Source organism: Stegostoma tigrinum, chromosome 18 (genome assembly GCF_030684315.1).
Source record: "Stegostoma tigrinum isolate sSteTig4 chromosome 18, sSteTig4.hap1, whole genome shotgun sequence".
Taxonomy (NCBI): domain Eukaryota; kingdom Metazoa; phylum Chordata; class Chondrichthyes; order Orectolobiformes; family Stegostomatidae; genus Stegostoma; species Stegostoma tigrinum.
Genome location: NC_081371.1, coordinates 60,953,223 through 61,241,580, shown reverse-complemented (window position 1 = coordinate 61,241,580; position 288,358 = coordinate 60,953,223). Strand labels below are relative to the sequence as shown.

At 44.7% G+C, this 288,358-nt stretch overlaps 2 protein-coding genes across 5 annotated transcripts in view; one reads left to right on the top strand and one right to left on the bottom strand.

Annotated features, from left to right (window-relative positions):
• The window catches only part of syt1a (synaptotagmin Ia), a 512,169-nt gene extending 409,201 nt beyond the window's left edge, over window positions 1–102,968 (top strand). For 2 of the 3 annotated variants that reach the window (XM_059652600.1, XM_059652599.1), the window contains 8 exons: window positions 3,061–3,262; window positions 35,072–35,256; window positions 48,325–48,450; window positions 53,537–53,704; window positions 55,108–55,275; window positions 64,297–64,414; window positions 90,578–90,711; window positions 100,794–102,968. In XM_059652600.1, the coding sequence (XP_059508583.1) occupies window positions 3,091–3,262; window positions 35,072–35,256; window positions 48,325–48,450; window positions 53,537–53,704; window positions 55,108–55,275; window positions 64,297–64,414; window positions 90,578–90,711; window positions 100,794–101,000 (1,278 nt within the window). In that variant the 5' untranslated portion in view covers window positions 3,061–3,090 and the 3' untranslated portion in view covers window positions 101,001–102,968. The remainder of the gene's footprint in view (window positions 1–3,060; window positions 3,263–35,071; window positions 35,257–48,324; window positions 48,451–53,536; window positions 53,705–55,107; window positions 55,276–64,296; window positions 64,415–90,577; window positions 90,712–100,793) is intronic. The other variant, XM_059652601.1, reaches the window with a different exon arrangement.
• A 40,018-nt stretch (window positions 102,969–142,986) lies between these two features.
• On the bottom strand, window positions 142,987–283,328 carry pawr (PRKC, apoptosis, WT1, regulator). 2 transcript variants are annotated; one of them, XM_059652597.1, is made up of 7 exons: window positions 282,721–283,328; window positions 281,593–282,290; window positions 197,627–197,743; window positions 165,516–165,547; window positions 153,034–153,187; window positions 152,241–152,345; window positions 142,987–144,836 (listed from the first exon to the last, which is right to left on the bottom strand). In XM_059652597.1, exons 2-7 carry the CDS (start codon window positions 282,103–282,105, stop codon window positions 144,750–144,752), a joined length of 1,008 nt encoding a protein of 335 aa, XP_059508580.1. In that variant the 5' UTR covers window positions 282,106–282,290; window positions 282,721–283,328; the 3' UTR covers window positions 142,987–144,749. The 2 variants fall into 2 exon arrangements, with proteins under 2 accessions (XP_059508580.1, XP_059508581.1); XM_059652598.1 differs by lacking the exon at window positions 282,721–283,328 and adding an exon at window positions 282,537–282,613.
• Window positions 283,329–288,358: the final 5,030 nt, after the last annotated feature.

The following is a 288,358-nucleotide window of genomic DNA, read 5'->3' as shown; positions in this document are numbered from 1 at the left end:
TTTAATCAGTTGGAAGTTTTTAGTTGATTAATATGTGTTTGTAAATTCCAGAATTTCTTTCAAGTCACTGCCCTAAGAGAGCTATAGGTTTTATCAGTGTGAAGAAAGGGTGACATTTTAGATCAGACACTAGTTAGAGAGACTGGGACCCAACAGCACAGCCTCAGGGTGAAGGGACAATCCTATAGAACTGAGATGAGGAGGAATTTCCTCAGCCAGAGATTGGTGACTCTATGGAACTCATTGCTGCAGAAGGCTGTGGGGACCAAGTCATTGAGTGTTTTCAAGACAGAGATAGGTTCTTGGTGAGTAATGGAATCAAAGGTTATGCGGGTGTTGTACAATCAAATCAGCCATGATTAAATGGTGGAAGAGACCCAATGGGCCGAATGGCCTAATTCTGTTTGTGTGTATTATAACCTTGTATATCAAGAGTGTGCTGCTGGGGTGATAATTGGCTGGGTTGGAGCTGTCCTACTATTTTTATGCAGGGCATACCCTGGGCAATTTCCCCAAAGACTTTTTTTTCTGCTCTCTGTTCCTAAAATGATAACAAGTAATTTTAGATCATGACTTGTTCTGGTGTCACCCACAACAAGAAACTTCCTTTCAAACCCACCTTGTCAAGACCATACCAGATCTTATACACTTCAAACAAATCACCTCTCACTTTTCTAAACCTAATGAAAAGAAGCCAAGTCTGTCTCATCCCCCTTCATAGGACAATCCGATCACTCCTTACCAATCTCATCAATCTTAACTGAATTGTGTCCAACATTTCACATCCTTCCTTAAATAAGGAGACTAATATCGAGCATAATGCTCTTAATGTGGCCTCACCAGTGTTGTGTCTAACTGAAGCATAACCTGATTACTTTTATATAAACCGTGGATTCTGGAAATCAGAAACAGGAACAGAAATTGCTGGAAAAGCTCAGCAGGTCTGGCAGCATCTGTGAAGAGTTAATACCTCAGGTCCCACGATACTTATTCATAGCATGACTACTTTTGCGTTCAATTTTCTTCACAGTCAGCAATAATCTTTTATTAGCTTTCATGATTGGCTGCAAAAATGGCAGAGAATTCCACAGGCTCCCCACTGCCTGGGTGAAAGCATTTCTTTTACATTCAGATGGCCTACCCTGTATCCTTAGACCGTGACCCCTGTTCTGGGCTCCCTGGTCAGCAAGAACATCCTCCTGTGTTTACCCTGGTTACTTGTTTACAGATAGTTGATTATTTAACAGATCATGGTGGCTCAGTGGTTAGCACGGCTACCTCACAGCGCCAGGGACCCGGGTTTGATTCCACCTTCCGGTGACCATCTGTGTGGAGTTTGCACGTTCTCATCGTGTCTATGTGGGTTCCTTCCACAGTTCAAAGATGTGCAGGTTAGGGTGGATTGGCCGAGCTAAATTACTCATAGTGTTCAGGGATGTGTAGGTGCATAAGCTATGGAAAAGGTAGGGAGAATGAGTCTGGGTAGGATGCCCTTCAGAGGGTCGGTGTTGACTTAAGAGATAATAAAGTGTAGAGCTGGATGAAAACAGCAGGCCAAGCAGCATCTTAGGAGCACAAAAGCTGACCCTTCTCTAGGCCCAAAACATCAGCTTTTGTGCTCCTAAGATGCTGCTTGGCCTGCTGTGTTCATCCAGCTCCACACTTTGTTATCTCGGATTCTCCAGCATCTGTAGTTCCTATTATCTCAGTGTTGACTTGTTGGGCCAAATGGCCTTTCCACACTGTAGGGATCCTGTGATGATCTTGATTAGTTACTAGGCTCATCTCAATGATCTCCTGAAGGACTTGCTCTCTTCACCCCAGATAATCTTGAGCTAATCTAAAACTCTTATTAACCAGAACCCAACCTACACCAAGTCCTGGTCAATGATAGCCCCTGGAGCTTGACCAGTATTTGCTCCCAGTTCAGCAACACCTCCACTTTACAATGTTCATCCCTGCTTTCAGGTCTTGCCATTATCTTCCCACTCCCTGACCTCTCTGTGACCCTGTGCACTCATCAATTCCCAACATTTGTGTCTCCAGTTTTCATCCCTCCATCGGGACTGGTTTGCCTTCGTTGCAGCATGAGCCCAGAGCTCAGGGCTTATCTCTGTCCCTTCAGTAACCTCTCAATCTCCCAAGAACTTCCAACAACAACACAAGTTTTGTTGTCCAAATATCTCAATATGTGGTTGGTGGGTTTGAGCTATAGGTTGAGGTTGAATAGGCTGGGGTGATTTTCCCTGGAGTGTCAGAGGCTGAGGAAGGACCTTAGAGAGGTTTATAAGATCCTGAGGGGCATGGATAGTGTAAATAGACAAGGTCTTTTCCCCAGGGAAGGGGAGTCCAAAACTATACAGCTTAGGTTTAAGAGAGGGGAAAGATTTAAAAGGGATCTAGGGGGTAACTTTTTCGCACAGAGGGTGGTGCGTGCATGGAATAAGCTGCCAGAGGAAGTGGTGGAGACTGGTACAGTTACAACATTTAAAAGGCATCTGGATGGGTGCATGAATATTAAGCGCTTCAAGGGCCAAATACTGGCAAATGGGACTAGATTAATTTAGGGTATCTGTTCGGCATGCATGAATTGTACAGAAGGATCCTTTTCTGCGCTGTACATCGCTATGACTCTATGACATGTAACTTGGAGTCAAAGTTCATCTGATAACTGCTCTGGAAGACACTCTGGGATGTTTCTTTACAACTGTAATGTAAATGTGGGTATCACACAGGTATGAGTGAGACAAAGTGAACGGTTGGTAGTCTGAGTGTTTCAGGTTAACAGTGGCAGCAACGCCTCTCTTTTACTGACAAGGTGACGTTTGAGTTATTACCAACTCAGTTGATCTCTCCTCCATTAAGCAAGTTTATCAATATTGCATGAAGCAACAAGCATTAACGTGTCAGTGATACATTATTTACTCGGCTAAGCATAAGCAAAAAAAAAGCTGGGTAGTAAAACAAGAGCTGCGTTCTGAAGCCCTGGGATTGCGAGAACCTATCTGAGCTCTGAGTGTGAACAGCCTCTCAATTTGTTTCTTTCTGTACCTCCTGCAGAGCTTTCCCAGGCCCAGGTCCTGGCCCAGGATGAAGAACTTGGAAGGTCACCATGAAGCTTTGGCAGCACGACCCATCACCCTTGCCACCCCTGCTCCAGTGGGCAATGCCACAGAGCCTATTACCAGCCAGACTGGGGGAAAGGATGACGGCTTTTCCAAGGTGAAGGAAAAGTTCATGAACGAGCTGAACAAAATTCCACGTGAGTAAAAATGAAGTCTGATTTTACCACCTCTGTGTACCATTGAGATTCCACACCGAACGTTCCCCCACCTCCACCACCCACCACCCCCCCAAACCGCCAGGAACTTCTCATTGTACGAAACACAGAAAATGTATGTTCTGCTTTTACAGATTTCTGTACACAGACAGAGAGGAGACAAACAGTCTTATTTTCTCTCGGGGGAGTTTGTTTGTGCAACTTTAGAACTCTCGATCTCAGAGGGTGGTGGCTGAAGGGTCAGCGATTATTTTATAGACCAGAGGCAGGCGGAATGCTGTCCTGCAGGGACTTGAGGGTTATCAAGGGATAAAGGAGAACATGGAATTCCTGACATAAACAGACCAGCCATGACACAGTAGCTCAAAGGGGAGGAGTGGCCTATTCCTGCTCCTAAATCCTAAATTGCTATTTAATATCTCAATTGTTTTTTTTAACAGTGAAGTGGCTCTGGGGTCATTGAGGGTTGATTTTCACACTGTCTGACCCAGCCAGTGAAAGTGGAGCAAGTGGCCCTGTTAAACTCTTAAAGTACAGAACGAGGCCATTCAGCCCACTGGAGCAACTCTTTTCAAGAGGTGTCCAATTTGTCCTGCTCGCTCCCTAACACCCTGCAAATTTATCTTGTTCAAGTATTAATCTAATTCTCTTTAATGTTGCAATAAATTCAAAATCCTGCAGATGTTAGAGATCTGAAATAAAAACAGAGAAGGCTGAAGAATCTCAGCAGGTCTGGCAGTGCCTGTGGAGAGAGAGAAACAGGGCTAATGTTTTGAGTTCAATTTGACTCATCTTTGGAACTGAGGAAGTCAGATTGGACATAAAATATGAACTCTTGGGTGTTTTTAATTTCTCCACAGAAGCTGCAAGACCAGCAATGGGAGTTTCTCCAGTGTTTCACTTCACCATTGAAGCTGCTTCCAACACCCTGCCAGTCAGTCCCTTCAATTTGTTGCCTCGCAAAATATCTCCTCAATAGCTCGATACCCAATCCCCACACCCAGCCTTGTTCTTTTGCCAATTCTCTTCGATCTATGTCTCTGGCAACTGACCCTTAAGTGACTCCAGTTTATTTCTTAGCTGTTGCACAGGCGGCCCAGTTGTACTTCCTCACCTTGGCCAATGACCAATTGCAGCATGGCTCATGGCCCTGTCACTGTCGGGAGTTTCTATACTTTATCAAAATGGTGGCAAGGCAAAAGTCAAACTTCTAAATACTATTGCGACTATTGTAACTTTAGAAACAGGAAACTGGTTAGTTCGCTCACCAAGCTGGTTCATTAGTATGCAGACGTTTCGTTATGTTGCTGGATGAACATCATCCGTGCAGTCTCCAATAAAATGCTGTTGTGTTTTCCCGTCTGGTATTTAAACTCTGAGGTCCACTGGATTTGATTACCTCATTTCCAGTTTTCCTTCGCAGTGATGTGTATACAGGGTCTAGTTCAACGTGTTTGTTGTTGGCCTTCTTGGTGGAGAACCAGGCCTCTAGGAATTCCTGTGCTTGTCTCTGTTTGGCCTGCCCTAGGATCCTGACATTGGGACAATCAAACTGGTGGTTTTCCTTATCTGTGTGAATGGAGACGAGTGAGTATTGGTCATGTCCTTTTGTTGTTAGTTGATGTTCAAGTATCCTCATGGCCAGCTTCCTTCCTGTCTGTCCAGTGTAGTTTTGTCACAGTCCTTGCATGGGATCTTGTATATTACATTGGTTCAGTCCATAGTAGGTAAGGTGTCTTTGCTTCGAGTTAGCAGTTGGCATAGGGGTGAGGTAGGATTGTGTGCCACTCTGATGCCCAGTGGCCATAGAAGTCTTGTGGTCAGTTTGGATATGTTGTTGATGTAAGATAATGTGACAAGCGTGCCAGGATGTCCTGTATCTTCCTGCTGTTAGTGTGACAGATATTGTCGGACCCAGCTGTTCAGGTATCCCTTGTCCCTAAGTACTTGGTGGAGGTATTCTTCATTTTGGTGTAGTTCTGGGTTGTTGTAGAGTGTTGTGGCTAGTTTCAGTTGAAGGGGTGTGAAAACATTGTTTAAACGATCTACACAGATAAGGAAAACCACCAGTTTGATTGTCCCAATGTCAGGATCCTAGGGCAGGCCAAACAGAGACAAGCACAGGAATTCCTAGAGGCCTGGTTCGCCACCAAGAAGGCCAACTAACACGTCGAATTAGACTCAAGATACACAAGGAAAACTGGAAATGAGGTAATCAAATCCAACGGACCCCAGAGTTTAAATACCAGGCGGGAAAACACAACAGCGCTTCATTGGATACTGCACTGACGATGTTACGCAGCAGGATAATGAAATGTCTGCAAACTAATGAACCAGCTCGGCGAGTGAAGTAACCACAGCATCCACAACCCGAGCTACAAATCTACTCAAGAACCTTAAACAGGAAACGTAAGAGCAGAAGAAATAAGAGCAGGAGTAGGCCATTCAGGCCCTCGATTCTGCCTCACCATTTTAGAAGATCTACCCCAGGGTTGAGCACCCCTTTTCTGCTAGCTCCTCATAGCCAACTCCCTGATATTTCAACAAATCTATCGACCTCCACTTTGTCGCGATGCTGAAATGGCTTGGTTGTGTTTATTAATAAACACAGCCCCATCACATCGGCCCAATTTACCGTCTGCCCAGCTGCAGAAAGTAAAACCCAATGTAAAAAGGAGGCTTTAAGGCAGTGGACTGGCTCAAGACTCAAGTCACGAGGGAGTTAGACGTTGAACCTTTGTCAAATGCCAGTCAAAAAAAAGGCACATAACTCAGGAGACTTTTGTGCCTTTTTTGCGCTTTTCACAAGCTCAGATTGTCACAAAGCATTTTACAACAAAGGAAGTGCTTTTTCAAAAGTCGTGGAACGATCTGGATCTCTTTGATCTGGGGAGCACATAGATGCTGTTTGATATGAATGGCCCTTTAAGACTGGGGCCAAAGCAGTCAGCAGTTTACTTGTTTCACTTCACTCCATTTTACTGTCAGTGTGGGGCCTGGGTCATGGAGCACAGGCCTTCACTCACCTCATGTGTGGGTACATGAGAGTTTGGAAGGAGGCAGTGCATTCACTGAAGGTGTCTGATCTGAGTTCACTGCAGCAGTGTCAGGACTTCACAGTTTTACTGTCACCAGCCCAAAGGCTTGGAAAGATTTCCCCAGAGGCTTGCCATCAAGCCACCCTGTTATCATCTCAATATCAGTCTTTTGTTTGTTAAGATCGTGGCCATGTCAAGGAGCTTCTACAGCTCCAACAACTCATTTAAAGTTACTCCTGAGCAAAATTGTCCTTGCTGAGGCTTTTATAGTTATCAGCCTAGAGCAGGAGACGTTCACCAGAGCTGGGGGTTGGGGATGGTTTGGGGACAGGTTGGGGGCTGAGTTGTGGGTGTGGGGACAAGGCGGATAGTAGGGGGCAGAGAAACTTCTGGAAACAGAAAGCTGACATGAGAAAAAGTAAAACTGAATTCCACTCACAGCGGGTTTTGTGGGGATTGGAATCTGCCTGCCTTACCTATTCTGGCCAATGTGTGGCAGACTTTAGTCATGTGCTGAAGCTGGACAAGGGACTTGGTCGTGGGAAAAAGCCCAAAACCGCTCAGATGTGCTCCGCTCTGTAGTGTTGAACAAATAATGAGTACCCATTTAACAACCCCCCATCCTTCACACCTTTCCCTAACAGCAATTTCACAGATTCCATAAGACCATAAGACACAGGAGTGGAGGTAAGGCCATTCGGCCCATCAAGTCTCCTCTGCCATTTAAATCATGGCTGATGGGCATTTCAACACCACTTCCCTGCACTCTCCCCGTAGCCCTTGATTCCTTCTGAGATCAAGAATTTGTCGATCTCTGCCTTGAAAACATCCAATGTCCCGGCCTCCACTGCACTCTGCGGCAATGACTTCCACGAGCCCACCACTCTCACAGTAGAGAGGACTCGGAGGCCCAAGAAATACCCCACAACCGACATCTGAACAAACAGATGATCTGGTCACTATCATAATGCTCTTTGTCTTGTTCCTTCTTGTTTTGAAATTAAGTTCAAACCAAGCTCTAAGATCAAACTTTTTCATCATCTCTGCTTGTATCTACCTCAGTGTTGTGGTGTTAGGCTTTGATAGTTAACACTCGCTGTGATGTTTGGGACAGTTTATCATATTAAAGGTTCTATATAAATGTAAGGTGTTGTTACTTTGTGTAATAGAAGACAGGTTACTGTGATTAATGCTTCTGGGCTTTGCGTGGAAGAAATGTACACAAGAGATGGGCAATCACATTACTATCCTGAGTGGGGTTGTGTAGGAGCCTTGCCAGTTTTCCGGAATCTGACTGTCCATCCTAAGTCGATGTGGGTTGATTAAACTGCTCTCTAAAAGCCTCTCCAAATACAAAGTACTTACTATAGAGACTCATTAGTGCACCATTGCTCCAAAACATTCTGTCTGGCGACAGAAGCTCTTGTGCGATTGGCTGAGCAGCTAGTTTTCTGTGAATAACTTCAGTTAAATCTCTGACATCGGTTAAAGCCATTGGGAAACCAGGACTGACTCTCAGATGGTTAAATCTGCATTACTCTATCTCCCAGGACCATTTATTAGCCAGATGTGGAGATGCTGGAGACTGGAACGGACGAGGTCAGAAATCACACGACGCCAGGTTATAGTCCAACAGGTTTATGTGAAATCACATGCTTTCAGAGCGAAGCCCCCTCCTCAAGTGTTGACGGTGAATGGTGCTCCAAAAGCTTGTGATTTCAAATAAACCTGTTGGACTATAATCTAGTGTTGTGTAACTTTTGACATTATTAGTTGGTAGCATTTTAAGCTAGAGTGTGCGAGGTGGGTCAGAGTGGGCTTGTGATCTGGGAGTATAATTTGAATCAGCTCATTTCCAGCACTCTCAGGCCAGGAGAACCAAAGAACACGGCTTGTGCCATAAACACGTGACAAGAAACAGTGAATGGTAAATAAATAGGATAGGGTTCCTACAAAATGCTGGGGCAGTTAATACTGATGCATTGAAGATGAACAAAGGAAAAGGGAGCCCAAAAGATTTAGGGAGGGAATTCTGAAGCTTTGGGCCCATCTGGGGGCAGGGCCACTGCTGAGGGAATTATTGGAGATGAGATTGGGAGGGTGTGGTCAGCTCTGCCATCACTGAGGGAGGTCTGTACTGTCAGAGGAGCAGTGTTGAGAGTGAAATATTAAAGCCAAGACCCTGCCTGACCTGTCCATTGACTGTAAACCACCCAATGATACCAGTAGGAGGGTTCTCCCGATGGCCTTGCCAGGACATATCCCTCAACCAACCTCTGAAGTAACCAGAGATCTGGTCACTACCATGTTGCTGTCTGTGGGATCTTACCATGTCCAAATTGGATGCCACATTTCCCACAGTGCATGAGTGACTAAATGTGAACAGTGCTTCATTGACTGGGGAGTGTGCAGCGGGACCTGGGCGTCCTTGTACCCCAGTCGCTGAAGGTGAGGATACTGGTGCAGCAGGTGGTGAAGGAGGTAAACAGTATGTTGGCTTCACAGTGAGAGGATCAGAGTACAGGAGCAGGGATGGCTTGCTGCAATTGTACAGGGCCTTAGAGAGATCACACCTAGAATATTGTGTGCAGTTTTGGTCTCCTCATCTAAGGAAGGATGTTCTGGTGATGGAGGGTCTACAAAGATGGTTTACCAGAACTAATTGCTGGATGGCAGGATTGATGTATGAAGACAGGCTGGATCAGTTAGAACTATACTCACTGTGGAGGGGACCTGATAGAAACCTACAAAGATTTAACAGGGCTAGACAGGGGGAATGCAGGAAGGGTGTTCCCAATGAGCAGGGAGTCAGAAGCAGGGGGTCACAGTCTAAGGATATGGAGATGGACTGAGATGAAGAGAAATGTCTTCACTCATAGAATGGGGAGCCTATGGAATTCTCTGCCATGGAAAGCAGTTGAGGCCAAAGCATTGAATGTTTTGAAGAAGGAGTTAGTGAAAGCTCTTAGGGCTAAAGGGATCAAATGGTATGGGGAGGAAGCAGATACAAGGGACGATTTGGATGATGTACCGTGATCCTATTGAATGGCAGAACAGGCTGAAAGGGGCAGAATGGCCTACTCTTGATCCTATTTTCCATGTTTCACTAATTGCACAGAGATTTCAGGCTTCCTGGGTTTGTGAGAGTTGCTGTATAATTGCAGACTTTATTCTTATTTCTCACTTTTAGCTAGAAGTCAAGGTCTCAATTTTCCAAGCTGATGATCTACTCTCACCAGCAATCTTCCAGGCTCCCAATATGTTCAACACAATATCAGGCAAAATTGTGTTTTAGAATAATGTCTCAAATACCACACAATGTGTGCAGAATATACATACACCATATTTCTGTCATGAAACCAGCCTTCCACAGGAAGAGAACAGACACAGAACTGAATTGAAAATGGGCTGGGGTCCGATATTATTCTTCTGGGGACTTCAGCACTGTTCCTTCTCTACCACTGGATCAAAGTCCTCAAACACCCTCCCGAACAGCACAGTGGATGTCTCAGCAGTTGCAAATAATGCAGAGGTTTATAGAATCCTTGCAGTGCCCTGCAAGCTGGTGGCAGGGTAAGTCACTGCATTTGGAGCTCCATTCTGCTCACCAGTTCGCTTTCTCCCTCTTCCTCTCTCCCTGCGCAGTAATTCTATTCCCTACCATCCAGCCAACATCCCTTTTAACTAACGACCCAAGGAGCCAGGTCAAAACAGAGCCACTTGGGGGAGCTGAAAGCGTGGGTTGTGTCCTTCACCAATGGCGGATCGGGAGCGGGCCGGAGTAACACGGGCGGGTCGGGAGTGGGCGGGAGTGACATGGGCGGTTTGGGAGTGGGCTGGAGTGACAGGGGCGGAACGGGAGTGGGCCGGAGTAACACGGGTGGATCAGGAGTGGGCGGGAGTGACAGGAGCGGATCGGGAGTGGGCGGGAGTGACACGGGTGGGTCGGGAGTGGGCCGGAGTGACATGGGCGGTTTGGGAGTGGGCTGGAGTGACAGGGGCGGAACGGGAGTGGGCCGGAGTAACACGGGCGGGTCGGGAGTGGGCCGGAGTGACACGGGTGGATCAGGAGTGGGCGGGAGTGACGGGGCGGATCGGGAGTGGGCGGGAGTGACGGGGCGGATCGGGAGTGGGCGGGAGTAACACGGGTGGGTCGGGAGTGGGCTGGAGTGACACAGGCGGGTCGGGAGTGGGCCAGAGTGACAGAGGTGAATCAGAAGTGGGCGGGAGTGATAGAGGCAGATCGGGAGTGGGCCGCAGTGACAGGGCCGGATGGGGAATGGGCCGCAGTGACACGCGCGGATCGGGAGTCTTATTCTAAGGCACACTCTTTTCACTGTATTTTTACATTGAATACACGTGACAGTAAATAATTCAATTCATTTCAATGTGGAAACAGACTATTACACCCCCCAGGTGCACACTGACTCTCCAAAGAGCACCCAGATCCATGCCCCTACTCTAGCCCTGTATTCCCACAGCTAATCCACCTGAGCCTGAACACTATGGGCAATGTAGCACAGCCAATCCACCCAGCCTAGACATCTTTGGACTGTGGGGGGTAACCGGAGCACCTGGAGGATGGTGACGTGGACACACACACACACACACACACACACACACACACACACACATACACACACACACACACACACACACACACATATGGCACTGAGCCACAGTTCCACCCCTGTTCATGAAGACAGCACACCACCACCTCCTCCAGTTAGTTGGTGTTCTAAAATCAGTGCTGGCTCAGCCGGTGATGTCCACATCCCATGAATGAGCATTTAACAAATTCAAGTAGGGTCAAGCTATCTAGCTCGTGTCAAAAAGATACATGAATTTGCAGTTAATAATGGGTCAAGATGGCAGCATCTTCACCATCCAATAATTCTGGCAATGGCATGTTTAATAAAAGCTGTCAGAGCATAATCTGCATTATTTAACACATTTACACCCAAGCATTAACACAATCGGCTCATAAATATGCATGCTGTAATTATGGAAAGTGCTGCTTGAATTTATTATATGCTTGTTTCCCCTTTTTACCTTTCCAGTGCAAAATTGGCCAATAAAAGTCAGATTTATTTGGTGAGCAAATCCTGCTCAGTCACAGGTAGTGAATGTTGAACGTTGTAGACACAGGGTAACTGCAGGAAGGATGTTCCCAGTGAGTGGGGAGTTCAGAACCAGTGGTTACAGACGAAGGGTACAGGGTAGGCCATTTAGGATTACTGGGGAGAAACCTGGAACACGGCACTGAAACAAAAGCAGAAATTGCTGGAGAAACTCAACAGGTCTGCATCATCTGGGGAGAGAGAAACAGACTGGACATTTTGAGGCCAGGGACCCTTCTTCAGAACCCAAAACGTTTATTCTGTTTCTCTCTCCACAGATGCTGCCAGACCTGCTGAGTTTCTCCAGCAATTCCTGCGTTTGTTTCAGATTTCCAAATTCTTTGTTTCATTATAACTGTTTACTGAGTTGGATGATCAGCCATGATCACATTGAACGTGGAGCTGGCTGGAGGGTCCAACTGGCCAACTCCAGCTTCCATTTTCTATGTTTCTACATTCAACGGTGTTCTTATTGTAACATGACAATTGACAGTGAGATGCCCTGAACAAAGCAATAATGATGACAAGTAATAAGCTACCAGTGCAACAACAAAGATATTGTGTTTATATAGAATCTCTAACATCATAAAATACACCGATGCACTTCACAGGAATGCAATCAAGCAAGACAACATAAGAAATAGGGGCAGGAGTAGGCCATTTGGCCCATCGAGCCTGGCTCGTCATTCAGTAAGATCATGGCTGATCTTCTCGTGGGCCCAGCTCCAATTACCCGCCCACAGATCATAGCCCTTCATTCCTTTACTGTTCGAAAATCTATCTTTGCCTTAAAAAACATTCAACAAGGTATTCTCAGCTGTTTCACTGGCCAGGGAATTCCACCGATTCAGAATTGTTAAGAATTTCAGCCACACAAGAAACTGTCAAGGCAAATGATTAATAGCTCAGTCAACGAGCTACATTTTGAGGAGAAGGGCTTAGAAGGACAACGAAGCTTTGGGTTGAGTTTCCAGTATCTTGGACCCAAACAGCTGAAGTGATTAAGGGCAAGTATGTGTCAGGGGCCAGAATTAAATGGTTGACTGATTCATTGATCTATTGTTGCGTGTACCAAGTGTAGTGGAAAACTTTATTTATGAGCAGTACTGGCAAGATCACAGTAAGCAAGGATGAACAAATCAAAGGTTGTGCAAACTTAGAAGCCTACAAGTTACATCGCACAGTGTGTGAGGTGTTAGCAAGATCAGCGTTATTTGAGACGAGAGTTCATTCAACAGTTTAATAACAGCCGGGAAGAAGCTGTTCCTGAACCTGCTGGTGCGTGTGTTCAGGTTTCTGTATCTCCTGCCTGATGGGAAAGGCTGTAGGAGGTCATTACCGGGGTGCGATGGGTCTTTGATGATGTTGGCTGCCTGTCTGTGGCAGCGAGCCGTGTAAATGGAGTCCATGGATGGAAGGTTGGTTTCTGCGATGGTCTGGGCTGTGCACACCACCCTCTGTAGGTTCTTACGGTCCTGGGCAGGGCAGTTGCTGTACCAGGCTGTTGTGCACCCGGGCAGTGTGCTTTCACTGGTGCATCTGTAGGACTTGGTGAGGGACCGAATGACAAATTTCCTGAGCCACCTGAGGAAAAGCTCAGGAATTTCGGAGGATTAGAAAAGATAACAGAGAGAGAGAGAGAGCAGCTGACGTCACAGATGATTTGAAAACAAGGATGAGAATTTCAAAACTGGGCAATAAGATCAGTGAGCATAGTATGATGGGTGTATGGCATTTGATGCAGGTTAGTCTACAGGCTGCAGAATTTTAGAAGAATCTTTGGGGTATTTTTGGAAGAACTCAAATTGAAGGAGCTCTGAAGATGGACGGCTGTTCAGGAGAGGGTTGGATTACCCAGGGTGACAAAGGCACAGATTATCATTGGAGCAGTGATGGAGCTGAACTGAGGCTGACAGAGAGAGACTCGATGCCTTAGAGATGCCGGGAGACTGCCTTGATAATGGAGAGCAAATGGATTGCTAAATATAAGAAAGCTTGTCAAGTGAATGTTCCACCAGACAAAACTCTGTAAAAGACTGTTCTACAAGCAGAATAGAAAACAGATCAACAAGGTTTTGAACTCAATTATCTTTCATCAAAAGTGTTACTGGCATTTCTAAAGGTGCCAAGCCTCTGCACACAAATACAGCTGTCAAGAATGTTCTTTGAAGTGTGTTTCTTTTCTTTTCAAGCTCTCCAAATAAGCTGCAGATCAGATTGCTTTCAAAATCTTAGTTTCCTTTTGATAAACGTCCTTCTATTTATTGAATCTGCTAGATGGGCCCAGCAGGCCATGTTTATCTTCATAATCTCCAGAATCTCCTTCAAAACCCTGCTTCTTGTATCTACACCTCCAGCCCTCATCCCCATGGTTGTTCTACTGCTTTGAACTCAAAGGAGTAACAGTGACATAGTCAGCCTCTTGAGACTTCTCCATCACTACATATTCTGTAGGGTAACAGAACTAGCCATTTGGCCCAACAAGTCCATGCGGTTGTTTATGATGGAATATTCCTAAATTAGCTCAAGGGTAGTGATCTCCTGATTTCTTCCAGTGCCATGTAACAGTGAGGATAGAAATAGAAAGATGGGCTGGATGAATGCTTGGCTGAGGAGCTAGTGTAGGGGGCACAGTTTTCAGATCTTGGATCATTGGGATCTCTTCTGGGCTAGAGGTGACCTGTACAAGAGGGATGGGCTACACTTGAACCTGAAGGGGACCAATATCATCAGGGGGAGATTTGCTGTTACCTGGAAGGGTTTAAACTAGTTTGGCAGAGAGGTGGGACTCTAAGTAAGAGAGGGGCCATTGAGAAGTCAGGGGAAAATACATTAGCCATTGAGAGCAAGTTTACTGTTCGGAATAGCCAGGGGCATGGTAAAGACAGGGAGAAGACCTCTGGTTTAAAGTTCATTTACTTCAATGCCAGAGGCCTGACTGGTAAGGAAGATAAGCTCATGGCATGGATTACTCTGGAGACTGGGATATTATAGCCATAACAGAAACATGGCCGAGAGAAGGGCAGGACTAGCAGCTCAGTGTTCCAGGATACAGAAGCTACAGGCATGACAGAAATACAAGTAAGCGAGGAGGGGAGTTGCCCTTTTGATAAGGGGAGGATGTAACAACAGTGCTTAGAAAGGATATTCTTAAGGGGTCATCAAATGCAGCCGTATGATTACAACTTAGAAACAAGAAGGGAATGGTCACACTGTTGGGACTGTATTATAAACCTCCACATAGCCAGTGGGTACAAGAGGAGCACATGTGTAGAAAGACTGCAGATACCTATAGAAATAGTAGAGTAGAACTGGCCGGAGATTTTAATTTCCCCTGTATTGATTAGGCCTACCAGAGTGTAAATGGCCCACATGGGATGGGATTTCACACATGTCCCAGAAAATTTCCTGAATCAATATGTAGAGAGCCCTACTCAAGAAGATGCAACACTGGACTTCCTCTGAGGAAACAAGGCAAGTGACTGAAGTGTCAATCAGAGAGCACTTTGGGTCCAGTGACCATAACTCTCTCAGTTTAAACAAAGTTATGGAAAAAGACAGAATGGGTCCGCAGGTTAAGGTGCTAAACTGGAGCAGGGCCAATTTTGGGGACAGTAGGCAGAATCTAGCATTGGCCAATTGGGTGAGTCTGATTGAAGGAAAAGGAAGGACTAGCAAATGGGAGGGTTTGAGAAGTGTGATATCAAGAGGAAAAAGGAGAAGGCATACATTGGGTTTAAGCTATTGGACTCAAGTGATTCTCTTGATGACTATAAAAAGTGTAGGAGCACACTTTAGAGGGAAATCAGGACAGCAAAAAGAGGGTATGAGATGGATCTGGCAGATAAGGTTAAAGATAATCCCAAGAGGTTCTACAGCTATATTAAGAGTAAAGCGGTGAGGTTGTAGATTTGCTCACTGAGCCGGTGTGTTTGTTTGTAGACGATCCGTCACCCTGCTAGGTAACATTGTCAGTGCCCCTGTAGTGAAGAGTTGGTGTCCTGTCCCACTGGTTATTAATGTGCCTTGGTTTGCTGCCGTGGCTGGCATTACCTCTGGTTCTGTTTTTCAGTCGTTTGTATCTCAGCCCAGTTCAATGTGTCTGTTGATGGAGTTCCGGTTTGAATGCCTCAACCTCCAGGAATCCCCTAACATGCCTCTGTTTGGCTCGTGCCATTGTGGTTGCATTGTCCCAGTTGAATTCATGTCCTTCTTTGTCCATGTGTAGTGAGACCAGTGAGAATCGGCTGTGTCTCTTGGTGGTTAGTTGGTGTTTGTGTTTCCTTATTTTCAATTTATTTCCAGTTTGGCCTGTGTAGTGTTTCTCACAGTCCTTGTATTTTGTATTTTCTATATTACGTTAGTTTTATTGGCTGTGGGAATGGGATCCTTTACGTTCGTCAGTAGCTGTAGAAGGGTGATCGTTGGTTTGTGGATTACCCTGATAACTACAGGTCTGAGTAGCCTTGTGGCTATCTCCGGAATGTCTCTGATGTACATTAGGGTGACTAGTGATTCTGACTGTGATGTGTCCTCTTGTTGTGGTCTGTCACGGAAGTAACAGCGGATTGTGCTTTTTGGGTATCCATCCCTTTTAAAAACTCCATCTCAGTGCTCCAGTTCTGCTTTGCACAATTCCGGGTTGCTTCAGTGTGTTGTGACCCATTTGAATAATGTCCTGATGCACCTCTATTTATGGGAGTTGGGGGGTACTTTTTGATGTAATTAAGTATCTGGTCTGCATGTATGGTGCTTCTGTATTTGCCAGCCTGGGGTTTCCCATTGTTCTTATGCTCCACCATTATGCCTGGAAGGTTATTTCATTGTTGCTTCTTCTTTTGTGAATTTTGTCCTGGTGAGGATGTTTTTATGTGTCAGTGGGTTTCTTCTTGTCTTGTGCATTTGATAATCACAAAGATGTCATTTCCATATCGGATCCAAAGTGTTGGGTTGCATGGGGGGAGCGGTGTCCGTTCTAACCTGTGCATTACTGCTTCTGCAATCAGGCCTGACAATGGTGATCCCATTGGTGTTCCATTGATTTGTTTGAAGTGGGTTGTGAGGCAGCAGTTTCAGGGGGCTGTCCTTGTTGATGCTGTTGGTGTCGTGGCGTATCTGCCTTCCTGATTCGCCCAGCAGTGTGGCAATTGTCCCTTTGGCTAGGTCGATGTTTATGGATGTGAATAGTTACACTGTTACACTGGAGGATATTATAAGCTCATCATCTTCGATCCTGGTGTCCTTGATGATGCTGAGGAATTCGTGGGATGAGTGGATGGAGTGGGTGGTGTTGTCTACTAAGTATTTTGGTTTCCATTTGGCTAGTCTATATGTTGGCATACCTAGTAGTGAGACAATAGGTCTGAGGGGGACCCCTTTACGGACATAAAAGATCCATACCCACAACTAATAAAACTAATATAACAAACAGAATACCATGCAAGGACAGTGAGAAGCATTACATAGACCAAACCAGAAGAAAACTAAAAATAAGGACACACAAACATCAACTCGCCACCAAGAGGCATGACCAATTCTCACTGGTCTCAATACACATGGGCAAAGAAGGACATGAATTTAACTGGGACAACACATCCATAATAGCACAAGCCAGAGACATGCCAGGGAATTCCTGAAAGCCTGGTATTCCAACTGAAACTCCATCAGCAAACACATTGAACTGGACCCAATATACAAATCACTGGAAAAGTAATGCCAAACACCCCAGCAAACTGACACTTATAAATAACAAGTGGGACAGAGTGCCAATGTTTCACTGGAGGTGCACAGAGGGCGTTACCTAGCAGGGTGACTAAATGCTGTGACCAAACCCACTGGCTCGGCAAGTATGTTTACAATCTCATCCACAACCCGAGCTACAAATCTTCTCAAAAACTTTGAGTGAGAGGATAGCTAGGAAGAGAATAGGTCCTTGTAAAGGTCAGCATGGCCATCTGTGTGTGGAGCCACAGGAGATAGGGGAGATTTTTAATGCATATTTATCCTCAGTGTTGACTGAGGAGTGAATCATTGATGCTAAGGAAATAAGGGAAATAAGTGGGGATGTTTTGTACCACAAACATATTGCCGGAGAGGAGGTGTTTGTAGCCTTAAAGCACATTACTGTGGATAAATCCCCTGGGTCTGATCAAATCCATCCTCGGATGTTGTGGGAGGCTCGGGAAGAAATTGCAAGGCCCTTGCAGCGATTTTTACTTCATCTTTAACCACTGGTGAAGGTTCGGAAGACTGGAGGGTGGCTAATGTTGTTCCATTACTTAAGAAAGGACGCAGAGACAAGCCAGGCAACTACAGGTCTGATATCAGTGGTAGGCAAGTTATTGGAGAGGATACTAAGGGACAGGATCAACCAAGATTTGGACAGCCAAGGTCTGATTAGGGATAGTCAGTGTGGATTTGTGTGCAGGAAGTCATGGCTGACAAATTTTTGAGAGTTTTTGAAGAGGTAACCAAGAGGATAGATGGGGATAGGACAGTGGATGTTGACTACAAGGACTGTAGTAAGGCCCTTGACAAGGTCCCACATGGCAGTCATGAAAGTTAGGTCGGATGGGATCTGGGGAGAGCTTGCTAATTGGATTCAAAACTGGCTTGATGGTAGCAAGCAGAGGGTAATGGTTGAAGGTTGTTTCTTGGACTAGAGGCCTATGACTAGTGGCATGTTTAGTAAGTTCGAAGATGATACAAAATTAGGAGGGATCGTTGATAGCAAGAAAAGTTATCAAAAATAACAGCGGGATCTTGATCAAATGGAGAAGTGGGCTGAGGGCTGGCAAATGTAGTTCAATACAGATAAGTATGAGGCATTGCACTTTGAAAAGTCGAACCAAGGTAGGACTTACACAGGAAATGGTAAAATCCTTTGGAGTGTAGTGGAACAGAGGGGCCGAGGAGTACAAGTACATAGTTTGTTAAAAGCAGCATCACAGGTAGACAGGGCAGTGAAGAAGGCATTTAGCATGCTGGCCTTCATCGGTCTAAGCATTGAGTATAGGAGTTGGGAGGATATGTTACAGCTGGGGAGGCAATGGCCTGTTGGTATTATCACTGGGCTATTAATCCAGAGACCCAGATAATGTTCTGGGGACCCAGCTTCAAATTCCACCAGGGCATATCCTTACCTGGTCTGGCCTACATGTGACTCCAGACCCACAGCAAAGTGGTTGATTCTTAATTGCCCCCGGCCAATTAGGGATGGACAATAAATGTTGCCTGGCCGGTGACAACCTCATTCCGTGAATGAATAAAAAAAAAAGTTGTATAAGTTGTTGGCAAGGCCGCACTCAGAGCATTGTGTACAGTTTTGAACACCATTACAGGAAAGACATACTACAACTGGAAGGTGTGCAAAAGAAGATTTATGAGGATGTTGCTCGGACTCATAGGCCTGAGTTATAGGGAGAGATTAGTCAGGATAGGATTTTATTCCTTGGAACGTAGGAGAATGAGGGATGACCTTATTGAAGTGTATAAAATCATAGGAAAAATGCATATAGTCTTTTTCCCAGGGATGGGGAATTGAAAACTCGAGGGCATAGGTTTAAGGGAGAGGGGGATCTTGCCACTTTCCTGGAGCAAAGGCCACAGAGCAGTTAGGACTCAGTGGATAATGCTCTTGTCTTTGAATCGCAAGAAAGTAATTGCAAAGTCACAAGTCACACCACTTCACAGAAACCACCTTCTGGGGTAGAGTAACACCGGACTCCAGCCTAACAAAGCCTTGCAAATTCAGACAAATGCCACTCAATGATGCCATATTTCCAACCGAAATCCAGGCAAATCAGAACAAACGGCTGAATGAAAATGCTATGGGCCCTGGCAGCATTCTGGCAATAGTGCTGAGGACTTGTGCTCCAGAACTTGCTGCTCCCCTATCCAAGCCATTTCAATACAGTTACAACACTGGGATCTACCTAACAATGTGGAAAATCGGCCAAGTCTGTCCTGTACATAAAAAACAGGACAAATCCAACCCGGCCCCTTACTGCCCGTCAGTCTCCTCTCGATCATCAGTAAAGTGATGGAAGGTGTCAGTAACAGTGCTAACAAACAGCACCTGCTCAACAATAACCTGCTCAGTGACGCCCAGTTTGGGTTCTGCCAGGGCCATTCAGCTCCTGACCTCATTACAGCCTCAATTCAACACGGATAAAAGAGCTGAATTCCAGAGGGGAGGTGAGAGTCACAGCCCTTGACATCAAGGCTTCATTTGACTGAGTTTGGCATCAAGAAGCCTGAGCAAAACTGGAATCAAGGGGAAGGTCTGCATTGGTTGGTATTAATAAAATAATGGAAAGATTGTGGTTGCTGGAGGTCAGGCATCTCAGCTCCAGAGCAGATCTGCTGGAGTTCCTCGGGTTGGTGCCTGTAGCCCATCTATAAGATGCATCACAATAACACACCAATATTCCTTCAACTGCACCTTCCAAACCCACAACCACTTCCATCTAGAATGGACAAGGGCAGCAGATACACGGGAACACTGGCCCCTGCAAGTTCCCCCCTGAGCCACTTAGCATCCTGACTTGGAAATATATTGCTGTATTAGAACATAGAACATTACAGCACAGTACAGGCCCTTCGGCCCTCGATGTTGTGCCGACCTGTCATACCGATCTGAAGCCCATCTAACCTACACTATTCCACGCACGTCCATATGCTTGTCCAATGACGACTTAAATGTACCTAAAGTTGGCGAATCTACTAGCGTTGCAGGCAAAGCGTTCCATTCCCTTACTACTCTCTGAGTAAAGAAACTACCTCTGACATCTGTCCTATATCTTTCACCCCTCAATTTAAAGCTGTGCCCCCTCATGCTCGTCGTCACCATCCTAGGAAAAAGGCTCTCCCTATCCACCCTATCTAACCCTCTGATTATTTTATATGTTTCAATTAAGTCACCACTTAACCTTCTTCCTCTAATGAAAACAGCCTCAAGTCCCTCAGCCTTTCCTCGTAAGACCTTCCCTCCATACCAGGCAACATCCTAGTAAATCTCCTCTGCACCCTTTCCAAAGCTCCCACGTCCTTCTTATAATGCGGTGACCAGAACTGTACACAATACTCCAAGTGCGGCCGCACCAGAGTTTTGTACAGCTTCACCATAACCTCTTGGTTCTGGAACTCAATCCCTCTATTAATAAAAGCTAAAACACTGTATGCCTTCTTAAGCCTTCTTAACAGATAAAAGCTAAAACACTTCACTGTTACTTTGTCACCACATGGGCTGCAGTGGTTCAAAAAGGCAGGCTCACCACCACCTTCAGCAGGGCAACTCGGGATGGGCAAGAAATACTGGCTAAGCTGACACCAACCTCCCATCAGTGAATCAGAAAACCAAAAAGCATTATTCCATTCCATGCCAGCACTGGGTCATGCCCTGGCAGAGCAAGCCAACACCTAAAAATATATTTACAGAAGAGTTATGAAGAAATGATAGTCAGGGACACTTCTATTGCAAAGAACAGGGTAGGCCTTTGAGGACAGCGATGAGGAGAAATGTCTTCACCCAGAGAGTGATGAGCCTGTGGATTTCGTTGCCACAGAAAGTGTTTGATGCCAAAACATAGAATGTTTCCAAGGAGGAGTCCGATACATGAGGAGTCGGATAGATGAGGAGTGTGATACGTGAGGAGTGTGATACGTGAGGAGTGTGATACGTGAGGAGTGTGATACATGAGGAGTCTGATACATGAAGAGTCTGATACGTGAAGAGTCTGATACATGAAGAGTCTGATATGTGAGGAGTCTGATACGTGAGGAGTCTGATACATGAAGAGTCTGATACGTGAGGAGTCTGATACATGAGGAGTCTGATACATGAGGAGTCTGATACGTGAAGAGCCATATACGTGAGGAGTCTGATACATGAGGAGTCTGATACATGAGGAGTCTGATACCCTGCTCTCTGATGAAGGATCTAGGCCTGAAAAGTCAGCTTTTGTGCTCCTGAGATGCTGCTTGGCCTGCCATGATACGTGAGGAGTCTGATACGTGAGGAGTCTGATATGTGAGGAGTCTGATACATGAGGAGTCTGATACGTGAGGAGTCTGCTACGTGAGGAGTCTGATGCGTGAGGAGTCTGATAGATGAGGAGTCTGATAGATGAGGAGTCTGATACGTGAGGAGTCTGATACGTGAGGAGTCTGATACGTGAAAAGTCTGGTACATGAAGAGTCTGATACGTGTGGAGTCTGATACGTGAGGAGTCTGATACATGAGGAGTCTGATACATGATGAGTTTGATACGTGAGGAGTTTGATACGTGAGGAGTTGAATACTTGGGGAGTCACAGCATCCCAACATGCTTCTCAGCAAATAACATCAGTGAGGTAATGCAGAAAACACAGCAGCTAATTTACATGCAGCAAGCTCCTGTGAGTTGTGCTAATAACAAGATTATATTCTCGTGAAGATGCTTAAGGAGCTTAAACCAACAGCGTAGCGGTTTAAAGGCAAAAACGTCATCCGCTGAGTCATACTGCTTGGCGATCTTTGCTCCAGGAGAGTGGCAAGTTTCTGCTTTGTCATCAATGTCAATAATGTGTGATTCTCAGATTTGAAGGACCTTCAGGAGATATTACAGTAAGGTGCATGAATTAGAGAGTGCTTAGAATGGAAGAGTTTTTTTAATGCCAATATGATCTGGAATAGTAATAGGGTAAAGGACAGGAAGGCACAAGAGTTCCTCCTGTGGTTTTGGATGCGTTTCCAGTCGCAGTGCGAGCCCAGTCTTCTGTGCCTGTTTCATGGGTGTGAGGTGGGCCAAGTAGATCAACTGTTAGTGTAGGAACATTTCAAGGACAGAGATCATTATATTGTAGGGTTCAGGTTGTCTATGGAAAAGACCAAACATAATCTAGCCAATGAGGAATGAACTGGGGGAAAGCCATCTCCAATAGAGTTGGAGTGAAACTGACCCAGATACGTTGGAAACAAAGTTGTCAGGAAGAAGAGAAGTGTAAACTGTACCTTTAAAGAAGGAACAGTTCAGACACAGTCAGGATATATTAACTGCTTCATCAATGACCTTCCCTCCTTCATTTCGTCAGAAGTGGGAATGTTCACTGATGACAAGAGACCAGGCAGTGAACATTTTCAACAAGATTGCATCTGGAGAAGAATAGAATTATTAGGGATAGTCATCATGGCTTTATGCACGGGACATCTCGTCTCAGAGATTTGATTGAATTTTTTGAGGAAATGACAGAAATGGTTGATGAGGGGAGGACAGTGGATGTTGCTGACATTTGACAAGGTCCCTTACTGTAGGTTGTTCCAGAAGATCAAATCTCATGGAATCCATGATGAGTCAGCAAGTTGGACACAAAATTGCCTTGGCCATAAAAGAACAGAAGGTAGTTGTGGAGGAGTGTTTCTCTGACTGGAGGCCGGTGACCAGTGGCGTTCCACAGGGATCAGAGCTGGGACCCCTGTTGTCTGTAAAATATAAAAAGCTAGTTTGGATGAAAATGTCAGTGGCCTGATTAGTAAGTTTGCAGATGACATGAAAATTGGTGGAGTTGTGGATCATGAAGAAGCTTGTCAAAGATTACAGCAAGACAGAGATCAGCTGGAAGGTTGAGTGGAGAAATGACAGATGGAGTTTAATCTGGACAAGTGTGAGGTGATGCATTTTGGGACGTCAAATGCAACAGGAAAGTATACCGTAAATGGCAGGACCCTTGGCAGCATTGATAAACAGACGGATCTGTGGTGAAGTCCATAGCTGCCTGAAAGTGGCAGCACCTGTGGATAAGTTAATGAAGAAGGCGTATGATGGCGAGCCTTCATCAGATGGGGCATTGGGTATAAATGTTGGTTAGGCATGTTGCAGCTGTATAAAACTTTAGTGAGGCCACATTTATTCTGTACTCTGTAATCTATTCTGGTCACTGTTCTGTAGGAAGGATGTGGAGGCTTTGGAGAGGATGCCAAAGAGGTTTACCAGGATGCTGTCTGTATTTGAGAGTAATTGATTAAAAGGAGAGGTTGGAAAAACTTGGATTGTTTTCACAAGAGGGTCAGAGGCTGAGGAATGGCCTGGTTAACCCCCCGGGCCTATCCTGCTCTACAACAAGATCATCACTGCTCTCTCCCAGGCCTCAATTCCTCTTTCATGCCAGCTCATGATTTGGAGGAGAATGGAAGTGCCCTGATTAGTACATTTGCAGAAGGGGACCTGTGGATAGTGAGGAGGAATGCCAGAGGATACAGCAGGATATAGTTAGGCTGGACAGCTGGACAGAGAAATGGCAGATAGAGTTTAATCTGAACAAATGCAAGATGGTGTACTTTGGAAGAGCTAACACAGGAGGGAGGTGTCGAGTAAATGGCAGAAATCTCAGTAGCATCAACATACAGAGGGATCTAGGCGTACAGGTCCTCAGTTCCCTGAAAGTGACAACACAAGTGGATAAGATGCTCAAGACAGCATAAGACATGTTTGCCTTCATTGGTCAGAGTACAGAGTGTAAAAATTAACAGGCCATGTTGCAGCTGTATAGAACTTTATTGGATCACATTTGAAACATTGTGTGCAGGTGCTCTATAGGAAGGATGTGGAAGCTTTGGAGAGGGTGTAAAAGAGGTTTACCAAGATGTTGCCTGGCTTCTGGCGTATTAATCATAAGGAGAGGGTAAACAAACTTAGATTGTCGTGACTAGAGTGTCCGAGGTTGAGGGTCGGCCTGGCAGAAGTATATAAAATTCTGGGTGGTGTGGATAACGTGGAGAGTTGGGGGTTTTTCCCAGAGTGGAAATGTCAAATATTAGCAGGTATAGGATTAAGGTGAGATGGGAAAACTTAAAGGAGATGGGTGAGGCACATTTTTTACACAGAGGATGGTAACTGCTTGGAATGTGATACCAGGTGAGGGGTTAGAAGCAGAAATGTTCACAATGTTTAGGAGACATTTAGACCGACACACAAACAAGCAGGGAATAGTGGGACATAGACCATGTGCAAGCAAATGGGATTAGCTTAGAATGGCATCATGGTTGGCACAGACATAGTGGGCTAAAGGGCCTGTTCCTTAGCTGTTCTGTTCTATGTTCTAAGTTGGAATCACCTTTTGCCTTTCAATGGCATCTCTATCACTGAATCCTCCACTATCTACATCCTGGGGCTGCCATTGATCAGAAATTGAACCGGTGATTTAAATGGCGGAGTGGACTTGATGGGCCGAATGGCCTTACTTCCACTCCTATGTCTTATGGTCTTATGGTCTTATGGTCTAGCCTGTAAGTACTGTGGCTACAAGAGCAGGTCAGAGGTTAGGAATCCTGCAGTGAGTAACTGGTCTCCTGACTCCCCAGAGTCTGACCACTGTCTAGAAGGCACAAGGAGCAGTGACGGAATAATCCCCACTTCATTGCGTATGGTATGACCTGCCTGTACCACACGCAAAACAAAACTTTTCACTATACCTAGGCACATGTGACAGAAATTCAAATCAAATAAATTTATTGAACTCAATTTTAATTACGTGGGGCAGTGAGACCCACAGCCCCAACAACTCAGCCTTTGTCTCTAGATTGGCTGTGTCATGGCAGTGCCGCTCTGTCACCATCATCCCAAACAGTCAGCAAGCTCTTAACAAAACAAACGGCAACCTAGTTTTATCAAAACCCCCGGCATTGAGTATAACGGTAAGGAGGTTCCGATAAACTTCATTCAACACAGCTTCACCCTCTGGTGGAGTATTGTATGTGAGCACCAGACTATAGGAGGGTTAACAATACATTAGACAGAGTGTAAAAGGGATTTACAAGAATAGGTGCAGGGGTGAGGTCTGTCAGTTCTGTAGATCGATTGGAGAATTTGGGACTGTTTTATTTGGCGAGGGTTGAGAGAAGAGTTGAACGAGGTGCCCGTCTGGTCAGAAGATAGAGGACAAAAGTCTTTTTCCAGTCGGTGAATAGTTCAGCACCCAGAGAATGCAGATCAATAAAACTAGCAACGTTAACATGAGAACAAAGCTCGGCGCACGGTGAGCATGCGCGGTCTGGATTGCACTGTCTGAGAGTGTGGTGCAGATCACATCAATTCGAGCCTTCAGTGGGGATCAAGGGTGTAATTAAGAAACAAATGGAATATGGTCCCCCATAGAAGGATGGTGTTTAAAATCAGGGAGGGTATGCAGCAGCTGTATAGGGTGTTGGTGAGGCCATTCCAGGGTATTGTGTATGGTTTTGATCTCTTTACTTGAGAAAGATTGTACTGGCACAGGAGGGGGTGCAGAAGATGTTCACTAGTTTGATTCTGGAGTTGAGAAGGTTGGTTTATGAGGATAGATTGTGGAGACTGGGACTATATTCACTGGAATTTAGAAGAATGACGGGCAATCTTATAGAACCATATAAAATTATGGAAGGATTAGAAAAGATAGAAGCAGGGCAGATGCTTCCACTGGTGTGTAACTACCCTCAAAATAATGAGGAGCAAACTTGGGACTGAGTTGAGGAGGAACTTCATCACCCAAAGTGTTGTGAATCTGTGGAACTCCCTGCCCACTGAAGCAGTTGAGCTGTCTCGCTGCATGCTTTTAAGGTAAAGATAGATTTTGAACAGTAAAAGAACTAAGGGTTAAGGTGAGAGGATGGGTAAGTGGGCAGCCATGATCCTGTTGAATGGAGCAGGCTCGATGGGCCAAATGGCCTACTCCTGCTCCTGTTCCTATTTCTTATGTTCTTATCCAAAAGTGAAGAATGAACAGGGTTATGGGCGAAGACAGAGGAGTGACCCTGGGTGACTTGCTCCTTCAGGCAGCCAGCACGGACACAGAGGGCCAAATGGGCTCTTTCTGACCATTCTGGAAACAACACCAACGTAGAACTTTAACTGAGAAAATGCTCAAAGATTCCTTTCATTTCATTTGACTTCAATTTACACTAGCAGGCATTCATATCACAAATTTTGAAGATTAATTCTGAAGGATCTCATTCCTGCCAAATAGACACCATTGCCATGAGGTCAATACTGTAATTCCTCACATTCTGTGCTGGGGCTCTTCACGAGAATGCTAGTGGCTAGATTTTGTCTTGATAGCACATTCCATGTAGGGGGCCTGGGTTGATTAGAGCTCAGAATACATGAGAGTGCAATTTGTACACCTATGGCCACTGCTGATTGACAGGCTACAGAGAACAACACTACCCCTAGATCAGGGAAGACTGACAATTGTTACAGAGATAAGAGGAACTGCAGATGCTGGAGAATCTGAGATAACAAGGTATAGAGCTGGATGAACACAGCAGGCCAAGCAGCATCAGAAGGGCAGGAAAGCTGACGTTTTGGGTCTAGGCCCTTCTTCAGAAAATTTTCTGAAGGGTCTAGGCCCGAAACGTCAGCCTATGCCTTGTTATTTAAGACTGACAACTGGTCGCATAATGCAGGAAAGGTGACTGTGGGAGCAATGTGTGTCCCCACCCAAAGGAACATGTTAAATAGCAACCTGGAAGCCCTTTGGTGGTTAGTGGCAGGTTATGAGCAAACAGATCATGGGGGTTGGGGACATTTACTGTAGGAAACAACAGTGCTCCTCCTGTCCCACAAACAGTACTGGAAACTTTCTGCTCCTTTCAGTTCTCCTGAGACTTAGGGAATCCAAGCAACAGGTGTTAAAACTGACATGTGCTAAGAAAAAGTGCACCATCTCAGGACAGTTGTTGACCCAGTTCCAAGAAGCTGTTTGATTGCCTGACTCTCATCCCACTTCAGCTAAAACTGAAAGCTAACAAGGTCAGCGGAGCTGGCTTCCTGTTTCTGATCTTGTGAATTTTAACCTCTGGACTGATCCCAACCCACTCATTTTGAGGAGTTAGCTTTTTTTCCCACAGTCTGATGAATGTGTACTGTGTTACCCATCGCTGGGCTAGCATGTGGGAAATCAAGCCCCACTATTCCTGGATAGAGATAACGGGAACTGCAGATGCTGGAGAATCCAAGATAACAAAGTGTGTAGCTGGATGAACACAGCAGGCCAAGCAGCATCTCAGGAGCACAAATGCTGGCATTTCGGGCCTGGTCTAGGCCCAAAACATCAGCTTTTGTGCTCCTGAGATGCAGCTTGGTCTGCTGTGTTCATCCAGCTCCACACTTTGTTACACCACTATTCCTGGAGTTGTGGCAAATGTCAAAGATTTTTAAAATGGCGCATAATTCCCCAATTTACCTGTCTCAGGAGACACAGACCAGGTATCTGCATTTAATATAAAATAATTCTAACTACAGATGAACAGATATGAACTGTCAACATATAAACTAATGAGTTAATGCTCTAATCCCTTATAAACGCCCGCTTCACACAAATACACATGGACATAAACACACGCATTCATCCATGTATACATACACACACAAATACAAACACACGCTCACACTCACAGGTGCACACACGCGCACATGTGCATGCAAACACATACACACACACACACACACACACATATACATGCACACATGCGTACATGCACACGCAAACACACACACAATCATACATACACGTGTACACACACACGCATTCACAGACAGGGCAATAGCATGGGTATTGTGGGTGGAGAACAAAACTGGGAAGGCCACTCACTGGTCTCTGCCCACAGGGTGTGTTAGGATGATAGTTTCTTTGACCAGACACTGGTTCCTGATCCACCTTCTCCAGGTATTTATTTATAGGAGACAGAGTGACTGGTTCACACATAGTGGTGTATCAATTAAAAGTCACAGCTCTCTACCATTGGGAAGCAAAAATAATCTGGCTATCTTCAGGCTGGAAATGCTTTTTCCTACAGAGCAAAAATAGTTTTTCTCTTCTGGAAAATCAATGGTTTCAGCCAAAACATTCACAACCCGAAAATGCTCAGCTAGCTAAGAGCTAATCCCATAGCAGTTGACCTTTGTCATCAATAATTAGTCAATAGCCTACAGAACAATCAGCTACTTGTTGCTGGCCTAAACCATGTTCATAGTATCACTGGGATCCAGGTTGTTGCAAACTAGTCTTTCCCCATAGGCTTTGAGCAAGCAGCTGTGTAAACAGAACTTATTATGAGTATCAATAAGCTGCTTTGAAAAATTACAGCAATCCTTCAACAATCCTTTACCTTTAAACCAGTCCTTTTCCCATTTCAATACACAATCAAAAATAATAAGATATGGTCTTTACAACTGACTTAAGCAATAAAACTGAAATTTAAGAGGAAATTGTGATGCAGTGGTAATATATCCCTGACAGCAAGGATGCAAATCCCAGCCTGGCAGCTGTGGAGGTTAAGTGAAATTAGTGAAATCCTGAACATACAGTTAGTCTCAATGAAGAAAGCATCCAATTTACAGATGTCTCCCAGAGGAGGAACTCTGCCATCGTTACCCAGTCTGGTCTACATGTGATTCCAAACCCACAGCAATATAGTAACAAGGTGTTGAGCTGGAGGAACACAGCAGGCCAGGCAGCATCAGAGGAGCAGGAAAGTTGATATTTCAGGTCAGGACTTGTCTGTAGAAGGGTCCAGACCCAAAATGTTAGCTTCCCTGTACCTCTGATACTGCTTGGCCTGCTGTGTTCGTCCAGCTCTACACCGTGTTATCTCAGATTCACCAGCATCTGCAGCTCTTACGACCCCCCCCATGGCAATGTGAGCTCCTGTTTACTTGCCCTCCAAAGAAGCCCTGACAAGCCACTCAATTAGGGATGGTCAATAAATCCCATCAGTTAGGTACACATACTTTGAAAGAAAAAATACAATCATCCTAACAATTAAAAACTGATCCTTTTTCTGTGAAGTTTCTCCAGTTCTCAACAAAACATTTTGCTCAATTAAAAAAAACAAAATAAAACTGTTTTCAGCAGACAATGTTCTGCTTTCTGATCTGACCTGGTCCTTAATGACTACACCTCAGATTGCAGTATGCTGGCAGGACAGTTCTTGAGGGACCGAACAGCTTGCCCCTATTCCTATCTTTCCCTGTCCATTGGGGAGTTTAGGGCAATGCTGAGAGTAAAGAACAAAGAACACTGCAGCACACCACACACACAGTGCACCTATCTAAACTAAAAAAGCAACTTCTGTTTTTACTCCAAATGCCATCTTGACCACCTTATCCATTTCTGTTGCCACTTTCAGAGAACTGTGGGCCTGTACACCTAGATCCCTTTATACGTTGATGCTACTGGGGGTTCTGTCATTTATTGTGTGCTTCCCTCCTGCATTAGATTTTCTAAAATATATCACCTCACATTTGTCCAGATTGAACTCCATCTGCCATTTCCCTGCCCAAGCTTCTAGCCTATCTATACCCTGCTGTACCCTCTGGCAAACCAACTCATAATCCACAGCTCCCCCAGTCTTTGTGTCTTCCACAAAGTTACTAATCAGACCCCCTGCTCTCTACTCCAAATCATGAGTCAGCAGGAAAGAGGAGTTGAGGCCTGGGAAGGAGCAGCCTTAATCTTATTGTACAGCAGGGTAAACTTGACGGGTTGGATGGTTAAGAGAAACAAGGCATAGAGCTGGATGAACACAGCAGGCCGAGCAACATCTTAGGAGCATGATGGCTGATGTTTTGGGGATTGCTCATATTTCTTGTATTCTTAAAGCCCAGCTGGTATTATTCACTGCTTCGATAAGATTAACACACCAAATAAAAGTAAATACAAAATGTGAATTCCTAACTGCTAGAGAGATTGTCGATGAATTGATGTGATTATAAGGAACACATGCGCACAGTAATGATTTTGTGCCTCACAGAGCGTTATTGGTATTTTATTGAATGATGCACTTCAGACAGTTCAATTTGGCAATTGTTTGAAAGGAAACTGAAAGAGCTTTGGCATTTGTCAGTTTTCACACTCCCACAACATCCGAAGCTACTTTACAAGCAATGAAGTATTTTTGAAGGCCTAGAGCCATAGAGCTGTACAGCATGGAAACACAACCTTTGGTGCAACTTGTCCATGCCAACTGCATATTCTAAACTAATCTAGTCCCATTTGCCAGCATTTGGCCCATATCCCTCTGAACCCTTCCTATTCATGTACCCATCCAGATGCCTTTTCAATGTTGTAACTGTACCAGCCTCCACCACTTCCTCTGGCAGCTCATTCCATACACGCACCACTCTCTGGATGAAAAAGTGGCCCCTTAGGCCCCTTTTAAATCTTTCCCCTCTCACCTTAAAATTATTCGCTCTAGTTTTGGACTCCACTACCCTGGGAAAAAGACCTTAGCTGTTCACTCTATCCCTGCTCTTCATGATCTTATAAACCTCTATAAGGTCACCCCTCAGTCTCTGACCTACCAGGGAAAGTAACCCTGGCCTATTCAGCTGCTCCCCACAGGTCAAACCCTCCAACCCTGGCAATATCCTTCTAAATCTTTTCTGAACAGTTTCAAACTCCACTCTCAAGGAGCTATGAATCTGCACTCCAAGATCCCTTTGTTCAGCAACACTCTCCAGGACCTCACCATTCAGTGCATAAGTCCTGCCTTGATTTGCCTTTCCAAAATGCAGCACCTCACATTTATCCAAATTAAACTCCATCTGCCAATCCTCGGCCCATTGGCCCATTTGATCCAAGGTCCTGTTGTACTCTGAGGTAACCTTCTTTGCTGTCCACTAGACCTCCAATTTTATTGTATTCTAAAACTTACTAACCATACCTCCTATGTTCACATCCAAATCATTTATGTAGATGACAAAAACAAAACAGTGAAAACAGGACCAACCCTGTGGCACACTGCTGATCACAGGCCTGCAGTCTGAAAAACAACTATCCACCAACACTCTGCGGTCATTGGAGTAAGAGAAATGATCATCTATGTGCACACAGCAAAATTTCAAAGACAAGAGGGTGGTAATGATTTCTGAAGAAGGGTCTAGACCTGACACATCAGCTTTCCTGCTGCTCTGATGCTGCTTGGCCTGCTGCGTTCAACCAGCTCTACACCTTGTTAGATAACAAAGTGTGGAGCTGGATGAACACAGCAGGCCAAGCAGCATCTCAGGAGCACAAAAGCTGACGTTTCGGGCCTAGACCCCTCATCAGAGAGGGGGATGGGGTGAGGGTTCTGGAATAAATAGGGAGAGAGGGGGAGGCGGACCGAAGATGGAGAGAAAAGAAGATAGGTGGAGAGAGTGTAGGTGGGGAGGTAAGGAGGGGATAGGTCAGTCCAGGGAAGACGAACAGGTCAAGGAGGTGGGATGAGGTTAGTAAGTAGGAGATGGAGGTGCGGCTTGGGGTGGGAGGAGGGGCCCTCCGCTTCTTCCTGTCCCGCAGGCCCGACCAGTCCCACTCCACCGACACCCTCAACCGCCTAGCCGAACTCGTCCTCACCATCAACAACTTCTCTTTCGACTCCTCCCAGTTCCTATAGACTACGGGGGTGGCCATGGGCACCCGCATGGGCCCCAGCTATGCCTGCCTCTTTGTAGGTTACGTGGAACAGTCCCTCCTCCGCACCTACACAGGCCCCAAACCCCACCTCTTCCTCCGTTACATTGATGACTGTATCGGCGCCGCCTCTTGCTCCCCAGAGGAGCTCGAACAGTTCATCCACTTCACCAACACCTTCCACCCCAACCTTCAGTTCACCTGGGCCATCTCCAGCACATCCCTCACATTCCTGGATCTCTCAGTCTCCATCTCAGGCATCCAGCTTGTAGCTGATGTCCATTTCAAGCCCACCGACTCCCACACCTACCTAGAATACACCTCCTCCCACCCACCCTCCTGCAAAAATTCCATCCCCTATTCCCAATTCCTCCGCCTCCGCCGCATCTGCTCCCACGATAAGACATTCCACTCCCGCACATCCCAGATGTCCAAGTTCTTCAAGGACCGCAACTTTCCCCCAACAGTGGTCAAGAACGCCCTTGACCGCGTCTCCCGTATTTCCCGCAACACATCCCTCACACCCCGCCCCCGCCACAACCGCCCAAAGAGGATCCCCCTCGTTCTCACACACCACCCTACCAACCTCCGGATACAACGCATCATCCTCCGACACTTCCACCATTTACAATCCGACCCCACCACCCAAGACATTTTTCCATCCCCTCCCCTGTCTGCTTTCCGGAGAGACCACTCTCTCCGTGACTCCCTTGTTCGCTCCACACTGCCCTCCAACCCCACCACACCCGGCACCTTCCCCTGCAACCGCAGGAAATGCTACACTTGTCCCCACACCTCCTCCCTCACCCCTATCCCAGGCCCCAAGATGACATTCCACATTAAGCAGAGGTTCACCTGCACATCTGCCAATGTGGTATACTGCATCCACTGTACCCGGTGTGGCTTCCTCTACATTTGGGAAACCAAGCAGAGGCTTGGGGACCGCTTTGCAGAACACCTCCGCTCAGTTCGCAACAAACAACTGCACCTCCCAGTCCCGAACCATTTCCACTCCCCCTCCCATTCTTTCGATGACATGTCCATCATGGGCCTCCTGCAGTGCCACAATGATGCCACCCAAAGGTTGCAGGAACAGCAACTCATATTCCGCTTGGGAACCCTGCAGCCCAATGGTATCAATGTGGACTTCACCAGTTTCAAAATCTCCCCTTCCCCTACTGCATCCCAAAACCAGCCCAACTCGCCCCCTCCACCCACAGCATCCCAAAACCAGTCCAGCCTGTCTCTGCCTCCCTAATCTGTTCTTCCTCCCACCCATCCCTTCCTCCCACTCCAAGCCGCACCCCCATCTCCTACCTACTAACCTCATCCCACCTCCTTGACCTGTCCGTCTTCCCTGGACTGACCTCTCCCCACCTATACTCTCCTCCCCACCTATCTTCTTTTCTCTCCATCTTCGGTCCACCTCCCCCTCTCTCCCTATTTATTCCAGAACCCTCACCCCATCCCCCTCTCTGATGAGGGGTCTAGGCCCGAAACGTCAGCTTTTGTGCTCCTGAGATGCTGCTGGGCCTGCTGTGTTCATCCAGCCTCACATTTTATTATCTTGGATTCTCCAGCATCTGCAGTTTCCATTATCACTCTACACCTTGTTACCTCGGTGATAATGATCAACCTGTTGTTATGGATGATGGTTGAGATGGGATTGACATCCTCGGTTCCAATTAAAAAGATTTGATGGTTTGTCGGAGGTGGTGTCTTTGAATGAGGCATTAATCCAATGCCCCCTCTGCCCTCTCAAAGTTACCTTTAAAATCCCATTTCAAAGAACAGGGGAAATTTTCCATGCTACTTTAACCAGTATTCATCCTTCAATCAGTGACCAAAAACAGACTGTCTGACAATGTAACAAAGTGTGAAGCTGGATGAACACAGCGGGCCAAGCAGCATCTCAGGAGCACAAAAGCTGGGTATCTTCTTTTCTCTCCATCTTCGGTCCACCTCCCCCTCTCTCCCTATTTATTCCAGAACCCTCACCCCATCCCCCTCTCTGATGAAGGGTCTAGGCCCGAAACGTCAGCTTTTGTGCTCCTGAGATGCTGCTGGGCCTGCTGTGTTCATCCAGCCTCACATTTTATTATCTTGGATTCTCCAGCATCTGCAGTTCCCATTATCACTGTCTGACAATGTTACTGTTAGTGGGAACTTCCAATGCACAAATTGGTAACTGCATTTCCTATGTTACAACAATAACTACATTCTGAAAAGTACTTCATTTGTTGCAATACACTGTAAAGGGATGGCCCAAAGCCACAAAAGGTCCAACATAAATGTGAGTTATTTGGCTCTTTTCGTCCTGTCACCAGCAACTCACCCACGCCAAGATTGCCAACATGATTATGAAGGGTTTGGATGGGAAGAATTCTTTCCTGGTGGCAGGAGGGTCAGTATACATTTATTTTCTCAGGAAGGGTCACTGGACCCAAAACATTCACTCTGATTTCTCTCCACAGATGCTGCCAGACCTCCTGAGCTTTTCCAGAAACTTCTGTTTTTGCTTCTGATTTACACTATTCACAGTTCTTTCTGTTTTTATTTTGACACAATTAATTTAATTGACTATTACTCCATGCGGATGTTGTGATTCTGAGCAGAACTTAAAGTAGGGTAGTGGAAACAGATTTCATAGCAACTTCTGAAAGGAAATTGGGAAATGCTGAAAGGGGAAAGAGGAAGGCAATGGGCAAATAAATTGCATAGTCCTTTCAAAGAATCACCAGGGATTTGATTTATGGTCAGATTGTTATCGAGTCAGGGTGTCGAATGAACTGGATCAATGGCGGATATATAGAGTTTGGGTTACATGAACACAAAAACATAAGACGTAGGAGCAGGAGTAGACCTTCTGGCCCATCGGGTCTGTTCTGCTGTCAATAAGGTCATGGCTGATTGTTTTGTGGACTCAGGTCCATTTACCTGCCCTCTCAATGTAACCCATAATTCCTTTACTGTTCAGAAATCTATCTTTGCCTCAAAACCAGTCAATGAGGTAGGCTCAACTACTTCAGCGGGCAGGGAATTCCAGATTCACAACCCTGTGGGCAAAGAGGTTCCTTGTCACCTCAGCCCTAACACATGATCTAATAGAATGGCAGAACAAGGGGGCTGAATGGCCTCCTCCAGCTGCTACAGTGAGGTGTTACAGAAATGCAAGCCCTTTGTCTCTGATGTGGCTTGTGTTGATGGTTTTTGTTTTGTTGCAGTGCCACCCTGGGCGTTGATAGCGATCGCAATCGTCGCCGTCGTTCTGATTCTGACCTGCTGCTTCTGTGTCTGTAAGAAATGTCTGTTGAAGAAAAAGAACAAGAAGAAGGGGAAAGAAAAGGGAGGAAAGAACGCTATGAACATGAAAGATGTGAAGGAGCTGGGGAAGTCAGTGAAAGAACAGGTAACGTAGGACAGCACCCTGGTCAGGAGTGCACCTTCATCATTGATTTGTCATTGTCATTGACTGGCTTCCCTGCTTTGTTATTCAGACACTTGTATGCAATAATCAATTCAATGTTTTGTCTTGTTTGATGAGAAAAAGTTAAAGATAGTATTTCAAAATTTAATACTTGACTGTAAAGAATCTTCTCGATTTGTATTTCAAATATATTACTGCAATTTAATAGGCAAAACCATCATCCCCTGCCATCTTTAAATGGAAAAGCCCAAAAAGACGAATATTTCAAATATGCATTCACTGAATGTGTTGTCCATATTAACTTAATCCATCCAATTAACTTTCCGTCAAGCTTGTAATTCAACAACAGAGGGGAGGTGATTAAGGCCATACTTGACCAAGTTTGGTATCAAGGAGGCTTAGCAAACTTGAAGTCAATGGGAATCAGGGGGAAAACTCTCTGCTGGTTGGAGTCATACTTGGTGCATAGGAAGGTGGTTGTGGTTGTTGAAGGTCAATCACCAGGACTTCTCTACAGGAGTTCCTCAGGGTAGTGTCCTTGGCCAAACAGTCTTCAGCTGTTTTATCAATGACCTTTGCTCCATCATAAGGTCAGAAGTGGGGATGTTCGCTAATGATCTTCTCAAGAGATAGGTAGGGATCGCCTATAAATACTCGCCCAGCCTGCAATGCCCACGCCCTGTAAATAGGTGACATGACGAGTTGACTTCCCAAGTTCCGTTGGGTCTACTTGAAGCCAGGAAGCCACATCAACGTACCAATATAGAGAAAGAGCCTCACTGTTTGGTCCAATGTTCAGGAAGTCTAACCATCACTCACATTCACTTCCCATTTGCTGATATTTGAGATTATCACCTTCCTGTCTGCCTCCTCACAATTCCTGCATGTCATAAAACTTCGGAAAATGCTGATGGGTTCAAAAACATCTCACTAACTTACTAACTTCACTAACTCTCTGGAAAAACCTCTGCTACCCCAAGCTGGTTAGATCTCAACCCAAAATTGGTGCAATGGGATAACCAAGAAGCATGCACTGCAAAGAATCTCTGAGGGACCACAGAATATTATAAAACCAAATTAAAAATTTATCCCACAAGGGATTTAATCACTTGTCCTTCTAGCCTCTGAATTCCCAGGCAAGTTCCTCCAAATCATATGTCAGCCCATCTCTCAGTAGATCAGTCTCTTATCCTGAGATGGCTATATTTGTGAGGTTGTACTCCAGTGCATAAATACCAGGAAAATTCCAATTCTTTACCTGGCAGCTTCATGGAGCTGGCACTGGCTCTATTTGTCCCAATGGCACCAAGCAAATACTGCCTGTGGGTTTCTTCGAGCCTCACTCGTCAGCTGCAAGAGCCATCATTGGTTTCCGAAGGTTCTCAGAACCTAAACCTCAGCAACACGGAGCCAACAGTTTTCCACTGCCTTCTCAGCTTCTTTTGGCCCCCAGCAGCACCAGACTGTCCCACTCCTCACAGGGTTCCAATCAGCAGCCAGCTCTTCAGTGCTAACAGCACTTCAGTTACGTTGAGGAAGCTAACAGCAGTCCTTTAGTTACATAAAGTCTCTTCCCTTGCTCCTGGGTAACTCATTCACAAATCTCTGTTCTCTGATCCTTGAACTGATTTGAGTAACTGGCCTAAGACTCCCACGAAAAGTCCCATTTCTATTACGGTGATACAGTCGTAGAGCTGTACACCACAGAAACAAACCCTTCGGTCCAACTCATCCATGCTGACCAGATATCCTAAACTAATCTAGCCCAACTGGCAGCATGTTGGCTTGGCTAGCACGATGGCTCAGTGGTTAGGACTGCTGCTTCACAGCACCAGGGACCCTGGTTTGATTCCAGCTCTTGGCAACTGTCTGTATGGAGTTTGCACATTCTCCCTGCATCTGTGTCAGTTTCTGCTAGGTGCTGCAGTTTCCTCCCACAGTCCAAAGATGGGAAGATTTGGTGGCTTAGCCATGGTAAATTGACTGTAGTGTCCATGGATGCGCAGGTTAGGTAAATTAGCCATAGGAAATGCAAGGTTACAGGTATAGGGTAGATTGATGAGTCAGTTGAGATATGTTGGGCTGAAAGGCCTGTTCCAAATCTCTAGGGATTCTATGATTGGCCAGCATTTGACCTATATCCCTCTAAACCCTCTCCTATTCATATATCCATCCAGATGCCTTTTAAATGTTGTAATTGTACCAGGCTCCACCACTTCCTCTGGTACGTCATTCCACACACACACCACTCTCTGTGTGAAAAAGTTGCCCCTCAGGTCCCTTTTAAATCTTTCCCCTCTCACCTTAAACCTATGCCTCTCTAGTTTTGGACTCCCGACCCAGGAGAAAAGACCTTCACTATCTACCCTATCCATGCCCCTCATGGTTTTATAAACTTCTATAAGGTCAGCCCTCAGCTTCTGATGTTCCAGTGAAAATAGCTCCAACCTATTCAGCCTCGCCATACAGCTCAAACCCTGGCATCATTCTGGTAAATGTTTTCCAAGCCCTTTCCAATTTCACAACATCTTTCCTGTAGCAGGGAGACTAGAACTGAATGTGGCATTCCAAAAGTGGCCTAACCAATGTCCCATACAACTGCAACATGACCTCCTTTAATTGGAACATTGTGTACTTTGATTCTTGCAATTTCCACGGGTGCATTTCACAGTACTTAGCGAGCTAAAGAAAAAATGCTTTCATTACAGTATATTTTATCACTGCTGGCTGTTGAAGCTGTTGTCATTCGGAAGAATATCCTCTACTTCTGGCTGTAAGGCGACTACACCCTCCTGTGAGTGACAAGGAAAATCAGGCCGATGCAAGGTTTGTCGGTCAAGTCCTGGTCCAGAGACATGAAAACCTCATCCACGTAGAAGCTCCCAGTGCTGATCTGAGGGAGTACTGCACTGCCTGAGGTGCTGACGTCAATCTGTCCCTGCTGATCAGATCAAAATTAATGGCTGGTGTTATTGGGAGAGTGCATTCCCAACACTCCTACCTCAATCAACAGCACACGAGAATACCGATTAATGGGCCATTTTTATCTGTGGGATCACTCTGTGGAAAAATTAGTTCTCATGTTCAAAAGTAATCCATTTGGATGCAAGTCACTTTGATATTGTGATAAGATGCTAAAGTTCCATCTTGCATTGCAAAGTTCCTATTTCACAAGGAAGGATTTGTGTTGGTCGACAACCAGTGAAAGAGTTGGGTGGGAGTGAGAGGTAGCGGGGGGGTGGGGTTGGGGGGGAGGCGCACTGTAATGATTTTATTCCAACAGAGGGACTGCCAGCTTGAACACTGACGATGGGACTACATAAGGAAGATCTCTTTGGGACAGTTCTGCAATGGCTCTCCTTGCATATCTCACTGCTGGAGACCACAAATGAAGGCCGTTTTGAAAATCTCTTTCCAGAATGTTTCCACCTCCCTAACCCCACACCCTCTGTGCCGTCATGCATTCCTCTTCATTACTGATGTTTCTATCTGCGTCCAATCCATTCTGCAGTCTGTGTGCTGATAAAACGTCAGGAAAACTGCGCTTGAAGCATTCTGGTGCTGCTATTTCTGTGCATTGTCGGCCATCTCAGTTAACAAAGAGCAGGAATAATCTCGAGTGGTTTTTAATGTGTGTACACATACAACACATGTTTATTATGTGTGTCCACATGTCTGTCAATGAACATGTATGTGCTGATGCATGTGTATTCTGTACCTTAACTGCATAAATGTGTGTCTGAATGCCTGTGTGTAAGTGTGTATGTGTGTGTCCACGTGTGTGTGTGTGTGTGTGCACATGTGCATACGCAGGCATATGTCTGTTTGTGTGATTGTGTGTGAATGGCAATATGGGGCCTCAGTGGTTAGCACTGCAGCCTCACAGCACCAGGAACCCAGGTTCAATTCTATCCTCGGGCGACTGTCCATGTAGAGTTTGCATATTCTCTCCATGTCTGCATGGGTTTCCTTCGGGTGCTCCAGTTTCCTCCCACAGTCCAAAGATGTGTAAGTTAGGTGGATTGGCCATGCTAAATTGCCCGTAGTGTCCAGGAATGTACAGGTTAGATGGGTTCGCCATGGGACAATGGAAGGTTACAGGGATAGGTGGGTCTGGATGGGATGCTCTTTGGAGAGTCGCTGTGGACTCGATGGGCTGAATAGCCTGCTTCAACACTATCTCCAGTATGGACCAGTTTCTGTGTGTGTGTGTGTGTGTGTGTGTGTGTGTGTGTGTGTGTGTGTGTGTGTGTGTTTCTGCGTATGTGATCTACAACACTTAGAGACACACACACCATATACATACATACACACAAATGAATACACATACATATGCATGCACACAAAAATGCAGTTACAGGTACACAATGTATATACATTACACACACACTTTCATCCATGTGTGCACTTGTGAAGGACATATTAGTACGCATGTTTGTGCCAGTGCAAGACCACAAAGCATCTACATCCTCTGCGCACCGGGCACCAAGTACACACCTGACTGTTCCCTTACTGAATGAATTCAATAGGTCCATTTTCTCATAGTCTTCAGAACAATATTTCCAAATCTTTTGACAATGTGTCATCATTCATATCACTGAATGATCTAATACTGTGAATAGTCTCTGAGATTTCTTTGGCTGCAAGCTATGAATCACTTTAATAAATATGTTTGAACTGAGCTCAGCATTTGATTGCTTGACGTCTTCAGAAAGGATATGACTTAATGGAGTTGAGTCCAGTGACATCATCTTCTCCACAATGAGCTACGATTCAATCAACTAACCCTACAGTAACAGTATTAAATGGGAAAAATATTTCACAGGCAGGTCATACTACTGTAACAGAGAGTTAGAGAGTCATTGAGTCCAACTTGTCCATGCCAACCAATTATCCTAATCTGACCATTTGCCAGTATGCTGCCCCTAACCCTCAAAACCCTTCCGACACATGTACCACCAGAAGCCTTTTAGATGTTGTAATTGTACCAGCCTCCACTAATTCCTCAGGCAGCTCATTCCATACAGACACCACCCTCTGCATGAAAACATTACCCCTCAGGTCCCTTTTAAATCCTTCCCCTGTCACCTTAAACCCATGCCTGCTAGTTTTGGACTCCCATACCCGAGGGAAAAGACCCTGTCTATTCGCCCTATCCATGCTCCTCATGAATTTATAAACCTCAATAATGTCACTTCTCAGCCTCCAATACTCCAGTGAAAATAGATCCAGCCGATTTAGCCTCTCCCGAAAGTTCAAACCCTCCAACCCTGGCAACATCCTCACAATTCTTGTCTGAACCCTCTCAAGTTTAACAACATCCTTCCTATAGAATTTAGAACTTTAACTTTTTGATCAGTTAGAACATAGAACATAGAAAAGTACAGCACAGTACAGGCCCTTCGGCCCACGATGTTATGCTGTGGAATAATCCTAATCCAAAAATAAAATAACTTAACCTACATTCTCCTCAATTCACTGCATGTCCAGCAGTCACTTAAATGTCACTAATGACTCTGCTTCCATGACTACCACTGGTAAACTATTCCATGCGGTCACAACTCTCTGGGTGAAGAACGTCCCTCTGACGTCTCCTCTATACCTTCCTCCTAACACCTTAAAACTATGACCCCTCGTGGCAGTCAATCCTGCCCTGGGGAAAAGTCCCTGGCTATTGACTCTATCCATGCCTCTCATTACCTTGTACATCTCGATCAGGTCATCTCTCTTCCTCCTTCTCTCCAGAGAGAAAAGTCTGAGCTCAGTCAACCTCTCCTCGTAAGACAAGCCCTCCAGTCCAGGCAGCATCCTGGTAAACCTCCTTTGCACTCTCTCCAAAGCCTCCACATCTTTCCTATAATAGAGTGACCAGAACTGGACACAATATTCCATGTGTGGTCTCACAAGGTTTTGTAGAGCTGCAGCATAGCCTCGTGGCTCTTAAACTCGATCCCCCCGTTAATGAAACCCTATGCTTTCTTAACCTTATCCACTTGGGTGGCAACTTTGAGGGAGCTATGCACTTGAACACCAAGATCCTGCTGTTTCTCCACAATGCCGAAAATCCTGCCTTTAATCCCATATTCAGCATTTAAATTTGACCTTCCAAAATGGATCACTTTGCATTTATCCAGGTTGAACTCCATCTGCCATTTCTCAACCCAGCTCTGCATACTGTCAATGTCTCGCTGATGCCTGCAATAGCCCTCGATACTATCAACAGCACCTCCAACCTTTGTGTCATCAGCAAACATACTAACCCACCCCTCAACCTCCTCATCCAAGTCATTTATAAAAACTACAAAGAACAGAGGCCCAAGAACAGAGCCCTGAGGGACACCACTCAGCACTGACCTCCAGGCAGAATACTTACGATCTGCAACCACTCTCTGCCTCCTGTCAGCCAACCAATTCTGAATCCAGACAGCCAAATCACCCTGTATCCCATATCTCCTGACTTTATGAATGAGCCTGCCATGGGAAACTTTATCAAATGCCTTGCTGAAGTCCATGTACACCACATCCACTGCTCGACCCTCATCAACCTGTCTCGTGACCTCCTCTAAGAACTCAATAAATTTTGTGAGGCATGACCTGCCTCTCACAAAGCCATGCTGACTCTCTTTAATCACGCTATGCTTTTCCAAATAGTCATAAATCCTATCCCTCAGAATTCTTTCCAGAACCTTGCTGACCACAGACGTAAGACTGACTGGTCTGTAATTTCCAGGGATTTCCTTCTTCCTTGTCTTGAAAAGAGGAACAACATTTGCCTCCCTCCAATCTTCCGGTACGACTCCCGTGGAGAGTGAGGAAGCAAAGATCTTCGCCAGTTCTACCCTTTTCAAGAACTATTTTAAAACTGGGATGGAGTGAGCATTATAATGCTCTCTGTTAATATGATGGGCATGACAAGATTTCTGAAATGTTATACAATGGGTCCTATTTAACATGAACAAATAATTACTGATCCCTGCAGCCTTACAACCCTCTGAACTCTCTGTCAATTCTGGGTTCTTGTGTATACCTAATCTTAATACATCCTAGGCTGCAGAAATCTCTCTCCATAAGCCTTTCTACTTCTCGAATTCTCACTCCTCCTTCAGGACTCCCTCTTAGTTTAACCCATTAACCAGGCTTTTTGGTGACCACCTGTCCCAGTGACTCCTCATCAGGGTTTGTTGGTTGAAGTAATGTCCTGCATGTCATGTTATGATGGTCTACCTATTCCCCTAATATCGCAGACAGTAATGGCAAATATGAGGAGTTCTCTTCTGCGTTTCGGAGAAAGCAGAAGTATCTGTAGCAGCTCCCGAAGGTGCTAGTCACTATACTCGGCCAACTACTGTTGCATTTATTGCTATGAATCTTGTTATCTAAGAACAGCCTCTTCTGTAGATACTCAACACCGCTTTATCCCCAACCAATAATCACTAGATAGGTACAAGACAAAGCAAAGACAAAAGATCGGTGGCAGTGAACTACCTTAAACAACATTTACCCCGTACCAGAGACTGGTAGAAGTGGCACTGCCACATGCCAGGAGTGGTAACCTGTTAAAATGCTACACTTTGGCAATACTCTTATTGTGGCTTTTTTGTAGGTTTTGTTGCATAAGAATCACTTTAGAAACACGAGCTAATACTGAAACAGGGCTTACGTATTGTCTAGTTTTAGTAAAAGGATGGTCTCATTGTTAAGAAACTGAAAGAACTGAGGATGGTGGAAATCCGAAACAGAAACTGAAATTGTTGGAAAATCTCAGCAGGTTTGGCAGCATCTGCAGAGAGAAATCAAACTTAACATTTCGGGTCCAGTAACACTTCTTCAGAAATGAAATCGGATTTCTCTCCACAGGTTCTGCCAGACCTGCTGAGCTTTTCCAGCAGTTTTTGTGATCTTCTGTTTCCTCGCTACTGACACCACCCAAATCCAATCACTCCCTTACCCTTCCAGCCAGTGTAACTCACGTGGCCCCTGTTTTCAAATATGTAATTTCTATCAGTGAAACTAAATTTCTCAAGATGCCTTTAAGAAATCTTCACATTTTTAAATGTCAGCAGATGTCACATTGGTGGTTGGAACTGTTGCCTGTTTGGTTTGGATTGAAACTCTCAGGGAAAACTGGAATTAGACGCTGCACTTAATTTAATCATCTGAACCTTTTCAGTCATGTCCCCTCAAGACCATGTGTCTGCTTGTGAAAGTATTTGTTGCGGGAAGTGGATAAATATTTCCAATGCTTTTGTCTTCACTGATATGTGTGTTGGAGATGGAGAACGTATTTTCAAGGTTATTTGAACACACACACAGGATTGTTAAAGTCTCTCTGGAAAACACTAACTTACAGAAAATCCTCTTGTGTCACTTCTGTCCTGTTGCTGTCACTGGACCTGGAGAATTGATTTAGTGATCTAAGTGCATCAAAAACTATTCACATGATTACATTTTGATTCATTTCTAGTCAATTAAATTGTGCACAAAGGACTCACCTTTCTGACAAAGATCTCCAAAACAACCTAAAGTACTTGCGAAAGTTTGACTTTAAAGATTTGTACACTGAGTGAACCGTAATTAAGTGTGTTGTTGTGCTGTTTTTAATGAGATAATTTCTCTATGTATGCCCAGTTTTTCTTATTGACTGTTTGTGTGTGGGTTTTATAAATTGTATTTCTTCCTCCTACGTCCCTCCTTATCTATGTTCTATCTCATGACTGTTCTGGATTGTCCATTGTGGTAGGTTATTTTTCAATGCTCAGATACTCATTGTTTTTAGATTTTAACCAGCTTACCTTACTGATTCCAGTTTTCCTGAAGATAGCTTGGCTCTCATATATTTTTGAGCTAAATCAACTTTGATTTGAAGGATAATGGTCTTTATTCTATAAATTCTCAGCCAGTAATGGATGCAGAACCTTTTCTAAAACTGACCAAGCTACCCTGGATTTTTCAATTCTTTCAATAATATAACTAAATACCTTTTAAATGAATATCTGTCCTTTAGTTTTGCTTTAGACTCTGAAAAAGTTCTTGGGCCATTTTTCTACATTGAAGTTTCTAAATAAGTCATGGTCATTTTTCACGAGGGAGCAACAGCAAGACAAGGAAATAGCAAAATAGTGAAAAAAAATCATTGTCTGAAATTCTTTTTATTCACTCAGGATGTGGATATCGCTGGCTGGGCCCAGCAGTTATTGCCCGTCCCTAATTGCCCCTTGAGAAGGTGGTGGTGAGCTGCCTTCTTGAACTGCTGCAGTCGTCCTGCTGTGGGTTGACCCACAATGCCCTGAGGGTGGGAATTCCAGGATTTTGACACAGTGACAGTGAAGGAACAATGATATATTTCCAAGTCAGGATGGTGAGTGGCTTGGAGAGGAATTGCAGGAGGTTGTGTTCCCATATATCTGCTGCCCTTGTCCTCCTAGATGGAAGTGGTCGTGGGTCTGGAAGGTATTGTCTGAGGATCTTTGGTGAATTTCTGCAGCGCATCTTGTTGACAGTACACACTGCTGCTACTGAGTGTCGGTGGTAGAGGGAATGGAAGTCTATGTTGCCAATAGAGTAGCTGAGGGTTAATCTTGACACTAAACTAGCCTGAGGAGGCGTAAACCAGCTCATCAAGATTTATATGGAATGGCTGTACACAGTAAAGTATGATGACCTCTCAGTGTGTTGGGTGTGACAGCGATATTGTGATCCATGATATCTCATCATCTCCCGGAGAGAGTTATCCTTTCATTCTGACAGAAACTACCTTCAAGGAAAAGCAAACTCAAATGGTTCATTTGGAGCTAAACTTTGAGACAAATAGAAGTTCAGTTCTGGATCTCTCTCAGCTCTCGAGCAGCTAATGAGACTGCAGCTCACTTGAAAATTTCAAAACTTAATGCAGCAGCTTGTTGTTAATCGTAGAGATAAGGCACAGATCAGCTGTGAATAAATTAAATGGCAAACAGTTTGAACGTAGAACATACAGCATAGAACAGTGCAACACAGTACAGGCCCTTCAGGCCACAATGTCATGCTGACCTATTATCCTACTAAGATCAATCTACCCTGCATACCCTACATTTTACTATCCTCCCTGTGCCTATCCAAGAGTCACTTAAAAGCCTCTAATCTGACTCCACAATCACTGCCAGCAGCGGATCTCCCAGGCCCACCAGGTTGGCTGAGATGAATGGCCTCCTCCTGTTTCAGGAGGTAGCTAAACCATATACACAGAGGCCAAAAACTTGCAGATTAGTCACAAACAAATACAAACTGACATGCAAGTGTAGACCATTCAGCCCATCACAGCTGATCTGATTTTAACTTCAACTTCAACATATTCTCCAATAATCTTTCACTCCCACTTGGTCATCAAGAATATCCATACACCCTGCTTCAAAAATATTCAAAATTCTGCATCCGCTGCTTTTGAGGAACGGAATTCCAAAGACTGTCAACTGTCTGAATGTTTTAAAAATTATGACCCCAGTTTAAGATTCCCCCACAAGCAGAAACACCCTCTTCCACACCCACCCATTCAAGTCCCCTCAGGATTTCCTTTGTTTCCATTAAGCCATGTCTGACTCTCTAAACTCCAGAGAATACAGGCCCAGCCTGTCTATCCTTTCCTCATTAGGCAATCTACTCATTCCATTGATTCGCTTCGTAAACTTTCTCTGAATTGCCTCTAACATATCAACATCCTTCTGTAAAATGCAGTGACCAGTACTGGGCGCAGTATTCCAGATGAATTCTTATCAATACCCTGTGTAACTAGTGTATAATCTTCCAACTCTTGCATTCAATTCCCCTCACAATAAACCACAACATTCTATGAGCTTCCCTGATTACTTGCTGTATCTGCAGAGTGACCTTCTGCGCTTTGTATACTGGGACACCCAGATTTCTCTGTAGCTCAGACATCTGTAACAACTCACTATTTAGATCAGATGCTTCTTTTTCACTCTATCTGCCAAAATGGGCAATTTTACACTTTGTCACTTTGCACTTCATCTGTCACAATGTTGTCCTCTTACTTAATCAATCTATACCCCTTTGTAGGCTTGTAATGTTCTCCTTACAACTTACATTCCTACTATTCTTTGAGCGATCAGCAAATTTTACTCCCATACCTCAGGCCCCTTCATCCAAATCATTCCTAGAAATTGTAAAGAGTTGAGGTCCCAGCACCAAGCAACTTGTGACATCCTGCCATCCTGAAAAAGATTTATCCTACTCTCTGCTTCCTGTTCACCAGCTAATTTTCTCTCCACATCACTGTGTTACCCCCTACGGCATGAGTTCTTATTTTCTACAGTAATCTTTAATGTGGCACCTTATCAAATGCCTTCAGGAAATCTAAATACAATCCATCCACTGGCTCCCCTTTAACTACAGGACAGGTTACTTTTTCAAAGAACCCCAATGAACCAGTTAAAGCTGATTTCCCTTCAACCAAACCATATTGGCTCTGCCTGATTAGTTAAAACTTGTCCAAGTGCCCTGCTATTACACCTTTAATAATAACTTCTAATGTTTTCCCGATTACAGACATTAAGCTAACTGACCTATGGTTTCCTGCTCCCTCCCTTTTAAATAAAAGAGTTGCATTGAACCTTTCCAAACTAAATGAACCTCCCCCAAATCTAATGGGTTTTGGAAAATTGAGATCAACACATCAACTAATTCGCAAATTTCTTTTAAGACCTGAGGCAAAATCCATCAGGACCCCAGGACTTGCCAACTCACTGTTCCATCTTAATTAGTACTATTTCCCTGGCAATTATCATTTTCGCCAGTTTCTCCCATTCTTTCAAGTTATGATTTGCTGCTTTTTCTGGAATGCTACTTGTTTCCTCTCTAGTGAAGACCATTCAATTCATCTTCCATCCCCTTAGTCCATTACTAATTCCCCAAATAATTTTCTACAGGACCAACATTTACTTCATTAGCTTTTTTTCATTCATTCACGGGATGTTGGTGTCACTGGCTGGGTCAACATTTATTGCCCATTCCCAATTGCCCAGAGGGCAGTTAAGAATCAACCACATTGCTGTGGATCTGAAGTCACGTGTAGGCCAGACCAGGTAAGGATGGCAGATTCATTCCGCAAAGAGCACTAGTGAGCCAGATGGGCTTTTCCAACAATCAGCTATGGGTTCAAGGTCATCATTAGATTCTTCATTCCAGATTTTTAAAAATTTGAATTCAAATACCACCATCAGCAGTGGTAGGATGCAAACACAGGTCCCCAGATTATTACCTGCATTTCTTGATTAACGGACCAGCTATAATACCACTAGACCATCACCTCCCCTTTAATGAAGGCTAATTTAAATTTCTGATCAGTTTTGATATTTCATTGGTGTTGATAATACAATATACTTGGTCTTTGCTCATATTATCCAATTGGCACTAAAGAAAAGTGCAATGCCAAACATTTCATGAGACTTTTATCCAAAAAATCTCAAGTTGGTTTGAATTTAAAAATTGGGAACTGGAGCAGTATTTAAGTAGAATTTATGCTTTATTTAGAATTAAACTGGTAGCATATACCAGCTCTAACCATTGATGAAACCACAAACTGAAATCTTTCTCAGAACGAAATTGATTGTAATTTTGTTTAGAGGAAAAGGAACATTAATGTTGCACAAATTTCACATTGTTTGCAGTTACCGCATGTAAGGCTGGGCTGAATTCTGCTAAACTAGAATCATCTTGCCTGCTATTAGCATATTCAGTCTACCATTTTCATATATGGATATCAGCAATATTTGAGTTGGTTTAATGTCAGGCTGAAATGCTCAACAGCTTCAGATTGCGCTTGTAAATTTAAATTCCTTGCCTGTGGGACCCTGTGGGATGGTGCACTTTGCTCAAGCTGTTTGCTGGTTTCAAAGCCTCCATTAACAACAGCACAGCAAAGTCACACCTTCTGCCTGTGCTATAAAGATTAAATCATCTACAGCCTGTCGGTAGTAGCTTGTCAGCCACGTCAAACACTGCCTTCCCACCAAATGGAATGAGCAATGTATTCTAACTTGCCTTGTCCACCCACAGGCTCTGAAGGATGATGATGAAGATGTTGAGACAGGCCTCACTGCAGAAGGGAAGGAAGAAGAAAAGGAAGAGGAGAAACTTGGGAAGCTGCAGTTTTCTTTGGATTATGACTTCCAGAACAATCAGGTGGGGTGAAATTCCTCCTAAGAACATAACAGATTTCTGTAGCTATCTAATGATACAGTGTTGACAAGCATTATCCCCTCAACAAAGCTATCAGATTTGGAATTGCAGTGAGTGTGGTGTATGTTTAACATGGCTTTAATACGGTTTTATTCCTGCCTTAGTTTGCCAAACGTCTTAGTTTAAAACAAACAATGGGCTTTGGAGAAAGAGTTTGAGTTAATTGAATCTCAGATTCCCAGGTGAACGTTGCTGAAAGGCCATTCGTGACAACGCCTTAATCCAACTGATGCTCCCTTACAGAGATGAATATCTGCTCAAATTGTTCAGGCCTTCTTCCCAAAGTGGCCATCACATGAAACAAGGGTCTGAGTGCTGGCCACTTAATGAAGAGCTGGAAAATCTTCGAAATCCCACCCTCAGGATTTGTCACAATACACTTAAGGTTATGGGCAAAGGCAGGGAAGTAGACCTGAGGAATGTTGGATCAGCCATGATCCTATTGAATGGTGGAGCAGGCTGAATGGCCTACTCCTGTTCCTATTTTCTATGGCCTTACGGTCTCCAACCAGTTGTCTCGATGTTAGGTGGATTGGCCACGCAAAATTGTCTGTAGTGTCCGAAAATGTGCAGGCTAGGTTGGGTTAGACATGGGAAATGCAGGGTTATAGGGATATGGTAGGGGGGTGGGTCTGGTTGGGATGCTTGTCAGAGGTTTGGTGTGGATCGATGGGCTGAATGGCCTACTTCCACACTACAGGAATTCTATGATTCGATTCCATGATTCTATATATCTCCACAAGGGGATACCTAACCAATAAGAGGCCAATAGATAGATAGTTAGGAACAGATGTGTCAAAAGGTGTGAGGGAGTGGTAGAAGGATGATTTTATACAGGACAGTCTGGCTTTTCGCCAGCCTACCCACTAACAAGCACAGGGTAACCCTATGTTGGGTATCCTGCCTCAGTCATCATTGTAAACGGGCCTCCCTCAATTCCCAACTGACGCCTTCACATCTTCATGATTTTCCGTCTCAGGTCTTCACATCACTGGCAGCTCATTCCCAACTCTTAGATCTTTGAGCATGGAGCAAAAGTCCCACAGCGTGGCGGAATCCGGAGACCAACTCATGGCTTTTCCTCTCGACTACCACAATGTCATCATTCAGCAATTATGCCCAAACAGTGAAAATAGGATCGGGTGTAGGCCATTCTGCCCTTCCAGCCTGCTCCACCATTCAATACAATCTTGGCTGACCATCCAATCCAGTATCCTGTTCCCACTTTCTCCCCATACCCTTGGTCCCTTTAGCCCCTGGAATTATATCTAACTCCTTCTTGAAACTGTTCAATGTTTTGATCTCAATTGCTATCTGCAGCAGAGAATTCCACAGGCTCCCACCTCTCTTGGTGAAGAAATTATTTCTCATCTCAATTATAAATGGCCTATTTCATATCCTTAAAACACAACCCCTGGTTCAGGGCTCCCTGGTAATCCACATTATCCTTCCAGGACACCTGATAGAATTTTGCAGGTTTCTATGAGATCACCCTTCATTCTTCTAAACTCCAGTGAGCATCGTCCTAAACAATCCATTCCCTCTTCATAGCTCAATGTACGATGGCTGGTCCCCAGTGCCTACCCGCAACGCCCCAGTCATTAATGTCAATTGTCAGCATGTCAAAGGGTATCTTTGTATTGTCATTGCCTCCCTCGAGAATTGTCCATTTGAGAAAACTTCAGCTGATGGGTGAAGAGGCACGTTTCGTCCATCCGACCATGGTATCTGGCTGATCAAAGTTGATTTTACGTGAACTCCTGTGAGCCTACATGTTTGCAGCAACTGAAGAGGACACAGAAAACAAGGCTTTTTTTTAACATTCTTGTAGTCCTGCCATGGTCTTTCGATCTATCTCGAAGATCTCCATGTTACTGTCAGCAAGAGAGCTGACAGTGAGATGGGGAGAAGCTCCTTTACTCAGAGAGTTGTTAGGATTCGGAATGCACTGCCTGGGACAGAGGTGGAGGGGAGTTCCAGAGGAGGATTCAAAGGAGATCTGGATGTGTATTTGATCGTGGTGGAGAGTGAGACTCATTTGGAGGATGGTACAAACATGATGGGGTGAATTCTCACCTTCGGTACTGTAACATTCTAAGTTTGACAATCTCATTTTCAGCATGTTGTTCTGGCCAGAGCCAGCAGCATTAGTCACCTGTGGTCTCTTCCCCCTATCCTCCATGAAAGATGATATTTCTGAAAGATATGGGGTCTTGTTTCAAGCAGACCCCACCCAGCCCATCACGCCAGCCTCCCAGCTTCTTCCTCTCAACTCAAGCCCTGATCCAGAGGCAGCTTAAAACCAATAGTATTAGCCAGAAGTTACATAGCACAAACACCAATGAATATAAACAACTTTCCTAAATGCTCTCCAGTGAGCTAGGATCTGAGCAAATGAACAGAAGCCTGATGAAGAAGCAGCTCCCATTGTATTCACTCATTGCTTGATTTTAGACTCTGGGCCACAAAGTGTCCCTGAATTCACCTGCAATTCCTTTTCTGATGAACAGAGACAAACAGCAGATGACACAACGTTATTGAAGAAGGAGTTAGCACAGTCCTTAGGAAACTTGCGCATTCTACTCCTAATTGACTTGCCCTAAAAGTGAATCGACTTTCCTCACTAAATGATCTTTCCACTGCAGGACGAAACAATAATAGAAACACTCAGGCCAGCTGACAGCTCTCATCTGTGTCCTGGAAGGTACTGCAAAGTACTTGAAATGGGTTTGCCTGTCTGATCTGAACTCTCTTGTGTTAATGCCATTCCCATCGGTCCATTAATGAAGTGCATTTATGTTTGAGCAGGAACCTCCTAGCTATTTCATTTCAAGTTTTCATGAAGGAAGAAAGGCACCATGTGAGGTCTGCAGTGTCTGGGGCTTACAGAAGATCCTGGAGATCAGATTAGTTTCATGTTTAAAAATAGAGCTCAGTGCAGCTTGTAGTGTCGGAGTTATTGAGGGACATTTGGAATACACCAAAAAGTGCAATTAATTTTCGTGCAAACTTTCATTCATTTTTAAACAAACCAAATACAAAGAAGCATTGGTCATTGAATGAATCAGCAGTTAATATTCCAAAACATTGGACAGGCAAGGTTAACATTCTCTGATTACACCACAGGGCTGCTCTCTTGTTAGAAAAAGCCAACTTGTTGGAGTTGAACTAGAGGGTCACCACACCTCAGGCAAGGTGAGAGGTTGAGAAGGAGAGTCCTTCACAGTGAGTTCAGCCAGCGTGGGAACTGAGTCCATGTTGTTGGTGCTACTCTATATCAGAAACCAGCTGTACGGCTCACTGAGCTAACCAGCCCCTTCACATTGATAGTCAACTTCTTTGTACAATAAGGTTTGTGTGAAGACAGCTGTCACTCACAATGAGTAGCATGATATTGATTTTAATGTGCGGAACAGTGGTTCAGTGGTTAGCACTGCAGCCTCACTGCGCCAGGGACCCGGGTTTGATTCCCACCTCAGGCGACTGTCTGTGTGGAGTTTGCACATTCTCCCCATGTCTGTGTGAGTTTCCTCCGGGTGCTCTGGTTTCCTCCCACAGTCAAAAGATGTGCAGGTTAGGTGGATCGGCCATGCTAAATCGCTCATAGTGTTCAGGGGTATGTAGGTTATAGGGGGATGGGTCTGGGTGGGATGCTCCAAGGGGCGGTGTGGACTTGTCGGGCCAAAGGGCCTGTTTCCACACTGTAGGGAATCTAATCTAATCTAATCAAATTCGTGATTGAGATAACAAAATGTGGAGCTGGATGAACACAGCAGGCCAAGCAGCAACTCAGGAGCACAAAAGCTGACGTTTTGGGCCTAGAACCTTTCTAGGGTAGAACCTAGAGGATGTGCTCCTGAGATGCTGCTTGGCCTGCTGTGTTCATCCAGCTCCACACTTTGTTATCTTGGATTCTCCAGCATCTGCAGTTCCCATTATCACAGATTCGTGATTGAGAATTGGTTTTGTCACATTAGTTTCTGATCAGGTGAACTTGTTATCCATTAATCTGTGTCAATGATTAGGCTCTAATTTCATATCCAGGAGGGGATGTTTGATTTAAACAGCTTGACCCTGGCGTTGCTAAGCTCCAAGTATTTACAATTGGTCCAGTTGGATAATGTCTGACACAGAGAATTTACTTGAAGGAATTGCTTCCAATATCATTTGCAAAAATATTGAAAATCGTTTTACTGCAATGTGAATCTCCCACTTTCATTGATTCCTTGATTTCCAAATTCTCACTTCTCTGCTTTAATCGCTCCAAGGGTCTTGCTCCTCCTTATTTCCACATGGCCTCAGCCCTCCAGTTAAAATATGGCAGGACAGCTTAACAGAGGGGAATACATGGCTTCAGAAATAAAGGATATCATGTATGTACTTATGTGTCTCAGAAGGACACATTTACAGGAAAAGGAAAAGACACCAGGTTGTTCTCTGGGGTTCAGAACTCAAGCTCGGCTCGAGCTCAGTACACAAGTTACTTTGGTGTATTCACAAGGCAAAGGACAAACGGATTGCAAGCTTATGGAAGTAGCCATGCTGTGGCTTAAGGGTGTGCAGGCAGAAAAGGAATAGCTGATGACCAGACAGTCCAAGGGAACCAGGCAGAGAGTGCAGATATCTCCTGAGATAATCACACAAGCTGGTTTTCCAGTTTGGGGATTGGTGAGGGCAACGGTACCTCAGAGAAGCAGACCTGATGGGCTGAAGGGACTTTTTCAGTGCTGTGGGCCTTTATGAATCTTTAAGTAGAGTCAGAGCCAAATCAGTCACACACCTGGCTGTTGAACTGGACTAGAATGAGGACAGAGGAGTGGTAGAGTAGCACTGACCAGAGAATGTTTATTTAGGGGAGAGACGGGCTGGGGGGGTTGGGTCACCTGTACTACTTTCCCCTAATAGGGCCTCCCACAAGTTTGTGTCTGATAATGTTGACATGGGGTGCCTTGACACATTTTATTAAATGAAAGGTGCTAATCAATGCAGGTTGTTGCTGAGAGCTGTTTGTTTTGTATCATACTAACAGCTCATCGTGGGCGTTATTCAAGCTGCTGAGCTCCCAGCTCTCGACATGGGAGGAACATCTGACCCGTATGTGAAAGTATTCTTACTGCCCGACAAGAAGAAAAAGTATGAAACCAAAGTTCACCGAAAGACGCTGAATCCAGTTTTCAATGAGTCCTTCATCTTCAAGGTAATATTTGGTTTCAGGTTCTCAGCAGATCTGAATCCACAAATGACAATGATACTCTAATACCTGCCCATACCCCACCCCGGGAGCCTCTCCTTGTAAGTGAGATTGGATGCTACATCAATTACACTGCGGTAATACTGTGACTAGACTCACATCATTCACTCCAAAAGGTTCAAGCAAGCAGTTCTATTTCCCAGCCCCTCTTCACCTGATACAGACACAGAAAGTGCTGGAGAAACTCAGCAGGTCTGGCAGCCTCTGTGCAGAGAGAGACAGAGTTAATGTTTTGAGCCTGCTATGAATTTTCTTGACAGCGGGAGAAATTTCAGTATGCTGGTTACTGGTACCGGGCAGGTGTTTGAGGAATGCCAGCGTTGGCTGGGTCATCCCTGCCACAAGCTGAAGGTGTGTCCTAAAAATGAGCACCAGGACCGTTTGTAACTACCAGTCACCAGCTGCCGTGGATGATTCTATCCTCATTGAGACGGTCAGTCTGGAACTGGCTTCAATTAAGACCCTATATTTCCCTCTAATTGCTCATGCAGTAAAGTCCCAATTAACCAGATCCCAAACATCCGGAATCACCATTCTGAATCTCAGATGCTGGCTACATGAGAACTCTAGCTACCCAGGATCTGGGTAATGGAGCTGTGTGAAGAATGTAGAGTGAGATTCAGTGTATCTGGTGGACGCTCAAAATGACAGCGACCCTTACTCACAGCAAGAACCTGTGTTTGGGTCTTCTAATTGTTACTGTAGCTTCCACGAGCTCTGTCCGGCCAAACAAATTTTTATAAGAATGTAGAGTAGGCCATTCAGCCCCGCAAGTCCTGACTATTACTGCCCATGGCATACCTTCATTTGCTGTTATGACCTGAGGTGGGACTTGAACCTGGGGGAGGACTGACTCAGAGGGAACAGCGTTACACCATTTACCCCCAGTGGGAGGGAAGTAGCAGGGGAGGGATGGGGATCAGGAGCTGGGAGGGAATTGAGGGTAGCTGGTGGGGAAATGGGGGTAGTAGAAAGGGATAACAGGGTGTGAGGCTGGATAAACACAGCAGGCCAAGCAGCATCAGAGGAGCAGGAAAGTTTGACGTTTCACATCAGAAGAAGGGTCTCGACCCAAAACGTCAAACTTTCCTGCTCCTCTGATGCTGCTTGGCCTGCTGTCTTCATCCAGCCTCACACCCTGTTATCTCAGAGCCTCGAGCATCGGCAGTTCCTACTATCACTGTAGTACAGAGGGGATCAGGCTTGGGAGAATTATCATTATGAAATATATCCTCCAAAGTAGACCAGCTAGGGTGGAATGTGGACAAATGTTGCTGTGTTTCATGCATTCTGTGTCGGTGTATAATGTGAATTTCTCACCCAGGCTGACCTGTTGTCGGTTTTCTCAGATTCCGTACTCCGAGCTGGGAGGGAAAACCCTGGTGATGGCTGTGTATGACTTTGATCGATTCTCCAAACATGATGTCATTGGAGAGGTGAAAGTACCAATGAACACTGTGGATTTTGGCCATGTAACAGAGGAGTGGAGGGACCTGCAAGGAGCCGAGAAAGAGGAGGTTAGTATCTTCACTTCACCTCAGCTGGGATCTTGTTGTGCCCAATCTAAGTACAGTTTCCAGCTCCAGTTCCTCCAAGCTCCAAAGGTGCACTCCTCAGTCAGTTGTCACATATTACTCTGGATTTTGCAAGGTCAATGTGAAAACCAGCACTTCCTGGGCTAACGCTTGTGTTAGGATGAGATGTGAAGGCTCAGTTAGGGCGCTTGAGGGCTACGAGCTAGCCAGGAAATACCTAAAGAGAGAGCTCAGAGAGCCAGGAGGAGACATGAGAAGTTGTTGGCGGATAGGATCAGGGTAAACCCTAAGGCTTTCTATCGGTATTTAAGGAATAAAAGAATGACGAAATTAAGATTAGGCCCAATCAAGGACAGTAGTGGGAAGTTGTGTGTGGAGTCAGATGAGATAGGGGAAGCGCTAAATGAATATTTTTCAACAGTATTCACTCTAGAAAATGACAATGTTGTCAAGGAGAATACTGAGATACAGGCTACTAGACTAGGTGGGATTGAGGTTCATAAGGAAGAGGTATTAGAAATCCTTCAGAGGGTGAAGATAGATAAGTCCCCTGGGCCGGATGGGGTTTATCCTAGGATCCTCTGGGAAGCCAGGGAGGAGATTGCTGAGCCTTTGGCATTGATCTTTAACTCATCATTGTCTACAGGAATAGTGCTAGATGATTGGAGGATAGCACATGTGGTTTCCCTGTTCAAGAAGGGGAGTAGAGACAACCCTGGTAATTATAGACCAGTGAGCCTTACCTCAGTTGTTGGTAAAGTGTTGGAAAAGGCTATAAGGGATAGGATTTATAATCATCTAGAAAAGAATAAATTGATTAGGAATAGTCAGCATGGTTTTGTGAAGGGAAGGTCGTGCCTCACCAGCCTTATTGAGTTCTTTGAGAAAGTGACCAAACAGGTAGATGAGAGTAAACCAGTTGATGTGGTGTATATGGATTTCAGCAAGGCGTTCGATAAGGTTCTCCACAATAGGCTATTGTACAAAATGCGGAGGAATGGAATTGTGGGAGATATAGCAGTTTGGATCGGAAATTGGCTTGCTGAAAGAAGACAGAGGGTAGTAGTTGATGGGAAATGTTCATCCTGGAGACCAGTTACTAGTGGTGTACTGCAAGGGTCGGTGTTGGATCCACTGCTGTTTGTCATTTTTATAAATGACCTGGATGAGGGCGTAGAAGGATGGGTTAGTAAATTTGCAGACAACACTAAGGTCGGTGGAGTTGTGGGTAGTGACGAAGGATGCTGTAGGTTGCAGAGAGACATAGATAAGCTGCAGAGCTGGGCTGAGAGGTGGCAAATGGAGTTTAATGCAGACAAGTGTGAGGTGATGCACTTTGGTAGGAAAATTTCACAGTAATTATCAAAGAATACAGGATCTCATTGGTGGTCTCTTACTAAGAATTTAAAATCAGAGCCATACAGCATGGAAAAAGACCTTTCAACCCAACTCGTCCATGCCAACAAAAACAAAGTTGCTGGAAAAGCTCAGCAGGTCTGGCAGCATCTGTGAAGAAAAAAACCAAGTTAATGTTTCTGGCCCGGTAACCCTTCCTCAAAATGCAGGGTTTTTTTCTTCACAGCTGCTGCCAGATCTGCTGAGCTTTTCCAGCAACTTCTGTTTTTGTTCCTGATTGACAGCATCCGCAGTTTTTTTGGTTTTTATCATCCATGCCAACCACACTTCCTAAGCTGAACCAGTCCTATTTCCCTGCATTTGGCCCATATCCCTCTAAACCTTTCCTATCCATGTATCTATCCAAATGTCTTTTAATTGTACCAACCTCCACCACTTCCTCTGGCAGTTCACTCCATATATGCCTTACCCTCTGGGTGAAAACGTTATCTCTCAGGTCCCTTTTATATCGTTCTCTTTCACCTTAAACATATACCTTCTAGTTTTGGACTCTGCTATCCTGGGGAACAGACCTCACCTATGCCTCTCATTACTACCTAAACATCAATGAGAAGTAGTCTTGTGAATAGCCTCTTTGAAGACTTAAAACAACAATGTTAGGGCACAGCAAACAAAAACTTCACCAACACCTTCCACCCCAACCTTCAGTTCACCTGGGCCATCTCCAGCACATCCCTCACCTTCCTGGACCTCTCAGTCTCCATCTCAGGCAACCAGCTTGTAACTGATGTCCATTTCAAGCCCACCGACTCCCACACCTACCTAGAATACACCTCCTCCCACCCACCCTCCTGCAAAAATTCCATCCCCTATTCCCAATTCCTCCGCCTCCGCCGCATCTGCTCCCACGATAAGACATTCCACTCCTGCACATCCCAGATGTCCAAGTTCTTCAAGGACCACAACTTTCCCCCAACAGTGATCGAGAACGCCCTTGACCGCGTCTCCCGTATTTCCCGCAACACATCCCTCACACCCCGCCCCCGCCACAACCGCCCAAAGAGGATCCCCCTCGTTCTCACACACCACCCTACCAACCTCCGGATACAACGCATCATCCTCCGACACTTCCGCCATTTACAATCCGACCCCACCACCCAAGACATTTTTCCATCCCCACCCCTGTCTGCTTTCCGGAGAGACCACTCTCTCCGTGACTCTCTTGTTTGCTCCACACTGCCCTCCAACCCCACCACACCCGGCACCTTCCCCTGCAACCACAGGAAATGCTACACTTGTCCCCACACCTCCTCCCTCACCCCTATCCCAGGCCCCAAGATGACATTCCACATTAAGCAGAGGTTCACCTGCACATCTGCCAATGTGGTATACTGCATCCACTGTACCCGGTGTGGCTTCCTCTACATTGGGGAAACCAAGCAGAGGCTTGGAGACCGCTTTGCAGAACACCTCCGCTCAGTTCGCAACAAACAACTGCACCTCCCAGTCGCAAACCATTTCCACTCCCCCTTCCATTCTTTAGATGAAATGTCCATCATGGGCCTCCTGCAGTGCCACAATGATGCCACCCGAAGGTTGCAGGAACAGCAACTCATATTCCGCCTGGGAACCCTGCAGCCTAATGGTATCAATGTGGACTTCACCAGTTTCAAAATCTCCCCTTCCCCAACTGCATCCCTAAACCAGCCCAGTTCGTCCCCTCCCCCCACTGCACCACACAACCAGCCCAGCTTTTCCCCCCCACCCACTGCATCCCAAAACCAGTCCAAACTGTCTCTGCCTCCCAAACCGGTTCTTCCTCTCACCCATCCCTTCCTCCCACCCCAAGCCGCACCTCCATTTCCTACCTACTAACCTCATCCCACCTCCTTGACCTGTCCATCTTCCCTGGACTGACCTATCCCCTCCCTACCTCCCCTCCTATACTGTCTCCACCTATCTTCTTTACTCTCCATCTTTGGTCCGCCTCCCCCTCACTCACTATTTATTCCAGTTCCCTCTCCCCATCCCCCTCTCTGATGAAGGGTCTAGGTCCGAAACGTCAGCTTTTGTGCTCCTGAGATGCTGCTGGGCCTGCTGTGTTCATCCAGCCTCACATTTTATTATCTTGGAATTCTCCAGCATCTGCAGTTCCCATTATCTCCAAAAGCTGTTAGTTGTTTGGCAACAAGTTCCAAGAAAGTCTTCCAACTCCTCGATGTAATCCGAGGAGACAGTGATCTTTATTCTCTGCTGGTCAAACTTAATAGTAACGTCACTGCAGCCCCACAGCAAACACAGGACTGGACAAGATCAGAAATTGATGTAAAGGTCACAGATTTCGCACTGCACTGTCCAATTGTGTTACAATAATATTGCACAATTGCTGAAACACGGAAACTAGGGGCATGGGTAGACCATTTGAGTCTGTTCCACCATTCAGTATGATCATGACTGTTCATCCAACTCAGACCCCCATTCCCACTTTCTTCCCCATACCCTTTAGCCCTAAGAACTCTATCTAACTCCTTCTTGGACAACATTTACTGTTCTGGCAGAGAATTCCATACTCACCACTCTCTATGTGAACAAATGTCTACTTAATTTTTTGTAGCAGTTTTACAACATTTAGGACACTGCATTAGTGCAAACTGTTGTTACAAAATTTCATCATTTTTGGTTATAAAGCTAAGGACACAACGACATTGGTAATAAGAGCATGATTAGGCTATTCAGCCCCTCGAGCCTGCTCCGCCATTCACTATGATCATGGCTGTTACGATTATGTTTCAAATTGCACGTTCCCATTTACCCTGATAAACTTCAATTCCTGGCCTCACAAGAGTTGATCCTTCTTTAAAATTTTCAATGACCCTGTTTTGACTACCTTCTCAGGTGGGGGTTCCAAAGTCACACAACCCTCTGGTGGAATAAACATCTCCCCATCTCTGTGCTAATTTTAAACAGTGTTCCCTGTTTCTGGACTGACCCACAAAGGGGAAACATACTTTCCACATCCACCTTGGTCAGACCATTTAGGATCTGATACGCTTCAATCAAAACACCCCTCACTCTCAAAACCACAGTGGAAACAAGCCCAATCTGTCCAATCTTTCTTTATTAAACACCTGACTCATCCCACGGATCAATCCAACAAACCTCCCTTAAAACCCCCCAACACATTTGCACCCTTCCTTAATGAGGCCAATGCATACAGTTTTAAGATGTGGTCTCACCAAAGCCCAGTAACAGTGTTACTTTTACATTCAATTTCACTCATGATAAACAGTAGTATCCCATTAGCCTTCTTTATTACTATCTGTACCTGAACCCTGACATCCTGAGACTAAAGTCTTATCAACTTATCCAATTACTTCCAAAGTTTGCCACAAAAATACATATTGATCATACCTCCAGCCTGTTCTTGACGTGATGATGCAGGTCATGTGACCATTGCATATCTTAACTCGATGCAAATTGTGGTGTAAAATTGAACTGATGTTGTCAAGAACTTAAAACCACTGAAGATCTATGTACGCATGCGTGCTTGTGTGTGTGTGGATGTGACAGCATGTGTATATGTGTGTCTGTATGTGCATGAGTGTTTGTGTCGGTGTGTTTGTCTGTATATTTGTGTGCGTGTGTGTGTGCGTGTGAGAGAGAGAGAGAGGGAGAGATGGAGAGAGAGAGAGAGAGACACTGTGTACATGTGTCTGTGTGTGAGAGAAAGTGTGTGCGTGTGTGTGTGTGTGCGCGCGCGTGTGTGTGTTTAACTGTTTGAGTGTGTGTGTTTTTGTGTATCTGTCTGTGTATCTGTCTGTGTGTGTGAGTGCATGTATGTTTGTGGAGTATTTCAGGACTAGCAAGCAATAAAATTCTCTATCTCTTACTCAAGAAAACCTTGTGACTGGTGGACTAATTAATTAATTACATTTTAATTGGACGGAGATATAGTGTCTTAGCTAGACAGGAATTTTAAACATTTGTTGTAACAACCCAAGGTGGTAAAAAGTGGGGAGAGGGGGCAATTCATAGAACATAGAACATTACAGCACAGTACGGGCCCTTCGGCCCTCGATGTTGTGCCGACCTGTCATACCGATCTCAAGCCCATCTAACCTACACTATTCCATGTACGTCCATACGCTTATCCAATGACGACTTAAATGTACCTAAAGTTGGCGAATCTACTACCGTTGCAGGCAAAGCGTTCCATTCCCTTACTACTCTCTGAGTAAAGAAACTACCTCTGACATCTGTCCCATATCATTCACCCCTCAATTTAAAGCTATGCCCCCTCATGCTTGCCGTCACCATCCTAGGAAAAAGGCTCTCCCTATCCACCCTACCTAACCCTCTGATTATTTTATATGTTTCAATTAAGTCACCTCTCAACCTTCTTCTCTCTAAGAAAAACAGCCTCAAGTCCCTCAGCTTTTCCTCGTAAGACCTTCCCTCCATACCAGGCAACATCCTAATAAATCTCCTCTGCACCCTTTCCAAAGCTTCCACGTCCTTCTTATAATGCGGTGACCAGAACGGTACACAATACTCCAAGTGCGGCCGCACCAGAGTTTTGTACAGCTTCACCATAACCTCTTGGTTCCGGAACTCGATCCCTCTAATAATAAAAGCTAAAACACTGTATGCCTTCTTAACAGCCCTGTCAACCTGGGTGGCAACTTTCAAGGATCTGTGTACATGGACACCGAGATCTCTCTGCTCATCTACAGTACTAAGAGTTGCTGCGCCCGGTGTGGCTTCCTCTACATTGGGGAAACCAAGCGGAGGCTTGGGGACCGCTTTGCAGAACACCTCCGCTCGGTTCGCAATAAACAACTGCACCTCCCAGTCGCAAACCATTTCCACTCCCCCTCCCATTCTTTAGATGACATGTCCATCATGGGCCTCCTGCAGTGCCACAATGATGCCACCCGAAGGTTGCAGGAACAGCAACTCATATTCCGCTTGGGAACCCTGCAGCCCAATGGTATCAATGTGGACTTCACCAGCTTCAAAATCTCCCCTTCCCCCACCGCATCCCAAAACCAGCCCAGTTTGTCCTCTCCCCCCACTGCACCACACAACCAGCCCAGCTCTTCTCTTCCCCCCACTGCATCCCAAAACCAGCCCAGCCTGTCTCTGCCTCCCTAACCTGTTCTTCCTCTCACCCATCCCTTCCTCCCACCCCAAGCCGCACCTCCATTTCCTTCCTACTAACCTCATCCCACCTCCTTGACCTGTCCGTCTTCCCTGGACTGACCTATCCCCTCCCTACCTCCCCACCTATGCTCTCTCCACCTATCTTCTTTTCTCTCCATCATCGGTCCGCCTCCCCCTCTCTCCCTATTTATCCCAGAACCCTCTCCCCATCCCCCTCTCTGATGAAGGGTCTAGGCCCGAAACGTCAGCTTTTGTGCTCCTGAGATGCTGCTTGCCTGCTGTGTTCACCCAGCTTCACACTTTATTATCTTAGCCTATTGACTTGTTTTCTTTTTGTCCTATTATTAATAAGCCTCTCAGATTGAATTTTGTTTTGCATGTTTAAAACCACTGTGTTTAATCAGTCAACATACCCTGCCAGAGCACAGCTCCAATCACATCTTTGCTATCACAGGCAGTATTATCAGTGTGCAGCTCTGATAAAAATTAATCTTTTTCATGCACGAGCTTGCACAGGGCTGGTGAGATGTTGAAAAGTATTAGCAGCCAAGACTGAACGCCGTGACAAAAGCCAATGAGAGAGGCCACTCCAGCATTGTGATGGACTGCAAGAGAGTTAGGGATTTAGGGGAGAAATATAGTGTAAAAAAGAAAGGGAGATGGATGGGAAAAGAGACAAAAGTAGATTGAGAGGGAAACAGAGAGGGAGAGGAAGATGGCGAGATGAGAGAGAGAAAAGGAGATAAGACAGGGAGGTCAAAATTGTTTCAGAGATGATAGGAACTGTAGATGCTGGAGAATCCGAGATAACAAGGTGTAGATCTGGATGAGCACAGCTCAGAAATCATTTCTGAAGAAGGGTCTAGGCCCGAAACGTCAGCTGTACTGTTCCTATGATCCTGCCTGGCCTGCTGTGTTCACCCAGCTCTGCACCTTGTTATCCAAGACAGGGAGGGAGAGCATGATAAAAAATGATAGAAGGAAAGAGGAAAGAGTGAATGTTACATGGAAAAAGGGAGAGGGAAAATGAAAGAAGGGATGCTAGAAAGGGTAAGACAGAAAGAAATAGAGAGAATGAAGCAGGTATTGAGCAGAATGATATGGCGTAAATCATATAAGGACTGAGATGAAGAGAAATGTCTTCGCCCAGAGAGTGGGGAGCCTGTGGGATTCTCTGCCACAGAAAGCGACTGAGGCCAGAACGTTGAATTTGTTCAACATAGAGTTAGAGTTAGTTCTCGGGGCTAAAGAGATCAAAGGGCATGGATGTGAAAGCAGGAACAGGGGATTGAGTAGGATAATTAGCCATGATCGTATTGAATGACAAAACAGGCTTGAAGGGCTGAACGGCCTCCTCCTCCTGTTCCTATTTGCTATGTTTCTGTGATCCTGACAAGGGATTTGCAGGATTCTGTGGCGGTGATGTTTCTCCAGGAATTTGAGTTTGTTGTTGTCTAAGTCTCTGATGTATACAGGAGGGGGATGGGGGAGGAGAGAGGGATGAGGACGGGGAAGAGAGAGGGAAGGGAAGCTGTTGCCCTTTAGACCAGGAGCTGGCTGTTAGGTTTGAGGTCTCTGTCATCAAAAACTCTGAGCTGAGGCTTGTGATATTCTGACTTTGTGTCAATTTCATTGAGTTTCACAAGGGGTTTCTCCCCATGAGGACTTGTGAGGCTTCTTGCCATATCATCCCTAATTTGTCTAATTAACTATCTACCCTATCCCATGGCTCCCCTCTCATTCAATGCTCACCCAACTCTATCACTGGCCATGACAGGAATAATTCACATGTATCGAATTTCCCAGAATCTGTTCCTGAATTCCATATGCCCAGGCAAGATCCTGCATCAGGGGTATTGGGGACTGCCCTGATGTATTTTTGTGGGCACAACTAACAGATCTCACACATGACACCCATCGCGCCCCCCCCCCCCCCCCCCCCGCCCCACTCCGGTAGGTGCCAGTCACAGTCAAATGTCTGGAGTAGAAATTAATGTACGATCATCTGCTTCAGAGAGAGAGAGAGAGATGAAAGTGAGCTCTCTACTCAGATACAGCGTGTGGTGAGAAACGGCCACATGTGGGAGTGTGCAGAGATCCTGGAAGATGGTCGGACAGGAGGACACAATGGGGTGCGGGAATTGGCAAGGCTGTAGAAGGTTTAGAAAGCAGGGATAAGCCTGTTGTTAAAATCGAGATGTGTGGACCCGGAGCCAATGTTCCCTTGAAGCTGCACAGCCTCTCTTAGGGTCCACCCACAGCGATCGGCATCCCACACCATTCCCAGCATTCAGTTTCGGAAGTCCCTGCCACACATAGATCCTAAAGATCCATCCAGAAGAAAACCCAACAAGAAGTGACATAGCCAGGGGCTGGTGGGTGATCAGGAGTCCGTGTAATTGTTGCGGTGAAGCGATAGAATGGATCCATGGTTTATTGATGTGATTCTAAAATCTGTGCCTACCTGTTTGTTTGCATTCTCAGCAGGAGAAGTTGGGCGACATTTGCTTCTCTCTTCGGTATGTCCCAACAGCTGGAAAATTAACAGTCGTCATTCTGGAAGCAAAGAACCTGAAAAAAATGGATGTGGGAGGTTTATCAGGTAGGTGATAACATCCTTTTAAATCGCAACTTCTAAATCTGACACCATAACACACTGTAACACTGAACGTGATTAGTCCATCCCTATTATATTTTTTGCATTAAAATAGACTGCCAGTCCCTCCATGTTCAGCAACCTCTCCCTTTCTGTTCTTCTAAGTCTCATTGGCCGTAGTCTCTGAAAACTTATGTAAATAATCCAACTACGAAAGTGCCCACTCCAGACCTGGTACTAAGAAACGAGCCCGACCAGATGATCGAAGTTTCAGTGGGGGAGTATTTTGGGAACAGTGACCATAATTCTGTAAGTTTTAAGTAACTTATGGATAAGGGTAACAGTAGTTCTCGGGTGAAAGTACTAAATTGTGGGAATGCTAACAACCACAATACTAGGCAGGAGCCGGGGAAATGTAGTTTGGAGGCAGTTGTTTGAGGGTAAATCCACATCTGGCATGTAGCAATCTTTTACAGGCCAGTTGGTTTGAATTTGGAACTAGCATGTTCCTGTCAAAATAAGGATGGCAAGATTCTAGAATATTGGATAACAAGAGAAATTGAAAGTTTAGTCATAAAGAGACAAAAAGCAAATGTAAGTTTTAAGAAACTGATGACAGACAGAGCCCTTGAAGAATACAAAGCTGCCAAGAAAGAACTCAAACAAGGAATTAGGAAGACTAGAAGGAGCTATGAAATATCTTTGGCAAACAGAATTAAGGAAAATCCCAAGGCATTTTATTCGTATATAAGGAGCAATGGGGTCTTACTCACATTTGAAAATAAAATGGACTTATTAGCGATAGGCAGCATGACTCTGTGCGGGGTAGTTTGTGTCTCACAAACCTGATGCGGTTTTTTGAGGAAGTGACAAAGATGATTGATGAGATCAGGGTGATCTAAATATGGACTTTATCAAGGCATTTCACAAGATCCCTCATGGCAAGTTAATACAAAAGCTGAAGTCACATGCGAACTGTGGTGCACTGGTAAGATGGATATGGAACTGACTTAGCCAAAGAAGACAGAGATTAGCACTGGAAGGGTGTTTTTCAGACTGGACGTCTGTGACCAGTGGTGTTCCACAGGGATCCACTGGGACCCCTATTGTCTATAATATATAGAAATGAGTAGAAGGCGGTCTGCAGATGACACAAAGTCAGGGGAAGCTGTGGATGGTGAGGAGGATTGCGGGAAGACACAGCAAGCTATAGATAGTCTGCAGAGTTGGGCAGAGAAATGGCAGATGGAGTTTAATCCAGAAAAAATGTGGAGTGATGCATTTTGGGAGATCTAATGCCGGGGGGAGGTATAGAGTAAATGGGAGAACCCTCAGTAGCATCAACATACAGAGGGATCTAGGCATACAGGCCCACAGTTCCCTGAAAGTGGCAACACACGTGGATAAGGTGGTCAAGAAGGTATGTGGCATGCTTGCCTTCATTGGCCAGGACATAGTGTATAAAAATTGGCAAGTCACGTTGCAGCTGTATAGAACTTTGATTAGGCCACATTTGGGATATTGTGCACAGTTCTGGTCACCACATTGCCAAGTGGATGTGGAGGTTTTGGAGAGGGTACAGAAAAGATTTACCAGGATGTTGCCTGGTTTGGAGGCCATTAGCAATGCGGAAGAGATTGAACAAACTTGCTTTGTTTACAGTTGAACGTTGAAAGATAAGAGATGACCTGGTAGAAGTTTACAAAATGACGAGGGGCGTGGATAGAATAGATAGTCAGTCTTTTTTTCAGGGTTGAAATGTCAATTACTAGGGGTCATCGGTTTAATGCAAGAGGAGATAAGTTTAAGGGCGATGGCAGAGGCAGGTTTTTTTTTAGAGTTGTAAGTACCTGAATGACCTGCCAGAGACGGAGGGGGAGGATACATTTAGCAACATTTAAGAGGCATCTTGACAGATACATGGATAAGTAGGGAATAGAGGGATATGGACTGCATAGAGGCAAAAGGTTTTTGATTTAGAAAGGCATCATGGGTCAGCACGGTCTTTGTGGGCTGAAGGGCCTGTTCCTGTTTGGTACTGCTCTTTGTTGTTTATACAATGTCTCTATCAAACACTCCCAGCAAAGATATAGCATGGAGTTAGATACAGAGTGAAGCTTCCTCGACACTGTCCCTGTCAAATACTTCCAGACAGACATAGCATGGGGTTAGCTTCCCAACTCCACAATTACACAAATATATTAAGCCTCTGGAGCAGCTGTCAAAAGGTTTCATTGGGATAATACCAGAATGGAGAGATTATACCTTCAGGAACGCCTGAAGAGGCTGGAGCTGAGGAAAAGAAAGAACAGAGGCAGCCAAGAAAATTATAAAACGGTTTGAGAGGGAAGATACATGGAGCATGTTTCCGAGACGGTTCATGAACCTAAGATACTCAGTAACAAGGTTCCCCTCCAGGCCACTCACCAGCATAACTTGGAAATATATCGCTGTACCTTCACTGTCACCTGGTCAAAATCCTGGAATTCTCTCCATAAGAGCATTGTGGATCAACCTACTGCACATGGCCACCACCAGCTTCTAAAGGGGCAACGAGGAATGGGCAATAAATACTGGTTCAGGCAGCAACCCCCAAATCTTGTGAATGAATAGTTTAGAAATGCAATCAGGAATTCAGGACAAGGTTCTGTATGGATTGTGAATGGGGCAGCACAGTGGCTCAGCGGTTAGCACTGCTAACTTGCAGCACAAGGGACCTGGATTCAATTCCAGCCTCAGGCGGCTGTCTGTCCAGGTTTACTCCAGGTGGGCCAGTTCCCTCCCACAGTTCAGGTACATGCAGTCTGCCTGGATTGGCCATGCTAAATTGCTCATTATGTCGCAGGATGTGCAGTTCAGGTGGGCTAGCCAATGGGAAATACATGGATTGGGTCTGGGTTGGGTGCTCATCACGCTGTAGGGATTCTATGAGAAAGTGCCTGTGATTCACATAGGAAGTGGTCAGTTCATTGAAGGAGGATTTGGATAAACGCACGAGGGAGTGAAGCATGGGAGGATATGCTGTTACAGTGAGGAAGAGAGGGGCTGGAAAGGAATTTATTTGGCAAGTAAGCACTGACATGGAGCCAAGTATTTAAGGTTTGAGTCTACTGGGGGAGTGAAAGAAAATTTTCAGACAGAGTGTGACAGATTATTTGTTCAGCAAGTGTATTAAATGATGTGGATCAGCCATGAGCCATGATTTATTCCACCAGCTGGAGGATCGAGCTGAGAGCTTGCTCTGATTGGTCAGATGAAGGTGTCAAGCTGTGAGACTGGGATTGGTCTGAAGTGTTGATTCAGTGGAGTAGACAGGTTCCCCTCCCTGCAGGATAGGCTGAGAACCAGCTGCCATCATCAATCTACCCTCATGTTGGTGTTAGTGAGCACACATGACCAGAATCATGGTTGGTGAGGGGGTTGGGGGCAGTGGTTTGTGTGGGGCTGCTGCCTGTAAATGTGCCCTGGGAGGGTGGTGACTGGTGTGTCAGACCGAGCTGTCGAAGTGCGAGCTATGAGCTTGAGTCACCAGGTACCTGCTCCAACTTGCACACTGGGAATACCCAGCATCTACTTTCTATCCAGTGGGACGGAGATTGGGAGACTGCACGGTCATCGGGTGAGATTCCATGTTAATCAGGGCAATAAAGGCAGTTTACTGCTCCCGAGTGAGAATCTCATCACAAAGCCTCAAACATCAAGAAAGACCTCCCTCATCTGCTCACAGGGTTGTCCCAGATTTCTGACCATTGGCCTAGCAGGTTCCAACCACCCTCTCTGGCCATCAACACATTGATCTTTTGTGGGATCTTGCTTTGTATAAATTGGCTGATGAATTTTCTTCCCTGGAGCATCAAAGGCTGAGGGGTGACTTTATAGAGGCTTCTAAAATCATGAGGGACATGGGTAGGGTGAATAGTCAGGTCTTTTTCCCAGGGATGGGGAAGTCCAAAACTAGAGGACATAGGTTACAAATGAGAGGAAAAAGATTTTAAAGGGGCGTGAGGCGCAATTTTTTCACAGGAGGGTGGTGCATGTATGGCATGAGCTGCCAGAGGAAGTGGCAGAGGCTGATACAATTACAACATTTAAAAAGCTTCTGGATGGGTATATGGATAGGAAGGGTTAAGAGGGATATAGGCCAATGCTGGCAAATGGGACTAGGTCAGAGTGGGATGTTTCGTCAACATGGAAGAGTTGAACAAAAGGGGCTGGTTCAGTGCTGTATGACACTATGTGCCTTGGCCAAGTCTTGCCCTATGATTTACATTGTTAAAACTACTTAACTGCATGCTGAGGCAGGCCATATTTATAAAGGTGACATAATTGGGAGGATGGGGGTGAGAGAGAAGACAGTAATCTCTTGCAATGCAGTTCTCCAATGCCTTCACTTTGAAATTTGCAATCCCTCTACTTTCAAACCTCTCTGTGGGCTCATCCCTCCCTATCTTTGTAACCTCATTGAGCACCTCAACCTTCTGAAGTTGGCGAGGCAATGGCCTAGTGGCATTATGGCTGGACTGTTAGTCTAGAGACCAGGCAACATTCTGAGGACCCAGATTCAAATCCTACCAAGGCAGATGGTGGAATTTGAATTCAATAAATTCTGTAATTAAGAGTCTAACAATGACCATGAATCCATTGTTGCTTGTTGGGGAAAAATCCATCTGCTTCACTAATGTCCTTCAAGGAAGGAAACTGCCATCCTTTCTTGGTCTGGCCTACATGTGACTCCACACCCACAGCAACGTGGTTGACTCTAAACTGCCCTCTGGGTAATTAGGGATGGACAATAAATGCTGCCTGGCCAGCGACACCCTCATCCCATTAATGAATAAAGAAAAAGTTCCTTCACTCCAGTTTTTCTGCTAACACAATTTTAATCACTCCTCTGAATATTCAGTGGAATATTTACTTTGTGATTTCAGTTCCAATGAGGAAATTAACTTAGTATCAAGTAATCAAAAGATTCTTAGGAGCCATAAGGACTGACAATGACCTTCTTCATCATCATTAATGTATAAAATCCCTCCTCAGTATTACCAGAAAAGCAAGTTAAAAAAATTCAGTGATAAATGATAATATAACACACAGCAATAATTTGAAGTAGTCTAATCATAGCTCTTTAAATTTTAACACAATCATAGTCCTGATGAATCCTAATCAGTGGCAAGATTAACAATGATGAATTCTCTGGTAAATGGGTTTGAAGCGACAGGCCATTCCAGCCCAGGGAGTAGTCATTAAGAATCAGAAGCACTGCAGTTCATCACAAAACTTTATAAATCCCATAGCCATCTCCAGCCAGAGGGACTATGAGCATTCTGGCTCATCATAAATCACACTAAAAAAAAATCAAATCTCCTTTCTGTCGCCACACTCTGTATCACATCCCTCTTGCACTGAAGAGAAATGAGCTCTTCAAATCTACACTTGATCACCGTCACGACTCTGTGGGCGGCACTTCTGCTTCAGACGTTGAAAGCTGTTGGGTGGAAGTCCCACTCCACAGGGCTTTGCAAAATCAAAACTGAAACCAAAACCAAAACAGAAATCAATGCCAAAACTGAAGCCAAAACCAAAACTGAAACCACAACCAAAACCTGAAACTGTAACTGAAACCACAACCAAAACTGGCACTTCAATGTCAATTCTCTCATGGGTTGTGAATGTCTCTGACATTTGTTACCTTCACTAATTGCCCTTAATGTTGATCTGCTCGGCCATTTCAGAGAGAGGTAACAGTCAACCACGTTGCTGCAGGTCTGGAGTCACACACGGGCCAGAACTATCTGAGCTAGACAAATTTTTGTTTAGCAAAAGTATGACAGGATCTGGGCCAAAGGCCACAGATCAGCCATGATCCTATTGAATGATGGAACAGGCTTTTCAGGCGGAATGGCCTATTCCTGTTCCTGTGTCCCTAAGTTCATGAATTTGTCCATGTGTTTGCAACATTTTAAAGGTTATTTTGAACAGCCTGTTAAATCTCCCTATTCACCCTCTCTCCTTTAGGGATGACAATCCCAGCTTCTCCAGACTTTCCCCAGAACTGAAGATCATCATTCCTGAAAAACGTTGCGCAGCATCCTCTCCAAAGCCTAGATATTCTTTCTAAAGTGTCTGTTTTAATATTGACCACAATACATCAGTTTAGCCCTAACCAGTGATTCATCTCAAACTGCTTCTGTGCATTTGTTCCATTATTAATTCAGCCCCATTTCCAAAATGCTATTTAACACCCTTCTCAATATGTGCTGCCAGTTTGATTATGTGAACATGTTCACAGCTTTAATCTTATTAAAAAGATTTACCACAATGTTTTCGCCAATAAAAACTGAAAGAACTGGAGATGCTGTAATTTAGGAACAAAAACAGAAGTTCTAAGGAAGCAAAACGTTAACTCTGATTTTCCTCACAGATGCTTTCAGACCTGCTGAGCTGTGCCAGCAACTTCTGATCTTGTTGTTGTCAGGAGTGAAGGGTTTGAGATATAAAAGTAGGCTGGAAGGATTGGGAACCGAGGAGCTTAAGGAGTGATCTTTTGGAGGTTGAGAAAATCATGAGGAGCATAGAAATGGTGAATGACAAGGGTGTTTTCCCCAGGGTGGAGGAGTTCAGAACTCGGGGGCAGACACTTATAAATAGAAAGCGGGACATTACACCAGTGCTTCACCGGAGGCTCACTGATGATGTTACCTAGAATGGTGATGAAACGTCTGAAAACGAACCTTCCAGCTCGTTTGTAAGTTTGCATCCCCAGTTCTTTCAGTTTTTATTGCCAAAAACATTGTGGTAAATCTTTTTAATAAGATTAAAGCTGTGAACATGTTCACACAACCAAACTGGCAGCACATATTGAGAAGGGTGTTAAATAGCATTTTGGAAATGGGGCTGAATTAATAATGGAACATCTAGAACCTCAACCTGAGCTGCAAATCTTCGCAAAACTCACTTAAGGTGAGTCGAGAAAGATTTAAAAAGGACATGAGGGGGAAGCTTAGAGTGGTTAGTGTGTGGAACAAATCGCAACCAAGGTGGTAGGTGTGAATACATAGAACATAGAACATAGTGGAGGCCATTCAGCCCATTATGCCTATCATTGATCATAAAAAAAGAATAATCCAATTAGTCCCACTCTTAAAAACCAAAAGAACTGTGGATGCTGTAAATCAGGAACGAAAACAGAAATTGCTGGAAAAGTTCAGCAGGTCTGACAGTATCTGTGGAGAGAAAATCAGAGTCCAGTGACCCTTCCTCAGAACACTCTTACCAACGTGTTCCCCATTGAGTGAACAATATTTTTTGTATTTTTTCGAGTTTGCATCCAATTCTCTTTTCAAAGTTTCTCATGAGTCTGCTTTCATGGTCTTTCCAACCAACATAGGACATAGAACATTACAGCACAGTACAGGCCCTTCGGCCCTCGATGTTGTGCCGACCTGTCATACCGATCTCAAGCCAATCTAACCTACACTATTCCATGTATGTCCATATGCTTATCCAATGACAACTTAAATGTACCTAAAGTTGGCGAATCTACTACCATTGCAGGCAAAGCATTCCATTCCCTTACTACTCTCTGAGTAAAGAAACTACCTCTGACATCTGTCCTATATCTTTCACCCCTCAATTTAAAGCTATGCCCCCTCGTGCTCGCCGTCACCATCCTAGGAAAAAGGCTCTCCCTATCCACCCTATCTAACCCTCTGATTATTTTATATGTAACAATTAAGTCACCTCTCAACCTTCTTCTCTCTAATGAAAACAGCCTCCAGTCCCTCAGCCTTTCCTCGGAAGACCTTCCCTCCATACCAGGCAACATCCTAGTAAATCTCCTCTGCACCCTTTCCAAAGCTTCCACATCCTTCTTATAATGCAGTGACCAGAACTGTACACAATACTCCAAGTGCGGCCACACCAGAGTTTTGTACAGCTTCACCATAACCTCTTGGTTCTGCAACTCGATCCCTCTATTAATAAAAGCTAAAACACTGTCTGCCTTCTTAACAGCCCTGTCAACCTGGGTGGCAACTTTCAAGGATCTGTGTACATGGACACCGAGATCTCTCTGCTCATCTACACTACGAAGAATCTTACCATTAGCCCTGTACTTTGCCTTCCGGTTACTTCTACCAAAGTGCATCACCTCACATTTTGTCCGCATTAAACTCCATTTGCCACCTCTCAGCCCAGCTCTGCAGCTTATCTATGTCTCTCTGCAACCTTCAACATCCTTCGTCACTATCCACAACTCCAACGACCTTAGTGTCGTCTGCAAATTTACTTACCCATCCTTCTACGCCCTCATCCAGGACATTTATAAAAATGACAAACACCAGTGGACCCAACACCCACCCTTGCAGTACACCACTAGTAACTGGTCTCCAGGATGAACATTTCCCATCAACTATCACCCTGTGTCTTCTTTCAGCAAGCCAATTTCCAATCCAAACTGCTATATCTCCCACAATCCCATTCCTCCACATTTTGTACAATAGCCTATTGTGAGGAACCTTATCGAACGCCTTGCTGAAATCCATAGACAAGACAACAACCGGTTTACTCTCATCTACCTGCTTGGTCACCTTCTCAAAGAACTCAGTAAGATTTGTGAGGCACGACCTTCCCTTCACAAAACCGTGCTGACTATCCCTAATCAATTTATTCTTTTCTAGATGATTATAAATCCTATCCCTTATAACCTTTTCCAACACTTTACCAACAACTGAGGTAAGGCTCACTGGTCTCCAATTACCAGCGTTGTCTCTACTCCCCTTCTTGAACAAGGGAACCACATTTTCTATCCTCCAGTCATCTAGCACTATTCCTGTAGACAATGATGAGTTAAAGATCAATGCCAAAGGCTCAGCATTCTCCTCCCTGTTTTCCCAGAGGATCCGAGGATAAATCCCATCCAGCCCAGGGGACTTATCTATCTTCACCCTCTGAAGGATTTCTAATACCTCTTCCTTGTGAACCTCAATCCCACCTAGTCTAATTGCCTGTATCTCAGTATTCTCCTTGACAACATTGTCGTTTTCTAGAGTAAATACTGTTGAAAAATATTCATTTAGCGCTTCCCCTATCTCATCTCATTCCACACACAATTTACCACTACTATCCTTGATTGGGCCTAATCTTACTTTCGTCATTCTTTTATTCCTTAAATACCGATAAAAAGCCTTAGGGTTTACCCTGATCCTATCCGCCAACAACTCCTCATGTCTCCTCCTGGCTCTTCTGAGCTCTCTCGTTCGGTTTTTCCTGGCCACCTCATAGCCCTCAAGTGCCCTAACTGAGCCTTCACATCTCATCCTAACATAAGCCTTCTTCTTCCTCTTGACCAGAGATTCCACCTCCTTCGTAAACCACGGCTCCGGCGCTCTACAGCTTCCTCCCTGCCTGACAAGGACATACTTATTTAGGACACACAGGAGCTTTTCCTTGATTAAGCTCAACATTTCTAATGTGCCCATCCCCTGCAGTTTCCTTCCCCATCCTATGCTCCCTAAATCTTGCCTAATCTCATCGTAATTGCCTTTCCCCCAGCTATAACTCTTGCCCAGTGGTATACACCTATCCCTTTCCATCACTCAAGTAAACATAACAGAATTGTGATCGCTATCACCAAAGTGCTCACCTACTTCCAAATATAACACCTGGCCGGGCTCATTACCCAGTACCAAATCTAATGTGGCTTCGCCCCTTGTTGGCCTATCTACATACTGTGTCAGGAAGCCCTCCTGTACACACTGGACAAAAACTGACCCATCTATAGTACTCGAACTATAGTGTTCCCAGTCAATATTTGGAAAGTTGAAGTCCCCCAAGACAACTACCCTGTCTGTCTCACTCCTATCGAGAAACATCTTTGCTATCCTTTCCTCTACATCTCTGGAACTATTCAGAGGCCTGTAGAAAACTCCCAACAGGGTGACCTCTCCTTTCCTGTTTCTAACCTCAGCCCATACTATCTCAGTTGACGAGTCCTCAAACATCCTTTCTGTAACTGAAATACTGTCCTTGACCAACAATGCCACACCTCTGCCCCTTTTACCATCTTCTCTGTTCTTACTGAAACATCTAAATCCCGGAACCTGCAACAACCATTCCTGTCCCTGCTCTATCCATGTCTCTGAAATGGCCACAACATCGAAGTCCCAGGTACTAACCCATGCTGCAAGTTCATCCACCTTATTTTGGACGCTCCTGGCATTGAAGTAGACACACTTCAAACCAACTTCTTGCTTGCCGTTGCCATCTTGCTTCCCTGAACCTTTATTTCGGACCACCCTACTCTCAACCTTTTCTATACTCGAACTACAATTTTGGTGCCCATCCCCCTGCTGAATTTGTTTCAACCCACCCAAATAGCCTTAGCAAATTTCCCCCCCAGGATATTGATACCCCTCTGGTTCAGGTGAAGACCATCTTGCTTGTAGAGGTCCCAACTACCCCAGAAAGAGTCCCAATTATCCAAGAATCCAAAACCCTCCCTCCTGCACCATCCCTGTAGACACGTGTTCAACTCGTCTCTCTCCCTATTCCTCGCCTCACTAGCACATGGCACGGGCAACAAACCAGAGACAACAACTCTGTTCGTCCTAGCTCTCAGCTTCCATCCTAACTCCCTGAATTTCTGCCTTAAATCCCCAACGTTCTTCCTACCTATGTCGTTGGTGCCAATGTGGACCACGACTTGTGGCTGCTCCCCCTCCCCCTTAAAGATCCCAAAAACACGATCAGAGACATCATGCACCCTGGCACCTGGGGGGCAACACACCAACCGTGAATCTCTCTCGTCCCCACAGAACCTCCTATCTGTCCCCCTAACTATGGAGTCCCCAATGACTACTGCTCTGCTCCTCTTCCCCCTTCCCTTCTGAGCAGCAGGGACAGACTCTGTGCCAGAGACCTGTGCCCCACTGCTTTCCCCTGGTAAGTCATCCCCCCCAACAGTATCCAAAACGGTGTACTTATTGTTGAGGGGAATGGCCACAGAGGATCCCTGCACTGCCTGCCGGTTCCCTTTCCGTCCCCTGACCATAACCCATCTGCCTTTTTCCTGTACTTGAGGAGTGACTACCTCCCTGTAACTCCTCTCAATGACCCCCTCTGCCTCCCGAATGATCCAAAGTTCATCCAGCTCCAGCTCCAGTTCCCTAACGCGGTTTTCAAGGAGCTGGAGTTGGGTGCACTTCCCGCAGATGTAGTCAGCAGGGACAAGGACATACAGTTACAAGGTTGAAAAGCTGTGGGTAAGTACATGAATAGGAAAGGTTGAGAGGGATATGGGCCAAACATACACAGGTGGCATGAGTATAGTATGGGATGATGGTCTGCATGGACTGTTTGGACTGAAGCTGTATGACTTTATAAGGCTAGGAAGTTGAAGCCTCCTAATACGTTGAAGGATCAGCCATGATCATAATGAATGATGGTGCTGGCTCGAAGGGCCGAATGGCCTACTCCTGCACCTATTGTCTATTGTCTATTTTCGATTGCCTTCTCATTGTATGGATCAATGCAAGGGCCGGAGGTTGAGGCCAAACTTTCAACAGCAGTACAGGGTGTGTATCAAGATGATTGTGCAGGTTTGGGTGTGAATGCAGTGCTGTGATGATGTGGGGGTATGGGGATGAATGCAGTGCTGTGATGATGTGGGGGTTTGGGGGTGAATGCAGGGTTGCGATGATGTGGGGGTATGAGGGTGAATGCAGTGTTGTAATGGTGTGGGGGTTTGGGGTGAATGCAGTGCTGTGATGATGTGGGGGTTTGGGGTGAATGCAGTGCTGTGATGATGTGGGGGTTTGGGGGTGAATGCAGGGTTGCGATGATGTGGGGGTATGAGGGTGAATGCAGTGCTGTGATGATGTGGGGGTTTGGGGGTGAATGCAGTGCTGTGATGATGTGGGGGTTTGGGGGTGAATGCAGTGTTGTAATGGTGTGGGGGTTTGGGGTGAATGCAGTGTTGTGATGATGTGGGGGTTTGGGGGTGAATGCAGTGTTGTAATGGTGTGGGGGTTTGGGGTGAATGCAGTGCTGTGATGATGTGGGGGTTTGGGGGTGAATGCAGTGCTGTGATGATATGGGGGTTTGGGGGTGAATGCAGTGTTGTGATGATATGGGGGTTTGGGGGTGCGTGCAATGTTATAATGGTGTGGGGGTTTGGGGTGAATGCAGTGTTGTGATGATATGGGGGTTTGGGGGTGAATGCAGTGTTGTGATGATATGGGGGTTTGGGGGTGAATGCAGTGTTGTGATGATATGGGGGTTTGGGGGTGAATGCAGTGTTGTGATGATATGGGGGTTTTGGGGGTGAATGCAGTGCTGTAATGGTGTGGGGGTATAGGAGTTAATCCAGTGCTGTGATGATGTTGGTGTATGGGGCTGAATGCAATGCTGTGATGATGTGGGGTTGTAGGAATTAATGCAGTGCTGTGATGATGCAGGGGTATGGGTGTGAATGCAGTGTTGTGATGATGTTGGTGTATGGGTGTGAATGCAGTGTTGTGATGATGTGGGGGTTTGAGGGTGAATGCAGTGCTGTGATGATGTGGGGGTATGAGGGCGAATGCAGTGCTGTGATGATGTGGGGGTATGAGGGCGAATGCAGTGTTTTAATGGTGTGGGGGTATGAGGCAAATGCAGTGTTGTGATGATGTGGGGGTGAATGCAGTATAGTGATGATGTGGTGGTATGGGGATGAATGCAGCGTTGTGGTGATTTGGGGGTATGGGGATGAATGCAGCGTTGTGGTGATTTGGGGGTATGGGGATGAATGCAGCGTTGTGATGATGTGGTGGTATGGGGATGAATGCAGCGTTGTGGTGATTTGGGGGTATGGGGATGAATGCAGCGTTGTGGTGATTTGGGGGTATGGGGATGAATGCAGCGTTGTGATGATGTGGTGGTATGGGGATGAATGCAGCGTTGTGGTGATTTGGGGGTATGGGGATGAATGCAGCGTTGTGGTGATTTGGGGGTATGGGGATGAATGCAGCGTTGTGGTGATTTGGGGGTATGGGGATGAATGCAGCGTTGTGGTGATTTGGGGGTATGGGGATGAATGCAGCGTTGTGGTGATTTGGGGGTATGGGGGTGAATGCAGCGTTGTGGTGATTTGGGGGTATGGGGGTGAATGCAGCGTTGTGGTGATTTGGGGGTATGGGGATGAATGCAGCGTTGTGGTGATTTGGGGGTATGGGGATGAATGCAGCGTTGTGGTGATTTGGGGGTATGGGGATGAATGCAGCGTTGTGGTGATGTGGGGGTATGGGGATGAATGCAGTGTTGTAATGGTGTGGGGGTTTGGGGTTTATGCAGTGTTGTTGTGATGTGAGGCGAATGCAGTGTTGTGTTGATGCAGGGGTATGGGTATGATTTGTATTGTGTATTGGTTTTGGGAAACATAGCTCAGAGATTGTTCATGGGATATGGGGATCATTGGTCAAGTTCACCCTTATTCACCGTCCCTTTGATAAATCTGTGGTGATCCATTTTCTTGAACTGCTGCAGTCCGATTGCTGTAGACACTCAAAGAGTTGTTTCCGAGGGAGTGCCAGGATTTTAACCCAGTGACAGTGAAGGAACGGCAATATATTTCCAAGTCAGGATGTTGAGTGTCTTGGAGGGGAACTTGCAGGGGGTGGTGTTCCCATGTATCTGCTGCCCTTGTCCTTCTAGATGGAAGTAATGATGTGTTTGGAAGATGATGTCTGAAGATCTTCGGTGAATTTCTGCAATGCATCTTGTAGACAGTACACACTGCTGCTACTGAGCGTCGGTGACGGAGGGAGTGGGATGTTTGTGGATGTGATGCCAATCAAGTGGCTGCTTTGTCCTGGATGGTGTCAAGCTTCTTGAGTGTTGTTGGAGCTGCACCCATCCAGGCAAGTGGGGAGTATTCCATCCCACTCCTAACTTGTTCCTTGTTGATGGTGTAGAGGCGTAGGGGCAGTGTTCCTTCTCAGGGAAAACTTTTAATTTACTGAATTCAAATTTCACCATCTGCTGCAGTAAAATTCAAACCCAGAGCATTAGTCTGGTTCTTGTTTACTCGTTCAGTGACTTTACGATCCCATCTCCTACTGTGCTGTGTGATTAGATTTCCAGAAGGCATCTTACAATGTGACACATCAAAGGTTACTGTAAAAAATGAATGCTCAGAAGTTAGTGAGTAACATATTAGCAGGGATACAGGATTAGTTGGCTAATGGGAAACAGAAAGTTGGCATGATTGGGCCATTTTCAGGTTGATCAGATGTAACTAGTGCAGTGCCACGGGGATCAACAGCTTCCAATCCACATCAATAACTTGGATGAAGGAGTTGAATGTACACTTGCTAAATTCACTGGTGACACAAAGATAGGTCAGAGACTAAGTTGTGAAGAGGTCATAAGGAGTCTGCAACAGGATATGGATAGATTAAGTGAACGGCCAAAAATTTGGCACAATGAATATAATGTTGGAAAACATTCAATTGACGACTGAGCAGGAAGAATAGAAAGACAATATATTATTTAAATTGAGAGTTATTGCAGCACTCTGCATGATGTAGTGATCAAGGTGAGCTGGTAAACGAAAACATAAGTGTTGATACACAGGCGCAGCAAGTGTTTAAAAAGACAAGCTGAACATTGTCACTTATTGCAAGGAGAATGGAATGTGACAATAAGATGTTTTCCTGCAGTTGCACACAGCATTGGAGGAGCTACATCCAGAGTGTTGTGCACTGACCCCCTTTTTAAAGAAAGGACATGATAACATTAGAAGGTTCACTCGACTGATTCTGTAAATGTGGGGATGGTTTCCTGCCGAAAGATTGAGCAGATTGGGCCCGTGGCCATTAGAGTTTAGAAGAATAAGAGGTGATCTTATTGAAACCTATAAGATCCTGAGGGGGCTTAACGGTGTAGGTGCTGCTTCCCCTCATGGGAGAGACCAGAACCAGAGTAAAAATTAAGGGGCTTTCAGATAGAGATAAGGGACATTATTTTTCTCCAAAGGTGTGGGTTGTAGGATTGTCTTCCCTGAGACCAGGTGCTTATTGAATAATTTTAAAGCCGAGTTAGACAAATTCTTGATTGACAAGGGAGTCAAAGAGTTTGAGAGTGGACAGGAAAGTAGAATTGGGGCTGCAATCAGATTATCATTGGCCTTATTGAGGCAAAACAGTTTCAAGGGGCTGAATGGCCTCCTCCTGGTCGTAAAGCATATGTTTGATAGATCTGTGTTCTCTTTAGAGATCAGACTGGATCAGATTAATCTAATAGAAATACTAAATGGCCAAACATGTTGAAGCAAGTTACTGAATGTTAACAAGTAAAACCATTTGGGTGAAAATGAAACTCCTGTCGTTTAGATTAATTATCACTAACACCAGAGATTTCTTCAAATCGGTATTTGTTGCACATTCTTTTAGGTTACAATTTTTACAACAATCCCCCAGCTAAAAGAAAAATGCAAACTAATAAAGTATTTAATGCTGGAAGGAGAACTGAACAGACAAAGCTGCCAAGGCAGAGAGAAAACAATTTCACAAATTGATGCAGTCCCGTCTTGCACTGACAGATGAGTTGTTGGCAATCACAAAGATGCTGAGGGGGATCAGCAGTTTACAAAATATAAGAACTGTTAGCATTTCCTGAAATTGAAAGTCAAACTTTGGCATTTAGAGTGTCATCTGCCCAGGAGGAGAAACCAGCTCCAACTCAGTGCTGCAGCAAGAACCTGTTTTTCTACAAAGTCTCTCGCTAACCCATGATGTCCTGAAACTTTTTATCATGTGCTTTCAAAGGCTAGTCACTGTCATAATTTAGGAATGGTGATAGTTGATATGTTGATAGCAAAATCCCATAAAGAGCAAAGTGATATTGACCAGGTCAGAGGTAGGTTTTTTACTCAGAGAGTGGTAGGGGCGTGGAATGCATTGTCGGAGAGGGTAGTGGAGTCGGCCTCACTAGGGGCATTTAAGTGGCTATTACATAGGCATATGGATGATACTATAAGGTAAGGGTGGAGGTTAGATAGACCTTAGGTTTAGGGTAAAAGTTCAGCACAACATTGTACGCCAAAGGGCCTGTACTGTACTGTACAGTTCTATGTTCTATGTCTGATTTCTCTGATGCATGAAGGGAGATTGGCTCGGTTAGGACTATATTCATTGGAGTTTAGAAGAATGAAGGAGGATCTCATAGAAACCAATTAACTTCTGACAGGACCAGTAAATGAAGGATCACAGTCTAAGGATATGGGCCATTTAGGATTGAGATGAGGAGAAATGTCTTCATCCAGAGAGAGGAAGCCTGTGGAATTCGCTGCTACAGAATGATGTTCAGGTCAAAATATTGGGTGGTTTCAAAAAGGAGTTAGATATAGTTCTGAGAGCAAAGGGTTTGGGAAGTAAGCGGGAACAGGGGACTGAGTTGGCAGGTTCAGCCATGATTGTACAGCATGTTGGAGCAGGCTCAAAGGGAGCTGAATGGCCAGCTCCTGCTCCTATTTTTGATCTGTCTGTTGGATTAAAGGGACTGGCAGAGTTTTTAGTGGTAGCGCAGGCAGGGGCAGAAATGATTATGAGTCCCCCAAGTGAGTGAGTAGGAAACACAGAAGGGCAGGAAGGCTTAGCAGTTTGGGAGGATGAGGTGGGTAAGAGCGATTGAGGAAAGGTGTTGAGTACAACGAGACCTTGAACCTTGAGGAAAGGTGGGTGCTGTCACTCAGTTAGAATGACTGTAGGGCAGCAAAGAGAGGGTGGTGGCACATCCTGGTGGATAATGATCTTTGCACAGCCCTGCTGGATAAGGATGAGTCTGGTTCCCAGGTGAAGGTCTACATTACCCCCCCACTGGCCTGGCGGGTCAACCGGCAGCAGGTGGACTGCAGTAGTTCAAGAAGGCAGCTCACCACCACCTTCTCAAGAGGTAACCAGGGACGGGCAATAAATGCTGGGTTCAGCCAGCAATGCTCGCATCCCGCAAATAAATTTTTAAAAAGTGACTGCTTCAGGGTAAATCTATGTCTGTCTTTTGAGAATCTTTTGAGGGCCAATTGATTACAGTTTAGGACCAGTATGGCATGTGAAAGTGAAATATAAGGATGGCAAGATTCAGGGACCTTGGATGACAAGAGAAACTGACAGCTTATTTTGAAAGAAACAGGAGGTCTACATACCTAAGGTTTAGGAAATTGAATACAGACAGATCGTTGAAGAAATCAAAGATATCGGAAAAGAACTCAAACAAGGATTTAGGAGGGCAAAAAGGGGCTATGAAATGTCTTTGTCAAACAGCATTAAGGAAAATCCCGAAGTATTTTAGATGCATATAAGGAGCAAGAGCGCAGCTACAGAAACAGTAGGTCTGCACAAGGACGAAGGAGGAAATTTCTGTGAGGAGCCAGAGGAAGTGGATGAGGCCCTTAATGAATACTATGCATCAGCACTCACAAAAGACAAAGGACATGCTGGATGGTGAGTCAAGAGAGGGGCATTTTGATATTGTAGAGCATGTTAACGTAAGAAAGGTTGGGTGGTTTGAAAAACATTAATGTAAACAAGCGATAACAAGGTGTAGAGCTGGATGGACACAGCAGGCCAAGCAGCATCGGAGGAGCGGGAAAGCTGACATTTTGGGCCTCGACCCTTCTTCAGAAAACGCAAACAAGTGGCCAGCACCCAATGGGATCTATCCACAATGTGGAGGGAGGCAAAAGATGAAATTATTGGTGGCCTTGTACAAAATCCTTACATCCTCTTTAGTCACAAGAGAGGACCCTAAGGACTGGGGAATAGCCAATGTTGTTCCTTTGTGTAAATGCCACCAGGGATAATTTGAGAAATTACAGGTGAGCCTTACATCAGTGGTAGAGAAATTATTGGAGAAAATTCAAAGGGAAATGATTCACTCACATTTGGACAAATATGGCATGGCTTTGTTTGAGGAAGGTTGTGTCTCACAAATTTGATTGAGATTTTTGAGAAAGTGACAAAAGATGAATGATCAGGGCAGGGTGACTGATGTTGTCTATGAAGTGATGTCATTAGCAGGGCCTTTGACAAGGTCACTCTTGGCAAGCTGATACAAATGCTGAAGTTATATGGCATCCAGAGTGAGCTGTTAAGAAGATCCAGAACTGACTTAGTGATAGAAGACAGAGAGTACCAGTGGAAGGAATTTCACTGACTGGAGATCTGTGACCAGTGATGTTCCACAGGGATCAGTGCTGGGAGCCCTGTTGTTTGTAACATATATAAATGATTTGGAGGAGAAAGTAGGTGGTCTGATTAGTAAGTTTGCAGATGACACAAAGATTGGGATATCTGTGAATATTGAGGAGGATTGCCAGAGGATACATCAGGATAGATAGGCTGGAGAGTTGGGTGGAGAAATGGCAGATGGAGGTTGATCTGGACGAATGAGAGACGATGCATTTTGGAAGATTTAGTGCAGGAGCGAATATATGAAAATGGCAGAACCCTTAGAAGCATTAACATGCAGAGGGATTTCCCTGAAAGTGGCAACACAAGTGCATAGGTAGTCAGAAGGCGTGTGACATGCTTGCCTTCATTGTCTGGGGCATAGTGTATAAAAATTGGCAAAATCATGTTGCAGCTGTATAGAACTTTAATTAGGCCACATTTGGAATATTGTGTACAGTTCTGGTCGCCACACTATCAGTGCATGTGGAGGTTTTGGAGAGGGTACAGAAACGATTTACCAGGATGTTGCCCGATTTGGAGGGTATTAACCATGAGGAGAGATTGGACAAACTTAGCTTATTTTCATTTGAATGTCAAAGGATGAGGGGCAATCCAATAGAAGTTTACAGAATTATGACAGGCACGGATAGAGTGTGTAGTCATTGTAATTCTTTCCCAGGATAGAAATGTCAATCACTAGGGGGCATTGGGTTAAGGTAAAAAAAGTAAGTTTAGTGGAGTTGTGAGCGGCAGGCTTTTTATAGAAACTGTGGGAAGTGTCTGGAATGTGCTGCCAGAGGACATGATGGAAGAGGATACAATAGCAATGTTTAAGTGGCATCTCAACAGAAACATGAATAGGCAGCAAATAGAGGGATATGGACTGCACAGAGACAATAGACTTTTAATTTGTGTCACCACAGGCATGGTGGGCCGGAGGTCCTGTTCCTGTGCTGTACCGTTCTTTGTCCTTCTAACCATCGACACTTACACTGACTTTGATTTCCTTCCTCTCGCCAGGCTAGCAGAGATGGGTGGCAAGGCCTCCTTTCACAGTCTGCACAAAAAAAAATACTATCCTCCTCCACACCCACCTCCACCCCTCTGCATCAGGACCTCCAGGTCTCTGACAGTGAAGTGTGGTGTGAGATTCCCTCTCCTGACCATGTCCTCAGTAATAATAGCCCACAGTAATAATGATCCTCCGTAATAATAGTCCTCAGTAACAACAGCCCTCAGAAATAATGGCCCTCAGAAATAACGGTCCTCAGTAACAATAGCCCTCAGATATAACGGCCCTCAGATATAATGGCCCTTAGAAATAATGGTCCTCAGTCCTCAGAAATAACGGTCCTCAGTAATCGGTCCTCAGAACACAGTGGGCTGAATGGCTTTCTTCAGTTCTGTAACTGTTGTATCACTGAAAGGCTTGAGAATTTTTGTCATTCTGTACTCGAGATGGTTGCGGCAGCTTCACTGGTGAATAAATTTAACACTTGGATGAAGACACTTTTGGTCTGTCACAAAACCAAAGGATCTAGGGAACAGGTGAGAAGGTAGATTTGAGACAGGTTGGACATAATGGTCTCATGGCCCTAGACTGGGGAATTGTCAATTTTGGCTCTTCCTCCTGTGTTTATGCACATGGTACCCTCAGTAGTCTGTCAGAAGGTCACCCTGAGTTATAATCCATCTCCGGAGCGTAGGAGGTGTCAGATGTCAACCTTCAATGTTGGGTTGACCACTTAAGGATTGTTGATCTGGGATGTCCTCACAACACAAGCGAAAGCTGAAAAGAAGATCTTTTGAGTCCCCATTGACTCTTCATAAACTGTGTCATTTTCCTACACCATGCATGATAGATGTGAGGAGCTGAATGGCCTCCTCCTGACCTTATCTCACCCAATCCCTTGGCACTAATTTTGTCACTTGCCAGGTGCTTGTTCAAGTCAAATTTAGGGGCTGCACCATTTCAATGTGCCCTCACACCCTCTGCTGAATGTCAAAGTGCCTCTGCACTTCCACAACATTACTCGGTAGGATCAGAAGCTCACTCCCACCATCTCACTGCAGCTTCATGTCTGAGCTCCTCAGTGTGCTTCTTTGCAGATAGCTGCCTGGGCAAATATTCTGCAACCCTGTCACTCACCCCGTGTGCTGAAATGAACAATGCATCATGCTCTCAGAGTTCAGACACATTCTGAAAAGGAAGGCATTTCGAGGCTATGAAGAAAGACCAGAGGAGTGGGGATTATTCAGTTAGCTCTTTCAAAGCGCAGACATGATGGCTGAAGTTGCCTTCAATAATGACATATGTTTGTACAATATGTGTATTCTACCCATTCTGTATTTTATCTCAAACTTCTCTACACAGAGTTCAGATTTGGAACTATGTTGGTACATTGCATTTCAAAGATATTATTTCGTTATGATGTGTAAAATCTCCAGGAATATCTGAAATTTTTTCACGAAACATAACTATAATCTAGCATCTGTGCAAATTAACTTTTGTTTCAAACCATTTGGTATTTCGTTTGTAATGTAAAAACATACAGTCTTCTGGACGCTGGAAAATATTGACTCATGTGCCTTGGTTTCAGGAAAAGCACTTCCTCGTTATTCAGTGAGTTATATGCACAATGTGCTGCTGGTAGGAATGATGAACATTATAGCCTCAAGTCCTGGCATGTTGATCATTTTTAATTCAATACTCCTGCTTCAAATTCTTATTTTTAAACTGCTTGAGAGTCTAACATGATACATCTGTGCCCTTGCATAATCTTTAACAAAGCATCATTGAAACACAATAAAGTGCTGTCATTTAGATCTCCACCATCTGCAATACTTTTCTTTTACTTCAATTAATTGCTTGCTTTCAAAAGTGAATTTAACAGGGACTCTTATTCTAAAAATGAAGGCAGATTTTTTTTGCCGCTGCCAAAGTGACATTGTCCTGGGAGCTAGAGTATTTTATTCAATCCTCCATTTTTTGGACTTTGCGCAGTCCCTGCGGGATATCAGCATATCCCTGGAATGGACACTTAGTGACACTCTGAGCACATTACTGAGGGAGTGCCTGACTGCCAGAGGGTCAATGCTGAGAGAGCGTCTCACTGTCAGAGGGTCAGTACTGAGGGAGTGCCTCACTGCCAGAGGGTCAATGCTGAGAGAGCGCCTCACTGTCAGAGGATCAGCACTGAGGGAGAGCCGCACCGTTGGAGGATCAGTACTGAGGGAGCGCCGCACTGTTGGAGGGTCAGTACTGAGGGAGCGCCGCACTGTTGGAGGGTCAGTACTGAGGGAGTGCTGCACTGTGGGAGAGTCAGTGCTGAGGGAGTGCCTCACTGTTGGAGGGTCAGTGCTGAGGGAATGCCACGCTGTCGGAGAGTCAGTGCTGAGGGAGTGCTGCACTGTCAGAGTGTCAGTACTGAGGGAGCACCGCACTGTCGGAGGGTCAGTGCTGAGGGAGCACCACACTGTCAGAGGGTCAGTGCTGAGGGAGCACCACACTGTCGGAGGGTCAGTGCTGAGGGATGTCACACTACCTCCATAATATTATCCGTTTCTATAATGTCCCTTCTCAATCTCCTTTGTGCCAAGGAAAACAACCCCAGTCTATCTATCTCTCTTTCAACTCTGTAGGTCAGGCAACATCCTGGTAAAATTCTAATTTTATGTGGACCCAGATCTGACTCCAATCACACACCAGTTGACTCTTAGCCTCCAAGAGAATAATAACCAGGACATGGACTGGGTTGAGTTGGCACAGTTGGTTCGATGGCCACCGTGTGAAACAGAGTGATGCCAACAGCACAAGCTCATTCTCCATATTGGCTGTGTTAGATCCTGGAAGACTTGCCCAATGCTGATGTGTAATGGTGCCACTTAAACTTTATGCCCGATTATCTGTTTTCACTTGAACACTTGGTGGAGTGCAAATGTCACTGGAATAGTAACTCAAAACCGCAGGGTAATGTTCTGGGAACATAGTTACACAGTAACACAAAACCACAGGGTAATGCTATGGGAACATAGTTACACAGTAACACAAAACTACAGGGTAATGCTATGGGAACATAGTTACACAGTAACACAAAACCACAGGGTAATGCTGTGGGAACATAGGTACACAGTAACACAAAACCACAGGGTAATGCTATGGGAACATAGTTACACAGTAACACAAAATTACAGGGTAATGCTATGGGAACATAGTTACACAGTAACACAAAACCACAGGGTAATGCTGTGGGATCATAGGTACACAGTAACACAAAATTACAGGGTAATGCTATGGGAACATAGTTGCACAGTAACACAAAATTACAGGGTAATGCTATGGGAACATAGTTACACAGTAACACAAAACCACAGGGTAATGCTGTGGGATCATAGGTACACAGTAACACAAAACCACAGGGTAATGCTATGGGAACATAGTTACACAGTAACACAAAACCACAGGGTAATGCTATGGGATCATAGTTACACAGTAACACAAAATTATAGGGTAATGCTATGGGATCATAGTTACACAGTAACACAAAATTACAGGGTAATGCTATGGGATCATAGGTACACAGTAACACAAAACCACTGGCTAATGCTATGGGAACATAGTTACACAGTAACACAAAACTACAGGGTAATGCTGTGGGATCATAGGTACACAGTAACACAAAACCACAGGGTAATGCTATGGGATCATAGTTACACAGTAACACAAAATTACAGGGTAATGCTATGGGAACATCGTTACACAGTAACACAAAACCACAGGGTAATGCTGTGGGATCATAGGTACACAGTAACACAAAATTACAGGGTAATGCTATGGGAACATAGTTACAATTCCCACTGCAGTAGCCAGGGAAATTTATATTCTGTTCTTAAGATCTGGACTAATAGAGCACTAATGGAGATGAACTACTATTCAGTAGCTCTCCTTGTTAAATATCAGTTTTGAAAACAAATCATACCAGACTTGAAACATTAACTCTGTTTCTCTCTCTATTGACACTGCCAGACCTGCTGAGTTTCTCTTGAGATCTCTGTGTTTGTATCAGATTTCTGACATGTGCAGTACTTTGCCTTTTATTAAACTGTTATTGATTGTTGTAAGCATCCATCTGATTCAAAATGTCCCTCAGAAAAGGAAATATGATATCCTTACCTGGTCTGGCCGACATGTCAGAAGTCACACGACACCAGGCTATAGTCCAGTGATAATGGGAACTGCAGATGCTGTAGAATCCAAGATAACAAAGTGTGGAGCTGGATGAACACAGCAGGCCAAGCAACATCTCAGGAGCACAAAAGCTGATGTTTCGGGCCTAGACCCTTCATCAGAACCTTTCGGAGCTCTGCTCCTTCGTCAGGTGATGTGGACAACCAGCACATCACACACAAGAATAGCAAAAAACAAAGATGACTGTGGTGAATTATATTTCCGTATCATTCAACAGGAGAATTACATATTCACACAGAAGGAGAAAGATTGAGAAAGTACAATTGAATTTAGCGCAGCAGAATCATTCAGCACAGAATGATCCATTTGCCATATCTGAGGAACATGGTATCAGGAGTAGGCCATTCAGTCCTTTGCTGTTCCATTGTTCAATGAGATCATGGCTGATCTGTATTCTAACTCCATACACCTGTCTTTGGCCCATATCCCTTTGTACCTTTGGTTAAAAACATGTTATCTATTTCAAATTTAAAATTAATAATTGATCCAGCATCCACTGCCATTTGTGGAAGAGAGTTCAAAACCTCTGCCACCCTTCATGTGTCAAAGTGCTTCCTAACATCGCTCCTGAATGGTCTGACCCTAAGTCTCAGATTATGCTCCTAGTTCTAGAATTCCCAACCAGCTTATCTTTATCTGTCCTGACTTTTCCTGTCAATATCTTGAAGACTTCAATCAGATCACCCCTTAATTTGATAGAAAACAGGCCCAATTTGTATAATGCCTCCTCACAATGAAACCCTGACATCCTTTATGAGGAAGGGTCACTGGACTCAAAATGTTAACATTGCCTTCCCTCCACAGATGCTGCGTTTCTCCAGCACTTGATGTTTTTGGCTCTGAAGTACAGATGTCATTGTGGAGCAGCACAAACGCAATAGGCCCAATGCCCTCATTTTGTGCTGGGATTTTGAATATTATGTAAAATGCACACACATACTCTTGTTGAATATTAAAATAAGTTTGAATTGAGAAGTTATATAAGAAAGAACACAATTCTTATTATATATTCAGTGCCACAATCAGCTGGAAAGATTAACAAAAATAATCTGTGTGTAACACAAAATGAAGACAGATCTCTCCTTTGGAGTTACCTATTCATGAAATCTTAATAAATGTATTGCATAAACGAAAGCTTGAGAAAAACACCTTAGATATAATCGTCCTAAATCAAGAGTAAATGAAAGATTTAAGACTCTGATGAAATGCAATCATCTTCAATGATTCTGTGACAATTTTACTTACTTTTGATTCAAGTGAAAAAACAACATGTAGAGTCGTGGAACCATTAGGCTGTGGCATTTTGAAAGTGTTACATTGGAAATGTTTCAGTCTGTGTTCCCCAAATTGCTGTCAAACACATATACAGCATATCAGACAATGTGATCTGATGCTGGATATAATATGGTTATAGGTTTTACAATTTCTCCAGCCCGCTTTTTGCCGTGCAAGTCGATAGTGATGCGGGATATAGGAGGATTGTTCAGATCTGGAAAGTGGTGCCTGAACAAAGTGGAATCTGATTCAACAGTAACTTTCAAAGGGAGACTGGGTGGGTTCCTGAAAAGGGAAAGTTTTCAGGATTTTGGGGTTAGTGCAGAAGAATAGGGTGAACTGGATAGATCTTTCAGGAAGTCAGAATAGACTATGATTCACCGAACCCTCGCCTGTTGCATTGTAGGTCTCAATGAAAATACATCAAGGACTGGCACAATCTCCCATTGAATAAAAGCAATTCACATCATAAACTAGTGACATGGAATTAATATGTCTTTCTGGAATGAAGAATTAAAATTGGCTGCTTAGCGTCTCTCATCTGCATCCCTCCTGTCATGCTTTTGTATGGAAGAGAGAAACCTGCATTTCTGCAGCATCTTTTCAAACCTCACAATGTCCCAGATTGCTTCATTAATAATATCTTGACTAAATTGTCGTCATTGTTAGAATGCAAACAAGCAGTTCACAGAAAGACTGGATTTTGGCTTGAATTAATCTGCAGCACACAAAGAAAATTACTTTTCAGGACCATTAGTGGCTGGTTTTGGTGTCAGCAGCAAATCAGAAAGTAACCACAAAATCAGTGGATTGTGGCTATAAATTCTAGAGCAAACATTTATATATGGAATTCAGGCCAGCACTCAGCATGCAGTAGTGAGGGAGTGCAGCACTGCTGTGGTGCTAGCTTTCACACAAAATGTTAAACTGAGGCCTGGTGTCTGAATGAATCCATTGTCAATTGTTGGAAAAACCCACCTGATTCACTAATGTCCTTTAGAGAAGGAAACTTCCATCCTTACCTGGTCTGGGCTCCATGTGATTCCAGCCCCACAGCAGTGTGGCTGACTCTAAACTGCCCTCTGGGCAATTAGAGATGGGCACTAAGTGCTGCCTCACCAGTAACACCCTTATCCTGTTTGTTAGGTACAGGTGCAAAAACTATTGCAAATAATCTGGTTACTAATGTGGGAGTTAGCTGTGCATAAGTGAACTGCCGCATTTCCTACATTACAGCAGCTGGGACATCCTGAGTTTATGAACAGCAGAGTATAAACAGAAACTGCACCTGATCAGTTTATCAGAAGAAATTAAAATGCAAATTCACACATCTGCAAAACATTTACTGGGAACAAATTTGCATTTAAAATGCCAATTTTGCTCTGAATTACAAAGAGATTCTTGGTCACATTTTATACTTACTTGTTATTACTTTCCTAGATCCCTATGTGAAGATTCATCTGATGCAGAATGGTAAAAGGCTGAAGAAAAAGAAGACCACAATCAAGAAAAATACCCTTAATCCATACTACAATGAGTCATTCAGCTTTGAAGTCCCATTTGAGCAAATACAGGTAACAGCAATTATTGCATCCAGCACTAATCACCTCATTTTAAGCTGGATGTCAATTTACCAGAACAGTTCCAGGCATGAGAGATTGTAGTTACACTGAGATAGGAGAAGCTGAAATTGTTCTCCAGTCAAACAGGGAGTATTAGGGGAGATTAAATAGAGATGTTCAGAGTGATGAAGGAGTTGAATGGAACAAATGTATCGGAAATGTTTCTGCTGGGGCTCAGGATGAGTAACACCAATGCCAGATAATTGGAACAGAAACAGGGGGAGGCCGAAGAGAATTCTTCTTATGTCATGAATTGTTTTGATCCAGAATGCACTATCAAAAAAACTGCTCAGATCAGATTCGGTGAAAGCTTTCAGAAGGAAATTGATCAATAAATTACACAGGAAAGTATGGCACAGCCATGGAGAAGGAACAGGGCTGTGGAGTTAACAAACTAACTTTCAAAGCGATAGCCAGGGGCTGATTGGCCTCCTCCTGTGGGGTAGGATTTTAAACAGCATAAATATTCAGCATTTTCTCTTTAAGTGTGAAGGATCTCAATCAAACTCATCACTGTTTCTGGGAGCTGCAAAATCCTTCTGCTTGGAGACTGAGGCTTAATACTAACTTTACAATTGCTGCATTGCTGTTTCTGCTCAGTCCAGGCTGCACACAAAAACAAACAGTAGAATTGACCGTGTCCAACTTAAATTATGGAGAGGAGCCTCACCTGCTTATGATAAGGTAACTTACTTTAATAGAGAAGGTAAGGCTATGGCCTAGTGGTATCATTGCCAGGCCATTAAACCAGAAACTCACCTAATGTTCTTGGAAGCAATTTTTCTGAAGAAGGGCCTAGGCCTGAAACATCAGCTTTCCTGCTCCTAAGATGCTGCTTGGCCTGCTGTGTTCATCCAACTCCACACCTTGTTACCTCTAATGTTCTGGGGACCTGCGTTCAAATCTTTCTATGTGTGGAAGTTAAATCTGTGATTTAACTATGACTGATGTTAATTGTTAGGGGGAAAACCCACCTGGTTCTGAGGAAGGGTCACTTGACCTGATACATTAATTGTGATTTCTCTCCACAGATGCTGCCAGACCTGCTGTGCATTTCCAGCAATTTCTATTTTTGTCACTGGTTCACTAATGTTAGTAAGGGGCAGCACAGTGGCTGAGTGGTCAGCACTCCTGCCTCACAGCGCCAGGCACCCGGGTTCGATCTCACCCTCGGGTGATGCACATTTTCCGCATGTCTGCGTGGGTTTTCTCTGGATGCTTAGGTTTCCTCTGTCCAATAGAAGTGCAGGCGAGGTGGATTGGCCATGCTAAATTGCTCATAGTGTTCAGGGATGTGTAGATTGGGTGGGTTATAGGGGGATGCTTTGTGGTTTGGTGTGGACTTGTTGGGCCAAAGGACCTATTTCCACACTGTAGGGATTCTATTCTAAATGTTTGTTCAGGAAGGAAGCTGCCATCCTTACCTGGTCTGGCCTACATGTGATTCCAGACCCACAGCAATGCGGTTGACTTTTAACTGCCCTCTCAGCAATTAGGGATGGGCAATAAAAGCTGGCTTGGCTAGTAACATCCACATCCTGTAAATAAATTAAACAAAAGGAGCTTGAGGAAGCCTTAAAACCCCCTATTAATGTGCCACTGTTCAACAGTCACTGCTGATCTGCCAATAATCTATATCTCTTCAGAAATGACCTCAAAGATCTGTCAATCCCAATCCTGAAAGTTCCAACTGACCCTCAGCACCCACAGCCTTTTCAGGAAATCAGAGTTCCAAATTTCTACTGCCCTTTCTAAGTAAGGGGCTAATTTATTTTAATTTCAAGGCTCTGGACTTTTCCACTGAGGAAACAGTTTCTGTCCACCTACCTCATCAAACCCTTTTAATCTTTCACGTACTTCAATTAGCTTATACCTGAAACTTCTCAATGCAAAGCGGCACTCATGTAACTGTTGTCATCTTTTTATTCAGTCATGGGACTTGGGTGTCGCTGGCTGGGCCCAGCATTTATTGCCCATCCCGAGTTGCCCCTTGAAAACATGGGGTTGAGCTGCCTTCTTGAACTGCTGCAGTCCGTGTGCTGTGGGTTGCCCCACAATGCTCTTAGGGAGGGAATTCCAGGATTTTGATCCAGCGATTAATGGAACGGTGATAGATTTCCAAGTCAGGATGGTGACTGTCTTGGAAGGAACTTGCACACGGTGATGTTCGCAACTATCTGCTTCTAGATGGAAGAGGTTGTGGGTTTGGAAGGTACTATCTGAGGATCTTTGGTGAATTTCTGCAGTGTGTCTTGTAGATAGTACACACTGCTGCTACTGAGTGTCAGTGCTGGAGGGAGCGGATGTTTGTGGATGTGGTTCCAATCAAGCAGCTGCTTTGTCCTGGATAGTGTCAAGCTTCTTGAGTGTTGTTGGGTCTGCCTCCATCCAGGCAAGTGCAATTGTCGGCGACCATCCCCACTTCTGACCTTATGATGAAGGGAAGGTCATTGGTGAAACAGCTGAAGATGGTTGGGCTGAGGACACTACCGTGAGGAACTCCTGCAGAAATGTCCTGGAGCTGTCTTACACCTGCTTCCAGGGGGCAACACCAACAGCAAAAACATAATTTTCAATATCATCCAGAAATGTTGGTAATTACCAATGCACAATTAACATAATCACTCATAGTTAGCATCAGAAAATGAGTGAGGGCCTTTTAACTGTTTTGAGACAATAAAGAAAATGGTGAGCTTTCTCACCTCATCACTAACCACAGCTTGAATAAATAACAATTCCATCTGCTGGACAGTTCAAAAATAACTGCCTTTCTTTGTGATATCAAAAGTACTAAGCAGGACTGAGCCAACTGGAAAATTCCCCTGTCACTGCTACCTGGAGCCTTCACTGGTATAAGTAATTGGGGATAACACAGTGTGAAGCTGGATGAACACAGCAGGCCAAGCAGCATTTCAGAAGCACAAAAGCTGACGTTTCAGGCCTCGACCCTTCATCAGAAAAATTGAGTATGTAAGTAAGTAAATTATTAGTAATTGGGGTTGCTTTTACAATTATAACCGTAAGACCATGAGATCAAAGAACAGAATCAGGCCATTCAGCCCATTCAGTCTGCTTTAACTTTCAATCACAGTGATATGTTTCTCAACCACATACTCCTGCCTTTTCCCTGTAACTCTTGATCCTCTTAGAACATAGAACATAGAACAATACAGCGCAGAACAGGCCCTTCGGCCCTCGATGTTGCGCCGACCTGTGAACTAATCTAAGCCCATCCCCCTACACTATCCCATCATTATCCATATGCTTATCCAAGGACTGTTTAAATGCCCCTAATGTGGCTGAGTTAACTACATTGGCAGGCAGGGCGTTCCACGCCCTTACCACTCTCTGAGTAAAGAACCTGCCTCTGACGTCTGTCTTAAATCTATCACCCCTCGATTTGTAGCTTTGCCCCCTTGTACAAGCTGATGTCATCATCCTCGGAAAAAGACTCTCACTGTCCACCCTATCGAATCCTCTGATCATCTTGTATGTCTCTATTAAATCCCCTCTTAGCCTCCTTCTCTCCAATGAAAACAGACCCAAGTCCCTCAACCTTTCTTCATAGGGCTTGCACTCCAGACCAGGCAACAGGTAACCTGTTCTTCCTCTCACCCATCCCTTCCTCCCACCCCAAGCCACACCCCCATCTACCTACTAACCTCATCCCACCTCCTTGACCTGTCCGTCTTCCCTGGACTGACCTATCCCCTCCCTACCTCCCCACCTATACTCTCTCCACCTATCTTCTTTACTCTCCATCTTCGGTCTGCCTCCCCCTCTCTCCCTATTTATTCCAGTTCCCTCTCCCCATCCCCCTCTCTGATGAAGGGTCTAGGCCTGAAACGTCAGCTTTTGTGCTCCTGAGATGCTGCTTGGCCTGTTGTGTTCATCCAGCCTCACATTTTATTATCTTGGAATTCTCCAGCATCTGCAGTTCCCATTATCTCTGAACATCCTGGTAAATCTCATCTGCACCTTTTCCAATGCTTCCACATCCTTCTTGTGGAGACCAGAACTGTACACAATATTCCAAATGAGGTCGCACTAGCGTTTTGTACAGTTGCAGCATAACATCATGGCTCCGGAAGTCAATCCCTCTACCAATAAAACCTAATACACCGTAAGCCTTTTTAACAGCACTATCAACCTGGGTGGCAACTTTCAGGGATCTATGCACATGGACACCAAGATCCCTCTGAACATCTACACTACCAAGAATCTTTTCATTGACCCAGTATTCTGCCTTCCTATTATTCCTCCCAAAGTGATTCACCTCACATTTATCCGCATTGAACTCCATTTGCCAATTTTCAGCCCAATTCTGTAGTTTATCCAAGTCTCCCTGCAACCTGCAACATTCTTCCACACTGTCCACCACTCCACCCACTTTAGTGTCATCTGCAAACTTACTAACCCATCCACCTATGCCTGCGTCCAAGTCATTTATAAAAATGACAAACAGCAGTGATCCCAAAACAGATCCTTGAGGCACACCACTAGTAACTGGACTTCAGGCTGAATATTTTCCATCAACCACCACTGGTTGCCTTCTTACAGAAAGCCAGTTTCTAATCCAAACTGCTAAATCTCCCCCAATCCCATGCCTCTGTATTTTCTCCAGTAGCCTACCATGTGGAACCTTATCAAAGACTTTACTGAAGTCCATGTACACCACGTCAACTGCCCTTCCCTCATCCACATGCTTGGTCACCTTCTCAAAAAACTCACTGAGGTTTGTGAGACATGACCTGCCCTTGACAAATCCATGCTGACTATCTCCAATTAAATTGTTGCTTGCTAGATGATTATAAATCTTATCTCTTATAATCCTATCCAAAACTTTACCTACAACAGACATAAGGTTCACAGGTCGATAATTACCTGGGTCATCTCTACTGCCTTTCTTGAACAAGGGCACAACATTTGCAATTCTCCAGTCGTCTGGTACTAAACCTGTAGACAATGAGGACTCAAAGATCCAGGCTCTTAGTAATCAAGAACCTAGATATCTGTGTCTTAAATACTGTCAATGATTTGGTCTCCATAGCCGTCAGTAGCATTGAGTTCCACAGATTATGCATCTTCTAGCTGAAGAAATTACTCCTAATAGGTCATTCCTTCACCCTGAGGCTGTGCCCTCAGGTCTCAAAAGGCAGATGGGTTACGGTCAGGGGATGGAAAGGGAACCGGCAGGCAGTGCAGGGATCCTCTGTGGCCATTCCCCTCAACAATAAGTATACCATTTTGGATGCTGTTGAGGGGGATGACTTACGAGGGGAAAACAGTGGGGCACAGGTCTCTGGCACAGAGTCTGTCCCTGCTGCTCAGAAGGGAAGGGGGAAGAGGAGCAGAGCAGTAGTCATTGGGGACTCCATAGTTAGGGGGACAGATAGGAGGTTCTGTGGGGACGAGAGAGATTCACGGTTGGTGTGTTGCCTCCCAGGTGCCAGGGTGCATGATGTCTCTGATCGTGTTTTTGCGATCCTTAAGGGGGAGGGGGAGCAGCCCCAAGTCGTGGTCCACATTGGCACCAACGACATAGGTAGGAAGAACGTTGGGGATTTAAGGGAGAAATTCAGGGAGTTAGGATGGAAGCTGAGAGCTAGGACGAACAGAGTTGTTGTCTCTGGTTTGTTGCCCGTGCCACGTGCTAGTCAGGCGAGGAATAGGGAGAGAGAGGAGTTGAACATGTGGCTACAGGGATGGTGCAGGAGGGAGGGTTTTGGATTCTTGGATAACTGGGACTCTTTCTGGGGTAGGTGGGACCTCTACCAGCAAGATGGTCTTCACCTGAACCAGAGGGGTACCAATATCCTGGGGGGGAAATTTGCTAAGGCTATTCGGGTGGGTTGAAACAAATTCAGCAGGGGGATGGGCACCAAAATTGTAGTTCGAGTATAGAAAAGATTGAGAGTAGGGTGGTCCGAAATAAAGGTTCAGGGACGCAAGATGGCAAAGGCAAGCAAGAAGTTGGTTTGAAGTGTGTCTACTTCAATGCCAGGAGCGTCCGGAATAAGGTGGGTGAACTTGTAGCATGGGTTAGTACCTGGGACTTCGATGTTGTGGCCATTTCGGAGACATGGATAGAGCAGGGACAGGAATGGTTGTTGCAGGTTCCGGGATTTAGATGTTTCAGTAAGAACAGAGAAGATGGTAAAAGGGGCGGAGGTGTGGCATTGTTGGTCAAGGACAGTATTACAGTTACAGAAAGAATGTTTGGGGACTCGTCGACTGAGGTAGTATGGGCTGAGGTTAGAAACAGGAAAGGAGAGGTCACCCTGTTGGGAGTTTTCTACAGGCCTCTGAATAGTTCCAGAGATGTAGAGGAAAGGATAGCAAAGATGATTCTCGATAGGAGTGAGAGAGAGAGGGTAGTTGTCTTGGGGGACTTCAACTTTCCAAATATTGACTGGGAACACTATAGTTCGAGTACTATAGATGGGTCAGCTTTTGTCCAGTGTGTGCAGGAGGGCTTCCTGACACAGTATGTAGATAAGCCAACAAGGGGCAAAGCCACATTAGATTTGGTACTGGGTAATGAGCCCGGCCAGGTGTTAGATTTGGAAGTAGGTGAGCACTTTGGTGATAGCGATCACAATTCTGTTATGTTTACTTGAGTGATGGAAAGGGATAGGTGTATACCACTGGGCAAGAGTTATAGCTGGGGGAAAGGCAATTACGATGAGATTAGGCAAGATTTAGGGAGCATAGGATGGGGAAGGAAACTGCAGGGGATGGGCACATTAGAAATGTGGAGCTTATTCAAGGAAAAGCTCCTGTGTGTCCTAGATAAGTATGTCCCTGTCAGGCAGGGAGGAAGCTGTAGAGCGCGGGAGCCATGGATTACGAAGGAGGTGGAATCTCTGGTCAAGAGGAAGAAGAAGGCTTATGTTAGGATGAGATGTGAAGGCTCAGTTAGGGCACTTGAGGGCTACAAGGTAGCCAGGAAAGACCTAAAGAGAGAGCTCAGAAGAGCCAGGAGGAGACATGAGGAGTTGTTGGCGGATAGGATCAGGGTAAACCCTAAAGCTTTCTATAGGTGTTTAAGGAATAAAAGAATGATGAAAGTAAGATCAGGGCCAATCAAGGATAGTAGTGGGAAGTTGTGTGTGGAGTCAGAGGAGATAGAGGAAACACTAAATGAATATTTTTCAACAGTATTCACTCTAGAAAACGAGAATACTGAGATACAGGCTACTAGACTAGGTGGGATTGAGGTTCACAAGGAAGAGGTATTAGAAATCCTACAGAGGGTGAAGATAGATAAGTCCCCTGGGCTGGATGGGATTTATCCTCGGATCCTCTGGGAAGCCAGGGAGGAGATTGCTGAGCCTTTGGCATTGATCTTTAACTCGTCATTGTCTACAGGAATAGTACCAGACGACTGGAGGATAGCAGATGTGGTTCCCCTGTTCAAGAAGGGGAATAGAGACCACCCTGATAATTATAGACCAGTGAGCCTTACCTCAGTTGTTGGTAAAGTGTTGGAAAAGGTTATAAGGGATAGGATTTATAATCATCTGGAAAAGAATAAATTGATTAGGAATAGTCAGCACGGTTTTGTGAAGGGTAGGTCGTGCCTCACAAACCTTATTGAGTTCTTTGAGAAGGTGACCAAACAGGTAGATGAGAGTACAAGGTAACAAAGTGTGGAGCTGGAGCACATCAGAAGGGTCTAGGCCCGAAACGTCAGCTTTTGTGCTCCTGAGATGCTGCTTGGCTTGCTGTGTTCATCCAGCTCCACACTTTGTTATCTTGGATTCTCCAGCATCTGCCGTTCCCATTATCTTTGGTAGATGAGAGTAAACCGGTTGATGTGGTGTATATGGATTTCAGCAAGGCGTTCGATAAGGTTCTCCACAGTAGGCTATTGCAAAAAATGCGGAGGAGTGGAATTGTGGGAGATATAACAGTTTGGATCGGAAATTGGCTTGCTGAAAGAAGACAGAGGGTGGAAGTTGATGGGAAATGTTCATCCTGGAGACCAGTTACCAGTGGTGTACCGCAAGGGTCGGTGTTGGGTCCACTGCTGTTTGTCATTTTTATAAATGACCTGGATGAGGGCGTAGAAGGATGGGTTAGTAAATTTGCAGACGACACTATGGTCGGCGGAGTTGTGGATAGTGACGAAGGATGCTGTAGGTTGCAGAGCTGGGCTGAGAGGTGGCAAATGGAGTTTAATGCAGACAAGTGTGAGGTGATGCACTTTGGTAGGAGTAACCGGAAGGCAAAGTCCTGGGCTAATGGTAAGATTCTTAATAGTGTAGATGAGCAGAGAGATCTTGGTGTCCATGTACACAGATCCTTGAAAGTTGCCACCCAGGTTGACAGGGCTGTTCAGAAGACGTACAGTGTTTTAGCTTTTATTAATAGAGGGATCGAGTTCCGGAACGAAGAGGTTATGGTGAAGCTGTACAAAACTCTGGTGCGGCCGCACTTGGAGTATTGTGTACAGTTCTGGTCTCCGCATTATAAGAAGGATGTGGAAGCTTTGGAAAGGGTGCAGAGGAGATTTACTAGGATGTTGCCTGGTATGGAGGGAAGGTCTTCCGAGGAAAGGCTGAGGGACTTGAGGCTGTTTTCATTAGAGAGAAGAAGGTTGAGAGGTGACTTAATTGAAACATATCAAATAATCAGAGGGTTAGATAGGGTGGATAGGGAGAGCCTTTTTCCTAGGATGGTGACGGCGAGCACGAGGGGGCATAGCTTTAAATTGAGGGGTGAAAGATATAGGACAGATGTCATAGGTGGTTTCTTTACTCAGAGAGTAGTAAGGGAGTGGAACGCATTGCCTGCAACAGTAGTAGATTCGCCAACTTTAGGTACATTTAAGTCATCATTGGATAAGCATATGGACGTATATGGAATAGTGTAGGTTAGATGGGCTTGAGATCGGTATGACAGGTCGGCACAACATCGAGGGCTGAAGGGCCTGTACTGTGCTGTAATGTTCTATGTTCTATGTTCTCCTACTAGTGGAAACATTTTCTCCACATCCAGTATATTGAGGCCTCTCAGCATTCTGTGAGTTTCAATCAGATTCCCCCTCATTGTTTTAAACTCCATTGAGTACAGACCCTGATTCTATAACCACTCCTCATACAACAAGCCCTTCATCCCTATGATCAAGAGAGATTGGATTGGATTGGATTGTTTTCTTTAGAACAGCGAAGGCTAAAGGGGGGGGATTTGGTTGACATGAGTAAGATTATGAGAGGTATGGACAGCATGAATAGAAAGAGCTGGTCTCCTTCGTAAAAGGGCCAGTAATGAGGAGCATAATTTTAAAGTGAAAGGCAGGAGTTTACAGTGGATTTGACAAAATGTTTGTTTTCACCCAGAGAGTGATGGCGTTCTGGAATGCATTGTCTGGGAGGATAGTTGAGATGAGAAACTTCACAGAATCTTTAAAAAGTTCTTGGATGATCATGTGAAGTCTCATAACATTCAAGGTTATGGCCCAAGTGTGGAAAGTGGGACTAGTGTAGATAGCATTTTTGAAGAGGGGTCTGGACCTGAAGCATCAGCTTTCCTGCTCCACTGATGCTGCTTGGCCTGCTGTGTTCATCTAGCTGTACACCATGTTGCCTCTCGTGTAGATAGTGGTTTACTTTTGGCAGTACTGATTGGATGGGCCGAAGGTCCTCTTCTGTACTGTCTGATTCTATGATTTTGAACTCATTTGCTAACAGCATGGTGTCAGCCTCCATTCTGTGTAAAATACCAGGAGGCTCTGAAATTTCAGCTGTGAGTGAACATGACAGACCTCAACGGTGGCTCAGCGCTTAGCGCTGCTGCCTCACAGCGCCAGGGACCTGGGTTCAATTCTAGCCATGGGGAACTGTCTGTGTGGAGTTTGCACATTCTGACCCATGATTCCATGATTTACAGAGCTCCTACACACAGAACAAGTGGTCCTAATGTCATGGAAGTGGAACTGGATCATGACAATTGGACAGAATTGAATCTGTAAAGAGCAGCTTTATGTTACCATCTCCTTGTAACCACCTCCTGTGTTTATTCTCCCACAGAAGGTGCAGGTTGTTGTCACTGTCCTGGACTACGACAAGATTGGGAAGAATGATGCCATCGGGAAGGTCTTTGTGGGCTATAACAGCACGGCTGCAGAGCTTCGCCATTGGTCAGACATGCTGGCCAATCCAAGACGTCCCATAGCGCAATGGCACACTCTGCAGGCTGAAGAAGAAGTGGATGTTGCCCTTGGCCTAAAGAAATGAAAAGCCTTTCAGTGTTCCTCCATTTCATACTCGGCATCAAGTGTGTGTAAATATTGTACCTCAGCCTCCTGACCCTAGACGGGACAAAACCTGTAAAACCAGTAAGCCTTGGAAGTGGAAAATCTGGTTCCCCATTCTGAATATACAAAACAAGGCAGACCAGTATGTTTTCACTGACTAGTTTTACTGGTTTTTCCCTTTCCAGCCACTTCCAGTGGTAATCTCCCATCCCACTCAGTCCCTGTCCCACTCCACTGCGCCATTGTTTAAATATAATCTGGTTAAAGAACAAATATTCCGTCAAATATTCCATCCCTGTCCAAACTTATCATCCTTTTAAGCAATATGATCTGTGTAGATAGGGCATGACTGAAATAACGTATCTCACAGTTGTATATACACCATAAGGCGGGAAATGATTTCTAGTGTGTGCATTTGTATGTCGTTAGCATTTCTTATTCTGTGCATTGTTTTTAAATAAGATGTTCTATTTTAAATTATATAAATTGACTGATAAATAGGAAAGTCAATGCTATATATTATGGGTTATATATTTCTTCTGCATTCCAGTGAGTTCCTTCTTGTGAAACCTATAGAGCAGGAAGGGATCACACTTCAGTTAAGGTAAGCAAGATGGGCAGGAATAATGAGCTGAAGCAAGTGCCATCACTGCTTTGTGCACTGGCGCACACTTTGGAAAGAGTTTTTAAATGTTTTCTCTTGTTCTAATGTAGTCAATGGCACTAATTATAAAGCTATCGGTCATTCCATTAGAGTCTCAAAGACTATTCTGTGTATCACTGTGACTGCCCTGTGTGCTTAGAAATATAGAATCGTCAGTGGGATAGTAACAAGTTTATTCAATAGTAATTTTTGATTCTGATGTGTGAACTTATCTGTTTTAATTTCTTGCCTGGATAATCATTCCTTTCTGCAGCCTGTCAGGTTCGCTGCATAGCACCATCACGTCCCCCCCAACTGATGCCCCAAGTTCCATTCAGACAATGGGGACCAACACAGCACTGAGGGCTGGGGGTGGGGGCGGAATCGGGGGGTGCTTTGCAGGAGAGCTAGATCTCAGATTCCAGGGAAACAGCAGAAACTGATGAAATCACAAACAGCATTGTTTTCGAGCACTGTGCAATGATAAACAACAAGAAAAACAAACATTGTGAAATGGTGTTCTCCAATCAATGGGCGGTCGCGCCTGGAAAGTAAAACCGAGCCAGTCGCGTCGACAGCTTTAGTCATTTAACTGTTAGTATAAACTTAGCTCAGGATTTTAACAAAGTCACGCAACGAGCACATTGCGTCAGAAACTGCCACTAAGATGGTAATGTGCGGGTTTAATTGACAAAGTTAAGTCATATCAAGAAGCAGTGAGATATATATATATGTATAAAACAAAAAGATACTGCCAAATGAAGAATTACGATTCTTTCTGAGAGTCACAACTTGAGTACAGCCATAACCAGACGGTGCCCCTCCTCCCTTTGTACTTACTTAGTCAAGAATATCTAAACCTGCCGTGAGACGGAACACCGTAGTTAAATGCTAATCTTTATGATAATAAAGTGTAAAAAAGCATTAGCATCAGATGTTGTAGAATGATAACTAGTTGCCTTTGTGTCTGATCACTTACATGACCTATCCTGCTTGAATGCTTGATGTGTGTCATCGATGTATTGCAGTGTTCCTGCTGTCATGTTGCTCGTGTGGCTGCGAGCTCTGTGAACTTTCACACTGGGTGAAATATTTCTCTCTTTCTCTCACTCTCTCACTCTCTGATTTGAGTTCAATTTGTGCAGTGAATGACATTGTGAGGTTCCTGATGTTTATATGACTTAATATTCCTCTGGTGTTCAAGAAACCGTTTTATTTCTGATTGATGTTTTAAATGACTGTAAAATTATGTGTGTTACTTACTGTTTGTTTATAAAAAAAATAAAAATTGATTACAGATTTAAAGTAGAGTGTACTGAATTAATGGTCTGTGAAATTTGTGGAGAGTTTTACTCTGAGCAGTAACAAGGCAAGTGCTGAATTTGCATTCAGATAGCACCTTTCACATTAAGACAACCGAAAGCCAATGAAATACTGTGTGAAGTTTAGGTATTATTGATATGTAAAGATATTGGAATTCTCTACTCTGGGAGCACTGGAGGCTACAGCATTGAATATGTTCAATGATGGGTTGGACTGATTTTTGATCGATTGGGAATGGAGCATTCTCTGGGGGAATCAGGTGAAGCTGGCAGGGAAGTGGAGGTGAGACCATAGTCAGATCAGCCATGTTCATATTTAGTGATAGAGTTGGCTTAAAGGGTTGAAAGGCCTTCCCCTACTTCCATTTCTTATCTGGCTGTTGTAAAGCAGTACTCACGCTCAGCACAGCAAGATCCCACAAAACAACAATGGGATGAATGACTAAATAACCTTGAATTAGTTATGTTTGTTATGCTGATGATCATAGAATCAAAGAATCCTTACAGGGTGGAAAGAGGCTATTTAGCCCATCGAGTCTGCATTAGCTGTCCCAAAAGCATCTTACCCAGACACACCCTCCTACCCTGTCCCTGAAACTCTACATTTCCCATGGCTCATCCACCTTGCCTGCACATCCCTGGACAATACATAGCAACTTCACGTGGTCAATCCACCTTTCCTGCACATCCCTGGACAATACATAGCAACTTCACGTGGTCAATCCACCTTGCCTGCACATCCCTGGACAATACATAGCAACTTCACGTGGTCAATCCACCTTGCCTGCACATCCCTGGACAATACATAGCAACTTCACGTGGTCAATCCACCTTTCCTGCACAACTTTTGCCACATTAGTTGAGAGACAATTGTTGATCCAGAACACTAAAAAACAACCAGACTTTAACAATGCGATGCGACATCATCTGAACACAACTAGAATCACCCCACCTTGTGGTCTCCTTTCATTTTCATCAGGCACTGACCCTCAACTGTGTGTTTTAGTCTTTAAGTGGTGATAAGCAATCAATGGCCATTGATCTTACATCCTTCTTCATACCTAGAGAGAAGGCTATAAGCTGAAAACAGGATGAGAAGGTAGTGTGCTGTAGAGGGCGTTTTAGGCTTCTAAAGTGAAAGGATATGACAGTCTTGCAGGAAGGTTAGTTACTTAACGATAGCCAGAGTGGTATGGGAAGGGACAGGGTGTACAAGAAAAAGCAAAAATACAACAGCAAATAGGTCAAAGAAGGAAGAAAATGGTAAAAAGGAAAAATTTACCACTCTATGTACAAAGTTGTCAGAACAAAATAAATGAAATAACAGCACAAATTTTACAGGTAAATGAGTTTGATCTCATAGCTATTACAGAAACATAGTTACAAGGCGGTCAAAGCTGGGAATTAAATCTTCAGGTATATGTGACAAAAGGGCAGGCAGATAGGAAGGAAAAGGTGGTGAGGCAGCATGTTAATTTAAGATAGAGTAAGTACGTAGCAAAAAATCATCTTGATCTGAAGATACAGAATCCAAATGGGTATAGAAAAGAAATAACACATGAAAGAAGAGATTAATGAGGATGGTCTATAAGCCTCCTAACAGCAGCCATTGTCGGAGAAAGAATAAATCAGGAAATGATGAGGGCAAGTAAATAGAGATGTACCATTGTCATGGGTGATTTTAATCTGTATGTAGATTGGGAAAATCAAATCAGCAAAGGTAGCCTTGAAGAAAAATTCAGACTGTATTTGTGATAGCTCCGTAGAACAATTTATTGTGGATCCAACCAAGGGTCAAGCGAATTTGGATCTGGTAATGTATAATGAGGCAGGTTTAATAAATGATTTCAAGAGTAAATGATCAGCCTAGAAAATATTGACCATAACATGGTAGGATTTAGCATTCAGTTTAGGGGGAGAAACTTGGGTCAGAAACAATTATGCAGCTTTTTTAAATCTACAAAAAGGAAGAGAGAGCCGAAGTCAATGCACGCTCCTTAGAGAATGAGGCTGGGGTAATTATAAGGGGGAATGAGGAAATGGCAGTGGAGTTGAATAAGTACTTTCATCAGTCTTCATGGTGGAATACACAAAAAGCATCCCAAACTTACCCGATATAAAATATAAAAGGAAGGAAAAGGAACATACAATAATTATCATTAGAGAGAAAAAAAACGCTAAGGAGACTAGTGGGGCTAAAGGCTAATAAATCCCCTGGCCCGTGATCTGTGACATACCAGTTAATTAGAGGAAGTAGTTACAGAGATAATGGACACAAGAGTGGTAATCATCCAGAAATCCTTCGATTCTAGAAATATCTCAAAAGTTTGGAAAATTGGAAAAGTTTGGAGTCTGTTATAAAGAGTGTAATTGCAGAGCATTTAGATACACATAATACAGTCAAGTCGCGAGTAGGACCAGAGGCCATAATCCCAGAGTAAGGGGTCACATATATAAAGCAGAGATAAGGAAGAATTTCTACTCTCAGAGAGGAGTGAATCTTGGAATTCTTTACCACAGATGACAGCAAAAGCTGGGCCAGTAAGTATATTCAAGGGTGACTCAGACAGATTTTTAATCAGTAAGGGAATCAAAGTTAACAAAGTGTGAAGAGATAATGGGAACTGCAGATGCTGGAGAATTCCAAGATAATAAAATGTGAGGCTGGATGAACACAGCAGGCCCAGCAGCATCTCAGGAGCGCAAAAGCTGACTTTTCGGGCCTAGACCCTTCATCAGAGAGGGGGATGGGGTGAGGGTTCTGGAATAAATAGGGAGAGAGGGGGAGGTGGACCGAAGATGGAGAGAAAAGAAGATAGGTGGAGAGAGTATAGGTGGGGAGGTAGGGACGGGATTGGTCAGTCCAGGGAAGACGGACGGGTCAAGGAGGTGGGATGAGGTTAGTAGGTAGGAGATGGGGGTGTGGCTTGGTGTGGGAGGAAGGGATGGGTGAGAGGAAGAACAGGTTGGGGAGGCAGAGACAGGTTGGACTGGTTTTGGGATGCAGTGGGTGGAGGGGAAGAGCTGGGCTGGTTGTGTGGTGCAGTGGGGGGAGGGGATGAACTGGGCTGGTTTAGGGATGTGGTGGGGGAAGGGGAGATTTTGAAGCAGGGAAGTCCACATTGATACCATTAGGCTGCAGGGTTCCCAGGCGGAATATGAGTTGCTGTTCCTGCAACCTTCGGGTGGCATCATTGTGGCACTGCAGGAGGCCCATGATGGACATGTCATCTAAGGAATGGGAGGGGGAGTGGAAATGGTTTGCGACTGGGAGGTGCAGTTGTTTGTTGCGAACCGAGCAGAGGTGTTCTGCAAAGCGGTCCCCAAGCCTCCGCTTGGTTTCCCCAATGTAGAGGAAGCCACACCCCCATCTTCGGAGCACAAAAGCTGACATTTTGGGTCTAGACCCTTCATCAGAGAGGGGGATGGGGAGAGAGTTCTGAAATAAACAGGGAGAGAGGGGGAGGCGGACCAAAGATGGGTAGAGGAGAAGATAGGTGGAGAGGAGAGTATAGGTGGGGAGGTAGGAAGGGGATAGGTCAGTCCAGGGAGGATGGGCAGGTCAAGGGGGCGGGATGAGGTTAGTAGGTAGGAAATGGAGGTGCAGCTTGACGTGGGAGAAGGGGATAGGTGAGAGGAGGAACAGGTTAGGGAGGCGGGGACGAGCCGGGCTGGTTTTGAGATGCAATGAGGGAAGGGTAGATTTTGAAGCTTGTGAAGTCCACATTGATACCATTGGGCTGCAGGGTTCCCAAGCGGAATATGAGTTGCTGTTCCTGCAATTTTCAAGTGGCACCGTTATGGTACTGCAGGAGGCCCAGGATGGACATGTCATCTAAGGAATGGGAGGGGGAGTTAAAATGGTTTGCTACTGGGAGGTGCAGTTGTTTATTGCGAACCGAGCGGAGGTGTTCTGCAAAGCGGTCCCCAAGCCTCTACTTGGTTTCCCCAATGTAGAGGAAGCCACACCGGGTACAATGGATACAGTATACCACATTGGCAGATGTGCAGGTGAACCTCTGCTTGATATGGAAAGCCATCTTGGGGCCTGGGATGGGGGTGAGGGGGGAGGTGTGGGGGCAGGTGTAGCACTTCCTGCGGTTGCAGGGGAAGGTGCCGGGTGTGGTGGGGTTGGAGGGGAGTGTGGAGCAGACAAGGGAGTCACGGAGAGAGTGGTCTCTCCAGAAGGCAGACAAGGGTGGGGATGGAAAAATGTCTTGGGTGGTGGGGTCGGATTGTAGATGGTGGACGTGTCGGAGGATGATGCGTTGTATCCGGAGGTTGGTGGGGTGGTGTGTGAAGACGAGGGGAATTCTCTTTGGGCGATTGAGGCGGGGGTGGGGTGTGAGGGTTGTGTTGCGGGAAATGCAGGCGACACGGTCGAGGGCGTTCTCTACCACTGCGGGGGGGATGTTGCGATCCTTGAAGAACGTGGACATCTGGGATGTGCAGGAGTGGAATGCCTCATCGTTGGAGCAGATGCGGCGGAGGCGAAGGAATAGGCCCAAAATGTCTGCTTTTCTGCTCCTAAGATGCTGCTTGGCCTGCTGTGTTCAACCAGCTTCACACTTTGTTATCTTGGATTCTCCAGCATCTGCAGTTCCCATTATCTCTGAGGGAATGAAAGTTTATGAAGGCAAAGTGGAGTTGAAGATGATCAGCTATGATCTCAATGAATGGCAGAGCAGACTCAATGGCTGAATGGCCCACTTCTGCTCGTACATCCCATGGTCTTTTCATTTTATTGTTGTGTCGTATAGAGTCTGTCCCATGATTAGAATCCACAAGGAGGAAATTTGTTAGGTGAGCTGGGGAAAGAATACAGATTTTCAAAATAAAAAAAACTGAATAAATCAAAGCGCAGAAGAAAACAGGAACGGGAGCAAACCACATGGTGTATCAGGCCCACCTTGTCACATAAATGAGTCTACGAGCAGATTCTGGCTCAATGACACCGATGGAGATGAATAGAAATTAGAAAAAAATTAGAAATCCAGGAGCAGCAGGCAATGAGGAAAATTAATGGCACACTCTTCTTCATAGTGAGAGGGTTTGAATATCGGAATAAGGATGTCTTGCCACAGTTATACAGAACCTTGGTGAGGCCACACCTTGAGTATTGTGTACAGTTTTCGTCTCCTCGTCTGAGGAAGGACATTGTTGCTTTTGGTGGAATCCAGGGAAGGCTCGCCAAGCTGATTCTCTGATGGCAGGACTGACATATGAGAAAAAACTGGAGTGACTGGGCTTGTACTAATGGCACAGGACAGGCTAGCTGTGGGAAGAATGTTCCCATTGTTAGAGAAGTCCAGAACAAGGGGTCACATTCTAAGAATAAGGTGTAAGCCATTTAGAACTGAGATGAGGAAGAATTTCTTCACTCAGACAGTTGCGAACCTGTGAAATTGTCTCCCATAGGAAGCTGATGGAGCCAGTTCATTAAATATATTCAAATGGGAGCTGGATATGGCCCTTGGGGCTAAAGGGATCAAGGGATATGGGCAGAAAGCGGGAATGGGATACTGAGACTGTATGATCAGCCATGATCATATTGAATGGTGCAGGCTCGAAGGGCCGAATGGCCTACTCCTGCTCGTATTTTCTATGTTTCAGCCTGTGGATAAAGAGAGGAGAATCTCTACAAAAAGCAGCACAAGAAGGAGTCTTGCACTTTTATAACCTAGGCAGAAATCAGCTCATATAACATTTGTACAGAACAAGCAAGGTAACAAGGTGTAGGGCTGGATGAACACAGCAGGCCAAGCAGCATCAGGGGAGCAGGAAGACTGACGTTTTGGGCCTAGATCCTCCCAAAATGTCAGCTTTCCTGCTCCTCTGATGCTGCTTGGCCTGCTGTGTTCATCCAGCCCTACACCTTGTTATCTCAGATTCTCCAGCATCTGCAGTTCCTGCTGTCCCTGTACAGAACAAGCGTTGACTAGAATTATGTAAAATGCACCGCACAGCAACAGACCCAGACATATTACCTCAGCTTTTACCCTCTCACTCTGTCAGCATGCCTGCTATTCCTGTTCTCCCTCATCTGTTTAACCAGCTTCTAATTAAATGTATCAATACCATTCACCGCAGCTGCAGCAACTCTCAAACTCTCACCATTCTTGGAAGTAACTAACGTTTCATTTGAACTCTGTCAAATGTGTGAGTAGCTGTCTTATACTTATAGCCTCTGTTGGAAACATCTTCAAAGAACATCCAGGCAGGAACAGGCCCTTCGGCTCACCATCTTCCCATTGGCCATCCGTTGAAACCAATGCACAATCTGAAAAGAACTCAATTAGTTCACCTTTCAGGATTCTCTTCATGCAACTGGTTCACACTCTCAGAGATAATGGGAACTGCAGATGCTGGAGAATCCAAGATAATAAAATGTGAGGCTGGATGAACACAGCAGGCCCTGCAGCATCTCAGGAGCACAAAAGCTGATGTTTCGGGCCTAGACCCTTCATCAGAGAGCCCTCTCTGATGAAGGGTCCAGGCCCGAAACATCAGCTTTTGTGCTCCTGAGATGCTGCTGGGCCTGCTGTGTTCATCCAGCCTCACATTTTATTATCTTGGTTCACACGCTCCTGCTGGTCATCGTCTCACAGCTCTGGTAGTAAATGGTGCTTGCCAAAGGCTCCCTACCTTCTGAATAACTAAACCAACAAATCATCACCTTGGCACATTTCTTGCCTCATGTTAAAGAAGAAAAGAATAAATTTACATTTTTATACCACATTTCATGACTTCAAGAATGTTTAGGTCTACAAAATCATGAGGGGTATACACATGGTGGATAGCAAGAAGCTTTTTCCCCAGAGTGGGGGACTCAGTTATTAGGGGTCATGAGTTCAAAGTGAGAGGAGGAAAGTTTAAGGGAGAAATGCGTGGAAAGATCTTTACACAGAGGGTGGTGGGTGCCTGGAACACGTGCCTGGATAAAAACAAAGGGGTTAAGTTTAGACCGTTCCATGCACCCTCTCAGGAGACTCTAATGGAGGTCAATACACAGCGGCCAATTTGCATACAAGAAGACCCCATCAGTAACAGTTTCATGATGACTACTGCATTGACATGGGTGCACAGTGGCTCAGTGGTTAGCACTGCTGCCTCACAGAGCCAGGGACCTGGGTTGAGTTCCTCAGGCGACTGTCTGTGTGAAGTTTGCATTCTCCCCATGTTCGTGTGGCCTCCCACAGTCCAAAGATGTGCAGGTTAGGTGGATTGGCCGTGTTAAATTGCCCGTCGTGTACAGAGATGAGTAGATAAGGTGGGTTATAGGGGGATGGGTCTGGGTGGGATGCTCCAAGGGTCAGTGTGGACTTGTTGGGCTGAAGGGCCTGTTTCCACACCATAGGGATTCTATGATCTATGACTGATGTTGATTGAGGTATAATTATTGAGCAAAACACTGGAGAAAGTGGCCCTACTGTTTCTTAGATTGGTACAATGGGATTTTTTACATCCACTTGGGAGTGCAGACAGAGTCTCAGTTTCAAATGCATCAGCTGAGAGACAGCACCTTCAGTTGTGCACCATCCAATCATTACCACGCTCCTATATCAGCCTTCATTATGTCAGGACCCCATGATGGGACTTGAATAAACAGTGTTCTCTCTCAGAGCCAGGACTGACATCTGTGAGCCAAATTGTCTTCCTCATTATCGAACCATAGAACAGTATATCACAGTGGAGGCAATTCAGCCCATTATGCCTATCATTGATCATAAAAAAAGAATAATCCAATTAGTCCCACTCTTAAAAACCAAAAGAACTGTGGATGCTGTAAATCAGGAGCGAAAACAGAAATTGCTGGAAAAGTTCAGCAGGTCTGACAGTATCTGTGGAGAGAAAATCAGAGTCCAGTGACACTTCCTCTTACCTACGTGTTCCCCATTGAGTGAACAATATTTTTTGTATTTTTTTCGAGTTTGCATCCAATTCTCTTTTGAAAGTTTCTCATGAGTCTGCTTTCATGGTCTTTCCAACCAACATAGAACATAACAGCACAGTACAGGCCCTTCGGCCCTCGATGTTGTGCCGACCTGTCTTTTCGATCTCAAGCCCATCTAACCTACACTATTCCATGTACGTCCATATGCTTATCCAATGACAACTTAAATGTACCTAAAGTTGGCGAATCTACTACCGTTGCAGGCAAAGCGCTCCATTCCCTTACTACTCTCTGAGTAAAGAAACCACCTATGACATCTGTCCTATATCTTTCACCCCTCAATTTAAAGCTATACCCCCTCGTGCTCGCCATCACCATCCTAGGAAAAAGGCTCTCCCTATCCACCCTATCTAACCCTCCGATTATTTTATTTGTAACAATTAAGTCACCTCTCAACCTTCTTCTCTCTAATGAAAACAGCCTCAAGTCCCGCAGCCTTTCCTCGTAAGACCTTCCCTCCATACCAGGCAACATCCTAGTAAATCTCCTCTGCACCCTTTCCAAAGCTTCCACATCCTTCTTATAATGCAGTGACCAGAACTGTACACAATACTCCAAGTGCAGCCGCACTAGAGTTTTGTACAGCTTCACCATAACCTCTTGGTTCCGGAACTCGATCCCTCTATTAATAAAAGCTAAAACACTGTATGCCTTCTTAACAGCCCTGTCAACCTGGGTGGCAACTTTCAAGGATCTGTGTACATGGAGACTGAGATCTCTCTGCTCATCTACACTACTAAGAATCTTACCATTAGCCCAGTACTTTGCCTTCCCGTTACTCCTACCAAAGTGCATCACCTCACACTTGTCTGCATTAAACTCCATTTGCCACCTCTCAGCCCAGCTCTGCAGCTTAGCTATGTCTCTCTGCAACCTACAGTACCCTTCGTCACTATCCACAACTCCACCGACCTTAGTGTCATCTGCAAATTTACTAACCCATCCTTCTACGCCCTCATCCAGGTCATTTATAAAAATGACAAACAGCAGTGGACCCAACACCGACCCTTGCAGTACACCACTAGTAACTGGTCTCCAGGATGAACATTTCCCATCAACTACCACCCTCTGTCTTCTTTCAGCAAGCCAATTTCCGATCCAAACTGCTATATCTCCCACAATCCCATTCCTCCGCATTTTGTACAATAGCCTATTGTGGGGAACCTTATCGAACGCCATGCTGAAACATGTTCCAAATCACAATAACTCACTGGGTAAACAGATATTTCCTCAATTTGCCTGTGGTTCTTCCAAGTTTTCTTTTTATGTCAGAACAGTATGTAAAACAACCCAAGGGAATGCTGTTACAGTTCAATAATTTATTGACTGGTACCATCATAATTTGGATCCCTGAATATGAAAGCCACTCACAGAAGTTCATTCAAATAAACATTTCCTTTCTAAACACTTTAAAACTTCACCCTCTGTGAAGAGAACTCAGTCTGTTATCTTAAAGACCACCTTATTGAGGAGTGAAATTATTAATTAACACACCTACAGATTCAAATCAATTACTTTAACAACTTGTCATGGAACTGTTGTTTACAATTTGAGCTGCAGGCAGCATTAAGGAGCACTGACACACATCTCTATTGTTAGAACCATTGCGAGTTCAGAAATTTATGTTCAGATCCCTCCATGGTCTTGCCTCTCTCTATCTTTCCAGCTCTCCAACCCTCTCAGATCTCTGTATGCCTGCAATTCCAACATCTGGAGAATTCCAAAGACATCTCCAGCTGCCATTGGCCCCTGTTTGAGAATTCCCTCTCTAACTACCTCTTTGCTCAAGCCCCACTCTGTCTACTTCTCCACCACTCTCTCCTTAATATCCTCCTTAAAACTTACTTCTGAGGCTTAGACATCTTCGGCCTCAATTTTGCCAGGTTCATCTTGTGTTGAGGTATTGTTAGAGGAATTTGGTCATGTTAAAGATGTTGTTAAATGTGAGGTGCTGTTCCAGCCTGCAATTGTTTAATGAGCCCCAGCAGTCCAAGCTGCAGGTTAGGACTGTGTGAGGAAGGAGGGAAGGAGAAAGCAAGAGAAGGAGAGAGGGATCTGAATCTTTATTATGCTCTTCATGACCTCATCATTGCTGAGACAAATTCCACTGGGTCTGTAGAGGAGTAATAAAGTGCTTCACAGTCGGTGAAGTGTTTTGTAAATATAGCTATCATAGTATATGTTGTATAGCTGATGGCTCTGGAAGGATTCACTTTGAACGCTGCATTAAGATCCATCTCATGTAATAATGTCATAAAGATGTACAGGATTCTTAAGGAACTTGACAGTGTAAATGCTGAGAGGATGTTTCCCCTCATGGGAGAGTCTAGGACCAGAGGGCATAGTCTCAGAATAAAGGGATACCAATTTAAGACTGAGATGAGGAAGAATTTCTTTCCTCAGAGGATTGACAGTCTTTGGAACTGCATGCCACACAGAGAGCTGTGGGGGCAGAGTCCTTGTGTATATTTTAGACTGAGATTTATAGATTCTTGATCAGCTGGGGAATCAAGAGTTACAGGGAAAGGGCAGAAAAAGAGACATGAGGAATGTCGGATCAGCCATGACCCTATTGAATGGGGGACCAGACTCAAAGGGCTGAATGGCCTACTCCTGTTCCTGTTTCTTATGGCCTTCTGGATGAGGAAAGGTAGAACATTAGAAGCTCATTAAACAATTGCAGGCTAGAACACCAAGTCACATTTAACAACATCTGATGAAGATCTAGGCCCGAAACGTCAGCTTTTGTGCTCCTAAGATGCTGCTTGGCCTGCTGTGTTCATCCAGCTTCACACTTTGTTATCTTGGATTCTCCAGCATCTGCAGTTCCTACTATCTCTTTAATAACATCTTGCTGGGTGAAGATGTCCATCGGCAGGTTTCACACCAGTTTGAGTGATGGTTTCTCCCTCTGTAATGTAACTTGTAGTTGATGGTTATCAGGCATGCACTACATCTCATTTCAGTTAAGAGCCTCTTCTAGTTAAGATTCACTCGTGGGTTTCTTCCATCACTGTAAACCCAGTCAGCTCAGAGCAACTGGTGACAGGGAACAGTACAACCACAAGCTGATAGTGGGTGACGGCACAACATGGTCTCTCTGTGCAAACATGATAATCACTTTGTGCACAGCAAGCTCCCAAGACATCAGTTACTGAAGTGGCCAGATGATTTGCTTTCAGCAAAAACCAACAGAAGGGCAGATGCTGTAAATCAGAAACAGAAAATGCCGGAAAAGCTCAGTAGGTTTGGCAGCACCTATGTCAAGAAATCATAATTAACCAGTTCTGGGGAAGGGTCATTCAACCTGAAACGTTAACTCTGGCTTCTCTCCACATATGCTGCCGGACCTGCTGAGCATCTCCAGCAATTTCTGCTTTTGTCTCTGATTTGCTTTCAATGACATTCAGGAACCAGAAAGAAGGCTTCTGTTCATCTTCCCATCATCCAATGGGATCTTTTATATCTATTAGAAAAGTTTGTGTACCTCAGTTTAAAGCTTCCTCTGAAAAATGGGTCTAGTTAAGATATAGATAGAGTTTGTGTAAACTTTCCCAAAAATATTGCTGAAAAGATTATTATATTCTAACTGTATGTGCTGTCCACCCTCATCAAAAAACATCATAGCTTTATCTTTATCGAGTGAACACCCTGGGGTACATTTTCCCCAATGTCCCAACAGATTCTCATTTCAAAGGAATCGATTGTGACTGCTGTGACAACACTGCAACATCATTACAAACACCAGCTACCTCCGGCTTCCAGCAAATTATTTTTTGTGAGAGTTATTTATTCTAACCCTCAGTCATTATACTGCCAATCTGATGTTCTAGCTCCTTCAATAGCACTGCCATCGGTAGCACAGTTGCTTGAAAAGTCACCAACTTCAAGTAAGTGATTGAACAAGGCACTGCAGAAAAGCAAGTAAGAAAACAACAGTGGGGAGTGATCGCAGTTTTGATTTATAGGCAATGTTCACTCAAGCTTCCCTCTGATTCTCCATGTGGTTGTCATGAACTCTGACTAGAATTGCTATGGCAATAGACCCACCTCAGGGTCATTTAAAGAAAACTGTCTCCACGACTCAGTGCTAACTCTGTCATCCAGTCACACGCTTCATCAACCGATTGCAACTTCCTTCAGTCACTGCCATCGATTCTAACTTTATCAAAATCTTTCCTGCAAAACAGACACTTTTTTTATTCATTCATGGGATGTGGGCCTCACCGGACAGGCAGCATTTATTGCCCATCCCTAATTGCCCAGAGGGCAGTTAAGAGTCAACCACATTGCTCTAGTGCTAGAGTCACATGTAGACCAGACCAGGTGAGGATGGCAGTTTCCTTCCCTATAGGGACATTGGTGAACCAGATGGGTTTTTCCTGACAATCAACTATGGATTCACGGTCATCATTAGGTTGTTAACTTCAGATATTTTTGAATTCAAGTTCCACCATCTGCCATGGCAGGATTCAAACCCAGGTCCCCAGAACGTTATCTAGATCTCTGGATTAACAGTCCAGCAATATTACCACTAGGCCATTGACCCCTTCTTTGCAAATATAGCCACACAATGACAACATCTTTTCCATCCCCATCATTCCTTTACCACCACTGTCTCTCCCTTTGTCTTTTGCTCTGGGTACCCTCTCCATCTGTGCCATTCAGTGCTCCTCCCCCTCTGGCTTCAGCATAATAAACAGCCCCCTTCAATTCCGAAGAAAACCACACCAGACTCAAATATTGACTCTGTTTCTGTCGACACAGAAGCTTCCAGACCAGCCGAGTTTCTCCTGAATTTTCTGTGTTTGGCTCATGTCTCCATCAGCTGCAGTATTTCGTTTTTATGTATGCCAATCATGAGTGTTCCCTTAGCATTTATATCTCTGCCCATGAAATCTATTTTTTATTTATTTATCTGTTTCCATGTGTGTGCAGGGTTCTAAGGTCATAGAGTCATGGAAACAGGCTCTTTGGTCCATCAGATCTGTGCCAATCAACAAACAGCAAACAACAATAATCCCATTTACATGTGTATGGTTCAAAGCCTACAATGCCCTGCATTTTAAGTTCTCATCCAGATATTTCTTAAATGTCGTGAGAGTACCTGCCTCTATCACAGTCTCAGGCAGCATGTTCCATATTTCTTCCAGCCTTGGTAAAACACTTTTCTTCAGATGTCCTCTAAATCATTTATTCTTCACTTTAAACATATGCCCTCTGGTCTTAGACACATATGTCATGGGGAAAATATTCTCACGATCTACCCTGTCTCTGCCTTTCATAATTTTGTGTTCCTCAATCAGACCCCCCTCAGCCTCCTTTGCTCTGGGGGAACAACCACCAGCCTATCCAGTCTCTCCTCATAACTGAGACTTTTCATCCCATGTGGCGTCTTGGTGAATCTCCTGACACACTCTCCAGTACAATCACATCTTTCTGATGGTGTGGTGACCAGAATGGCACACAATACTCCAGCTGTGGCCTAACCAATGTTTTCTAAAGTTGTAATGAGACTTCCCTGCTTCTATACTCCACTCCCCAGCTAATGAAGGCAAGCATCCTGTCTGGCATTTTCACCACCCTGCCTCCCTGTGCTGATACCTCTATGGATCTATGGACTTGCACACCAAGGGTCCCTTTGATCCTCACTGCTCCCTAGGGGCCTTCCATTCACTGTGTATATCCTTTCCTTATCAAGCCCCCAAAAATGCATAACCTTGCACCTATTGGAATTAAATTCCACCTTCCATTACTCAGCCCAATTTACCAGCTGACCAATAACAGACTGTAGCCCAAGACCATCCTCCTCACTATCAACAATGCCCACCAAATTTGACATCTGAATACTAATTATGCTTTCATATTCATATCCAAGTTATTAATGTACACAACACAGTAAGGGTCCCAGCACCCATCCCTGAGGTACACCACTGGTCAACAGCTTCCAATTACAAAAACAACACTCCTCCATCACTCTTTGCCTCCTATGTGAAAGCCATTTTCGGATCCACTTTGCCAATCTGCCTTGGATCCGATGGGCTTTTAACTTTTGAACTAACCTTCCTTTTGGGACTTGGCCAAAGCCTTACTGAAATCCATGCAAACCATACCAACTGTACTCCCCCTTAATAATATATTTGGGTACCTTTTCAAAAAACTCAGTGAAATTAGTCAGACAGCAGTTCCCTCTAACCGATCTATTCTGGCTTAATAGCTTTGAGTCCTACTAATTTATTCAGCACTGTCTTTTAGTAATAATAATTTTCTTCAATTCTTCCTTCCTAATAGACCTTTCTGACCTATCATTTCTGGGGCGTTATTTGTGCTTTCTTCTGTGATCCAAAGTGGTTGTTCTGTCGATCTGCCACTTCCACGTTCTCCATGATCAATTCTCCCATTTCGGACTGTGAGACACCTCCATTTGTGTGCACTTATCGTCTTTATTTTCTGTTTTTACACAGTTGGAGAAGTTCTTACAGTCTGGTCGTACGTTTTGTGCCATTTTTCGCTTATAAATCAACCTTCTAGACTTGTTTTGCTGAGTTCTAAACATCTCCCTATCCTCAGAGATGCTACGTCTCACAACAAGTTTATATATAACTCCATTTTGCATCAAATATTATCCTAAGCTTTGTCTGTTAGTTATTGGCAGGCCACTGTCGTGTTGTTTTGCCAAAAATGTAAATTTAGAAAACTTTGTTTTCATCGGCATCTTATGAACCGGCACTCTTTTTAAATCAGCAAAAAAAACCACAACTACCTCAAAGTTTTCGCTATTATTCTGTCCAATTACAATAGCCTTTAAATTTATTTACATCAATGCAAACATACCGGCCACTCTGTCGAATTCCACATGAAATGTCATTAGTTGATTCAATTTCAAGTCAATTTCTCCTCAGATACAGTTTTGTCCGTATGTTTAGTTGAGGGTGCAAGTGAGACGGCTCTCTGCCATTATGTTTTACTTTAGGCAAAGTTGTGTTATTGTTGAGCTGATTTATGCTGTAAATAAAGTACAACAAGGATGTGTATACCCTCTGCAATCTAATGCTTAGTTTATGTTTTTACATTGAATCTGTGGACTTTTCATTATCTGGAATATTTGATCAACCGGCACACTCCTGGTCCCATGGGTGCGGGTTAATAAAATGTTTACATATTTTTTACATTTCTCACATTATTCTTTACATATTATTCATGAGTTATCCACTGCCATGCCTTTTAGGGAAATTACCCAGTCTGTCACAGCCCACATTCCTGTGTAATTTCCCTTGTACAGAGTTGTGACCCTAGTTTTGGATTAAACTGCTTTGCTTTCTATCCCAATGATGAATTAAGTTATGTTATGGTCATTTTTTATTTCCTGAAACAATACAATTATAATTAACGCCTTCTCATTGCACAAGAGCAAACCTAAGAAAACCCTGTTTCTGTCAAACAAGTGGAGCCGTAGGACAAAAATCTGAAAATTCTGTCACGAACAAATTCTTTTTCTTTGCAAAAAATAACTTTTTTAATGCAATCTTCAATAGCTGTCCAACTTGGGAAGTTAAATTAATAGTAAGGGCGTGGAATGCCCTGCCTGCAACTGTAGTAGACTCGCCAACTTTATGGGCATTTAAATGGTCATTGGATAAACATATGGATGATAATGGAATAGTACAGGTTAAATGGGCTTCAGTTTGGTTTCACAGGTCAGCGCAACATCATGGGCCGAAGGGCCTGTACTGCGCTGTCATGTTCTATGCTCTATGAAAGACGACTGGTGAGATTAAAGAGCTCAATTGTTATAAGCTTTAGGTGGATTGGTCATGCTAACTTGCCTGTAGCGTGCAGGGAGGTGCAGCTTAGGTGGGTTAACCATGGAAAATGTGAGGTTTCAGGGACTGGGTGAGGGTTGGGTCTGCGTGGGATGTCTTTGGAGTTCGGTGTGGACTCGATGGGCTGAATGGCTTGCTTCCACACTGTAGGGATTCTATAGTTCTAAGGTTCAAGGTCAATGTTGTTTTCAAATTTTACGTGGAGCTGGACAGTAATAACATCTGGTTCTCTAACTGTTTCCTCAAAGTATTCAAACAAAGAATAAAGAACAAAGAAAATCACAGCACAAGAACAGACTCTTTGGCCCTCCAAGCCTGCGCCGATCGAGATCCTCTGTCTAACCTGTCATCTATTTTCTAACAGTCTGTGTCCATTTGCTCCCTGCCCATCCATGTACCTGTCCAAATATATCTTAAAAGATGCTAACGTGTCTGCGTCTACCACCTCCACTGGCAACGTGTACCAGGCACCCACCACTCTCTGCATAAAGAACTTTCCACGCATATCTCCCCTAAACTTTCCTCCTCGCACTTTGAACTCATGACCCCTAGTAATTGAGTTCCCCACTCTGGGAAAAAACTCCTTTCTATCCACCCTGTCCATGCCCCTCATGATTTTGTAGACCTCAATCAGGCCCCCCTCAACCTCCATCTTTCTAATGAAAATAATCCTAATCTACTCAACGTTTCTTCATAGCTAGCACCCTCCATACCAGGCAACATCCTGATGAACCTCCTCTGCTCCCTCTCCAAAGCGTCCACATCCTTTTGGTAATGTGGCGAGCGAAACTGTACACAGTACTCCAAATGTGATCGAACCAAAGTCTTATACAACTGCAACATGACCTGCCAACTCTTGTACTCAATACCCCGTCTGATAAAGGAAAGTATGCTGTATGCCTTCTTGACGATTCTATTGACCTGCGTTGCCACCTTCAGGGAACAATGGACCTGAACACCCAGGTCTCTCTGTTTATCAATTTTCCCTAGGACTTTTCCATTTACTGTGTAGTTCGCTCTTGAACTTGATCTTCCAAAATGCATCACCTCGCATTTGCCCGGATTGAACTCCATCTGCCATTTATCTGCCCAACTCTCCAATCTCTGCTGTAATCTCTGACAGTCCCCTTCACTATCTGCTACTCCACTAATCTTCGTGTCATCTAAAAAGAATTTTATAAGCAGGCCTGGAATTCACCCCCACCTCAGTATTATTGCTATTGTGGATTGCAAAGTTTCTATGTAAATTAAATTCACCCAGGATTATTGTTACATTCTTGCTGCATGTATCACTGACCTCCTGTTTAATGCCATCCCTTGGCTCACTATGACTCTTTGCAGACAACTCTCAGTTATATTTTCCATTTCTTTTTGCTTCTTAACTCCACTTTCAGACTGATTCCACACCTAAATTTCTGCATCAATATTCTTTCTCACGATCGCAGCAATTTCATTCTCCACTAACAACCCTGCTCATCTCCTGTTCTTTTTTGCCCATCTTTCGTAAGGATGGACTTCCCTCAGATGTTCAGTTCCCTGATCAGCCTGCTCCCATGTCTCTGTAATCATAATCATACCTTGACCATATACAATTATTGTGCAGTTAATTTGTCAACTTTATTGCATATTTTCCATTCATATAGATATTGTACATTCAATGTCTTGCCCCCAACCACTTTCTATAACAATGAATTCCACAGGCTCCCCACTCTCTGAATGAAGGCATTTTCCCCTCATCTCAGTCCTATCTGGTCCACCCCGTATCCTTAGACCATGACTCCTGGTTCTGAATTCTCCTATTCCTGTTAAGGTTGAGTTCGAGAAGGACCCATCATTACTTGAACTCAAAAAGGTTATTGACTATTTGGCAAACAGGAAGTTACTCAGGAATTCTCACTGAACAGACAAAGCACAAAAAGTCCCATCCATTCTCACATCTTCACGAGCTCCTCATTCACCCTCATTTTGACATAGTTGTCAAATAGATGAGCAGTTTTAATTCTGTAAAGGGTACATTTTAAGAGGTCAGAAAATTCCCAAGCAAGGGTGTAAGTTCAGGCAAGCTTCTAGTAGGAAACCTAGAGTGCGAATTCAGAAAGGGCTTACAAAGTGGAACTTTTATGACGTAGAAGATAAAAATGGACCAGGACGACAAATTTATTTTGAGCTCAGTTTAGAACCACATTTCAGTTCAGGAGAACTGTATTGTCCTATCAGAATTCTCAGAGAATGATAGAATCCCAACAGTGTGGAAACAGGCCCATTGACCCAAAAAGTCCACACTAACCCTCAGAACATCCCACCCAGACCCATCCCCTATAATTCACCTAAGCTACACACCCCTGAACACTATGGGCAATTTAGCATGGCCAATCACCGAGCCTGCACACCTTTGGACTGTGGGAGGAAACCGGAGCTCCCAGAGGAAACCCACGCAGACACGGGGAGAATGTGGAAACTCCGCACAGACAGTTACCCAAGGCTGGAATTGAACCCTGGTCCCTAGTGCTGTGAGGCAGCAGTGCTAACCATTGAGCCACTGTGCCATCAATCTGATTATTTCAGATTGTGAAACCTCCAAGCTGTGAAAGTTTGAATCGAAGTTTTCAAACTTTCAGGACTAAAAAGGGGCCTCCAGGCTATCAGATCTAGAGAAAGCAAGTCAAATAAGAAATTACAGAGTTAAAAATAGATATGAAACTTCATTAGAATTGAATATCAGGAGCAGGTATTGTTGGCTGCATGTTTTAATCACTCTTGATGCTGAACAGCTGGATGAACACAGCAGGCCAAGCAGCATCAGAGGAGCAGGAAAGCCGACGTTTCGGGCCTAGACCCTTTTTCAGAAATGGGGGAGGGAAAAGGGGTTCTGAAATAAATAAGGCATCCCAAAAGAGCCCAGCCGGTCCGCACTCCCTAACCTGTCCTTCCTCCCACCTATCCCATCCTCCCACCTCAAGCCCCACCCCCAACTCCTAGTTACTAACCTCATCCCATCCCCTTGACCTGTCTGTCCTCCCTGGACTGACCTATCCCCTCCCTAACTCCCCACCTACACTCACCTTTACTGGCTCCACCCCCGCCTCTTTGACCTGCCTGTCTCCTCTCCTCTATCCATCTCCTATCCTCCTCCCGCTTGCTCCTTATTTATTTCAGAACACCCTTCCCCTCCCCCATTTCAAAGCAGGATCTAGGCCCGAAATGTCAGCTTTCCTGCTCCTCTGAAGCTGCTTGGCCTGCTGTGTTCATCCAGTTGCACACCTTGTCATCTCAGATTCTCCAGTATCTGTAGTTCCTACTATCTCTTGATGCTGAACAGCTTTGTTTGTTTTTCTTTTTGAGCAATAAATGTGTGTTCTTTTATTAAAGAACATCAGCAGCCTCACATGGTCAAGTGTAGTCACTAATCACCAAAGAAATTGACCACAAAAGTTAAACTTATGACCTATGAAGCCAGCTTTAATGCTGGGATCTGACATTTCCGATATTACTCTGCTAGGATCATGGCAGCTAGAGTCTGTACCACAATATAAATGTGACACACAAAGCCTGATATTTTACAGAAATGAGAATGACAAAGGAGACCGCAGGGGCATCTGACCACTCAGCATCACTGAGAAGACCTTTGCTGGGATATGCTTAAAGAATTTCAATACCTACAGCGTTACTTTATCCAGAGGCGTGTTTCAGTTTCTGCGATGGTAGATTCACAGCTATCATGGCCAACTGAGCAGTGTGCTGACACTCAGGTCCCATCCCCCCGGGGGGTCATCGCAAAAGTTAAAGATTTAATCAATGTCCTCAGTGTACCTGTCTAATGGGCTTGGGTTAACAGAAAACATTGAGCAGGTTTCTGTACTTAACATGAAAGTACTATTTATCACAAATAAATCAATTCTAACCACAAGCAAAGAAAATTTTGAATTATCAATGTCACTCTGCAATTGAAACTCCAGCCCCTTCTGAAACTTCTGCACATCCAACACAGACAAACAAGTAAATGAGAGTGTAATGGGTGAAGGAAACAGTCCCGGGGGAAACACAGTTTAATAGCACCAGTTCACAAGATTCAATGAGATGTCCACTTGGAATCCCAAAGACTTTTCACTCTTCTGATTTTCTGATCTTTTCAGTTCTCTGCAGACAGAAAAAAGATGCTTGGTATGTTAATTTATTGTTAGAGATAATCGCTTACAGTAACTGGTGGATCTTGGAGAGGGGGAGAGAGAGAGAGACAGAGAAAACAGAGAGAAAAAGAGGGAAAAGGAGAGAGTTAGACAGGGAGAGAAAGAGAAAGAGAGAGAGAGAGAGAGAGAAAGGTCCAGGCACAGAAAAATCTTGTATTTTTTGTTGTCTGCAGCTTTCTCCATGTATTGTAAACACATGAGCTGTTCAGCTGCCCAGGAGCCAATCAAAGTTGTCATCATGTTGATGACTTCCAGCAGCCCCAACTAGTCTGAGTTGCCCAAACCAATCAGCAACCTGTTTCTGGGTAGAGCTCACTCCAAACGCACGCACCCATGGTGCCATGGCATCTTGGATAGTTTCCCCTACACACTGAACAAAGTAAGAGTGTAAACAGAGCTCGCTCTGAGTCCCACAGCTCCTTCCACCGTCCTTGGTTTACCCTATCACTCCCCCACCCCTTGATTCACAATCCAAAGTGAAGTAACTCAAAAAGGGGGGGTGTTTACACAGGCAACACGCTCTTCTCCCGACACCAGCTACAAGAGAACTATGGGAACAAGATTGACAGTGTTATCTTACTTCTGTCAATCACACCAATGGATTATTTTACCTGAGGTGGTAATATTTATGTTATCTCCAATGATATATAAAATGGGACATGGGTATCATGGCACTGCAGAATGATGGCATCATTTCAGAGTGAGGAATGGAGTGAGACCAGCTGTGCCCGAGTCAGTGTGGCACATTGTTCAGCACATCCTGATTAGACAGCTCCCCTCCACGGATAATGTTGCCTTGGCCACGCACACAGAAACTCATTCCAGAGACTCATGTCTTTACTGTGCCTGGAGCTCTGCGATACATTTGAGTTTATTCAAATGTCTGCTGCCTATGCCCTGGCTCAGTTCTGGTCACCAATTATCCCTGTGTTCACTGTCATCACAGCCCCACCCCTACCACCTCACCCCTCTCCCCCGACCCCTACCACTCCCCCACCCCTACCCACCTCACCCCTCTCCCCCCACCCGCACCACTCCCCCACCCCTACCCACCTCACCTCTCTCCCCCCACACTCACCACTGCACCACCCCTACTCACCTCACTCCCCAAGCACCTACCTCTCTCCCCAACCCCACCCACTTCCCTCCACACCCCCAGACCTCTATCCCCCATGTGTAGAGGCTATGAGTTCAATAGAATCTACCTCCCTGCACAGCTTGGGAAGGAGTGCGGTGTAGGAAACCTTTATCTGAAGAGGGGGTTGGCGTAAAAAAACCCCAAAGACCTCCCTTTTGGCTTTCCCCTCATACCATCAGCACCGGAATCTTTACTTTCCATCCTTGTTCCATGTCATTTCTTGAGATCTCCTTCAGCCCTCGCAGCAGCTCCCCCTTCCACTGAGGCTTCACAGGTCTACAAAATCATGAGGGGTATAGACAGGGTGGATAGCAAGAAGCTTTTTCCCAGAGTGGGGGACTCGGTTACTAGGGGTCATGAGTTCAAAGTGAGAGGAGGAAAGTTTAAGGGAGAAATGCGTGGAAAGTTCTTTACACAGAGGGTGGTGGGTGCCTGGAATGCGTTCCCAGCGGAGGTGGTAGACACAGACACTTTAGCGTCTTTTAAGATATATTTGGACAGGTACATGGATGGGCAGTGAGCAAATGGACACAGACCGTTAGAAAATAGATGACAGGTTAGACAGAGGATCTTGATCGGCGCAGGCTTGGAGGACCCAAGATAATAAAATGTGAGGCTGGATGAACACAGCAGGCCAGGCAGCATCTCAGGAGCACAAAAGCTGACGTTTCGGGCCTAGACCCTTCATCAGAGAGGGGGATGGGGGGAGGGAACTGGAATAAATAGGGAGAGAGGGGGAGGCGGACCGAAGATGGAGAGTAAAGAAGATAGGTGGAGAGAGTGTAGGTGGGGAGGTAGGGAGGGGATAGGTCAGTCCAGGGAAGACGGACAGGTCAAGGAGGTGGGATGAGGTTAGTAGGTAGCTGGGGGTGCGGCTTGGGGTGGGAGGAAGGGATGGGTGAGAGGAAGAACCGGTTAGGGAGGCAGAGACAGGTTGGACTGGTTTTGGGATGCAGTGGGTGGGGGGGAAGAGCTGGGCTGGTTGTGTGGTGCAGTGGGGGGAGGGGACGAACTGGGCTGGTTTAGGGATGCAGTAGGGGAAGGGGAGATTTTGAAACTGGTGAAGTCCACATTGATACCATATGGCTGCAGGGTTCCCAGGCGGAATATGAGTTACTGTTCCTGCAACCTTCGGGTGGCATCATTGTGGCAGTGCAGGAGGCCCATGATGGACATGTCATCAAGAGAATGGGAGGGGGAGTGGAAATGGTTTGCGACTGGGAGGTGCAGTTGTTTGTTGCAAACTGAGCGGAGGTGTTCTGCAAAGCGGTCCCCAAGCCTCCGCTTGGTTTCCCCAATGTAGAGGAAGCCGCACCGGGTACAGTGGATGCAGTATACCACATTGGCAGATGTGCAGGTGAACCTCTGCTTAATGTGGAATGTCATCTTGGGGCCTGGGATGGGGGTGAGGGAGGAGGTGTGGGGACAAGTGTAGCATTTCCTGCGGTTGCAGGGGAAGGTGCCGGGTGTGGTGGGGTTGGAGGGCAGTGTGGAGCGAACAAGGGAGTCACGGAGAGAGTGGTCTCTCCGGAAAGCAGACAGGGGAGGGGTGGAAAAATGTCTTGGGTGGTGGGGTCGGATTGTAAATGGCGGAAGTGTCGGAGGATAATGCGTTGTATCCGGAGGTTGGTAGGGTGGTGTGTGAGAACGAGGGGGATCCTCTTGGGGCGGTTGTGGCGGGGGCGGGGTGTGAGGGATGTGTCGCGGGAAATGCGGGAGACGCGGTCAAGGGCGTTCTCGATCACCGTGGGGGGAAAGTTGCGGTCCTTAAAGAACTTGGACATCTGGGATGTGCGGGAGTGGAATGTCTTATCGTGGGAGCAGATGCGGCGGAGGCGGAGGAATTGGGAATAGGGGATGGAATTTTTGCAGGAGGGTGGGTGGGAGGAGGTGTATTCTAGGAGGACCGAAGGGCCTGTTCCTGTGCTGTAGGTTTCTTTGTTTCTTTGTTTCTTTGTTTGTCAGTACCAACAAGAGCCTGCCCATGGTCTTCAAGCGCATTGTGAGCAGTGGGGAAGTTGCTTATCATAAAAACTATGACTGTATTAAATAGCGAGCAGGATCAAAGGGCTGGATATCCTACTCCTGCTCCTATTACACTCAGGTCCCACCACCCATCAGAACCCCACTGTCACTTGTAACATCAGTCCCATCAGGCCCATGGTTGGTACAGGCATATTGTTAAGGCAGGGACGGAGCCACTCAACTCCTTTTGGCTTCGGTTGAAGGAAATATTCCAGGGAACGGGGACTGTTCATGAAAGGATTTTGCCATATCTCCCAGAATTAGAGACTGTCTTTGATTTTCAAAGCTGATTGCGGAACTAAACCCAAGTGATTTGATTCAGCATCATCGACCTATTTTGTTGCATACTCTCAGCAGGCAGCTGATGAATTACATTGTAACCACAATCACACAGTCTCTAGATTGGGTCTCGCTGACAATTTACAATCAGACCATTAGCGAACGCCTAGCAGGTGGAAAATATGATCTAACTGGATATTTTTTTCAAAGAGACAGCAGTGGTACGTGGGTCAAATGATCTCCCATTGAGCTGTATCATTCAGTGACAGCTTGAATTCCCTTCTGAAAGTTATAACAGGACCAGCTTCCATCGCTGCCTCAGGAAGTGCATTCCAGACCACAACACAATGCATTAAAAAGTCTCTTCCTCTCCCGCTCTGATTCTTTTGCCAATTGATTAAATTTGTTTCCTCTATTCACAAGTAAGCTGCCAGTGCAGAAAATTTCTCTTTTATCACACTCTGAAACAAACCACGCTAATACGAATGAATCTATTAAATATTTTTTGTAACTTCTGGTACAGGAGAGAACTTTCCCACCACTTTCGGGCCTCCCGCTACTCTGGCATAATCTCTCAAGTCAGAACATGAGAAAAGTAACAAATAGGAACTGGAGGAGACCATTCTGCATCTTCCTTCCAGTTCTGTCATTCTATCAGATTATAGCTGACTTTCCACCCGAAACCCAGCTATCCATACATTCCTCAATATCCCTGAAATGCCCCAGGATGTAGAGCTCCTGACCTCTGACTTGAACATAAGACCATAACACATAGGAGTGGAAGTAAGGCCATTCAGCCCATCAAGTCCACTCTGCCATTTAATCATGGCTGATGGGCATTTCAACTCCACTTCCCTGCACTCTCTCCGTAGCCCTTGATTCCTTGTGAGATCAAGAATTTATCGATCTCTGCCTTGAAGGCATCCAACGTCCCAGCCTCCACTGCGCTCCGCGGCAATGAACTCCACAAGCCCACCACTCTCTGGCTGAAGAAATGTCGCCTCATTTCAGTTTTAAATTTACCCCCTCTAATTTTAAGGCTGTACCCACGGGTCCTAGTCTCTCTGCCTAACGGAAACAACTTCCTAGTGTCCACCCCTTCTAAGCCATACATAAGCACAGTCCTTTGTGAAAGGGAAATGGCAAAGCTACCTCAATCTCCAAGTGAAGCATTTTCTCTTTGTTCCAGTCTGAAAGAACCATCCCCTGTCTCCAAGTTTCCAACTGACCCTGCACTGCAGGCTACTGAGCCATGGGAAATATTTCAGTGGGTAATTGATATCATGGGGGCCTGGTATTAATATAGCCAACTGCAAACTGATAACTCCCTTGGTGCCAGAATAAAATGGAAATCACTTGGTTTAAAATGGATACTGTTGACGGCATGCTATAGGTTGGAATAATTTCCCTTATTTGTCCAAGAATGCCTGTGGTCTGTCGGGTTTGACAACATAAGGACATTAAAATGGAACATGAGGGATGAGAAATGTCACACAGATCCACAAAGAACACAGAGCACAAAATGACGATTGGTGTATTGTAAATACTTGTTTAGTGATATGCGACATGAATATTGCCTAAAAGCTGACATTTTGTTCAAGCTTCTTGTCCTCCACACGTAGGACAATTCACAAGATCAGTACATTTATTAGGATTACTTTCATTAGAAAGACGGAGATTGAGAGGGGCCTGATTGAGGTCTACAAAATCATGAGGGGTATAGACAGGGTGGATAGCAAGAAGCTTTTTCCCAGAGTGGAGGACTCAACCACTCGGGGTCATGAGTTCAGTGAGAGGAGGAATGTTTAAGGGAGATATGCGTGGAAAGTTCTTTACACAGAGGGTGGTGGGCGCCTGGAACGCGTTGCCAGCGGAGGTGGTAGACGCAGACACGTTAGCGTCTTTTAAGATATATTTGGACAGGTACATGGATGGGCAGGGATGCAAATGGACACAGACCGTTAGAAAATATATGACAGGTTAGACAGAGGATCTTGATCGGCGCAGGCTTGGAGGGCTGAAGGGCCTGTTCCTGTGCTGTAGGTTTCTTTGTTTCATTGTTTGTTTGTTACTGTGGAACAGCCAGACTGTCAGAGGGTCAGTGCTGAGGGAATGCCACACTGTCAGAGGGTCAGTGCTGAGGGAATGCCACACTGTCGGAGGGTCAGTGCTGAGGGAGCGCCGCACTGTCGGAGGGTCAGTGCTGAGCGAGTGCCGCACTGTCGGAGGGTCAGTGCTGAGGGAGCGCCGCACTGTCGGAGGGTCAGTGCTGAGGGAGTGTCGCACTGTCGGAGGGTCAGTACTGAGGGAGTGCCGCACTGTCGCAGGGTCAGTGCTGAGGGAGCGCTGCACGGTCGGAAGGTCAGTGCTGAGGGAGCACTGCGCTGTCGGAGGGTCAGTGCTGAGGGAGCGCCACGCTGTCAGAGGGTCAGTGCTGAGGGAGTGCCGCACTGTTGGAGGATTTATCTAGACAGCTTGTGAAAGAAATCACTGAGGTCAATGTTATTGACAGATATCTGAGGGAAATTGAATAAACACATAGGGGAGAAATTAATTGAAGGAGACACTGGAAGTGAGTTGGAGACGGGTGTGAATGGTGTCTCATGATGTATTAGAAGTAGGGCAGGGCAGTTTGTCTCCAGGTCCCTTGTCTGTTTTGTACATTTGACATAACCGGATGATGTTGGAATATTCAATGGTAGGATCTACAAAAGGAAATGATAAAGATTCTTCGGAGCATAGCTACCTCCCACAACAGGGCTCTTTATCCATTAATGGTGTATCCTGTGACTGATAATGTTGCCAGGAGGTGAATGAGAGGTTTGTGCCTTGTGTCGCTTTCTGTCCAGTGGTTCCTGGCTGCTTCAGTGGGACAGTTATAAAGGTTTCTTCATCTCCTGTACACTCCACCACTCTGCTGTAGCCTACATGACACTATAGATGCAATATTCTCGTATTTCCATTGTTGGGTTAATATTTCCACCAGGATTTCAAATCCTATTCTGTGTTATAAGTCTGGAAATAAAAGGCTGTAAAACTGTCCTGAAGATGCCACATTGCCCCAGAAACCCAAATGGTTGCTTCGTGTCATTCATGGAGAAGCACTCTGTTGCCCTTAAGTGGTCTGGCTGTATACATGACTCCGTTCCCACACCAATGTGATGAACTCTTACTGCCATTGGAAGTAACCTCACATGCCCCTCAGTGTCGAACCCACTTGATGGGAGCAATGTGGGGTCAATGGACTATGTCTCCTGTAGAAATGACAGAGTATTTACAACACGGAAATGGACCATTCAACCTATCAAGTTTATACTGGTATTTATGCTCGAAACAAGCTTCCTGCCACTCTTCACAACTCACTTATCCATTTTTCAAGGTTGACCACAGTGTGACAGAGTGTAAGGAAGCAGAGCAGTAGGTTAGCATGTGGAGTGGGCAAGAAGAAGGTAGAGGTTAAATCAAATAAGTCAAATCGGAAGAGCAGGCTGGGCCAGGTTAATGAACTCAGCAGGACTGCAGGTCTCGTGTATTTATTCTAATGTAAGGAGAACGTGGGTGAGATCCTTAATACGTACTTCACGTTACTTAATGAGTATTCACCAGAGGAGGAGGAGATAGATGATGGTAGGATTAGGGAGGGGCCTGTTGATATTCAGGGGGAAACGTTAATATTAAGGAGGAGGAGGAGACGTTGGGTGCCTTGAAGAACAATAAGGAAGATAAGTCCCCAGGGATGTGATCTATCCCTGTAGTACTGAAGGAGGCAAGGGCCAGAGATTACTGGTGCCTCAACAGAGATCCTTGCATCCTCTTGGGGCGGCACGGTGGCTCAGTGGTTAGCACTGAAGCCTCACAGCACCAGGGACCGGGGTCCAATTCCAGCCGAGGGTAACTGTCTGTGTGGAGTTTGCACATTCTCCCTGTATTTGCATGGGTTTCCTCCGGGTGCTCCGGTTTCCTCCCACAGTCCAAAGAAGTGCAGGCTGGGTGGATTGGGCATGCTAAATTGCCTGTAGTGTTCAGGGGTGTGTGGGTTATATAGGGATAGGGATGGGTCTGGGTAGGATGCTTCGAGGGGCAGTGTAGACTTGTTGGGCCAAAGGGCCTGTTTCCACACTGTAGGGAAGCTAATCTCTTTAGCCACAGGTGAGGTCCCAGAGGAGTGGAGAATATTGTCCCTTTGTTTAAGAAGAGCAACAGAGTTAATCCAGGAAATTACACATCAGTGAATCTTACATCAATGGTAGGCAACTTATTGGAGAAGATTCTTAGGGACTGGATTTATTTGCATTTGGAAAATAATGAACTTATTAGGGATAATCAGCATAGCTTTGTGCAGGAGAGGTCTTGTCTCATAAAGTTGATTGTGCTTTTTTGTCAAAATGATGATGATGATTGATGAGGGAGGGGCAGTTCATGTTGTCTATGAGTTCATGAGTTGGTAAGTTGGATATGAAATTAGCTTGGTCAAAGAAGACAGAGGATAGTTGTAGTGGGGTGTTTTTCTGACTGGAAGGGTCTGACCAGTCGTGTTCCACAAGGATCAATGCTGGGACCGCTACTGTTTGTAATATGTATCAATGCATTGGATGAAAATGTGAGTGGTCTGATTAGTAAGTTTGTAGACAATATGTAAGTTGATGGAGTTGTGGATAGTGAGGAAGGTTGTCAAAGCATACAGCAGGATATAAATCAGTTGGAAAGTTGGGTAGAGAAATGGAAGATGGAGTTTACTTCAGACAAGTGCTAGGTGATGTATTTTGGCAGGTCAAATGCAAGAGGAAAGTGTACAGTAAATGGCATGGCCCTTAAGAACATTGATATACAGAGGGATCTTGCTATCTAAATACATAGCTCACTGAAAGTAGCAACTAAAGTGGATAAGTTTAAAGAAGGTGTATGGCTTGCTGCTTTCATCAGTTAGGGCATTCAGTATAAAGGCTGGCGAGCCAGATTGTAGCTGTATGCCACATTTGGAATATTCTGTGCATAGTTCAGGTTGCCATGTGATAGGAAGGATGTGAAGGCCTTGGAGAAGATGTAAAAGAGGTTTGTCATGATGTCAGAGATGATGGGAACTGCAGATGCTGGAGAATCCAAGATAACAAGGTGTGGAGCTGGATGAACACAGTAGGCCAAGCAGCATCTCAGGAGCACAAAAGCTGATGTTTTGGGCCTAGACCCTTCATCTGATGAAGGGTCCAGGCCCAAAACATCAGCTTTTGTGCTCCTAAGATGCTGCTTGGCCTGCTGTGTTCATCCAGCTTCACACTTTGTTATCTTTATCATGATATGACCTGGATTGTAATGCATCCTCTCTAGGGAGAGGTTGGACAAACTTGGATTGTTTTTGCAAAAGTGTCAGAGGCTGAGGGGTGACCTGATAGAAAGTATATAAAATTATGCAGGGCGTGGACAGGGTGGATACTCAGGTTCTTTTTTCTAGGGTAGAAATGACAAACACTAGGGGCCATAGGTTTAAGGTGAGAGGGGGAACGTTTAAAGGAGGTGTCTGAGGAATTTTTTTTGACATATCAGATGGTAAGTGCCTGGATGATGCTGTCAGGGGAGGGGGTAGAAGCAGATATGATAGCAATGTTTAAGAGGCATTAGAAAGTTCCATGAACAAGCAGGGAATAGAGGGATACAGACCATGTGCATGTAGATTGGATTAGTTTAGAATGGCATTATGGTCAGCACAGACATGGTGGGCCGAAGAACAGCACTGGAACAGGCCCTATGTTCTAAATGTCATGGACGAAGGTGCTCTCATTACCAATTAGCAAATTTGCTGAATATATTCCTGGAGGCTGCAATGTGTCCCTTGGCAGGTGTCATGAACAGATGTACTTTAAAAAAGAAATAAAAATTCATCAAAGTATGTGGGATGAAAAGAGATTCCCAGCACAATCACACTCTGGATTCTGAGAGTCTATTTACAGCTCGAGGTTGGAGTTGCTGAGCTTTGCTGGTAATTTCAAGAGAACAATTCGAAGCAGCTGCTGTTTGCCTCCAGCTGGCCAAGGGATGTGGCTTGTGGCGCCAGCCATCACCCAAAACACTCAGCAAAATATCTCCGAAAGACTCTCATCCTCAATTACAAACAAACCTCCCCACCCTCACTGTCCTGCATGTCCTTTCAACACTCAATCTCTAGCCTTCCTTACAGCTTTACTAATACAGGAGCCTTTAACTTGCTTGGTCTTTTGCCCAGCATCTCCCTGAAAAACCCTCCAACTTCCAACATTATGGTCCTGCCTTCTCCAACTGACTCTCTGATGTTGCAGCCATTGGTGACAGTACCTCCTTAACCTGCTACCCCCTACTGTGCAATTCCCTGCTCAGTTTGGCCATTTACCTTTAAGATGTAGGTTCAGGCTGTCATCGCTCTACCTGAGCGAGTGAGGGTATAAAGGTCTCGGTCTCTATCTTTCCTCAGATCACTTCAAGCATGACACTGCACTGGAAGCATGCTGCATTGTGTAAGTTAGTAGTTTAATGTCAGCCCAGATACTTATATAGCTGGGGAATGTAATGTTTGAACATAATAGTGAATTATAAGAACTGTTTGATGGGCTTTTCAACACTATGATATTCGTGTCCAGTTTTGCATGTTATTAGGGATAACATAAGCTTTGTCACATCAGATAAACCCAGTATTACAGGCAGAATAAGGGATTATTATGATGAAGCCCACTGTGTCTGTTCTTGCTCTCTGAACAATTTATCTCATTGTCAATCTCATCCCTTTCCCTGTAACCTGACACATTGCTTCTTTTTTAAAATAATTATCCAATGCCCCTCATGGATGCCTCGATGGGACCTGTCCCTGCTACATTTCTAGGCAGTGCATTCCAGATTCGAACTACGTTCTGGGTGAAAAAGATTCTTCTCACAACCGAAATGTCTCCTGTCTGGAATCAGCCTTGCAAACTCCTTCTGTACTCTCTCCATCATATTCACATTCTCCCTGGATGTGTGCCCAGCTGAGGACTGATATTCTATACAGGTTCAGAATCCCTTCTCCACTCTTGTACTCTCTGACTCTATTAACAAAACCTGGAATTCTGTTTATATATGAACAATTCTCTCCACCTGTCCTGTTACCATCAATGACTGATGTGCATGTACCCCAGGCTCCCTCTGCTCCTGCACCTTCTTTAGAATTGTACCTGTTTTATATCGTCTTTCCATGTTTTTCTGACTAAACTGCATCACTTCATACTTCACCACAATGAACCTCATCTGCCATCTCCACCCAATCAACTAACTTGTCCTTTTGGAGTATCACACTGGCTTCCTCACAGTTTACAATTCTTCCAAATTTTGAGTTATCAGCAAACTCTGAAATTGTCCCTTAACAGGAGAGGCAAGGATTACAATACTTAACCCCTTGCAAGCTCCACTACACTCCTTCGTCTAGCTTGGAAGGATCACCGGACCTGAAACGTTAACTCTGATTTGTCCCCACAGATGCTGTCAGACCTGCTGAGCTTTTCCAGTAATTTCTGTTTTTGCCTATGTATTAATCATCACACTTTGTTCCATTAATATCAGGCAGTTTTGTATCCGTGTTGCTCCTGTCTCTTTTATTCCAGAAGCTGTAACTTTCTTCACAAGTCTGTTGTGTGGCATTGTATCTAAATCTTTTTGGAAGTCTATGTTTACCACACCATCCTAACACTCTTGTTACCACTTCAAAAAACACCAGCAATGAGTTTGAGATAGTAAGAACTGCAGATGCTGGAGAATATGAGATAACAAGGTGTGGAGCTGGACGAACACAGCAGGCCAAGCAGCATCAGAGGAGCAGGAAAGCTGACATTTCTGAAGAAGGGTCCAGGCCCGAAACGTCAGCTTTCCTGCTCCTCTGATGCTGCTTGGCCTGCTGTGTTCATCCAGCTCTACACCTTGTTATCTCAGCAAGTGAGTTAGACATGATTTTGTCTTAATCAATCCAAGCTGACTTTTCTGAATCAATTCGTATTTTTCAGTGTGACTAATCATTTCTAAAAGTTACTCCTCCACCAAAGTTCAAATGATAGGTCTGTAATTGCTGGTCTGATCTTTTTGAACAGGGACATAATGTTTACAATTTTCCAGTCCTCTGGCGCAGCCCAAGTGAAAGGAATACTGAAAGATTTTTGTCAGTGTCTCTTCAACGTCCATCGCACTTCCTTTGATATCTTCAGATCCATCTCGTCCTGTTCAAGTTCCTGGCCATTTTTATGTACCCACAGCTTATCGCATACGCCTCTTTATCAAACTTAACCTCTTCTGGTGGCTTGAGTTTCCTCCTGTGTTACCGTTGCCTGCCCACAATCTGCCACATGGATAAGAACAAATACAAGCTATTCAGTTAAAATCTCAGCCATGCCCGTCCCCACACCCCACCTTCAGGTATACATTTTTTTGATTCCTCATTGGCTCTATTTCTCCATTTCCCAGGCTTTTACCAGTGATGTTCTTTGAAGGGGTATAGGTATTTAATTTTACATTAGCTGCCTGTCTTTTCGCTTGCACCCTTTTTGCTTCTCATATTTGCTTTTTCACCCCGAACATATCCAGCCCAGTTTCTGCTCTTGCCTCATCCAAGTCCAGTTGACCAGCCTGATTCTGAGTTGATGGATATCTTTTTCCACTTTGGTCATAAAGCTCATATTGTAATGATCACCGTCCCTAAATGTTTCCCCGTGCTCTCTTCATCCACTGGGCCCACTTCATTCCCAAGGAGCTGGACCGGACATGTACTGCTGCAAGGAATTGTCCTGCACACATTCTAGGAACACTCGTCCCTCAACTCCCAGGCTAAGCAACATGTCCACGCCCTTGACTCATCACTGCTGGCAACTGTGACGAGCTGCTTGGTTTTGTGTCTGTGTTAAACAGTAAGGCAGGTCACAGGACAGGTTGAGGCAGCAAAATGTAAAAAGACATGGCAAGACAGCGATACAATGAGTGAGAGGTAGGAGGTGAGGAGTCCTGAGATACACGCTGATGAAATCCATGAGCTGCGTCTCTGTCTGTCTGCACAGTGCCCTGGCAGCAGCATTCTAATGAAACAGTGAGAGATTGCAGAGCTCTGAGGTACAGAGAGACCTGGGTGTCCCAGTGTGTGAACAACAGAAGGTTAGGCTGCAGGTACAGCAAGAAATCAGGGAATCTTTAGAATGTGATGGTTAACTGTGAGGGGAATTGAATGCAAGAGTAGGGAGGTTATGCTTCAATTACACAGGACATTGATGAGACAGAGTCTGGAGTACTGTGTACAGTACTGGTCACCATACTCATAAAAAGATGTTAATGAGCTTGAAGCAGGTCAGAGCAGGTTTACTGGACTAATACCTGGAATGGATTGTCTTATGAGGAAAGGCTAGGCAGGCTGGGTCTGTATTCTTTGGAGTTTAGAAGAGTCAGAAGTGACTTCATTGAAACATACAAGATCCTGAATGGATTTGACCAGGTGGATGTTGAAAAGATGGTTCCTCTTGTGGGAGAATCTAGAGGAGGGGGCTGATGCTTAAAAATGGACAATTACTTAAGACACAGATTTGGAAGCATGTTTTTTACTTTTGATAGTTATGAATTCCTTCCTGAAAAGGCACTGGATGCAAAATCTTCGAATATTTTTAAGGCAGAGGGAGACAGGTTCTCAATGACCAAGGGGATAAAAGATTATCAGGTATGTACAGGAATGTAGACCTGATATTAAAATAAGATCAGCCATGATCTTACTGAATGGGACAGCAGGCCTAAAGGGCTGAGTGGCCTGTTCTTGTTCTTTGTCTATATGTTTGGGTGGTGCTGGCATTCTCCAAGGTACAGCATTCAAGTGGCAAAGTTTAGTGGTAGTGCATCAGAGATGTGCCATGGGGTTATGGTGGGGCTGGTACATGATTGACGCCAACATCTGTGGATGGTCACTGCCCAAGGAGTGTGCCCTGAGAAGTTGGTGAGAATAGAGGTCTGCAGGAGTGAGCAGTGATCTGGAGTCTCCAGGTACTCGCTTGGATTTTCACATTGGGGATGGTCTCCGTTGGGTAGTAGAACGGGAATGTGCATATCAGCGAGGTGAGATGTGATAATAAGGACAGGCTTCTCACCAGTCGCCGGTGGCATCATGCCTCAAGGCTCAATACTTGGTTGCAGAATCAGAATATTTTTTCCTCCCTTGACATTGACAATCTCATTACTACCAAAACCACCTGATCTTCACAACTGCATCAATCTGCCAAGGTCACACAGAGTCTGGGGGAAAGGTGGCGGGTGGGGGGTATGGATTTCTCTTCAGTTTCAGGTTAGAGGCGGTTCCCCAGAACTTTTACCGGAATCTTCCAAACCAGTTTTGAAAGCTGCGCATTCTGTGCTCCCATTCAGTGAATTATCAAACTTTTGCTTTACAAGTACAGTGTAACAACCCATACACCATCGTCAAAGAGCCCCAGATTTTTCTCAGCGCTTCCTCCATTTCCAAAAAAACTCTCACACAGAAATGTTAAATGTTTCCAGGCAATGTTTACTTTAAGGCTAAATCAGGGCAAGATAAGTGCAGGGAAAGTTTAAACAATTTGTGATAAATGAGTCATCCAATATCCTTGGGAAACTCAGTAGCTCCATGAACTGACATTTCACCTCCTCGATCTCAAACTGGAATCCAACAGAGAGCCTGGGGGCGTTCAGCTTCAACTTGTTGTTGGCTGCAAGGATATTATTAAAACGATAACTTGTGATCTATTTATACAAACAACCAGATGAATAGATGGCCTGAGAGATACATTTTAAAATGAGTTTGAAAAGGTGGAGGCCATACAACTAAAGGCCCCTTGGCACCTCCCCCTCAGCCCTACAAGAAACAGCATCAGTCGGCGTGTAAGTTAGGTTCATTGCAGTAGAGAAATGGTGTGATCAGATAATTAAATTGAGATTTTTTTTAATTCAGGGGTTTTGCGTTGAATGGAGTCTGTGTGAGGAGAAATGTGATAAGCCACAGGAACGTGACACTATTGCAGCATTGACACTGTTATGGAGCAATATACAATTTGGTCTGACTCTACTCCCCAATTCTAACCTGATCTTTCTAAACTGTGCAGATACAATGTGGTATCATTGACTGAGTGACCTTCTCCTGTGTTTTTACAACTGCAGCCTTACACACAGATTCATTTCTAGCTCAGACGGACGCCACTCAGCCCATCAGTGGCTCAGCAGGGAGCAATACCATCAGCCCAACAAGTACACCCCCAGCTGCCCATGAACCGTGCATTGGTGCAGGCTCGCATAAAAAAATCTTAAATCTAAAATCAAAAGTCTTTACTAGCTCAGTGCTGCTGCTTTTATTACAAAAGGTGCATCTAAACACAACCAAACTGCTTTGTAATTGGGCCAGCAAACAACTCCAGAACTGGGTCCCTCTCCTCTTTAACCGTTGTCTGCTCCTACACCCCAGCCTGTATCCAATGCTCCAGCTTGTGCTCCTTATATCATACTGATACATGAACATGGATGAAATTAAAGTAAAACTCATAAACCAATGCTTAGAAGCAATACTTCTGCCCCATGTCAAGTTTCAGAGAGAAACTAACTGAATTATGTGCATTTTACAAAAAAAAGAGAAGTGCCAAACAAATGAGGAAAATAAGAATCAAAAGGCTAAAACTTGTATTTTGTTGTGGACACATTTTGTTAGTGTTAATTCCTGTTTTGTGGGCATCATTAACAGTGAGATTCCCTGGACCTTAACAAATCAAAAAGAATCTCAATGATGAGGATTGTCTGCAGTGAGTATTCCAGACAGGAGGAAATATAAGCAAACATGTCATGTTCATATGCTGAAACAATACTATGACAGGGAGGTTACAGCTCTAACAGAACTGTGTTTATCTTGGTGAAATGAAACTACTGGAACTGTTACAGAATTAATCAGAAATTGAAAAATCAAAAGTCAATCTTCCAGTATTCAGAGTGAATAATAAGGGGGTGCTTAAAAATGCAAAATTATCCATGTATACAGAAAACTATCAAAGTGACTTTCACAAGCTATTAGCAACTCACACCTTGTGTGACTAGGCTGGAAAATACATCTTTGGATGTGCATAATGTTAATACAGGCAAAGCATTTCACATTGAACAATTTTCTTACAGACTCAACCAAGGGATGTTAGCTCATTGGAGAGAACAGATTAAGTTTATGAAGACCAATGGTGCTCTGCACTAAGTGATAGGAACTGGACCTCTCATATTGTGATGGTGCTGAAACCAGTTAGATCACAATGATTGAGTGTAGATTAGTGCAAAGTCAATACAGTAACAAGGGTAGATTCCTTTCCAATTTCATGTTTGAAGGCTTGTATTGAGAGGACTGGACAAGCCTGGTATTTGGTAAGAACTGACATGCTAAAAGGATATTTAGAAGTTCATTGACTGCTACAGCCAGACGAATATCCACTTTTAGTAAGATCAGATCAGTAACACCATGCAGGCCGTTTAGAATGAAAAATAACCCAGAAACCAATAATACCATCAAAGGATGACGCAACTGTACTGTGTATATGGATGACTAGGTTGAGTTCGGGCAAACTTGGAAATAACTAAATGAATTGTTTGGTCAAATTCAAAGAGCTAATTTGGACATAAACTTAATTAAAAGTAAATTTTCCAAAGGAAAACAGACTTTTTGGCACAAGGTCAAGTAACTCCCAGGGGAGCAAAAATAGAAAAAGATATTAAGGCGGGAATAAAGGAGTGATATGTTAATGAGGTTGAGTGTCTGTAAAGGATATTGTTGGGAGAAGTATTGTATGTTTATTGTTCATGATAGAACCTTTCCATATAATCACAAAGATCATATATACACTACATCTATATGATTTTTTTAAACTAATAAACTCATGTTCCTTTGGTAAAAGTGCATTGTCAGTCTCATGACTGACCACCAGGTAACCAAACTGCAAAAATAAAGTTTCTGATTTATCAAGCTGGGTTTCACTCTGGAATCTGACTGGTCCACCAAGCTGGAATCATAAAATCCTGAAAGGTTCAGTAATTCTGTCTAACAAGTCAATCTAACTCATAGCTATCGTTACTGTGAAATAATATTGTGCAAGAGTGTCTTCTCTTTGAAGCTCACTCCTGGTTTATTCTATACTAATGTTGATGAAAAGACCCTTAAACCCTGTACAGAAAGGACCCTGATGAGCACTCCAGCCTAAACATGAGCTTTGATCACAGATACAGAGAAGCCAAAAGTACTGAGGATGCTGTAAATCAGAGGCAAAAATAGAAATTGTTGGAAAAGCTCAGCAGGTCCAGCAGCATCGATGGAGAAAAGTCAGTGTCAATGAGTTGGGCCAAGAAACCCTTCCTCGGAACTCTTTCTGCTTCATCGTGGTGCACTGGAATGTTTGGCTGTTCTGGAGGGTCCTGTTCGGCTTTGCTCTGTCTCTGGACGTAGGCACTGTTTTAAACAGGAACAGGGAAATTTATTTGCATGTCCGGCACGCAAATGCATCCCTCGGCAGGTATCACTGATTGTGGGATTTTGCCATGCACAAAGTGACAGGTGTGCTCCAGACAATAAGAAGTGTACTTGAAAGTTACCTCACTGATTTAAAAATGCTTCAGGACATCGTGGTGTTGTGGAAAGTGCTATGGAAATACAAGTGTTTCTTTGTTTAGGGCACTAGTTGTGTATAAGTGCAAGCAGAATCACTTCACCCTCACCCAAGGTTAGAACGTAATCAGCAAAGTTACTTGATGATAGGTCAATGCATGTTACAACTTCATCTGTCAAACTCGAATTAGATGCAAACTCTCAGGTCCAAGAATAAAATCAAGAATGTATTTCTCTCTTAAGATCTTTTCAATCATCCCACACTTGGAACTAATACAAACGGAGGTCTGTGTGAACACCTTTACCACGTAGCAGTTTCCTTGATTATAGTTACCATCTCACTACAATTGAAATATGAAGGCAGAAGTGTTTAACATTCAGGTCTATAGATGGCACTATTGTAAAAGCAGTGCACGTCGTCAGTTGGAGAGATGGGAGGGCACCCTCATCTCCAGTGAAAGCTGGCTGCTGAAGCAGAGTTACAATACTGGGGCCTCAGCAGAACTGTAGCTCTGAGCTTCACCCCCTCATGTTTGAACAGTTCAGGATCCACTCCAGGGTCTGAGCACAAAAGATGCAGTTGGCTTTCTCTCCCGCGTGGGACTTGAGGGGGAAGGGGCAGCCTTGTGGGTGAGATTTAAACACAGGCACCGACTGCCCTGCCAAGTAGGCAGTGCTTCAAAAAGGAGCAGGACAGTTCCTCCTGGGGTCTCAGGGTCAAAGTTTATCCTTCAGTCAACATCACAAAAACAAAATTCCTGGTCATTGGGCTTGTTGTTTGTGGGATCTTGCTCTTCATAAATTAACTGCAACAGGTCCTATATTAGTGGTTACTCATTAGAAAGCTGCTCATTGGCTAAAGGCAATGTGATAAGAGCCTGGTGACCTGTCTGAGCGGCTGTAGTCAAGAGATTGGAATACAGGGGAGAACTGCCCCTGTCCTTTGTTAAAATAGCACTGACCTAATAAAATAAACAGGAGCACAATTTAACAGCTCTTCCTTCATTACCTGCACTGACAGTCTAGGCCAGCACATCAGCTCTGAAGAAAAGTCATATCAGGTTTGAAACGTTAACAGTTTCTCTCCGCCAGACCTGGCTCAGCACTTTCTGTTTTTATTATTTCAGTACTTCCCAAACTATTTTCCAATGTGACCTCATTTTAAAACTTCAATATTAGCATGACACCAGACACAAAAGTAAAACAGCAATAAAACAATATTTAGTCAATAAACCATAAATTTTTCACATTGTAAAATATGATATGATAGAAACAGGTGCCAATAATCCAGGACCCTGGGTGATAAGGATTCTATTGGTCACTAAACCAGCATCCAGCCAATTCGCCAGTAATCTGGAAAATCTCTGCCATATGAGACTCATGCATCGTACACTTGATCTGTTTAGTTCCTGGTCAGTGGTAACCCCCAGGATGTTGATGGTGGGGGATTCAGTGATGGTAACACCATTGAATGTCAAGTGACAATGGCTCAATTCTGTCTTCTTCTAAATGGTCATTGCCTGGCATTTGTACGGCGCAGTTAGTACTTGTCACCTTTCAGATCAAACCAGGATATTACCCAGGTCTTACTTCATTTGGAAACGGAATGTTTTGGTGGTGTGTGAGCAGCCACGAATAGTGCAGAGCATCGTGTAATCAGTGAACATCCCCAACTTCTGACCTTGTGATGGAGGGAAGGTGATTAATGAAACAGCTGAAGATGGCTGGGTTGAGGGCACTAGGATCATAAAATCCCTACGGTGTGGAAAGAGGCTATTCAACCCGTCCAGTCAACACCAACCCAATGAAGAGCATCCCACCGAACCCTGACCCCATTACCTCACATTTTAATCGAGGCTAACCCACCTAGCCTATACATCCCTGGACATTACAGGGCAATATAGCATGGTCAATCTACCTAACCTTTAGTGCTTGATGATTGGCTGGTTTAATGATATGGTTTTGGCCACGTGCTTTAAAAATGATCAATCATCTCAATCTCCTTCCATTCCCCTCACTGCCTTCTCTTTCAATCCCCACCCACACATACTCTCATATCATCCTCCTGCCCCTCAAACCTCTTTCTTCTCTTGTTCCTCTACCACCTCCTCCTGCCTTGCTCCTAGTGACTGTGCCAACCAGATTGGTCAGTATTAAAGCACATGATCAAAACCATATGATTAAAACTGGCCAATCCACAAGTGCTAAAGGATCTACAATCAGTCTTAACCTTGTCAATATGCTCAGGTTTGACTGAATAAAACAAAAGGTAGGAACTTTGAAATTAAATGCTCATTTTCATTTAATGGTATAAAGGAAGCCCTAACTCTTCATGGCATTTATAGATTTGGCAGATCTAAGAAATATATGGAATTCTGAAAAAAATCTTAAAATATCTTCAACAACTTAAAAAAATCACCAGTATGTTAGTGACTCCCACACTATGGATCCTTATTCATGTCTGTAAAGTTGGAACGGCAATATAGAGGGCACCATGAAGAAATGAGGCCATTCAACCCTTTTAGCTTGCCTCTTTAAGGTTCTGGTCAATATTATACCTTAACGCCTCCTCACTGCTCACCCTCATATCCCTTGGCTCTCTTCATGCTGACTAAACTCTGAACCCCAGTCTTGTACGTGTATTATAATTAAGCATTCGCAGCTCTCTGGAGTGGTAAAAATCCAAAGATTTACAACCCTTTGAGTGAAAATGTTTTTCATCTGACCTTACAGTAGTTAAAGACTCTCCAGTCCAGAGTCTCTCAACAGCTACTGGATCAAGTTCTGGAAGACCACGAACACAAGAAATTGTAAAGATATTTGTAAAATAAAAATCAAAATGTTCTAAAATGAAAGAATGCTGTTAATAAGAAACCAGATAGAGAAAAAATAATCAAGAAAGGAGCAATAATCTGTACTCATTAAATGATGTTAATACAACAGAAATAAACCTGACACAATGCAAGTTGTTAACATGGTATGCTCCAGATTTTATTTTGTGTAAATTTAACTGCAATAGCATGAACAGATTATAATGTATTGTCTTTTCTGATGCACTAGTCTAATCTCAAAAGGGAAACCAATATGTCCAAAACTTTAGGAATTAGCCCCAGTAGGAGTCAAAAGTCACACTCATCCATTTATTTACATTCTAGGTTCTGTCAAACATAAAAGCTCCAGGCTTTTAATATTGAAATGACTTTGAAACTGAAAACCTTTATTTTTAAAAGAACATAATTTGTTTCTCCCTGCAAGAGATTAAACGATCATTTGTTCTAGTCTGACAATGGTCCACACATTCAAAAAAGTGGATTCAATTCCAAGAATTTTTTTTATTATTGTTTAATGTACATTGTGCTGCAAAATAAAAAGCTGAATCTTATTTGTGGTTGTTTATACATGAAGGAAAGTCAACTTCATGAATCTGGAATGTAATTAATTCCATTAGGGAAAAAAAATTCAAGCAGCCATAAAGAAACTGTGATAAATGAATATAGTGAAGGGCAGAAAGTAGTGATGCTCCAAACACAAAGATACGAGAAGTAATTTTAAAGACTTAAACACTGTCTTTGCTATGACCATTCCAGCACAGGGGAGCATATGGATATGGTTCCACTTTGAACCAAAGCTACAGTCAGTTTTCTGACCCATTTTATTGAATAGTTCTTGAATAAAACCATTATTACTATATGAATTGTAAATACGGAGTTACACTTGGCCCTTACCGGGGAGCCACCTGAAACTAACACAAAGAATTCTGGAGAAATTCAGTAGGTTTGGCACATTTAATGTCTCAAGTCTGGTAAGGCGACTTCTTAAGAAGGGCCACTGGACCAAAACGTTAACTCAGTTTGTCTCTCCACAGATGGTACCACACCTGCTGAGTATGTCCAACATTCTCTGTGATTTCCAGAATCTGCACTGTCTTGCTTTTATTTACAAGGACCAACTGGGGTGTGGGACAGAATGAGAAAGAAGAGAGCGATATTAATTCTTCTGGCAATTCTTACACCCAGCCATTCCAGGTTAACGCCCTGACTCCCTCAACTGCTTGTAAAATCTATGTGATCCGGCCTCACAGCTCCTCCTGTAATGTAGTGTGAATGTAATGCATTAAAGTACTGTGATCATTTTCTTCATGTAATTGCCAAGCAACACATCTTTTCACCAATGTTTTGAATACATGGGCAAGAAAAATCATTAGACATGTTAACAATGTACATGAAAGTCTGAGGGTTTTGTTCAGAATTTAAATGGGAAAGTTCCTCATATGATTACCAGTCATGAGATTATGTCTTTCTAAACGTTGTTTATATGTTAAGCACGCATACCTTTCTTCCAACTTCAGCATGTGAATTCTGAATGCAGAAATGACAAGAGAGAACATAACAAGAATGAGCTGATCCTGCATCATACAGATAACAAAACTGTTACCATAATTTAAACCAGTGACCTCCTTGTAAATAGTTCTTTTGAACAAGTTTTGAGAAATAGTGTAAGGAAATAATTAAGAAATAAAAACTCCAACAGTTGCTACTGAAAAACAACGGACAAGCCAGCTACTGAACACAAAATGTTAACACACAATGCAGTTCTAACAGAAGGTGTGTTGTATTCTCAGGAGAGAACAGTGAGAGCTTGGAATGATTTCTCTTCAGTCTTTACTTGTTTATTGAAAGCTAACTCCAGATTTGTAAAAATGTGCAAGTTATCAGTCAGGCTTCTGTGTATCACGCACAGCATCTTCTACCTAGTCAACTGGCCAACAACTTTCAACAAGGTCTTGTTTTCTTGCTTTAGTTGGTCATTTTCATCTTCAATTTCATCCAAATCCTTGAACAGAGTTGAGAAGAACAGGAAAAAAAAATAAGTTCTTTACCAAGGAGAGATGAGCTGTCAGTTCAAAAACAAAAGCAACATTAGAAGGAAAAGGCTGTTTCGTCCCTCGAGTTTGCTCTGCTATACGGTTAGATCACTGTTGTGATCTGTATCTCAATGTATCCGTTTTTTGGACAACAAAAAATAAGCACAGAGAATACTTTCAATAAAATCTATGAATAACAGTTTTGTAAGTTCCACAGACCACTCCCCTCGCCCCTGACACCCTTTACACTTTCAGATTTCCCTCAAGAGTTACATGCATTTTTATTGTGTCATTTACAAAGCCCCAAAGCAGTTCACTGGATTACTGCCAGACAAAAATCAAACAGTAGACGTTATAAGGAGATATGATGGAAAAGCCTAATCAAACAGATAGGTTTAAAGGAGTGTCTTAAAGAAGGAGAGAGAGGCTGAGAAGGAAAGTGATTTGAGGGCAGAACGCAAGTGCTTTGGGAGCAGAAGATGGACTTCCGATAGTGGGTTGGCTAAAACTGGACGATGCTCAAAGACCAATATCAGGGGAATGCAGAGATCCTGGGAAGGGGGCAGCTACACCCAAAGGAGACAATTACAAAGGTTTATCCTGAAAGGACTGCGATTGACCAAGGGAGCGCTTGTTCACCGGGTGTGAAAACAGTCCCTCTCCCGGCGGTAGTAAATGCTGAAATCTGTTTTCTGGCAGCAATTCCAGCTACTCTATGAAGTGAGTAACAGTTTAATGCCCTCGAATGACAACTGCTTTTGGTGGACTGGAGACACGTGTACCACCTCTGGCCAACACTGTTGGGCCAAAGGGCCTCTTCTGTCCTAAATGATTCTATGATCCACTTAACAATCCACCTGGATAATGGAAATGTGATGCCAGACAGAACTCTGCTATGTCGACAGATGACAGAAGCTCAGGTAGCATCTCTCACACGAAGGTTTAAGTGACATGAGGTACAGAAAGAGGTCACCTGACCATCAAACCCATTCCCCTGTTTGGTACATTCCTGGCTGTTCAGTTCAGCAACCTGTCTCTGCACCAAATCACTTGATACCCTTCTCCAACAAAAGCTTCAGTCTTGAAGATCTTTTCTGAAGAAGGGTCCAGACCCAAAACATCAGCCTTCCTGCTCCTCTGATGCTGCTTGGCCTGCTGTGTTCATCCAGCTCCACACCTTGTTATCTCAGTCTTGAGAGTCTGCTAGAGCCCAACACTGACAGCTCCTTTCTGGAATCATATAGCACAGAGTGAGGTCAGTCATGTTTCTCTAATGTGCCACTTCATTTACCACCCCCCTGTCATCCTTACGGGGCTGAGATCCAGATTTCCACAATGCCTCACAAGATACAAGTTGCTGATCTCTCTCCAGAACAGCCCAGATCAAAATTTAAGATCATGTCCCCATGTTCTCAAAATCCACACCAGAGCAATCCAACCCCATTTGATTCTTGTACCATGTTAAGCACTTCTTTAATTCGATCTCCACTTGATCATAGAATTTTATAATACAGGAGGCCATTCAACCCATCATGTCTGTTCCAGCTCTTCTAAAAGCTACCCAGCTAGTGCTACCCTCCAAGTCCCATCTCCGTAGCCCTCTAACTTCATCACTTTCAAACACCTGCCTAGCTCTCTTTTGAAACTTTCTACAGAATCCACTTTCACCACTCTCCCATTTCAAATCCTAAAAACTCTGAGCAAAGAAGTTTCTCCTGATCTCGGTCCCAGCTCTCTTGCTAACAATCTTAAAATTGTGCATGCAAGACACTGACATACCAACTAGTGGAAACAGAACATCCTGCTTTACTCTGTTAAAATTGTTCATAACTTTGAACACCTCAATATGGTCATTTCCTAATCTTCTCTGTTCCAAGGAGAATAAGGTCAATTTCTCTAATCATTCCTTGCATCTAAAATCTCTCATTCCTGGTATCATTCTAGTAAATCTCCTTTGAACCTTCTCCAGGGCCTTAACGTCCTTCCTTCCATAAGGTCCCCAGAAGCAAACACAACACTCCAAATGTAGTCTGACCAATGAATGTAGAGGTGTATCATCATTTCCTTGCATTTGTACTGTGTCTCTATTTATAAACTCAAGGGTCCTATAAGCCTTCTTAACAACTGTTTCTGTTTTCCTGGCCACCTTCAGGAATCAAACCCATGAATCCCCGAGTTCCCTCTGCTCCCATACGCCCCTGAACTTTGTATCATTGAGTCTGTATAGACTCTGTGTTCCTTCCACCAAAATGCTTTACCCCACAGTCTGCCAACAGTCAGGGAATACCTGTCATGTAATGCAGCCTGTCCACATAATTCATCCCCCTAAGGTCAGGTGTCATCATGGGAACTCTGGGGTGACTCCTCCTCCTTCCTGAGATTTAACAGAGCTGTTTGAAATCACAAGGAGTCCTGATTCAGTGAACAAGGAGAAATCATCCTCCCTGGCAAGAGGGTCAATACACAGAGTAGGCAGATTTGAAGCAATTAGCAAAGGAACTGAGAGATAACAGGAGTGGTTTACTTTTCAGAAACTAATGGTGGATTGGTATGATGTAGAATGTGTTGCCTGAAAAGGCAGGTTCAAACGGGAACTAGCCAAATTGTTGAAGGAGATATCACCGAGCAGTGGGATTAATCGGATAGTTCTTTCTGGGGCTGCATGGTCAAGGACGGGCTGAACAGCCTTCTTCTCAGACCAGACAAAGTAGTGTTGATGCGGCTCATTGTGACATCTGAAACTGGTGCAAATAACATGGTTTTTTTTTTAAAAAACAAATTTGCACCATGTGCTTCCAGTGTAGAATACTGCATGGAATAGCTGAGCGTTTATGGGGAAACTACACATGTATAGAGAAGCGTTGAATGATCCAGCACATCCATTTGGTCCATTGTTTCTGTGCCAGCTCTTTCAAAGAGCAGTCCCATTAGCCCCACTCCTCCACTCTTTCTCTGTGGAACTATAGCCGTTTCCTTGTCAAATAGTTCAACTATTCTTTTTGAAAGTTTCAACTGAATCTGCTGTCATCAGCTTTTCCGGCAGTGGCTTCCAAATCATCACAACTCAGAGTTTGAAAACACCACTCCTGCCAATTACCTTCAAGCTGTGTCCTCTTAACAACTCACTTCTCACCAGAAACACTTGCTCCTTATTTGTTCTGTAAAAATCCTCAAAGTAGAAAGTGATTCAAAGTTACATCTTGAGAGTGAGAAGAAATAGGGCAGGAGATAGCTCACCTCATAAATAGAAACTAGCATCAAGAGCAGGCCATTTGGCCCTTTGAGCATGCTCCACCATTCAATGTGGTCGCAGTTGATCATCCAACTCAATTCCACTTTCACTTTCTCTCCATTCACCTTGATGTCTTTAAAATCTAAAAATGTATCAATGTCTTTCTTGGATATTTTCAATCACTTCATCTCCACAGGCTTCTGTGCTAGAGATATTCACAGGTTCATCACTCCCAGGGTTAAGAAATGTTTCCTCATCTCAGTCCTAAATGATCAGCCCTGTTTCCTGAGACTGTGCCCCCAGGTTCTGGACTCCCCACCCAGGGAGAACATCCTCCCTGCATCGAGTCTGGTCACCCCGTTAGAACCTGACATGTCTCAATCAGATCCCCCTCATCCTTCAAAACTCTAGTGAATCCTGGCTCGGTCAAACCAACTTCTCCTCATGGGACAGTCCTGCCATCCCCAGTATCAGCTGAGTGACCCTCTGCTGCAGTCTCTCGATGGTGAGTCTACCCTCTCTTGGGGATGGAGACTATATCTGCACACAGTACTCCAACTGCATTCACTGCAGTAAGACATCCCCATTTCTGAACTCCAATCCTCTCACAATGACGGCCAATATACCATTTCCCTCCCTAATTGCTTGTTGCAGCTGCCTGTTTACTTTCATTGACTGGTGTACACTGACACCCAGATCCCTCTGCACATACCCAGATCCCTCTGTATCCCCATTCAAATCATACTCGACCAATTTTTCACAGCGAAGTGTATAACTTCACATTTATCCACATTGTACAGCATCTGTCACGCGTTTGCCCACTCGTTCACCTTGTCTAGCTCACCCTGAACACCCCTTACACCCTGCTTACAACTCACAATCTGACCTATTATTGAGTAATCAGCAAAATTGGAAATATTGCAGTTGGTTCCATCATCCAGGTCATTTATGTAAATGATGAATAGCTGGGGTGCAAGAACTGATCCCTGCGGGACCCCCCATTAGTCACTGCCTGCTACTTGGAAAAATACCCATTTATTCCCATCTCTCTCTCTTGTCTATCAACCAATTCTTGATCCAAGTCAATTCACTAATTGTTTGCTTTCATGTTGCCCATCAAATTCTTATGTTGGGACCATACCAAAGTCCTTCTGGAAATCCAAATACACCACATCCACTGGTTCCTCCTCACTTCTTTCACTAGTTACCTTCTCAAAAGAATCTAGTCAATGGATAAGCATAATTTGCTTTTCATAACCTATGCCTTCTTTGCTTAATCCCATTAATGGTTTCCGACCCTTCTGTTAACCTATTTGTTTATAATAGGCTCTCGCATTTATTTTCCCCAATGCTGATGCCAGGCGAACTGGTCTGTAGTTCTGTTTGTTTCTTTCCTCCTTTTTTAATTGACCCACATGATTTGAATTGTGCAAACACAATCTGGAGTTAAATTTGACATCCTCCGATGTGTAGGTACTGCCCTTAGTATCTGATGGGCCAAAGAGCCTGTCTCTGAGCTGTAGATACAACCTAATGAAAGGGAGTAGGGTTGATGAGAAAGGCTGATGTCAAGCATATACCGGAACAGAACCCTCTCTTCAGGGGCAGGAAGGGCAGAGGCAGTAATCACCAAAAGAACTGGAAATAACACCAGGAAACAAACTGTTGTGATTTGGTACATGCTGCCTGGAAATGAAGAGGAAGGAGTTTCGCAAGGAACTTTCAAAGAGAATTGAACAATTACAGTGAAGGTTTGTTATAGCACAGACGCTGGGGCCCAGAGAGTGAAACCACATTATTGTTGCACCATACAAAGAAAATAAACTCTTATTTTATTGAACGAAATGAATAATGAAATAAAGATTTACTTGTTTTTGGACCCATGAGTCCACACACGTTCAAGTGAACATGTGGTGCATTAAACCGGGTTACAACGGACCTCTACTGAAACCACAGGGTGAAAAATATGAGGCCGACTGCTGGGGAGGAATGGGATAAATTGAGCAGCTCTTGCAAAGAGCCAGCACAGGTATGACGGCCCAAATAGCCATCTCCTGTTGCAGAGCCATTCCCTGAAGCTATGATTTTAAGACAGTCTGCAGGCCATTGCCCTGCTGTACTGTGTAACATTGACATTTTTTCTGTGCCCTTGAATGAAACTCAGATTACAGGCGGGAAGTGAGGCATGATGGTAAGATCAAAAGTGACTGGTCTCTGCACTTCTCTGGAGATTCCAGGACTCAGTTTGGCTGTTGAACAAACACAATCTGGAATCACTTTCTCCAGTAAACATGCCTTCTGACTTGAAGCTGATAATTTTAAGCATTCATTACATGCAAGTGCTAATTTAATATTTTCAATCTCACTCTCAGAAAGAATGATGTTGCTGCACAAGAAAGGGCTGAAAAAGAACAAAAATAAAGGCTTTTCCTGCCTCATTCTTCAGAAGTGTGTGTGTAATATGTGTTCCAACAAACAAGGCTGGACAAGTGAGCACAATTCAAATCATGTGGGTCAATTAAACTGAATCAGCAGAGCACGGAATTCTGATACAGCAGATGTTCCTGGGAATGCTTAAATGCAAATTGTCACATGAGGATGATTAAATGATGATGTGGGTTATACTTTACTGAGATTACAGTTCAGATTGTTTACCCATTGAATGCCAAACACACATTCATCATGCACGTACAGACAAAAACACACAAGTCTCATACATATCGACTCAAAAAAATAGAGGGAACGTTCCCAATGACTGGGGAGTCCAGAACAAGGAGACGGGCAGCCCATTTAGGACTGAGATGAAGAGAAACTTCTTTCCCCAGAGAGTGGGGAGCCAGTGGAATTCTCTGTCAGAGCAAGTGATTGAGCCCATAACATTGACTGTCTTCAAGAACAAGTGAGATATAGTTCTTAGGGCTAAAGAGATCAAACGGTATCGGAAGGAAGCAGGAACAGGGGACTGAGTTGGATGATGAGCCATGGTCAGATTGAATGGCCTATTCTCGATGTCTACACCCACACGCAAAAAACACACATGATCTCTCTCTCTCTCTCTCTCTCACACACACACACACACACACACACACACACACACACACACACACACACACACACACACAGGGATGGTTCTCTCCAATGCACATATCCCATTCACACATGCACAAATGATAAGGGCTCAGTAATGGGTTCTCCTGGGGTTTACCTTTGGGAGAGATAAAGGACTGTTTAACCAGGACTGGGTCACTACACCATGCAATACACAGTCGATGCTTCTAAACTGTAAACGGTAGAACACTTAGGAACATTAATATGCAGATGGATCTGGGTGTGCAGGTCCACAGTTCCCTGAAAGTGACGACACAGGTGGCCAAAGTGATCAAGGAGGCGTATGGCGTGCTTGCCTTCATTGACCGGGGCATGGAGCATGGCAGTTGGCAAACCATGTTGCAGCGATATAAAACCCTTGTTCGGCCACGTTTGGAGAATTGTGTGCAGTTTTCAGCACCACATTACCAGAAGGACATGGAAGCTTTGGAGACAGTACAAAAAAGGATCACCAGGATGTTGCCAGGTCTCCAGGGCATTGGCTATGAGGAAAGGTTAAAAAGACTAGGATTGTTTGCACTGGAAAGATGGCGGCTGAGAGGAGACGTGATAGAGGTCTACAAAATGATGAGAGGCAAAGGTAGGGTGGTTAGTCAGAGGCTTTTTCCCAGGGTTGAAGTTTTAATTACAATGGGGCACAGGTTCAAGGTCATAGGGGGAAAGTTTAGGGGAGATGTGTGAGGGAAGTTTTTCACACAGAGAGTGGGAACAGCCTGGAATTCACTGCCAGAACAGGTTTTGGAAGTGGGCCCACTGAAGACATTACTGAGGCACCTCGATGGGTACATGAACAGGGAGGGAATAGAGGGTTACAGATTGAAAAATAGGAGGTTTGTTTTTAGATTAATTAGGGCTTGATGGTCAGCACAGGCTTGGAGGGCCAAAGGGCCTGTTCCTGTGCTGTACTTTTTCATTTGTTCATTTCATTTGTTCATTTGGAACAGCTGTGCAGTCTGATGCTGATGGCTCCTTTAATAAATACATCTTATTTCCAATGTAATGACACGGTATTTTTCTAACAAATGGCACTTACTCTGTTAAGTAGATCAATTTCTTCCTTCAGTTTCCCAATCAGGTCATCCCTGTCCTGTAGCAGTTTGATTAGCTTCTGATTCTCTTGTCGTTCCTTGGCAAAATCCTGGTGGTAACAGATATTAGTTGCATTCAGTCCAGGTTTAAAATAATTGAATTAACCATGTGTACATCAAGTTTTAAAAGATACATTCTGGAACAGCTATCCCTGAAGGTCATTTCATTTCTGTTCTTAAATGGAAGATAATGGTTGGTGGGCAGTCTTATTTGTCAAATTTAGGCAGCTCTAATCAGGGTTGTGGTGAACTGTCATGACCCTGGGCTGCTAATCCAGAGGGCCAGGCTGATGTTTTGGGCGGGTGGATCATAAAGCTGGTCTCAGTGATTGTGGCCATAAAGCCATCATTGATTGCAGTAAACACCCACCTGGTTCACAAATGTCTTTAGGGGAAGGAAACTGCCATACTTACCTGGTCTGGCCTGCATGTGACTCCAGACCCACAGCAATGTGCGTGACTCTTAACTGCCCTCTGAAAAAGCAAGTTACTCAGCACAAAGGACAATTCAAAATGGGTAACATTGAAAAGAACTACATAAAGAATTAAAATGCACTAAAATATCAGTGCTGAGGAAATGCATTGGAAAAGAGTCAGTGTATGAAGTCTAGTACATGGCCAATCAGAATATTGCATACTCCTCTCTCAGTCACTCTCACACACTGTCAGATTCACACAATCTCACTCACACCCACACAAACATTGACACAGCACACATGTATCTGCATTGTTAGGTACCTTTTCAAGTTCTTCCAATTTCTTCTCTAATGTACTGCTTAAGGTGGAACTTGAAGCGTTTCCATAGCGATTAAAGCCAGGTCTCTCCACTCGGCCAGAATACCTGCTGCTAGATGAATACGCTGTGATGTCCTCTTCAGGAGCAATCGTGGTGCTGTGTGGACACAGGTGAAGACTTTCAATCTTCAACAGGAAGTAAAAGTGCAATAGAATGAAGCATAGTAAAATGTGAGGCTGGATGAACACAGCAGGCCAAGCAGCATCTCAGGAGCACAAAAACTGACGTTTCGGGCTGAGACCCTTCATCAGACCCTCTCTGATGAAGGGTCTAGGCCTGAAACATCAGCTTTTGTGCTCCTGAGATGCTGCTGGGCCTGCTGTGTTCATCCAGCTCCACACTTTATTATCTTGGATTCTCCAGCATCTGCACTTTCTATTATCACTGATAGAATGAAGCATATTGGGTGCTGTACAATATGTTGGGTTACTGAATGACAGCAGTTTCATTGTGATGTCTTGGTGGAGCCACGCAATGCACCAAGCTATCCCCGTGAATATTTGTCGTCATTACTGTCTCATCCCTGGCCTCCTAGGACACATCCCCACCTCCATTTTCAAGTCTCATTCCAGAGTCCTGAGCACAAAATCCCAACTGCCCCCTCCAGTACTAATGAGGAAGGAATGCTGCGCTATCAGAGGTCCCATCTTTCTGAATCAGAAATTAAACAAAAGCCTTGTCTGTCCTGTTACATTCCCTGGTGCTTTGAAGAACAGGGAGAAAATTTCTGGCCAATAGTTACCCACAACTCTAAAATACTTGGCTATTCCCTCCTTGATGTTTGCGGGGAGCTTGTTACGAGCACATTGGTTGCCACATTTCAGAAGCAGCAATCATGACTGCACGGTAAAGCATTTTAGGATACAATCATGAAGTCATAGAGTAGGGCAGCATGGAAACAGGCCCTTCAGCCCAAACTGCTCCATGCTGCCCACTCAGCTAGTTCCAATTCCCTGCATTTGGTCCATATCCGTCTAAACCTTTCCCATCCATGTGCCTATCCAAATGTTTTAAAATGTTGCTATTGTACCAGCCTCGACCACTTTCTCTGGCAGCTCATTGCATACACAAACCACTCTTTGTGCAAAGTTGCTCCTCAGGCCCTCTTTAAATCTGTCTCCTCTCACCTTAAACCTATGCCCTCTAGTTTTCCATTCCCCCATCACTGGGAAAAAGATGATGTGCATTCATCCTACCTATGCCCCTCATGATTTTATACACTCAATAAAGTCATCCCTCAATCTCCAATGTTCCAAGGAATAAAGTCCTATCCTGGCCAACCTCTCCCTATAACTCAGGCCTAATAGTCCTGGCAACAGCCTTGTAAATCTTTGCAGACTCTCCTGTTTAACTATGTCTTTCCTATAACAGGGTGACCAAAACTGTACATAATGCTCTAAGTGCAGCCTTACCAAAACTTATACAAATAGAACATAGAACAGTACAGCACAGAACAGGCCCTTCAGCCTACAATGTTGTGCCGACCATTGATCCTCATGTATGCACCCTCAAATTTCTGTGACCATATGCATGACCAGCAGTCTTTTAAATGTCCCCAATGACCTTGCTTCCACAACTGCTGCTGTAACATAACATCCTAACTCCTGTACTCAATGCCTTGACTGATGATGGCCAGCATGCTAAATGCCTTCTTCACTGCCTTATCCACCCGTGATGCTGCTGTCAACAAACTATGTACTTGTACTCCAAGGTCCCTCTGTTCCACAACATTCCTCAGGAGCTCACCATTTACTGTATAAGTCCTACCTTGGTTTCACTTTCCAAAGTATAGCCCCTCACACTTGTCTATTTTGAATTGCATTTGCCAATGCTCAGCCCTCAGGATGTCTTGAGATAGTTAATGACAAAATGGCCAGCCTTTTGGTTTTGTTTAATGCTTGGGTATGGAAGCTCGTGGTCCCAAAGATACATCTGTGATACCTTCTGATAAAGATGGAATATAAGTTCCACGTGAAAATGTTAGCAATGTAGAAATAAAATGCTAGATGTGGAGGTTGTCCTGACATCTAGGACATGGTAAGGATATCAGAAGCTTATACCAGAGGAAGGAAATAAAAATAATATTCCCAAAAAGTGAAGTGCACCCCCATTTCCTGAAGAGATCAGGCTGTCGGACAGTGGGAAGGGGGTGATGGCTGACAATTGGGATCCAAAACAACTGGTTTTGGGGACTCGAAACAAGACAACACATAAATTCAGAAAGTTCTGGGGGATGGTGGGGGGGGGGGGGGGGAAGATAGTGTGTTGGAGACGAAGGAAGGAGAAGAGAGGAGTGGGGGGAGAGAGACAGAAAGAGAGAGTGTTAATGGCTCAGGTCTGTGACCTTTGATCAAAACTCTGAATACATCATAGATAAAATTTTGATGAAATCAAAGCAAGGAGGGGTTTCTCTAATGGACCATCTCTTGGGTGAGGCAGACATGGCTGTGGAAGGCTTTAATTGGCGTATTTCCAATAGTGAAGCTGTGTTTTAAAAAAAATGAAGAACTGTGGATGCTGTAAATGGAAAACAAACACAAACAGAAATTGCTGGAGAAACTCAGCAGGCCTGGCAGTACCTGAAGAGAGAGAAACAGAATTAACATTTTGAGTTCAGGGACTTGTTGCCAGAACAGTCGTGTTGGTGCGAACAGCTGAACAGAATTGAATTTGAGAAGAAATGGCCTGACTGAAGTGTTATCTGTCACAAGGGAACAAAAAGGAATGTTGCAGACAAATACATCAGATACACCTACAAGCGGAAAGAAGTTATTAAAAAAAAGCTCTAATTTCTTCCAGTTTTAGCGGTGATCAATGTGAAATATTGACTTTGTTTCTCTCTATACAGAAGCTGCCAGACCTGCAGAGTTTCATCAGCAATTTTTGTTTTTATTACAGAACCAACAGCAGTATGAAGACTGTCAAGCCAACCACAAAGGAATGCCTATTCAAGGAACACGACAATTTCACTCATGCTACTTCTCTATGGAACAGCAAAGTTACTTCAACAAGTAACATGAATCTAACTGAGTGGGAAACATCTCCACCCCCACCCCCACCCCCCCAACCTTGTCTGCAGCTCAGCTGGTAAATGTTATGCATGATTGATTCATGACTCAGGGCTTTGGAGATAAAGGAGACTGCACTCAGCTCTGCCCACTGTACATCAATAACACCAAATACAAAAAATGCAAGTCACGCCACTCAGAAAAGAGCAGTAAACACAAAGTGAGGAAGATCAAATGATTGACCTCATTTGGAATGTTGTGCGCAGTTCTGGTTGCTGCACTTTAACAAGAATATAGACACATTGAAGAGTACAGAGGAATGTAAAGGAGTCTAGGCAGACTGGTCGGAAAGGTCCTTTTTCCCTTCAAAGAGGGGTCAATAATCAAGAGCATAGATTTAAAGTAATTGATAGAAGGATTCAAGGCAGGTTGAGCAAAGAGCAGCAAGGGCCTGCAACCTGCTGTACTAAGAGTAGAAGAAACCCTCAATTCATTTCAAAACATAGCAGGAACTCACTTCCGAAGTTGTGTAATCCACAGGGCGAGACTCCCAGTGCTCCTGAGACGCTGCTGGGCCTGCTGTGTTCATCCAGCCTCACATTTTATTATCTTGGATTCTCCAGCATCTGCAGTTCCCATTATCACTGAGACTCCCAGAGCTGACTGCATTGCTTTCTCAGCCAGCACAGAATTGGAGACAGTGCTAAAAGGATTGGTCAGGATGGCAGCAATGTGGCGCAGTCACATGAAGCAGGCAAGGATGACCAGGCTGCACCTCATTACTCTGTGAGAAGGCTGACAGGTGGCTCATTAGAGGCTTCAAACTATCAGAAAAGGTTTCTCTCAGTTGTACCTGAGGAGAATGTAGGGAACAGTAGAACTGGAGGCTTTCAGGGAGGGGGGGGGGGTGTGAAGAGGTACCAAGAAACCTAAGAGGTTTTTGAAGAGGGGTGGAGAGAATTTGTAGGCTGCTCCCACAAAGAGAAGCAAAGGTGAATTTTACAGAAGCATTTCAGAAAAAGCTAGAGAAACACAAAGGAATGGAGGGTTCCGCTTGAGATAGAAGTGAAAGTTGGGGAGAAGGCTAAATGCAGCAGAAATGGCAACATGAATTAGTTGGGCCTGTCTGTGTGCTCAATATGAAATGTGAAACATTATTCCTTTGTTTTTCCTTTTCATGCAAGGGAGGACTGTAATGTTAACTTTATTTTTCTACCTTACACTCAGAACAACGGTAAAGTTCTACTTTTAACTTTGTTTCTCGATGTTGCTACTTGTATCGAAGATTTGTACTTTAGTACCTTCACACTAAGATGGTGCTGTGTGGGATAGCATTGTAAACTTTTCACTGTACTCCCTGAGTGCATATGACAATAAACCTTAAATCAAATCAATTCAAATTTAACAAACTGCAGTTCAGAAATAAAACAGAACACAAGGCAGGAATGTAACCTTGTAATGGGTCAACCGTAAAGACATGAGGGAACATCTTAGGCACATTAATTGGTGGGAAAGATGTTCTTTCCTCAACACTTTGGTGACGGTTAATTCAGCAACTTACAGAGTTGGGTACTCTGGTTAAAGTGATTGTGTTAACTTATAAACTCCACAAAAGTGGCATGCAAAGGATCTCTCGCCAACAATTTATGTCTAAGTTGTTCCCTCAAGTCCTTAGAGTTGCCCCATTAAAATGTTATACATGCCTCCTGAACATTTAAACAAAAAAACCAAAAGAACTGCAGATGTTGGAAATCAGAAACAAAAACAGAAATTGCTAGAGAAGCTCAGAAGATCTGCCTGCATCTGTGGATAGAGAAAGCAGAGTTAATTTTTTGAGTCCAATGACCCTTCTCCAGAAGTCTTCTTCAGACCTGCCAGGCCTGCTAGGTATCTCCAGCAATTTCTACTTTTACTTCCAATTTCCAGCATCCGCAGTTCATTGTTTTATAGCAATCCATAGACAGCTTTGACCAAAAACAATTCAAACAATTAATCAACAGAGTCAATGAAGGGGAAGACAGGTCAGTGCAGCATAGAGGTAAAGCTGTACTGTATTCCTATTAGATCACAACTCCAGTACCCCATCTAGAACACAGAGCAGCAGAAAAACAGGCCCTTCAGCCCACTATGTCTGAGCTGACCATGATGCCATTCCAAACTGATCCTATTTGCCTGTACATGGTCCATATCCCTCTGCTCCCTGTCTGTTCATGCGTCTGTCTGAATGCCTCTTACAATATTATCATATCAGCTCTAAAACCTCCCCTGGCAGAGCATTCTAGGCACCTACTACCATCTGAGTAAAACCTTGCCTCATCTAGTTTTGATAAAAATGGCAAAGTCACCATAGTCCTGCAAGATCAGGGCACCGTTCTCATGACAAAGAGATGAATGATGGTGATTTAACCTGAGGGTCACCATGCCAGAGGTTGAGAGGGAGAGTCGTTCATGGTAACCTCAAGACTCTTCTGACTTATTCCATCAAAACACTGCATAATTTTGACTACCTCCACAACCAAGCCCCAGTCGAAGAGTATTTATCATAAATTACAGTTATTGGCTTTGTTAATTATAGGCTGCTTGTCCTGCAAGCAGAATTCAAATGAACAGAAGAAATTTCACGCAAGACAATAAAATCGATAACTGATATTTGTCACCAGGAGTCGTCAAATGATGGGCATGTTGCTGTCGAATCCCCATCTCTCCTGTGAATGAATAAACCGTGTGTGGTCAGTGTACAATGAGCTTAAGATGATCACATGTGATTGCATCATAATCAGCCCCAAAAGGTACAAAATTAAATTCAGAGTAACAGAAATCTCTCTCAAACCAACTTTCCTGACTCTTTAGGTGAAGGTTAATGAACTAACTATTGCTTAACAGTGGGTCTTATTTGTTCTGTACCAACATTTATAAAGAATACCTTTTGTGAGACAGGAGTAATAACCGATTTATTATTTGTTGAAATTACCTATGCTCATCAAAATATTAATAATTTAAATGACTTCAAATTTTCCTTTGGGTTAATTCTATTTTTCATTCACTCATGAACTATTTCCACCCCTGCAAAAAAAGTACCTTCTGGGACGTGAAGTCAGCCCAAAGATTTTACAGCCAAAGAAATGTTGTATTGTATGTAACAAAAGACCATAAGGAATAGGAACAGCAGTAAGCCGTTCGGCCCCGAAAGGCTGCTCTGCCAGTCAATAGGATCACAGCTGATCCAACAGTCCTCACATCCTTTCCTATAATTTCCCTGTAACCCTTGGGAAATAACTGCACAGAGGCCAGTATCCTGTCGCCAAGTCACCCCTTATTTACGTCTGCACAGTACCACCGGCTACAGCCAGCCAGCTCAGAATCAGTCCTCTTTACTGAGGAGATTCTAAAACCCCTCTTTAATTTTTTTGTGCGAAAGATAAGCTGCAGAGCTGGGCTGAGTGGTGGCAAATGGAGTTTAATGCCAACAAGTGTGAGGTGATCCACTTTGGTAGGAGTAACCGGAAGGCAAAGTACAGGCTAATGGTAAGATTCTTAGCAGTGTAGATGAGCAGAGAGATCTCGGTGTCCATGTACACAGATCCTTGAAAGTTGCCACCCAGGTTGACAGGGCTGTTAAGAAGGCATACAGTGTTTTAGCTTTTATTAATAGAGGGATCGAGTTCCAGAACCAAGAGGTTATGGTGAAGCTGTACAAAACTCTGGTGCGGCCGCACTTGGAGTATTGTGTACAGTTCTGGTCACCACATTATAAGAAGGATGTGGAAGCTTTGGAAAGGGTGCAGAGGAGATTTACTAGGATGTTGCCTGGTATGGAGGGAAGGTCTTACGAGGAAAGGCTGAGGGACTGGAGGCTGTTTTCATTAGAGAGAAGAAGGTTGAGAGGTGACTTAATTGAAACATATCAAATAATCAGAGGGTTAGATAGGGTGGATAGGGAGAACCTTTTTCCTAGGATGGTGACGGCGAGCGCGAGGGGGCACAGCTTTAAATTGAGGGGTGAAAGATATAGGGCAGATGTCAGAGGTAGTTTCTTTATTCAGAGAGTAGTAAGGGAATGGAACGCTTTGCCTGCAACGGTAGGAGATTTGCCAACTTTAGTTACATTTAAGTCGTCATTGGACAAGCATATGGACGTACATGGAATAGTGTAGGTTAGATGGGCTTGAGATTGGTATGACAGGTTGGCACAACATCGAGGGCCGGAGGGCCTGTACTGTGCTGTAATATTCTATGTTCTATGTTATTCAGGCAAGTCCCGTTTTCTCCACTGCCATTGAAATGACTGTCCAGAGGCTGGGTCCTGTCGCCAAGTCACACTTTATTTACGTCTGCACAGTACCACTGGCTAGAGCCAACCAGCTCGGAATCAGTCCTCTTTACTGAGGAGATTCTAAATCCACTGTTAATTTTTGTCGATTTTTTTGCCGCTGGCTATAGCCTGCCAGTTCAGTGTCAGTTGCCTCTCCTGGATTTTTTTTTAAAACTTTCCCCTGAACTGAGATTTTTTTTCCTCTTCTTCCCCTATACTACCATCCAGCAGTCGTGCTTATCTTCCCCAGCACCCTTGTTGTGTGTGCGCAGGTGTGAGATATAGTAAAAAAAAACAGATGTGCAAATAACTTTATTAACGTACCACCACCAGGAAAGGCACCATGTGACTGAAGAACCAGTATCAAACAGAATGTCTGTAGGGACAATGCCTATGTGAGAGGAAAAGCGAGGAGGAGGGTAGGGATCAAATCAAAATAGAGTTTGTGGAAGAAACAAAGCACTCCACACCAACCCCCTAATAACATTGGTCAGCCAGGGCTTTCCTGAATGGACCAGGTTAACAATCTCATGGTCAACAAGATCCACCTGGTTCCAATCACTACAGCCTGATTCTCCAATTGATCAAGAATCTATCAGCCATAAATATGCACAAGTACTCAGGCCCCACAGGCTCTCTGTGGCAAAGGAATGGCAAAGGAATTGCAAAGACTCACAACCCTCTGAAGGAAGAAATTCCTCCCTATCGCAGCCTTAAACTAGAGCCCCTTTATTCAGAAATGGGGGAGGGGAAAGGGGTTCTGAAATAAATAGGGAGAGAGGGGGAGGCAGAGAGAAGATGGATAGAGGAGAAGATAGGTGAAGGGGAGACAGACAAGTAAGAGATTACAAGAGAGTTGCAGTGGGAGAGAGGTCCCCTTAGGTTTGTCCAGAGGGAGGAGGGGAACTTCTTCAGGGTAGGCATCCTTAGAAGAGATGCCTACCCTGAAGAAGTTACCCTCCTCCATCCAGACCTCTCCATAATCTTACTTGTCTGTCTCCTCTCCACCTATCTTCTCTATCCTTCTTCAATCTGCCTCCCCCTCTCTTCCTCTTTATTTCAGAACCCTCTCCCCCATTCCCCATTTCTGAAGAAGGGTCTAGGCCTGAAACATCAGCTTTCCTGCTCCTATGATGCTGCTTGGCCTACTGTGTTCATCCAGCTCTACACCTTGTTATCTGGGATTCTGTAGTAGCTGCAGTTCCTACTATCTCTCCCCTTTCTTCATGCAGCTATCTTGTGCAAAGTAAACTCCCACAAACAGCAATCTGATAGTGCCTACATAACCCACAAACATGCTGGAGAAATTCAAAAGTCATTGGGCTCAAAACACGAACTCTGTTCCTCTCTCTCCACATCAGAGCTGCTGAGTATTCCCAGCATTTTCTTTTTATTTTGAAGTTCCGGAATCTGCAGTACGTTGCTTGAGCTTAGATAGTCTATTTCTGACGATGTTTGTTGGGGGATGAGCATTGGGCAGAATTTCTGTTATTCCTCTAAACAGTATCATGGGATTTTTAACGTGTACCTGTTCTTTCAAACATAGGAACAGGAATAGGCCGTTCAGCCCCTCAAGCCTGTTCCATCCTTTGATGACATCATGGCTGATCTGTGACCTGACTCTGTTTATCTGTCATATCCCTTTATACATTTTCTGAACAAAACTCTTTCTCTCTCAGATTTAAAATTAACATAACTGATCTGGCAATGATGGTTTGGCTGACAGTGCAGCACTTGCTCAGGACTGGGAGTGGGAATATCCGTTTGAATAACATACTCAAGTCTTTGAAAGGGGCTTGAATTCAAAACTTCCTGAATCAGGAGTGAGAATGTGCTGCCCACAGAACTAAATGGTGCGAAACAAAACTCCATAACGGTACACTAGCCAGAGATTAGAGTCAGAGAGGTCTACAGCACAGAGAAGGCCTTTCAGCTCATTGCATCTGTGTCGGTCAAAACAACCACCTCACTATACTAATCCCATTTCCATGCACTCGGCACGTAGCAAGTGCACATCCAAATCCTTGTAGAGTCACAGAGAAGAAAACAGACCATTTAGCCCAACTTGTCCATACTAACAAGATATCCTAAATTAATCTACTCCCAATTGCCAGCATTTGGCCCATATCCCTCTAAACCCTTCCTATTCATGTACCCATCCAGATGCCTTTTAAATGTTGTAATTGTACCAGCCTCCACCACTTCCTCCGGCAGCTCATTCCATACACACACCACCCTCTGTGTGAAAATGTTGCCCCTTGAAGTCCCTTTTAAATCTTTCCCCTTTCACCTTAAACCATTTCCTTCTAGTTCTGGACTCTGCTACCCTGGGGAAAAGACTTTGGATATTCACCCTATCCATGCCCTCATAATTTTATGGACTTCTGTAAGGTCACCCCTCAGCCTCCGAATCTTCAGGGAAAATAGCCCCAGCCTATTCAGCCTCTCCCTATAGCTCAAACCCTCCAACCCTGGCAACATCCTTGTAGATGGCAAGAATTGCAAATGCTGGAGCGTGAGATAACACTCTGTGGAGGTGAAGGAACGCAGCAGGCCAGGCAGTATCAGAGGAGCAAGAAAGTTGATGTTTCAGGTTGGGACCTTTCTTCAGAAAATCTTCTGAAGAAATTTTCTGAAGAAGATTCCTGACCCGAAACGTCAACTCACCTGCTCCTCTGATGCTGCTTGGCCTGCTGTGTTCCTCCAAATCCACACAAAGATATCTCAACATCTTTGTACATCATTTCTGAACCTAGCAAGTTTTGAGAAGATTTGTAGCTCAGGTTGAGGTTCTCGATGTGAGTTTGCTCACTGAGCTGGGAGATTCATTTTCAGATGTTTTGTCGCCATTCTAGGTAACATCATCAGTGAGCCTCCGGTGAAGCGCTGGTGTTATGTCCCGCTTTCTATTTATCTGTTTAGGTTTCCTTGGGTTGGTGATGTCATTTCCTGCGTTGTTGGTGTCATTTCCTGTGTTGGTGATGTCATTTCCTGTTCTTTTTCTCAGTGGATGGTAGATGGGCTCCAAATCAATGTGTTTGTTGATGGCATTCCGGTTGGAATGCCATGCTTCTAGGAATTCTCGTGCATGTCTCTGTTTGGCTTGTCCTAGGATGGAAGTGTTGTCCCAATCAAAGTGGTGTCCTTCCTTATCTGTCTGTAAGGATACGAGTGATAGTGGGTCATGTCGTTTTGTGGCTAGTTGATGTTCATGTATCCTGGTGGCTAGCTTTCTGCCAGTTTGTCCAATGTAGTGTTTGTCACAGTTCTTGCAAGGTATTTTGTAGATGACGTTGGTTTTGCTTGTTGTCTGTATCGGGTCTTTTAAGTTCATTAGCTGCTGTTTTAGTGTGTTGGTGGGTTTGTGGGCTACCCTGATGCCAAGGGGTCTGAGTAGTCTGGCAGTCATTTTGGAAATGTCTTTGAAGTAGGGGAGAGTGGTTATGGTTTCTGGGCACGGTTTATCTGTTTGTTTGGGCTTGTTGCTGAGAAATCGTCGGACTGTGTTCATAGGGTACCCGTTCTTTTTGGATACGCTGTGTAGGTGATTTTCCTCTGCTCTGTGTAGTTCCTTTGTGCTGCAGTGTGTGGTGGCTCGTTGGAATAATGTTCTAATGCAGCTTCGTTAGTGGGTGTTGGGATGGTTGCTCCTGTAGTTCAGTATTTGGTCCGTATGTGTTGTTTTCCTGTAGACGCTGGTTTGAAGTTCCCCATTGGCTGTTCGCTCTCCTGTGACATCTAGGAATGGCAGTTTGTTGCTGTTTTCCTCCTCTTTTGTGAATGTTATGCCAGTAAAGGGTATTATTGATGGTCTTGAAGGTTTCCTCTCATTTGTTTTGTTTAGTGATGACAAAGGTGTCATCCACGTAGCGGACCTAAAGTTTGGGTTAGTTGATTGGCAGAGCTGTTTGTTCGAGTCTCTGCATTACTGCCTCTGCTAAGAACCCTGATATTGGAGATCCCATGGGTGTTCGGTTGGTTTGTCTGTAGGTTTTGTTATTGAAAGTGAAGTGGGTGATGAGGCATACGTCCACTAGCTTGATGATGTTGTCCTTGCTGATGAGGTTGGTGGGGTCTGGTGTATGTGTCTTCGGTTCTTCTAATAGTGTAGTCAGTGTTTCTTTGGCCAGGTTGATGTTGGTGGATGTGAACAGGGCTGTTACGTCAAAGGAGACCATTATTTCATCCTCTTCTATCTTGGTGTCTTTGATGGTGCTCAGGAATTCTTGGGTGGAGTGAATGGAGTGGCGTGAGTCTGAACCTTTCAAGTTTCATAGCATGTTTCCTATAGTAGGTAGACCAGAACTGAAGGCAGTATTCCAAAAGTGTTTTGAGGGTTTCTGCCTCTCCCCTCACACAGGCATTGAGTTCTAGATTCCCATTACGCTCTGGGTCAAAAAGGTTTTCCTCACATCCCCTCTAAACCTCTGTCTCTTACTGTACCTGGTCTCCATTCCCTCCATCAAGGGAAAAAGTCTCTTCCTGTCTACCCTGCTTATGCACCCATCATTTTATCCAGCTCAATCCTGTCCCCTCTCAACCTCCTCGGCTCCAAGGAAAACAACTCTAGTCTGTCTAATCTCTCTTCATTAACATAGGATCTTCATGATCTCTATGAATCAACAACTTACTGGAAATATGGAGATCAACAAGCGTTTTATATATATATATACACACACGTCAAGTATTATATACAACACAGTGCAAGGGGCTGGTCTGTTTCTTACTATATTTACAGCTAGTTCTATCACACTCGATCACTTAGGGCTCATTGTGTAGACTGTGCAGGAAGCTGGATTTGCCAGCCCCAGTCAGTGACCAGTTCGCCTCTGGTGCTGAAATACAATCCAAACAGCTCCTGCCAAGTCTCTGTCCACACTGCCAGCCTGAAGCAAGTTCAACACAATGCTGCAGCTAGCAAGCTGCCAAAACCAGCAGGACAGCCTCACTAAGGAGGGGGAGCAATGAAACAATAGGAAGCGTCACAGTTGAGGTCAGATCTGATCTTGGATCCACTCAGTCATGCACTGATGGTCCAGGATATTAATATGTGGGGAAAACAAAATTTGTACAAAACTGGAACTTAACGAAATGTTTTGTTTACCTTTTCCATCGGCTTGTAGTTCTTGGTGTTTCCTAAAATAAAACAAAAATATTTTTTACTCAATGGTATTTCAGATTTATTTCAAGCACATACTAAATGCGGGTGTTCAGCAGTTTTAAGGCAGAGAGGAGGTGGTCAGGATGTTATCAGTGGTTTCAGACAGGTTGGCCACCAGCAGCAATGTGCTAACCACTGATACCTTTATCTTTGCAGGACACAACATATTAACAAAATTAAAAAGGAGAAAAATTGAACAAAGTGTGATGTAAAACCATCAGCACTTTGCTTTGGAATAAGCAGTGTGTATATCAGTCATGATTGAATGGCAGAGCAGACTCGATGGGCCAAATGGCCTTATTCTGCTCCTATACATTATGGTCTTATTGTGTTTATGTCGCATCCAGTCACATCACCCAGAAACATTGTAAGCTGTTTCAAAAGCAATTTGTCTTAATATTCCTAAGCACTCAAGTCTCCATCAAAATGCCACACAAGAGGGTATTATTGAAGGAGACATTCTTGGTCACAGACGGAGATTTTAAGGGGTGTCTGAAAAGGAGAAGGTAATGATACAGAGATGGATAAAATCAGGGAAGGAGACCTGGAGCTCAGGGCCAGGCAGCTGTTGGGGCAGTAACTAATGGTGCAGCAAACGAAATCAGAAAGCCACAAGAGGCCAGAATTGGAGGAGGACAGAGATCTCAGAAAGTTATGGGGCTGGAGGAGATTGCAGGGAAATGAGACCATGAATGGATCTGATTGGAGCTTGTGTGGAAAGGAATGTCGGTCAGGACACCAAAAGTCTTGACAGATCATCTCGCTGTGAAGTCAATTGTGCAACTATTTATTTTCAATTTTTTCTTTAAAACAGTCATACACCACATTCTGCTGGTCCACATGTTTCTTGTTAAGTAGTTAATTCTACTCAACATTAACTAAGGCCACTGGAGGTATTTGAAATGTTTTTAATACCAGATTGGAATGAAAACACAAGACATTCAGTCCCTCTAACCTGTTCCACTGTCCAATTGTATTGCAGCTGACCTGCAGCTTAAACTCCATCAAGTGCTTTGCTTCCTTTAGTGCATTACCTGATAAAAGTCTAGCAGTCTCAGTGCTGGCTTTAGTTCACATCTCAATCTCCACAACCATGTCTTGTATTGATGATGTTAAAACAGAGACCATACTTCAAGAATTTCACTGACCACAGAAACACCAAGTTATCCAGTGGTCACAAATGATACCATATAAATGAAAATCTTCTTATTTCTCTTTTTTTCCCCACATGAAACTTGACTCAAACACAAACCTCCTCGTCACTCGAAATGAGTAACAGATTTTCAACAACCCCCTCCTTAATAACATTGTGGGTTAACCTATAACATACAGACTGCAGCGGTTCTAGGAGGCAGCTCCCTACCACCTTCTCAAGGCTAACTAGGGATGGACAATGAATGCTGGGCCAGCCAGAGATGCCCACATCCCACAGTGAATGAAAAGAAAACAAATCCATTCAGATGTATTGCTCCTGCACCCCTGTGCAAATATTAAATAAAATATAGAATGTACAGCACAAAATAGGCCATTCAGCCCCACTAACCCATGCCTTCTTCTTTGTCTGTCTAACTTAATCACTATAACCCAAGATCTACTTATATTTCTTTAAATCTGTTGTGCATCTTCTCACAAGAAATACCATTGTAAAGGGGAAAATTTTATCAATGCATGAGAGGAGGTTTTTGCGAGGAGAGTTTTTGCAGATCTCGATAGTAGATGTATTGCCATGGAGAATACATCAGGTAGATGATGACTGGCGATTAACTGCTGTTTTGTTTAATTTTAAACCAGGTAGGATGACTCTGATTAGTCAAGACATTAACCCAAAGTATCAACTAAAGGAGGATTGTTTCCCATTTTATTAACTTGAATCTCTCCAAGCCCACACACACTATTCCAATTTGTAACAACATCACTGTTCCTGGTTCAAAGTCCTCAAACTCCCGCATCACAGCACGGAGATTGCACCTACACTAAATGGATAGCAGCAGTTCTGGAAGGCAGCTCACCACTGAATCCTCAAGGGCACCTGGAGTGGAAGAGTTAATGCTAGACCAGTCACTGAAGCCCACAACCCCTGAATGCATTTTAAGAAACGTTGCACTGTACAAACATGTTCTGAACAAACTGCTTTGTATTAAAACATGTAGCTTCCAGGGTGTGCTACTGTAAACTCAACTGACAACCTCAAATTGGTTATAATTATTTGCACACGTGGGACTGTTTAGCAATTCTTGTCCAATTGCAGAATCTCTTCTTAAGTTGGACACTGAGTTGTCACTTTAGCAAGTGTTTGGGAATGGTCCTGACTGTGCCTATTCTGACAGCCAAAGGAACACACTGTTTGATAACCACCCACATCAATCTGTACAGTCTACACACCTGGCATCACACAGACACTGAAATTCACATACACTAATTAAGGTGTGACAGGCAGAACATCATTTTGTCTTTACAACTGGATCCTGTTAGTAGAAAATATCACTAGGCTTTTATAAATTCATTCACGGAATGAGGGCATCGCAGGCTAGGCAGCATTTACTGCCCCATCCCTAATTGCCCAGAGGGCCATTAAGAGTCAATCATATTGCTGTGGGTCTGGAGTCAAATATAGGCCTGACCAGGTAAGGATGGCAGCTTCCTTCCCTAAAGGACATTAGTGAAACAGATGGGTTTTTCCAACAGTCAATAATGGGTTCATGGTCATCATTAGAGTCATAACTCCAGATACTTATTGAACTCAAATTCCATCATCTGCCATGGCAGGATTTAAACCCAGATCCCCGAAAACATTACCTGGGTCCCTCGATTAACCACTATGGACACAATGACCACTAGGCCATCACCTCCCTCAGGAGGATGCTGAGCTTTTCCAGCAACTTCTATTTTTGTCATTGACAATGGCTTCATAGTCAACATTAAAACCTTAATTGCACATTTTTTTTAAAAATTGAATTCAAATTCCACCACCTGCCATGGCAGGATTCGAACCTGGGTGCCTAGAGCATTACCTGGGTCCATGGACTGATTGTCCTGCCATAATACCTGCAGGCCATCTCCTCCCCAAAGTGTTACTGCACTGAAATCTCATGAAACAGCTTGCTTCACTTGTTGCCCAGATTTTTTTTAGATATTTTAACTGAGGCAGACTGGGCAGGTTTCAGAATCAAAGCTGGCATTCATGAGTTCGCATGATGTTCAGCAAAAACTGTGATTAAAGCAGCCTTTATGCTGGGACATGGCTTTGATGCATTTGATTTCAGCAGTAGCATGTTACAGTGAACTAATGGTTTGGGGCCTATTTACAAGGTTGCAAATATGTTAATATGGGGCCTTGTGGGCTGACAGGAAAAATACATACACACACATTGTGTCTGTTTCAACTCAACAGGGCAGGTGGCTGCCATTTCCTGCTTCATTTCTCATGGACGGGTTTTGATCAAAGTCAAACCTGCCTACTTTAAAATGTGAACAGTTAACAGTTAGCGGTTAACTGTCAGTCATCATTTAACTTGCGTATTCTCCGTGGCGGCACCTCTAGCACAGTCTGTAATTTTAAAATTTGTTCAGCGGAAGTGGGCTTTGCTGTTTGCATCCATTGCCATCCCTTGTTGCTCCTTGAGAAGGTGATGGTGACTTGCCTTCTTGAAGCCCTGCAGTCCATGTGCTGTGGGTTGACCCACAATGCCCTTAGGGAGAGAATTCCAGGATTTTGACCCAATGACACTGAAGGATCAGTGAGATATTTCTAAGTCAGGATGGTGACTGGCTTGGAGGGGAATTTGCAGGGGCTGGTGTTCCCATGTATTTGTTGCTCTTGTCCTTCTAGATGGAAGTCAACAAACCAATCAGCACCAAGCAAGAAGAACACACTGCCCAAGGTATAACATGTTGTTTCCCCTTTAGTTTGGCATTTTTGTGATTTTTCCTGATATTTCAACAATATGTATGTTTTCTCAGCAATACTCCAGCTCTGTATGACTGAGCAACCATTCATAAATGCAGAAGAATGGATTATGGGCAAACCTGATTATTTCTAATTCTAATTCTTTGCAATAAAACTTCAAAAACTTGCGCCATGGTGGAAAATGGTTTATTAAGGGTATAATCAGGTTTTAATTCAATCAGAAATTCCCGAACGGAAGTGACTGTGAATTCAGATGGCCATAGCTCAATGGCCAACTCTCATTATAAGATCATTTGTTAAATCCCACAAAAGACCATACAGTCTACTTCAGTGCATTTTTACACTCCACATCCAAGCGAGAATGCACATAACCTGAAAGGAACTACTGTCACAGCTGACACAGAGTACAACAGTTGACACTCCCTACAGAAATGAGAGACAACCTTAGCTAAAATGCACAAAAGATGAGAGTCCTTGTTCAGAAAGATGCTGGGGAGCTCCTTCCCCCAGGATCAGGAATCAAGTACACAGTGTCCTGGTTTCAGTATAAGGACTGCATGCTCACAACTGATATTAGGAGAAATTTCGTTCCTCAGCACATTGTAAATCTTCTCTGCCTACTCCAGAGAGCTGTAGGCGTTCATTCATTCAGTGCATTCCACACTCCAATGAAATGCAGATTAGGTGCATTGCCCAAGCTAAATTGTCCCCTATTTTCCCAAGGGTGGGGGGGGGGGGCTTGTTTAGGTGGTTAAAGCAGGGTTAGGAAGGTAGAGTGGAGGTCTGAGTGGGGTGCTCTTTTGGAGGGTCGGTGCAGGCTTGATGGGCCGAATGGCCATCTTCTGCACCATCGGGATTCTATGATGATGACAGTGATTCAAGACGAAGGTCAATTTTGGAATATTAAGAGATATGGAGATGGCACAGGTTGGTGCAGGTTAACAGTGACCATGATCTTACTAACATTGAAACTTAGAAAACAGGAGGAGTAGGCCATTCGGACCTTTGCGCCTTCTCTGTCATTCAATATGATCATGGCTAATCACCCAACTCAGCCCCATGTTCCTGGTTTCTCCCCCATAACCTTTGAGCCCTTTAGCCCATATTGTTACATACAACTCCTTCTTGAAATCAGCCAATGTTTTGGCCTCAATCACTTTCTGTGACAGAGAATTCCACTTCCCACTCTCTGGGTGAAGACATTTCTCCTCAGCTCAGTCCTCAAGGGCTAACCTCATATCCTTAGACTGTGACCCCCTAGTTCTGGATTCCCCAGTCACCAGGAACATCCTTCCTGTGTTTATGCTGTCTAGTCCTGTTGGAATTTTACAGGTTTTTACAAGATTCTCCCTTAATCTTCTAAATTCCAAAGTCAGAAGTCACACGACACTAGGTAATAGTCCAACTGGCTTATTTGAAATCACAAGCTTTCAGAGCGTAGCCCCTTCACCAGGTGAAGTCCAAACTCCAGTGAACATAAACCTAGCTGATCCAGTCTCTCCTCCTACGTCAGTCCAGTCAATCCAGGAATCAGCCTAGTAAATCTCAGTTATAATCCCTCCTTTCCCCGAACATTCATCCTCAGGTTAGGAGAACAAAACTGCACAATACTCCAAGTGTAGTCTAACCAAGGCCCTATATAATTGCACTAAGACATCCTTGCTTCTGCACCCAAATCCTCTCACTATGAAGGGCAACACACCATTTACCTTTGTCACCACCTGCTGTACCTGCATGCTTACTTCCAGCGATTGGGGTATAATGATACCCAGGTCTCATTGCACCTCCACATTTTCCAACCGATCACCATTCAGATGATATTCCACTCTCCTGTTATTGCTCCCAAAGTGGATAACCTCACATTTACCCACAGTATCCTGCATCTACTAGGCTTTTGCCCACTCATTCAACTTGAACAAAATCACATTGAAGCATCTCTGCATCCTCCTCACAGTTCAACTTTCTACCCAGTTTAACTTTCTACCCTGTTTTCTCTCATCTGCAAACTTGGAGATATTGCATTTAGTTCCTTCATGTAAATCATTAACATGACCATGAGACCATAAGATATAGGAGCAGATTTAGGCCATTCAGCCCATTCTGTGTGCTCCACCATTTAAATCATGACTGATATGTTTCTCAAACCCGTTCTCCTGGCTTCCCCCATGAACTTTGGCCCCGTTACTAATCAAGAACTTATCTCTATCTCGAAGGCACTCAATAGCTTGGCCCCCACAGCCCTCTGCAGCCATGAGTTCCACAGAGTCAGCAGATTCTGGCTGAAGAAATCCCTCCTCATCTCAGTTACACCCTGGAATATTCCAATGGATTTGTCAAGCATGATTTTCACTTTATAAATCCACGCTGACTCTGTTAAATCCTGTCACAGTTTACCAAGTACTCTTTTTAAAGCCTTTCCATTGGACTCGAGCATTTTCCCCATAACCAACATCATACACACTGCTCCATAATTCCAAAAGAACTGTGGATGCTGTAATTCAGAAAGAGAAACAGAAACTGCTGGAAAAGATCAGCAGACCTGGCGGCACCCCAGAAGAGAAATCAGAGTTAACGTTTCTGGTTCAGTGACCCTTCCTCACAACTGACCCTAACCCTAACCAAACTCTACAGCAGTCCTGTGGAAAGCTCACTGGATGGGAAATACTAACTCTGATTTCTCTTCTCAGGTGCTGCCAGGCCTGCTGAGCTTTTCCAGCAGTTTTTGTTTTTGTTTCTGGTCTACAACTCTTGTTTTCTCTCTACCTCCTTTTTTTGATAAAATGGAGGGGTTATATTAGCTACCCGCTAATCAGTAGGAACTGTTCCAGAGTCTAAAGAATCTTGGAAGATGACCAACCACTGATGCATCCACTATTTCTTAAGTAGTCTGGGATGTAGACTCAGGTCCTGAGCATTTATCCCAGATATAAATGCCAGAGTATGGATGAGCTGAATAGCCTATTCTAGGTAGCTTCATTTGTTCTCGTATTGAAGAGGTGGAGAAAGCTGGATGTTCGTCCCTACAGTCAGGTAAATTACTCAGATTATCTTCTGAAATCTCAAGCCATTTTAAGACTGCAAAACAGAAGACCCCATTTTCTGCCTCCCCTCTGATAGCTTGTTTTTCCATGTGGAGAATCTCCACGCCTGGGATTCCTGTTTAATTGCATGTGGAATTTAATGGTTTCCCATTATCACATGCATTTTATAACCCATCAACATCTAATGATTTCAAAATCAGTTTCCTGCTATTTGAGCTCCGGTATATTCCCATCGCTGTAAGATGCTGAAAATTGGCAACACACATTTGTTCATAAAACAAACTAATGCATTTTACAGGGGGATCAAATCAAAAACGACAGTAGGCTGCACAGGGAGCTATTAGGACAGATAAACCAACGTAGAGGTCAAAAACATGGGTTTTAACTTTGTCAACAAAATTGTGGGTGGTCAGAAAAGTCTAGGAAAAATTTTGAAAATTTTCAGCATAGACAGCTAAAGGCACAGAACAGGATCTGTAATGCTCAATACCTCATAGAAACCTGTAAAATGCTAAAAGGACTAGACAGTGTAAACTCAGGATGGATGTTACTAATGACCAGGGAGACCAAAACCAGGGGGTGACAGTCTAAGGATGCTGGGTAGGCCATTTAGGACTGAGAATGGGGAGAAATTTCTTCACCCAGAGAGTGGGGAGCCTGTGGAATTCTCAAACACAGAAAGTGGTTGAGGCCAAAACATTGAATGTGTTCAAGATGTTACAAGTAGTTCTTGAGGCTAAAATGACCAAAGGGTTTGGGGGAGAAAGCAGGGACAGGGGACTGAGTTGGATGATCAGCCATGATCAGATTTAATGATGGAGCAAGCTTGAAGGGCTGAAGGGCCTTGTCCTGCTCCTATTCTCTATGTTTCTGATCTCAAGAAGCCAGATTGAGAGGAGCACAAAGATTTCAGGAAGTGATGATGCGGTAAGATATTCCAGAGATAGTGAGGGATGAGGCCAAGGAGAGTTGTGAAAGGCAGGGTGAGCACTTTAAGAATGAAGCCATTGTTGAATGGAAGTGAAGGTTGAACAGTTTGGTGAGGTCAGAGCTGTGAGAGGTGCTACGTGAACAGGACCTGGAAAAATTCAGGTTCATCTACGAGGAAAATCTGCATGTTCCTGATCTTCCCCTTTGTCTGTTCAAACTCTTCACATGGACCTGGAGATGCTTCAACATCCAACTCATGCACAGTGTTTTTAGAAATGTGTTTCACTGCTGTAACATTTAATTAACACGCATCAGCCTTTAAGTAAATCTAACATGTCTGCGTCTACCACCTCCACTGGCAGCGCGTTCCAGGCACCCACAACCCTCTCTCGAAAGAACTGTCCACGCATATCTCCCTTAAATTTTTCCCCTCTCACTTTGAAATCGTGACCCCTATTAATTGAGTTCCCCACTCTGGGAAAAAGCTTCTTGCTATCCACCTTGTCTATACCCCTCATGATTTTGTAGACCTCAATCAGGTCCCCCCTCAACCTCCATCTTCCTAATATGAATAATCCTAATCTACTCAACCTCTCTTCATAGCTAGCACCCTCCATACCAGGCAACATCCTGGTGAACCTCCTCTGCACCATCTCCAAAGCATCCACATCCTTTTGGTAACGTGGTGACCAGAACTGTACACAGTGCTCCAAATGTGGCCGAACCAAAGTCTTATACAACTGTAACATGATCTGCCAACTCTTGTACTCACTACCCCACGCGGGGAATGAAAGCATGCTGTCTGCCTTCTTGACCACTCTATTGACCTGCATTGCCACCTTCAGGGTAAAATGGACCTGAACACCCAGATCTCTCTGTGCATCAGCTTTCCCCAGGGCTTTTCCATTTACCGTATAGTTCGCTCTCAAATTGGATCTTCCAAAATGTATCACCTCGCATTTGCCTGGTTGGAACTCCATCTGCCATTTCTCCAATCTATCTATATTCTGCTGCAGACAGTGGTGAGCCTGTGGAATTCTTTGCCACAGAAAGCGTTCATGGCCAGAACACTGAATGTTTTCACGAAGGATTTAAATATAGTTCTTCGGGCTAAAGGGATCAAAGGGTATGAGGGTGAAAGTGGGACTGGGGACTCAGTTGGATGATCAGCTATGATCATGTTGAATGGTGCAGCAGGCTCAATGGGCTGAGTGGCCTACTGCTACTATTTCCTTTGTTTCGAAAGTCCTTTCAGATGCCCTGAGGATGAGGATGGAACTGTATAATTGCTAGACTGTTTTTATATCTCCAGAGAAAATGAGGGTTTACCATGGTGAAGAAATAATCACATGAATGGACTGAACTTATTGAGGGATTTATAAAGGTTAAGGGGTAACTGTACAGCTCAATGAAGCTTTGTTTGCTAAAGCAATCAAAATGAATCTCATCCGACTCTGCCATCCACTCTCTACCCACATGCTCTCTTTCCCGCTCTTCTCCCATTTCTCTGTCACTGCTGGCTCTCCTCTCTATCCTGTCTTATGCTGTTTCCCCTCTAATCTGCCCTTGTAGCAGCCAATTTCCCACCCGGTGCTCTCCTGCATCCCACTGTGTTACTGCCAGAGCAAGAGGCTGATCTTCACTCAACGCGCACACAGCAGCAATGTCTTCAGAATCAGAATTATCATCGATTGTTTTGAAGCGAAATCCTTCCCAATAAAATCCTAGCTCTGCTGCTGTCCCCACTTTCTGTGGCTGTTACATTGTGCCAAATGCCTCAGACTAAAACAGACACTGATCATCTTTATAACCTCCATCCTGCTCTGGAGAGCTGTTTTATTGCAATTTTCTTAGCAACAGTGAATCCAGGCCAACCTTTTCATTGTAAAATATTATTGGCTTGACAGACCTCTGTCCAGATGTTTCTGTTTAGTCGATTAAAGGTTCATATCCCATGTGGTCTATATTGTAGACAGACTGATAGATACTGGGAAGGATTACAGTGCCTGCAATCTAATTGAGAAGTTTACATATCCAAATAAAACAAAAGAGAAGCATGATTAATTTTCATATTCTTTGAAACACACATTCAATTTCGTCCAATGAATCACTGCGTTGTCTGTCGATTGTTTACATTGTTTTGAAATTCTTTCAGGCAGATTGTATTTACCTTGATAAAAAGAGTCAACCATGAGATATAGGAGTGGAGTCGGCCTTTCTGCCCATCGAGGCTGCTCCATCATTCAATGGGATTATGGCTGATCCGACCATCAACTCCACTTTCTTGCCTTTCCCCATAACCCTTGATTCCCTTCCTGATTTAAAATCTGTCTGTCTAGGCCTTGAATATATTTAATGACCCAACCTCAAAAGACCCCTGTGGTAAAGAATTCCACAGATTCACTCCCTTCAGTAGAGAACAAATCCTTCCTCATTGGTTTAGATTCTATCTGCTTTTCTTTTAGACAAAAATAACTTCACTGCGGATCACAATGTTGTTTATCCAAAGAAATACTGAATTGTCAAATCTAATGTATGGATCTAAATAACAGTTGAAATCATGACAGGAGTAGGCCATTCAGCCCATCTAGTCTGCAACACCATCTGTTGAAATCATAGCTGATCAGATTGGGTCTCGCTCCACTTTCTCAACTGCCTCTCTCCTCTATCTGACTCAGCCTGGAATGTATTCACTCACAATGTCTCCACTGCTCTCTGTGCAAGACAGGTGCAAAGACCAATGTCCCTCGGAGAGCAAAAGCTCCTGATAATCACCTGGAAAGGGAACCTGCTTGTTTTTAAACTGTAACTGGCCCTCAGGGGAAACGGTCAACCTCTCAGAATTTACCTCGTCAGGCCTTACACGTTTCAGTGAGATCACTTCACAATCTTGTAAACTCCCGAGGTGGTGCTTGTGGATGTGCTGACAACCAAGCAGTCCCACCACATCCACAAGCATTGACTTCCTCCACCACCGACGCTCAGTAGCAGCAGTGTGTACTATCTACAGGATGCACTGCAGATATTCACCAAAGATCTTCAGACAGCACCTTCCAAACTAATGACCATCTCATTCTAGAAGGACGAGGGCATCAGGTACATGGGAACACCACCACCTGCAAGTTCCCTTCCAAGCCACTCACCATCCTGACTTGGTCATATATTGCTGTTCCTTCACTGTCGCTGGGTACAAATCCTGGAATTTCTTTCTGGAGAACATTGTGGTTCATCCTACAGCAGGTGGACTGCAGGCAAAAGGGCTAGATTCTCGTTGTTTGAGATGGTTATTGCCGGGTACCTGTGAGGCTTAAGTGTTACTTTCCCTTCATCAACCCAAGCCTGGATATTGTCTGGATCTTGTTGCATGAGAACACAGACTGTTTCAGCTTCTGAGGAGTCGCTAATCATGCTGAACATTCTGCAATCGTCAGCAAACATTCCCACTTCTGACCTTATGATGGAAGCAAGGTCATTTAATAGTTGAGCCTAAGATGCTACCCAGAGGAACTCCTGCAGAAATGTTGTGGACCTGAGATCACTGGCCTGCAACAACCCAACCTTCATGTCAGTTACGACTCAGTCCGGTCAAGAGCTTGAACTGAGTCCCATTGCCTTCACCGTCACCAGGGCACCTTGATAGCACACTCGGCCAAATGCTGCCCTGATGTCAAAGTCAGTCACTCTCACCTCAGTGCTGAGAAGAGATTGGGGAGGAGGTTGGAAGTTTCTTGGTATCCTATTGAACATTCCTCCCTCTCTCAAATGGCAGTCCAGTCATTTATTCTTTCAGGAGGTTTGGGCAAAGTTATTTCAGTTTCTGCCTCTTTTAAAAAAAAAGTGACTGCACTTCCAAACTAAGTCATTGGTTATGAAATGCTGTGGGACAGTCTGGATATAATGTAAGCAGCAATGCAGTCATACGTTTTTTATTATAGATAACAAAGTACGGAGCTGGATAAACACAGCAGGCCCAGCAGCATCTCAGGAGCACAAAAGCTGACGTTTCGGGCCTAGACCCTTCATCAGAGAGGGGGATGGGGAGAGGGAACTGGAATAAATAGGGAGAGAAGGGGGAGGCGGACCGAAGATGGAGAGAAAAGAAGTTAGGTGGAGAGGAGAGTATAGGTGGGGAGGTAGGGAGGGGATAACGTTTTTTATTGCTGTGTGTTTGCACCGGAGTAAGCTCATTGTTACAGACACAGTTATCTGCTCGTATCAGGTGGACATAAGTACAGACTCGGCTGACTGCTTTTCATTCAACATCTCAAACACCAATCGATACATTTCATTCAGGCAGGCACATGGTATTGGGGGCAAAATACTGGCTTGGATTGAAAATTGGCTGGCTGACAGCAAGCAAAGAGGAGTGATAAACGGGGCCCTTTTGGAATGGCAGGCAGTGACCAGTGGGGTTCCACAAGGTTCGGTGCTGGGACTGCAGCTGTTTACAATATACATTAATGATATAGATGCAGGCATTAAAAGTAATATTATCAAATTTGCTGAATACACAAAGTTGGGTGGCAGTGTGAAATGTGAGGAGAATTTTATGAGAATACAGGGTGACTTGGACAGGCTAGGTGAGTGGGTAGATGCATGGCAGATGCAGTTTAATGTGTATAAATGTGCGGTTATACACTTTGGTGGCAAGAACAGGAAGGCAGATTACTATCTAAATAGAGTCAAGTTAGTTAAAAGGGAAGTACAACGAGATCTAGGTGTTCTTGTACATCAGTGAGTGAAAGCAAGCATGCAGGTACAGCAGGCAGTGAAGAAAGCTAATGGCATGCTGCCCTTCATAACAAGAGGAATTGAGTATAGGAGCAAAGAGGTCCTTCTGCAGCTGTACAGGGCCCTGGTGAGACCGCATCTGGAGTATTGTGTGCAGTTTTGGTCTCCAAATTTGAGGAAGGACATTCTTGCTATTGAGGGAGTGCAGCGCAGATTCACAAGGTCAATTCCCAGAATGGCAGGACTATCATATGTTGAAAGATTGGAGCGAGTGAGCTTGTATACACTTGAGTTTAGAAGGATGAGAGGGGATCTGTTTGAGGCGTATAAGATCATTAAGGGATTGGACACTCTGGAGGCAGGAAGCATGTTTCCATTGATGGGGGGAGTCCAGAACCAGAGGACACAGTTTAAAAATAAGAGGTAGGCCATTTAGAACAGAGTTGAGGAAAAACTTCTTCACCCAGAGAGTGGTGGATATATGGATTGCTCTGCCCCAGAAGGCACTGAAGGCCAAGTCTCTGGATACTTTCAAGAAAGAGATGGATAGAGCTCTTAAAGATACTGGAATCAAAGGTTATGGGGATAAGGCAGGAACAGGATACTGATTGTGGATGATCAGCCATGATCATAATGAATGGTGGTGCTGGCTCGAAGGGCCAAATGGCCTACTCCTGCACCTATTGTCTATTGGGTCATTTTTCTTTCATTAGGGCACAGGTGGAAGATGGAACATGACTGCCCAGCAAACCTCCTTGACAAAGCGCTCTACCTCAAAATGGAAAATAAGGAATTCGGCAAAACAAAAAATCCATGACACGTTGCTAAAGAATTCTACCATCCGTGCAGGAAGAGTCTCCACGGCTTCTGTTGTGTTCGCTGAAGTAAATCAAATTGGAATAAAGGCGAATTCTCTACTCTGCTAAATGCCTTGGAAGTAGACCTTCTGTTTTGGTCAATCAGGGATTCAGCTACAAATTTTGCCAGTTTGGACAAGTGTTTGTCTTTCCTTCATCCTCTCATGCCTTTGGATTTACACTCAAATTCATTTGTCCATTGTCAAACTTAAAATCAGTCACTGGAAACGTAGACTTAAAAATAAAAGAGTTTTCAAAAATATTTCTACCACTCTATATAAGACAGTGATGATCCAGTGCAGTTAACCATGGTTTTAATCTCAAAAAAGTAGACACATTCAACTAAACAACCTCCTGTGATCATTCTGATTTTTCCACGACTAATAATTACTACTAAAATTATAATCAGGCATTTGCTGGTTTGGTCAGGATGCAGCAATCAGTATCTTAGGAAATTAAAAGTCACTAAAAATCTTTTAAACCAGAAATGTCCAACCTTCTGTTATGGTGGGAATAAAATTTAAACTTCTCTCAGTTTGACAAGCAATGAGGCATAAGCAAATTTCATGAGGGTGAAGTCTGCAACAACATTAAACATTAAAAAACTTAGCCACCCACACAGTCCCACTGAGGGTTTGCTGATTAATCATTTTGCCTTTACTCATTAACGGGATGAGGGTGTCACTGGCTAGACAGCATTGATTTCCCATCCCTAATTACCCAGAGAGCAGTTAAGAGTCATATGTAGGTGAGACCAGCTAAGGATGGCAGTTTCCTTCCCTAAAGTACATTAGTGAACCAGATGGTTCAAACAATCAACAATGGATTCACGGTCATCGTTATATTCTTAATTCCAGATTTTTTTTGGAATTCAAATTCCATCATCTGCCATGGCAAGATTCAAACCAAGGTCCCAAGAACATTGTATCAGAGATAATGGGAACTGCAGATGCTGGAGAATCCGAGATAGCAAGGTGTGGAGCTGGATGAACACAGCAGGCCAAGCAGCATCTTAGGAGCACAAAAATACCACCAGGCCATCACCTCCCCATACCATCACTGATTAATATGGCTGATTAATATTGGTGAGGAACTTTACAGGACAACTCTGAAGAGACCAACAAACTTAGTTTTGCCTGGTCTAACATGCCAGCTCTCCCAGGCTATGTCGGCACAGTGGCAGGACTACCGGCACTCAATGTCAGAGAGGAACAGCCTCCAATTGGAGGAGCAGCTCCTTGACAGATCCTCAAATTACTCCGGATCTGTTTTCTCCTCCACAGATGCTGCCAGGCCTGCTGAGATTTTTCAGCAACTTTGTTTACGTCTCCAATTATACTTATCAACAAATGGAAAACAGCTAAGGGTGGGGCTGAACAGGTCCCGTTGACTGACAGCTTGCTCTGAAGAGTATCTCTTCAGATCCCTGTGCCCAACGAGGTCCTGCTTCATTGTAAGAGCCTCTTAGATGGCTCAGGGAGGAGCATGTTTAGCAGAAAGTCAATGATGATTAATTTACTGTGGGCACACATGCGGGTCTGTATGTGCGTGTGTGTGTGTTGAGGGAGGGATTGGGGGTCGTGGGTGGGTTCCAGCTTCAGGCTTTTAAACAAAAAAATGACGTGATTTTTATGTGTTGTTTTTACTCGTAAGCAAGCTGTTACACACAATTCCCTAATCTTGGATGGACTGTGAAGGGACCAGACTGTGATCAGACTGAAACTCCAGCCCCTGTTTTGAAGACCCTTTGTGTTAAATGTACTCTGAGCCAGTTACCACACAACTCTGGTATTCCTGACATCTCACAGTTACCAAATACCATTTTGCCCCTATTCAGCACCTTTCACAATCTCAGGACATTCCAAAATACTGTCCACCAATGAAACACATTAGAAATGTAGTTCCACGGTTGCTATGTCAGAAACAAAGCAGGCGATTTTCATGCACCAGTCACCCACAAACAATACTGAAATACATGATTCAGGCATTGGTCTGGTGGGGAGATGGGGGCAGGGAAAGAGGGGAAATGAAATGGATTCTGGAAGACAAGTCTGTATTGACGAATTTACATTTTGCTTAAAAGCACAAACCTGCATTTACATAACAATTTTTGTGTGGTCAGAACATCAGTAGCCACAGGAATTATTACTGAAATATAGTCACTGCAGTAATTTAGCAAACGCAGCAAACTCCCACACACAGCAGAAAGGATCAATGACCAGACAAGCTGCACTAATATTGCTGGGTAAGGGATAAATATTAGCTTAGCGCACACACAGACACACACACACACACACAGACACACACACAGACACACACACAGTAAATTAATCATCGACTTTCTGCTAAACATGCTCCTCCCTGAGCCATCTCGGAGGCTCTTAAAACGCAGCTGGACCTCATTGGGAATGTACTGGGAAGTCCTCCATCTGCTGTTCTTCAAAATGGAACCCTGGGATCTTTTCACCGCCTAAGTGAGTGAACAACTCCTGTGAAAGGTGTCACTGCTGTCATTTCAGGAATCCCTCTGTACAGCACAGTGTGCACCGGATCACTGCCCCACTCCCTGAGCAAGGGACCGAAAAAGCATATTCTCCATCTCTTAAGATCCCAATCATTTATGGAACATCCAACTTATTTAAATATTGAGCTGGAATGTGAAGTTAGAGTTTGGAAGAGCTGTAATTTCAATGGGGTACAGAAAGGCCCCTGAGAACACATTGTGCAATTGAAAGTCTGGTATTAAAAGGACCACATTTATAATTTTAAATAGTCGGGTTTGGTAGTAGAGATCCAAGGTGCCACTGAAAGACGACATATTTTGTTGACATTTTTAATGTAGCATGTACAGGTATTCTTTCTGTTTGCAGAGAACAGACTCTATATTGATAAAGGGATAACAGGAACTGCAGATGCTGGAGAATCTGAGATAACAAGGTGTGGAGCTGGATGCACACAGCAGGTCAAGCAGCATCACAGGAGCAGGAAAGCTGACATTTTGGGCCTAGACCCAAAGGATCGAGGCCCGAAAAATCAGTTTTTGTGCTCCTATGATGCTGCTCGGCCTGCTGTGTTCATCCAGCTCTACAACTTGTTATCTTGGATTCTCCAGCATCTGCAGTTCCCATTATCTCTGATAAAATTTATAATTGTCTGGATTTGCAATGTCTATAGAAAATGTGAAGACAAGTTTCTCCAGTACTGAAGTCCTGCCCTAAATTTTAATCATCATATTCCCAGAAAGACAGGGAAGTGAGATTGTCTCAGCTATGGGTCCTCACTGGATACAATGATACGATGTCTAAGAGGATGGAAAATGACCATTTTCAATGCTGTTACTATTCTGCACATTAGCAGAAGACACAAAATAAGTGACATGGCTGCGAATTTCTAAAACTGCATCCTATCATTATCCTAGTGCTAATTACCAGCACCCAGAAAGAAATCCGCCACATAAGTTACAAAGTTAACAGAATGACTGAAGGCAACTCCAACAGAACCTCATGAAAGTAGAGCAACCAGCCTAGTTATTCCACAGGAAAATTAAAGGTTGTAAGTGTGCTGTTCTTCTGGTGCCCTAAAGGACTTGTTGTTTGACTCTATTCTGTAGCACAATGAATCGACCTGAACCACAAGCACAACCTTCAGGGCCTTGTATGGTTTTGGGTGTGCTATTACTTAATTAAGAACACCATCAAGGCAGTAGAGAGAGGTGTAAACTGAAGATTACAGGGATGATAGCAGAATGGTAGAGTTGTGCTCCTCAGAAGAGCATAAACAGGTTAGCACTATTTTCTCTTGAAAACAAGGGCAGCACAGTGGTTAGAACTGCAGCATCACAGCACCAGGTACCCAGGTTCGATTCCACCCTCAGGTGACTGTCTGTGTAGTTTGCACATTCTCCCCATGTCTGCGTGGGTTTCCTCCGGGTACTCCGGTTTCCTCCCATAGTCCAAAGATGTGCAGGCTAGGTGGACTAGCCATGCTAAATTGCCCAGACCATTCAGGGATGCGTAGGTTAGCTGTGTTAGAGGGGGATGGGTCTGGGTGGGATGCTCTGTGGGTCGGTGTGGACTTATTGGGTCGAGAGGCCTGTTTCCACACTGTAGGCATTCTATGTAAGTGGGTGGAGGAGTGAGCTTACAGGGGTCTTTAAAACAAGGGAAGATTTTGAAAAGAGTAGCCACGGAGAGAATACTTCACCTTGTAGGTGTTATGGATCAGACCAAAACCCCTGGAATTACATCAAGGAGATAGCCCAGACACTAATTTTTATTTAAAACCAAGTATAAGGCATTGTGTTCCAGATTTGACTTGATTAGTCAACTTTAAGCAAAACTAGAGCCCTGCCTACTCTGCTCTTCACACGCAGGAGCTGGATTGGGTACTGGATCAATGTCAGGGGGTCAAAATACCCAACCCTCACTTATCACCGAGAACCTGGTGAGGACACAGCCCTAAATTTAGGGCGCAGTCTCACCACAGTCGAAGGCTTCACTTTGGGGGTTTAGGTTACAGCTCTGAGTCCATGGGGTTGTGTGTGCAGGTTCAGGGCACTGAGCAAAACCAAATAAAACACAGTGCAGCCTGCTTTGAAAGCACACCCAGATCAGTGACACAGAAAAAGCACTCGAAACTTAGCCAAGAACCAATCTGCAGAAATAAAAAGCCTTGCGGAGTCAGGACCACCTCATCAGTCACCCCGAGGAATTCTCCCAAACAGCCCTGAAAATGAGCACGGTCACCTGTTCCTGAAAGGACAAACAGAATAAGGTACAATAAAGGGAAGCGAGGCAGGCGAATAGACAGCTTAATGGTATATCTAGATGATAAAGATGGGAGTGACATGAGTGAAATGCAATTTTTTACACCATCCTGGACAAAGCAGCCCACTTGATTGGCACCATATCCAGAAACATCGACTCCCTCCACCACAGATGCACAGTAGCAGCAGTGTGTACTATCTACAGGATGCACTGCAGAAATTCTTCAAACATCCTCAGACAGTATCTTCCAAAACCATAATCTCTTCCATCTAGAAGGATAAGAGCAGCAGATACACAGGAAAAATACCATAAAATCATAAGGTACGAGAGAAGAACTAAGCCATTCAGCCCATTTTATCTGCTCCTCCATTTGATCATGACTGATACATTTCTTGACCCCATTCTCCTGCCTTCTCCCTGTAGCCCTTGACCCCCTTAATGATCAAGAATCAATCTATCTATCCATCCCCGTCCTAAAAACACTCAATGGCTTAGACTCGACAGCCCTCTTTGGCAATGAGTTCCGCAGATTATCCACCCTTTGGATGAAGAAATTCCTCCTCATCTCAGTTCTAAAAGTATTCAAATGTGGTCAGACCAGCGCCTCAGCAGTACATCTCTGCTCTTGCAGTCTAGCCCTCTTGAAATGAATGCTCACGTTGCGTTTGCCTTCCTCATTGCCAACTGAACTTACACGTTTATCTTAAGAGAATCCTGAACTAGGACTCCCAAGTTCTCTTGTCCTTCAGATTTACAAAACCTCGCCCCATTTAGAAAACAGTCCATGCTTCTGTGTATCGTACGAAAGTGCATGACCTCACTTTTCCACAGTATATTCCACCTGCCATTTCTTTGCCCACTGCCCTAGGCTGTCCAAGTCTTTCTGCAGCCTCCCCACTTTCTCAACACTACCTGTCCATCCGCCAATCTTTGCATCGTCTGCAACCTTGGCAACAATGTCCTCAGTTCCCCTTCCAGATCAATAATGTATAATGGGAATAGCTGTGGTCCCAGTATGGACCCCTGTGGAACACCACTAATCACATGCAGCTATTTGAAAAAGACTCCTTTTATCCTCACTCTTTGTCTTCTGCCTGGAAGTATCCCTCCAAGCCACTCACCATCCTGACTTGGAAATATACTACCGTTCCATCAGTGTCACTGGGTCCAAATCCTGGAATTCCCTCCCTAAGGACATTGTGGGTCAACCTCCAGCACATGGTCTGCAGCAGTTCAAGAAGGCACCTCACCCCCACCTTCTCAAGGGGCAACTAGGGATGGGCAATAAATGCTGGGTTGAGCCAGCGATGCCCACATCCTGTGAATGAATAAATAAGGTAAATCAATAAACAAACACCTGATAGGACATATAAGGCCAAGTGACCTGTTTATATGCTGTGCAAACTGACTGCTCTTTGTAACTTCATGCACAAGCAGTAAGTGGCCTTTTTGAAACTAAACCCCAATGGTCAGCAATACCGAATTTTACTTCTCTAAGTGGAAAAAAAGCTATTAAATACAGATGAGACACTGCATCGTTTTCTATTAAATACAGATGAGACACTGCATCGTTTTCTATTAAGTACAGATGAGACACTGTATCGTTTTCTATTTGTCAGAGTGAAACACTTAATGCAAAAATGTTTTCCAGATATTAAAACAGTGTTTTTCCAAGGCTATGTGACATATACAATTCAGCTAACTTACAACATATGGTCACCAATACGCAAATTTGCGTTCTGACACAGATGAAGTGCACAACACCAGGAGCTGAAAGCTGAGACAGGAGACAGGCGAGAACAACCAGGACAAATCGAACCAGACATATGTCAGGAAATAGAGCGACAGTCTGTTCTAGAGTGACAGATGAAAGGCAGATAGAATGTGCACATCAGCCAACACAACAGAACGGGTCAGCAGCAGTCAAAATGATGAGTGCTTTCTTATGTGAAATCTAACCAAAGATGTTCAGACATATCCAAATAACACTTCCTTCCAAATTCCAAATGCAATGATCTGCCAAAACGAGCAACAACAAAACTGAAAAGACAAAAGCTCCGCTTGAAGAGATTGTTTGCTCCAAAGTTTTTGTTGAATTAATTCACGAAAAGAAGTGCTCAAGAGTTTAAGACGAGTTGCATGGTCTTGTTTTCTGAATACTAATCGAGTCTCAGTATAGTGCAACAGAACCGTTCCAGTGACCTATCTCCATGTGTTATTTTGGGGGGGGGGGTTCTTCCTGAGCTGTGTGGGAACTCCCAGCGTCTGTACATGTCAAGTGCTGCTCCTATTCCCAGCATTGATGTCCAGTTCCAGAGTATGCTGTTAGCAGGACCTCAGAGTTCCATGCAGAATAGAGAACATAGCTGCTAGCATTATGATAATGGCACTGCGCTAGTAATCGGGCGGGGGGGTGGGGGGAGTGGGGCAAGATAACACTATCGGGACATGGGTTCAAATCTCAGCAATGTCACTGCAGGTGTCAGAGGTTAGTGCTGCTGCCTCACAGCACCAGGGACCCAGGTTCAAACCCACGCTCAGGCGACTGTCTGTGTGGAGTTGGCATACTCTCCCCGTGTCTGTGAGGGTTTCTTCTGGGTGCCCCGGTTTCCTCCCACAGCCCAGGGATGTGCAGGTTAGGTGGATTAGCCACTGGAAATGTGTGGTCGTTGGGAGAGGATGGGATGTTTTTCAAAGGGTCAATGCAAACACAATGGGTTGGAACGGCTGCTGTCTGCATTGTAGGTATTCTATGATTCTAATGTTAATAATAAATCTGTATATAAAGTTAGTTTCAGTCATGGTGACCATGCCAATTATAATCAACTGTCATATAAACCTGTCAGGGTCACTAATACCCTCCAGGCAAGGAAATCTGCCATCCTTACCCAGACTGGCCTCCACATGACCCACGGTAACGTGGCTGATTCTTAGCTGACCAAGCCACTATGCTCAAGGATATTCTAAAGACAGCTAACAAAATCCAGCTGAACCAGAAATACCTCCATAGAGCAAAAAAAAGGCACTGTCCAGAGGGGCTTTTCGGTAAGGAAACAAAGAATGAAACAAAGTAGGAACAATCTGGAAACACAGCCAAAACAATGGTCCAACAGCAGAGCCTGAAAAGTCTTTGACAGAGAGGTGAGCTGATTTATGGCAAGAACTTGAAATTGTATCAGACCTGGGATCCATCGGCCCAACTTAGCACAGTGAGTACACAGCAACTGGGCAGGACAGGGAGTGCACACTCTGTACAAAGCCCACAAGTAATGTTTCTAGATACTATTAAGAACATATACATAGAACACAGAACAGTACAGCACAGTACAGGCCCTTCAGCCCACGATGTTGTGCTGACCTATTATCCTACTTTAACTACCCTGCATACTGTACATTTTACTATCGTCCATTTGCCTATCCATTAATTAACCTAGTAATTTGAACAGATGGGAAATGGTTATGTCACTGAAACAGAAATCAAAAAAACACAAGTTCAGATCTGCTCTCCTACAATTGGTCTGAACCCATTTACAGATCATGGCTATTTAAAAGCCTTCACTATGAGGATGAGTATCTGAATGCATTGGCCTCATTTAGCCAATACAACCTATATAAATGTTGTCAAAACACAATGATCTGTTTATCGACACGATTAAAGCAACGTGTCAACCCCCTGGCTGCCCTCAGTGTATCAAAGCTGTTACAACACACCATCGTTTACCAGGTGCTGTAGTGGTTCAAGCTGGCACCTTCTCAAATGGGATCAGCAAGAGGTATTGGTCCAGTTAACAACACTCACATTCTGTGTACACAAGTTCAAAGATTTTTAAACATGGTGGAAATATAATCCTATTTAACCCAAAACATTCCTTTACAAATGGGAAAGTGAAACAATAGTTGTTTGTATAGTACCCAAAGGAAACCTCTAGTACAGCTACCCGAAAACACAGTTCCAGTTCTGATGAAAGGTCACTCAACCCAAAACCTTCTCACGCTGATTTCTGCTGAGCATTTACAGCAACTTCTGTTTTTGTTGCCAAAAACATACCTTGTAATTTTAATTTTAATACCTTGTAATGTTACACTTTACACAGGAGTGGTGGGTGCATGGAATGCACTGCCGGTGGTGGTAGTGGAGTCAGATACTTTAGGGTCATTTAAGCAACTCTTGGATAGGCACATGGATGGTTTGACCTTAGAGTAGGATAACAGGTTGGCACAACATCGTGGGCCGAAGGGCCTGTACTGTGCTGTTATGTTCTATGTATATGTTCTTAATAGTATCTAGAAACAGTACTTGTGCAGTACTCACACTAAAGGCTCCTACTCGAACAGCTCTATAGTTTTAATTCAATTATAACTTTTACTTATAGACTGGAACTGTGGTGGCTTGTTCTTGAAGTGATTAAGGTGCCTTACCTTAAATGTATTCAGCTTGAAGCAACCTCTCCCAGGCTTTACCCCATCACATATGGTCTGGAACGATCACTCAGTATTTATTTATATATTCATTCAGAGGAAGTAGACATCTCTGGTGAGGCCAGTATTTATTGTCCATCCCTAATTACCCAGAGGGCAGTTTAGGGTCAACCACATTGCTGTGGGCCTGGAGTCACATGTAGGCCAGACCAGGTAAGGATGGCAGTTTCCTTCCCTGAAGGACACCAGTGACCCAGATGTTTTGTTTTCCCCACCCCCACTGACCATTAACACTGGATTCATGAATGACCATGACACTGTTAATTCCAGATTTTTTTTTAATGAATTCACATTCACCATCTGCAGTGGCAGGCTGTGAACCCAGGTACCCAGGTCATTACCTTGGTCTCTCAATTAACAGTCGAGTGATAACACCATTAGGCCATCCCCAGTCTCACTGCATCCATGGACTTCACAGGACTGTTTAAAATGACATTAAGATCAAAAGAAATCTTTGTTTAAGCTTTGGATATTTCCCTTAAGCTTAAAACAAATGCAACCTGAACTTTCAAACTGGAGCTTTTTGCAGCTTGTTCAATCATGAAACCCAAACCACGCAGTGAAAAACCCATTAATTCCAAAGCTAGGCCTCAAAACCTGTTTTAAAGTAAATGACTAGTTACAGAAATACTTACAAGACAATAATTAACTTCACACAACACATAAAACCCACATTTTACTAACTCAAAACTAAAAACCCAAACTGACAATAAATTATATATGCAGGTACATTACAAGTGTACGGAATATTCCCCACTTGCCTGATGAGTGCGGCTCTAAATCTCAAGATGTTTGACTCAAACAGGGACAAAGTCCAGCTTAAACAACAACCCGTTCATCACCTTCAACATCCATTCCGCTCATCAGTGATACAGAGTGGCAGCAGTGTTTACCAGGTGTAAGCTACATTGCAAGAACTCAGCAAGTGTCTTCCAAAAGCACTACCCGACCCACAACCATCATCATCTAGAAGGACAAGGGTAGCAGGCACACGGGAACACCACCCCCTACCAAGTGCCCTCCAGCCACTCGCCCTCCTGACTTGGAAACAGATCATTTTTCCTTCATTGGCCCTGGGTCAAAATCCTAGAACTACCTCCAGGGCAAGGAGAGTTGGCCCAGCCAAAGATGCCCACCTTCCAGGAGAGAATTTTAATAAAGGTCTGAAAGCAACTTCTATATTTATTGGGCTCTCCAAGTAATTCAAGTATGTGACATGGTATTTCCTAAAAAAAGAACAATTTGCATTTATCGAGCAACTTTACCGCTGTAAGACATCCAGAGGTGCTACACAAGATTAAAAGCAGGCTGCCAAAAATTAGACCAACAAAAACAGAAATTGCTGGCAAAATTCAGCAGGCCTGGCAGCTTCTGTGAGAGAAAGCAGAGTTAATATTTCAAGTCCAGTGATTCTTCTTCAGAACAGTGACTGGGACCGAAACATTAACTCCAGTTCTCTCCACAAATGCTGCCAGACCTGTCGAGTTTCTCCAGAAATTTCTATGATTGTTTCAGATTTCCAGCATCCACAATTCTTTGTTTTATAAAAATTGCACCAAGCCACCTGAGGCAGAATCACAGAAGTTACTGGATAAGTTCAGCAGGTGTGGTAGCATCTGTGAAGAAAAATTAGAGTTAACGCGTTGGGTCAGGTGACCCTTCCTCAGAATGTTAACTCTGATTTCTCTTCACAATTGCTGCCAGACCTGCTGAGCTTTTCCAGCAACTTCTATTTTTGTTTCTGATTTATAGTACCCGCAGTTCTTTTGGTTTTTTAAAAGACAGAACTATGTCGGGTGACTGAACGGCTTGTTCAATTTTAAGGAGATAGAGAGGTGAAGAGGTTCGGAGAGAGAATTTCAATGTTTGGGACTCAGGTCAATGACCAAACAGCAGCACTAATGAAGGCAGGAGATGGATGACAGCCTGCATTTGGTGAACTGCAGTATTCCCTGGGGGGCTGTAAGGCTGGGAAAGATGACAAAGAAAAGGAGGGACGAGGCCACTAAGAGGTTTGAAAGAAAGGGTGAGAATTTTAAATCTGAGCTGTCAGAGCATTGGGAGGTCAGCGAGCACAGTGTGTGATGGGTAAACAGGACAGTGCAAGTCAGGGTATGAGCAGCTGAGTTTAAAATTAAGCTACAAATTCAGTCCCTGTTTTTCTTGCAGCCACTCGCATGGCTCTTACGGATGTTCGTGCTGTGTCACTTTGTGAACTTGGCCCCAGTTCCACATTGCTAGAGATTTGGCACGTGCCCCAAAGAGGGAATCATAAATCTCCAACAAGGTCAGCAGTGGCTGTCCTTCCATTTCACATACTGACCAGAAGTCACATGCAACACGAACAGCACCCATTCCAAACTGGCTTGTTCCGTTTTCCCTTTTGGCATCTTTCTCAGCGTGACATCAAAACCTACCCAAAAAGTCATAAGGTTTACAACTGAGGACAGAACGCAGTATTCTTGGCAGAAAATCCTTGCCTTTATACAACAAACCCACAGCACATCCCCAAAGTGTTAATACCTCTCAAGAAGGAGCGGCACTCCAAAAGTTTGTGTTTTCAAATAAACCTGTTGGACTATAACCTGGTGTCGTGTGAATTTTGACCTTGTCCACCCCAGTCCAACACCGGCACGTCCACATCAAAGTGCTTCACAGGCAATGAAATCGATCAGAAGTTTTGTTGTAACATGGCAGCCAGAAATGAAACAAAGATCTGGAGATCAGAAACAAACAAGAACAGCAAGTACTGGATAAACTCAGCAGGTCTGACAGCAGATGACACAGAAGTTGGAGGAGGGACAGGTAGTGTTCAGGAAGTGGGGAGGCTGCAGAGGGAGTTGGACAGGCTGGCAGAGTGAGGGAAAAGGAGGGGCAGATGGAATACAGTGTGGGAAAGTGTGAGGTTACGCATTTTGTTGGGAAGAATGGAGGCGTAGACTACTTTCTAAAAGGGGAAAGCCTTCAGAAATCTGAAGCACAAGGGGGCTCAGCAGTCCCAGTTCAGGATGTAAAGATATTCCCACTAATAGTAGAGACTAGGATCCAAGGACACAGCCTCAGAGTGAAGTGTCAATCCTTTAAAACTGAGGTGAGGAGGAATTTCTTCAGCCAGAGGGTAGTGACTCTGTGGAACTCATTGCCACAGAGGGCTGAGGAGGACAAGTCATTGAGGGTTTTTAAGACAGAGATTAGGAAGTTTTTTGATGAGTAAGGGGTCAAGGGTTATGGGGAGAAAGCAGGGAAATGGTGTTAAGAAGCCTATAGGTGGAGTAGGCTCAATGGGCTGAATGGCTTAATTCTGTTCTTGTAATTTATGGCCTTATCTGTGGAGAGAGAAACAGAATTAACGTTTTGAGCTCAGTGATCTTCCCCAGAGCTAGAAACAGCTAGATAAATATGCTATACATGCTGGTGACATGAGGGCTGGGTTGGGGGGTCATGTAGCTGATAGGTGGAGATGGAACCGAGAGAGAGAGAGAAACGAAAAGAATAGTCAGACAAAGGGATTGTTCATGGTAAGTCAGGGAAGAAAAGAAGCTCAATATGTAATACTGGGGACTAAGAATGGGTGAAATATTGACAGGCCACCTGGGAAAACTGTTATTCCTGAAAATAGTGACCGTTGGATCTTTTAGTTCTACCTGAGGGGAGATTGCAGCTCGCATGTAGAGCAGCACCTCAGGCAGTGCAGCACTCACTCACTACTCCAAGTCTCCGCAATGGGGCTTGAACCCACAACTTTGTGACTCACAGGCTAGAGGCTTCATGCTCCAACGCAGGATCATTTTCTCTATAATCTCTCCACTTGCCACACAATTGTGAAATGTTTTGAAAGACGATATCTGCACATATTTCTGGTATTTTTCACTTGCCTATCGCCACTATCAATTTCTAGTTACAGATAGTATCAATCACTGTTTACACACTGCTGATTCCCACTGTCAGGCCAGCCTGACCTGGCCCTATGGATTAAGGCATCCCACAGATGGGCATTTGTACCAAATGCAGCAACGTTCAGATTAGCTCCCATAATATAACTCATCCGATTCGCAGGCAGCGTGTCGGCATGAATAAAGAACGAGCCGAGTAAGACACAGTGATCGGAGATAAGGGGTTTTTTTCCAAGTTGGTGACCTGTGACCAGTGGGTTTCTACAGGGATCAGTGCTGGGGCTACTACTGTTTACAATACGTGTTAATGACTTGGAGGAGGAAAGTGAATGCACTGTAGCCAAATTTGCAGCCGGCACAAAAATCAGAGCAAAGGCAAGTTCTGAGAGGGATGCAAACATTTTATGGAGCGATATCGATAAGTTAAGCAATAGGAAGATAGGAATTAGGAGCGGGAGTTGGCAGTTCAGTTCTTTCAGCCCACTCCACCATTTAACATAATCATGGCTAATCTCATCCTGGTCTCAATCCCACCCTCCTCCCTGTTTCCAGTAGCCTTTTATCCTGCTTTTAATCGTAAACATATCTATTTCTTCTTTGAATGTGTTGATCCGCTCAGCCTTTTTCTCTCCAAGAGAACTATCCCAACTTCTTCAATCTATCCTCTGAACTGAAGTTCCTCATCCGTGTTAATGGGAATTGCAGATGCTAGAGAATCCGAGATAACAAAGTGTGGAGCTGGATGAACACAGCAGGCCAAGCAGCATCTCAGGAGCACAAAAGCTGACGTTTCGGGCCTAGACCCTTCATCAGTTCCCTGGACTGACCTATCCCCTCCCTACCTCCTCACCTATACTCTCCTCTCCACCTATCTTCTTTTCTCTCCACCTTCGGTCCACCTCCCCCTCTCTCCCTATTTATTCCAGTTCCCTCTCCCCATCCCCCTCTCTGATGAAGGGTCTAGGCCCAAAACGTCAGCTTTTGTGCTCCTGAGATGCTGCTTGGCCTGCTGTGTTCATCCAGCTCCACACTTTGTTTCCTCATCCATGGAATCACTCTTGTAAATCACCTCTGTGCACAAATAAATTCACATCTTTCCTATCATGTGGTGCCCACAGCTGTATACAATACTCCAGTTGAGGTCAGACCTGTGTCTTGTACAAGTTCAATATCACCTCCCTGCCCCTATTCACGAGATTGATTCCAGAGATGAGGATGTATCTTATGAAGAGAGGTTGAGCAGTTTAGGTCTATACTCTCTGGGAAATAATCTCTCCAATTGACACAGAGAATCCCTACGGTGTGGAAACAGGCCCTTCAGCCCAACAAGTTCAACCCAACCACCCCCTGCAATTGAACAAATAACACCCCACCTCCTCAGCTGTGTACACTCAGTATCGTAGTTAATGTTGGGGACACCACAGACACAGATGTACAAATATGAACCCAGTCTATCGTATCTGGTGCTCCTGACGTGGTCTTCTTCATGTCAGTGAGACCAAATGTAGACTAGGTGATCTTTCTGCTGAGCATCTTCGCCTGGTCCGAAACAGTAAGCCTAACCTCCTGGTTACTGCCATTTCGACTCCCCTGCCCCCACACTCCCGCTCTGACATGTCCATCCTCGGTCTCCTCCAGAGTTGCTGTGACACAGAACGCAAATTTGAAAAAACACTCCTTATCTTCTGCCTGGCACCCTACAGCCAGGAGGACTCAACATTGATAATAAAATCTGAGGCTGGATGAACACAGCAGGCCAAGCAGCATCTCAGGAGCACAAAAGCTGACGTTTCGGGCCTAGACCCTTCATCAGAGAGGGGGATGGGGGGAGGGAACTGGAATAAATAGGGAGAGAGGGGGAGGCGGACCGAAGATGGAGAGTTAAGAAGATAGGTGGAGAGAGTGTAGGTGGGGAGGTAGGGAGGGGATAGGTCAGTCCAGGGAAGACGGACAGGTCAAGGAGGTGGGATGAGGTTAGTAGGTAGCGGGGGGTGCGGCTTGGGGTGGGAGGAAGGGATGGGTGAGAGGAAGAACCGGTTAGGGAGGCAGAGACAGGTTGGACTGGTTTTGGGATGCAGTGGGTGGGGGGGAAGAGCTGGGCTGGTTGTGTGGTGCAGTGGGGGGAGGGGATGAACTGGGCTGGTTTAGGGATGCAGTAGGGGAAGGGGAGATTTTGAAACTGGTGAAGTCCACATTGATACCATTCGGCTGCAGGGTTCCCAGGCGGAATATGAGTTGCTGTTCCTGCAACCTTCGGGTGGCATCATTGTGGCAGTGCAGGAGGCCCATGATGGACATGTCATCAAGAGAATGGGAGGGGGAGTGGAAATGGTTTGCGACTGGGAGGTGCAGTTGTTTGTTGCGAACTGAGCGGAGGTGTTCTGCAAAGCGGTCCCCAAGCCTCCGCTTGGTTTCCTCAATGTAGAGGAAGCCGCACCGGGTACAGTGGATGCAGTATACCACATTGGCAGATGTGCAGGTGAACCTCTGCTTGATGTGGAATGTCATCTTGGGGCCTGGGATGGGGGTGAGGGAGGAGGTGTGGGGACAAGTGTAGCATTTCCTGCGGTTGCAGGGGAAGGTGCCGGGTGTGGTGGGGTTGGAGGGCAGTGTGGAGCGAACAAGGGAGTCACGGAGAGAGTGGTCTCTCCGGAAAGCAGACAGGGGAGGGGATGGAAAAATGTCTTGGGTGGTGGGGTCGGATTGTAAATGGCGGAAGTGTCGGAGGATAATGCGTTGTATCCGGAGGTTGGTAGGGTGGTGTGTGAGAACGAGGGGGATCCTCTTGGGGCGGTTGTGGCGGGGGCGGGGTGTGAGGGATGTGTCGCGGGAAATGCGGGAGACGCGGTCAAGGGCGTTCTCGATCACCGTGGGGGGAAAGTTGCGGTCCTTAAAGAACTTGGACATCTGGGATGTGCGGGAGTGGAATGTCTTATCGTGGGAGCAGATGCGGCGGAGGCGGAGGAATTGGGAATAGGGGATGGAATTTTTGCAGGAGGGTGGGTGGGAGGAGGTGTATTCTAGGTAGCTGTGGGAGTCGGTGGGCTTGAAATGGACATCAGTTACAAGCTGGTTGCCTGAGATGGAGACTGAGAGGTCCAGGAAGGTGAGGGATGTGCTGGAGATGGCCCAGGTGAACTGAAGGTTGGGGTGGAAGGTGTTGTTGAAGTGGATGAACTGTTCGAGCTCCTCTGGGGAGCAAGAGGCGGCGCCGATACAGTCATCAATGTACCGGAGGAAGAGGTGGGGTTTGGGGCCTGTGTAGGTGCGGAAGAGGGACTGTTCCACATAACCTACAAAGAGGCAGGCATAGCTGGGGCCCATGCGGGTGCCCATGGCCACCCCCTTTGTCTGTAGGAAGTGGGAGGAGTCAAAAGAGAAGTTGTTGAGTGTGAGGACGAGTTCAGCTAGGCGGATGAGAGTGTCGGTGGAGGGGGACTGGTCGGGCCTGCGGGACAGGAAGAAGCGGAGGGCCTTGAGGCCATCTCCATGCGGAACGCAGGTGTACAGGGACTGGACGTCCATGGTGAATATGAGGTGTTGGGGGCCAGGGAATTGGAAGTCCTGGAGGAGGTGGAGGGCGTGGGTGGTGTCACGGACGTAGGTGGGGAGTTCCTGGACCAAAGGGGAGAAAATGGAGTCCAGATAGGTGGAGATGAGTTCGGTGGGGCAGGAGCAGGCTGAGACGATGGGTCGACCAGGGCAGGCAGGTTTGTGGATTTTGGGAAGGAGATAGAAACGGGCCGTGCGGGGTTGGGGAACAATGAGGTTGGAGGCTGTGGGTGGGAGGTCCCCTGAGGTGATGAGGTCGTGAATGGTGTTGGAGATTATGGTTTGGTGCTCGGGTGTGGGGTCATGATCGAGGAGGCGGTAGGAGGTGGTGTCGGAGAGTTGGCGTCTGGCCTCGGCGATGTAGAGGTCAGTGCGCCATACTACCACTGCGCCACCCTTGTCTGCGGGTTTGATGGTGAGGTTGGGGTTGGAGCGGAGGGAGCGGAGGGCTGCCCGTTCTGCGGGGGAGAGGTTGGAGTGGGTGAGAGGGGTGGAGAGGTTGAGGCGGTTGATGTCTCGACGGCAGTTGGAGATGAAGAGGTCGAGGGAGGGTAGGAGGCCTGGGGGTGGTGTCCAGGAGGAGGACTTGTGTTGGAAGCGGGTGAAGGGGTCAGTGGAAGGAGGGCTGGGTTCCCGGTTGAAGAAGTAGGCATGCAGGCGAAGACGGCGGAAAAACTGCTCTATGTCCGACTCAACATTGAGTTCTCCAATTTCAAATAACCTTTCCACCGGTCCTCCACCTCCCTTTCCAGCCTCACCTCTTCTGTTCCATTCCACCTTCTGACCCTTCCTTCCGGCCACCAACTAGATTCATCCCTCCCATCGACCAACCAAGTCACACCTACTACTAGTGTCCACCTATCAGCACCATTCTGCTACACAACTCCCGTCCCCTTTATCTGCAGCTCCCCCTACCTCCACATCTAGTCCTGAAGAAGGGTTATACCTGAAACATTGACTTCTCCTTTTGCCCAGCTGCTGCCTAGCCTACTATGATCTTCTGACTCTATTACCCTTACAGGCAGTGAATGCTGGATTGCCACCACCCTCCTATAAACATCCTACCCCTTAGCTTCAATCTATGCCCCAGTCATTGATCTCTCCATTAAGGGGAACAGTTTCTTCCTGTCTGCCCTATCTCTGCCCTTCAAAATTTTATCCATCTCAATCATGTTCCCTCTCAATCGCCTCTGCTCGAAGGAAAACAACCCCAGTCTGTCCAATCCCTCTGCATCACTGAAACTCTGAAGCCCAGGCAACATCCTGGTAAATCTCCACTGCCCCCTGTGCAGCACTATCACATCCCTCCCATCATGTGGATAATGGGGACAGCAGTGAGGACTTTGCCAACGCAAAGAGCACTGAAGCACAGGAGGAAGTCTCCTTGATCTCCTTGGTGCAGGGAGGTTAACGGCAGAATTAGTGGAAGAAGTGAAAAGCATAATGAGTTTTGATTGCATAACCAAAGAGGAACTCCAAGAGGGTTGGGTAAATGGAGGTTATACATTTAAGATCATTGGCAAAACCACCAGAATGGAGTTGAGGTTTAATTCAATTTCTATGTTGTTCTCAATGAAATCTGTTGTCTAACTGAGCAGTGCAAGGCAACTCAATGTTAACTTTCCAAAAGGATTGCAAAAGACTTGAAAAATGAAGAACTTGCAAGGCTATAAGGAAGGGTTTGGGAAGTGCGATGAATTGGCTAAATCCACAGATAAATACTAATGCAAGACTAAACTTCTATCAACTAGAACAGTGCTCCACCTCCCACAAATCTGAACATCACTACTTTACAGTATTTTGAGTTTTGAAGCAGTTGTAGAACATTATTACATCATAAATCGCAACATCGACATTCTAATAGTAAGGGAAATTGAAAAACATGGAGAAATCCTTACGATGTATGGGCTGTTTGGATCAGATGTAATGGACTCATTCTGGAGAGTGTTCTGCTGAGTAATCACATCCTCCCTCTGATGCAGCTTCTGGTCTGAACGATCGTCATCATCGGGACTCTGGAGGGAAAGTAATGGAGAGGTTTTCAGAAAGTACAGAAGTGTAATCCACTGAGCAAACAGATTTCATTTGTGACTATGCTGTCACTTGAATAGGTTATTCTGTCCAGCTTTTTTTGAAGAAAGGTATCGAGCTGTCTCTAAGAATTTGTGATGGCCGTGGGATTTTTAAAATGGAACAATGGAAGCTGCCTGGGTGTGGCAGGGTCTCACAGACCAAACTTTCTACTTTTTTTTTTAAAAACAGTTTTTAGGTTTAGTTTTAGGTAGAAGCCTTTGAGATCTCAAAAGAGTTGGAAGCTTCAGTGAATGTCTTCTAGTTGCGACTTTCTCTGAATTTTCTCTTGATGCGTTTCTCTTCCTGGGTTGGAGAACTGCACGTGAGAATATGTGTCTGAATCTGTCTTTTTGTGAAGAGGTGTGATTATGGGATGTTACTATATTGGGACAGTCACTTAGAAATAGGTAGTGTGTCTATTATTTGGTTAACTTTTCAAATTCTTGTTATTCTAAATTCTTCTTTCTTTTATGTGTATTTTTAACGAAAGTGTTTAAATAAATTGTTTTGCTTAATGTCAAGTATTTTGACAGTCTCGATACATCTGGAACACAGTACTTCGCATCTACCTTTGAAATAACAAGTTAGAACATAGAACATAGAACATTACAGCACAGTATAGGCCCTTTGGCCCTCGATGTTGTGCCGACCTGTCATACCGATCTCAAGCCCATCTAACCTACACTATTCCACGTACGTCCATATGCTTATCCAATGACGACTTAAATGTACCTAAAGTTGGCAAATCTACTACCATTGCAGGCAAAGCGTTCCATTCCCTTACTACTCTCTGAGTAAAGAAACTACCTCTGACATCTGTCCTATATCTTTCACCGCTAAATTTAAAGCTACGCCCCCTTGTGCTCGCCGTCACCATCCTAGGAAAAAGGCTCTCCCTATCCACCCTATCTAACCCTCTGATTATTTTATATGTTTCAATTAAGTCACCTCTTAACCTTCTTCTCTCTAATGAAAACAGCCTCAAGTCCCTCAGCCTTTTGTCTTAGGGTCTAGGCCACCTTCTTAAAATAGTTTGAGGAGATATGGGCCTGGTTCATAACACACAGATGGGAGGAACACTGGTGCCAGTGTTCATGACTGTATTTGAAAATATTTTTAAAACCCAACCTGTTCAATTGTGTGTTATGGTGCAGTTGGGGCTTGAACCCAAATCTCCCGGCTCTGAGACAGGGACACTTCCACTGTGCTATAAAAGTCTTCTCGCTCTAGCTGAATCAAATAGCCCTGATAATTGCGCCTGATATCCAGCTCTATTCCAATGAAGGTGACAGACCCCAGCTCAATGCAGCCTTTGCAAATGCACCAAAGGTGGCTTTCCAGACCGACCAGCCTGAAACTGTGAAGCGCTGGGACAGAGAATCAGCAGGGCTTCCACATTTACCAACTGACCTCCTTCTCTCTTCCCAGTCATGGACAAGATTACCCAGCACTGGTCTGTGATGTCAACATTAGCTGGGAACCTGGATAGAACTCAAAGAGTTCCCCAAAATGAGAGAAGGGACAAAAATCTCCTTTCACCCAGGAATCTATGGAGCCTTGCTGAAAGGGATTGATTGCTATTACTGTCATTTCTTTTAAGTCAATCTGCTTGAATATGTTAGAATACACCTCTACAGCTGTTACATCCTGGCATGAGACTTGAACCTTCTGCCACATGACTGCTAATATCGTCACATATTTCACGGATATATTATCACTCGATCATATAAAGAGGCCATTCAGTCCCTCCAGCCTGCCCCACCAGTCGAGTAGATTATGGCTGATCGGGTAGTGACCAGGATCAGAGAAGACAAACGAACAGTCCGTGGAATTTGCTGATTAATTCCCAACTTTCCACTGTGGCTGACCCACAACAAATTGTCTGTTTCCATTAGGAGAGACAAACGTTTTGTCCTGATGCAAAGCTGCAGGAGCTTCACTAGTACAAGTAGTGTGGACTTGTTGGGCCAAATGGCCTGTTTCCATACTGTGGGGATTCTGTGATAAATCTGTCCTAGAATCTCTATAGACCCCATTACAAATTAGTTCTGCGCAAAACAAAAATCAAGATCAAAAAATAAAGAACTGGGGACGCTGGAAATCTGAAACAAAAACTGACATTGTTGCAGAAACTCAAGCAAATGTTGTCAAGAGTTTGAGATTTTGATACAACTTTAGGTGACTCAGTGATTAGTGCTGCTGCTTTACAACATTAAGGACCTGCGTTCGATTGCAGCTTCTGCTGACGGTCCGTGTGGAGTTTACACATTCTCTCTGCTCCTGTTTCTCCTCCCACGGGTAGGATGGATTGGCCGTTCTGAATTACCCTGGTGTGTCCAGCAGTAGCTGTGGGGAATGCAGAAATGGGAGGGGGGCACCTGGGTGAGATGTGTTTTGGAGGGATTAGAATAGACATGATGGGCTGAGTGGCCTTATTCCACACTGCAGGGATTCTATGATTCTTTGGGGTCTTTGCCAGTGTCCACACAAGGTGACCTGAGATGAGTTGCCAATTCCACTGGATGTATTTCTCATGGTCCCATCATGATACCCGCTGCTTCCATATGCCCCACCAGCCACTGCCCAGTGGGCAGGCCCAGCCTCATGGTGCCCTGGTTTCCTCGAGCCAAAGCCTGCAACTCCCTCCCTAAGGGCAATGTGCATCTACCTACTGCACAGGGACTGCAGCAGTTCTTGGCGGTAACTCACCACCACCTTCTCACGGGCACCTGGGGATGGTCAACAAATGCTGGCTCTGCCAGTGACACTCACATCCTATGATCGGAGTTTAAAGAAAGCCAATCAGAAAACAAATAAAACTCTTTATTGCACACCTGATGGCTTCACAATTGTCAGACAAACCGGTCTTCTCGCATTCAATTATTTTATTTCATTCAACAAGGCTGTTCAACCTCATTAACAAATTTACATTAACACCATTTTGTTTTGACACCCTCTCCCTAGGTGATGTTCACAATGTTTTGGAGGTTTTTTTTTCCAAATCTGAAGGGTTGGGAAGGTAAAGAACAAATCTGTATCTCTCTGTCAGACACAGATGCAGCTTTAAACCAGGCCACTGTTTGGATCAAGAATTGGAGCAAACAGAGATTGAAAGTCAAGACATGGCCTTTCACCTGGAAAGCCAATGGGTCAAAATGAACTTACTGAGTGAGTTTGGGAACTCACTAAGGAGGGCTGGAATTCTCCTAGAGGTAGGGGAAGCTCTGCCAGTGTTGTATTAAGCTCCAATCTGAAGTGATGGTGTTGAGCTCTGGGCACTAAATCTCACAGAATTAGAGTTGCTACAGTACAGGAAGAGACCATTCAACCCATCAAGTGCACAAGAACCCTTTGATGAGCATCCAATGTCCACCCTGTACTCATAATCTCACGTTCATCACACCTACCCTGCATATCCATGGACACTATGGAGTAATTTAGCATCATCAATCCACCTCACCTTCACACTATGGGACAAAACCACAGCTCCCAGAGGAAACCCGCACAGACACAGGGAGTACGAATACACTCCTCTTGGGCAGTCACCCAAGACTGGAACTGAACCCAGGTCCCTGCTGCTGTGAGGTAGCACAGCTAACCACTGAGCCACCATGTCATCCACTGAGGGAGAAGATAGTGCTTCACCTGCACAGGGTGCAGAGCAGGTGTACCGTAACGATACTGAGCCAGAATGGTTAAATTAGCATTGGTTTGCATTCGGAGTATTGATGATTATGTTGATATTTTTTCTGATGTGTCAAGGTTGATTATCGAGTTAGGACGGACTGACATAGTAGTGTAATCTTAAAATGAGAGTATGGCATTCAGGGCCACTTCTTCACACAAAGGGTCATGGAAATTTACAGCTCTCCCCACCAAAAAACTGAAGGTCACAATTATTTGAAACTGTAATATCAAGTTTTTTTTATAAAAGCAAAACACTGCACCTGTTGGGCTACTAAAATTTTTTTAAAAATGGAAGATACTCAGAAAATCATTAGATTTTAATTGGATAAAGAGGTTAAAGGTTATAGAACTAGTGCAGATAAACAGTCAAGATACAAACAAGATCTAATTGAACAGCAGAAGGGGCTGAATGGCCTCCTCCTATTCCTGGATTTCATGGATGTTCCCTTTATCCTCAAAGATGCTTATCTAGCCCCTTGAACTTTCATAACACTTAACTTTGTGGGAGGCAAACCAAAGCATAGATACTTTTAAAAAGATGGTGTGGAGACATTCCTTTCCAACTCCCTCAGGCAACTGAGTAAATCTAGGAGACCAGCTAGCCAATGACATGTCATCAGACATTCTGAACTAAACCCCCCACGAGGTCTCCCAACATTCTTACAAACAACGAACCAACATTTCTGGTTTGTTATGGCTCCAACGAAAAGGAATCTGGAAGCTGAAACATTATTTCTTTCCAGAAAGGATGATCTACACCATGACTATGGTTTGGTTCCTGTTAGCTTCACTTATTGAGGAAGATCTTCAATTTAATCTCCTGCAGCAAGTATTTGGAATTTGTTGTGAATGCTCAGTCCAGTGAATACAGTCAACACTCAGATCAATGGCCTTTTGGCTCTTAAAGGAATCAAGGCATGCGGTGAACAGTCAAGCAAGTCGGTTTATGATCAAGGGTCAGGGCATGATGGTATTCGAAAATGCAGCCATCTCAAAAGACCATTCTTGTTCCTATTACTTGAATTTTTGTGTGTAAAAGGGTCTGTTAGCTGGGCAGCTGGTTCATGATGCAGAGTGATGCGAACAGCACAACTGCAATTCTTATACAGACTGAGGTCACCATGGTTGTACAGGAATCTAGGACCGTGGCAACTTCACCTGTTATTAAAGAAAGGGCATATAATTAATTGAGGGAGGAAACCAAACAGTTAATAATAATGAAATGCTCAGTTAACGTGTACAGGGTGTTTACAGCCTAGAATCAGCAAGCCCCTATGTCAGATCCTCGAGCAATCGGGAAGCAGTTATAAGTATGTAAAATCACAAATGGCTTGTGCTCCAATGCAAACAAGTCATATAACCAGTGGATTAATTTTCTGCATAACTGCCCAGAGAACACAGTACAGATTTTTTAGCGGTAGCACAGTGGTTAGCATTGCTTCCTCACAGCGCCAGGGACCCGGTTCAATTCCACCTTCAGGCTATGTGGCGTTTGCACATTCTCCCTGTGTCGGTGTGGGATTCCTCCAGGTGCTCCAGTTACCTCTCCCAGTCCAAAGATTTGCAGGTTCGGGTGGATTGGCTACGCTAAATTGCGTATAATGACTAGGGATGTGCAGATTAGTTGGATTGGCCGTGGGAAATACAGAGTTACATGGATAGAGAAGAGGCCTGGTGCTGGGACTAGGTGGGGATGATCTTTGATGGGTCAGTGTGGATGTAATGGGCCCAATGGCCTGCTTCCACACTACTGGGATTTTAAATATTCAACTAAAGAAACAGAATTTCACCAACTGCCTCTAGAAATCTCTGATCATAATTTACATTTCCTCAGATGATCTCTTTCAAGGTTTGTGAATTCTTTCCTGCTTTTTCATCTCAATCCAAATAGATAAACCTTATCTGATAAAAGGTTTGATCTGTTAAGTTACAGAATCACTCTGAACAGTGTGTAAACTATTCTAATGTGCTTTACCCACAATGAAAAGACTGACCGTCATATCCAAAACTAATCCTTAAATCGAGCAGAGCATGGGACCAAAACAGAGCCACTCCAAACATTTCTGTAGACCCATCCCTGAGTCTGCTTTATCAAGGGCTCAGGTGCTGTTGCTTTCTGGGTCTGGTTGGGGGCTACATAATAAGGTAGGTGAATGTGGCTTCTGTGAAGACTATCGAGAAGCCACTGCAGGGAGCTCAGCCCTGGTGGTGAACTCCGACTGATCTTCGACCGTCTCGGTCTCTATCTCCAAGACAGAGCCATCGTAGTCCTGAGGACGGATCTTGAGCTTTCATTGGGTGGAGCGTCCCATCAGCAAGTTGGTATGACGGATGCCAATGGTGGTGTGTCTGTCAAAACAATAATCTCCAATGGAGGGTTCCTGCTGTCAGCAGTTGTTGACAGCTTTTTCCGTGTGCTCTTCTCCCAGTGTTAACCATGTTGCCATACCAGTCCTGTTTTTTTTAAGGATAACTCCCAGAATCCATTGAAAGCCAACACCATCGTGTGGATGATATCTCCCAGTTTAAAATCTCTAGCTGGTTTTGCCCCTTTCTTCAGGCTTCTTGGTTTAATTCAAACTTGTACCCACCCCCACCCCAAGTCTGGGGAAATCAGGCTAAGCCCAGTCCAAAGATGTCAGCCCATCAATGATTCTCCAGGGCTATTCCTGTCGTCAGATGTGGCTTTGTCCTGAAGTTGAAGTGGGAATGTCTAAGTTTCATTCCCAAAGATCCTGTAGCTTGATTTCTCATGCTATTTTTGCACAACTGGACAGCCTGCTCAGCTGGACCATTTGCAGATGCTGTGCGGATGTGTCTTACCTCGTTTGTCTTCATAAGGGTCTGAAACTCCGCACCAGCAAATGAAATGCCATTGTCTGTTACAATGACCTCAGTATATCATGGATACCAAAGGATTGGTGGAGCTTTCCTACGATCTTGTAAGAGGTAGTAGAGGCCACTCAGCGCACATCGGTCCATCTTGAATAGGTATTGATAAGGATTCAGAACATAGAGCCATGCAAAATCTGCGTGTACTTGCCCCCCAGTGTCTCTGCAGCCAATCCAGCAGCTGCAGTGAAGCTGATGGTGGGGGGTTCTGGTTTTCCTGCGAAGTTTGACACCATTTAGCCAGGTTTTCAATGTCTGTGTCTATGTCAAGCAACCAAACATAGCTCCTGCGAGCATTTTGATTTTAGAAATTCCTGGGCGGCCACTGTGCAAGTTTTTGAAGTACTGGTCACTGGCCTGGACATGGGACAGACACTCTGGCTCCCAAAAATAATCCTCTTGGTTCAACCCCTGATATTCTGAGTTACGTGGTTTCAACTCTTCTGTAGGGTATTGTTGTGATCCACTGTTTAGCATATGGCGTAGCTTTGCCAATGCAGGGTCCTTTTGGGTCCAAGCCTGGAGTTGTTTGGCAGATTCTGGCAGAGAGTGTCCATGAAGTTCAAAGTCATGAAGACTTCATCCATCTTCGGAGGTAGCGGTGACTGGTTCAAGGTATTCACTTTGGCTCTGCCTCTGTCCCTGGATTATGTTCATAGGCACCTAATGGCAGTGCCCAGTGTTGGATCCCAGCTGATGGGATGGGAGCAATGGCTTTGGTCTCCCTGAGGAGGCCCAGCAGAGATTTGAGATCAGTTACTCTGGTAAAATACCAACCATAGACATTCTAGTGCAACTATTTCACCATGAACATCTTGGCCAAACCATCTTTCCGGACTTGGGCATTCTTCCTTTCCCCACTGTCTAGAATTCTGTCCCAACAGTGGGATGATACTCTGCCCATCCCAGGAGGCGGGGGGGTGTTGCAGGTTACAGTAAGTAGTCTCTGGGTTCATAATTGGCGGATACATTTGTACACAGTAGTTGTTGTTTGATGTTTGTTAAGGTGTATTTTTCTCGAGGCATTTTCTGTGGCCATTTCGGATTTCTTCTTAAATAGGACATGATGGGGTGCCAGGTTGGGTACAAATTCCTGTGGGAAATTCATAAGACTTAGGAAAGGCTTTAACGGTTGTTGTTCCTTGGAGTCGGAGCCCTCTAGAGGCCGTCACCTTCTCTTTGACAAGGTGTAATCCATCCTTGTCAACCCTGTATCCTACAGGGGATATCTCTTTCACTTGGAATGCCCATTTTTCCCTTTTCAGCCACAGAAAAACACTGCAATACCTTCTCCAAATTCTCCAACTGTTCCTCTGCAATAGCTCCTGAGTTTAAAACATTGAGATAGACTCCAGGCACCCTCTGCAGGATATTCCCTATCACCCTTTGAAAGATGGTGCAAGCTGACGATACCCCAAAGGAGGAGTGACTGTACTCACACCATCCTTTGAGAGTATTGAGAGGGATGTACTTCCTTGAATGACCCCTCAGGCTCCAGTTGGTGGTAGGTGTGGCTCATATTCGATTTGGAAAATATGAGACCCCCTCCCCCAGCCAGCTGCCATTCAAGTCTTCTCTATGTATCGCGTAGGGTCTCTCTGGATGTGAGTTTGCTCGCTGAGCTGGAAGGTTAGTTTTCAGAAGTTTCGTCACCATTCTAGGTAACATCATCAGTGAGCCCCCGACAAAGCGCTGGTGTTCTGTCCCGCTTTCTATTTATCTGTTTAGGTTTCCTTGGGTTGGTGATGTTATTTCCTGTTCTTTTTCTCAGGGGATGGTAGATTGGCTCCAAATCAATGCGTTTGTTGATCGAGTTCCGGTTGGAATGCCATGCTTCTAGGAATTCTCGTGCGTGTCTCTGTTTGGCTTGTCCTAGGATGGATGTGTTGTCCCAATAAAAGTGGTATACTTCCTTATCTGTATGTAAGGATACTAGCAATAGTGGGTCATGTCTTTTTGTGACTAGTTGATGTTCATGTATCCTGGTGGCTAGCTTTCTGCCTGTTTGTCACCATTCTTGCAAGGTATTTTGTAGATGACGTTCGTTTTATTTGTTGTCTGTATAGGATCTTTTAAGTTCATTAGCTGCTATTTTAGTGTGTTGGTGGGTTTGTGGGCTACCCTGATGCCAAGAGGTCCGAGTAGTCTGGCAGTCATTTCGGAAATGTCTTTGATGTCTAGAATGGTGACGAAACGTCCGAAAACTAACCTTCCAGCTCAGCGAGCAATCTCACATCCAGAACCTCAACCTGAGCTACAGGGTCTCTGTAAGCAGGAAGCTCAGTGACGGAATTTATAATGCCCACTGAAACAGACTGACTTGTCGGGTTTTAAAACTGGCATTTCTGATGTTTCAATTCACTTTGGGTTGGCTGTATCTTGTGGTATTTAGGCTGTGCCTCTGGGTTCACGTTGATCTTGGTCCTGGTGCCTTTTATTTTCCCCAAGGCCCTCTTGGACCACTTTGGGATACTTCCCATCGGCTTCAGATAGATCATCACAATCCACTTGAAAGATGTGCTGCCAATCCCTTCCCAAAAGGCTGGGACCTGGCCCTGATTAAGGGGAATCAGACTGACTGTTGTCCATGGTAGCTGGGGTTACAGCGATCCCGATGACACTTCAGGGTTTCCCACTGCACGTGGCCAATCTAGCCTTGCGGTCTCGCAGGCTTAAAGGCAAAATGCCCATTAAAGGTTCACTCCTCAACAATAGAGACAGCAGTCCCTGTGTCTACCTCCTACGTTTCATCTTGACTGGGGCCACTTTGAGAGCAGTGATGGAGGTTAACTCTATCAATTCCCCATCCTCAGGCAAAGCCCTGTTTTGAAATGGCTTTGCCCCTTGGCCTGGGCATTTCACCTGTCTCAGTCATCTTGTCTGGGGTGAACTCTGTGACCAGTGTGGCATGGACACTCTTGCTGCTCACTGTGTTGTGGACAACCATCCTATCTAGTTCTGGAATCTTGCAGCCTCTGACTCTAATCATCCTTCCTTAGCAACCAATAAGAGCCACCAGTTATTATTCACTGGGGACTTGGCTCTGTGGTTGCCTAAGGCTGAGGTTGGCACTGTCAACAGATCCCTGGAGCTCATGAGCCATTTTTTCCATGTTCTCATGGGAAACATCCAGTTCAATGGCTTTCTTGAGATCTAGATCTGGATCAGTCAGTAAGAAGTCACACGATATCTAAACTTGTTGGACTATAACCTGGTGTTATGTGCCTTATGTCTGTATCCATCCCAGTCCAACACCAGCACCTCCACATCACATCTTACTTAGTAGTTTCCTATGAGTCGCAATATTATTAATTCCACCATCTAAGTGACCCCTTAACCTTTCCCTAAACTGCTGACCTGTACTCACAGCGTTCCCACAGCCTGACCAAGAATTCAATAACTGGTTCCCCAGGAAGTCTCTCTGCAGTGTTAAACCCATCTCACTAGTTTGGGATCACTGTACTCCATTACTACATCTATCAGTTTGTAAAGGGATTTTGCCTACAGGGCTGCTGGGTCAGTTAAACTCTTTATGACGCTGGAAGGCAGAGCCCCACAAGTGGTCAGGACGATGATTTTTGGCGATGATCTGCTTCCATCCCATTGAGTGGAAAAAGTATCTCATTCTTCTGGTGTACAGAGGCCAGTCCTCGTAACGTTCCAGTTTCACACACAGTTGCATTTCTATTAGTTCCCTGTTATGATCTAACCTGGATCACAAAAGGCAAGGCTGTCTGAAAGTTTTCTTTACTCTCATGGTCAATGTAATAACTCAGGAAGCCTGACTGGGAAGGAATATCACTTACACTTAAGCCTTAAACACAGCCACTGGCATATGTAGGCTAGTCCCAGCGCAGGACAGACAGCTCCACTGACCCATCCTTATGTCTGCTTTATATATATTTTTTCCATTAAACAAAAAGCACACTCCTGACATTTCAATTCATAATGTTTAATTTGTTCGCTGTTCTCCAAGAGACAAATTTCATACAAAAACAGGTTATCAACTTCCCACCACTATTGCTTTTCAAAGAGACAAAATTCACCAGGCCTGAGAAGCAGGTTTTTTAATTCCTTTATCACATAAAATGACTGTCATTTAAAAAAAATAAAAATAACTGCGCATGCTGATTATTAGAATTCAGGATTGCCCACTGACCGTCAAGCTAACACATACTCTTACAATTTTCTTCAGATGATACAAAGAAAAATGGACCATTTTTTTAAAAAAAAAGGGTACAATCTAGGTGAGAGATAGTAGGGACTGCAGACACTGGACAATCCGAGATAACAAGGTGTAGAGCTGGATGAACACAGCAGGCCAAGCAGCATCAGAGGAGCAGGAAAGCTGAAATTTCAGGCCAAGTAAACCTCAGCTTTCCTGCTCCTCTGATACTGCTTGTCCTGCTGTGTGTCAGGAAGGAGCATGTCCAGCAGAGATTCACACGGATGATCCCTGGAATGGTAGGTTTAGCGTATGATGAATGGCTAAGGATCCTGGGGTTGTACTCATTAGAGTTTAGAAGGTTGAGGGGAGATCTAACAGAAACTTACAAGATAATGTATGGTTTAGAACGGGTGGACGCTAGGAAGTTGTTTTCATTAGGCGGGGAGACTAGGACCCGTGGGCACAGCCTTAAAATTCGAGGGGGTAAATTTAAAACTGGAATGAGATGACATTTCTTCAGCCAGAGAGTGGTGGGCTTGTGGAATTCATTGTCACGGAGTGCAGTGGAGGCCGGGACGTTGGATGCCTTCATGGCAGAGATTGACAAATTCTTGATCTCAAAAGGAATCAAGGGCTACGGGGAGAGTGCAGGGAAGTGGAGTTGAAATGCCCATCAGCCATGATTTAAATGGCGGAATGGACTTGATGGGCCGAATGGCCTTACTTCCACTCCTATGTCTTATGGTCTTATGGTGTTCATCCAGCTCTACACCTTGTTATCTCATACAATCTAGGTGGTTTGGTTTTATTACTTACAAATCACAACAGATGAAAATCTCAGCTGAACAACTGTGATGGGCCTAGGGCCGTCCAATATAATAGGACGTGGGACAAGCAGAGATTGGTCAACAGCTGTTGCCTTCTCAGACTAGCACAATGCGGGGACAAAATAGCCAATTATATTCAAATTGGGCAATTAATGGCATTGCATCTCTGCCTCAAACAAAACTAGGGAAACTGAAAAGAAGGAGCACAGACCTTGGAATCAGACTGAAACTAGCATCAGAGGCTGTAGGAGCCATGTCCTCCATGGTGTTGTCCCTGGCCCTGGGAATAGCCATATTTCCTAGAGTTATTCCACCAGAGCCACAGCTGGCCCCTCCTTGTGCACATCTGATGCTTCCTCCTTCCGACTTTGGCATGGTCCAGCCGAATCTTCCGCCCATCAATGGCAATTTTCCAATGGATCCCCATCTGCAGTGTGTCCCTTGTGTCCTTCATCAAAAGTAATGAAGTCAAATCCATGGGACGCCATGGAGTCCACGTGCTTAACCACCTTCAACTTACAGATCTGGCCGTACTTGGAGAAAACTCTCTTGCAGGGATTGTCGCCTGTGTCAAAGTCCAGCTGCCAATGGACAACCTTCCTTCCTCAGACATGGTTCTGCAGTGAATAGGATCAGTCTCTCAGCTCCTGCACATACTGACACTGACTGGGTCTGCTTCATTTCTTTATATCCCCAAGTGCAATCATACACAACCAGATGGTTTTATTCCCGCACCATTGCCATGTTCTTTTTTTTTTAAGAAAAGCAATCAGCCACCATCAGTAAATCACCCCTGTCGATATTTACATGCAAAGCATCAGAAGGTGATGGGCAGGTCGGGGGCGGGGGGGGGGGGGGGGGCGGTGGTGGAAGCACGTCTGCTTTTTTTAAAAAAATACATATAGAAGTATTCTTACTCTTACACTCAAAACGAATCTGCTCTTTTTATTTCACTTTTGCTTCTTTTTCCCGCCTCTTATATTTAGAAGTGCTCTTAAGCACAACTGAATGCTTCTTCCCTCCATCGCTAAATCATTGCGAGTTATTTATTTGTTTTTAACTCTTAACCTGCCACCAGAAACCCATGTAGTCAACTGGACATTTACAAGTCTCTGAATGTTTTATAATGGGTCTGCTTTATGCAGGGGTCAGGTGATGAGTTGCAGGTGGGTTCATACTCAATGAGCTTGAGAACCATAATTAGTGATGACCCAAGGACCTGGCAGGGTTATCACAAGGGGATAGTATAATGAGGCCATTTGGTTCTTTTCAGTGTTATTTCACCTGTCTTCATTCTGCATGCTTGGCTGATAGCCCAGATCTGTAAAAGGATTTTCTAAACCCCTCTCAGTAGGGATTCAGGCTTAACAACTGGAGGTAGCTGCTAAATTTGCCTGATGGATATTTGTAATTGATTTCTGGAAGTTGTCCTTTCTTTGATATCTTTTGTCGATGGCTCGTTGCTGATTTCCCTGAGAATAAGGATGTGAGTGTTTGAAGCCTCTCTTGTTCATCCTTTTAAGTGTAAGGATTGTTAGATATCATGGTGGTTAGTCCCCGAGTTATTCTTAAAAGGCTGCAGGTTTTCATTCACAGCACAGCAGAAACTTATTATTGGGAAAAAAAAACTCTAAATTTGAAAAATAAATAGGCTGATCTCACAACACACAATAAGTTTCAATCTGTTTCCCAACACTATTCATAATAGAAACTCAAAGCAAGAAAACTCTCACCCATATCTCAACTAGTCATGAACTCAGAATCATTACAGTGTAGAACCAGGTCATTTTGGCCCTGCATTTTCCATGGCTAATCCATCTAGCCTGCACACCCCTGGACAACATAGCATGGCAAATCCACCTAACCTACACATGGTCTGCGGGAGGAAACCAGAGCACCCAGACGAAACTCACGCAGGCCAGGAGAGAACGTGCAAACTCCACACAGACATTCACCCCATGGTGGAGCTGAACCAAGCTCCCTTGCACTGTGAGGCAGCAGTACTAACCACTGAGCCACTGTGCCATCCTCACTGCCCATTGTCTGAGGAGATAATTTACTAAGTCCATTCCAAACCTACTGCTATGAACATTTTTCAATTCTGAGAACATGAACTTTCTTAATTCCAATAACCTGAACATTTCTAACCAAACTCTCCTGATTTGGAAGTTTTGCACATTAAACCCTATTTCTGAGACAACTGGAATCTACCTTTAGGAGAGAAATTAAACTTGCTTCTGAGCTCAAGCCTGGTGTTGTCTGGACCAAAGTGAAAACAAAGCTAATGGCTTTAAATGTTTACTGTACTTTTTGTAAAACCAACATCTTTCCATTAACAACACAGGGATCTGCAGTCACCTGCAGAATGATAAAATGCAGCATTTAATCACCATTCCAAAAGAACTCTGAACTTTTATCTTTTAAAAAGAAAATCCTTCAAAGAAATAATCAGCATCACCTGACTCTATCCAGAAATTGGAAATACTGTATCTTGTAAATTTTCCATATTTTTGATTGTGGACTCAATTCTGAAAATGTAAAGACACATGAACTGGAGTAGGCCATTCCGCCCCTTATGTCTGTTCTGCCATTCAATGAAATGTTCTTGGCTAATCTGATAATCTTCAGCTCCACTTTCCTGCCTTTCCCCTATGACTCCTGTTTCACTCACTGATTAAAATTCCGCCTGCGTCAGCCTCAAATGTACTTAACACCCCAGCCTCAGTTTTTCCTGGCATCCATGACATCATATTTTTTTCTTTGCCTGTTTGTAGGTACATATGGGGAGGGGGTATTTTATAAAGGGAATAGAATTTCAACTGGTCGACTTACACAGTGACGATTCATAATTGTATTTGTAGTTACAATCGACCTTTTTTTAAAAATTCATTCATGGGACGAGGGCATCACCGGCTAGGGCAGCATTTATTGCCCATCCCTAATCGTCCACAGGGCAGTTAAGAGTCAACCACACTGCTGTGGGTCTGGAGTCACATGCAAACCAGACCAGGTATGGATGGCAGTTTCCCTGTCTAAAGGGCATGAATGAAACAGATGGGCTTTTCTGGCCCTCAACAATGGATTCATCATCACCATTAGACTCCTAATTATAGGCTTTTTAGCAAGAGTGCAATCCAGGCCCCAAAAACATGATCTGGGGCCTTGACTTAACAGCCCACGATAATATCCACTAGGCCAATACCTCCCCTTATTGGTGATAAACAGTGCTTCTTGTTAAATACCAAAATCTGGCCCATGCATTCAGTTTGCTGAGGTCAGAAGAGACAGCAATTTAGGAATTTTTGTGCACTTTGATAAAATCTAACTTTTGTGATTACTTTGCTAATAGCGAAGCTCAATTTCCAATTAAAAAAACATTCCACACCCTTTGTCACAAGCAGACTGCCTGATTACCACTTTAATAGTATTACAGGGACAGCAGCATATTCTTCAAAGGTAAATCCAAGAGTGGGTGGTTTGTTTTTTTCCCCGAGTAATTCCCCATATACAGACACCATCGTAACTATATTTTTGTGTGTACGTACTGAGTGAAGGGGTAGGAAAGGGTTATGTTTGTTTCAAATAGGAGGTAATTACCTATTTGTTTGTGACAAAGGGCATGGGATTTGTGGAATTTTTTTTGAATTTGGGAATTGGGCTTCGCTATTACCAAAGTAATCACAAAAATTAGATTTTTGTAAAGTAAAACTATTAAGGGATATGGGCCAAAGGCAAATGATAGGCACTAAACCACAGATTAGCCACAATCTCAATGAATGGCAGAACAGGCTTAAGCAGCTGAATGGCCTACTCCTGTTCTTAAGTGTTATTTAAGGAGCAAACCGGTTTGGATACGAAGAAATGAGCTGGTACTGACTTGGAATAGAGGGGACAAGGCGAACTCAGTTTGCACTGATCCAGCCTGCAACTGATGACACTGCTAAAGAGCCACGAATGACCAAGAGCCTGGCCTGCCTCCAAAGACTGCAGAGATGCAGTTAAAACATGTTCTTTCCACAACCACACCCCTCCCCCACCTAAGAGAGAGAGCAGGGCAGCAGTGCAGGGTGTGAGTAATGAGCCCATGCCCTTATCCTACTCAAGCGAAAACATTGGGACACGAGGAATGGGAGCAGGAAGGGCACTGCATTTGGAAACTGGATAGATGCCCGAATGGGGAGCAGCATTAGAGTGGGATTATTTGGAAAGCTTTTTTAGTTGGCATTGGCATGATGGGCCAAATGGCCACCTATTTGCGCTATATAATTCCAGTGAATGGAAATATGCCACAGAAACAGAGAAATAACGACCGTGCCGAGCCAAGGGGGATTTTGATACACAAGACAAGGTTTTAGCCTCATCATCGAGCAAAGAATCAGAGACATATCAATGCAAGAGAAAGCCTCCAACTGGAGAAGATTGGGAAGCCAGCAACAACCCACTGTAACGTTATGTTGTCCATGCTTACAATTGGCTCACAGCCAAGCTTTATTAAATGTTTGTTTTATTCATTCACAGGGTGTAGACATCACTGGCCAGGCTAATATTTATTGACCATCCCTAAATGCCCACATTGCTGTGGGTCTGGAGTCACATGTAGGCCAGAACAGGTAAGGATGGCAGTTTCCTTCCCTACAGCATGTCCATGTAACAAATGGTTTTTACATGCAATTCGCAATGGATTCATGGCCACCATTACACTCTTAATTCCAGAGGTTTTTTCCCCCCCTTGAATTCAAACTCCATGATTTGAATTCAAGGAAAAAAAAATTCCAGAATTGAGTCTAATGATGACCACAAATGCATTGTTGATTGCAAGGAAAACCCACGATCTACCATGACAAGGCTTGAACCCAGGGCTGCTGGGTCTCTTGATTAACAATCCAGTGATAATCGCATTAGGTCAGCGCTGTCTTTGGGTGCAATAGGAGTCTGAAGGTCCTGCCTATCTGAATCTCCAGGAGTGATGTGTCAGTTCAGCTGACGTGTCGTCACTCCCTTTCCCTGTTCAGAATGTTATCAGGGCTTGGCACGTGGCCCTGCCTCTCAGCCTCGACTCCCTGGTTTCCCTTACAGACTATTAAGCACTTGCAGCACTATGAGAAAGATGCAGACAAACGTCCTCTTGGTCAGATCAGCTCCATTGCACTAACAAGCTAATAAGATGGCACAGCACAGGAAGCAATTATAAACTGAAAACCAGCAGAGAAAAAAGTGTAAACCTTTGGTCTGTGGTAGATAGTATAAACCACAAAATAACACACACAACAGGGGCCAGGCATTGTGTTTATTCCCAGGAATTGGGTGGAGGACTTTGAATGGAATATCTGTGACTGCAAGGCAGAACCTGTACAACCACCTTAATAGCTCAGACATGGTTGGCCATTAATTATTGTTTTGCCAGCGAGGTGTTCTCGTTTGCAGAATACGGTCAAAACAAACTTGTGTTCAAACCCCTCCAGTGGAACCTTCTCCAGCTCCACATCCCTCTGAGAACTCTCCCAGTCCTTGTAGCTAGCCGAAACAAACTGCTCAGATACACACTTGGGGCTTGAGTTTAGAACCCTGGCCCAGGGACAGGGGTATTATCACTGCAGCATAACAGACACCCCTCCAGTTTCCCTAGTTCTCTGGCCTCATGGGTATCTGAAATCCCAATCATCCCATGAGTGGCGGTATCGCCACAACATGGAATTGCCAGAGACCTCCCTCCCTCTTGCTCCTCATGTGGCTCAGTAACTGGTAGTGAGGAGGGTAACGGCCTGCAAAGAGGTTGCAGACTTTGTACTGTGTGAAAGTGCAATATGAAAATTTGCTTTTTTTCTGGCAAATTAGACAAAGACACACCCTCTGCACCAGTAATCTTGGCCTCATTACACAAAGCCAAAACCCACTGTTGTTTCACTTCTCACAGGTAAATAATGCAATACAGTCATAGAGTATGATCCAAAGAATTTTAGGAAAATCCTGAACAGCCATAACAAGGAGTCGTGGGTCCTGGAAATGAGAAACAAAGACAGAAATAGCTGGTAAATGTGGCAAATTCGCTAGGCGCAGACCACAGAACAAGTTCTCCATAGCAGCTGCCAGACCTGTCGAGTTTCTCTGGAGTGTTTTTGGCCACGAGCAGACAGCAGGCAGAAGATGAACAGGATTGTCAGGGTGATATGGAAAGTGGGAGTTGCTGCTGAGTTTGGAAGTGGTTCAAACCAGGTCCTAACGAGGAGATGACAGAACAGAAAGATCGCATCATCCCTCCCAGGCAGGTTCCCACAGTGCACTGCTATCTTTCACAATACATCATTTCCCATGACCATCCTCGGATACTGTGCCTCACAAAGTTTACAACCTCAAAACAGGCCATTAGGCCAAGCTGGTCTGCCATGCTCTCACTGGGAGAAAAGGTAGCAGCATTTGTTAATGTCAGTGGATGAGTAATCTAGAGGTCAAGGTTAATCATCCAGGTTTAAATCGCAGCATGGTGACTGGTAGAACTTTAAACCAATGAACAAATCTAGGATCAAAAGCTGGTAACAACAATCCCTACTTATGTCCTTTAGGGAGGGAAATCTGCCATCCTTACCAGGTCTGGTAAGAGATACAGGCCCGAGAAGGCGCTTCACCCAGCAATCTGGAGAATATCTGCTTAAAACAAAACGGCCGATATAGAATCACTTGAAAAATCTGATTGTTAACAACAGCACCGAGATCTGGGAAGGCCACTCAATGCTTCCCCAGGTTGGAGTGTGAAGAGGAAATGTCATTCAAGAAGTTGATAATGGCATGACACTTCCAGTTTACAGTCAGACATAACCAGGCCAGCAAGACAGGTTTCTTCACCGCCCCCACCCCACATCAGTCAGTGCAAACACAAGCTTGGCTCAGAACTGCTATACAAAGACAACAACCACCTGCATTTATATAACACCAGTTTCACAGGAATGTAGTAGAACACAATCAGATAAACAAGCCACAGATGGGTGGGGGTCACCCAAAGGTTGTTCAAAGAGCTAGGTTTAAAGGAGCAGTTTTTGGGCAGTGGGGAGATGACAGGTTTTGAAGCCAGTTGGTGATCTCACTGGGCTCATAATCCTGAGGCCCAGGTGCCTTTCAACGGCATAATGGGGCACTAGGACAGCGCAGTGAGAAAGAAAATAACGTGAATAGTCAGCCATGATCATATACAATGGCGGGACAGACTGGATGGGCTGAATGTCCTCCTGTTCCTACATTGCCACTTCTGGGAAACAGCCGTTCAAATCCCACCGCTGCCAGTTTGTAGAAATAAAATGCAGTTCAAACATCTGGAATGTAAAGTTAAAATTAGCAGCAATCAGGACTCCATTGTTCATTGCTGAAAAAGCCCGCCTGAGTCACTAATGCTCCTGAGATAAGGGAATCTGCTGTCTTGACCAGATCTGACCCACATGCGGCCTACACAAGAATGGTGCTTGACTCTTAGTTGGCCTTTGAAATAGCCCAACAGCCACACAACTGCATCAAACTATCTGACAAACCACTTAACTCCAACCTAAGCAGTAGAAACTACGGCAACAAAACGGCCACGTTGACCCTGCAAAGCCCTGCTCACTAATGTCGGGGTGGGTGCCAAAATTGGGAGAGCTGCCTCACAGATTAGTCAAACAAAAGCCTCACTGAATCACATCTTACAATGTCCCAGGCACCAGCATCACCATCCCTGCATATGCCTTGTTCCAGAGGCAGGACAGTCCCAGCAGAGATGGTGGCACAGTGATAAACAAACAGTCAGAGAGAATCAACATAGGGCAGTACAGCACAGTACAGGCACTTCGGCCCATGATGTGCCGACCTATTATCCTACTACATGAGCTGTGCGTCCAAGCAAGTCACATGGTATCAAGTCAAACATGTTGTGAACTTGAAGATAGTAAAATGTGAGGCTGGATGAACACAGCAGGCCAAGCAGCATCTCAGGAGCACAAAAGCTGACGTTTCGGGCCTAGACCCATCAGAGATGAAGCTCCAGGCCAATGCTCTGGGGTCAATAAATGTGGAGCTGGAAAAGCACGGCAGGTCAGACAGCATCTGAGGAGCAGGAAAGTCAATGTTTCAGGTCAGAGCCTTTCGTCAGGACTTTCAGCGCCAAACACTGACCTCCCTGGTCCTCAGATGCTGTCTGGCCTGCTGTCCTTTTCCAGCTCCACATTTATTGACACTAGCTTCCAGCAGCTGCAGCTCTTATTGTCTCCAATGTTGTGGGGTCTTGGGTTCAAATCCCACCAATTGCATGGTGAGTTCAATAAAACTCTTAAATAATCAGGTGACCTCACGGTAACCATGAAACTAACATCACTTGTAAAACTTGTTCTCACCTACACACGGCTCCACATCCACTGAAATATACTCAGCTCTTCACAGCATCATTACACGACCAGAGACCATTCAGCCCATCAGCCCTGCATCAGATCAGAGCCAATGCCCTGCTTTTTAACACCCCCCACACCCACTTGCACCATGTTTCTCTATATAACCACCCCCTGCCCCTCTTGAATGCCTCACAACAGAACCTGCCTCCCACATTTCCAGGCAGTGTATTCCAGACCCTAGCCACTCGCTGGGTGAGGAGAGTTTTTTTGTCATATCACCCCTGCTTGTTTTGCACATCACTTGGACTCCATTGGCTGAAGTTCTTTGTACAAACTCTCAGCCACATTGGGGTGATTAGGAAACGGCAATGAATTTCATGAACAAATAAAACAAACGGCACCTGGAGGAAGCACAGAGGGTGTGGCAAGGCTAGAGAAGGTACTCTGGGTGGGGGATTTCAACGTCCATCTCAGAGTGGCCTGGCAGCAGTGGTATTGCTGCCGGTCATTACCTTCTCAGGACAAAAACTCGGACAGTTAGTGCTAGCACAGCTAGTATCACCCATACTGAATCCCTACAGTGTGGAAGCAGGCCATTTGGCCCATCTAGTCTACACCAACCATCCAAAAAGCATCTCACCCAAACACACCCCATCCCTTCAACGCTGCATTTCTCATGGCTAACCCACCTAACCTGCACAGCTTTGGACTGTGGGAGGAAACTCACATGGACTCGAGGAAAATGCACAAACTCCAAACAGACAATTGTCGGAGGCTGGAATCGAACCCAGGTTCCTGGCGCTGAGGCGCAGCAGTGCTAACCAGCGAGCCACCTTGCCACCCCAAATCTCGGGAAAAAAAATGCATAAAAACACAATTTTCAAACCTCAAACACAGCTCTTGATATGATTTGGACACAGCTCAGGGATGGTGCAGCTGAGTTTTACATGAATTAAAATGAACAAGGGGGCAGTGGGAATGAGGGGCACTGGGACAGTGGTTAAAAAAAACAGAACTATTACAGGGAGATTTTGGATTCCATCTCAGTGGATTTCTGAAGGCTTTTATGCATGGGCAGTCAGGGCAGGGTAAGTGTGATCTTGTGGCAACTCTCCATCTGTTAGTCCCATGCCAAATTTCTGTTGTCATTTCTCTGCAATGTGGTTGAGCGGGTGTTTTTTTGAGTCTGCATGAATACTTTTCCAAGCTTTTGAACACCTCATTCAAAACCTTGCAACAGTTGAGTCTCTTTTCAATCGCCTGACACTGAAATTTCCAGGTTCAACTTCCAGGTGTAACTTCTTCCTTTCAGGTTCACACTGCCTTGAGTTTATTCAGAGAAGTGGTGAATAGTGTCCGAACTAAAGTTATCAATCCAAACCCTGAGAGGCTGTCTCTGCAACTCCTCTCTCTTACTCAAGTGCACTGTGAACAGAGGTTATAATCCAAAGAAATGTAAAAAATAGGAGTAGGCTATTCAGCCCTGTTCTGTAATCACGGCTGATCACCCAACTCAGCCTTTTGTTCCTGCTTTCTCCCTATATCCTTTGATCTCTAACCCTAAAAACTATATTAACTCCTCCTTGAAAACATTTTTAGACTCAACCACTTTCTGTGGAAGAGTGTGCCACAGCCTCCCAATCTCTGTGTGAAGGCATTTCTCCTCATCTCAGCCCTAAATGGCCTAAACTTCTTCCTGGATTGAGTTGTAGGGCAGCGACCACTGTGTTATGTACAAAACTATCAGGGAATATGATCCTTTAAGAGGCTGTCAGGGCTACCTAAACCATAAGCTATTTGAAAACGAATATTGCCTTGAGTAGCCTTCATCCAGCAGGTCTCTTTATCCACATTAACATCAGTATCTGCTGGATCTGCTCTTCCAATGTTACAGCTCACTCCTGTTGAGGTCCAGTCTCCTCAATCCCTGCTCACATTTCTACCCTCCAACCCAGGGATCAGTTCAGTTTGGCTTCACAAAACAGCTTCCAAGGTGAGTCCACCCTTCCTAGCTCTAGAACCCAAAGTTATCAACTCAAGTACTTCAAAAAAGGGCACAGATAACATAGATGGCCAAGGTCTTTTCCTCAGGGTAGGGGAGTCTAAAACTAGAGGGTACAGGTTTAAGGTGAGGGGGGGAGAAACACTAAAAAGGACCAGAGGGGCAATTTCTTCCCCCCTCCCCCCCGACACACACACACACACACACACACACACACACACACACACACACAGACACACACAGCAAGTGGAGAGTGTTTGCAACAGGCTGCCGTAGGCAGTGGTGGGAGAGTGTACAGTTTTTTTTCATTTAAGAAACATTTGGACAGGTACGTGAGTGGGATAGATACGTAGGGATATGGATCAAATGCAAGCAAATGGGACTGGTTTAATTGTGAAAGGCTGGGCAACATGGATAAGTTGGGCCAAAGGGCCTGTTTCCATATCTCAGAGAGATTTAAACCAGCTTCATTGACATCAACTCCCATCTGCTGAAAACTTCTATTACATCTCGGAGTTTTACTAAAATCACCGACAAAGGCCCTCTCCCTCTGCATCTTGCCCCCTCTTAATAATCCTTCTTAGCCAACTACGGGATGGACGGGCCACAAATTTTCAGGATTTTATTGTTTACCCTGACCTTTCCTTCAGATTCACAAGCACTGACAAAGAGTATTTGAATCCGGTCATAGTCACAAGGCTGATCACATTTTTAAGAAATCAGTGATGTTCAAACAATCCACTGTAATAATCAACACTTGTGCCAAACCTAATTATCCTCTGGGTCAACACCCTAAATAACTATTTCCCGACCAGTTCCTTTCAGGCAACATAATCACATGCCAAACATTTCCTCTTGTGGTCAGCCATCAGATAGCTTCATTGTTGCAAAACAAGCTTAAGTTTTACATTTGCAGGTCACTTCCATCTGACGAGTCTGTATGATGTAAAATTTGACAGCACAAGACTGACCATTCAGGTCATCTGGGCAACATTTCTCATCAGCCTCACTCACGTTACTCCATCTCAGCCCTTAAACAAAATCTTTCATTCCTTTCTATATCACATGTTTTATCAGACTTTCTTTAAATCACATCCATGTTATTCAGCCATGATTGAACAGCAGTGCAGACTCGATGGGCCAAATGGCCTTATTCATCACAATCACTCCCCGTGGGAGTGACTTCCACACACACCCACTCTCTGGGGAAACGGGTTTCTGCTGATTGGACTAAACGGGATGTGAGGTTTATAGCTCGAGTTTATGCCTCATCAGGAATTGTAGACAGAAACATTTTCTCTATGCCTACTCAAACAAGCAATTGCAAAATTTTAAAGTCTTCATTTAGGTCACCTTTCAGTCTTTTCTCTCTGCAAGTATCATGCAGAGGACAGACTGGAATACATTAAAAATCCAACAATGTGCAAAACTGCACATAAAAAGCAGGAAAAATCCAACACAGCCAATTACCACCCCATCATTCTATTCTTGATCATCAGTAAAGTGACGCAAGGTGTCAGTAACAGAGCTATCAAGCAGCTTCTGCTCAGCAATAACCTGCTCAGTGATGCCCAGTTTGGGTTCCACCAGGGCCACCCAGCTCCTGACCTCATTACAGCTTTGGTTCAAACATGGACAAAACAGCTGGATTACAGAGGTGAGGTGGGAGTCACAGCCCTTGACATTAATGACATCAAGGAGCCACAGCAAAATTAGAATCAATGGGAATCAGCGGGTGGCGGGGGTGGGGGGGGGGGGGTGGCGGCGTTGGGAGAGAAAGAGGCTCTCTGCTGGCAAAAAGGAAGATGGTCGTGGCTGTTGGAGGCCAGTTATCTCAACCTCAGGAAATCTCAGCAGGCATAGTGTCCGAGGCCCAACCACCTTCAGCTGCTCCAATGACCTTCCCTCCAATCATAAGGTCAGAAGCAGGGATGTTCACTAACGACTGTGCAATGCTCAGCACCATCCGTGACAACTCAGATACTGAAGCATTCTGTGTTCAAATGTAGCTAGACCTGGACAAGATCCAAGCTTGGGCTGACAAGTGGCAAATAGCAACTGTGCCACACAAATGCCAGGCAAAGACCAACTCCAACATGGGACAATTTAGCCATCATTCCCTTCACAATCAACAGCACTATCATCACTGAATTCCCTACAATCAACATCCTGGGGATTACCATTGACCAGAGAAACTGAACTGGACTTGCTCTATAGTAATAGAGCATAGGATTGTGGAGTAACCTCCTCATTCAATCAAAGGCTAGGAATACTGTGGCAAAGAATTCTCCTCCTGACTCCACAAAGCCTGTCTATTATCCACAAGGCACAAGTCAGGAGTGCAATGGAATACTAACCCACTTGCCTGGATGGGTGCAGCCCCAACAACACTCAAGAAGAAGCTTGACACCTTCCAGGACAGAGCATGTCACCACATCCACTGCTTCCACAACAGTCAGTAGCAATAGTGTTTACCATCTACAAGGTGCATTGTAACAATGTTCCTGAAAGATCACTTTCCAAACCCACAACTTCTGCTAGCCAGAAAGGCAAAGAGTAGTAGATACATGGGAACACGCCTCACTATCCTGGCTTGGAAAGAGATCATTGTTCCTTCAGTGTCATTAAGTCAGCACCCAGGAATGTCCTCCCTACTGGTCCAGTGTGTCCCGACACCACATGGACTGCAGCAGCTCACTCACTACCTTGTCCTGTGCAATAATTGCTGGTCTAAGTCAGTGACACTCACATCGCATGAACAAATGAAAAAAAGACATTCCTACAGCGCTGTTTTGAAGTGCAAAGGAATTAGCCCTACTTTCCCAGTCAATACTCATACCTAACCCTACAAACCTGGCAATGATCTCATTGCTGTTTGTGGGATTGACCTAAATGTAAATTAGCTGCTCAGTTACACTCAGTGTTCAATCAACCCAGGTTAAACGAGAGAGCGCATGCCTGAATGGAGGCTAGCCACATTAAATACGGGAACTACCATTTTCCAAGCACTGTGAATAAAGTTGCTGCAGGAACAGAATCCGGAACTAGTGTATTACCTCTGCATTTTCTCCAGAAAATACACGTTGATCCAATGACTTCATGAGGAAAGCATGGGGTAATAGATTGAAGCTGTTCTTGTAAAAAGTTGGCATGAATAGAGATGGGTGAAATGGCCTCTTGTGTCACAATCTTTGAGTTTCATAAGGAACGTACACAATTAACTGCCAAGTATTTTGGAACAGCCTGGGATCATGTAGAAGGTTTGACATATACATTCCTCAACTGTGGTAATATGTTTACTTTTCGATCTGCTCACATAGCACAAAGTGTAGAACAACTGCAGAGAATGTTCACAACGTTAGTGTTAAAGTGGAGATATCGGCAAAGAACACTCTGACACCAACGGTCAGACCAGAGAGGAAACATGACGCTTTTGTGAAATTAAGTCAAAAATCACACCACACCAGATTACACTCCAACAGCTTTATTTGAAAATGCAAGCTTTCGTAGCTCAGCTCCTTCCTCAGGTATAAACTTAAGTCAGTGACAAAGACTGTTCCCTCATAAGAGGCAGCTGGTGTTGAAATTCTAGCCACTTCTGGAATTATTGAGTCAAAGTTCCCATTAATATGAGCATTATTATGGCTTAATTATTTCCTGACAGAAGAATGCAAAATATGGAAAATTCAATTCTTTTATCCAGCGCTATTTGAGAAGCACCATTGCAGATGCACACCCTTGAGTTCAGTGCTAGGAATGATATGCGAGAGGTCAAGACGGAACCTCTTGTGGCACACGCACATATCCTTGACTGCATCTACTTAAAGTTCCTCCACATTTACTCCCACGGCGTCCTTATGAACACAAAGATATTCCCTGCTGCTGGAGCTCAAGTTGCTGCAGTTTTCATTAACAATCTGCAGTGCGCTGCCTGAAAATAGATCGAAGGATACGTCTGGGCCAATATCACAATCCAATCATCTGGATATTTTACATCTTTCTGTCCATAAGACCATAAGACATTGGAGTGGAAGTTAGGCCATTCGGCCCATCAAGTCCACTCTGCCATTTAAATCATGGCTGATGGGCATTTCAACACCACTTCCCTGCACTCCCTTGATTCCTTTTGAGATCAAGAATTTGTGAATCTCTGCCTTGAAGGCATCCAACGTTCCGGCCTCCACTGCACACTGCGGCAATGAATTCCACAAGCCCACCTCTCTCTGGCTGGAGAAATGTCGTCTCATTTCAGTTTTAAATTTACCCCCTCTAATTTTAAGGTTGTGCCCACGGGTCCTAGTCTCCCCCGCCTAACGGAAACAACTTCCCAGTGTTCACCCCTTCTAAACCATACATTATCTTGTAAGTTTCTATTAGATCTCCCCTCAACCTTCTAAACTCTAATAAATACAATCCCAGGATCCTTAGCCATTCATCATACGCTAACCCTACCATTCCAGGGATCATCCGTGTGAGTCTCCGCTGGACATGTTCCAGGGACAGTATGTCCTTCCTGAGGTGTGGGGCCCAAAATTGGACACAATATTCTAAATGGGGCCTAACTAGACGCTTATAAAGCCACAGAAGCACACTGCTGCTTTTATATTCCAACCCTCGAGATAAACGACAACATTACATTCGCTTTCTTAATTACGTACTCTACCTGCAAGTTAACCTTTAGAGAATCCTGGACCAACACTCCCAGATCCCTTTGTACTTCTGCTTTGCGAATTTTCGCACCATTTAGAAAATAGTCCATGCCTGTATTTTTTTCCTAAGTGCAAAACCTCACATTTACTCACATTGAATTTCATCAGCCATTTCCTGGATCACTCTCCTGAACTGTCTAAATCTTTCTGCAGCCTCCCCACCTCCTCAGTACTACCTGCCTGTCCACCTATCTTTGTATCATTGGCAAACTTCTCCAGAATGCCCCCAGTCCCTTCATCCAGATCATTAATATATAAGGTGAACAGCTGTGGCCCCAACACTGAACCCTGCAGGATACCACTCGTCACCGGTTGCCATTCCAAAAAAGAGCCTTTTATCCCAACTCTCTGCCTTCTGTCAGACAGCCAATCCTCAATCCAAGCCAGTAGCTCACCTCGAACACCATGGGCCCTCACCTTGCTCAGCAGCCTCCCGTGAGGCACTGTATCAAAGGCCTTTTGGAAGTCTAGATAAACAACATCTACTGGGTTTCCCTGGCCTAACATACTTGTTATCTCTTCAAAGAATTCTAACAGGTTTGTCAGGCACGACCTCCCCTTATTGAAACCATGCTGACTTGTTCTAATCTGACCATGCACTTCCAGGAATTTAGAAATCTCATCCTTGACAATGGATTCTAGAATTTTACCAACTACCGAGGTCAGGCTAATCAGCTTGCAATTTTCCATCTTTTGCCTTGATCCTTTCTTAAACAGGGGAGTTACAACAGCAATTTTCCAATCATCTGGGACTGTCCCTGACTCTAATGACTTTTGAAAGATCACGACCAAAGCCTCTGCTATTTCCTCAGCCACCTCCCTCAGAACTCTAGGATGTAGCCCATTGGAGCCAGGAGATTTATCAATTTTTAGACCCGTTAGCTTTTCTAGCACTTTTTCTTTTGTAATGCCTACCGACTCAATTCTGTCCCCTGGCTCTCCCTAATTGTTGGCATACTACTCATGTCTTCCACTGTGAAGACTGAAGCAAAGTACTTATTCAGTTCTTCAGCTATTTCCTTATCTCCCATCACTAGCCTTCCAGCATCAATTTGGAGCGGCCCAATATCTGCTTTTGCCTCTCGTTTCTTATGTATTGAAAGAAGCTTTTACCATCATTTCTAATATTACTAGCTAGCCTACCTTCATATATGATCTGTCAGTGGGAGCTTGCTGTGCACAAATTAGCTGCTGCAATTCCTACACTTGAAGTAGTACTGCACTGCTTGTAAAGTGCTTCTGGACATTCTGAGGATATGAAAAAAGGCTACATTAATCCAAGTTTCTTCTATCTTCTTGTCTTTTCAATCTATATTCCACTTTATTCACCTGCCTCCTGGCTTCCACAGTTCTTCATTGAAGGCTGATCCTGAGGCAGCTGGCTAGTAGTCCAAATGTCACATGGTGATGAACCCCCAGGTTGAACACAGTCCTGGGTCTGGCCTCACACAAACAGGTGGCAGCACTGCAGTTCTCATCCCACAGCCTAGGGATACGAGGTTGGTCATTGAGGACGAGATGAGGAGCATTGTCTTCACCCAAAGAGTGGGGAGCCTATGGAATTCTCTGTCATTGAAAGGGGCTGGGTCCAAAACATTGAATGTTTTCAAGGAGTTAGATATAGTTCTTGAGGCTAAAAGAATCAGAAAGTATGGGGGTGGGGCGTGCACTGAGCTGGATTGATCATATCAATTGGTACAGCAGGCTGTAGGGGCCGAAATAACTCCTCCTGTTTTCAGTGTGTCTCCCTTGCTGTTGCTGAGACTTTCAGACACAAACTGGACCTGGTTTAGTTGCAAATGTGCGGAGGAAGAGACGGTTTCCTGCAGTTGCGGGGGGGGGGGTCAAGAAATATCTGACAAGATATTGTTGAGTCAGGGCTGCCTGTACAACTGTTGGAACTGTGTTTGTGAATATTTATGGGTGTGCCAATGAATTGACTAACATGCTCAGAGTGCAATTTAAGAGTCAACCACGTTGCTGTGGGTCTGGAGTCACATGGAGGCCGGACCAGGTAAAGACAGCAGATTTCCGAAAGGAAAACTAGTGAACCAGAGGGGCATTTACAAATAATCTTTCGCAGTTACCAACTCTGACTGGTTTTGCTTCAAGGTTTACAAAACTGAATTAATTGAAATTCTCCAGCTGCACTTGGAATTTGACCTTTTCATCATTGAGTCATGAATCCAGGCCACTGGATTTTCTGACCAGTGATATTGCCACTGCGTTCCAGACTGTTCCTACCTCTGCCCACATAGAATCAAAATACAGCGAGAAACATACAGGAATTAAAATTTTTCCCGGTGGAGGGATCAATGGCTTTGTAACTTCAAATAATGTTGATCTTGCTTTGTGCACCTCCTGTCCAGTGTAACCTGTACACCTCACTCTGTCTGCACATCCTCTGATCTGTATGTCATTGCATACTATGATCTATCTGTACTATTCGCAAAAGCTTTTCACTGCACTTATGTAAAACGCTACTACAATAAATAAAATCAAATTTACGCAAGGGGGCACGAGGTTTAGAGGTAACGTGAGGAAAACTGTTTTCTCACCTATCAAGTAATGGGAATCTGGAACTCACTGCTTGGCCAGCATGTTGTCTCAGTGGTTAGCACGGCTGGCTCACAGCGCCAGAGACCTGGGTTCAATCCCAGCCATGGGGAACTGTCTGTGTGGAGTTTGTACGTTTAACCTGTGTCTGTGTGGGTTTCCTACAGGTGCTCCGGTTTCCTCCCATAGTCCAAATGTTGTGCAGGCTAGGTGGATTGGACATGTTAAAGTACCCAGTGTTCAGGGATGTTAAGGTTAGGTGTGTTAGGTACGGGAAATAGAGTTAGGAGATGGGTCTGGGTCTGGTGGTCTTCAAAGGTCAGTGTGGACTTGTTGGGCTGAATGGCCTGTTTCCACACTGTGGGGATTCTATGAACCCTGACCACATTGTAGTAGTATTTAGATGCACACTTGCAACGCCAGCCCAACAAAGGCCATGGGCCAAGTGCTGGGAAATGGGATTAGAAAAGTAAGGTGGATGATTTTGACTGGCACAGACAAGATAGCCCGGAGGGTCTTTTTCTGTGCTAAAAAGTAATTCGCTAACAAAATAATGATTTATTGGTCATCAATTCAAGAAAGTTTTTGATTGGATCCCCTAAAAGAAAGTGGCAAATAAATAATCATGAATAGTCATTGCCATGTAAGCTCAGTTGCCAAACTCTCTTTTGTGCCAAAAAAACTCTTAACCTTTGAGTGTGTTTGTTAGTAACTCAATACATAGAGAATGAGAGTTTATTACGTGATTGCAAAGGTTTTGTTTCCTTGGTTACCAGATGATGCGAAGTAGCTATTAGGACGCAAAGTACATCCATATGTATTGTATATACATCTCCTGTAGAGCTGTTCAACACAGGAAGGAGGACATTTGGTCTATCAGATCTGTACTAGCCCTTCGAAAGGGCTATCCAACAACTCTGCAAATTATTGTTTTTATCTTAATTCAGTCCAGACCCACAGCAATGTGGTTGACTCTTGAATTGCTCTCTGAAATGGCCAAGCAAGCTACTCAGTTCAAGGGCATGCTTGTAAATACTGGCACAAACACAATTCCAATAACTGCACGGACAACCCCAGTTCACCAGCACTGGGTCACCAACTAGGCTGGAATTTCTTTCCCAACCACCAGGTGCCCTTCACAAGGTGGGGGTGAGCTGCCTTCTTAAACCGCTGCTGTCCAATGTGCTGTAGATTGACACACAATGAGGGAGAATTCCAGGATTTTGACCCAGCGACAGTGAAGGAACGGCGATATATCTCCAAGACAGGATGGTGAGTGGCTTGGAGGAAAACTTATAGGGGGTGGGGCTCCCATGTATCTGCTCCCCTTGTCCTTTGAGGTGGAAGTGGTGGTGAGTTTGGAAGGTGTTGTCTGAGGATCTTTGGTGAATTCCTGCGACACATCTTGTAGATAATACACACTGCTGCGACTGAGTTTTGGTGGAGGGGGGTGTGGATTTGGTGCTAGTTCAGCAGGCTGCTGTGTCGTGGATCCATGTTGAGCTTTGAGTGTTATTGGAGCTGCCCCCATCCAAGGAAGCAGGGAATTTTCCACCACACTCCTGACTTGTGCCTTGTAGATGGTGGACACGGTCATTATGTCTGTCCAAGGAGGCAGTATGGAAATCCCTCAGTAATGCCCCATGGCCTGGACTTTCTGTACAAGTCGGTGCAGTGGGTTTAAATCCATGAACCTGGTGAGGTGTGGGATAACATGTCCAAACAGGAACAAAGAGTTAAAAGCTCTATTGTTTGACCTGCAGCAGATCATACTCTGCACTGGAACCCAGGCAGAGTTAGACAAGCAATCTTAACCCAGAAACAGTGATCTATTTGCAAGGGTGCCTTCGGTGTCACATTTTACATTCCATTATGACTGACCTATCAGGGCCCCCCATGTTAGCAGTGCAGGAGATGTGGAAGTGTTCAGATTACAGCTGAAGCCACATGGTCAATGGGTTTGATCCTACGGCTTTTGTTTTTAATGTTGCCACACTGACTCTCAGTACCATCTCAAGGGAGGTGTCTTACCCATCTGTTTCACAACCTGCTCAGGTCCCAGCTCTCAGTGTCTGACAGAACCCACACTCACCCATTATCCACCCTGAAACACCCCAGGCCACGACATCCCCACTCACCCCAAGATGGAAAGCAGTGGATTTACTGTACTGCCTCTTGGAGGGGCACACCTGCCGTTTGGAGTGAGACTGGATCAGTCAGAACTATATTCGCTGGGGTTTAGAAGAACGAAGGGGGGGGGGGGTCTCCTAGAAACCTATAACATCCCAACAGGACTAGACAGAAATTAATACAGGAAGGATGTTCCCAATGACCAGGGAGTCCACAACTGGGGGATCACTGCGTAAGAATAAGGGGCAGACCACTGATGACTGAGATGAGGATAATGTCTTCACCCAAGGAATGGGTAGCCTGCAGAATTCTCTGCAACCGAAAGCAATTGAGGTTGAAACAGTGAATGTTTTCAAGAAGGAGTTTGACATAGTTATTAGGGATTAAGGAATTACAGGGTATGGGGGAGAAAGCAGAAACAGGGGATGGTTGGTTGATGAGCCATGATCATACTGAATGGAGGAGAAGGCTCAAAGGGTCGAATGGCCCTTTCCTGCTCCAATTCTCTAAGTTTCTGTATAAAATCTGCTTCCCCAAACCCACCCCAAAACCTGCATTCATCCTCCCCAAAACCCACACTGCCTCATCAACCCCAACATCCCCTCCCCTCTCCATTATTCTCAACTAAACCACCTCCACCCAATGGCTCTGTCAAACAAGGAAGAGGAATGCCTGGAATTAAATATTCCCACCACGCACAGAGAAGCAGCTACTATTCAAATTAGCAGACTTTGCAAAACCACAAAGCACCCCGAACCAGTTTTTAAGCAACATTAACAGAAGTGGCAAAAAAATTAATGACAGTAATTAAAACAAAGGAAATCCAGACAGATGAGTTGAGATGAGATTCTGAAGCTCTGAAGAACTGAGGTAAATTTACCAGCAAAGAACTTTACTTTTCTTCTAATTTGAAGCACAAAATGATCTGCAAAATAACAACAATGTATTTTCTGATTTGTTGTTCTCATGTCCCTCTTCCGCAGAGAACAGACGACCCACTGCTCAATAGCATTCTTGACCTTTGACCCCATAAAAACGGACACACAATGGGTCAGCAGCAGCAGCAATTCTGGGACAATCAAGTGGAGTTTGTCACAATTACAATGGGCGACGGCTTTCAGGAAGGACAATGAGGGTTTCAAGTGGCTTGCTGTCAAAGGACTGGGCAACTATTCAAATGGGTTACAATAGTGATTATCACCAAGCGATCAGAGATGGGCCACGTTAGACAACAGATTATCACCCTAAATTAAAGCAAAAGGGAAATTCAGGAGTGTTTTTTAGGATTTCAACATTTTACGAATCATGACAAAGAACACAACATACAAACAGAACACTCATCCCTAAAATAAAATCAGACCACTGCAGTTAACAGAAATTGGAAACAAACAGAGTCCAGTGGAGAGAGTTTGCTGTTCTGGCAGTGGACAGAGAAACACAGTTAACAGTTTGAAGCTGAGACAAATTCTTCAAAACAATGATCTGTATGTCCTTGTATGTTATGATCTGCCTGTGCTGCTCGCAAAATAGAACTTTTCTTGGTACACAGGTACATTTGACAACAATAAATCAAATCAAGAACATCTCTTGAACAGAAAGTTCTGAACTAAAAGTCATGTTCACCTCAGAACGCTAACTCTGCTTTGCTGTCCAAAGACACTGTCAGACCTACACCACAGCACGTTAATAGGGCATTCAGCCGCAGGCCTATTCCCTCTAGAACACCCTGGTCCACTTCTCTGTCACTTCCAACACCACCCCACCCCACCCTGCAACTGCAGAATGTCACACCTGCCCATTTACATCCTCCCTCCCCAGTATCCAAGCCCCCCAACACACCTTCGGGGCAACGTAGGGCTTCACCTGCACTTCACACAATCCAGTCTACAGCAGTCACTGCCCAGAGTGTGGTCCCCTCTACACTGGGGAAATGAAGCACAGACTGGGTGACCCCCTTCACAGTACACCTACGTTGTGTCCACAAAAATGACGCTGAACTCCCCCTCATCTGCTCCCTGGCAGTGGCTCAGGCTCGCTGTAGTGCTCCAGAAAGCTCAGTGCTTCAGCTTCCACTTGGGAACCCAACAGCCTTCTGGACTCAATGTGTGTTCTGGGTCCTCTTCTATTTGTGATTTTTGTAAGTGATTTGAATGAAGGAGTGGAAGGGTGGTTTAGCAAGTTCGTGGACAATACGAAGGTGGGTCAAGTTATGGATAGTGTGGAGGGCGGTTCTCAGTTAGAGGGACATTGATAGGATGCAGAGCTGGGCTAAGAAGTGGCCGATCGAGTTTAACCCTGAAAAGTGTGAAGTGATTCATTTTGGAATGACAAGCTTGAAAACAGAATACAGGGTTTACGGAAAGATTCTTGGCAGTGTGGAGGAGCAGAGGGATCTGGGGGTTCATGTTCACAGTTCCCTGAGAGCTGCCACCCAGGTGGATAGAGTTGTTAAGAAGGCAGATGGTGTGTTGGCTTTCATCAATAGAGGGATTGAGTTCAACAGCTGTGAAGTTATGCTCCAGCTATACAAAAGCCTGATTTGGCCACATCTGGAGTATTGCATCCAGTTCTGGTCGCCTCATTATAGTAAAGATGTGGAAATGTTGGAAAAGGTGCAGAGGAGATTTACCAGGATGTTGCCTGGAATGGAGGAAAGGTTGAGAGCGCTAGGGCTTTTCTCTTTAGAACAATAAAGGATGAGGTGACTTAATAGAGCTGTACAAAATGATCAGAAGTACACGTAGAGCGGACAGCCAGAGACTTGACCCTAGGGTGGACGTAGCTATTACGAGGGAGCACAATTTTAAAGAGAGTGGAGGTAGATACAGGGGAGACATCAGAGGTAGGTTCTTTACTCAGAGAGAGTGGTAGGGGCACGGAATGCATTGCCGTAGACTGTAGTGGATTTGGCCTCATTAGGAGCATTTAAGCGGCTATTAGATAGGCATATGGATGATAGTGTAAGGTAGGGGTGGAAGTTGGATAGACCTTAGGATTAGGGTAAAAGTTCCACACAACATCGTGGGCTGAAGGGCCTGTACTGTTCTATGCTCTATGATCTAATATCAACAATTTGAGGGCATGAACATCTTCTCCCTGGTCCTTTACCCCAAACCCCACACACCAGGCCTTGTCATCAGATGGGCTGCTCCCAAACACAACACATTATCACCCACCAACATCCAGATAAAACACATTGGCCTCTGGCACTTCTGCCATCTACAATCCGACCCCACCACTAAAGACATTTTTCCAACCTCACCCTTACCTGGCTTCCGGAGAGACCATTTTCTCCACGACTCCCTTGTCCGCTCCACACTCCCCTCCAACCCCACCACACCCGGCACTTTCCCCTACAACCACAGGAAGTGCTACACTTGCCCCACACCTCCTCCCTCAACCCCATCCCAAACCCCAAGGTGACTTCCCACATCAAGCAGATGTTCACCTACACATCTGCTATGTGGTATACTACATCCACTGTACCCAGTGTGGCTTCCTCTACAACGGCAAAACCAAGCAGAGGCTTGGGGGCCGCTTTGCAGAACACCTATGCTCAGTTCGCAATAAACAACTGCACCTCCCAGTCGCAAAACATTTCAAGTGCCCCTTGCATTCCTTAGACGACATGTCCATCCTGGGTCTCCTGCAGTGCCACAACAATGTCACGTGAAGGTTCCAGGAACAGCAACTCATTCTGCTTGGGAACCCTGTAGCCCAATGGTATCAATGTGGATTTCACAAGCTTCAAAATCTCCCCTTCCCCCGCACATCCCAAAACCAGCCCAGCTCATCCCCACCTCCCTAATCTGTTCGTCCTCTCACCTATCCCCTCCTCCCATGTCAAGCCGCACCTCCATTTCCTACCTAACCTCATCCCACCCCCTTGACCTGCCCGTCCTCCCTGGACTGACCTATCCCCTCCCTACCTCCCCACCCATACTCTCCTCTCCACCTATCTTCTCCTCAAACCATCTTTGGTCCGCCTTCCCCTCTCTCCCTATTTATTTAAGAAACCTCTCCCCATCCCCTTTTTCAGATGAAGGGTCTTGGCCCGAAACGTCAGCTTTTGTGCTCCTACGACACTGCTTGGCCTGCTGTATTCATCCAGCTTCACACTTTGTTATCTCGGATTCTCCAGCATCTGCAGTTCCCATTATCTCTGACATCATCAGCTATTGATGGTCTCCATTAGTATCTATATTCATTCTCCCAGGATGACCTTTACTAATTACACACAGACACACTGTTTTTATTGATCTTTACTAATTCCTTTATCTGCCTAATTGTTTCTTTCTCTCTCCCACTCCAAGCTCCATCCTTACCCATTGTTTACTGCCTCACCTTCCATGACCCCATCTTCAGCACATAACTGAGCCACACTCAATTCCGAGGGTCATTGGACCTGACTAACTCTGCCTTCTCTCTTCACAGCTGCTGCCAGACTTAGTGAGGTTGTTCAGCAGTTTCTGCTTTTGATTCAGTCAAACCAGACTGCATCCCACAAGTCTTCCTCCCTTCCCCCCACACCGTCCCAGCCCCTGCCAAACTGTGCCCCCTCATCTCACCCTTGCAGCATATCCTTGTATTCTTTTCCCCTCTCATGCTTCTACACAGCATTCCCTTACCATCCCCCTCAACCACTCCCTGGTTCCACATTCTCAACACTCTCTGAAGCTTCTCCTGAATTGCTCATTGAATTTACTAGTGTGACTCGTTCATATTTCTGACCTCCAGAACCTGTCCCCCAAACTGCCCTGACAAATGGAATGCCTCTTCTTTGTCAACCTTAACCTCTTCTGAAGAGAAAATTCAGGCTTTTTCTACAAGCAACCCTACATTTCCCAGAGAACCTGATGAAAATCAAACACAAAAGCTCTGCCTTTTTAAATCTCGCAGGGGCGGGGATATCAGCAGAAAAGCAATTGAGACATACTCTATAAAGGACACTTGGAGCAAATAATCTAGAAGTAAACAGCAAACCACAATTTCTGGTGTTTCAGTCAAACCCATCTGTTATGCTGAGCGGTACAACTAAATGTGTGACCTTCATCATTCATAGATAAAAGTTTGAAAAGTACAAAATTCCTTCACAATGATAATGGGAACTGCAGATGCTGGAGAATCCAAGATAATAAAGTGTGAAGCTGGATGAACACAGCAGGCCAAGCAGCATCTCAGGAGCACAAAAGCTGACGTTTCGGGCCTAGACCCTTCATCAGAGAGGGGGATGGGGTGAGGTTTCTGGAATAAATAGGGAGCGGGGGGGAGGCGGACCGAAGATGGAGAGAAAAGAAGATGGGTGGAGAGGAGAGTATAGGTGGGAAGGTAGGGAGGGGGGTAGGTCAGTCCAGGGAAGACGGACAGGTCAGGGAGGTGGGATGAGGTTAGTAGGTAGAAAATGGAGGTGTGGCTTGGGGTGGGAGGAAGGGATGGGTGAGAGGAAGAACAGGTTAGGGAGGCAGAGACAGGCTGGGCAGGTTTTGGGATGCAGTGGGGGGGGGGGGAGGGAGAAGAGCTGAGCTGGTTGTGTGGTGCAGTGGGGGGAGGGGACGAGCTGGGCTGGTTTCGGGATGCTGTGGGGGAAGGGGAGATTTTGAAGCTGGTGAAGTCCACATTGATACCATTGGGCTGCAGGGTTCCCAAGCGGAATATGAGTTGCTGTTCCTGCAACCTTCAGGTGGCATCATTGTGGCACTGCAGGAGGCCCATGATGGACATGTCATCTAAAGAATGAGAGGGGGAGTGGAAATGGTTTGCAACTGGGAGGCGCAGTTGTTTATTGCAAACCGAGCGGAGGTGTTCTGCAAAGTGGTCCCCAAGCCTCCGCTTGGTTTCCCCAATGTAGAGGAAGCCACACCGGGTACAATGGATACAGTATACCACATTGGCAGATGTGCAGGTGAACCTCTGCTTAATATGGAAAGTCACCTTGGGGCCTGGGATAGGGGTGAGGGAGGAGGGAGGAGGTGTGGGGGCAAGTGTAGCACTTCCTGCAGTTGCAGGGGAAGGTGCCGGGTGTGGTGGGGTTGGAGGGCAGTGTGGAGCGAACAAGGGAGTCACTGAGAGTGGTCTCTCCGGAAAGCAGACAAGGGTGGGGATGGAAAAATGTCTTGGGTGGTGGGGTCGGATTGTAGATGGCGGAAGTGTCGGAGGATGATGCGTTGTATCCGGAGGTTGGTGGGGTGGTGTGAGAGAACGAGGGGGATCATCTTTGGGTGGTTGTTGCGGGGGCAGGGTGTGAGGGATGTGTCGCGGGAAATGCGGGAGATGCGGTCAAGGGCGTTCTCGACCACTGTGGGGGGAGAGTTGCGGCCCTTGAAGAACTTGGACATCTGGGACGTGTGGGAGTGGAATGCCTCATCATGGGAGCAGATGTGGTGGAGGCGGAGGAATTGGGAATAGGGGATGGAATTTTTGCAGGGGGGGTGGGTGGGAGGAGGTGTATTCTAGTAGCTGTGGGGGTCGGTGGGCTTGAAATGGACATCAGTTACAAGCTGGTTGTCTGAGATGGAGACTGAGAGGTCCAGGAAGGTGAGGGACGTGCTGGAGATGGCCCAGGTGAACTGAAGGTTGGGGTGGAAGGTGTTGGTGAAGTGGATGAACTGTTCGAGCTCCTCTGGGGAGCAAGAGGCGGCGCCGATACAGTCGTCAACGTAACGGAGGAAGAGCCGCACCTCCATTTCCTACCTACTAAGCTCATCCCACCTCCTTGACCTGTCTGTCTTCCCTGGACTGACCTATCCCCTCCCTACCTCCCCACCTATGCTCTCCTCTCCACCTATCTTCTTTTCTCTCCATCTTTGGTCCGCCTCCCCCTCTCTCCCTATTTATTCCAGACCCCTCACCCCATCCCCCTCTCTGACGAAGGGTCTAGGCCCGAAACGTCAGCTTTTGTGCTCTTGAAATTCCTTCACAATACAGTTTACATGGGGCAATGAAATTGGGTGGATTTTGATGACTTAGTTCACAAAAACCGGTAGAAGTTATTCAAGGTAAAAAAAATTAATTCATAAGCCATGGCATAGGCTCAGAACAACAAAGAGGATAAATCCCTAAGGCTACTTACACTTCGGAAAGGCAGGGTTCAGGATAATCCGATTATTCTGGGCCATCACCCAGAAGCAAGAGAAGCACAATATGTGCCTCCTCCACCAGCCCCCACCCCAACCCCGAGAGCAGAAAGAGCTGTCTGCATTTGTGTAAGATCCTCCGAACTTGCTCCAGTTTCAGTTCGCCATTCCCTCCCCACCACCCACCCCGCTGCCCCCACCAAACCCAGGAAAAAACAAGAACAAATCCATTTCAAAGCATAGCTCGGATGGGAAATAAATAGCTAAGTTGCTGACATCTGCCAGTAAATATTTCCATCCATCAGTGTGTGATAACAGTTTGGCATCAACAAACATTCCAGAGGCACATGCCAAAGGGGATTTCAATTAACTTGCAGCAAAGTTAACCCCCTGCTCAGCCACCTATCACATTCAGACTCTCAAATCTCGGCCTTCTCTTTACTTTATCCACGACACAAGACTGACTTGCCCGCCAAACGGTGGGCTGTGGAGGAACTCTTAAAAAAAATTATTTCATTTTCATTATTTTCCCATGTTATAACAAACATCCATCCAACCACAAACCGTGTGACTTGAATGTATTGTGCACATTTGCATTTATGTAGCACCTCCCCACTTGTGAGACATGCCAAGGAGTGTGTAGAGCAAGTTAGAACGCAGTCACTGATGTAGCATCAAGAAGCATGACATCCATGCCCTGCACAGCAAGCCTCCACACCCTTGCATTGTTTGAGCTGATGTTAGCTGAGGGGTGAATACTGGCCCAAGCGCCAGCGTGAATTCCCCTGCTCCTTTTCAAAACATTGGCTATGGCACCCAGCACTACCCCAAGGGGGTAAATGGAACATCATTTAAACATCTGCAGATACTCTTTGAGACCTGGTGCACCACCTCATTCGTGACATCACAGCAAAGTGAAGGGGTAATAATCGTGACGAGGTATTGTCTGGTGGCACAGCGTTCGCTCCATTGGCTGCCACTGACCATCACTAACAACACCGTCTCAGGGGGCCTGGGCTGCAAACAGTCGCTGAGAGCCACAATGCCAGCAACAAGTCCCTGGTAACACAGTGGCTGGTGCCAGGGCACCAAGGTGGGGGTTCTAGGATGTTTCAGGCTTATGGCTTCCCTCTCCAACGTGCAATTTTAGAGAAAGGCAATGAAGTGGTGGAAACATAGTTGGGCTAATCCAGAGCTTCAGGTAATAGCCTGAAGACCTGGGTTCAAACCCCACCAAGGTAGATGGTGGAATATGAATTCAACAAAAATATGGAATAAAAAAATGTAACAATGACCATTGTTGATTACCATGGAGTCAGAGCACAGAAACAGACCCTTCAGTCCAACCAGTCCATGCTAAACAACTTCCAAACTAAACTAGTCCCACCTGCTTGCTCCTGGCTCACATCCCTCCAAACACTTGTCAATCACGCACTTATTCAAATGTCTGTTAAACAGTGTAACTGTACCTGTATCCAGCACTTCCTCAGCAAGTTCATTCCACGCACAAACCACCCTGGGCAGAAAAATAAAAGTTGCCCCTTATGTCTTTTTAAAATCTTTCCACTCACACTTCAAAAATATGCCCCTTGTCTTCAAATCCCCTGCCCTAGGGAAAAGACACCCGTCATTCACCTTATCTAGACCCCTCATGATTTTATACACCTCAATAAAGGTCAGCCCTCAACCTCCTACACCCCAATGAAAAAAAAAATCCCTGCCTATGCAGCCTCTCCTTATAACTCAAACCCTCCATTCCCGGCAACATCCTCACAAATCACTTCTGAGCCCTTTCCAGCTTCATAAAATCCTTCCTATAACAGGGGGACCAGAGCTGGACACAGTAAACCAGAAGAAGCCTCATCCACATTCTATACAAACTCAAAACAATGTCCCAATTCTTATATTCCAAGGTCTGAACCATGAAGGCAAGTGTGCTAAACATCTTCTTAAGCTTCATCATCAAAAACAAACCCATCTGATTCACTAATGTCCTTTCGGGAGAGAAATTACCATCCTTACCTGGTCTACGTGACCCACGGCAACATGACTGACTCGTAACACAAGCCAATTATGGACAAGTACAGTATATGCTAGTCCATCACATTTCTGTGTGGGGTTAAAAAAACCCATCTACGTGAGTTGGAGGTGAGAGGGACACAGTGGCACATTCAGGCCTGACACCATGTGAAATGCTGCAGGAAAATGGCACAAAATGAAGTAGAAAAGAAAGATGTATTCTAAACAAAGAGCTCACATGACTTACCAGAACATGTATTAATGTACTATGTGCTGTCAAGAGACACACTAATGGACAAAGACAGCCCCAGACAAAGCATTGAACACCCACAGGAAGTGTGTGTCTCATGTCACTTATTGACAATCTATACTGAACAAGACACTGAAAAATCCCAATACCACTGATTCAATATTCCAAAAGATATTTTAACATGATAATCCACACATTTTTAGGGATTTAAAAGGCAGCAGAAGCTGCAACAGGGCTGATGGAGATGAGTAAAATGGTTGAGCGCACAGTAAAGTTAAGAATGTTCTCAATTTTTACGTATAGATAAACTCAGTCTGGTGGAATTCTTCACATTCTTTTACCATTTAAGTCACTGAATATTTTCAGTTGCTCTGACCCAAACACTTGGAGCTCGTTACTGTGTTGATTCAACAACAAGAACCTGTATTTGTGCAGCACCTCCAACCAAGCCAAATATTCCAAAGCATTTCATAGCAAAAATTACCCAAGTTTAATATGAAGCCATGTAAGGTGGTGTCAGGACAGGTGATGGAGAAAGAAGTTAGTTTTATGAGCGACATTTTAAAAAATGATAAGAGGGAGAGTGAGAGAAGAGCAGGGAGTGTGAGGAATAGAGAGTGAGGTAGCGAGGTGGAAGAGAGAAAGGCAGACAGAGATGGGTAGAGAGAAAGACAGATATTACGAGATAGACAGGGGAAGAGAGAGAGAGGTTGACACAGAGAGAGAGAGACAAAGAAAGAGAGAGAGAGAGACAGCACGAGAGGGGGACTGGGAGAGAGGTAGAGAGGGGTAGAAAATTAAGGACAGCAGTCCAGAACCAGGAACACTGGCAACTCAAAATATGGTCTCTAATGAAGAAAGGATGACTGGGCAGTCCAAAATAAAAGAATGGCAGAGATCTGGAAAAGTTGTGGGGCTGAACAAGGTAAACAAGTTTAGAAGATAATAAAATGCGAGGCTGGATGAACACAGCAGGCCAAGCAGCATCTCAGGAGCACAAAAGCTGACGTTTCGGGCCTAGACCCTTCATCAGAGAGGGGGATGGGGTGAGGGTTCTGGAATAAATAGGGAGAGAGGGGGAGGCGGACCGAAGATGGAGAGAAAAGATGATAGGTGGAGAAGAGAGTATCGGTGGGGAGGTAGGGAGGGGATAGGTCAGTCCAGGGAAGACGGACAGGTCAAGGAGGTGGGATGAGGTTGGCAGGTAGGAGATGGAGGTGCGGCTTGGGGTGGGAGGAAGGGATGGGAGAGAGGAAGAACCGGTTAGGGAGGCGGAGACAGGTTGGACTGGTTTTGGGATGCAGTGGGTGGAGGGGAAGAGCTGGGCTGGTTGTGTGGTGCAGTGGGGGGAGGGGACGAACTGGGCTGGTTTAGGGATGCAGTGGGGGGAGGGGACGAACTGGGCTAGTTTAGGGATGCAGTAGGGGAAGGGGAGATTTTGAAACTGGTGAAGTCCACATTGATACCATTAGGCTGCAGGGTTCCCAGGCGGAATATGAGTTGCTGTTCCTGCAACCTTCGGGTGGCATCATTGTGGCACTGCAGGAGGCCCATGATGGACATGTCATCTAGAGAATGGGAGAGGGAGTGGAAATGGTTTGCGACTGGGAGGTGCAGTTGTTTGTTGCGAACTGAGCGGAGGTGTTCTGCAAAGCGGTCCCCAAGCCTCCGCTTGGTTTCCCCAACGTAGAGGGAGCCACACCGGGTACAGTGGATGCAGTATACCACATTGGCAGATGTGCAGGTGAACCTCTGCTTAATGTGGAATGTCATCTTGGGGCCTGGGATAGGGGTGAGGGAGGTGGTGTGGGGGCAAGTGTAGCATTTCCTGCGGTTGCAGGGGAAGGTGCCGGGTGTGGTGGGGTTGGAGGGCAGTGTGGAGCGAACAAGGGAGTCACGGAGAGAGTGGTCTCTCTGGAAAGCAGACAGGGGTGGGGATGGAAAAATGTCTTGGGTGGTGGGGTCGGATTGTAAATGGCGAAAGTGTCGGAGGATGATGCGTTGTATCCGGAGGTTGGTAGGGTGGTGTGTGAGAACGAGGGGGATCCTCTTAGGGCGGTTGTGGCGGGGGCGGGGTGTGAGGGCTGTGTTGCGGGAAATACGGGAGACGCGGTCAAGGGCGTTCTCGATCACTGTGGGGGGAAAGTTGCGGTCCTTGAAGAACTTGGACATCTGGGATGTGCGGGAGTGGAATGTCTTATCGTGGGAGCAGATGCGGCGGAGGCGGAGGAATTGGGAATAGGGAATGGAATTTTTGCAGGAGGGTGGGTGGGAGGAGGTGTATTCTAGGTAGCTGTGGGAGTCGGTGGGCTTGAAATAGACATCAGTTACAAGCTGGTTGCCTGAGATGGAGACTGAGAGGTCCAGGAAGGTGAGGGATGTGCTGGAATTGGCAAGGTCAGGGATAGATTTGAGCGCAAGGATGGACTCCTCAAATGTGTACCATTTCAGGTAAAGTACGAGTGGGGAGGGTCAGTGGGAAAGGAATTCAAAATAAAACCATTACCACTGCTTTCCTTGGTCTGATTTACACAGCAGTTATATATACATACCTCTTGGAACAAGCCCAACTTCGACTGGCCCTCATTGAGTTGCATGTATGTCAAGCAGAGGTTTGTATTCTGGTGAAGATGTTATTTTAGCTCACAGCAATGGCTGCTTTATCCTATCATCAATACCGCTCCTGTTTCAACAGAAGTTATTTCCCTCTCCCCAAGTTGGTCCCTGCTCTTTCAGTTGCCACATCTATCTGCTGGAACCTTGCACTGAGGTAGTCCCATCCCTTCCTCGAAAGATCTTTATGGGTGCACTTGCCTTCCATCCTGGTTTGCAGACGATACAAAGACAGGCGGAGGGACAGGTAATATTGAGGAGGTGGGGAGGCTGCAGAAGGATTTCGACAGGTTAGGAGAGTGGGTAAAAAAGTGGCAGATGGAGTACAATGTGGGAAAGTAAGAGGTCAGGCGCTTTGGTAAGAATAGAAGCATGGACTATTTGCTAAATGGGGAGAAAATTCAGAAGACAGAAGTGCAAAGAAACTTGGGAGTTCCAGTCCAGGATTCTCTCAAGGCAAACTTGCAGGTTGAGTCAGTTGTCAGGAAGGCAAATGCAATGTTGGCATTTATTTTGAGAGGACTTGAATATAAAATCAGGGATGTACTATGGAGGATCTCAGACTCTGGTCAGGCCATATGTGCAGTTTTGGGCCCCATATCTCAGGAAGGATGTACTGCCCCGGAGCGGGTTCACAGGATGTTCACGAGAATGGTCCCAGGAATGGAAAGCTTAGCATAGGAGGAACGTTTGAGGTCTCTGGGAAGATACCCATTTGAGTTTAGAAAGATGAGGGGGGATCAAATTGAAACTTACCGAATACTGAATGGCCTGGACAGAGATGATATGGGGAAGACGCTTCCATTGGTAGGAGAGACTGGGGTCCAAGGGCACAGCCTTAGAGTAAAGGGAAGGCCTTTGAGAATGGAGATAAGGAGAAACTTCTTCAGCCAGAGAATGGTGAATCTATGGAATTCACTGCCACAGAAGGCTGTGGAGGCCAGGTCATTGAGTACATTTAGGACGGAAATAGATAGGTTTTTGATTGTCAAGGGCATCAAGGGTTATGGGGAGAGAGAGGGAGAATGGGTTTGAGGAACTTATCAGCCATGGTTGAATGGAGGAGCAGACGTGATGGGCCAAATGACCTAACTACTGCTCGAGTCTCTTATGGTGTTTTATACTCAATATTCTACATACTTCCCTGCTCCTGCTGGGGTTTCCTCATTGCTGGACAAAGTTAGACACTAAGGCACTCCTTGTCATAGGCACAACGTTTCAGTCCTGGGGGATGGTGGCCTATGAGGCAGGGGACAACTTGCATTGTAACAGCAAAGAGGAGTAGGCCATTCGACCCTTCGAGCTTCCTCCACCATTCAATTCGATTGAGGCTGATTGTCCCAACTCAGACCCCGGTTCCTGCTTTCTCCCCCATACCCTTCCATCCCTATATCCCCAAGAACTGTACCTAACTCCTTGATCACATTTGATGTTTCGCCCTCAACTACTTTCTGTGACAGAGAATTTCACAGGGTCCCCACTCTCTGAGTGAAGGCATTTCTCCTCATCTCAGTCCTAAATGGCCTATGTCATATCCTGAGACTGTGACCTCTGGTTACAGACTCCCCAGTCACTGGGGTAAAGTGTGCCCCCCTTCCCTCCCACCGCAAAACAAGCCATCATCCGCACAGGTCAGCTGAGTGAGGTAGCCCTCATTCTATCCAGCCCTTCTCCGTTCACTCATCTCCACCCCAGCCAATAAACATGACCGTGTGCTCACCCACTCCCACCCATCTGCACTGAAACAAAGGCACTCCAGGTGGCACTGTGGAGTTCAAGAGCTGCCAGCATCTGATTGGTCAGGAGCTGCTTTTGGGGGTGGGGGAGTGGGGGTTTGGCTGAATCGGGGGTCATTCCTTCCTACCCCAATGTATGGATTTCAGAGGAAAGGTCTGACAAGGGGAAGATCCATCAGGCCTCTCTCTGAAGACTCGCGTTTCTGCTGAAGAGGAAGCAAATTGATACACAGTCATATCGATTGGAAACGGATCATTCTGTCCAACACTCCTGAGGGGTCACACCATACTCTGGTTTCCCGCTGTTGGGTGTCAGAACTTGCGTGTGATTTGGCAAAGAATTAAAGCAGGTAAATGAAATAATATAAACACAAGGGCCACTGCTTAAAAGTCAGAATCACTCAATTAAAATGATGGGGTGGTGAAATTCTCTGTCTCTGAGGATCATGAGTCTTTGGAAGTCTTACCCTAAAATTGGAGTAGAAGCAGAGTATTAAACATTGAATACAGTGGGAAGCACAGGTTTGTGTCCAACCACAACAGATATGTTAATTCAGAAAGGCGCTGAACGTGTTGATGGTCTTTATCAGTGACACGCAAAGGAGACGCTGAGATAGCAGAGGAACACTCAAGCTTCCAGATAACTCACCCACTTGATATACAGACTGCAGCTCGTCATTTGTAAAAGAAAACAAAAAAAGTAATGGGGGGGGCACGGTGGCTCGTGGTTCGCATTGCAACCTCAGTGCCAGGGACCTGGGTTCGATTCCAGCCTCGGGTAACTGTCTGTGTGGAGTTTGCACATTCTCCCCGTGTCTGCGTGGATTTTCTCCGGGTGCTCCGTTTCTTCCCACAGTCCAAAGATGTGCAGGCTAGGTGAACTGGCCATGCTAAATTGCCCGTAGCGTACAGAGCTATGTAGGTTAGGTGGGTTGTAGAGGGTTGGGTCTGTGTGTTATGCTCTGTGGTCCGGTGTGGACTTATTGGGCCGAAGGGCCTGTTTCCACACTGTAGGGACTCTATGGTTGTCCACTAGACTCATCATCTCAGAACCCCTCATACTGGAACAGGGGGCAAGGCCCCCTCACACTGGAGTGGGAGTGAATCATCCACACTCTGGAGGGGGGAGCAAGAAACCCTCGATCAGGTGGATGTGGCCAAGTGGACCACTCCTCCCTCAGTCATTGCACAAGGAGAGTTGGCCGAGTTGACAAACGCTGATGCTGGGGGGTTGGGGGGGGGGGGCGGGGAGCAGAGTGGTTTAAACCCCTTTTTTATGACTAAAATACAAGAGAATACAAGAGAATGAGAGTCACAGAGTGAGGCAGGGACCGATTTCAAATTTGACCCAACAAGCTTAGCTCAGCCCCCAGCAAATAGGAACATGGCTTCCTCATGGCAAGGATATACCCAACTGTTCAGAACCAGAAATATTACACATTGAGAAAATAAAGTTCTGGGAGTCCATCAAAACTGCTCTCCACAATTACGGGTCATACACTTAGGCTGAAGGGTGGTTGACATAAATTAGAGATGGGGAGGAATTACTTCTCTCAAAGGGTCATGAGTCTGTGGAATTCACTACTGACCTACCAGACTGTAGTCCTGCTCTCTCATTAAGGAGAGACACAATCGATGGAGGTTTAATCTGAGGGTCTCTCGGGTGAAGGGAGAGGTTGCGTGAGTCCTTCATGATAACCTCAAGCAGTTTGACGATTAAACTCACACTGTTGGCATCACTCTGTATTGCACGCCAGCCATCCAGCCAACTGAGCTACCTGATAAGTCTAGCTACTCTTCTTCAGTACTGGACTTGAGACATGAACTCTATCTCGCTCGCTCATGCTCTCTGTCTGTCTCTCCTTCTCTCTCCACACTTACTAAGTTTCTCCAGGGTTCTGTTTTCATTTCAGATTTGCACAGTATTTTGTTTTGAGTTGCATGCAATCAGGATATTTCAGTCCAAATACATTTAATACCATACATAGAGATGTGGTTGCTGACATTCCATTTACACTGGAACAGACTTCAGAGAACACATCTTCAAATCATTTTCTGACATGGATTAATGCCCAGGTGTCAAGAAATGCACTCCCACCTATCAGAAATGCAGGCACATTAATCTAAGCCAATGATTCTGCAACATTCAAAAATATTTTGATGGTGGAAGTTTTTATTTTGAGAAAACTGAAATTCTTGCGTCAATTTTCATTATTGAGTCACGGCAGATTTAGCCTCACACTCCCAAGGTTAAATATCATGTTGGACTCAGCCCATCGTGGTTACAGGAACTCTGCCTTTGTACTTGTTATCTACGATATGGACATGCTAATGTTGGACTGGTGTGGAAAAGGTCAGAAGGTTCTAGTCCAACAAGTTTATTTGAAATCAAAAGTTTGTAATTTCAAATAAGCCTGTTGGACTACAACTTGATTTTGTTTGACTTCTGACCTGGTCATCTACAACAAAATTGCAATCCCTAAAGAAAACACTTTTCTTGGAGTGATTCGGAGGCTTAAACTCCCCGCCCCGACTGGGACCTGCTGCTCTCCATATAATCAGAATTATCTCAAAAACAATTTCTGACCAAGTAGTAAGTTTGAAATTTCCCAAAACACAGTTATTTGAGATATGAGGTGATGCTAATTTATGAACAAAATTTACGTAACGAAACAGCAGCTTGTAATGAAAGGTCATTGCAGAACAAAGTGTGTAATATAACAAGGAGGCAGGGAGAAAGCTTGCAGTAATTAATTGCAATGAGGCTCCCCATGCATCCAATGTCCTTCAGCTGAGTGCAAGTTTCAGGTAGCCATGCACCTCCACACAGCTGGTAACAACAGTTTAGCTTCAACACAAATCATGATTGGATTGTGAACGAGACTATTTGAAGCATCTGCCGAGAAAGGGAAGGATTTTTCTGGTATCTAACAAGTGAAAACTTGGATCAAACACCAACAAACAAAAACAAATGTTCATTTGCATTGACAACTGGAGAGATTGGAGGGAGTCTCCTTGCTCAGGCGGCTGTATGGCCTTTTTGTGGTGCAGAACGCTGCTAACAATGTGAGTTCAAGTCCCAGACTGGTTGAGGTTACCATGAAGGACCCTCCTTCTCAATCTCTTCTCTTGAGGCATGGTGGCCCTCAGGTTAAACCCCCACCAGTCGTGCCTCTCTCTAATGATTGAGAAACCACTATGTTCTCGCAAGACAATGGCAATTTATCACTCACCTTGAAAGTAACAGAATGAGACTGCATCATGCAATAATTTATATTGCCACTTCAAAAATGATATAATGCCTCCCAGCATACTGGTCATTATAAAACAGGAAGGTTTCGTTTTCTTAACTAATTAATGTCTCCAAGCACTCTGCAGCCAATACATGCGGCTTTGGGAAGGTTACAATGTTGGAAATGCAGCAGCCACATTGTACATAGCAAGCTCCCATCAACAGCAACGTGATAATGCTTTTTGGGCATTAAGGAAAGGATTCACATTGGGCACGACACCAGAGAGAGCTCTGCTACTCTTCTTCGAAATGTCATGTGATTGTTTATACCCAGCCACAGAAGGAGAAGTGATGGCACCACAGGACTTCCTCGGTACTCCATGGCAGCCAACCTCAAGCTGTTTTGAACAGTCTCATGATTCAGATGCAAAAATTCTGCCAACTGACTCACAACCAACAGTGTAAACTAAATAGAACGCAGAAACACGCAGGATGATATTAGGCCAGGTGAGCAGAAGCAAGGTTAAAAAGCAATGGGTTTTAAAGTACATCTGAGGCAGAGAGGTTAGGGGGTAAGAGTTCCCAGAGGTCAGGGCCCACGTCACTGAAGACTGAATCCAAATGTTGCAGCAATTAAAATTCCGAAGCGCTCAGTGCAGGAATCAGAGGATCACGTATCTCCAAAGGTGGTGAGGGCTAGAGGCAATTACAGAGGCAGGGAGGAATGAGGGAATTAAAAACCACAGAGAGAAGTTATTTAACTGGTAAAGACACACACACACAGGATTCAGAGAGAGTTCAAGAAACAGGGAGCACAGTTCTGAATGACCAGGAGTTTTCGGGGAGGGGAGAACATGGGATGCTGGCAGAGTGTGCTTGGAATAATCCAGTGGAAACAATGGCATGGATGAGCGTTTCAGATGAGCTGAAAGTTATGCATGTTACAATGGTGCAACCAGACCTTAACAGATGACACAGCTATGTGCTTGTAAGCAATCGCAAGGTGAAAGTGAGTCTGATTCAGCCTAATAGACAGATGCCAGAAAGCAGGGTTGCACTTAAGGATGACAGAGTAGAGTTGAGCTTCAGTTTGATGTTGTCTTCAGGCTGTGTCATTGAGATCTACAGTACAGATAAAGGCCTTTGGCCCATTGTTTTTGACCAGTGTGGATGCAATCACCTCACTATTCTAAGATAACAAAGTGTGGAGCTGGATGAACACAGCAGGCCAAGCAGCATCTCAGGAGCACAAAAGCTGACGTTTCAGGCCTAGACCCTTCATCAAAGAGGGGGATGGGGAGAGGGAACTTGAATAAATAGGGAGAGAGGGGGAGGTGGACCGAAGATGGAGAGAAAAGAAGATAGGTGGAGAGGAGAGTAAAGGTGGGAGGTAGGGAGGTGATAGGTCAGTCCAGGGAAGACGGACAGGTCAAGGAGGCGGGATGAGGTGGTAGGTAGGAAATGGAGGTGCGGCTCGAGGTGGGAGGAAGGGATGGGTGAGAGGAAGAACAAGTTAGGGAAGCGGAGACAGACTGGGCTGGTTTTGTGATGCAGTGGGGGGGGGGGAGGGGAAGAACTGTACCTCACTATTCTAATCCCATTTCCCAGGACTGAGCCCAGAGCCTGGTGTGCCCTGGCATTGCAAGGGCACATCTAAATGCTTCTTAAAATGGGATAAGGCTTTCTGCCTCTGCCACCAGTGAGTTCTAGATTCCCACCACCCTCTGGGGAAAGAGGTTTTTCCTTACATTCCTCAAAACCTTCTGCCCCGAATCACTGATTCCCTACCCAAAGGGGAAACGTTTCTTCCTATCTGTGTTGCTCAATTTTATACAACCCATCACATTCCTTGACAAGTATAACAACGTCAGTCTGTCCAATTTCCCGTCATCACTGAAACTCTCCGGCCCAGGCAAAGATCCTGGTAAATATCCTCTGCACCACTATCACATCCCTGTTATTACGTGGATTCCAGAACTGCACACAGTACTCCAGCTGTGGCCTAACCAACATTTTATACAGTTCTAGCATCACCTCCAGGCTCTTAAGCTCTCTCTCAGCTAATAAAAGCAAGTGTACTATATGTCTTCTTAACCAATTTATCCACCTCTCCTGATAACTTAAGGGACCAGTATACATACACATACCAAAGTCCCTATGATCTTCAATCCTTTGCAAGGTCCTACTGGGAACTTGAAGGGGGCCGTGTTCCCATGTACCTGTAGCCCTTGTCCTTCTAAAAAGAAGGTGCTAAGGAGCCTTGGTAAATTTCTGCAGTACATCTTGGAGATGGAACACAGTGCCCAATGTGAAGACAGTGAGTGTTCATGGAATTGATGCTAATCAAGCAGGCTGCTTTGTCCTTGATAGTGTAGAGCTTAGAATGTTGGGGCTGCACCCTTCCAGGCAAGTGAGGGCCATTCCATCACACTCCTGATTTGTGCCTTGTATCAGTGGACAGGCTTTGGGGAGTCTGGAGGTGAGTTACTTGCCACAGATCTCCCTCTTCAATCCCTCTGGGCCTATGTACACCAAATGGATCACGAAGTCAGCTAATCACAGGCTTCAAGGGAAAATGGACATGGACAATAAATACCAATGCAGTCAGTGATGGCCACACATTGTATGAATAAATAAAAACAAACTGAAAACTCTAACCTGCGTTTGTAGCCACTCCATTTATAGCCCAGAGATAATGGGAACTGCAGATGCTGGAGAATTCCAAGATAATAAAATGTGAGGCTGGATGAACACAGCAGGCCAAGCAGCATCTCAGGAGCACAAAAGCTGACGTTTCGGGCCTAGACCCTTCATCAGAGAGGGGGATGGGGAGAGGGAGCTGGAATGAATAGGGAGAGAGGGGGAGGCGGACCGAAGATGGAGAGTAAAGAAGATAGGTGGAGAGAGTGTAGGTGGGGAGGTAGGGAGGGGATAGGTCAGTCCAGGGAAGACGGACAGGTCAAGGAGGTGGGATGAGGTTAGTAGGTAGCTGGGGGTGCGGCTTGGTGTGGGAGGAAGGGATGGGTGAGAGGAAGAACCGGTTAGGGAGGCAGAGACAGGTTGGACTGGTTTTGGGATGCAGTGGGTGGGGGGGGAAGAGCTGGGCTGGTTGTGTGGTGCAGTGCGGGGAGGGGACGAACTGGGCTGGTTTAGGGATGCAGTGGTGGAAGGGGAGATTTTGAAACTGGTGAAGTCCACATTGATACCATATGGCTGCAGGGTTCCCAGGCGGAATATGAGTTGCTGTTCCTGCAACCTTCGGGTGGCATCATTGTGGCACTGCAGGAGGCCCATGATGGACATGTCATCTAGAGAATGGGAGGGGGAGTGGAAATGGTTTGCGACTGGGAGGTGCAGTTGTTTATTGCGAACTGAACACCTCCGCTCAGTTTGCAAGCTACCTACTAACCTCATCCCACCTCCTTGACCTGTCCGTCTTCCCTGGACTGACCTATCCCCTCCCTACCTCCCCACCTATACTCTCTCCACCTATCTTCTTTACTCTCCATCTTCGGTCCGCCTCCCCCTCTCTCCCTATTTATTCCAGCTCCCTCTCCCCATCCCCCTCTCTGATGAAGGGTCTAGGCCCGAAACGTCAGCTTTTGTGCTCCTGAGATGCTGCTTGGCCTGCTGCGTTCATCCAGCCTCACATTTTATTATCCATTTATAGCCCAGTTCAGTTTCTGGTCAATGGCAACTACAGGATATTGATAGAGGGGGATTCAGTGATGGCCATGTCACTAAATGTCAAGGGAGATTGTTAGATGCTCTCTTGTTGTAGATGGTAATTGCCTTGCATTTTTGTGGTACAAATGTTATTTTCCACTTGTCAGCCCAAACGCAGTGGTTGTCCAAATCTTGCTACAGTGGTTTGTTAACACTGTGCAATCAGAGAACATCCTCACCTCTGACCTCGTGATGGGCAGGGTGGTACAGAGAATTAAGTTATGGACATGAGAGATTTGACTGATTTGGAGCACAGAATACAGGAGACCAGCTTGGAATTGACATCATATGAAAAGGTAATGAAGTTATGAATGAGGGTCCGAGTTTAGCAGGGTAAATGTGAGTGATGAGAGACAGGTGAGGATTATCGAGCTACCTAGAAATAGCACAAAATCAATGGTCTTGGTCTACAACAGGCTTTTCTCAGCAATTTCACTGGTGAATAAAAATTACAATTTAATGCATATGCTGCAAATACACAGCATTTCTGATTCATTTTTAATCAATGTATTGTTCATGTGGACTGATGGGTCACGTCGAACAGAATATATTCCAACTTAGAAGGAAGCAGTACATATTCTCTTTTCTTTGGATGAGCAGGGAACTTTCTGACTCTGGGTAAATATCAGACATTGTGCAAACAACATACCAATCTGTCCAGCTTTATGTGGAAAACCATCTTTACCACACACCCAACCCAACAATTAAAGTTGGGCATTGTGGTGGTTTTAATGGCCACTGACTTTCATGGACTGGCCACAAATTTTTTCAAAACTGACATCAGGAGGATAGTAGAATCCAGCCCTATAAATGAAGTGAGAGTGTTGAGGGTTTTGACATAACCAAAGGACGGTCTTCAGCCCACTGCGTATCCAGTCATCCAGCTTCAATCCATCGCAATTCCATTTTCCAGCTTCTGGATGTTCAGCGATACCCTGTATGCGATGATGTTCCAAGTGGTCATGGAAATACTTGAATGTTGAGAGCGGAGAGTTCTAAGAAAGGTCACTGGGCGCGAAATGTTAACTCTGCTTTTTCTCCACAGGCACTGCTAAACCTCCGGAGTTTCCCCAGTAATTCCTGATTTTCTGACTGAAATGTGATGGCTCCTGCCTCTTCCACCGATTCCAGCAGCGAGCTCCAGATACCCACTCCCTCCAAGTGAAAACATTTTTCCTCAAGTCCCCTCTAGCCTTCCTGCCCCTTATCTAAAAACTATCAACCTGGTTACACACCCCTCGAACAATGGGAAAGATTTCTCCACAACTCTCACGTCTATGCCACTCAGGATTTTGCACATCTCAAACAGGCCTCCGTCAGCCTTCTCCTCTCCAGGGAAACCCAATGATCCCTCTCCATTGCAATCATAACCTTATGAAAATGTGGTGATCAGCCTGCACATAGTACTCTAGCTGTTGTCCAACTAGTGTTACATACAGCTCCATTATAACCTCCCTAGTCTTATATTCAATGCTTTGATTAATAAAGCCAAGTATCCCACATGCTTTCTGAACCACCTTATCTACCTGTCCAGGTGCTTTCAAAAGATGTGTTGGCATGCAGACAGTATACAAAGGTCTCTCTCTGATCACCTGTACTTCCAAGCATCATGCCATTCTTTATGTCAGTACTCCCATCATCTCAGACTTCTCCATTTGTCACTGTTCACCCCACATGACTGGCCCAAATAGGTCGCCCTGTAGTTGACAGCTTTCCCGCTTTTTCCCCGATGTTTGTGTCACCTGCAAACGAACCGATCAAACCTCCTCCATTCCTGTACATGGCTAACAGCAAAGGGGCCAGCACCAAACCAGTGGTACACCACAAGACATAGCATTCCAAAGACAAAAACCATCTTCGACCATCACCCTCTGCTTCCTGCCATTAGGCTAATTTTGAATTACATTTGTCATATTTCCTTGGATCCCATTAGCTCTTACAGGAGTCTGCCTTGTCAAATCTTGCCAAAAATCTTAGTGAAGTCTATGTCGAACACGTGCATTGCATGACCCTCATCCACACAGCCAGGCACGCCCTCAAAAATTCAACCAAATCTGTTTTGACATGAGACTCCTCCTTACAAAGGATTGATAGCTATTCCTTGCCTCTACAAGTGGAGGCTCATTTCCTCCCTCAGTGGTTTCTCTAAAAGGTTCCCTCCCACCGACGTCAGACTCACTGACCCATTGTTTGCTCATGTATACTCCTCTGCTTGAGTAGCAGCGTCACATCAGCTGACCTCCAGTCCTCTGACAGCCCTTTTGTGGCCAAGGTCCCTGTAACCTCTTCCCTTGCCTCAAAGCAGCCTGGAATATAGCTATTCTGGAAATGACACAATTACATTTTTCTTCTGTGCACTAACTGATGTAAAAGAATTTTATAAACAATGAGTAAGCACACATCTATTCACCTTGTGAACAGTGGGAGAAGAGCCTATTCTCCAAGGATCGGTATCCCTCTGCTCCCTGCCTATTCAGTATCTGTCTAGATACATCTTAAATGACATTATCGTGCCTGCCTCTACCACCTCCGCTGGCCACGCATTCCAGGCACCCACCACCCTCTGCGTAAAGAACTTTCCACGCATACCTCCCTTAAACTTTTCCCCTCTCACGTTGAACTCATGACCCCTAGTAATTGAATCCCCTACTCTAGGGAAAAAGCTTCTTGCTATCCACCCTGTCTATACCCCTCATGGTTTTGTAGACCTCAATCAGGTCCCCCCTCAACCTCTGTCTTTCAAGTGTAAATAATCCTAATCTACTCAACCTCTATTCACAGCTAACACCCTCCATAACAAGCAACATCCTAGTGAACCTTCTCTGCACCCTCTCCAAAGCATCCACATCCTTTTGGTAATGTGGCGACCAGAACTGTACACAATATTCCAAATGTTGTCGACCCGAAGTCCTATACAACTGTAACATGGCCTGCCAACTCTTATACTCAATACCCAGTCCGTGAATGAAAGCATGCTGTACGCCTTCTTGACCACTCTATCAACCTGCATTGCCACCTTCAGGGTACAATGGGCCTGAACACCCAGATCTCTCTGTGCATCAATTTTCCCCAGGGCTTTTCCATTTACCGTCTAGTATGCTCTTGAATTTGATCTTCCAATATGTATCACCTCGCATTTGCCTGGATTGACCTCCATCTGCCATTTCTCCACCCAACTCCCCAATCTATCTGTATTCTGCTGCATTCTCCGACATTGCCCTTCACTATCTGCTACCCCACCAATCTTACTGTCATCTGCAAACTTGCTGATCAGACCATCTATACCTTCCTCCAGATCATTTATGTATACTCACAAACAACAGTGGTCCCAACACGGATCCCTGTGGAACACCACTGGTCACAGTTCTCCAATTTGTGAAACTCCCTTGCACTACAACTCTGTTTCCTGTTGCCCAGCCAGTTCTCTCTCCATCTAGTTAGTACACTGTGGATCCCACGCAACTCCACTTTCTCCATTAGCCTACCGTGGGGAACCTTATCAAATGCCTTACTGAAGTTCACGTATACGACATTTACAGCCCATCCCTCATCTATCAACTTTGTCACTTCCTCAAAGAATTCTATTAAGTTGGTAAGACATGACCTTCCCTGCACAAAACCATGCTGCCTATCACTGATAAGCCCACTTTCTTCCAAATCTAAAATAGATCCTATCCCGCAGTATCTTCTCCAGCAGCTTCCCCACCACTGATGTCAGGCTCACCGGTTGACAATTACCTGGATTATCCTTGCTACCCTTCTTAATCAAGGGGACAACATTAGCAATTTTCCAATCCTCTGGGACCTCACCTGTGCTCAACGATGCTGCAAAGATACCTGTTAAGGCCCCAGCTATTTCCTCTCTCGCTTCACTCAGTAACATGGGATAGATCCCATCCGGATCTGTCCACTCTAATGCCTTTTAGAATACCAAAGACTTCCCCCTCCTATGCCAATTTGACCTAGAGTAATCAAACATTTATCCCTAACCTAAATATCCATCATGTCCCACTCCTCACAATGAATACTGACACAATGTATTCATTAAAGATAATAGGGTAATAGCCAAAGGTTTGTCAAAGCCATACACTGTCAACAGCATTTTGAAAACAGCAATAGGAGCACCATCTCGCAAATTCCCCTCCAGGCCACTCACCATTTATTGGAAATATATCGCCATTCCTTCACTGGTGCTGGGTCAAAATCCAAGACTTTTCTCCCTAAGGGCATTGTGGGTCCATCTCCAGCACATGGACTGCAGTGGTTCAAGAAGGCAGCTCACCCCCACCTTCTCAAGGGGCAACTAGAGATGGGCAATAAATGCTGGGCCCAGCCAGTGATGCCCAAGTCCAATGAACAAAGCGAGCTGGAGAGGTGTTAATGAGGAATGGTGGCTATTCCTTGTCATTAAGTGTTTAGTGAGGGAAACCCAGAGCTTCCAGCAGCTGAAGACATGGTTGCCATGGGGAAAAAAAAATTAAACTTAGGAGGATGGGTTCAGATCTCAGAGGGTCATACTGACATACAAATCAGAAGGCAGAGGCTATTCGACTCCTGGAGCCTGCGCCACCATTCAGCAAGTTCATAATTGATCTGACTGTAGTCTCAACTCCACTTTGTTGCCTGTCCCTGGTGTTTTTCATTTGAAAGCATATTGAACTTGGCTTTAAAAATATTTAATGAGCCAGCCTCCATTGCTCTCAGGGTGACAGTGCTCCAGAGACCGAAAATACACTGACAGAAAACATATGTTACCATCGTCTTCTATTTAAACTGTGGTCCCTGGGTCTAGTCTTTCCCACAAGGGGAAACATCCTATTTGAGGAAGTTACAGAGGTAGAGAAAAATCAAGTCTGGAAGGATCTGAAATTTAAAATTCAAACCACAACTGAAGGCAACCCAAATGTCAGAAGCAGAAGCGTGGCAAAGTATAACTCTACAACTTGACAAACTGATTGCAGCTTCAAGGAAAATACTTTCAGGAAATAACATGGAGGAGCATTAGAAGATGAAGAACGAGACTGAAGTAAGTAGCAAAAGAACAAAAGGAAAGGCAGAAAAAAAGGTGTACTGGCTGTCCTCTAAATCTGTCAAATGACACTCAGTTGCATAAGTCATCCCAAAGGAACAAAACTCAATGGGCCAGGACTAACAGAGCTCTTGGAAAGAGATGACACAGGCACAATGGGCTGATGGTCCTCCTTCTACGTCGGAGCTTCCCACTTTCATTGGGAGCCCGTTTGGAGGGGTGAAAGTTGTTGGAATACCAGCTCTGAGTTGGGCAGGGGTTGGTTTCAACATGTCCATCTGCTCTCTCAGATGGATTTTAAGGATCTCATGGTATTATTTCGCAGAATAGGGAGAAGTTCCTGGCCAATATTTCTCCCTCAACCAATATGACTAAAACAGACCGAGTCATTATAGCATAGCTATTTAGGGGAGTCTGCAAACAAATTTCTGATATGACAACAACGCTGACACTTCCAAAAATCACTTTGCGGCAAAGTGTTTTGTCAATGGTGTGAAAGATGCTGCCGAGATGCAAGTCTTGCAAGTTCACCGGTTTTGGAGGGAGAAACCACAAGGCATGATTTTCAGTCAAGATCCTTACCCAGTGAACAGCTCTGGTGCAATTTGAGAATTTGGCATGCAGATATTCCAAGGCAACGGAAGACATGTTTGGAATAAACCAATGTATAACACTGTGAAGGAACAATGTTGTACAGGAACAAATCTTCAAGATTTTAAAAGGAAACTTTTTATCCCACAATATTGTGTTTTGAAACATGTACAGTTGTAATGACCAAGTTAGGATGTAAACCTTGTATCATTTTACATTTTCCAGGTGAGGCACATTAAGTGGGGGTTTTAGCTGGAAACCAGCCCCATGTTAATAAATTAAGCAACTTCTGATTCTATAAATACTTCTAATCACTTCTCACAGCTGCATCATTTTAGATCATTAGACTAGTGCTACAAGTGGTGGCTGTAGAACTCCAAGGTTCTGGTCTTCTGCATGATGGGGACAGTTACGGACATTGGGCCATTTCTTTACATACTGAGCAAAACACTCCGAAGTCTGCTCAAAATTCTTTAGCAGGCTTTAAAAGAAAGTTTTAATGGACTATTTCCTCCTCCACTCATTGTCCTGTCAACCTGGTATCATTCTGCAGTTGCAGTTACTGCCTGAACAGTCAATTTTGAGTTGCCATGACCCAGCACGTTAAGAAATACAGAACAGCAGGAAATACTGAACAACTTATGTGATCTATAAATATATGTAATCAACCTGTTCAGACATGTTATGACAGTCCCAGGATACTGGGGAGTGGGTGGGGGAGTAGCGTTTTAAGACTGAGATATGGAAAGATTATCACTTAATGGGTAGCAAGTGGAGGGGAGGCAATGGTCTAGTGGTTATTATTGCTGGACTGTTAATCCAGAGACCCAGGTCATGTTCTGGGGACCCAGGTTTGAATCCTGCAATGCAGATGGTAGAATTGGAATTGGAATTGGAATTCAATAAATATCCAGAATTAAGACTCTAATAATGAACATGAATCCACTGTCAATTGTTGGTAAAACCCATCTGGTTCACTAATATCCATTTGGGAAGCTAACTGCCATCCTTAGCTTGTCTGGTCTACACGTGACTCCAGGCTTGCAGCAATATCATTGACTCTTAACTGCCTTCTGGGCAATTTGGGATGGACAATAAATGTTGCCTCACCAGCGACGTTCTCATCCCACGAATTAATAAAGAAAAAACCCATGGAATTCTCTACTACAGTAGGATGTGGAGGCCATGTCACTGAAAACATACATGAGAAAAACGAGATAAAATTTTGGCTTTTAAAGTCAAAAGGGGCATGGGGTCAAAAATAGGATTTTTAAAAAAAATTTACGCACGAGATTTGGGTGTCAATGGCTGCACCAGTATTTACTGCCCAATCCTAGATGCCCTTCTCTGCCTTCTTGAACTACTGCAGTATAACCATAGGTGTTGAGTATACCCATAATGCCCTTAGGGAGGGAATTCCAAGATGTTGATCCAACAATACCAAGGGAATAGCAAAATACTTAAGTCAGGATGGTGACCGGCCTGGAGGGGATCTTGTAGGGGGTAGCGGTCGCACATATCTGCTGCCCTTGTCCTTCGAGATGGAAGTGGTGATGGGTATGGAAGGTACTTTTTAAGGATCTGTGATGAATTTCTGGAGTGCATCTTGTGGATGGTACAAACTACTCTTGAGCGTCAGTGCTGTTCGAAGTGGATGTGGTCCCAATCAAGCGGGCTACTGTTTCCGGGATGGTGTCAAGCTTCTTGAGTATTGTTGGAGCTGAACTCAAACAGGGATGGACAACGAAAGTTGGTCCACCCGGCGAGAACCAAATTCCACAAAGGGACTACTTTTAAAAAATGAATAGGAAGGTGTATTCACAGCTAGATCTCTGTGTTCATTTTTGTAATGGAGTGGTGGAGAAATTTGATGTGGCAGTTAACGGAGAGTTCGGTACAAATCAATTTCCGATCAGAAGAAATGAGCAGAGTTTCTCAGTCACAAAGCATACACACTAGATTCTGACTGGATCACCAAGAAACCATTTAATGGCTAAATTACAGGTTTCTGACTGGATCCATCCCCACACTTGCATAAAGCCAATGAACCTGAGATCTCTTCGGAAAACAGCAAGGCAGTAGGAGGAAAGTGATAACCCTACAGGTAGGCAGGGCAGGTGAATGCTCTCCTAGCTCACTCTATGATTGTGTGAGTACAGCTTCCTGAATCCTACACTCTTTCCATGGAAGCACTGAGTTTTTCAATTTGAAAAAAGTTCATCTGAATTTTTTTTGGCCATATTTACACTCATCCGTTCCACAGAATACTGTTTGTGATGCTGGTGTTGAGTTTGCTTTCTGGCACAAAGTTCAAATGAAGCAAGATTCAACAGCTCAGAGAGACTGAGTCAAGATAAGATAGCTCAAGAAGAGACATCATAAAGTTCATTAACAGAAACCTTAGGGGCTGCTGGATGGTCAACATGTGCTGTCTTTTGGATGAGATGCTAAACCGAGGCCCATCTGACCTCCCTGATGTGGATTCAGAGTGAGTCCTACAGCACCATTTCACAGATGAGTTGGGGATGTGGGGGCGTCCTTCTGGTGTCCAGGCCAATGTCTACTTCTCAACTGACATCACAAAGACTGTTGGTTATCTTTGCTCTTTATTAATGGGATCTCACGGCATGCAGGTTAGCAGCCATACATCTTTTGCAAAATACTAACTACATTTTGAAACACACGTGAACTCTGAAGCCCTTTGAAACATCCTGAGATCACGAAAGATGTTTTATTGATAGATGTTCTCCTATACCTTAGAGAAAAATAGGAATGAACAGGATAAATGGCTGGACACAATGAACGGAACCCGAGAAAATAAAACAGGTTAGGAACAGAATCAATCGAGCACTAGCCTACATATCTCGAACAGCGGACAGACAGAAAAGAATGAGATGACTACAGGAATTCCGATTAAGGCGCCTTTTCCTGTCATTTTAACATTTGGGAACAAGTTTGCTTTTTTTGTTTAGAATAATCTAACACAGTAAAACAGAAACATATTTGCTTCTTGCTCAATGCAAGTTGAATTTTTTTGGAAGAACGGTGATTTCAAAACATAAGTTACACATAACTAAATAATGTGAAATAATTCCAACTTCCTATCAATGGCTTTGGCATAGATCATAAGAACTTGCCAAGGAACACAACAGTCCTAATAAGGAAATAATTTCACAGTCTAGGCTCTTTAACTATTTTAATACTGGATGTTCTCTGCAATTTGGAAACCACATGTACATTCAGTACATACCTAATTACTAGATCCCAGTACTGACAGACTCAGGATGCTAATGCTCAAAACTACAAGGAAATATCTCCTTTGTTTTTGGATTTGGAAAACTTTTTTTTTACCCTTTCAGGAACACTACCCATAATGATGCCACAGTAATGCTGCACACACACAAGTACACAAGCAGGTAAGCAATTTGTTTATAACAATTGATCCAAGGCCAAAAACGAGTGGTCTGTTTTTAGATGTGAAACACTGACCGAACAATCCCAATTGTGCACACAGCTATGTTAACAGCTGATTGAAAATAATCAGTCAACCCCATACTTGGGGACTATTCTCTGTGAAAAGGAATATGCTCAAAACTTGCACCTTTTCAACTCAGGAGTTCAGAAGTTCCCCAATGCTTTCTCCATGGTATAGCTCTGGCACTGTAAATTGTCGTGATGGTCTGAAAGCTGGCAGTCCTACACTTGGTCGAATGAAACGTTTCAGCAGCATGTTGCCGTTTCCAGTGTTAATCAGTTAAATGTTTCAGAGACGCTGGTTGAAAATATCAGGAGAAAAAGGTGTTGGCAGTAGAACAGCAGTAATTCACTGCACCAGTAATGCAGAATTCCAGGTTAATGCTCTGCAGACATGGGTTCAAATCCTACCACAACTGACGACTAGATGTTAATTCAATAGAATTCTGGAATAAAAAGCTCATCTAACAGTAACCAATATTGTCACAAAGTCACAAGTCACATGACAGCAGGTTGTGTCAGACAGGATTCGAAATTACAAGCTTTCAGAGCACATCTCCTTCATCGGGTGAAGTGGAGGGAAGTGCACAGGCACAGAATTTATATGCAGGTAGAGAATGGCAGGATAATTAAGAGTGCCAACAGACAAGTGCAAATAGTAAGAGTGGAGTGTCACAGGCTGAATAACAACTCTTGGCAGCTGATTAAAAGTTTCAGAGTTGTCATTAAAGTATTGACAGCTGGACAGCAAGAAAGGGGATGACCAACAATCTGATTAATTAAAGCAGAGAAAAAAAATTACAAAAAAAACGGTGCCAAAGCTAAAACAAAAGGCTGGAATAAGAGTATAAGTCACATGGCAACGCACTTCAACACCAGCACCTCCACATCATGACTATCATTAAAGCCCATCTGGTTCACTCATGTCCTTTATGGAAGCAAATCTGCCATCCTCACCTGGTCAGGCCAACATGCGACTCCAAACCCACGGCAATGCAGTTGATTCTTAATTATGCTGAGTAATTAAGGATGGGCATAAACACTGGCCTAGCGAATGATAGCATCCATGAAAGAAAAGAAAACATGACAGAATTCTTCACTTGTCACTGAACAACTACTTGCGTGGAGCAGAGAGGCTGGAGCCTGAAAGTGAGAGGAAAAGTTCCCAGATCAATCCAAATACCCTGGAACTCTATGGTCTCCAAAATATGCTGCAAGAATTATTAGAATCTCATTGTTTTTAAATATTTGCATGACTTTAACTAAATTTACAATGCTTGTGCTGTGAATACAAGCATTGGCAGTATTAGATTTACAGATATACTGTCCAATCTTGCCAAACACAATTTTCACTGTTATAAATCACAGCTGAATATGTACACAAACATAGATGGGGCATTTCCTAATTTACACTGGTAACAACATTTTGAAATCTGTGAAGCGCTTGGGGACATTGAGGAAAGGTTTGCGAGATGTGTCATTTGGATGAAAGCCTTTCTTAATTTAAAACTAAGCAACAAAGGGAGACGGATTGAGCAGTTATCACTTTTTTAATCTGTGTATTTATGGGGAGGATTCTGAAAAATTCACATGGTGATGCTATCCTGCAATGAGTCGGACAGCTTGTAGCTCCGTCAGGTGCCATGTGACCAAGCACCCACACAACCTTCAGAGGTTACAGGTGACAAAAATAGCACTAAGTGGCTCCAGCTGTCTCAGGATCACAGCACAGAGCCAGCCTTCTCCCAGCTGCTGCTACTGGGGCGCACAGTAGCAGCAACACTTTCAGACATCTCACCTGCAGTGGGGCTCTGCTGAGAAACTTCACTGGGTGGGGGGGAAACGGAATAGAAAATTCAAACCAAATTTGTTCACTCACCACCAACCGCTCGCCTCCCCACCCAACCCCTGATAACCCCTGCACGGGACTTTAAACTCCAGGATCATGGTCAGACAACGGACCACACGCACTGACACTCCTGGCCAAAACCACTAAATTAAACCACTCCCTCGACATCCCCAATTATTGTCTCGAAGTGAAAGAGCAGGTTCAAGTGTCTTTCTGAATCAGAAAGAGCGCAAAGTCAGGCTCACATATGCATTGGCTTAGTGCAGGTCCGTTTTCCAGATGGGAAATGGGAATCCGTATCATTTTTCCATCCGCATATCACATGGGAGGTGGTGGCAACTAGTTGGTAATATCACTGGGCGAGTAATCCAGAAACCCGGGGCAATGCTCTAGGGACACTGGTTCAGCACCACCTTGGTGCTTGGTGGAAGCCAACATTCAGGAAGAACGCGTCAACAGTAAGTGACTTTTAGAAGCTAATAACAGCAGGGCTTTAGGAACCGGACCCTGGAGCTGTACCTGGGAGTTCCGAAGGTTTGTACTGCCCTCCTGGTGCCAGGGTAAGGATAAGTGTCATGGAATCAGAAGGCAGGATCAAACTGTTAAAGAAACAGACAGCCAGAGTAGGCCATTCTTCCATTCAAAAGCACTGCCATTCAACAAGATCCTGGTTTATGCTCTAACTTAATTCAATAGCTAAACTCATGGCCATCATGAATCCACTGTAAGTTATAATAAAAGTCAGCCAGAGGGCCACTCAGTTAGCCCTGTGAACTCTACCCACCCTGATTTGAATCTGTCATCCTCAAAAACTCTTTCAAAAAACAATCAAACTCAGTCTTGAAATTTTCGATTGATCCCTAGTGTTAACATTTCTTGGACAGAGAACCAGATTTTCACAATCTTACAAGCAAAGAATTGCTTCAATTAGAGTACAACAGATCCATTTCCACTGCACCACAAACTTGGGAAACGCCCCAACAGTATTGCACAGATTAAAGAAAAGTGAATTAAAGGAGGTGACTTGCAGACAGGTGACCAAAACTTTTGCTAAAGGATGTGATGTAATTCCAGAATTTGAGTCCTAGGCACCTGAAGCCACTGATCTGAATAACAGGGGCCGAGATGGAAGCTAAAAGTGGAGGTCAACAGGTCTGGAGGAGACTACGACCATTAGAACACTGAATTCCAATTGGAGCTGGCCATGAACTACATGCAAGTTGCTTTTTTTTTGGGGGGGGGGGGGGTGCTGCTATCCTTACCAGTCATAGGGTCCTGCCAGGCAAGATACAGGGTTGATTCAACACTTCCAATACTCTTATCTACCTCAAGCAGAAGTGATCCTGAAGTTTAGAGTTTTGTTCAATAAAACTACTCAAATAAAAGCCTTGTCCTACTGCCCACTCAAAAAATACAAGCAGAATGGACAGAAGACTACTCTGGGATTAATGTGTCAAAATTTTGAGGCATATTGGTGCTAAACATTATACATTCTAACCAAGATAAATCAACATCAAAACAAACAATCGTAATGCACACAGCAATCAGAATCAACTCTCTCAGGCTCTGGGTAAGAGTTTTCCAATTCATCTGAGTAGGAGCACAGGGTGGAGGCAAAGCAAGGAGGAACATGAATGGGAACCAGGGCTAACACAGCTGCTTGATCCAGGTGGGAATCCCAGTGGGAGGGGCTGCTTTATGTAACCTTTTACAGTCCCCAGGAGTTGGTGATTTTTTTGTTTGCGTTGGTGAATGTTGTTTTGTGTCCAAGTCAGGAAGCTTGCTGTTACTTTAGCTGTGCAAATTAGTGACTAATTGACAAATGAATCCAATGGCACTGCAAGGGTGGTGGCATACCAAGACTGAAAAATGTGGGAATCTACACAACGCAGCACAGTCCTGGACAAGCAGATCTGTGGTCAATGCTTGCAGCTTGAGCAACTTCAAAGCACAGTGCCTGCGCTACAGCATCAGGGAGTGGTTCAGTTCTACAGACAGTTTGTTCCAGGAGGCAGTCACAGCCCAGAAACAGGTTGAACTTTAGCCTTAGTCAGTGCTGAGGAACAGGAGAATGTGACAGACTGTCAGGCAGGCAGGGAGGGATGGGAAAGCAGGATGTAGCAGTGAATGAGCAGCAGTCCCTGACTCTGAGCAGCATGGTACTTGTTACGGTGTGAGTAAGGAAATGGAGTGCAAGATGGATACACAGAGTATCTTGAGTGCAGGATGGTATTCAAGCAGAACGTGAAGTGCAATGCGATGTGATGTGATATGAGACAATATAAACACGGGGCTAGACCTCGCAGTGGTGTCGGAGAACTCCAAGGATTTGCTCTGCCCTCCTGGTGCCAGGGTGAGGGGTCGGGTTGGGCAGTGAGAAGGGAGGATCAACTGTCAGAGAAACACAAAGTCAGTATTAGGAGGTAGTCATGTGGCCCTTCAAGCCTGTTCCACCATTCAGTCTGATCATGGCTGATCCTCTATCTCAGTACCACATTCCCACCTTCTCCCCATACCCTAGCTCCATGGAAGATACAATGATATGAGGAGGAGCATTCTCCGCTAACAGTATTTGAAGAGTCAGCACCCAAATGAAAATGCAGCATATTAAAGCTAATTACATGCGGATTGTTAACTGGAACACATGCCACATGGCAAAGGGTCAGGAAAAGTAGAGATTGAAGCAGATCTGATCTGAGTAACAGGCAAAGTCATTGTGGTCCTACCAGACCATCAGGCTGCTCTCTCATTAGAGAAAGATGGCTGGTGATGGTTTAACCAGCAGGTCACCAAAGCTGTGGCAAGGGGGAAAGTGGTTGAGGAGGAGAGTAACCTTAGCTGGTGCAGGAATTGAATCCACTTTGTTGACATCACTACATCACAAACCAGCCAATGGAGTTGACCCCAGCTGGGAACACAGAAATGGCACCTCAGTCTCAGAGCAAAGAGTCAACAATTTAAGATTGAGATGAGGACACATGCCTTCACTTAGAGGTAACAAGGCGTGGAGCTGGAGGTGCACAGCAGGCCAAGCCACATCAGAGGAGGGTCCAGACCCTAAACGTCAGCTTTCCTGCTTCTCTGATGCTGGCTGGCCTGCTGTGTGCATCCAGCTCTGCACCTTGTCATCTCAGACTCCAGCATCGGCAGGTCCTACTTTCTGTGTGTGAGTTATAACCTTCACTCAGAGGGCTGTGAATCTTTAGAATTTTCTGCCCCACAAAACTGCAGATGCTCAAATGTTCAGTTATTCAACAAAGAATTCCTATAAATTTTTGGGTACGAGGGAAGTGAGGAATTTTGGGAGAGTGGAGTTGAGGCAACAGATCAGTCATGACTTTATTAGGATTGAAGAGATAAATGTATGTCAACTTTCCAATGACATTTGTCATTCCAATTATTTGCCACTGCGTTCAGGAAAGCAACTGTTCCTGTAAATCAGCCTGACTGTTAGTGGGAAGATGTTACACAAAATTTTATTAAATGAGGTTACCAATATTTAGAATCTAAATTTAAAAGCAGGGATAGAATGTACGAGTCCAAAATGGGGATTGATTAGATCCACACGGCCGAATTGTTGCTCCTCAGTCTTCAGCCTGACTATAAGCAGAAAACCACACTTGGTCCCAGAAATAGATCTTGATTTTGAGAGATACTATTAAATAGCCCGCAGCTCAGTTAACAGCTCATTATTAATACATTTGAAGTCAACTGAGAGAAATACAAAACCAGCTGCAGATTCAGTTCTCACCACTTCAGGTCCCTATCTCACATAGACAAGCTCCAGCACATCTCCGCAGGAGCTCCTCAGGGTCGTGTCCTAGGCCCAATCATCATCAGCTGCTTCATCAATGACCTTCCCTCCATCATGAGGTCAGAACTGGGGATGTTCGCCGATGATTGCACAATGTTCAGCGCCATTCATGACTCCTCAGATACTGAAGTAGTCTGTGTTCGAATACAATAAGATCTGGACAATATCCAGACTTGGGCTAATAAGTTGCAAGTAACATTCGCGCCACACAAGTGCCAAGCAACAGAGAATCTAACTATCATTCTTTCACGTTTTATGACAGTACCACAACTGAAACACCTGGTATCAACATCCAAGCAGTTACTATTGACCAGAAACTCAATTCAACTGGTCAAACAAGTATAGTGGTTACAACAGCAAGTAAAAGGCTAGGCATCTTTTAGCAAGTAGCTCACCTCCTGACTCCCCAAAGCCTGTCCACCATCTACAACGCACAAGCCAGGAGTGTGATGGAATACTGCCCACTTGCCTGGATGGGTGCAGCCCAAACAACATTCAGGAAGCTTGACACCATCCAGAACAAAGCAGTCGCTTGATTGCCACCACATCCACAAACATCTCTCCACCACTGGCACTCCGTACAGACTGCTGCTACTGTACACTGAAACAACTCATTGAAACATAGATACACAGAAAATAGGGGCAGCAGTAAGACCTTGAACTGCCTTTACCATTCTTGGCTGATGAGCTATCTCAACACCACACTCCCACTTTCGCCCCATAGTGCTTGAAGTATCGAAAAATCTAAAAATGGATCCCTCTCTTGGTTGAATGTTCATCAAGTTGGTCTCCATAGCCTTCTGTGGTAAAGAACTCTACCTTCTGAGTGAAGGAATCTTTCATCCCAGTCCTAATTAGTCAATACATGCAGATCCAGGCAGGAACACTCAAACACACAAGTGAACCAAGAAAAAACATCAACCCCATATCCTGAGGCTCTGTCCCTTGGTTCTAGATTCCCCAAGCAGGGAAAACATCTTCCCTGCAACTCGTCTGTCAAACTTTTAGAATTTCCTAAGTTCCTTAGACAGCACTTTAAACCCATGTCCACCTCCATCTAGAAGGATAAGGGCAGCAGATGGATGAGAATGCCACCCCTGCAAATTCTCTGAGCCCCTCACCATCCTGACTTGGAAATATATTGCCATTCCTTCAGTGTCACTGGGTCAAAATCCTGGAATCCACTCCCTAAGGGCATTGTGGGTCAATCCACAGCAGGTGGACTGCAGAGGTTCAAGAAGACAGCTCACCACCACCTTCTCAAGGGATGTGCAAAGCCATTCCAATAACCTGAATAAATTGTTAAGAATGTTAAAATAAAGCCCTCAGTTTTCAGCTCATGCTAGTCAATATATACATTGTCCATGAAAATGGACGACTGTCAAACTGACACTGCTTTCTCTCAGTATATCTTTCATTTGTGCTCAACTATATTCCCTTGTCAATTAGTGGATCCTTTATTCCTGAGCCACATGATTAAAACAGGCTTTTGCTAAAATCCTCCAACAGCAATCCTTTGGGAAAATCTCTTGCTTGGCTTCACAGAACCTTTAAGGCAGCAGATCCTGCTCTAACTGAACAATCACCTTACCCCAGAAGCGACAGTTCTGGTGAACAAACACAACATTACACAAACTCATCCAGGCCACCGTCGGTCACACTGACATGACAGCAATGTTTAGCTATGCAAATATGGCGCTATTTCAACAACACAACAGAATAGCCAACGTGCTAACATCACATCACTCCTCGGGTTACCTTTTGTTGCTAAGGGCGGTGACTCTGCAAATAGTTTAAGGAGAGGGCGGTGACTGTAAACCATATTATCAGAACAGGAGACTGCTTCGGTTGCACTGTTTCTGTATCTAGTGATTACATTTCAGCTAGACGCCACATTAATCCAGACACACTTCAAAGGTGAAAAGCATCAAGTTGCTTGCACTACCAGCAGTCCCAGTGCTCTTCCATTCCAAATCTCTCCCACTGTAACAAAAGAGAGTTCCTGGGGGAACCTGGCACTTTATACTCACTTCAGAAGAGAATGGGGGTGAATGAGATGTCGAGGGTGGGACAGGAGGGCAGAGTGGAGAGGAGCACAACAACAAGAGAGGTTGAGGGAGGGAATTCCAAAGCTGAGGACTGAGGAATAAATTTAAACAACTTCCTTCAACACGTCACAACATCAGAAGAAAGGGCACTTAATGTCCAAGTTGGAACAGATATAGTTGCTTAATGATCCAATAACTCAATCCAAAGAAACCTAAGGAAGTGAAAAGATTCTCAGTACTTCCCACGTTAACATGCCGTCCTAACACAGGGAATGATGTGACAGCAGTTTCACTGATCGTGCAACTGAGGATAGAACATAGGACATTACAGCACAGTACAGCCCTTCGGCCCTCAATGTTGTGTCGACTTGTCATACCAATCTGAAGCCCATCTGACCTACACTATTCCATGTACGTCCTTATGCTTGTCCAATGACGACTTAAATGTACTAAAAGTTGGCGAATCTACTACCGTTGCAGGCAAGGCATTCCATACCCTTCCTACTCTCTGAGCAAAGAAACTACCTCGGACATCTGTCCTATATCTTTCACCCCCTCAATTTAAAGCTATGCCCCCTCATGTTCGCCGTCACTATCCTAGGAAAAAGGCTCTCCTTATCTACTCTGACGCTCTGATTATCTTATGTCTCAAACAAGCCACCTCTCAACCTTCTCTCCAATGAAAACAGCCTCAAGTCCCTCGGCCTTTCCTCGTAAGACCTTCCCTCCATACCAGGCAACATCCTGGTAAATCTCCTCAGCAACCTTTCCAAAGTTTGCACATCCTTCTTATATAATGCGGTGGCCAGAACTGTACGCAATACTCCAAGCACGGCCGCACCAGAGTTTTGTACAGCTGCAGCATAACCTCTTGGTTCCGGAACGCGATCCCTCTATTAATAAAAGCTAAAACACTATGCCTTCTTAACAACCGTCAACCTGGTGGCAACTTTCAAGGATCTGTGTACATGGACACCGAGATCTCTGTGCTCATCTACACTGCTAAGAATCTTATCATTAGCCCATTACTTTGCATTCCGGTTACTCTGATCAAAGCGCATCATCTCACACTTGTCTGCATTAAACTCCATTTGCCACCTCTCAGCCCAGCTCTGCAGCTTATCTATGTCTCTCTGTAACCTACTGCATCCTTCGTCACTATCCACAACTCCACTGACCTTAGGGTCGTTTGCAAATTTACTAACCCATCCTTCTACGCCCTCATCCAGGTCATTTATAAAAATAACAAACAGCAGTGAACCCAACACCGACCCTTGTAGTACACCACTAGTAGCTGGTCTCCAGGATGAACACTTCCCATCAACTACCACCCTCTGTCTTCTTTCAGCAAGCCAATTTCCAATCCAAACTGCTACATCTCCCACAATTTTCTCCTGCCCTCTTTCCTTTCTAGTATTTCCCCTACGCTTTTATTCTCCTCAAGGGACTCCGCTGCACTGAGACCTCCATATCTGCCAGAAACTTTTCTTTAATTATTCCTAACCTTTACACCCCTTGGCACCAGGGTTCTCTGCTTTTGGTCTCACCCTTTGCCCTGTACTCTTGGTATTTCCTCCTCGAATGCCTCTCCCCGCTCTGACACTGTTTCATCCGCAAGTAGATGCTCCCAGTCTACGTCAGTCAAATCATCTTATCTTAGTCACATTAGCCTTTCCCCAGTTTAGAGAGCTTGTTCCCACTCCATCCTCACCCGTTCCTGTAAGGATCTGAAATGGGACAGAGTTATGGCCATTATCTTCAAAAGGCACCTCTCCTGATATTCTTTTGAGCTGACCATGCTCATTTCTGAATGTCCGATTCATAACTGCCCCTTCTCTTATCGGGCTTTCTGATTAAAAGCTCTCCTGGATGCAATTTAAGAACATAGTTTCCTCCTTAACTGGAATACTTCTGGGGTGTAAGTTAATATTTGGGTAGCTAAATGCACAGGCTACTATTGTTTTGTTATTGTTTGAAATTTGATTACATATTTAGGGAATGTGGTTGACTCTTGGCTGCTCTCTGGGCAATAAATGCTGGCCTGGCCAGTGATGCCCACATCCTGTAAGTGAACTAAAAAAGATATTTGATCACCTGCATCTCTCTGAATGTTTGGGAATCTGTCACCCACAGCGTATTTGCCCCTTTTGTGTTTCTGATTTCTATTTGTACATGCTTCAAAGTCATCCTCTCTCCACGCTGATACAGTATTTCAGGCCCCAATCTTTCATTCCTCTCTATCACATCTCAGTACTCCATAACCAGGACTGACAAACGACTAGTCCAGCCCAGTGTCCATAGCTATGATACTATCGTCCCACATGACTATCCATGCCCTCAGCTCATCTGAGCTCCATTTAACTTTGCTGACTTCACCTCTCCCATGTTCCCTTCCTCCCTGGCTCACAACCGAGGATGAGATAGCTTAACAGGGTGGGTGCAGGAGAAATCTTGAACATCGGATCACAGAATCTCAAGATAAAGCCATTTGGGACTGTGATAAGGAGAAATACCTTCATTCAATGCTGTGAAACTTTGGAATTTCTGCCTCAGAGAGCTGGTCACATTCAGTCCTCAAGTCATTCAAGGCAAATCTCTTTGCACGTTCAGAAACTAAGCAAATTGAGAGAGATGTCAATGATGCAGGAAAGTGGAGGTGGGATCTGTTATGATCTTTTGAATAGCATGAGCACACTTTAGGGGCCAAATGGCCTACTCTTGCTTCTAAAATCTTATCCTTTATCCAACCATAGGAAATGGACGTTCCTGCTAAGGTCAGCATTCATCACCCATCCTCAAGTGCCCTTCATATTAGTGTTTGTGAAAAGGGCTGTTGAGTTACTCAAATTGCCGTGGTTCTCCAGTTAGATGGAGGCCAGATCAAGCCAACGACAGCAGATATACTTCCCCAAAGGGTATTGGTGAACCAATTGGAAGCAGGATATCATCAGATGATAGAAATAAACACTTTGATAAGATGACGAAAGTAACAAACAGGGGAACATTAAGCCCATTAATATCACCCAAACAGGCTGTTAAGATAAAGGTTCCATGGAATGGTTTCAGCAGGGACTGTATAGGAGGGTCTTCCATTTTTCTGCCAAGACTTATGCTCAAATAATCCCACAAGAACAGATTATCTGCTCACCACTGCACTTTTTGTTCTAGGAGCTTGCTCAGCACAACAGGACTATATCTTTGTCCAGTTCACGTGTCCTGGTATTATTGTCACTTCACAGCAGACTATCCAGAGGCAGGGAAATGTTGGTGAGGAGACATTGTTGGTCAGAAGAGGAGGAGAAAGCAAGTGAAGAATCACAGTTCCTCTTCGGGATGACTGAGTGCCCACAGCCCCCAGGTGTGCGGTCTCAATATGCTGACTGCACACAGGCAATGCACAACTCCCAGACAAAAGAGCCAGAAGGGTTACACACTTACACAGATCACCATGCACTTGACATGAAATGTAATGGTTGATGACAGTCCCATCATTATCACAGTTCAAAATGTAGCCCTCTCTCTGGGTGAACCAGGGCAGGTAACTGAGAGCAGGTAATGTTCACTGGAGTTTGTGCTTAAGAGCTGAAATTTTCCAGGGGCTGGAGTGCATTATCTCCCCATGCAGGTGCATTTTAAGAAGAGGTCCCCAGTGGGCAGTGCCTCATTTGTTCATTAGGGAATGGGGTGGGTTGGTAGTGGGTTTAAAGAGCTAGGATCCCATCCCACTGAGTCAACGAATCGGCTTCATGAAATGTAAAGAATCGAGAGGCGAAAGGTACAACCTGATGCTTGCACCCAACTATGCATTAACAATAAAACAGTTGTAAATCTCTGCTCTTGCCTGACTCAGCACACAGATATGTGCTTATCAAACTATTTGAACATTGACAATTTGTTGCTCCCAGGACTCAGTTAAAGCAGCTCAGAAACACATAATGCCAGGTTAAGAACTACCACCTGACAATCCCTTTAAAACCTAGACTTGAGGAACTGCTGGCTTGAATCACTCGTTCTGTGTCAAAACTGAAATTAAAATTTGTAGATACCTGGACAGGGGGATCTTGAATCAGTGACTGGGGCACAAGTTGCTGAGTGCTGGGAGACTTCAAAGGATACAAGTGAGCAAGGACCAGGATTATCCGATTTGCTGAATTCAAATTCTTCTGTTCGATTTTACATGCTCACCTGCCTCTGGCCAAATTCAGATGTTTGGAATCGTACATGTAAATCTCCAAGAGGAGTTTTAAACAGCCAGAGTTTAAAAGTCAAAATTTGGCACTTTTGGAGGGGAACACAGTTAGTTACTATAAGAAAGTTGCAGCAAAATGAAATCATCCTAAGAGTTTCAATAACAAGGAACACAAGAATCGCAAAATGCAGTGAATGGGAGATTTCACTTCCGCATTCGAGGGCAGATAATGAATCAGGACACACCTAAAATATAAAGGCCAGTCGAACTACAAATTAAAACAGAGAACTTACAACAGAAGGCATTTGACAAGAAAGCTAGCTTCTTTCCTCTCCTTCACATTGATGTAAATATTATGCGCAGAGAAAAATCCAAGTTATTAAAAAAAAGTCGAGTACAAACGAAGGTTTGATTTTTTGCATTTCTCATTTCCCTCAATTACTGAGCATTCCTTTCAGCCAAAACACCAAAGTGGCAATTCTTCAGAAGACTTTAGATCCACTTGATTCAATAACTTATTAGGTGCTGTTTAAAGAATGATTCATTCTTCTAAAGATGCTGGTCACATACAGAATGTGTTCTTTACACAGGGAAAACAGTGGTTTAGTGGTAATGTCACTTGGTTAGTAACGCAGAACCCAAGGCTACATTTCTAGTGAGACAGCTTTGAATCCTGCCAACGGAGATGGTGAAATCTAAACTGAAAAATCCTGGAATAAAACTAGCCAAAGTGGTGAGCACGCAACCAATGGTTGACTGTTGTAAAAACTTCTGATTCACTGATGTCCATGAGGTAGAGTAATCTGCCATCCTTACCTGGTGTGAACAACATGTGGCTTCAGAACCACAGTGACATGATGTGGCTCAGTGGGCCAAAGGGCCTGCTCCTGTGCTATATTGTACTGTATAACTCTTAACTGCCCCCTGGGCATTTAGAGATGGACAATCAGCACTGGCCCAGACAGCAACATCTTCGACCCACAAAGGAATTCTACCAGGATCTTGGAGTGTTTTCCAAGAGAGGCAGTAGCACAAGTGGTAATGTCACTCATAATCCAAAGGCCAGGACTAATGTTCTGGAGACGTGGGTTCAAATCCCACAACAGCTGATGGAGTTTAGGTCCAATTAACATGGATGTGAAAGCAATTCCCAGTGACGGTGACTCTGCATCTAACGTCAATTGTTATAAAATCCCATGATGTTCGCTAATGTCCTTGATGGAAGACAACTGCCATCCTTACCTGGTCTGGCCTACATGTGACGCCAGACCCACAGCAATGTCATCAACACTTGAACCAAAGAAAATCACTTAATTCAAGAGCAATTAGAGAGGGGCAATAAACGCTTTGTCAGCAGTGCTCACATCACAACAAAGGACAACAGAATGGTTTTCACACGACAAAGCTGGACTTCATGTTTTGAACCTAATTCAGGGATCTTTAACAGCACAAATCAACTTCTTCAAAAGGGAATGTGACAGAACACCTGCAAGGCTAAGCTGCTATGATTTAAACCTACATAATCTGAGGGGATGGCTGGCTGTCCTGATCATTAACCCCTGAAACGCTCATCCCTACAGTGCAAAGAGCAGCAGGGATCAGCTCTGATTGTGCTGTCATGCAGTTTTAATGTCTTTAGCAAAACAGGGGGACCGGAGGAGGATTTTAGTTTTATAAAATGAGTCACAACGTGGAATACGCTGCCTGAAAAGGCAAGAGAAAACAACTTTGGAAAGGAAATTGGATAAACTATTTAAAGGAAGAATCCGCAGGGCTATAGGGGAATGAAACTTATTGAACAGTTTTTTTTCCCCAATAGTTAGCATGATATAATGGATCAAACAACCTCCCTTTGAGCTTTATGACTGAACTTCAAATGAACTGAAGACCATGAGGTCCAAGTAGAGAAAGGGAAATGGTTCATTTTGTTGGCAGGATCAAGAATGAGGTGGCACAGGTTTAAAGACTGGCAGAAGAAGCAACGATGACATGTTTTATTCAAACCACGGTACCTCAGACAGTGCTGCAGTCCTCAGATTGTCAACAGGATCATACATTCATACAATCCTCTTACACCCACTGAATCAAGACGAACACTGCTGTCTGACCTGTACTTCACAGGTAGGGTGCCAGGGTCTGGTTAACATTCAATCCAAGGGAGTGAATCTGTACTGGATGGGCATCTGGGAAAAGGACATGGGAACTCACCAAGACAGAACTCCACCAAATTCCGAGGAGATAGAGCATTGTGAAAATTAGATTTTAGGAGCAGCAAATGATTGCAGAGTTCTCTTTACTGGCTCTCTGTACAATGGAATAATCAACTGGGAACAATTGAACAGAATGAACTTGGAGAGCAGCCCATTTGGAAGTGAGGCAGGGTAATCAAGTCTGTAGCAAGTTCAAAAAATCATGCTTTTCTTTTGTTTAAAAATATATGCCCTACACAGAGTATCAGGGGCTCAGCTCCAAGTCAGTAGTTGCCAAATTCTGATGAAAACACACAAGGCCTTTCTTGTATGACACTATACCCTTGAGAAAGTAACACAGCAAAAGGAGGCCATTCAGTCCTTCAAGCCTGTCTGAATGTTCAAGATCATGGCAAAATTGAACATCAAGCCTATTGAACCATTTCTTCTCTACACTCCTTGATTGTCTGTCCTCGCGCACACACCCAATAAAAATGCACTGATCTCAGTTTGTAAATTCCAACATTTCCCCAGTGTCACCAGGCCAAGCGATGGTGATGCAGTGGTTTCTGGGTTTGAGAAAATCAACTTTTCAATTGTCATAGAGCTCAGAAACAGATCCTTCAGTCCAACCAGTCCATGAAGACCATAATCTAAAACCAAACTAGTCTCACCTACCTGCTCCTGGCCCATATTCCTCCAAACCTTTCCTACTCATGTCTTATGTCGGAGTGCCTTTGAAAGGTTATAACTGTGTTTGCATCTGCACTGACATGGAAATAGCCAGTTAAGTGCGTAGCATCATTCACACCAACGCCAATATCTTGTTAAAGACAATCAAAATATCTCACCTTGATATTTAATACCATTATCTTGAAATTCCCAGCTACCAATATCCTGGAGGTAACCACTGACCGGAGACTGAACTATACCTGCGCCGCCCAGAAAATACTGAGTGCAGCTCCAACAACACAAGAAACTTGACACCATTCAGGAAATGCGGCACCACATCGATAGCCATCCACTCCCTCCACCACCAACACTCAGTCACGGCAGTGTGCACTATCTACAAGATGCATTGCAGAAATTCAAAGATCCTCAGACAGCACCTTCCAAACCCACCACCACTTCCATCTAGAAGGACAAGGGCAGCAGATGCATGGGAACACCCTCTGCAGAACTATTAGAGGAGGGAGTTGTGAGGTGGTAACGTCTCTGGGTGAGAAATCCAGAATCCCAGCCAATGTTGTGGAGACACAAGTTCAAATCTCACTGCAGCAGGTGGTCAAGTTGGAATCCATTAAAAATCTGGAATAAAATGCTAGCCCAATATCAACCAAGTGGCCACTGCTGAATGCTCAAAAACCCATAGGGTGCACTCATGTCCTTTGGATGCAGAAACCGCCATCCCTACCCGCTCGGGCCTATACGTGACTCCAGACACACGGCAATGTGGTCGATTCTGAATTTAGAGATGACCCAGCTGGCAAAACCCACATCTCATGAATGAATGAGGTTAAAATTATTTCAGAGATAGCAGGAACTGCAGATGCTGGAGAATCTGAGATAACAAGGTGTAGAGCTGGATGAACACAGCAGGCCAAGCAGCAGAGGAGCAGGAAGGCTGATGTTTCGGAAGGGTCCGGGCCCGAAACATCAGCTTTCCTGCTCCTCTGATGCTGCTTGGCCTGCTGTGTTCATCCAGCTCTACACCATGTTATCTCATGAATGAAATGTCTTTTCTTAAAAAAAGGAGAGAGATGGGCAACAAAGAATTAACAGAGTGCAGGAAGAGAGCAGAGGAGAGCAAGAAATGTTACACAAAGTTTAAAAACACCAGCTACAAACTTCAGAGATAACGGGAACTGCAGATGCTGGAGAATCTAAGATAACAAAGTGTGGAGCTGGATGAACATGATTCCAGAGCTTCCCAAAGTGGGCTCATGAGATCCAAGGCAGAAATAGACATCCTGCATTTTGGACCAAGTCACAGCAGTCAATGAGACACACTTGCTGATAGGTCAAGATTATGTTGAAGCCTCAAAGTGAGGTCACGGTGGGAAATAAATTTGGGAAGCACTGCCTGAATGGTACGGCAACGGGAGGGAAGCCAAGGACAAACATACAAACTTGCTGACCAGGACTTCTTCATCAACCAGAGATAGCAACTGGACATTACATTTCGACTTGACAGGCTTTGGATGGAATTTCTAACTTGAATCACTGCAATCTGGGATAACAAAGACCTTTCATCGGTCTAGCTTTTCTGCTCCTGAGATGCTGCTTGGCCTGCTGTGTTCATCCAGCTTCACACTTTGTTATCTTGGATTCTCCAGCATCTGCAGTTGCCATTATCACTGCAATCTGGGAGCCAGCTTAGGACAGAAAACTTTACAAAGCTCAACAAAACAGAAGAATTATTGCTGATATGCATAGAATCTGAGCCTGGTATTGCCAGCTAAAGTAGGTCAATGCTAAATCCGTTTGAAAGTACATAAGAAGAAAACGAAACAAAGTTGGACTGAGTTAAACAAACAGAAAAAAGTTTGAAAATGCAAATCAGAAATGGATTGCGGCTCTACACAAACTCTCAGGTTCAGAGTTTATCAGCAATCAGAATTCGCTTATATTGAAATGGGCAAGACCTCATTTCCATTTTGTCATTGTTCCAGTTCAGAGGAAGGGTCACTGGACCCAAAACATGAACTCTGATTTCTCTCCACAGATGCTGCCAGACCTGCTGAGCTTTTCCAGCAATTTCTGCTTTTGCTCCTCATCTCTGTTAATAAGTTTGTTGATTACCTATGATTTAAACACAGCAACTTAACACTACTCCATGTCTGTCAAACACTACTGTTGAACAGGAGCACTGCCTAACAGGGCTCCTGGAACTCTTTGTATTACCGGGCGGGGGGTGAAATGTTGTTATACCAAAGAAAAGAAAACATTATTTGTTGAAAGAAAATATTACATATCACCAAAAAGAATGATGAGCCATGTTCCCTCCCTCTTGTTTGATTAAAGATGGCAAATCCTCTGAAACACCAATACATAGGCTCCACTACATCAACTTTGACTGCAAACATCACATATTACAGCATCAAAACACTGACTGAAAAAAGAAGCCAACAGCCTAATGGCCCTCACACGTCACCATGACAATATGTAATTATGTCAGACAAGGTGCAACTAGCTTTGATTGATTTTACTCTGTTGCCTCACCCTAGCCTAAGGGCAAGCAGACAAGTCCATTAGTAACAGCTTTAACTCTCAGATGTACAGACTGGGCTCACTTTCACAGTTTTACATGAAGGGAGAGTGTAACATTTACACTAATAGTGAACGTGCTGTGCATATAAAATTTATTCTGCCAACAAAAGGGGTAAAGACCACTGATAGGACCAGCAGCTGAGAAACAAAATAAAACCCAACAAACTGGCTTCTTCCTTCCTGGTAGCTACATGATCCAACTAGACCGGAATTGTTCAATCACTCTGGCATTTACTGGCTCACATGTGACAAAAAATATCCCTTACTTGGGTATAAAGGTCCAATGCACACCACTTTTTAGTCAGGATCAATATTTATCCCTCAACCAGACATCACTGAAGCAAGTTGTCCGACTATGATCGCGTAACAGTTTATAGGGGCTTTCAGAGCGTAAATTGTCAATTGTGCGCTATATTTCAACAGTGACTACTTTTCCAACATCGTATGAAAGGTTTTGGGACCCCCGTAAGATTCTCAGAGGTGCCATATGAATGAAATTCTCCTCCTTACTTTGTCAGGAAAATAAGCGGATAAACAATTTTGCACTGTGATAATGGGAACTGCAGATGCTGGAGAATCCAAGATAATAAAATGTGAGGCTGGATGAACACAGCAAACCCAGCAGCATCTCAGGAGCACAAAAGCTGACGTTTCGGGCCTAGACCCTTCATCAGATTTTGCACTAACTGCTGCTCACCCAGCAGCAGGGAGAAAGAGTTGGTAGAGACCCTGGTGAAGCTCACCCTGCCTCTTTATACACACGATGGAATGACCTGGACATTGCTGTAAAGGGTCAGCACTCTCGGGAGAAACCTTTCAGTTTTTCCCAGTGCTCAGTTTGCAGGACTTGGAATGGGAATCAGATCACTTCCACATCCATTTTCTGTGCCTTCTTGAACAATTCACCCTCAATGTCTCCATCACCTCTTGCTGCCTCCACATCTACCTCTGTCTGCTTCTCTCTGCACTGCTTCCCTGATCAGCAACTGCTCAGTTCATTTTCACCAACACGTCCAGCTCAGGAAAAACAGAACCAAAGAGAAATCGCTGACTACTGTCCCTATCTCTGAAGGAAGGGTTACCAGCGTTGCTTAGTCCAAGGAGCCAGAGAACAATTCCACACCGCATTGTTCAAACCTCTCTCAGCGCTGTAGCACAGTCACACCGCACAAACAATCCAGCAAGGTTCAGTTATCAACATGGCAGTATCCAACTCTGCCACCAAATATGACACCATCAGAGCTGCTAAACAGGCAAGTGCAAACCAGAGGGGCAGTACTTCTGAACATTCTGCTCAACTCCAGAATGCTCGGAAATTGACTACAGCCCCAGTGTCTTGAAGTAACACAGATAATTTGCTACTGGCCGAATAACTCATTTGCATGGATGGTCGCCCCATTAAGTCAGGTGGGGAGAAAACAAAAGTTAATATTTAGTCCTCTGATGCTGCTTGGCCTGCTGTGTTCATCCAGCTTTACACCTTGTTATCGCAGATTCTCCAGGATCGGCAGTTCCTACTAACTCTTTAGCATTTAGTCCAGTAACTTTTGTTTAGAACCTTCACTGCACCAGAAATGTCAACCCTGCTTTTTCTCATTAGATGCAGCCAGACCTGCTGAGGTTTTCAAGCAATTGTTTTGCTTTGGATAGACAGCGGTTGTTTTCCCTGGAGCAGAGGAGACTAAGGAGTGGGCATTATTACAACGTATAAAATGAAGTGGGGGATAGACAGGGAAGACTGAACATAATTTTCCTCTTGGTACAGAGATCAATGACAGGGTTAGGATGTTGACAGGGGTGTGAAGAAATTTATTTTCACACTGAGGGTGGTAGGAATCTGGAACTGCTTTGTGTTGGAGGCAGAAACCCTCACCACACATCAGAAGTGATTGTGCAAGGCCAAGGGCCAAGTGCTGGAAAATAGGATTAAAATAATCAGTATTTTTGACCATCGTATCGATGGGACCAAAGGGTCTTTTTCAGTGCTGCAGGCGACTATTTTAACACAATATTACAAAAGGTGTATCAATACCCTTTTCGACTATTAGGCACCACATTGTTCACAAGGAGTACAAATTTTCTAAGACCTCCAGAATTTTTTTTATTGCCGAACAGATATTGTTAGCTCCAGGATATAATTGATTCCTTAATGAAAGCAAAGTACAACTCTCTCTCATAAACCACATAAAAGATGGACAATAAACCACACACAGTCAACTGACCCAATCTAAGCAAGTCTTATTCCAAACTAAACAAGAGAGGAAAATTATTTGGGGAACCAGTTAGAGATGCAACAAAACAACCATAAAGTAAAAGGGCAAGTGGAGAAAAGATTTGACTATAACTATTCAAATAATGAAGGAAATAATTTGTAGACAAGGAGTTGATTGTCCTGTGTCGTACTTTTGGAATGAAAAATATTAGCAAATTTTTCAGATCTAGCAACGAAACTAATTTAGAAGCACCTCGTATGCACTCTATCACTAAAGTACAAGTAACGGTGACTGAATCCTCTAACTTTTTCCACAAAATAAATCAATAAGGATGATAAAGTCCTCAACATCCGAGTTATATTGTATATACAATGCAACATAATGACGTCTCACCTCTACTTAATCTAAAATCTGAAGAAAGCAAACTTTAATAATTTGAATAAAGCAACAAGAAGAATACAAGAGGGAATTTAATGTTAAACAAATGGGGGGAAATAAATCACTAATTCATAGCCATGGTTCAACAATTGTATAAAATTCATGATTGTGTTCCAATACAGCACTGAAGGGAAAATGACACTTAGAAGCACAGAGGTAGGAAGCCATTCAGCCCCTCAAGCCTGTTTCACCATTCAATTAAATCAATACCAGAGGAACACGCACCTTTGGCCAAACTCACTTACGCAGCTTGGGCTTTTATCCCTTTGTACCTTGGCTCAACACAAATACCAGTGAAGGTGATAATAAAACGTGAGGCTGGATGAACACAGCAGGCCCAGCAGCATCTCAGGAGCACAAAAGCTGACGTTTCGGGCCTAGACCCTTCATCAGAGAGAGGGTGCTACCAGTGAAGGTGCTATCTTTTAGAAGTCCAGCTACGTTGCCAGGTGGATAGCAAGTTACCTGTGACATCCTGGCTAATGCTCATTAAATGGTGGAGCTGTCTCAAGGAGTCAATTGCCTCCTCCTAGTTTTGAGGGTCATACAGTCATACAGCATGGAAACAGACCCTTCAGTCCAACTAATCCATGCCGATCATATTCCCAAGCTGAACCAGTCCCACCTGCCTGCCTTTGGCCCATATCCCTGCAAACATTTCACATTCATGAACCTACGCAAATGTCTTTTGAATGCTGTAGCTGTACCTGCATCCACCACCTACTCTGGCAGATCATTCCACACATGAACCACTGTGTAAAAAAAAGTCTCCCCCACATGTCCTTTTCAAATCTCTCCCTTCTCTCCTGTAAAAATATGCCCTCTAGTTTTGAACTCCTCCACTCTCCGGAAAAGACCCTTATCATTTGCCTTGTCTATGCCTCTCGTATTTTAACAAGCCTCAGTTCCTCAACCAGATGTAATGTCAATGCATTATCACATTGGTGTTTTGAGAGATCTCACTGCGCACAATCGGCTGCTGTTTCTCACATTACAGCAGTAGCAACATCAATTCAAAGAGAACCCAATAGGTTGCAAAATGCTTCGTGGTGTCTCAAGGCCTGGATAAATTCAATGATGTTTTTTCTACTTTGTTTTGAAGCATATTTGAATGAAAGGGGACCAGACCACATGGTGGTCCATTCCACAGCAGCCAATGTTTTCGCAATGCCTGCACTGATCTGAGTTAACTCCACTGCTGTCCCATCAGGCATGAGGGGAAAAACTACAGCAGGGTTTTGAGGTATTGAACTACCTTCAGGATAAGACAAACAAGTCTAAGTCAATAAATCAGCTTTGTAAGGTAATACAGATTGCCAAAACAAGGTAGCATCACTTATTTCTAACAATTATATTTTTAGATGCATGCATATACACCTCAAAACTCCAATTATACAGCAAAACATGAAATGATGTAAAACAATTCACTGCCCTAAAGCACCACCCCACTACCCACCTCCTCCTCATTCACCCACAGGAACAAACACCATTACAAAAAAATTAATTCTGATGATCAAGAACATTAAATGTTCTGATATCAAATACTAACTCAACAGTTAGTTACAAACTTTTCTCTTAAAATGAAAGCAGTGTTTGCAAGTTTGATTTTGCTCCTTGTTGTTTTAGACTGGGTTTATAAGTTGGAACTGATAAAAGTTGGTGGTGTCCGAGGGACTAAGATAAACCTAGTTGGGATTATCCAGTTGTTTCAGTCCTTGCCTGTATACACAGCAATTTAAACATTTCAATGGCATGGGTCACCCCCCTCCTCTCCCTATATTAAACGAGAAACAGGACGTTCAGGCAGAAAACAGAGGATGGAACACATTCACTTCAATGCCAACAGTAGCTGCAAATTATCAAATCGAACCCTCCACTTTGTTACCCAGTCTTAGGAGACCCTTTTAGTGTTTCAAAAACGTCACTGCAAATTCAACAAATTAAAGAAACAACCAGCTTTACTTGGAACATTAAAACATAAAATTATACAGAATGAACTCGAAATTACATGAACCTCAGGAGGTAGCAAAGTATTCAACAGCCAATGAGATCCTCTTGGGCATGTAGTTACCATTGTCACATAGGAAGCATGGTCGCTCATTTGCGCACAGCAAGCTCCCACATGTAGCAACACCATACACCACAAGTTGATTTACTTAAACAAGGCTCAGCAATCCCTTGTGGCTTTTGATGCAGGGACTCACGTTCAGGGAGTCCAGGTGAAATCGAGATCAATTAAACAAGTGGAATTTAATCCACGTTTTAAGCGGCATATATTCATCCTTTCCTCGTACACTATTACAGAACCTGAGGAAAACATGTGGAACACATCCTTATTCACTAATAGGTTTAAAAGCACCTTTCTGAAAGAAACTCGATAGCTATTTGGAGTTCTGTAGGGAAAGGGAAGGGAGTGAAGGTGGGGAGGGTGACAGTACTAGTACGGAGATGACGGAGATGACAGATTTGACGGCCTGCTCTGCAGTCTAAGATGATGGAGCTGATGATACAGAAAAACCAAGGAGGGGCGCAGGGGTAGGGGGGGAACCAAGGAGGGGCGTGGGGGTTGGGGTGGGGGGGGGGGGGGAGAGAAACAACCATGGGGTGAGGGGGGAGAACAACCGAGGAGGGGCATGGGGTGAGGGGGGAGAACAACCGAGGAGGGGCACAGAGTGAGGGCAGCAGAGGATAGAGTGAGGGGTGTGACCGAGCTCCCTACCTCGGTGGACGGGATGTTGACCACTCCGGTGGACCTCCTCTTCTCCCTCAGCTTCCTCTTCTCGATCTGCGCTTTGCCCTTCCTGGCGCTTGGCCCGGAGCTCTTACCCTTCTCTTTGCTCTTGCTGCTGGCGGGCGGCGATGAGGAGGACGATGCGGCGGCGGCGGCCGTAACGGGCGGGCTCTCCGCGTCGACCTCGTCGGGGGGCGGGTTCCTGGCGGTGCCCTCGCTGCCTTTGGTGGCGCCGCTCCCGTCCTCGTCCGGCCGCTTACTGAGCGGAGCCGCGGTCCTGGTGGCGGCTCGCTCCCGCTCCCCGCCGCCGTTGTTGTTGCTGCTGAGCTCGGCGGCGGGCGGCAGCGGCGGCGGGGGGGCACCGTTCCGGTTCGGGCCGCTCTCGGCGGAGTTAGCGCCGGTCGCAGCGGCGAAGCGGGCTCGCATCTTCTCCCGCTTGGCTTTCCATTCCTCCAGAAAGTCGGTGGTATTCCCGGGAGGCCGGTAACCGCCGCTTGCCATCGCCAGAGCCCGAGGGAGACCTCCACAGGAAAAAACCCCGCGCACACACAGAGAGAGAGAGAGAGATCGCTCCTTGTTCCAGCAACAAAAACCTTTCTTTTGTCTCTCAGTCCTCCAGGAGTGAGTTTGGGGGGGGCGGCGGGGGGGGGTATAAATTCACAAATAATCCTCAGGTGCCGGCACAGCTGGAAAAAAAACGGAGAAAAACAAAAAAAAACAACTTTCAGAAAACTTCGCCAAACTTTTCAGAAAGTTCATTCAACTTTGCAACAAACTTCGGGCTCGAGCTCCCCCCTCCCTCCCACCAGCGACACGCCCCCCCCCCCCCCCACACACCACCACCCCGCGACAGCCCCCACTACCTGCTCCCTCCCGGACCAGGTGATCGCTTCCCCCCTCCCCACGGGCCCCAGCACACGGCCCGCACCGACCTGCCGCCCGACGCCATCAAACCCCAGAGCGCAGCCGCACCGTGCCGTCCCCCTCCGCCTTCTCTCCCACCTCCCCCCCCCCCCCCCCCCGCCGGGGAGGGCCGGCAGTGGCCCCTGCCGCCCGGCACCTACACACACCTACACAGCGGGGGGAGAACAGGCACAGGGCGGGGGCGAGAGGTACCTCAACTCACAGCAGCGAATGTCCCTCCTCCCTGTACCTGCACCCAGCACTGAGCGCCCGCGGCGGGGGGCGGAGGCAGCTCCTGCTCCCAACGTTCCTCCACCTCCTACCTGCAGGGGAGGGGAGAGAGAGAGAGAGAAACACAGATACACACGGCGAGAGAGTGAGAGAGACTCAGACACACAAATTGTCACAGATGTAGAAATCAGAGACACAAGCAGAAGTGGCCTAAAATATAAAAGGCAGAGATAAAAGTTCACCCGGCAACAAAATCGACAAACAGAGAGCGGGTTAAAACAGAACGCAAGCTCACACACGGTGAGGCACTAAGAGAAACACACAAGCAAAAAACAGACAGAGGTGAGCGGAGCGACACAGGGGAGCAAAAACAGAGAGAGAGAGAGAGAGAGACATATGAAGAGACCCCGAGACGGGGAGATAGGCACAGAGGTAAAACAGAGATAAATATAACAGATAGACGGTCACAGAGATAAAACCACAAAGCCCTGATACAGCACAAACAAAAATAAAGACGAAAGTGAGGCACGCAGCTACAGGCAAGGCACCATACACAGTGGGAAAGATAGACGCAGAGACACAAGCGTACAGAGAAACACATGAAGACACACAGACAGTGATAAGCACAGGCACAAACAGAATCGTTGAATTCTAAGGGTGGAAACAGACCATTCGGCCCCATCGAGTCTACACCGATCCTCCAAAGAGCATCCTACTCAGACCCATTCCCTATTATATCCCTATAACCTTGCATTTCCCATGGCTAATCCACCTAGCCTGCATGCTTTTGGAATGTGGGATGAAACCGGAGCGCCTGAAGGAAACTCACGCAGGCCTGGGCAGAAGTGTAAAGGGCTGTGGAGTTTGCAGAGGCTGGAATCGAACCCGGGTCGCCAGCGGTGTAAGTGAGGCACCAACAGAGAGCGAGACACACACAGAGGTGGGAACACGTAAAGATAGAGAAATACTGACACAAACAAACAGAAAGAAACACACAGGGATAGCGATAGAGACAAAAAGAGACACAGACGGAGGGACACAGAACCAGAGACCAAGAAAAACAGATTTAAACAGAGAAAAATGCACAAACCTAGTGAGACACCATGTTAAACATGCACAATCAATTCGTATTCATACAACGTGTTTTGGAGTTTGGACTTTGATATAGAAACACGGAAAATAGCAACAGGAGTAGGCCATTCAGCCCTTTGAGGCTGCTTCACCATTCAACATGATCATGGCTGATCATACAATCTCAGTATCCCACTCCCACTTTTTCTACCCATATTTCTTGATCCCTTCAGCCCCAAGGACCATGGCCAGCTCCCTCTTGAACATACCTAATGAACTGGCCCCCAACAGCTTCCTAAGGGAGAGAATTCCACAGGTTCACAGCCCTGAGCGAAGAAATTCCTCTCTATTTGTCCTGAATGCCCCTATTCATAGACAGTGACCCCTTGTTCTGGACCTCCCAAACATTGGGAACATCCTTCCTGGATCTAGCCTGTCCGGTCCCATTAGGATTTTGTGTTCCTATGAGATGACCCCTCATTTCTTCTAAATTCCAGCAAGTGCAAGCCCAGTCAATCCAATCTTTCCTCATATGTCAGTCCTGCCACCCTGGGAATCAGTCTGCCGAGCCTTTGCTGGACACACTCAACAGCAAGAATGTCCTTCCTCAGACCAGGAGACCAAAACTACATGCAAAATTCAATTCCTCAGAGGAAGGGTCACCGGACCTGAAATGTTAACTTTTTTCCTTCACAGATGCTGCCAGACCTGCTGAGCTTTTCCAGCAATTTGTTTTGTTTCCTGATTTACAGCATCCGCAGTTCTTTTGGTCTTTGCTCTGTATGACTGCAGCAAAACACCCCTACTCTGATATGTCAAATCCTCAATGAACATAGAAAAGTACAGCACAGTACAGGCCCTTCGACCCACAATGTTGTGCTGTGGAATAATCCTAATCCAAAAATAAAATAACCTAACCTACATTCCCCTCAATTCACTGCTGTCCATGTGCATGTCCAGTAGTCGCTTAAATGTCACTAATGATTCCGCTTCCACGACTATCACTGGCAAATTATTTCATGCCCTCACAACTCTCTGGGTAAAGAGCCTCCCTCTGACGTCTCCTCTATACCTTCCTCCTAACACCTTAAAACTATGACCCCTCGTGGCAGTCAATCCTGCCCTGGGGAAAAGTCTCTGGCTATCGACTCTATCCATGCCTCTCATTACCTTGTACACATTAATCAGGTCACCTCTCTTCCTCCTTCTCTCCAGAGAGAAAAGTCCGAGCTCAGTCAACTTCTCCTTGTAAGACAAGCCCTCCTTCAGTCCAGGCAGCATCCTGGTAAACCTCCTTTGCACCCTCTCCAAAGCCTCCACATCTTGAAGGTCAGCATGCCATTAGCTTTCCTCACGGCCTGCTGCAACTACAAGCCAACCTTCAGTGACTGTTCCACCATGACACTCTGGTCTCGTTGTATCTCACCTTTTCCTAAACTGCCACCGTTCAGCTAATAATCTGCCTACCTATTTTTGTGACGAAATGGACAACCTCACATTTATCCACATTATTTCAGGGATAGAAGGAACTACAGATGCTGGAGAATCTGAGATAACAAGACATAGAGCTGGAATAACACAGCAGGCCAAGCAGCAGAGGAGCAGGAAAGCTGACGTTTCGGGCCTAGAGCCTTCTTCAGAAATCTGTTCCTCTGATGCTGCTTGGCCTGCTGTGTTTATCCAGCTCTACACCTGGTTATCACTTTATCCACATTACATTGCATTGCCACGTATTTGTCCACTCAGCCAGTCTGTCCAAAAAGTCACCCAGCAGCCTCTCCGCATCCTCCTCACAGGACACACTGCCACTCTGCTTACTGTCATCTGCACATTCGGAGATACTGCAATGAAGTCCTTCGTACAAACAATCCAAATAGAGTGTGTAGGTGGGTTATTTCCGAGAGATTCTCTTTTTAAAAAAAATTAAGGTCAGGGAGTCCTTCTGGAACAGGTACTAAATCCAGCATTTTTAAAAAAGCAAGTGCCTGCAGATCCTCATGGTGTTTCAGGGAAGATACTGGTACATTTAGATTTATATGACAGGGTGGGTAAACACGTGAACTTTCATTTTCCATTCAGATAGAATATGGGAGGAGCCACAATTGTTTTAAAAAAGATTGGATCAGAAAACACTAGGGTCAAGTTCAAATGCAAGTTTAGTTTCTCTTCCATGAGTCATGCAGGGCAGTTCAGGAAAATTGATTCCTCAGGAGAAAGGTTTAGTTTGTGAAACATCCAAATCAGGAGAGTTTGTTTAAAAATCTTCAGGTTATGAGAACTGAGGAAGTTTAGGCTCTCAGACGTGAAACATTTCCTCCCAGATTTGGAAAGGACTCACCAAATTGTCTGCATAGTCCTGAAGAAAAGAAAGCATCAGGATTAGTTAAACTGAAATTTAAACTCTAAGATAGGGTGCAATTTCACTGGGCCTGAAGCTCTGTAATAGTATCAGAAAAATGGACAAGACTTTGTTTTGCTGTGTGTTTCATGGTTATTTTCCAATATTGAGATAGATTGTTTTATTTTATATCCATTTATTTCACGTAACTTACTTGTTAAATAAAAGTTGTAGCCTTGTGTAAATAGGTTTCAGTGAATAGCTAACAAGTTAACTAAAGAAAAAAGATCCATCAAGCCAAGTGTCTATTTTGAAAACTGGATTGGCCCATCGGCTGGGATCACAAGAAGTGGAATGTCTTCATCGGGATTTGAATTAAGTGAATGTAAGAGGGATTTGTGTCTTCTTTTAAACAAAGCAATGCTTGTTAACACCAATAATGCTGAGTAACTATGCGCACACACTCATTGCAAACACATCATGTAAAAATTAGGACGCAACATCATCTGCAGTAGATACAAATGCATTCTTTAAACTATCAGGTATGCAGCAATCCTGGACATAAACCTGCAGTCTGTGAAACTATTTTTAAAGAAACACAACACTATGAGCTTGTCCCTGAAGCTTATCAATTTAAATTTAGTTTCACATTCAACTTTCAATGAGGTAGTCCAAAGACGACTTTGGAACAGAATGGCTATATACAGCAATGTCCTTGAGAAAGGAATAAGAGATAATGAATTAATTTGCCTTGAAGTGAAAAGTTAATGTTTGTTCCAGACCAGAAGTGTGAAGATAAAAACCTAGATGTGGCTATCTAAGCTGAATATAGAGAACCTGAAATACACGACAGCCCCAAGTGGCTTAAACCTAGCAAGGTATGAGATACAGGGGTTCTAGTGTGAGTACTGTGTAGGGGATGTCTGTGGAACGTGCAGCAGCAGAGGTGCACTATAATAAGCTGTTTTATTACTTTTAAAATGATAGAACTGTCTTTTGTGATTGGTAGGATTATACTTTTACAATATGTTTAAAATGTTTAAATTTGTTTCAAGTAGTTGAATTATTGTATTTTATCATTATTCCTTTTGTAACAAACTTTTGTTTTGTTGTTAAAGCATGCAGCATTGGCTGTTTGTGTTTCACAAAGATCACTTCTTTAAAACTAAACCAAAATCAGCATATAAAAACAGAAATCACTGCAAAAGCTCAGCATGTCTGGCAGCTTCTGTGGAGAGAAATCAGAGTTAATGTTTCAGGCCTGGTGACCCTTCCTCAGAACTGAAGGGTCACCCAACCTGACACATTAACCCCAATTTTTTTCTTCACAGATGCTGCCAGACCTGCTGAGCTTTTCCAGCAACTTCTGTTTTGTTCCTGATTTATCGCATCTGTTGTTCTTTCGGTTCCTGCTCAGGGGATATCACTTGTCCCATAATCACACCAGCTGGGATCATAGCAATATAAGCAACGTTATGGTTTTAACATAATTGTTTGATTCTCTTGATATACACATTATAATGTGTTCCCCTATCCCTAACTCTCACACATGCCTTGTCAAAACCCAAGAGTGAAAGAGAGCACAAAAATTAATTCTCCCTATCAAGCCCACTTCCATCCAACATGTCTAACCTATTGAAGTGATGCATGCACTCCCAACCATTTAATCTCCTGCAAGTTCAATATTAATATACCAGTCCTGAACTCAAATGTAATCAAACAAGCTGCCAGAATCCTACTCCGTATATTCCACTAATCCTGGCCTATTTCCCCATCAGAAAGAAATCCCTGTAGCCTCATGGGTACAAGGTGGACCATCTGTGGAGTATTTGTTCATCTCATGTTCATATCTAACCTTAAAACCATTCCTGACTAAATTTTAAACCTGTATCAAAAATTGAATCAACACAGAATCAAAGACGCTTATTAAGAATCTGTTTCCCCATGTAACCTACCCTTGTGGAAATCAATTTCTTTCTCAGTCATTCAAATTGAGGAGAGGTTGCTTGAATTTGGCCCATTACTCAACAGTGTTTTTCATGCTCACCACAGATGCTTCTGAACCCTAGACTGAACCTAGGACATGCAGTAAATGGGATTTATCAGACCTCAGAGCTAACCTGTTACATTGAGCATGTCCTGGAAATAGTACAGCTCATGATTAACATTCCAGCTCAGCGAGTAAACTCACATCCAGAACCTTAACCTGAG

What these genes read in the sequence shown, in the direction of transcription:
- pawr (XM_059652597.1), bottom strand. Translation starts at nt 282,105, where the DNA reads ATGGCAAGCGGCGGTTACCGGCCTCCCGGGAATACCACCGACTTTCTG. An exon ending in ATCCAAACAGCCCATACATC is followed by an intron (nt 165,548 to 197,626) that starts GTAAGGATTTCT and finishes GTTTTATTTTAG; the next exon opens with GAAACACCAAGAACTACAAG. An exon ending in AATTGGAAGAACTTGAAAAG is followed by an intron (nt 152,346 to 153,033) that starts GTACCTAACAAT and finishes TGTTACCACCAG; the next exon opens with GATTTTGCCAAGGAACGACA.